Below are 288,358 nucleotides of genomic sequence, written 5' to 3'. Positions count from 1 at the left end.
CTTTACATGTGTTATTATCTCATTTAACCCATATAACAACTTCATGCTTTAGAAATGATCATCATCCCCAACTTAGAGATAAAGAAACAATGCTTAGAGCACTTAGGTAATTTCCCAAGGTCTTAAAGCTTAGTGGAGCTGGGATTTGAACCGTGCCATTAAGGTCCTACCAGTCCAGTGGAAAGTAAGCAAGAGCCCAAATGGCTATTATGGGGCCAGACAGGGTACTGGCAATAAGAAAAGTGCTTACTGAGTCCTGAAATGCAATGCTAACTGGGACAGTGGTGGTTAGAAGGAAGATGGGCAGGCGGAGGGAGCCGAGTTAGCAGGCGGAGATGACATCTGAAGGGTCTGATCCCCCAAAGCAGGGAGCAGGGCAGATGGGCAGTTGATCCCTGAGGACCACAAGGAATGAGGGGGAATGGCAGGTCGTGGCAGCAAGGACCAGGGAAACAGATGATCCTCGGCATCACAAAGAGCCGTGTCCTGTGCAGGGTCAGGTCACAAAGGCAACAGGTGAGCAAAACTCCTATTGTCAAGATTACCTCTGGAAAAAAAAATCCCTTTAAAAATGCCTGTGAGAGGCCAGCACACTGTAGGTTTTCTCATTAACTCCAACGCAGCGAGCTTTTGTTTTTCTAGCATGAGAACCAATGAAAACTAAAAATACATATCTTTAAATGCTAAAATCAAACTTGGCACAGAAAGACGCTCACACTATAAGAGGAGCTACGCAACAGACACCGGCATCCACCCAATTAATTCAGTAAGTCATTCATCAGACGTTTACCAAGCTCTGTAGTTGCAGCGATGACTAAGGCTCCCACCTCCCATTCACCTTCTTGTGGTTTATTGAATCACCAGGAAGACATGGTAAGTGGGATTCTCCAAACTATTTAAATTGTTCTCTTGGTCATTCCTCACTCTCTCTTTTTCCTCATTTTTTGCCAAACAAGTACAGGTGAATTCAGATAAATTAAATGTGTGACTTGTATACAAAGAGATCCAGGCAGTAGGCGACATCAAGAACAGGCCCAGTTTCCTGAGAGGCACCCTGAGGACCTAGCAGGGTACTAGACCCAGGGCAGGGTTCTGGGCAGGACTGGGCTGGGGGCAAGGGCAGTTACCTGAATGAGACGTTAAGGTCAAGATCAGATTTCAAGAAAGGAAATCTTGTTTGGGTTGGCCTCAAAGTGCAGAAATCCTCTTGCCTTAGAGCCGAGCCTGCAGCGAGTGGAATGTTAGGTGATGCAGTTTTCCCTATTGTGGGAAAAGAAAGCGGGCCATTCTGGGAGTCTTGTCAGGGCCTGATGTTGTTATAGGAGTCAGTCAGAGAAAAGCATATGCAAAGAGTTGTGGAGGCCAGATAAGACTTAGGGAATGACCATAAAAGGGATGTGGTTTGACAGACTGCTAGCAGGCGGTGTGGATGAAGGGAGCTATGATACTATGCACTGAACAGGAAGGAGACCAGTTCTGCTGGCTCATAGAGGACATAGATGGGCAAGAAATTAGGATGAATAGAAGGTCTGGAGAGTAGGGTAAGGAAGTTGTGAAAGGATTTTAAGCATAAAAGTGATAGCCTTAAGAGTTGGACTCCAGAGATCCCCCTCTGACAATTGGAGGAAGAATGGATAGCTGGAGGCCAGGAGATGAGTTGGGAAACCATTACTGAGGGCTGGACGATAAGCAGTGCAGAGGAGATGTGTTAAGTGGTTAGAGTCTGTGGAACTTGGGAGTTGACTTCACGTCAACAAGGAGGAAGGCTGGGTAAGAAGTATTCCAGACTTGCGAGTGCCTCCTCATTCACGACTCTGAATCCTTAGAGGGCAGAATCAACCTTCATGATCTCTGCATCTGTAGTGCATAGCCCGGGACTTGGCACACGGTGGGTTCAGTAAATGTTTGATGAACAACTGAGATAATCCATTGGAGACTTGTGGTGTCATCATTGGAAACCCAGTTACAAGGAAAAAGAGCTGGTTTGAGTAGAGAAGGTTCATGAGTTTGTAGTTGATTATCCTATACAATTAGAATCAAATAGGTGCTTGGAGTTCTCTTCATTCCTGCAAAGACAGGCCTGAGTCACTTATTGTCAGCAGTACTTCCTTGGAGAGTTGGTGGATGTCCCTAAGAGGCCCTGCAGCCTTTTGTCCCGCCCAGGGTTAGAACCCCTTCCACCAGGGTCACTGGCCCCCAGCTGTTTATAAAATGCTGTCATTCCTGGTACCTGGAATCTGTTCAGTAGCCTGTCTAGTATATACAACTATTATCTCCATTTTCAGGGGAGGAGACTGAGGTTCAGAGAGGACGTGGTTTACCCGAGCCAGTCTCTGCCATAAGCAGATTTGAATAGAAGTCTTCAGATTCCACTGGATCGTAACAAAGTCTGATGATTGAAAACAGTTGGCCCTAAGCCCTCTCTCCATTGACTTGGGCTGGAGTCACCACTTTTATATAGCTCAGAAAAGGCTACAGACAAAGTCTCCTTCTGGTTGTTTCTGTTGTTTTTGTCCTTAGGTGTTTGTGACTAAATTCACTAATTTTGCTGGCTGTCAAGGCTGTGTTAAGGAAAATGGGTTTGAACTGCTGTGGTTTTTGAGTACTGGACTGGATGTCAGAAACCTTTGCCATCACGGGAAATTCTGTCACTCTGGATTTACTATCTGCTCCCCACAGCTGAATTCCTCAGCAGTGTGATTTAGCACCCTGGCTCCCCATCAACCAGTTTTGGCATTTATTTGAATGCATTACCCCACTGGTTTCCATAAACTATTTTACAATTGTTTAAAATAAATGACTGTTTATTTCCACAAAAACCATCTGTATTTCTTTACAGAGTAGCAGATAACTGTACGTAAAATTTGGTAATGTCACAGTGACTCAAGTTAAGAGAAACAGATTAGATTGAAAAATTGGATGCTAAGGGACAGTGTTAAAGGTTTCCATCCTCTCTAACAAGTGATATCTGGATTTAAAGGAAGGGAAAAAATGTTTCTCTTTTAAAAGTAATATCAGGCCTCCTTTCTCCAAAGGGAAGTGCATTCATGCCAGCTGGATAGGAACAGGATAGGGACTGTGAGCATTCCTCTGCCCCTTCAGCACTCTCTTTGCCTGGGGTGGTGTGGAAGAGGCTCCTGTCCAGTGGCTTCCAGCCTTCTCCAAGTTTTGGCTTGTCCATGCCTTACCTCTTCTTGTTCTGACGTTGAGTGGATTCCCAGGCCTGTGTGTTGTAGTTCAGAGATCACTGGCAGGAAGCTCAGTGGGGCAGGTTGCTGTGGGGAGAGAAGAGAGGCCTGGCTGAGGGAACTGAGCTGATGGGGAGGCAGGATTGGCCCCTGACAGTGGTGGTCTTCCATTCTCCAGCCAGTGCCCAAAACAGCACCGATCTACACCAGCCCCGCCCATCCCCAGGAAACTCAACCAACCCCAACCCAGAGATGGAGCTGTCTTGTGATTATCGAAGCAGTGGGGACACATGGAGTCAGTTGGAGGTGGACCTCCCAGTCTGCTTTGGAGGAGGAGGTAGGTAGTCAAGGAGGTAGCCAAGCAAGCTGTGTTCCCACTTAGTCACCGAAATATACACTGAAATACACCTTTTGCTGTGACTGTCCCAGGAATGCAGAGATGCTGAAATGTGCACTCCAACCTCAGTTTGCATACAGTTAGCACAAGAGCCAGGTCCAGCCAGAGATCTGTTTAGCTGGGTCGCACAGAGCAGTCCAGAGGCAGTGGCACTTGGGCAGTTTGGACTTGTTGAGTAGGAGGGAGCGAGCACCAGAGACATGAAGAAACAGGAAGATGACTTCAGACAGAGGGACTATGATGAGCAGAGCACAGGGGCTTGAAACTGCATGGTTTGGGGGATATTTCTGGATTATTGTGTCATTAGGTGGGAGTTGAGAGGCGATCAGATCTGCCATCAGTGTGGCAGACCTTTAGAGGTTCCAGCCTCTGCTGAAGAATCATACCCCACTCCCCGCCCAGTGAAGTCTGGAAAGCAGAAGCAGAAACCCAGACTTGTGATCTATGGAGTCCTTGGAACAACTCTAAGCGGGAGATACTGTTATTATTCCTCTTTTACAGGTGGGAAAGCAAGGCATAGACAGTTTAAGTAACTTGCCCAGGGTCACATAGCTAGTAAGTGGTGGGACTGGGAATTCGAACCCAAGCAGTCTGGCTGATAAGGAGGTCAGCGGGCGCTGCAGGGCACTCCCTAGAACACACACACACTCAAACTACTGAGTATAGGGCAGGGATCAAATCCACACCTTCTTCCTGTCCTCCCGAGGTGCAGGGATAGACCCCTATCACACCGTCTCTTGTCTCAAAGCCTGAGTGGAGGCATCAGGACAATCCCAGAAGGAGGCTGAATAGGCCGGACGGAAACAGTAGGGAGTCGCCCGTTGCTTTCCACAGCCCATCTAGAATCCAGGAGGCAGACAGGGCAGGCATAGTTGTCTAGCCTGTGGTGATAAGAGAAGCACATGGGCAGTCTGACCCTTGGTCTGCAGTCATGGCCTCTCTTTGTGAACAGCCTGGCCTCAGGTATTCCAGTGATTTTCACCTTTCCTGCCCAGCTCCTTTGGGCAGCTCTAGATAGCTCTGTGGTCCCCCCTGTGGCCTGACTCTGGACCATGGGAACCCGTGAAAATGCTCTGTGCCATTTTAGTTCCTGGCCCCCCAGCTGCTTACATGTCTCTCCAGTAGCCCCTGAGCCCCCATGATCTGTGAGGAGCCAGAGATGATGAGAGGAGGCTCCAGAGGCCAGAGTCCATAGCGATCCTAGCTGGAATCACCTCTAAAATTATTTAACCTCATTTTTTTAATTGGATTTTTAATGACAGAAGTGATACCAATGCATGTCAAAAATCCAAACAAGATAGAAATCCATAAAGTAAAAAAGCAAAAGCCTTTGTCTTTGCTACCACCCCATCCTACACACAAAGGTGATTCTGGTTAACTGAGTAACTGTGAGAACAATCTGGCTGATATCTTTCCAGATTGTGTGTGGGTGTGTATTTTCAACAACAACGCTTCACACACACATATAAATGCACTTACATAATAGCTAGAGTTTTATTTTATTAATATGGTGCATACTCTGTACATTCTCTGTCTTTTTAAATTTAATAATGTATCATGGAAATCTTCCCGTGTCTTATTAACTTAGTTTATTTTTTTCCTCAGGTACATAACATCCCAGTGTACAGATATACTGTAATTTATTTAATCATTTCCTGCTGGAGAATATTTAGGCTGTGTGCAATTTTTGATTTTACAACAGTGCTGCAGTGAACATCTTTGAACATATATCATTGTGTACTTGGAGTAATGCTCCTCAGGATAGATTCCTTTGTTGGGTCAAGAGTCAAGGTTGTTCAATTTTAAACGCCACCTTGTTGAAGTCATTCTATTGAACAAAGATTATTGAGCACCACCAGAGAGCCTGTTGCTGTGCTGGAGCTCTTGGGAATAGAGTTGGTTTTATTAAAAAGCCCCTTCACCCTCATCTTCAAAGATTTGCAGGCGTGGGGGGGTAAACAATGACAAATAGGCAGAAATGCTTCTAATCCAGCATGCTCCATGCACCCGGAGAAGCAAGGCCCCAAGGAAGTTGCAATGAAAGAGCCCTCGATTCTGACAGGGATTCGGGCAGGGCTGCAGAGAGGAGGGGAGATGCCAAAAGGTGTGCCTCCCTACTCCTCCCGGGAGCCCATCTGTGAGGCTGGGTGTTCAAGAAGAAATTTGTTCTAAAGAATTATGATGCTCCTGCATTTTCTCCTACACAAAGAAGGAAATCTCAGCTGTACGCCCTTTCCTTTCCTCCTCTTGGCACTTTCTGATTGATGATTGGAAATGATGGCAATACATAAACTATTTTTCTTTTTATTTTATGACCTGGTAATAGCAGTAACATATTTCCAGTAAATGTTTTCTATCGCAATAAAAAAGTTGTAACAAGACTAGAAATGGGTATAGTTAAACCCTAAAGAAATCATACTTTCAGAACTGTGGATTGAGGCAGTAACTCTGTAAATCATTTAACTTAGAGAAAGGTCCCCTCCACCCCAAAAAACTCAGGGCAAGCAGCTGGTGTTCACTCTGAGTGCTCATTGGATAGATGCCTGTTATGCGGGCTGGGGAGCCTCCAGTTTTGACCCCCATAAGACCCAACTACTCTCTGTCTTCCCACCTAGTTTCCCACCCAACAGCTTTACTCCTTTCTGAACCAATAAATCATCTCAACCTTACAATTCTTTTTTTCAACCCCCAAATCAAGAAGATTCTAGTACGCTCTATCTGGAATACAGTGTGGTAGTGTGGTTAAGAGCACGGGCTCTGGAATCACACACCTGGATTCTTGTCCTGGACACGCTGTGGGCACATGACTTAACCGCTCCACGTTTTTTTTCTCCTCTGTAAAAGGAGGATGATAATGGGGCCTCCCTCATAGAGTTTTATGATTCAGAGTGCTAATGCATGTAAAGTGCTTTGTTAAGGGCCAGGAGTCCTCAGTGTCGCTTACTGTTGTATTTTAAAAAAAGGGTAAATTGATGATTTTATTAAATTTGCAAAGCAGTACAACCACCAACATTTATTGAGTGCTTGTTACGTCGTAGGCACTGTGTTACACAATCTTTGCAGTTACCCCACAAAGGTTTAGATCAGCTAATGTGCCCAGTGTCACATGGCTTGTAAAAAAGCCAATATTTTAATCAAGGTCTTTCTGACTCCAAAACCATTGTCTAACCGCCACATGTCCACCTGCTAGGATTAGATACTCAGCAGGAGCAGAGATGTTAAAACTGGTTAAAACTCCTCAAAAGTAGTTCTGTCTTACACAGTCATGGCCTCCTTTGGCTAACGAAGATTCTGGAGCAGATAGTGTTGAGAAACTATGCTCTAAGAACTCCACAGTCAGGCAGAAGAAAAAAAAAAGGCATTTCCTTTCCTAATTGCAGGCAGAGCAGCCTGCTTCTCAGCTGGTCCTTGTTTAGGGCCTGTGACTCTTCAGAGAATGAAGGTCTGCTTTTTTCTGGTTGTCCGGTGTCCTTAACATGCTCTAAAAATTAGGCCTTTCCAGCCTTTGTCTTTAATTTCTGATTCTAGCTGACACCTTCATTAATGGTCCAGTACAAGCTTTCTGTCAACTTGAAGACTACTGTGTAAAAGTGGTTTTGCTGTCCTATCAATAATGGTCATAATTTCCCCAATACTCTCATCAGCAGTGAATTGAGTCTTGCAGCAAAGAAATGGAAACCCCAGTGCAGTGGTTTTAAAGTGATTTGTCTTGTAGACGGCGTCTTATTTCAGTAAAATCAGGTCAGTGCGGCACTGCTGGGTCAGATGTAAGTCTGATACAAATTACTTGGAGGAAATTGATCATTTGAACGTTAGGTTATTTTTAACTACTGTAGCTTTTTAATATCTCTTTTTTTTCCTTTATTTACATCTGTTTTAATAAACTTTAACCATCATCATCAGGCATATTAAATGTCTTCTCAATTTCAGCCAAGCCTGTGAGGATAGGAAAGAGTACCCTCTACCCACCCCGCAGGAGTGACCTTCCCTGCAGAGTTTAGGGGTTTGCCACAGTTATGGCCTTGTTTAAACACTTAAGCCCACTCCTCCTCATCCGCCGGCTGGCCCCCTTACTGGGGTTTGTTTATTGCACAGACTGGCCCCTTGACCAGTCTGTTCTTCATTGCTATTGAAAGTTAATGGGGGCAAAATTGCATTCCCAAACATTTGAACCTGAAGTGGCCAGGGCCGAACTTAGTTGATCTCTGGTGATCGGTTCAATTTAGTTACGATTTTTTGCCATTAGGCTGGGGCTGAATGATGGTGATTTGGTTGAGGCCAAATGTCTGAAGAAAATTGGCTCTCTGATAAGAGTGCTGTTATCAGAGGGGGCTCCCTTCTCATTTACATTTAGATGAGTATTGATTATTTATTTACTCAGAGAAGTGAGATTCGTTTCCAATCTTATCTTTCTCGTCTCTGCTTGTCAGCAGAAAGAGAGATAGAGCTCCTGACATCAGGCCAAGATAACAGCACTTTGTAGTAAAGATAAAAGTTGGAATGGGCCTTTTTCTAGTCTTGACTGAAAGGATAAGTTTTAAAAATTAGAACTGATGGGTCATGCTTTCAAAACCTTTCCTGAAGGTTTTGCAGTTTAACTAGGCAGGAGAATTGGTTTATTGGAACAGCCTTGGTCTTTCTTCTTTTGTAATAGGAATTGTATTTAATTTGATTATATTCGGCTGTTTCACTGAGAGCAAATTGTGTATTGGCTCAGAAGAGGCTAAAGTGTGACCTTATTGTCATGTCAGCTTGTTCCTTTTTTATTATTTAAATTCCAAATTATCCAATCTGAGCCTCAGAGGGGGTATAAGCTACAGTGGCTATCACTTGAATATAATTCAGTGCTTACATTAAGATCAAGCAGAAAATGATTATAGTCTCCCCTAGAGGAAGAGTTGTAAGTGATGGCACTGACACTAAATGCAGATATTTTAGAATAGCTGATGTTGGGTCTGGGCTCTGATATTGACAGCGTCAGCTTGTCAGGGGTGGCTTTGGCTCAGTGAGGAACTCGGGATTCAGCCAGCCCCTGCCGTAGAGCAGGCAAGGCTTGGCACGGTTTGCCTCGAATGGACCTCCCTGCCACCAGTCTCCTCCAGCCCATTACCCACAGTGTCACCGGAAGAATCTTACCACAGTGTAAAGCTGATTATGTCACTTCCCCGCTCTGGTAGCATCTGTTGCTTATAACAGAGAATCCAAATCTTGACCGACAGTCTGGGCCAAGCCTGCCAACCCACTTCCCCTCGCACCCCAACACGAGCCTAGGCCTTGTCCACACTGAATTTCCCTCAGTCCGTGTGGGCTCTTCAGTCCCTCCTTGCTTTTGGACATGGTATTCCCTCTGTAGAAATGCGCTGTTTCCCCTGGGTCATCTGGCTCTGAGTCCTCCTTCAAGACTCTGCTCAGATGTTTCCGTCTTGGGGGAGTGGAAGTTCGGTGCTTCCCTCTTCTCTGTTTCCACAGCACCTTGCCGGTCCCTGCCTGAAGGGGAGCACTGATTGGGCTCTTTGGATAATAGCTGCTCCTGGGTCTTGCCACCTCCCCCAGCCTGCCTGAAGGCAGGAATCACTAATTATTCATGTCTGTGGCTGGGACATTGTGGATGCTTAGAAGATGTTTCTTCTATGGACATGCGGTTGGCATCGTAACTTCGCCTCTCCTTTCATACCTGTGCTGCCATGCTCAGCTCTGTGACCTTTACTCATCATTTTTAGACTGTTTTTGTAGAACCTAAGCCTAGGGAACCTTAGGAATCCTGGCTGCCAAACAAGTCTCTCATCTTGTAGCTTAAAAGCAAACCTGTTTAAACAGATACGTACCCTCTCCCACCCTACACCCCCGCCTGGGACACACATGAGAAAGGATATGACATCTGCTTTGACGCAGCATTCCCCGCCACCATGTATCGTCCCTTAATAGGGCTGTTAGCCTGTTGGGACTCTTGGCCTAGGGGGTATACTTGCACCTCCCACAGCCACCTCTGTTCCAGCCTGTGCTAGCAGGAACAGCCGCCAGCACTGAGCACTGTGCTAAGGAGTCAAGGATCGTCTCTTCTAATCCTCACAGCAGCCTTCCGAGGAAGTTCTGTTATCCTCATTTTACAGATGAGAAAGTACACAGAGATCAAGTAACTTCCCCAGAATGCATATCTGGTTGTGTTACTCCCTGAGAGGGTGCAAGCACCTGGAGTTTCCTGCTCAGAATCCAGCGTTTCCTCTTACTGGCTCATACTTCATCTTTTTCTGGCTACAAGAAGCTCTTTCAGATTAAAGCAGCTCTTGAAGCTGGTGAATGAAAAATAAGTGACATGAAGGCACATCCGCGGAAGTATTCCACCTTCGACTTCCTCGTTTTTCTCCAGACAGGTTTCTTCAGACCCTCAAACTTGTTCTGATGCTCAGCAATAATAACGATAGGTTCATTCATTTATTTATGACTTCAATCCAAAGAGCATTTGGAACATATACACCCTTACAATAGGATAAAGATACATGTATTGAACAACTACATGAAAGGAAAAGGAAAATAAAGATCCAGAGGGTTCATTGTCCTGGAAATGCGTGCCCAGTCAGCACAGTTGGGTCACATGTTTAATGCTGAGCTTCCTAACGGGCAAAGGAGAAAGGGACGCTATCAGTTAGTTACAGGATTTATGTTAAACTGTCTAAAGATACAAAAGAGCAAGCCAGTTGCCCCAAGAAAGTGCAGCTTTTACCGAGAGGTCTGAAGGAAGTTTCTCCCCTTATTTCTTTAGAAATAAGATGCAGAATGGTTGAGGCTATGGTCTCTCTCTTGGGGCTTCTACACTTGCCTCCCGTTGAATTTCAACTCTCAGCTGGCTCTCAGCTGTTGAGGAATTGTGTGCTAAAACCTTTTATGTTTCAGCCAAGGATTGAAGGGATAGAGGAAGCTGGACTGACCATGTATGTATCCACCGTCCAACAGATACTACAGATTTTCTTTGAAACTTATGTGCTGAGATGTTTGCCTCAGGTTTACAAAATCCCATAAAAATCCTGCCTGGGTATTATAACTTGGAACCCTCCCAAAGTGCCCAGAGCAGTATTTTGTTCCTAGACTGTCCAGTGACATGGTGTTACTGCAATAAATACATCATTGGAATGCCCAAGCAGGCTTCCTTGTCGCTGCATAGTAACTGCTTTGCGGAATCTTCCTTTTGTGTCCACATCGACTGTGAAGTAGAAGGCATGTGGCTTCATGCGCAGCTGTGACATTTTAAAGCCTCTTTCCAAAGGTGGATGTTGCCTTGAGAGCTATGTCCTGTACCTTGTGAAAGAGACTTTTATGTTTTATAAAATCATTTCCTTAGCAAAAATTTATTAATAGAAACTGACCTCACGGCTTGTCTTTTTTAAAATGGTTTTGGCTGCTGTTTTTTCTTTTCTCCCGTGTCAGCTGCCTAAAAATTAAGCATTTGATAGAAACTGTAAGTTGATAGATCTAGTAGGTCTGGGTTGTCATAATCTTGATTATCATTACCAGACTTTTATTAAAAACTCGTTATGAGGGAGGCGATGTGGTTCGTACATGTTGCAGAGTGCAGCCCTGGCTATGAATCCTAATCCCACCACTTCCTCTGGGACCTTGAGCCAGTTATTTAGCCTTTGCAAGCCCCAGTTTCTTCCCCTATAAAATGGAATTCATATTCTGTACATCCTAGGGTGACAAATCAGGCGATCTCTATAAAAGGTCTGGTAGAGTACCTGGCACATAGTAGGCCCTGTTAATGTTATGATCTCTTAGTTTTGTTACAGTCCTGTGATGAGGATGTGGATGACAATTGACACTAGGTAGCACTATTCACGTATCCAACACTGCTCTGCTTTACAACTATTAACTCATTAAATCCTCAGATAGGCCCATGAGGTATTATTATCTTCCCCGTCTTACAGATGAATAAACTGAGCGAGGTTGAATTGCCCCAGAGTCATACAGCTAAGCTGCTCAGCCAGGACTAGACCAAGGCAATCTGGCCCCAAGCCCACACCCGTAGCCACCGGCTTAAGTTGCTTCTCATACACACCCTGCCTCTCATTACACATACGGCTTGAAGTTATCAGTCTGGCCTTTTCAGGGGAAAGTGTATATGACAGGCTTTCCATGTGAGGGGTCTTCTCCACTGTTCAGGCAAGAATTAGGAGAGAAGTTGATATTTGTAAGAGGCAATTTTCCATTTGGGTTTTGATCTCAAGTCTCATCTAGAACTTAACCACCCTGCTTTCCCTAAAGTCAAGACCTATCAGTCTTTTGCTAAGTTCATAAATAGGTTTCCAAGTTGGTCTTTAGCTTTTATGGAAGAGTGGAGGGAGTACCCAGGGCGGAAGGTGACGCTCAGAATTTCAGTTACTGACAAAACTGGGCACACATAGGCATATTCGTAAGGAAAGATGGAAGGAGAGAGTCTTCCTGGATGGATGGAAAAATAAGGTGATCCTGTCTACATAAGGACCCAGGATACAGCCATTGGACAGGATATTTAGTATGTATGGATTTCATTAAAATAAATTATTTCAGATCATTTTCAGTTTGAATTTATAGAAAACCACAAGTTAAGTGATTCAGAACCCAAATGAAACAACAAATCTACAAAAATCTATAGTATGGTATAAACTATGGCCTCTTTATAATTGGCCAGTAATTTATAGTTCACTAGAGAAAGAAAGGTTCAAAACACACAGGCTTCAGAGCTTAAGACCCTTGGGTTTTATTTCCCCTGTCCTACTTCCTACCTTTGTGATCTTGGGCAAGTTACTTCACCCTGCCAACCTTCAGGGTCCCAGCCTTCAGGGTCCCAATCTGTCAAATGGGGATAATAGTATCTGCCTCTTAGAGTTGCTGTGAGCATACACTAAGGTAACATGTGGAGAGTGCTTGGCATATAATAGCCGTTCAGTAAGTGAGAGTCATCATCATATTAGGCTTCAGGGAGAAAGTCCTAAAGCTACTTTCACGAAAGAAACTGTTTTAATAGAAATATCTGCAAGACCTAAGAAACAAGAGAGTACATGTTGAATGATGGCAGTTATGACTTTGAGAGTGGTGCAGGGGCTCATGTTTGGGGACAAGGAACCTTTCCTAGTACCCCCTGCCCTCCCCTCCCCCCGCAATTTCCCTCATCATGTTTCCCAGACAGCTGCAGAGACTGGAAGGAAAAGAGTGCAAAGGAGACCAGCCTGAAATAACCCTGATGCACCCAGGCCTTGGCTCCCAGCGATCGGGAAAGGGGTGGCTCGTTTACGGTCCAGCTGTCAGGCACACAGCTCCAGAAGCCCAACCCCCTGTACCCTGGGCTCAGAGTCAGACTACGCAAGCCTAGGTTACAGGGTTACTTAAGATGAAAATAGCGAGCTACATAAACAGACGAATGTTTGGTTTTGATTAAATTATCGCATGTGAAAGGCCCATTAGAGATGCCACAACGTGTGGTGATTATGGTATCCTCAGAAAAATGGTGTAGTAAGAGATCAGAAGACTTATAAGTATATATGACATATTTTAAATGATAAAAGTCGCCTTTATTATAGGAAATGTAAAAAATACAGAAAAACACTAAGGAAAAATAAAAACACTCATTATCCCACTATCCAGTACAACCACTATTCACGTTTTTTAATGTTTATTTATTTTTGAGGGAGAGAGACAGAGACAGAGCATGAGCTGGGGGAGGGGCAGAGAGAGAGAGGGATACATCGAATCTGAAGTGGGCTCCAGGCATGAACCTTGAGATCGTGACCTGAGCCAAAGTCAGAAGCTTAACTGACTGAGCCACCCAGGCGCCCCAGCACTATTCACATTTTGGAAATAACTTTGCAGTCGTTTTTCCCCTCTGTGACTTTACATATATTTTTTCACAATTGCAATCATCCTGCATATATTGTGTTATAGTTTGCCATTTTCATAAAATAGCGTATTATAAACATGTTTTATAAAATTAAGTATTTTTGCAGCATCACTTTTAATATCTCTATGGCATTTCACAATATTTTGTTTAATCAGTCCCCTGTTGTTGTATCTAGAGTGTTCCCAAATTTCGGCTGTCATAAAAAAAAATGAATTATTATAGCTAAACTGTGTACCTGATTTCACTGTAAATCCATAGAGGTGGATGTCAGTGTCTTGCCCATTGTGTTGCTGGGAGGTACTGGGGGTGGGGCCGCCCAAGATTGTTTGACAGGCCAGCGTCTTAGAAAGTAGCTGTCTATGGGGCGCCTGGGTGGCGCAGTCGGTTAGGCGTCCGACTTCAGCCAGGTCACGATCTCGCGGTCCGTTCGAGCCCCGCGTCAGGCTCTGGGCTGATGGCTCAGAGCCTGGAGCCTGGTTCCGATTCTGTGTCTCCCTCTCTCTCTGCCCCTCCCCTGTTCATGCTCTGTCTCTCTCTGTCCCAAAAAATAAAAATAAAACGTTGAAAAAAAAAAAAAAAAAGAAAGTAGCTGTCTAGGTTCAGCAGTGACTCCCTTCCTAGTGGGCTGAAAGGCCCACAGCTATGAAAGGTAGGTGTTAGGGAGGGGAAAGGAGAGGGTGGATGGGAATCTTCTCACCAGCTAAGTTTTCTGAAAGTTCAGCTGGGCATGATTTTTCTGTGATTACTTCCACCAGTGACATCAGGAATCAACAGCAAACATGCCTGGTAATTGACAGATATCAGTGGCAAGTGACAGGTATTGAATACTAGGAATTACCTGTGTTTCCATACCTTTATTTGCTAAATCTTTTTGAAATGAAAATATAACTGGTGTATAATGTTGACCTGAATGTAGCATATTAGAGTTTATAGGAATCATGTAGGCTTCTGAGCATGTATTTGCATAAACAGTTGTATAAGTATTTTGAGCATTGTTTACTTAGTAAAAGTTTAAGAGCTATCTGTAGTGTAAAAAAGACTGAACGTGTGTAATAACTCTGAGAATTGCTGATGAAATACCAATTAGAGGAAAGAGGGACTGTCCCATGAAACTGCAGTGCTCTCAGTGAACATAGAACATAGGCGAGGAGAATGACACGGAGGAGGTGAGCGAAATGCCTTCGATTGCTGAGGGAGAAGTACTGGGTGTGAATAACAGCAAGCTGACAACAGCTGAAGAACATATCTAAAAATATGTGTTCTGCCCGGGAGCCCCGGAAGGCCTCTGATGCTTTCCTCAGATCTCTTACAGCCCTCCTCTGTCTGACCAAACATGCCTTTCAGAGTCAAAATAAGAAGACAGTTTCTTACACGTCTAATCTTTTCAATAACCATTAACAACAGGAGTAGTCTTTTGAATCTGATCATTGGACCCGTTAGGTGTTATCTGAGAAGAACAAGATTGTCATTTGGCTTGACAAAGAAATACATGAATAAATGTATAAAATGCCCAGTGTTTTATTAAGATCTGCCAGAACCCCCTGTGTGACACAGGATGGCTAGTATTCCTGGTTTTCAGTATTATTGAACCTGTGTCTTTGTGTTTTCATGAATGTTTCAACAAAAACATGAATCAGCAGCCACTGTCTATCACTGTAACCCTGAAAGCAGAGAATTGGTTTAACCTCACCTGCTTTTTAAAATTTTTTTGAATTTTGGGGCTGTCATCATATTAGAATTCTACACATACTTTATCCCTGCTTATAATTGATTATGCATTATTATATAGTGATTATTAATAAGTACTTCTGTAGGAGTGCTTCCTATGAGGCAGGTGCATTACTAAGTATTTTTCCTGAATCATCTGTAATCGTCACAGTAATCTTTAAGGTATAAGCATTTCCCCCATCACATATTCGGGAACAGAGGCTCCGAGAGGGTAGGTTACCTGCCTCCTACCTGAGAAACCAGGTAACCCTGTTGTGATTCCAGGTCAGTCTGACTCAAAAGCCATCTGCCTTTCTGGGGTTGCCGAGCAAAAACGGAGCTGATAATAGAACAAACAAGTGTGTGGAACCTTGTGGGGGGGGGGGGGGAAACAAAACCCAAACTCTTCCTTCTTGGATAGCTAGAGCCCTCAGACAGACCAGCATTTTCCTAATGCTTAAATCAGCTTTTTGCCAGTATTTGGATGTTTTGTTTTGTTTTTTTCAATATTAAATTCACTGTTTCAGACTTCCTCCCCTCCTCCTGCCCCTTTGATCTTCCAGGCCCTCAGTACCGCCTGGAGAAGCAGAGTGAGCCCAATGTCGCCGTGGACCTGGAAAGCACTTTGGAGAGCCAGAGCGCATGGGAGTTCTGCCTGGTCCGCGAGAACAGTACGTTGGCCTCCTCGCTCCATGCCCGCTTTGTCCGTTGCAAACATGCTTAGGAGTCCTGTGTTTGGGAACACTCAGTGGTCTGGCTTCCCTTGGCAGCTTTGAGATGACTTTTTTTCCCAAGGCAGAGCTCAGCCTCCGTGCCAAAAGTGTGTCCCAAAATGAAATGATTGATTTTATGCATTTTGGTAAAAAGTCTGCATCCTGTTTAGCCCTCTGTGATTAATATTTTTCTGTTGAACTGTATCTTCCTAAGTTAGGAGCAGCCCTGGAAGCAGCTTAGAAATAAATATGAGGCCTTTTCTGAGGAAAGACTATTTTGTACATAAAACAACTGGCCCCTGTCAGTATCACTGTTCAGAGTTCTAGTTTTAGAAAATTCTGTTTGCATATTTCTTAGTAGGAGGCAATGTAGTGTTTCCCAGAGCTATGCTGTAAACCCTTTTAAAACTTCGGTTAATTTCTTTCATTTTTTTCTTTAGTTTCCAAGTTGTGAATCTTTGCCATTCCCTCCTCTATACTCCCGCTGACTTACGGGGCAGGTGACATGAAAACTGAGATTACGGCAGCCAATTCTCTGCAGTTATTCCTGCTTTGGGGCATTTACAGAGGCTGTTTCTTCTGTGAGGAACACACTTTCCCCCACTCCAGTTAACTGTTTCTCACCCTTTGTCTCTGTTCAGATGTCACATCTTCAGAAAGGCCACCTGTGATCTCCCTGTCCCCTGTCACCTAAACCTAATCCGTTCCTCATTTGGGTGCCCTGTTAGGTTCTGTCTCAGAGCATACTACTTTTTCTTCATTATATATATATATATTTCTGTTTATAATTACATATTTTTCTCAATGATTGTTTATCTCCCCCACTAGATTGTCAAGTCTGTGAGCACATCTTTGGCTCATACCAGGTTGTCCCTCATTATTTCAGCAAATACTTGTTCATCATTCACTCTAGGCCGATACTGTGGAACTTAGTAAATAAAGAATGAATGAATCAATGAATGAATGAATGAATGTCAGTTTTTAGTCATGCCACTGGCCCTCTAAGCAAGACCAGCCTACTACTCATTGACCAGGGGCCCTGGCAGCCTCTGCTGGAGAGGCATGCACAAATTTCACCAGAATAGTGAAACACGATCTTGCCCTTAGCAACAAATTCTCAAAGGCAGAAGGTTGGTATCCCCACAGACTGCCGCCGGTTGTAAGTATCTTATATAAATATGCAAAGAAATAAAAATTAATTGGATTCCCAAATGCTCCAAAAATTCAAATAAGTAGTAAAAAAAAAAAAATGTTTATCCCTGTCAACAATCTAAGGTAGAAACATTTTAAAGCAACAATGTAACTCTTTTCACCAATTAAATAAGCTAGGTGTTTCCGAAAGAGTCCTTATTGCTAGGGAGAAATAGGCATATTCAAATACCTAAGTTAAGGTAAGTTAATGTAACTGAAAGTATCAAGAGACCTAAAGATGTTTTCCCCGGGGTGTCTTTTTTTTTTTTTCTCCTTTTTAATTTTTTTTTAACATTCATGTATTTTTGAGAGACAGGACACAAGCAGGGGAGGGGCAGAGAGAGAGGGAGACACAGAATCCAAAGCAGGCTCCAGGCTCTGAGCCGTCAGCACACAGAGCCTGACGCAGGGTCCGAACCCACAAACCATAAGATCATGACCTGAGCCAAAGTCGGATGCCCAACCAACTGAGCCACCCAGGTACCCCCTCCCTGGCATTTCTGCTTTTGGGAATCTATCTTAAGGAGAAAAAATCTAAAATGTAAAAAATATTTATGTGTATGATAGTTGTTAGATATTTATGATGTCTAACACTAGAAGAGTAGTCAAATAAGGTATATCTATATTGGAAAATTGTGCAGGCATCACCTTTTGGTAAAGGCAGACTAAGTAGCTTGGACAAATTCCCCCACTGAAGGTAACTTAAAAAGCTGATTTTTTTAGGGGCGCCTGGGTGGCGCAGTCGGTTAAGTGTCCGACTTCAGCCAGGTCACGATCTCGCGGTCCGTGAATTCGAGCCCCGCGTCGGGCTCTGGGCTGATGGCTCAGAGCCTGGAGCCTGTTTCCGATTCTGTGTCTCCCTCTCTCTCTGCCCCTCCCCCGTTCATGCTCTGTCTCTCTCTGTCCCAAAAATAAATAAACGTTGAAAAAAAAAAATTTTTTTTAAAACTGATTTTTTTAAAAAGCTGATTAAAATACATAAATCCTCACCCTAAAGTCATCAGAAAGCATGAGAAATAAAATAATTAATGGTCTATATCTGGAAGAAGATTGAACCAAAAGAAGGGAGATCAATACCTAGGAACAATTTTGTCCTGACATCATCTGAGTTTGAGGACTACAATATTTAAAGGAAATTTTACCACCTTCAAATTCATATATTACGAAAGAAGAAAGTCCAAGAAGTAATAAGCTAAGCATTCAGCTCAAGAAGTTAGAAAAGAAACCAAATAAAGAAACATAAAGAAAATAAAAAGAAAGAAGCAATAAAGAGCATAAATTAATGAAATAGAATATTTAGGGACATCAAAATCAAAGTTCTTAGAAAACACTAATAAATTACTAAACCTCTATAAAATGGATCAAACACAAGAAATAACAGAAACAAATAGTAATAAAAATGAAAAGGAGGTTTATTATCTGTTTAATAACTACAGATCCTGCAGTTATTAACAGATAATATGAAATTAGTTTGAAAACCTCCATACCAAAAATTGTGAAAATGTATATGAAATGACAAATCCCTAAAAAGAAAAAGGAAAAAAAAAAAAAAAAAGACAGCTTACCAACATTGACAGAAGAAGAAATAGAAAACTGGAATATTCCCATAACTATTTTGAAAATTGAGTTCACGATTAAAAATCTGTCCACAAAGAAGACTCACATCTGGGTGATTTTGCTAGCTAGTTCTGCCAGATACTTCAGGAAGAAATAACTCCCGTCTTACATCAACTATTCCAAAGAAAAGAAAAAGAAGTGACACTCTCTGATTCAGTTTAAGAAACTGTCTCAGTCTTGTTACCAAACCCTAATAAGACCATACAACACAGAAAATTTAAATAGATGCAAATATCCTAAACAATATTAAACTGAATTCAGTATTAAGGGGATAATATAGCATTCCCACATTGGGTTTATTCAAAGAATTCAAGGTTAGTTTAACATTAGAAAAACCCAGTCAGGATAATTTGCCACAATAGCAGATTAAAAGAACAATCATCGGGGCACCTGGGTGGTTCAGTTGGTTGAGCATCTGACTTTTTAGCTCAGGTCATGATCTCATGGTTCATGGGATTGAGCCCCACATCAGCCTCTGTGCTGACAGCTCAGAGCCTGGAGCCTGCTTCGGGTTCTGTGTCTCCTTTTTGCCCCTCCCCCACTCATGCTCTGTCTGTCTGTCTGTCTCTCTCTCTCTCTCTCTCTCAAAAATGAATAAACATTTAAAATTTTTTTTAAAAAAGGAACAGTCATTTCAGAATATGTGGAATATTCAACCATTGTAAGTTGTGTTTACCAAGAGTTTTCATAACAGGAGAAATAACTTTGATGTAATATTAAAGGAGGAAAAATGTCAAGGATACAAAACAAGCTATATGGACTAATATCAACTACGTTAAAAAGAATAGAAGGAAAGTGTCAAAATATTAATAGTGGTCTCTGGTTGGCAAGATTCTGTGTAATTCATTTTTGTTCCTCTTTATACTTATACTTTCTGGAGTTTCCATAATGAGCATCCATGACTTTCTAAGAAGAAAATACAAACAAACAATAAGGTCAAGTTGATATAGATAAAGATTATGTAATGAGAGTAGCTCTTAGTTTAATAGTCCTTGTGACATTTGAAATCTCAAACCATGTACAGTGCCACACCATGGCTCACCAAAGGGGGAATTAGAATAGCACACCCCTTTGTAACTTGTTTAACTAATTTTTTTTAACCTTATGTAAGTGGGTAATCCTTCCCCCCTGTCATTTTCTTTCATCTTTAAAGAATCTAGTCTAAAACAAACTGGGGAAACTGATTCACAGGAGTTCTGTAGTGGATTCTGTTTCAGAATATTGACTCCTTGTTAAATGATTAAGAGGAAATATCGTTTGTTAGCATCTTGGTAAATTTTTTGGATATGCAGTACTTACGTAAAAAAAAAATTCCTCAGGTAACAAAGTGTCTCTAGTGAAAACTTCGCCTCTCTTCTCTCCCCTAGTTCTCCTTCCAGAGACCATAGTCGTTTCCAGTTTCTTTGGTGTCTTTCCAGGCATTGTCTGTATATACGCAAGCATGTTCTGATTATAGATGTGACTGTACCCCCTACGTACATATATATGCTGACATGTATGCAATGTACACGTACATTTGTTCTTCCTCTTTTTAGAAACAAATGATAGCAAACTTACCATTAATGTTCTCATCTTTCTCTTTTCATTTTAACAATACATTGTAGAGCTTTTTCATGTTAATCCACGTGCTGTTCCACATACAAATTCACCTCTTTCTGTTTTTTCTCTTTTTTTAAAATCTTTTTTTCACCTCTTTTTTTTAACTGCGCCACAGTATTTCAAAGTGTACATAATTTCAAATCTGTTTTGTTTTGCTTTGCTTTGCTTTGCTTTGTTTTGAAGATGAGGCCTATTGCTCATCCTAGGAAAGAGACACTGAGGATTGTTAGATAAAGCTTTGAAATCTGGGCTCTTATTCTCACTCCACTTCTAAGCATGAGCACAGTCTTAAATAACTTGTGTGATATCTGTGAGCCTCAGCATCTTAAAGGATTTGCAAGAAATTCCAATTGTCTCGCTCTGAGTCAAAATCACTGTGTTCACAAAAGAAGCCCTCACCAGCATTTACAAAGGGCACAAGGCAGTCAGTGGTTTGAAAAAGTGGAATATTATAACTACTCTTCATAAAATGGAAGTAAATAAAAACAATTTACTCCTTTTCTAGAGAAGGGTTGTTTTGTTTTTTTTTTATCTTTTTTAATTTATTTAATTTATTGTTATTTTTTTTTTTTTAATTTTTTTTTTTCAACATTTATTTATTTTTGGGACAGAGAGAGACAGAGCATGAACGGGGGAGGGGCAGAGAGAGAGGGAGACACAGAATCGGAAACAGGCTCCAGGCTCTGAGCCATCAGCCCAGAGCCCGACGCGGGGCTCGAACCCACGGACCATGAGATCGTGACCTGGCTGAAGTCGGACGCTTAACCGACTGCGCCACCCAGGCGCCCCAATTTATTGTTATTTTAAGTAGCTCCAGTGTGGAGCCCAATGCAGAACTTGAACTCAAAACTCTGAGATCAAGACCTGAGATGAGATCAAGAGTCAGACACTCAACTGACTGAGCCACCCAAGTGCCCCAATCTTTGCTTTATTTTAAATAGAAATTCCAATGAGGAAAGACATGTTGTTCTTCCAGTATTAAGAATGGCTTAAAATAGCTGTGTATTAAAAATTTGGGTTGAGACGTAAATATTTCAAAAATGGATTTTTTGCTTCTGTTGGTATGTTTGATCAGGACAAGCTTGCTGTCCATAAAGCCATTTTTTTTTACACTTATTTGTTTATTTTGAGAGACCATGCGTGAGTGGGGGACAGGCAGAGAGAGGGGGAGAAAGAGAGTATCAAGCAGGCTCCACGTTGTCAGTGTTGAGCCCAATGCAGGGCTCAATCCCATAAACCATGAGCTCATGACCTGAGCCGAAATCAAGAATCAGATGCTTAACTGACTAAGCCACCCAGGCACCCCCATAAAGCCATTATAGAAGTGAGCTAAATTGTGAACATCTATTATGCATTGTTTAAGGGACTATGCTGTTGAGCCAGACTAAGTAAAGGCAGTTTACACTCTGGCCCTGCCACTTACTGGCTGTGTGACCTTGAACAATTTACCTAACCTTTATCGAGTAGTTTATCTGCCTTCATAAGGTTGATAGAATTCAGTGAGTTTCAATAATCATAAAGTTCTTAGAATGGTGCCTGGCACATAATAAATACTCAATAAATGTTAACTGTAATTAATAAATAATGAAAGCAGCATTCTGTGGCTGACAGAGCAGATGGGCCACAGATGTGGAGATCTGGAATCATAGACCTGTTGGGGCCCACAAGGAGGTGTGTGATGGGAGAAGGAAGTGATACAGAATGGAGTGAGGAAGGGGAGTGGAGGGCAGGCATGTCTGTAATCTGTGTCATAAGATGAGAGAACTTGGAAGCAGGGTACTTTCCAGCATATATGCTTTGGGGTTCCAGAAGAGATGCATACCTTATAAGTAAAGCACACGACCGTAAAGGTAGGTATAAGCCTTTCAGTTTTTCTTCCAAGTGGGATGGGCATACCTTTGTATCAACCCCATCAAAGGATGTTTTTTTAATGATTTATTTAGGCCTTATTGTAAGGCATTGTGATAGACATTTTGCAAATGCTCTCTTTTTCTCTCTCTTTTTAAAGTTTATTTATCTTCAGAGAGAAAAAGTGTGCAAGCATGCATGTGCAAGCGGGGAAGGACAGAATCCCAAACAGGCTCTGTGCAGTCAGCACGGAGCCCAGCTCAGGACTTGATCACACAAACCATGAGATGGTGACCTGAGCCGAAATCAAGAGTTGGATGTTTAACCAACTGAGCCATCCAGGTGCCCCTACAAATGCTCTTGTAGTTTTCATAACCACCCTATAAGATACTGTTCTAATTGTGGAGAGAAGTTGTGACTTACCCAAAGTTAGCTAGCCAACAAATGTCAGAACCAGAATCCTCGGTCAGCTGTCTGATTCCAAAGCCCACCCTGAGATTGTTGATAAAATAACCTAAATTTTCAATCCGAAGAATTGTGATGACCATTGTCTTACACACTCTGAGAGAGAAGCTTGCTAATGAAGCTAATATGACAAGAGTTTCTGCCTGGGGACTGAGAGCTAACATTTGTGCTTGGATCTTGGCTTAAATAAGAAAATGACAAGCCAGAGTCCTTGAGCTTTCCAGTTTGGATTCTTGTCTGATAATCTACTACATCCTTCAGCCAACTGTCTGCCAGAAGCTGGAATCAGACCAGAAGGAGACATGAGTACATTTTGGAGAGGATGTAACATTAGAAGACTCCCATTCTTGTCCAAGCATCTATATAAATCCTGGCACCAAACTGAGCCTCAATTTCCTTTTGTGCCACATGTTGCCGGTGACCTTTTCACTTACCCACTGATCTCACATAGCTAGCCCATCCAGGTCCTTAGAAGAAAGACACAGTGTGAACCAACTTATTCTTTGCACAACTTTTAAGAGAGAAACTTGGGAATTCTCCACCGCCAGAGCTAAAATAGGCTTGAAATTAAACTGGCTTAACAGGGTACCAACAAAACGTCAGACACTGTCTTTACTGTTTGATCACTCAGTAGTCTGTCCTAGTAGTTCAGCATAGTGCTTTGAAAGCACTATGCCTCTGCAGCCTCTGACATCAGACAAAGCATGTTCCCTCTCTGAGCCTCAGTTTCCTATATAAATGGAGGTCATTGAATCTGTTTTATAAGGGTTTTTTGAGGATTAAATGAGATACAAGTGCTGCCATAATAACGGCCTTTTAGGCCACTGTGCTCATCATCCTTAATTTATAGAAGAAACTGAGGCTTTACGGGATGATGTGCTCATGATCACATGAATAATGATGGGGGGTGGGGATGGGAGGCTGGAAAACTGTTTTCTGTCCAGTAAGTCTAGAACAACAGTTGAATCTGATTATTTTATTTCCTAAGTAGAAGTTGCCATCCAGAGGTTTCAGTTGTTCTCTAAATGCCAGCTCATCCTCCTTTGATCTTTAAAGGAGACCTTCTATTATTTCAATGCCTTACTGAAATCCTTAATTTCCTTAGGTTAAGGCTATACTGAGGAAGGCCTCAACTCAAGGTGGACAGTCACCTAGATAAGTGGACTGTGGCAGGACAGTGTCTCTGGGTCTTAGTCTGTGGGAAGCCTCTTTCAGCTTTGTTAGTTTGCCCTTGAAGACCGAAAGAGGAGGCAGCTCTGCCTAAAAAGCCTCCCAGACCACTCCCTGGACTCCGGAAGAGTCTCTCCCTACCCCAGTCTAATCACTGATTCCACTGGATGGATTACACTGGACTGTGACCACCACCACCCCTCGCCCAGGGCAGGGACCATCGGGTGCTGCGGCCAGGTATAGTTTATTCCCCTGGATGGAGTGAGCATCCTGAGTCCCTGGCATCACCAGGCCTCTCAGTAGGGCTCCAGGGGACAAGTACATGATAGCTTTTAAAGACCATTGGGGATTTAGGTAAGTATCTAAGCCTGTGTTTCTTCATGCTGGTACTTGGGCTGCCCCCGCCCCACTCCCTGCCGCTGCCCAATACTACTAAATAAGAAAGGAAGGCAGGAAGCAGCCATAGGCAGTGAATGTTTGTTAATCATGATGTGTTTCCAGCTCCTTTTCATGGTGCTTATTCATAGTGGGCTGATCCCTCCTCCTGTGTGTGCTCTGTGCCAGCCCTGGAGACTCCCCGGTGGTTCCATTTGGCTTCTGGAGGCTTTGCTTTCTTCAGCTACAAATTACTAATCTCTCCAATTTCTGTCATGTGACTTAAATACCAAGGCTTTAAGCCTCTTTTATTATACCACAACAGCAGTCTTTAAACGCAAAAGGAAATGTGATTGTGCAAATAAACTCTATTTACAAATAGAAATGACCTGTGGTGTTCATGGTACGGATTTTAGGTTCAGTTGCTGCTGAAAGCCAGTTATGTGTCTGGCTTTGGTTGGGGGAAAAGCATTCACCATAAGGAGTTTTTGTACGGGTGAAGGTTTTTACACGTATATATTGGATAATAACTCCCTGCTTGCTGCACGCTAACAGAATTTAAATGAAACAAAAACGTTATCCCCAGTGTAAGAATACCTGTGTGTCTGCACCTCTTGCTTTCTAGTTAATGTGGGCTGGTTGGTAATGTGTTGTAGTGGGAAACGCAAGATGTTTACAGGCACTGTGTGACCTTAGGCAAGTCCTTCTCTGCCAACTTCATTTTCCCATCTGTAAAATGTGATGGTGATCCCTATCCTTTGGCGATATTGGGAGGATTAAGCGAATTTGTGTGTACTAAAAGCACATAGTGATGTGTAATGCACGGGGCAAGTGTTGACCATTCCAGTGTTTGTCTGCTGTGTGCCTGAGACGTAGGGCGAGCACCTGTGCCCAGACACCACAGCTAGTCCATTGCTTGTGTGTGATGGCCTCTTCCTTCCCTGTTATTCCTGGTTTCCCACTAGCTCTTAGACTTCCCACAGGCCCTTTTGGCAATGGCCAGCACCAAGGGTAGATGGTACCTAGGGCAAAAGACAGTGCTAACCTATACTAGAAGCAGACTTGTGCCCTGTCCACACCTACTTCTTCAGTAATGAATGTCTGAATTGTACTATGTGAGCTGAGAAATTCCACATGAATTGCATTTTTTGCTCTCCCCCTTTCTTGAAAGTTCCCCCCTTTTCATTTTATCATTAGGTAGTAATTAGTATTCAAGGGAAATTGGTCTTAATATATTGAAATTGGTTAAGTGCATTTAGACCTGTACCACAGCCAATGTCTTATTGGAAAATGTAATTGGGGACTCTGTGTATGTAATTAATTGAATTACAATTAAGAACTTTCATTAAGCGATACACTGGTACATTAGAGCAGTAAGGAAACATGTTTGACGAGCCACAAACCCTGTATGGGCTCTAAGTGAGGGCACAGGGATTTGCATCCCTTTGGTAAGCTCCTGGCCCCAGAGACCACGCTGCAGCCCCTGACTAATGGTTTGGTAATGCATCAGGTGACATTTCTGTAGTGATTCCCAGATGGGAGGTGGGGTTCTTCCAGTATGTGTGACCTCAGTTTCTGACTCTGGAGTCAGAGAGAGAGAAATAGAGTGAGAGGGCCTCAGTGTTGATCAGATACTACAGTTGTTAGGTATTTGGTCATGTCAGTTGTCAAAAAATGCCCAGGCTTCTTTTCCTGTGTTTTCAACAGTAACAAAGACACATTGGAGGAAGAGGAAACGATAGGAATTCTGTCATCAACCTAACGTCCAAGCAAACCTGTAGTGAACCAACGGTCGGGACCCTTGGATAGTCATGCTTTAACCTCTAAAAGGTGGTTAGTTTCATTCTGAGCACACATTCTTTTATTCCTCCCCAGAACATTGATGGCATCCTCCTCCAGGCCAGGCACTATGCTGAGGCGGTGGAAAGGAGTTGCACAGCATGGAGCCCACAGTTGTGCTAGGTGCGACAAAAAGTATAAAAGAGTAGCTAGCAGGTGACTGGGGCCGTGAGAAAAGGAGAAAGCTTCCCTGTGGAAGAATAAAAGGAGTTAGTGAGTAAGGAATGTTTCAGTGCAAGGGACAGCTCATCTGAAGGCCTTGAGAAGGAGCTTGACCTGTTCGGGAATGAATGAATGGAGGGGGCAGGAAATGAGCAAGGGTGAGAGTGCTGGGAGTTAAGACAGAGGGCTGCGCAGGATCTAGAAAGCAGAGCCCAAAGGTCCTACTCTTTTTAGAAGTTCTGCAAACCGGAAACTGTTTCTTTCTGATCACCTCATAAAACAAGATTACCCTGATTTATTTGAAGGTCTGAAATCTCCCTGTGGAAAGGCTCTGACTCCAAGAGTTTAATCAATTAGGCCCTGACAGCAAGGATCCCTACCCTGATTGTTGCATGGAACATTCAGTGAAGGGCATATCCTACTATGTGATCCTGACGGCTTTGGAGAGATTACTACAGAGGGGCATGCCTGCACACATGTGTGTGTTATAGTATATCACCTATTGATTCTTTTTTAGAGACCAGCAAAAATGACTAGTAGCCAAAGGGAAGTGTTTAATAGAAGAGAAGTTTGGGGCTTATGAGGCTTTAGGGACTTAAGAGGCCTTTGGAAAAAAAAAAAAATGTGATGGATGTAGAAAGCAAGGGAGAGTTTTTCTCCTTGACTCACTTATGCAGCCAGCTTGGAGTCTTACAGAAAGAGTGAAGAGAATTAGGTTTTATCCCTGATTCTTTGTTCTGGCAAGGCCAGGCATAACTGTGTTCTCCTTAGATACTGTTATGGCCCAAGGATTTGTACATGCACAGCCCATCTAAGGAACATTTTTACCCAAAGGGTTATGTGGTGGCTAATGGCACATTTTTAGAACTAGACAGACGTGGGTTCGGTTCCTAGCTCCACCTTATACGAGTTGCATGGCTATACCGGCCGGATGACATTCTAAGCTTCATTTTTCTCACCTGTGAAAAGTGGATAATAAACTACAACTTTGGGGAAAATTAAATGAGGGTATTGGGAAAATTAAATGAGATAACGTATTTAAAGTGCTGAACATGTGGGGCACCTGGGTTGGGTGGCTCATTCGGTTAAGCTCCTGACTTTGGCTCAGGTCATGATTTCATGGTACGTGAGTTCAAGCCCCACGTTGGTCTCTGTGCTGACAGTGCAGAGCCTGCTTGGGATCCTCTCCTTCCTCTGCCCCTTCTCCCACATACTCTTTCTCTCTCACGAAATAAATTTCGCCTTTAAAAAAAATAAATTGCTGAGCATAATGTCTGGCATATAGTAAACACTCAGTAAATGTTAACCTCTGTTGTGGTTGTTGTTGAGACAGCATCCCAGTTTGGTGGGTTGCCTGAGTGGAAGACTAGGAATGGTGTGTTAGGTTCTATTAACTGAGATAAATATGGGGGGTGGTATACAAACTCAGGTATACTGTTACAGTTAACCTGTGGTTCAGCAAACTTCACTCCTGCCCCCAATGGCACTTATTGAACATCGACTTTGTGCTCTGTAGGATAGAATGTTCCTGCCCTCAGAGGAACTCATTGTGTAGAAGCAGAATACAGATGTTTATCACATAAGAGGTTTACAAGAGCTTTCAGAATGACAGGGTTCCGGGAGAGAGATCAGGAAAGATTCTAGACTAGACCTGGAAGTGTACATATTTTATTTTATTTTTTAGAGAGAGTGTGAGTGGGGGAGAGGGGAAGAGGGAGAGAGAGAGAGAGAGGGAGAGAGAGAGAGAGAGAGGGAGAGAGAGAGAGAGAGAGAGAGAGAGAGAGAGAGAGAGAGAACCCCAAGCAGGTTCCACGCTCAGTACAGGACCAACACAGGACTTGATCCCACAACCCTGGGACTATGACCTGAGCCAAAACCAAGAGTCGAATACTCAACTAAGCCACCCAGGCACACTGAAGTGTATACATTTTAAAGAGTGGGAAGGACATTCTGCCAAATGGTATAACCTGAGCAAAGTCCATTTTAGCCAAAGTGCAGCGATTGTTCTATGTGGGGAATAGCAATAAGGCATCAAGATAGAGTAGGGCAGGGGGGCGCCTGGGTGGCGCAGTCGGTTAAGCGTCCGACTTCAGCCAGGTCACGATCTCGCGGTCCGTGAGTTCGAGCCCCGCGTCAGGCTCTGGGCTGATGGCTCAGAGCCTGGAGCCTGTTTCTGATTCTGTGTCTCCCTCTCTCTCTGCCCCTCCCCCGTTCATGCTCTGTCTCTCTCTGTCCCAAAAATAAATAAACGTTGAAAAAAAAAATTTAAAAAAAAAAAAAAAAGATAGAGTAGGGCAGGGGTACCTGGATGGCTCAGTTGGTAGAGCGTGATCTCAGGGTCATGAGTTCAAGCCCTATGTTGGGGGAGGGAGGGAGGAGAGTAGGGCAGAAGATGGTTTATCTCCTCTTGATTTAGTCAGTTATTTGTACAGCAGTATTTTACTGTGTGCCAGGTCCTGCCATGGATACTGTCTCTGCCTTTGAAGAACTTATCCCCCTCCAACCCTGACTGTTTTATTTTCCACCACTCCCCTTCATACACTCTTTGCTCCAGCCAAATGCAAACATTTGCTGATCCCTATATAAGCGCTCACACTTGGTGGACTTCATGTTTTCCCCATACTATTCCCTCTGTGGACTGCCTGTCCCCTCCCATCGTCTGGGTCTCCTGCCATCCTCCTGTGTTCCTGAAGCACTAGCATAGTCCCACAGCTGTGGTTGGTGCTGGCCTATTTGTGAACTTGATACTATCAGTCAACCGCATCAACTTGCTACAGAGAGTTTAAAGGAGAGGATGTAACAAAGGCCATCATCGTCTTCTGGTTGAGTTCTAGAGTTCGCATTGATCTTTTTGGAGAAGAAAGATTGAAGTTGTTTTAACTCATAAACTGGATTCAAGCTTTTTGACTTGGCCTAAGACTCGTTGAACCATAAAATGAAGTGTAAACTCCTGTGTAGTTTGTATCTATAAACATAAGACATCTGCCAGTAGCATACAGTGAGTTCATCTGAGCTTTGATTTGTTGATTAGTGTCCATTTGTCAGAAAGGAAGTCCCGTATGTACCTCTAAGTTTCAGTGAAATCATGTGTATGAAAACATATTTTAAATGTAAAACAGCATTAGTTATAATTCACCTTGATCTGATCACCTGACAACAAGCCTGTTACTCTTGTAATGTGTGTCCACGCTTTCTATTTGTGTTTGTTGTCAGATATGTAACACATACACAGCTGTAATTGCACTTTCACATCTCATCATGATTGTCCAGAGGATATCCAGAGACACTGAAAACATGGCATAAGAACCAATAAAGGCAGTGGCATGGCTCTCAAGCTTCTTGGTCTTAGACCCCTTTACACTCTTAAAAATTATTGAGGAGGTTGGCTTGGTGGCTCAGTTGGTTAAGCGTCCTACTTTGGCTCAGGTCACGATCTCGCAGTCCGTGAGTTCAAGCCCATGTTGGGCTCTGTGCTGACAGTTCAGAGCCTGGAGCCTGCTTGGGGTTCTGTGTTTCCTGTCTCTCTCTGCCCCTCCCCACTCACATTGTGTCTCTCTCTCAAAAATAAACATTAAAAAAAAATTAAAAAAATTATTGAGAACCCCCAAAGAGCTTTTATTTATTGAGCTATATCTATTTATTAGGAATCAAAACTGAGAAATTTTTAAATATTTACAAATTTATTAAAAAGTAATAAATCCATTACATGTTAAGTTTTTATGAAAATAGCTATATTTTCTTTTGTTCTTTTTTATTTGTTTTGTTTTCCATTTTCTTTCTCTGAAGAGCATTTATTTTTGTTCCATCAGGAAGATAAATTGTTGGCTAATCACCTGAATACTATAGTGGGCACCATTTTATATTTTTGCAAATTTCTATAATGTCTGGCTTTAGAGAAAACATCTTGATCTCCATGTCTGTTGCATTCAGTCTGCTATAATATATTATTCCAGTTGTAGTAGGTGAAGAAAATTTGGCCTAACATAGATATGTGGTTGGAAAAGGGAGGAGTATTTCAGTAGCCTTTTCAGACAATAGTGGATATTAATTTTCATTAATATGCCACAACTCAAGTGATTGATTCTTAAAGGGTAGTCGCAATGTGGAATCAGAACCATATCTATAAACTTGTATACTTATTATTATTACTTTGTGCTCTTATAAGATAACAGGCATGAAAGGGGCAAATAATATCTTACTATTAATATTATGAAAATAGTATTGAGATTATGGACTGGTCCAGACGCCTGGACTGGTTCTTGGGGGTCACTCCCTCCAGTGGGTCCTGGACTCCTCTCCGAGAACCACTGGTTTGGAGTTTGCAGCTACCACCTACCCAGCGTCTCTGCTTGCTGCTGCTTGTAGGAATGCGGTGAGGTGGGAGGAGAAGGAGAAGCACAGCAGGAAGAACATGGACTCGGGTTTAATAGAGCCGTCCCAGCTCTGCCTCTTCCCAAAAATGGTGTCTCGGGCAAGGTTTTGACCCACTCTTGACCTTGGATGTCAGAGTTAGGATTTGAACCTACGTCTCTGAACTCTACGTTCTGGGTTCTTTCCAGTGTTTTTAAGCCTCAAGGCCACTTCCCAGCACTTGACTCTCTCAGCACCTTCTCTTTCTTTGCTGCAGGCCCTAGACTTTGCCTGCCTCCACCTTCCTCTCTTCTCTGCTTCCCTCTGACCCCTCTTGCCCTGGCCTGGTTTTGCCAGTAAGATAGATACCCATTCCTGTTTCCTCCTTCCTGATTCCTTCCCCCAAATAGCTAGGCTCCTTCCCCTTGTAGATTTTGCCCCTCAAACCTTTACCAATTGCAAATGGGCTCTCTGCCATTCTTCCAGACCCTGGTGTCAGTCCACCTGAGCTCTGGTGCTCAAGTCACTTTTAGGTCCCACCCCAAAATTTGATCTATCACAATACATCTTTGAGTTATTGCAGCTCGGGCATTTTGACACGATACATTATGGTAATCCATAGCACATAGAGACATTAACACTCCCGACTTTGACAAAATACATTGTGAAGTCTTTGAAGGCACCATTACAATTTATCTTGTCATTCAGGAGGAGACCCAGTTCAGCATTAATGTAGATGAACACAGTGTGGCTTTTGTTTCATTTAATTGCTTATGACCTTTTTAATTGCTAATTTAACAAAATACCAAAGGGTTATGTTTCAATTAAATTAACAGTTTGGGAGTGGTTTTTTTTTTAATATATGTTTATTTTTAAGACATTCTGGCTCTCTCTGCTTTTTACTTGGAGTAGATAAAAATGTCTTCTCTTGAACAGAAGTGGGTTTTTAAATGTGAAGTTGATATATAGTAATAATTCTAATATGCAAATGATACAGTGCCGGTGTATGGTTGGATTCACTCCTTTCTAGAAGGATACAAACAGTAAAGGTATACATACAAAGTCTTTGAACTTTTCTGGTCCCAAAACATGCTTTTGGTATAATGCTCTGCTTTGGATGTTTGTCTTTAGATGTAAAATGTCTCTCGTACGCACCATTTATCGGGTGCTTCTCTCTGCCTTGTAATACTTTCTTTGTGTTCTGTAGCAAGTTTGTAAGCTCCTGAAGATCAGGAACCCTGCCTTATCCTCACCAGTGTACCTCCATAGGCGAGCATACTGCTGGCATGGGGACAGTAGTTGCAGGTTATATGGCTGACTGATCCGTACACACAGACATGCCCCCTCCGAGCAGCGACACTCCTGAGCCTCTGTCAAAAAATGGCTCTATAACTCCGAAGACCGGAAGTTGTTCATGTTCGGCAGATGACCTGCTTGGGGGTGAGCAGCGTGTACTGGAGGCGAGTGCAGGGCTGTTGTCCTTTTCTACTCCCCCAGGTGCTGTTGCCCTTCTAATCATAAAAGCAAACACACCCCTTATCATCTGGGGCAAGGCTCAGAACCTACCCAAGTAACAGGAGGGCCTAAATCCTCAAATGGGATATGAATTTACACTGTTAGAGAGTAGAAGGTCAATGCAAGAAGCATTAGTGTGTTGAGCCAGCTCCAGCTATATAAGTCTTGAACAAAATTAATATAAGGAAATTGACAAGCCTTGCTGGTTATTCCATAGCTTTAAGACCTCTACTAAAATCCTATCATCTCATCTGCCCATTATTAACATTTCAGCAAAATATAAAGTTTTCATTAATCTCCCACAGCAAATTTAGGAGTGAAAACTGGCACTTGTTTGAGCTTTTAGGACTACATTAGCTGGTGTATTAAGCAAAATATGTCATTCTTCAGTAGCTTCTGTAAGAAGCTAAATCAATTTCCAGCCATATTTATGCACCACTTTATCTAAAAGCATCTGAATTATCATTTACAGCTAAGATGCTTTATTAGCAGCTGGCATTGAAATTGCTCAGTAAAAAATTATATGTCACGTTATAGTAATTTTTAAATTGGTTTTAATCCAACATCATAAAATGTAAAACTCTTAAGTGTGTTTTTTTTTTTTTTTAGTAATTGACATTTTAGCATAATGAGCTGTTACCTCTTTCCAAATCAAATACCTGCAATATTTAGAAAATACTAATTAGTAAAGAAAGCAGAAGTTCTTGAGCTAAGCTGTATCTAATAATGGCATTTTCTCAGATAAGATGACTTTAACTGGTTTTTAAAACATGAAAGGATTTTAACATCTCACCAAAAATTCTCCACAGCTCTCATATATAAAAGGTTCTAAAAATAGAAATAAACACATCTTCTCGGTTCTGTTTCAGGAAAGTGTATATTGGGGAAAGTGATTGATTATTTGAAACTCTATAAATTCTAGCCACTCTCTTGGTTTAAAATATGGACATTACCCAGAAGACAGTCATGCTCACAATGATGCCATTTCTGTCCAAAATTACACATGTCCTAAAGAAAGGTAGTGAACTTACCTAATGATCCTCATAGATGTTGAGTGCCACTCTTCTGGTCCTCGTGATGTGATGTTGGCTAAGTCGCTCAGTCCCTCTGATTCTCCTGTGGCCACGGCAGCTGGCATTCATCAGTACATTTTTATTGAGCACTTGCTTTATCCTGGGCATGGTAGCACTAGCAGGGTCTAGGCTATAATGGTGAGTAAAGCAGTCACTCTGCCTGCTCTATTAGGGTTTGCAGTCCAGCGGCAGAGACAGACAATGACTAGCTGTGACAGCATTCTGCAGAAAAATGCTGGGTGCAGTGGCAAAGGGAGCTGAGCTACACTTGGGGGCCGGGGGTCGGAAGTTTCCCTGGAATGTCACTTGAGCTAGGCTCTTCAGGAAAAATAGATAGGACACCTGGAGGAATAGGTCAGGAGAGAATGAAGTGGGGAGAAGGGTACCTGGGCAGAGAGGACAGTATAATATATGCAGATGCTCAAAGATGGGACTGTATCACAGGCATGCAGTGAATGGTCCATTAAGGGAGAGGCTGCATCCTCCCTGAGCAGGGAGCATTATTGTGGGTGCTAGAGTGGTCCAAACTGGGAAAGTGTTTGGAAATCAAATGCACCGTTCCTAATAAAGGAGTTCAATGTGAAGGCATCAGAAACCAACTTTGACTTAAAAGCTTACCCTGTAGGCAATAACTGTGGGAAGGAAAAGCATGTTAATTGTCAGGCTGCCAGTTATGTAACAGAATTTTCCCATTTGATACCCAAATCTAGAGTTTTCCATTCCTCCAACTCTGTCCCAAGGAGTTCTGTTTGGGTTTCCCTGTGAAGCCATCTCTGAGTATTCAACACAAGGCTTAGGGCACCCTGTTCTGGTTGGCCTCTGCCATACAGGTGCTTCCCTCCCACTGGTGAATGGTACCAGTAGCTGCACCTGCAGAAGACCACATTTTAAGCTGGGGAACGGGAAATAATTTAGCTTTGCTTAGTGTGGACTCAGGCACATGACTTTACCTCTCAAAGCCTCAGATTCCTCATCTGTATAATAGAGAAAGTGAGTACCCACCAGGTTGTCATGAGGCTTAAGTGCATGTGTAAAGAGCTTAGTGCCATGCCTGATGTCTAGTGAGCACTCAAACGCACTGGTTCTTTATGTATTTTTTATTTATTTACTTAGCACAATTTAGTGAGGGCATACCAGTTGCCTGCACTGCTTGTAAATGATACAGAGATGAATGAGAAGCTTTACCGACCATCAAAAAGCTTCCAAATTAGGCCAGAGTGACCAGTCAACAATTCTAGTGCAAGATTGAATATGGTCCTCTCTGACGGTAGAATAAAAACAATCATGACTGCTGTTTACTAAGTGTATTATGGTTAGATTCTTTAAATACATTTTGACATTCTGTGCATGGTAAAAACGGGCTCAGAGAGTTTAAAGTCACTTGACCTTAGATCATATAGCAAGTTAGAGGCATAGGAATTAAGCCCAGGGCTGTCTGGCCCCAGAGTCCAGTATAACCAAGATTCACAAATTCCAACTGCTGTGGAATTCAAGAGGAGATAGACTTTGAGCCGTCTTGAGTGGAGTTTTGACAAGTCCAGGGTAGGCTTGGAAGGCTACCACATGAACAAAGGGCCAGCAGTAGAAAAATCTAGACTTGTGTGCAGTCTGAGGAGTTTGGGAAGAGCTGAGAGAAGGTATGGCTGAGAAATAACAAGTAAAATTGAAAAATTACATTTTAGGCAGATTATGGACAGCCTTGATTGCTTGGCTGAAAACAGTGCCTCGTTCAGAAGGCCATGGGAAGCCAGGCAAGATTTTTGAGCACTGGCCTTCTTACTTGTCCCCAGTACACCTCTCAGGGTACTGGGCATGCACGAAGCTCTCACTAAACATTTGACGAGTGAATAAATGATCTAGGCTTTAGAAAGCTTTATGAATCAGACAGTCCTATGGTGGCTGGATTGCAGGGAGAGCTCGGTGGCTGGAAGGCCCATGAGGACACTGTTACACCCATCTGAGAGTGAGCAGGCTCGTGCCCACACCAGTGGAGACTGGGATGCAAGACGGGAAACTGATGAACACACAGTTTGAGAATCTTGGAAAGCACAAGATTTCTCCAAGAGCACGGATTACTTTTACGATCGGAAAAATTATTCAGAAAAGAAGCAAGAAGGATGACCACCCGTGCTTTTGTGGTTGTAACTTAACTCTCGTGGAGATGGAGAGCTTCTGGCGAGCAGCAGTTTTTCTATCCTTGTGACTCCCTGCTGCCCAGCCAAGGGCCTGCCATAGAATAGGCAGTGTTTGTGGTATTAATTGTTGAATGATGAATATGTTACCATTCTCTGTTTACTGGAATGGCATTATTGAGTCATCGCTCAGCCTTTTCTTCTCTAAATTAAATAGCCCATATTATTTTAATTTATCCCAGAGCATTTTAAGCAGACACCATTTTCCAAGCCTCATGTATCTTTATGTGTTAAACTGCTTTTTCTTCCCCAGGTTCAAGGGCAGACGGGGTTTTTGAGGAGGATTCACAAATTGACATAGCTACAGTACAGGATATGCTGAGCAGTCACCATTACAAGTCATTCAAAGTCAGCATGATCCACAGACTGCGATTCACAACCGATGTCCAGTTAGGTAAGTAAGTACATGAACCGATGATGGACTGAACCCTTCGTATCAGTGGTCAGTGTAGAAACAGGGAGAGAAACAACATCTGACTTTTATGTGACCTGAATGACTGACGGTAATTTGTTTTCAGAGAAAATGTTTAAACAGTGAAATATAAAGTACCTCCTTTTTCCCACCTGAGTGCTCTGTCTTGTCTTCTTTTTTTATGAAGCAGAAGATTAGAAATAGAACTAACCTGAGACTCTTTTCAAACTGATTGACTTCTGTGAAGTTCCATAAATCTTTTCATTCTGTAATTTTCTACACGCTATCCTTAGAACCGCTTTGTAGCGTTGCCACTTGCCTTTTTTAACTCAGGTGAATTCATTGCTTATTCATTCATGACTTTATTCAGGAAGCTTTTTAATGATCTCAGAAGTTATATTTGGATCCTCACCGAATAATCCAGAACTTTCAATTAATATTTGGGATTAATCTGTGCTCGCTTCGGCAGCACATATACTCAAATATTTGGGATTAATCTGTTCCAATTAAGGCTACATTTCTGTTTTGACTTACATGTAACAAGAGTAGAAGTCTCGTAGTAGTCAACATAATATCATCATCATCACGGCTGTCATTTATAGGTGTCTGCTGTGTGTTAAACACCGTGCTAAGTGCTTTACATACTCTGCAAAACTACCTAGACGGTGGGTATTTGTATCTTCCCCGTCTAACAAAGAAGGTAAATGAGGTGCAGAGAGGTGACGTCTGTGCCCAAGCTCACACAGCAGGTAGGTGGTAGTGTGAGGAGCAGAACCCTGGTTTGGCCAACTGAAGCGCACCTGCTCCCTCCGAAAGGACACTGGGGGGAGCAGGGAGCAGGTGTGGGTGCCAGGCTTCGTCAGGGAGCGGACCTGGCTCTGCCACCTGCCTCTGCCACGCCACCCCTTCCCGGAACTCGTTTGCTTGTGTGTGAAGGGAGGAGGTTTGCGCTCCAGCGTCGAGGCCCACCGATTCTGGGTTTCTCACAAATGCTCCGTATGTGTCTCATAGTAAAGTCTTTTGTAATGCTGGTGTTAGTCTGGCTAATTTGTAATAAGCCTCAAAAATCTCTTCAAATACTCCTTCCCAGCCTCACTGACTGGAGCTTGAAACACGCTGACAGCACAGCTTAGTAGGTAAGAGGGGACCCTCGGATGTACAAAGCTCTGAATCGTGGCTCTGTCGGTAACCAGCTGTGTCAGGCAAGTGCCTTCATCTTTCAGAGCCTCAATTCCATTCTAACTGGGAATATCAGTAGCACCAACTTCTTAGGATTGCCTTGGGGAGCAAGTTAGGCCATGTGAAGCACTTAGCACAGGGCCCGACGGGTGGTGGACCCCCTGTAAAGGAGAGCTCATGGTGGAGAGGCAGGGCTTCGGACAGACTCTGGAGCTAGAGGCCTGGGTTCAAACCCTGGCTCGTTCGTCCGCTGTATCACTACAGGCAAATGACTCAGAGCCTCTGTTTCCTCATTTGTAAAGTGAGGATAATAATCCCTGTCTCACAGATGTCCTTACAGGGATGAAATGACACCACACATGCACACTACTCAGAAAGGCACCTGGCACATAGCAAGTCCTCAGTAAACACCAGCTGCTAAGATGATGAGGATTCGAACAGACTAACTAGATGGATTGGCACCCAGTAACTTTGAACCAAAACACAGAACCCATCTTTTATTCCTCTTTCTGGATCTGTTTCTGCCTCCTTAAAAAAGAAGGAAGGAAGGGAGGGAGGGAGGGAGGAAAGGAAGGAAGGAAGGAAGGAAGGAAGGAAGGAAGGAAGGAAGGAAGGAGCTAAATATCTAAATTGTAAAAAAAGTTGCTTATTTAATGTCAATTCTTAAACATAAAATTCTTTGGTGTTTTTCTTCCTGGAGCTGCTTTTTCTGGTACTTATAGAAATAAAAATAATGAGGCTACTCAAAAACAAGCCAGATTCAAGAAAGGGGGCGGGGGGGGGAGTAGAAGTACATACTATATTATTCCACTACGTACCATTCAAAAATAGCGTTGGTGCTATAGTGGTGAGCATAGCTGCCTTCCAAAAATACAGTCATCTGCTGTGCAGGAGTAACGAAGGTGGTCATCCCGCTGGGAGAGGAAGCTGTAGTGACTGCAGGGGAGACTTGGGATGCTGGTAAGGTTCTGCTTCTTGATCTGGGTACCGATTACATGGGTATGTAGACTTTGTGAAAAAAATCAAGTTACACAGGGCTCCTGGGTGGCTCAGTCAGTTGAGCTTCCAACTTTGGCTCAGGTCATGATCTCGTGGTTCATGAGTTCGAGCCCCACTGCAGCTCGGAGCCTGGAGCCTGCTTTGGATTCTGTGTCTCCCTTTCTCTCTGCCCCTCCCTAGCTCGGCTCACTCTCTCGCTTGCTCTCTCTCTCTCTCTCTCTCTCATAAATAAAAACATCAAAAAATTTTTTTAAGAAAAAATCAAGTTATAGATACTCTTACAACTCATGCATTTTCTGTTGATATATTTTCAGTTAAAAGTTTACTAAAATAAGAATGCTACTCAGACATCTAGTTTGGGTTTGCGTACAGTACCTTCCCAGTAACAAAGGAGTGGGTCTGGTTTTAAGGAGCCCAGTAAGTAGCCGGATTGCAGCCAAGACAGAGGTCCAGGCTACAAGGCAGGGATTTTCCCAGGGAGCACAATCAGTAAATCCACCCATCCCCAAGGTGAAAAAGCAGTGCTTTGGAAAGATTACCAAGATTGTGAGCTTCTTTCCCTGTTTTTTTTTTTCCAAAGGCAAAAAAACCAAACTTTAATTCATTAGATTCTGACATGTATATTCATTTAAAGGAAGAAGTCCACAAAAGGATCTGTGGGAAGAGCCCAACTCTGTAGTCAGCATTGGGTTTAAATCCCAGCATTACCAGGGCGCCTGGGTGGCTCAGTCGGTTAAGCGGCCGACTTTGGCTCGGGTCATGATCTCGCGGTCCGTGAGTTCGAGCCCCGCGTCGGGCTCTGTGCTGACAGCTCAGAGCCTGGAGCCTGTTTCAGATTCTGTGTCTCCTTCTCTCTGACCCTCCCCCGTTCATGCTCTGTCTCTCTCTGTCTCAAAAATAAATAAACGTTAAAAAAAATTTTTTTTAATAAAAAATAAAAAAATCCCAGCATTACCACTTACCCCCAGTGTCTCCTTGGACAAGTAAGTCCCTTTTCAGGCTTAGTTTTTGTCATCTGTAAAATGGGAATTCTAATGTTTACCTTTCAAGGTAGAATAAAATAAAGTGTTTGGCCCAGAGAAGCTGTATTCTGAAAGGAGGCTCATCTTAGTTGTTGTTACTGTTGTCACTGTTACTTATTTTGCCCATTGCTTTCTGTCCAAGTCTACCATCTTGAAATTAGCCAGATCACTTAGATTAGGTAGTGGCTCTGTTGGCAGAGTTTCACTTGTAGCCACGGTGGAGGACCCTTGTCAGGTAGAAGTGGATGATGACAGTGGTGAGGATATCTCTCCCTGGAGCAGTGGTTCTCAGAAGTGTGACTAGAGGCCAGGTCCCAGTCACCTCTGGAAGATTCCAGTGGTACATATGGCACCCTCTGGTGGTGAGTCATGGCTCCAAGGAGCTTCTGAACAGTCAACTGTCAGAATATCTGTTTCAGTTATGAATCTACACTCAGTCTTACAAACAGAGCATTATGAACAGGAACTTCATATATTAGTCCTAAGGAATTTTGTGACAATTACATAAACTCTGCCTGTGAGTACTATACCATGTGATTAATAAATAAGCTCATTTCCTGTTGCCATGTAGATGAGTTCTGTAACTTCAGATCCCCTTTCCCTCGCGAAGCAGGTCACACCCTTTCATTTTAACAGTAACGACAACAAAAACCGGCAGAGTAATCCAGGAATTCCTTCTTTCCAAAACTGACTCTACTGTAAAGGACAGGGCAGCAAACAACGCACTTTTATGAGCATTTGAGTGAGCAGCTGGATTCTGAGATCAGTAAATAATTTATTTTATTTCAACTGACTAGCCAGGTGCTTCAGATCTTCCCTGACACTGATGGATGGTCTCCTCTGCTCATCCATCCTGTGTCAGTCAGAGCAGAGATTTCACTTGCCCCCCTGTGGCAAGTTCTTCTAAGTGGTAAGTGTCTGTGTGCGGCATTTCCCCAGTAGCCCTGCTGATTCCACAGAAAACTCCCCGTCCACTCTGAGTCAGTGGTACGCAGGAGCACGCAGCAGCGATCAGAATTCCCCAGCTCCGCGGCACCATCACAGCTGCTTGTCTCCCGATCGGGTAGTCGTGGCCCGTGCTCCCGTTTTCACCATCTGCCATCTGCTTCTGGGAAAGGCGAGGAGGGACGCAAATTTGGATCTGCAAGACCCTAACTTAAACTGATTTTCCACCAGACTTTTCTGTGATTGAAAAACTTTATTGGAGTCCCGTAGTGAAACCTGCGGCAAAGACCTGATCTTTGTAAATAATATTAAGAAGAATTACAATTTTCTTCAGTTTATTTATTTCTTTTGAGAAAAAAAGCACAAGTGGGGGAAGGGCAGAGAGAGAGAGAGAGAAAGAGAGAGAGAGAGAGAGAGGAGAAAGAATCCCAAGCAGGCTCTGCACTGTCAGCCCAGAGCCTGATGCGGGGCTCAAACCCACAAACCGTGAGATCGGGACCTGAGCTGAAGTCAGATGCTTAACGATTGAGCCACCCAGGTGCCCCAGAATTACAATTTTTAAAGGCAGTTATTTATCAAGTGCTTGCTATGTGCCAGGCACTTCGCTGATCACTCTTATATTCATTGTCTCCTATAATTATATCACTATTACTGGATAGTACTGATATTATCTCCATTTTTTATATCAGGAAACTAGGGTATAGGGAACAATTACTCATCAAGTAATGAAGCTGAGATCAGAATCCAGATTGTCTAAAGCTTCGTCCTGCACCCAACTACTATATTATGCCTTGAATGCAAATTGTCATCACACTAATACTCTTTAGCTCTAGGACAATTTTCAGTGTACTGTGAACTTACCCCCCATCACCTTATTTAATCCACACAGAACAGTGATGATGTTATTCCCATTTCATAACAAAAAACCAAGGCTTGGAGGAGTAAGTGAAGTAATGTGATGCATATAGAGAATTTAGTGTTTACTGGCACATAGCTATTACTTAATAAGCACCAACTTTCCTTCCCTCCACCCCACCGCCCCCCAGCCATCAGGATAGACAGTGGGATATCCAGTCCCAGTAACAGAACTGGGACTGAAGCCCAGTCCCATACAACGAACCCAATCCATCAAGCCATGGATGTCTCAAATAATCTCTCTGAAAGGTTTCATGGTTTCCTTCACGAAGGAAGTGATTACTTCTAGTTGGCCAGTTCCAGAGATTCTGCACATCCTCACTCTTCCCCCTGCCCTAGCATCTGGGGGTCAGGGTCAGCATAGCATGCACATCGCTGTTCCATCCTCTGTTCACATTGTCAGTCAGTCACTGCCCTTCTTCCCTCTGGGCCCAGATCTGACCTCAGAATCGTTTCTAACACAACCCTATAAGCGAGCCCTCGCAGTCAGTTCAAGTTCGTTCTTTTTTTGTTTTTTGTTTTAATGTTTATTTATTTATTTTGAGAGAGAGGGCAGGAGGGGGAGAGGGAGAGAATCCCAAGTAGGCTCTGCACTGTCAGTACAGAACCCGACAGGGGCTCAGGCCCACAAACCATGAGATCATGACCTGAGCTGAAACCAAGAGTCGGACGCTTAACTGACCAAGCCACCCAGGCGCCCCTGAAGTTGGTTCTTAAGTTGAAATCTATTCACCATCCCTGCCGTGCCAGCCTGGAAGGTTTACCACACAAAACCGTCCTGCCTAACCATTCGTGTATTCCTTGAAAACGTCCTTGGAATATTTCATTTTGTCTGCTTCCTCTCTGTGTTGGGCCTAAAAGTACAGATGCCCTTAAGTGTAGCCCTTGCTTGAGCTTATACCACGTTGAGGTCATTTCCATTAATGTGATCTACCCATATGTCTGATGCTGGGTGCCTGACCATAGGATCAGGCACTAGGACGTGTGCGGCCAAAAATGCCAAGGCTGAGAGCTTGAAATGGTTGAGGCTGAGGCTGAATCCTTGAAACTCAAAGGATCAAGTATGGATGCCAACCAGGATCTAGGACACCCATAGCGTTCTGTCAGTAAGTATTTGTTGGCTGCCTGGTAGAAGCCGGATTGTGATGCACTAGCCAAGAGGCTGCCAGAAATCCACGTAAGAAACGGAACAGAGAAGGCCAAGATAGCACCGTTGGGTACCTCTTACTTACGTAGTACCTCAGAGCAGCGATTGCGACCCTGACTGTATATCAGAGTCGCCGAGTCCCTGATCTCATCCCGGGCCTGCTAGTCAGAATCTCCCCGTAATTGTGGGGTTTGGGAAATGCGGCATCTTGGCATCCAGAGGACTTTCTTGCCCCTTATCTCTTGGTCCAAGGCTTGTTTTTACTGGGAAGGTTGGCTTGGAGTCCCTGTTCTAGGGTCTGAGGCTGAGAAGTGCCTTGACAGTTGTGCCACTGTGCTAACTTGATCCCTTCCCTTTATCATTTGTCAGTATAGACCTATCCCCATGGCACCAAAGGTATAGGTCACTGAATCTGTAATATACCATGAATTCCATCTGCGTCATAATTGCATATATAACCTAACATCATTCTGTGTAAGATGTACAGATTCTGTATAGGATTTACAGATAAAGACTGTTTCATAAAATCTCTCTGAAAGGTTTCGTGGTCGCCTCCACTATCTCTTCATAAAACAATCCATATGTATAATCGTAACACTTGTGATCATGGTAGTTATTTATCAAAAGTATCAAGTACAATAGCACATATCATAGAGAAGGCAGAGAGGTTTCATCTCATAAACTGACTCCAATCAAGTTTGTAATGGCTGCCCAGAGCATTATGCTGAGGCAGCATCTGGAGCTGCGTCTGAGGGCAACATAAAGAAACTCTGTGATTGATTAAAAATGCCTGCCCTGAGCCTGAGCATGATGAGAGGCAGCATATTTGCCATCTATTGTCTAACCTGGTTTATCTGTCCTGTTGCACTTACCATTTAACCCCCTGGTCAATACCTACAAGCCAGCACTCAAGGAGGACTTCATTACATTGCTATTTTTTAATATACAGCATGCAAACTTAAGAAGCACATTAATAACACAAGACTGAGTGAAAGCAAGCAGCTGTGGCCTGCACTTTTTTTTTTTTTTTTTTTTTTTTTACTCCTTGGGCTCACTCTGGTGCTGTGTGGCTCTATGAATAAAATATTTGCCCCTGTTATTTTCCACTTGGGGCACCTGCGGAGTATAGTTCGAGTAATTACATAATCTGGAAATGTAGGTTCTTAGCAAGTGAATTGATTTTTCCCTCCTATTTCTGTTTCATTTTCTTACTGAGTACTAAGGAGATCTCCTCCTCCATTCAGACACATGAAAATGATCATGAGAGACATTCATCACACTTAGCTCCAAAATCCCTGGGTCCATTGAGTAATTTGAGGATGGCAATTCTAGTATCATATGATTATTCTGTCCCTGTTGTGACAACATTTTCTGAACCAAAATTTGGAATAGAGTTTAACAAGTACTAATGAGCTTATGAAATAGCAGGACAAATACTATCAAGACTGCCTCCAGAAAAAAAAAAAAAATTTTACCACATTAGTGCTTACTGCAGTACTTGGGTTGAGGGAAGATCCCCTGATAGGAAATGTCAGAAGCTCTCGGGGTTTTTTCTCACTGTGTACCTTCCTCTAATTCCTTGCTCCCAGATCTGCCCTTTTGAGAATACCTGTTGAGTATTCCAGGGCTACTAATGACAGTGTATGAGGTTCCTCAGATGGTTGAGAAAGCCTTGAGAACTGGGAAAAGTGGAGAGCCATTGGCATAATGAAATTAATGGAAATAGGGTAATGGAGTGTCCATCCAGCTTCTGTATTCCTTTTACCCGGCCCTCAACCTCGGCACTTGAGCTCCAACATGATACCAGGGCCTGAACATGAGAAAGATCTGGTCTTTCCACCCTCTGTAGGTGATAATCACAAATGCTCTTAGGAAATGACATACTGCTTCCTAACTGACGCTGAAAGCTCACCTGAAGCATCTACTTGCCAGGAGAATGTTTAGTTTGGGAATCTAACTCCCTCAGTACAAAATCTTGCCTTCTTACAGAGAGAGCTTAGTCCTCATCCAGGGACAGGTGTTACTGGGTGGAACAGTCTCGGGTCTCATCCAGTCAGCTCCACCCTTGTGCCCATGCTGTGCTGTGTACAGCTGTGTATTCATGGACTCATTCCTGTTCAGGCCACTGCTTAATTTTCATTCCAAGGATAAAGGCCTAGTCAAGTATACTCACACTTGTCACCGAGTCCCTAACTGACCACACATTGGAATTGGTAGCTCTTAGCTATGGTTCCCAAAAGGTTTCAGATGATTAGCCCTTGAATGGAACCAGTGATTCTGGGGCCCAGTACCCCCACTTGATCTCAAGAATGTAAGGCTCCACTGGGTATCATTATAGTTGTGGCTAAAATATTGTATTGTTACCTATTTTGGGTCCCTTAGGGAGACAGTGCTTTTTATACTGTATTGCATTTGCTCATGATGTGAATATACCCACTATATAAACTTGATGCATTGAGACAGGAGAGGTGGTCTGTTTAAACCCTGGCCTGATAGTCTGGGGATGTGAATTACGGGTACAGCGCTGTCATTAATGGGTGACATCAGACAAGTCATATCCCCACCCTGAGCCTCAATTTCTTCATATGGAGAATGAAAGCCCCAGACTGGGTGATCTCTGAGGTCTCATTAAGCCCAAACAGCCTTTGTGTCTGATCCTGTGTGTAAATTCAGGCAAGTTTCAAAGACTTCCCTGAATGCTCTGTGGATGCTATCGATTGGCTGTGTGGATTCAGCACAATCCACTCCAGCAAAGAGTTGTTCAGTGGCACTCCCAGGGGCTTTTCCAGGCTTTCACAGGCTCTAGGTAACCCGAAGACAAGAGGATTGTAGAATTGTATAAAAAACTACTCCAGGATTTAACAACAGTGGAGCTTTTCTAGTCTTAGATTCAAAGTTGTAGGAAATTGATGAATGAACCACAGCTCGTGATGTCTGAACAAATAAATAACAACTGAGGAAATACACTGAGGCATGGAATATTAAATGCCCTAATTTTTGCCAAACTGGTGTTTTAGCTTCTTAGAAGGGCATTTTAAGCGTGCCTTAGGGGAGATTGTGCCTCCTGAGAGTCAAGCATGCGCCTCTGAGACAGTAGGAAGCGGCAAGCTGGTTGGGAAACAACCCAGAGTTGGTCAGATACACCTGGTTTTCAACCCAGCTTTGCCATTTACTGACTTGATACACCCTGCCTAAGTACATCATTTCACCTTTCTGCAGTTCATCTCAGTAATAATCTTACTTAAAACCTGAGCCCTTATTATTTTTTAAAAATTTGTTTTAATGTTTATTTACTTTTGAGACGGGGTGGGGGGGGGGGGACGGGGCGAGGGCGCAGAGAGAGAGAAGGAGACGCAGAATCTGAAGCAGGCTCCAGGCTCTGAGCTGTCAGCACAGAGCCCAACACAGGGCTCTAACTCATGGACCACGAGATCATGACCTAAGCCAAAGTCGGACACTTAACCGACTGAGCCACCCAGGCACCCCGAGCCCTTATGTGCCAGGCATTCTGCTGAGTGTTTTACATGCTTATGCCACCCCATCTTCATGGCATCCTGGGAGCTGGTACTGTTTGTTACCCCCTTTCACAGAGGAGGAAGCTCAGGCTTACCCAGGGAGAAGCACCTTAACCCAGGACAACAATGGGGATGTGCCGGGAAAATCAAGATCTAGAGACCTAGGAGGTGGCTGGGAGGTGCCGGGGGTTCCCCTAGCAAGAGTGGTCCCACTGCTCCAGCTGTGACAACGGTTTTCCTGGTGTCGAATATGGACTCTAGGTTGCGGAGAAGTATGGCCAATGACACTTGGTAATGGGAGGTTATTGCAAGGATGCGTGAGGGCGAGAATGTTGGTCTCCCCAGGCAGACAGTCATTCTGGATCCTGGTTCTTCCAAGGCTGTGATGTAGAGCAGGTCCCAGAGATAATGCCCCCAGACTAGGGCCAAGCAGATCCCTTGTTCACATCCCTCCCGGCTCTCCTTGTGCTCCCTGTCCAGACTTTCAGCACAGGGTCTGTGTCACATCCCTTAGCCCAGTGCCTAACTCCTGATAATGATAGTCATGAGAAATAGTGGTGTAGGTCACAGAGATATATGAAGCCCTATTTCCAAGCACTTTACAAGTCTTATTTAATCCTCACAAAAGCCCAGAAGGTAGATTCTGTTATCATCACCATTTTACAGCACCTTGCCCAAAGTCACATAGTTAGGAATTAAGGAAACTGATATTCAAACTCAGGACTCTCTGACTCTGAAGTCTCTATCCCTAATCTCTCTGCACTACTGCCTTTAAATATAAAATGGGCTCTACTGCCTTCCAGATAGAAGTGAGTAAGCTCTCAGTAAGTTGGTCAACACAAAAGGACCCAGCACAGAGCTGCCCAAAGTAGATATTCAGTCTGTTAGCAGAAGATGATATACATGCTAATTTCCTTTTATGGACATCTTTTGGGTAGTTAAAACAGACAAGGGTCTCCTTGTGATAACTCTAAAGCCTTGGACAAATAGTTTCCCCCAGAGAGTTGTATATACATTAGAGTTGCATTTTTGTTTATTTTGAGCTGTCTTGTTAGGGAAGGATTTATATGCTGGCATTGACTTAGGACAGCAATCAGGCATTGTTTTCCACCTTTGACAGTTGGCGTGATAGTTTGCTTCCAGTGAGGTTTGACTCACTATCTGGAAGCTGTCAGAAGTGGGAGCATGAAAAGGTCATGACGGATGGCTATGGATAAGTGGGTAGGGGGAGAGCTGGTTAAAGGAGACAGTTGGCCTCACTTATTTCTGAGGGAAGGGGCTGACCCTGTCCGCTTTGGGCCAGCCCTCATGCTCTCTTCCTCACCTACCACAGCTGGTCAGGTGAAGCCCTGCCAGGCAGCGTTTTGTGAGAGTGGCCCCAGGGTGGCCATAATGTAGCCACGGGAGCCCTTCCCAGCAGCCCAGCCACGTGGGTGCTTGAGAACTGCTAGATGGAAGTAGGTCTTTATGTAGGATTTGCCTTCATGACTATGTTACCGGATTCAGCATACTGCCTTCCCCACACCATGAAAGTTGGGAAAGGGTACTGAATTCCAAGTAGAAACCAAGAAAATGTCAGCTCCTAAAATGATGTTTGTTTTTATTTCGGGTGAATTTTTTGTTTTGTAAAAACACAGAAAAGGAAAGGACCTAATCCTACTAGCCAGAATTGACACTGTTCCCGTTGGGAACATATCCTTTTGATCTCTTTTCTATAAATATTTTTCCTGCTCTTTTCACTTAGCTTCAGAAGAATTTTTCCAAGTCCAAGCTTTTCTTATACAGAATTTTTCGTGGTTGTGTTGTAGTCCATCGTAGTTGGATTAACTGTTCCTTTGTTGGCCATTTAAGTTGGAGAAATGGAAACTTCACAAAAGCCAACTTCCCTTGTTTTCATAGACATGTGTTTATAATTTGAAATACTTACACATACTGTGTAAGTGACACTTTAAGGAATGCCTCAGCCTTTCCTTCAGTGACTTTACACAAAAACTTTAGCCAAGGAAATTAAAACCACGCTTATTGGTCGTAAAGAAGAATATTGCTAGGATTTCATGCTCCAGTTTGTCATGTCTGAACAAAAATAGGTGTGCATTTATTGGCACATTTGAATGTTTATTTTTTCCTTTGTAAAAATTTAAAAAGGACACTGGGGGAGCTCAGTCAGTTAAGAGTCCGACTCTTGATTTCAGCTCAGGTCATGATCTCATAGTTCATGGGTTCAAGCCCCACATTGGACCCTGTCCTGATGGCGTGGAGCCTGCTTGGGTTTCTCTCCCTCTCTCTCTCTCTCTCCTCTTCCTGTCCATCCCCACTTTAAAAAAAAAAACAAAAACAAAAACAAAAAAACATTGAAAGAGGATACTAAAGACTAGCTGAGCAGAATTTCTCATTACATCTGGAACTCAACTGAATGCGTCCATGCAGAGCAGTGAGAAGTGCCATACTTAGGAACAAGATCTCTCTGGGCATGAAATGGCTTTTCCACTTAAAAGCTTCCCAACCTTGGACACGTACCTTCACCTCTCCTAGTGCATGTTATAGAAAATACCAAGCATGGTTTTTTGCAGAATAGCATAGTGGCTGAGAGGGCAGATTTTGGGACCAAATTTTCTGACTTTCTCCAAATTCTAGCTTTGCCCCATTTTAGCTGTGTGATCTTGGGCAAGTTACTTAACCGCCCTGGGTTTCCATTTTCTCATCTATAAAATAGGGATAAATACAGTAACCAATTTGATCCAGGCGTTGTGAGATTTGAATTCGTGCACACAGGATTTTTAACCATGCTAACATATATTTGGTGCCAGGTAATGTTCACCCCTCTTTGCCCCTGGCGTGGACTGTGGTGCCAGCCTCCTAACTGGTCTCCTCTCCACCAGGCTGCCTCCTCCTTCCAGCCAAGAAGGAGACCTTGGACCCCCAAGGCAGGGACAGAAGAGGTCTGTGTTTGCTTCCAGGCTAGATTCTGCAGACTGTCCTCAGCAGTGGGTTCTGGGTCTGCCCAGGAGAATGGGCTCCAAGGCTAACCGCCCCAGGGCCTGCCAAACTAGAAGCAGAGGGTTGTCACTTGTCCAGCAAGCACAGATCAGCTCCTGTGGGCTGTGTGCCCTGTGTTAAGAAGCTGAGACTCACACACATCTCAAGTACAGTGAGATTATTTAATGTACAAAAGGATTTTTCCCATCAGGAAAGATCCCCCTACAGGTTCCTTTAAATAGTGACTCCTCCAGGCAGGCGAGTGTTTTACAGATCATTAACTACTTGACTGAAAGCCTGCAGGGCAGAGAAACTTCAGACTAAAGTGTTGGGAGCTCCTGCCAATTACAGATCAATCCAAAATGAATATAAAGTATCTCTGGAACTAGAAGTCAGTGGGAAAATGTGATTTGATTCGGAAAAAATCTGATTTACAGGCAACTTTTTTGGAACACACCAGTTGTTTAAATGGTGTTCCACCTGCCTGCCCATCTTGAACCTAATGCATTCAGTCTCCCACATCTTCATCCCCAAACGCCAGAATTGGGGTTCCCCTCTGCGAACAGTGACTGCACAATAACCCCCAGAAAGGGCGTCATTGGGAAAGTGTTTTTGTGGCCATGCAGAGAGTAGGCAATTGATGCAGAGATACAGCCCGAAATGGATGAACTATACAGTAACAATTTGCAGATAAAAATAATAGAAGTTAAAGTGTACTTTACATGATAAAAGAAAGATGAAAGAGGACGAGAGTCTGTTACATCTGAGATGGTTACAAAAGTCCTGCTTTGTGAAGTAGGCTCTGTTGAAAAGATTGATGCCATGGGGAGTGACCTTGGCTTGGAGCAGGAGCTGGTGATGTATGTATGAGCATCCCTCTGCTAAATGGACCCAGATTTGTAGCACTAATATACATGGGAGCCCAGAACCAAACTCAGTACGGCAATAAATCAACAGCCACTTTGGGTGTCATTTCTGGTTTATATTCCACTATTGTTCTATCACTTTAATTCATGTCACTATCATCTTTTCATCTGGAACAGTTTTATATAATTTTCCAGTGGAGTTACCTGACAAATCCTATCAAATTAACAAGGTACATTAACAATATTGACTGACTACGGCTTCAGGAGTCGCAGGGCCGTAGAACAAAATTTTAAAGCTGTGTCTCTCTGGTGATGATTCCCCCCCCTCTCTTTCTGGGAAAGGAATGTGGGGCAGGGTTTATTCCACATATGAGATATGCACATTTATTTTGCTCTGCTCAGTTTTGACTGTTATAAATGTCAAAATAAGAAGGAGGAGGAGGGACAAAAAACAAAACAAAAAAAAAAACAACGCACTTGCTACCAGCAGCCATGGCGTAAGTACTTTTCTTCTCTCAGGGAACTATAGAAATGTCCAGATCTTTAACAATTAATGGCCAAATTGGAGGGAAGAGTGTAACTGGGTAGTCGTAATCTATTTTAAGTGAAATGTAATGAAATTGGTCTCCTGATACATTCTCACCCTCCTGAAATCATCTAGACCTGAACGGCCGGAGTCCATTGGACTTATGACATTATGCCTGATTGAAATATGGTATTCCTGAAATATGTCTAATGACAAATTCCAGCGTTCAATTAATAAAAATATACTAGTTCATCTTTTCCAAAGACCACACAGTAATGACCAGGGTTAAGCAACTGTGCCGCATCGTCTCCTGTGAAGACCGCAGACGAGACCGGTGTTGTCTGTATGGTCTCCTGCCTTTGTCTGACCGCTCTTTGGGATTTCTTTAGTCAGAAAATAAAATAGAAATGGAGTGTGTGGCAGACCTCATCACTAGAATGGTTTTTTTAATATATATATATATATATATATATATATATATATATATATATATATATATATATATATATTTTGTTCGTTTGCTTAATTTTAAATTTGCTCACAGACTATGGTCGTTGTGTTTTGGGGGGTTTTTTGTTTGTTTGTTTTTTAATTGAGCTGTTTCTTTTATCTGCTTTTCCTTTTGGCCTACTAAGTTTTCTCAATGTCGTACTGAAAAATTTCTGAGGTGATCCATGGAACAAAATGTGTTAATTCTGATTGTCTTTTTTGTTACAGTATGTACATTTGATGGCTTTAATTATCTCTTATATCTTTGTTTGATTTTGCTTTTTTTCCACTTTGCCCCTGACCTTTAAACCATGGCCTGAAATATTAGTTACTTTCAAGATTCTATCTGGGGCCCACTCTGGAAGGCATATTGAAGGTTTTTGTCTCACTTCATGAACAGATTCCTCAATTTTCAGCAAAAGAGGAAAAAGAGAGCATCTAGTCTAGATCGTGTGTGTCGGGCCGAGCATACGCTGCTCAGTGACCCTGGGAGAGCGATTGCTGTGCGTCGCCACGGTTATCCCAGGACACCTTTCATCCCAGGCATCACCTTTGTTCTCCCAACACCTTTGCTCCCAGTGACTGTACAGTATGTTATGTCTTTCACAGCTCTGAAAATGAAGCCCACAGTGCCAGTATTTAACCTGCTGCATTCCTGTTATAAAGTCTTTGTTGCATAAATCTCACACCCAGTGCTGTTTCTCCCTACGCTGGAGAAGCAGTGACCTCCGCAGACTGAAGCAAAGCTCCAAGACTTGAACTTGGAAGGTTTTATCTAAAGGACCTTTGATCCTCCTGTGACTTCTCTCAATCAGTATAGCTTGGATAATTATTTAGTGTCAGAGAAGGGCAAAGATAGATTTTTCCTATTTTTAGTGTATTAAAAAAAAAAAGACCACTGATCAAAATGTTTTTCTTAACGAACTTTATGTCATGGTTTATTTCATTACCATACGGAGGTATAATGTAGGGTTAACTATGCAGGTGAACCCTGTGTTGTATCTGTGGTGCATCTAGGATGGCATGTTTTTTTAACCTTTCTATATGCTTCTTGGTGGTTTCTCCCCTCAGCTCACCCACGCAGGAAACCAGGCTGTGCATCTTCTGTATGCCCTTTGGCGTCTCCTTATGGCTGTCTTAAGCCAGTGGCATTCCCCAAAGCCCTAAGGAAGAGCTCTTGTTCATCTCATTTAAAATATACAAAACAGGTCAAATGATTACACTGAAATCACTTATACCTTCCACTTTTTGTGGCTTCTTTTTTGTCCTTCCCCCACCCTCCCCCCCCCCCACCCCCCACCCCCGGCCTTACAGGTATCTCTGGAGACAAAGTAGAGATAGACCCTGTTACGAATCAGAAAGCCAGCACTAAGTTTTGGATTAAGCAGAAACCCATCTCAATCGATTCTGACCTGCTCTGTGCCTGTGACCTTGCTGAAGAAAAAAGCCCCAGTGAGTAGTCCCTTTTATTTATGTCTCCTTTCTCTCTTCCCCCTCTTCCCCTCTGTGTGCTGGGTGCCGGGAGAATATATTGCCACCGTGTCCTTTTTTCCTTGGGTCTGTTTAATTCATTACCAGAAATTTCTTTTAATCAGACAGGATTGTATTATGGTGCCCAGAGCCTGACATGGGCCCCCATCCTGTTCCGTCTTGATGGCAGCAGAGAACCTCACAGCCCTGGCTCCTGACCTCCAGAGCCCCGCCCTGGGGACTAGGGGCCTGGGGGCAGGTTCCTGCTGAGAATTGGACTCCCCAGAGCCCTCATTTCACTTTGTGCTCCCTTCCTCTTCCCATTTGGGGGACTTGGGCAGTCGGACCTGGACCTGCCTTCCTTCCAGATCGAGGGAGGCTGGGAGATTTCCTGTGGCAGCCTAAGACTAGATTTAGATATCCATCAAGCCGGAAGTGTCAACAGCCTCCAGATTATTGGCAGCTGCATGACCTACCAGCTCGTAATTAAACTCCTGCCTGGTCCTGCAGAAGAGATCACTGCTGGGCTGGCACTCCTCTGCTTAAATTATCAAAGTAGATACAGTCTGGTTGTATATTTTGGCATATTATATTTTTGTAGTTAAGTAATTGAGTGTAGCATTTAGATTAATCATTTTTAAGACTTCAGTCCCATCGAGAGACAGAAAGGACACAGATCATGCTGAAATTCCTCCATGGAAGAAAAAAGTTTAAACTAGACAAGAATTTGTTAGCTGCCAGGGAAAGGCTACAAGACAGTTATTGTCAGAGCCTGGTACGTATCGGCATCGCCTGTAGAGCCTGTTTAAAATGCAGTTATCCAAGGGCCCATCCCCAGCGGGTTCTGATTCAGTAACTTTGGAGAATGACATGATTTTTGTTAATCCCTTTACTCCAGTGCCCGCTGAATTGGGGAACAAGTGTTATAAGGAATGACGTACTCAAAAGGAACAATAAGAAATGTAAAGGCCAGCAAGTGTTTATCATATGGTTCAAGTTTTTGAGATAATACTGACTAAACTGGGACCTAAAAAGCAAAAAAAAACCCCGAGGGAGGCGTACAGACAGGGCACCTGCCACACTGCCTGCTTTATGGGTGGGGGTTTTTTGGTCAGATCCAGCTATGCTGGGCTACGCAATCTCCTCCTTTCAACCTGTGAGGCTCCAGCTGGGCAAGAAGGGAGAACCTAGTGGTACCGAGGGAAAGGAGGCAGGCCGGGCCCACCCCCACCCCACCCCCCACCCCCCCCCACCCCTGCTTCCCCGCAGCGTCCTGCCATTCCTGTCATCCCAGTGAGGAGATCCTGCAAGATGGCTGCCAGAAGGGGCTGGTGAGAAAATTGCTTGCTGCTCTGGGGCCCTTGCCTCTGCCTTTAGATAAACATCTTCCTAATCCCTCTCACTGCAGCTTATCAGCCAATAAAGATGTCATTGTTCTAGCATCTTTCTTCCCAAGAACTCAGGATGCTTTGAAAAGTAACATTTTATAAATTCTCCGTGTCTCTGAGAAATGAAAGGCAATCACATGTTGCATAGAGGGATAAGCTGGAGTAGAAAGGTTAGGGAAAGAACTAGAAGCGGGATTCAGATTTCCCTTAACACTCATACCAAGACACTCACTTGCCAAGGAGTGTGCTTCAGGCACCGAAAGGTGAAGGGTGTAGCACAGCCAGTGTGAGAGGGAAGGAAGAAAGGATGCACAGACAGCACCTCCCGGTTGCCTCTGGCCATCAGTCAGTCAGGAAGTGATTAGCACACGTCTGTGACAGTGACCACAAGTTCCAGGCCTGGGGGATGCAGAGCAGACGTGGGGCCCACCTTTGCAATATTGACAATCCTGCAAGAGAGTCTTTTGTCATGTTTGCAGACCTACTGGATGGTTCTGTGTAAAAACCGCACATGTGGGTCGTAAAGAGGTTTCCTTCTCTCTCACTCTGGCTCCCGAGGTCTAAAAATTGTGACACTTGCCTGAACAAAGGAGCGCACTGGCCCAGTCAGACACTTCCTATGTCCCTGTGCCCTGTCAGTGCTTTCCAAACCATGTTCCTCAGAGGTCTGGGGATGGGGGAGGGGGCAGGTTTGGGCATAAGGACTCCCCTTCAACCAGTAGAGCTCTACTATTTTCTCTTTGGGGATTCTGCATTTAAAAAGTCTGTCGGGGGTGGCTCAGTCGGTTAAGCGTCTGACTCTTGATCTCAGCTCAGGTCTTGATCTCAGGGTTGTGAATTCAAGCTCCGTGTTGGGCTCTGCACTAGGTGTGAAGCCTACTTAAAAAAAAAAAAAAAAAGTCAACCGATAAAAAGGATTTTGCTACTTAAAAAAATTTTTTTGGAAAGTTACAGGCTCACCAAGTAAAATCCAGATTCCTCAGCATAGCCCTTAAAGACATTGACCACTTGAGGTTCATGGCCCATAATTTCCCATCCTGAACTTGAGCTGCAGTCAACCGTGAACTGCTCGCACACGAACACACCTCGAATTCTGTGCTTCTGCTGTTCCCATCACCTGGAATACGCCTCCACCCTGATTCTCCCACTAACTGACAGGCACCTCTGCTTCCTCAGGCCTGCCTCATTCATCTTTCTAGGGTCAGGCTCTCTCCACGACTTTGTCTCTAGGAGCTTGCACACGCCTGTGGTACAGTAGCTCTCACGCTGTGCCATATGTATCGACTTCAAGTCTGTCCCTCTCTCCCACCCCATCTCCTTGCTGAACTAATTGACCCAGGAACTGCTTTCTGTGTCCTCAGTCTGCAGCACAGTGCCCACAGAGTGGTCCTCAATGAATGTTTGCTATCTTCAAATTGAACTTAATGTGGCCAAAATTTAGAAACCAAAAGTTACTCAGCATAATTTATGTTGTAAAGTGCCCAAACAAAGGTGTATTAACTGAATCAGCTTGATGCTGTGTTATTTTTTTTTTTATGATTTCCAGTATCTTCATCAAATTAATTCAGTGACTTAATCTAAAAAGTTCATCTTCAAGACCATCATCAGACCACAGAATTAATCTATAGGGCTGTTTCTTCCTCTTCTTTTTTTAAAGGATTAATGGTAACCCTTTTTATCTTTTGTGTCTGTTGAACCTTAGAAAAAAGTTATTTTAACAGCACTCAAGAAATGAAAGTCACTATATTTCCCAAGTTTAGCCTGTGATTTTTATCAGCATAGTGATATATGTTTGTAGCTGAGTTTACATCAAAAATTATTCTGGGGGCCTTCTTGAATGAATTATGGCAAAGAGAGAGAGTCTAGAAGTAGATAAGGTTTTTGATTTCTGCAATATATTTCCTTTTTCATGTTTTTATCTCTCGTAACACAAGCGTCCTGCCGAAGACTGGAACGTGTGACCAACTGGAATAATGTAGTTGTGAAAACAGCAGACGTGTTATTAAACAGCCTTCTTTACAAAAAGGCAGTAAGTGTTGGAAGGATAATGAAGTTGTCCTGGTCTGTCTTGAGACATGTTTGTCAGAATTCTGAGCAGAAAAGAAATGGTTTTTAAAACCTTCGAATATGGCCAGTTTGCAGTGTTTATTGAGAAAGCCTCTGTCAAACCGTTAATTTGGTCGTCATAAGGAACGCAGCTCAAGTTTAACTGACACCATATCCAAAAAGTATGTGAATAGAGGACTTGGCAAAGGGACTGAGCAACGGAGCGCCTGCAGTGAGACCCGTAATTACACATACCGTGGGTCAGAAAGACCCGGACTCTGCAGCCGTGCTCCATAAATAGCAGTTCTGTGGCTCTCTTTCCTTCTCCTAACTTCTCTGTCTTTGGCTGTGTTCTCAGAGGGAAGATTTATTGCTCTGTCCCTGTGAGTGTTTAAGGATCTGGAACTTAATGACTAAATAGATACATGCCTTAGAAGAAATTTGTACGTATAAATATAGACTCTCACCAGTTAGTTGAGAAAATCTGTGTATCAAAAGCCCAGAGAAATTGAGAATAAATTCTGCCTTTCCAGGTTGGGAGGGGGGAAGAAAGGCTGCACGCTGTCATTATTATTGCAATCAGTGACTTCTTAGTCTGGTTTTGCCACTCCTTAGGATACCTTTCGCTGTTTTGAAGGATGTCACAAACCTCTAAAAGATGAATTAATTTTAATTCATCGTAAGTGAACAGATATGTATATGGCACATAGGAGGGGAGAATGCCTCCATATCAGAAACTACCATGGCTAAATTATCTCAGAGAAATAATTCTCCGTCCTTCTACAGGTCCAAACCTAGGCTTTAGATGCAGTGGGCTCTCTTTTTAAGTGTCAGCCTCAAACTCCAACGCTGAAACAAAAGCAAGGCACCTTTTTTTTTTAAACTAGCACCCTTCAGAGACTCTCAGGCTGGATTTAAATGAGGTACCAGCCTCCACCGTGCCAGGTCTGCGTTTATCATGAGAAGGTTGTGCAGGTTTCCAGGCTTCAAAGGAAGCAGCCTATCATTAAGAAATCAGATTTAAACCTTAATAAAGTAGCTGTCGTCTTTATAGCTGAAAAGAGCGCTGTATCTCAATTAAGTATAGATAATAGAAAATCTTAAGGAAGCAACATAATAGAGGTAACCTGATTATGTTCTCTTGCAATAGTATAATTTAAAGGAAATCTGATTCTGTTGATGCTGGTGGGGGATTGCTTGTTTGGCTTTTTTTCTTGCTGGTTTTTGTTTTTGTTTTGTTTTGTTTGTCCAAAACAGTGTGTGGATACAGGATAGGAACTCTTTGGAATCATGAGTTAACCACAACTGCGAGAGACTGTCAAGCCCTCGTGAATAGAACCTGCTGGATGTTTGAGATGAGACTCAGTTAAGGTTATGAGTTAAATTAGCTGGGCTTATTGGTGACCTCCCGCTTAAATGAATCTTTCTTTTCATAAGTACTTGACAAGATCTGTAAAGTAGTGTATTTAATTTACTAATTAAATTAAAGCTACTGAATAATGATTTGTCCACATTGATTTAGCTTAAATAGAAAAGATCAGCATTGTTGTGATCTTCAGCCACCTTAATGACCAGGCCAGTTAGACACAAAGGCCTCTCGTGTTTTATAGGTCCGAAGTACGTAGGTAAGCCCAGGCTGTAATTGAATTGCCTGCACCGCACCCTGCAGTTGCAGATTCCCTTTGCCTTCTCGTTCCATTGTTACACTGGGGCTTAAGAGAATGTTAACGCGGTAATAGGCACAGGGCCTTCCCCATTATACGTCTTGCTATCGAGCGGTTCTGCATGACTAGTTAAAGAAGATGGCAAGAAGATTAATGAAAGCAAGGCTAATACAGAAGGGGGTACTTTTGCAAGACTTCTACCGAGGAGATATTAGAGCTGAACCAGAGCTTGGCTTTTTTCTTTATCCTGTGACCTTTGAACCTGCCTTACTGTTGAGAGCTGCCAGGGAAGTCGACATTTTGATTGATGTTGGTACACGAGTCAGTCTTTCCCATTGAATTCCACATCTGCACGAAAATAGCTTTTCCAGCAGAATTCATACTGGCCAGAAGTGATAGCCAAATTGATGGCTGAAATGCTTTTATGTAGTTTTCATTTAAACCTAAAGGTATTTGATGGTTTAATTCAGTATCCAGTTTTCATAGATTATAAGCATTCGCTTATATGTCCTTAATGGGTTCATCAACTCATAGTGAAACACCAGTATTAAGACTGTTCAGAGGTTTGCAAACAGAGCTCCAAGCAGGCTTTATGGAGGAGTAAAAGCAGTCATCAAACAAACCTTCACCATCCTTAAAAAAGAAAAATCAGTCTGAGGGCCCAGGGTTTTGTACATAAAGTAAAGCATCTCACTGTTTCTGGAAAGCTACAGATGGGGAAGTCTGAAATCTCTTGGTACCCCACCTCAGCCCCAGCTCAGAGGCTCTCCTGATCCACCCAAAGGCTGAGTTCCTTGACCTTGCCCTTGGGACACTAGCATTCCTTCGGAAAGGGATTGTTCTGGTCTGCTTGTAAGACGGCCCCGCACAGATACAAACGTCTTCATGTGTCCCCACTAATTCTGTGACCTTGCTTGTGGAGCTGCAGGCCTTTAATGTGTGTGTGTGTGTGTGTGTGTGTGTGTGTGTGTGTGTGTGTATCTTTGAATGTGCTTGTGTGTGCATCCCCCACCCCCTGTCCCAACAAAGGAGAGAGAACAGGGAGAGTGACAGAAGGATTCGGGTTTTGTTACTAAAATCCACTTGGGTACACCCCAATCCATATGTTGAATCCTCTGATCCGCTGATTTCTTTTCTTCCTATTTGGCAGGGGTAGTCATGCTAGCAGAGAACAAGCATGCACATGCACACATGCACACATGCGTGCACACACGCACGCACACACTGATGTGACAGGCATTCCAGTTCCTATGGCAGGAGATACCCAAGGATTTTGTCATTCTTTAGTTGCTCATGAGAATGAAAGAGAAGTGAGGAGGACATTAGCCACCCCTGGATGAAAGAGCTGCAGCCCCTGGATGAGTGGGTGGATGGCCTTGACCGCACCGCGTGCTGTAGGCCCCAGTAAGTAAGGCACTGGCCTTTATACTCACACGGACCTGTAGCCCAGGAAGGCCACAGGCTGTCCTGAGGCTCTGTTGATTCCCAGGAGGCCCGGGCATTCCAGACATCAGGTGGATGGGCCATGTAGTGTTTTTACTCTCTGACGAGGGCTTATTTCATAAGTTCCAGATCAAATACGGTAAGTACTGCTAGATTACAGAACACAATGGACTCTAACATAGTAAATGCCCCAGTTATTGAATTGCCTTTTCATAAGAGTACTCTGGAGCACAATCAGGAACAGGCAGTGCCTCATCCTTTTAACAGATATGTTTCCTAGCCCTATTAAAAGGGGTCTTCATCTATCCTGTCAAAGGGAGTCTGCTGGGGTTTTTTAGTTTAATTACACTATCCAATTAAAACTCCTTGCTGCATTTGGATGCGCCTCTCCTTGGGCCTGAGTGGATATGACATTTACAAGGCTCGCCTTTCAAGCAGACAATAGTGTGATTGATGAGGTGCACGTTCAGTGGAGGAGGCGAGTGCCTGTGGAAGTGCTGCTTAGTGCATTTTGATTTATTTATCATCTCCTTCCAAAACAAGGAAGCTGCTGGGGAGATGGGTTTAGGCAACCAGGGGGACCACCTCCATTTTCCAAGTGTGTGGGAGGGAAGGACCCGAGGTGTGCCAGAGAATAAAGGTGGGGGAAAACTCTTAAGTGTGGGGCCAGCGTGCATCATCTACTGCCAGGCTGTATTCTTAGGTTCTCTGACCCAGTTTGGTTTCCAGTAACCTCAAGCTGTGATCTGCTTTTAAATAGGCCATCACTATACTTCAGGGAACGGTTCTCTGGGGCTGGATAACATTGGCCAGGCCCCTGAGAACTCAGCCAGTGGGAACCAACCCAGCGTGTGTGCCATTGACCTGGTCATTAACTGACACCTGATGTTTGCACTTAAGCGTGCCTGTGTATGCTCCCATCTGCATCCTTTAGAGATCCAGCAGCCGCTGTCCAGGGGCTAACGTCAGTGCTCAATGACTGTCTAACTCCGTCTGGCACCTTAAGCATTTAAAAGTTGCTTCTAGAATTTGGAATCAGCCAAGAGCAAGTGTGGCCATTCAACAAAGAGATATGGAAGCATAACGGAGAACTTCTCAAGGTTGTAGTGAAAAGGCAAACCCAACGTCTTGTTCTTAACCTACTATTGCAGTTTGCCCTCAGCATATGATAGATGGGACCAGTGTGCTTGTCTCTGTAGTTCCGGGAAAAGAGGTGCTTTGGTACAGTGTGTGGTCTCTGGAAGGTCAACGCTCTATGAATTTAGGAGGCAGGAGATTCTGCTCTGAGCCCCAGACAGGTGATAAGAACAACACATCTCCCATATTCATTATCGTGTACCACAGTTGCTCATAGGAGCTATTGGGGGCGTGTTTGCTAACTACATAATGTGTAAGATTGTGTTTCTGAGGAAAATTGGCTGGTGCTGAGATATCCAGTGGGTTTTCATTATCTTCTTTGTAAACTTACTTCGTTTTTTCCCTAGGACTTATTGATGAACAAAGAATATGTTTGTGTCAATTGGAATATTGATATTTGTTAGAGTAGAAAACAGTGTGGGGTATCAACTTTTTTCCCTCCCGGGAAAAGCCTTCCTTTTGCTATTAAGTTTTTGCTTAATTGTTGACTTGGGTGTTATGGACCCGTAAGAACAAAACAGGTATAATAGGAAATTTGCATACATTTACATATTCCACTTTCCTATATTTTGATTACCATTTCTTCAGATTTTTTCTTTCTTGATTTTTAACATCAGAAGAGTTCCTAATTGAGAAGAGGGTAAGGGTAGAGACTGTTCCCTACTGAAAAACTATGTGAAAGATTTCTCAGCTGGATAAATGATAGGAAAAATCTGTTTCCCTTGCCTCCTGCCAAGCTCCAAATTGTGTTTCATAATAAATAAATGGGGTGCTTAGATTTTAAGTTATTCTCATAGACATGGAAAAAGTAAGCCATTCTTTCATTAAAATCAAAGTATGTATGGCATACAAGATTCCCATAGGCAACTTCCAGGATAGGGTGACTGCTACCAGATTAGCCTTTCTATCATAAATGACTGGAAAACTGTACAAAATATAAGAAACTGTTTTCAGACACTGGAAAACAGGCAGTACAGGACTATGAGCCCTGGGAGAAGGGAAACAAATGAGGTGAGACTTACTATCACTTCAGCTTTCTTCAGGGTTTCCCAAGGAGAGTATAACAGGCTCACCACGCTTGGAGACAGAAATCAGAGTTGGAGGAGGCTGAAATTTACAATAAATTAAATGTGGAGAGGAGGAAGGTACATTGAGAAAAAGATCCAGAAAGACACCTTGGAATCTTTTGTTGTATACGAAGCTGTGCATGCCTGTGGTGGGACCTCACAAGCCTGGTGAAGCACGACCACTGGGCGTTATCATCTGGAGTTCTGACCAACGAGAGGGGAGCTTCCAGGACTTGTAGCTTACAGGACTTGTAGCAGTGACTCCAGAAAGACCATGGCTTAGGAGTAAGGCTAAACTACCCCTAGATTAAAGACTGCTCTAATCCTTGCCTAATAAAGCTTTTTTTTTTTTTTAGTTTTTATTTTAATTTTAGTAAGTTAACACAGTGTTATATTAGTTTCACGTGTACAATATTTAGTGATTGCCCAATAAAGCTTTAAAGGGAGTCCTAAAAGGATGAAAATGATCCACAAGTAAATTAACTAGCTGCTAGAATAAAATCCGGTATTCTCTAAAGGATGATGACAGAATGCAAAAAACCCACAATGTAATGTTTATAGTGTCCAGTATTCAATAAAAAATTACTAGATATGCAAAGAAGCAGGAAAATGTGTCCTGTAACCAGGAGAAAAGTCAATCAATAGAAACAGCAAGAAGTGGCAGGGATCACAGAACTAGCAAGTGAGCACTTTAAAATAGAGTACTTTAAAACAGCTATTAGAAATGTGTTTAAAGATTTAAAGAAAAACAAGAACTCAAAAAGAAATGTAAACTACTTAAAAAGAACCTAATGAAAATTCTAGAGCTGAGAAATACAATACCTGAATCAACACTGATGCAATTAGATTAGGAAATTTGCTTAAAAGGTCCGTGTGTTAGTTGTCTATTGCCGTATAACAAATTGCCCGAAAACTTGGTGGCTTAAAACAACAAGAACATGTGTTACCTCTCAGGGTTGTGGTCAGGAATCCGGCACAGCTTAGCTGAGTCCTATTGCTAAGAGTCTCTCACAAGGTTGTAGTCAAGGTGTCAACCAGGGCCACAATCCTCTTAAGATTCAGTTGGGGCAGGATCTGCATCCAAGCTCACCGAGTAGTTGCTGGCAGAGTTCATTTCTTTGTGAACACCTTCAGTTCCTTGCCACATGGTACTCTCCATAGAGGAGCTCACAAGATGGCAGCTGGCTTCATCAAAATAACTAAGAATACAAGAGTACTACTAGCAAGGAAGAAGTCACAATCATTTACAACCTAATCTTAGAAGTGGCTTAGCAATACACTTTTGCTTAAAAAAAAAAAAAAAAAAAAAAAAAAAAAAAAAAAAAAGGAAATACACTTCTGTTGTATCTTACTCATCAGAAGTAAGTCACACAGTCTAGCCCGCACACAAGACAAGGAGATGACCCGATATGAAATGCAGGAGACAGGATCATTGGCGGCCATTTCAGAATCTGCCTCCCACAATCAGTAAACTTTAAGACAGGACAATAAAACTATTCAGCCTAGAACGCGAAGACAAAAAATTGATGAGAAGAACAAACTATGGGATAATATCAAGTGTTCCAACATACAGGTAATTTAGGTCTCGGGAATGAAAGGCAAAACTATTCCAGATTTGATTTAAAATATCATCCACCAATCTTGGAAGACCAGTGAAGGCCACACAGGATAAATACAGAGAAAACCACATCAAGGCACATCATAATCCAATTGCTGAAAACCAGTGATAAAGAGAAAAATTCTAAGAGCAGCCAGAGAAACCAAGAATGATTGCTGACTTCTCATCAGAACTAATGCAATTCAGAAGACAATGGAGTGACATCTTTTAAAGTGCTAAAAGAAAACCTGTCAATCTAGAATTCCATCTATATTCAGTGAAAGGATCCTTCAGAAATAAAGGTGAAATAAAGACATTTTCAGACACTCGAAAGATGAAGGAATGTGTTGCTGTTAAGCCTTTCCTGCAAGAAAGGTTAAGGCTGGAGTGGGGGAAAATGCCAGATAAAAACTCAGATCTACACAAGTTGCCCTCAAAATGTCATTATTAGCAACTGCATGGAATGAGCCGAGAAAAAGGAAATAAACAAGAGAGACCTGTTTGAGCAGGGATTGGCAAACTATGGCCCAAAGGTAAATCCAGCCTACCACTTGTGAGCTAAGCATGGTTTTTACAGGTGAACATTTGCAATTGATTTGATAGGGAATACTGACTTTGAATTTCCATTTAAGGCAAGTTATTCACCACCCTCAAAAAGTTCTATCCTTCTCTTTGGTAGACTGTATTATACCCCCCCAAAATTTGATTTGATCATTATATTTGATCATTATATTTCACATTTTGACAATAAAAAATTTGGAAATTTTTTTCCTCATTAAGTATCTACAGAATATCCTTAATTTTGCCTCTTGGCCTGAAAAACCTAAAATATTTACTATTTCCTTTTCAGGTAAAGTTTGCTGGTCTTAGAGAATGGAAGTAAAAAAACAGAGGGAAACTACCGTGTAAAGGCAGTGTCCCCATGTACTTTATATGCACTATTTAATTTGTATAATAGCTCTATGAGGTTTTATATACATTTATTATATAATTTGAGCTGATTTTATCCTAGCATCAACACTGTGAAGCTGATATTATTCCCATTTTATAATACTGAGGAAACTGGGGCTCAGAGAATTTATTTAACTTCTCCAAAGTTATATACAGTTGATCCTTGAACAACATGGGGCACTAGGGGCACTGACCCCCATGTAGTCAAAAATCTATGTATAGCTTTTAACTCCCCCATAACTTAACTACTAATAGCTTACAGTTGACCAGAAGCGTTACCGATAACCTAAACAGTCCATCAACACATTTTGTATGTTGTATGTATTATATACTGTATTCTCGCAATAAAGTAAGCTAGAGAAAAGAAAATGTTAAGAAAATCACAAGGATTGCTTGTGAAAATAGCATTTATAATACCATACTGTATTTGTTGATACCATAAGTGTATAGATTCACTGAAAAAACTCTAGCCATAAGTGAACCTACACAGTTCAGACCCATGCTGTTGAGTGGTCAACTGTACAAATGGTAATAGAGGTTTATATTCTTCTCTCTGCCACTGACACAAAGCCAAGGCACCTAAACTTCTGGGCTGCTTTCGTGGAAGGGTATATCCGTAGCCCCAACTCAGACCCTATATAAAGTCTTATTTTTTAACACATTTCAACCATGCTTGATTTTTTGGGTTTTATTCCTAAAGAATATTAAATGCAGAAAATTGGAAGAGGAGGAGAAAGAATGACAACTTAATGAAGACCATAGGAAGTGAAAACTTACAAGAGTTGACCAAAAATGAAACAAAAGAAAAACTATTAAAAAGCAGTCCAAAAACTCAGTAAGCAGAGTAATATGGCAGCATGCTACTATTTTATGCCAGACTTAGAGCCTTTTGAATCCTGAAAAAATCATAATATTCCATACCTATAAAGATGAACATAACACAGGAATTTATTTTCCCTATACTCTAATACAGAAGGAAATTTTGTAATGTGGAATTTTAATGCTAAAAATTAGAAAAGGTTTTTTTTGCACAAAGGTCACCCTAGCTGTCTGCTCTAAGGATCCTGGATAGAAGGTATTTCATGTGTTTGTTATAATTTAGCTCCCAAGAGTACTTGGAAACTCAGACTTGTTGCAAACTGTGGAAGAAAGCCCAGATACAAAACTTGTTTCTTGCCTATCTACCTTTCTAAAAGCTAAAGGGTAAAACTCAGCCAGTACTTGATTACTGAAATGCCATATATTTTGTTAGAACAACTTGCACATGAAGAATCAAAAGACTCCATAAACCATTGTTGTGAATTCATTTCCTAACGTACACAAAGGCATTTCTGTTGCATGTGGGAGTAGAATACTTGTTTCAAGGAAAACATTCATACGGTTGTTTGAGTTGCAAGCTGAACTAGCCATTGATCTCACAGAACACCATCTTTACATGAAAGAAAGACTGACAAACCATGCTTATTCAAATTTGAGTATTTAGCAGACATTTTCCTGAAAATGAAGGAGAGAGGCCTTCACTTCAAAGAAAGTAAGTGATAATATTTTATTGCAATGATGAAATTCGAGATTTCAGGTGACAATTTCTGACAAAATTCAGAATTTTGGGAAACTTGTATCTGTCACTGGGCTTCGTTTCTCAGAGCTTAAAGACTTTTCTGATGGGATCAGTGGTGAATGTGAAAGACTGGAATTTTCTTGTGATACTTTTTGTATAATGAAACATGTCAACATTTGGACTACCTGCATAACTCCATGAACCAGTATTTTCCAGAAAGTGCCAGACCAAAAACCAAAGTGTCAGACCAGTGGATTTTAATGTAAGAGAATACAGGCTTATTAATGTGGTTTTAAATTCCACATTGCGGCCACTCTAAGAAACTACCATTTATCAAATTTGGTATAGTATCAAAGAAGAATATTTGCAAAGAAGAATATTAAAATATTGCAAAAAAGAATATTTTTATATTTTCCAAAAACATATCTGTGTGAGGCTGGCTTTTTTTCACATGCTTCAACCAAAACAGTATATCACAGCAGACAAAATGCAGGAGCAGATAGGATAATCCCACTGTTTGCTGTCAATATTAAAGAGACTTCAAAACTATAAACTAATGCCATTCATTAGAATTTTTTTGTTTGGGGAAACACCAGGGTTTTTGCATTTAAAAAAAATACATTGTTTATATTAACTTGTAATGGGTTTGTTATTTTTAATGAATTAAATATTTTTTAAATTTCTTGGTTTGAATTTCAAATGCAATAAATATCGATGTAATTCAGACAAACAAAGCTTTTTGGGTTCCTCGATAATGTTTATGACGTAAAGGGATTCTGAGACCAAAGTTCGAGAACTGCCGATCTAGGGTCTTGAAAATCATCTTAAGTTTGGACTTCACTGTAAGGACAACAGGAAATGGAGCTGCACAGTGTTTTAGGGCCGTTAATGTGTGTTACAAAAGGATGACTCCTGTGGCTGGGTGTTTGAATCTGAAGAAGACATGATCGAAAGTACAAAAACCAGAGGGGAGGCAACTGATGGTCAGGACCTGGGTGAACACTGATGACCACAGGATGGAAGGGGGTAGAAGGTGACTATGTGAGAGAGCTATTTAGGAGACCGGATGCCTGGAACAGTTTTTGGTTTAAAGGGAAATGTTGACATTGATTCAGGGCATGCTGCACTGTAGGCCATGGGAAGGTGACAGCTCTCCTCGCCAGCTGACTCTGAAACTCTGGAGAAAAGTCTAGGTCATATTTCTGCTTCAAGATCATCAATATGAATAGTAATTAAAACCTAAGGAGTAAACCTGGAAGAGGAGAAATGCAGAGTCAGAAGGAACGAGGGTCAAGCATAGGACTGGGAAGACTACCATTTAAAGGACAGATGAAGGACAAGATCACAAAATAAGAATGAAGAAGATTGGCTGGAGAAGGCTACTGAAGAATCTGCTGACCATGGTTCCACGGAAGCCCAGGGAAGAGAGGAGTTCAGGGAGAAGTATCAAATACAGCTGAGAAGCCAAGCAAGCTAAAAGCTGAGAAGTATCTACTGGACCTCTCAACATAAAGGTCACAGTGACCTTAGCAAGAGTGTTTTCAATAAATTAGAGGAAGGAGGGGAATCACATTGCCATGGGAGTTTTTATAATCAGAGAGCTTTAATTATGTTTATAGGAAGGAGCCAAAGAGAGAGAAGGTTTGAAAGATGCAGGCAGAAGTGTAAGTAGGTCAGACAAGGTCCCTGCTCTAGAGGTCAAAGAGGTCATTATAGTCTCTGGTCCTCTGCCACTGTAGGAGTGCTGGGGAAGAGGCACCAGCCTTTGCCAGTTGAATTACATTGACCTGAAGTTCCCACAAGCAGCTCAGAACTGCTGGCTTACAGTGGAGCCTGGATCCAGAGGGGGTTTGCACCCAGAAACCAAAGAATCCCAGCCCATCCTTTCCCCCAGGATCTATAGAAAGGTACAGCTTTACCTAAAAGAACGGTGTGTTCCCATTTGTTTCTCCCCAAGAAATCCAGTAAGAGCTTCCTACTTCCTTCCAGGCCAGATGAACCAGAAACGAGCAGACCCTGGAAACCCAGTTTTAAAAAGTATCCATGCTGCAGCAGCTGTTATAATTTATAAATGTTTGTCTTCCTTCTCTGGGTCCATAGGTGGGGAGAATAAATTTTGGCTAGGATGCACTGATTTGCAAGGAGGCCTTTTAGAATTATAAAGACAGCAAGGGGTTGGGACCCCACCCCGTAGATTTTTGAATGCTATTTCTGCCACTTACATATTGGATAATCTTGGGCAATACAAATTACAAATGCCTTAAAACTCAGTTTCCTCCAAAACAATCCAATTCAAAAGTGAGCTAAGGACTCGAATAGACATTTCTCCAAAGAAGGTATACAGATGGCCAATAAGCACATGAAAAGATGTTTAACATCATTAGTCACTACCCATTGGGTTGGCCGATATAAAGAAAAAAAGAAAAGAACAAATGTGAGGATGTGGAGAAATTAGAACCTTTGTGCAGTCCTGGGGGGAATGTAAAATGGTGCAGCACAAAACAGTTTGGCTCAGAAAGTTGAACACAGACTTACCATATGATCCACCAGTCCCACTGGGTCTGTGTATAGACCCAGAAGAATTGAAAGCAGAGGCTCAAATAGATACACATCAGTGTTCATCGCAGTACTATTCACAGTAGCTGAAGGGTAGAAACAATGCGAATGTCCCATCTCCAGGTAAATGGAGAAAAATGTGGTGTGTACATAAACTGGAATATTACTCAGCCTTGAAAAGAATGAAACTCTGATACATGGTACACAACATGGATGAACCTTGAAAACTGCTAAATAAGCCAAACCAAAAGGACAAATACTGTATGATTCCCCTGCTCTGTGTCACCTAGAATAAGCAATCTCTTAAGATGCGGAAAGTAGAATAGAGAATAGAGGTTACCAGGAGATGGTGAGAAGGGAGAAAGGATGTTACTATTTAGTAAGTACAGTGTATCTATTGGGGATGATGAAAAATTTCTGGAAATGGATAGTGGTGGTTGCAGAACGTTGTAAATGTACTTAATACAATTTAATTTTACACTTAAAAGTGGTTGAATGGTAAATTTTACCACAATTTAAAAAAGAAACTGTTTCCTTCTGAGTAAAATTAGAATTATCTATCCTCTTAAAAAAAAAAAATCCATGCCTGATGTAAAGGAATGGAGAAGGAATCCAAATCCTCAATGTTTTGTTTATAATACTGGCAATTTTGTAAGTATCTTAAATGCCCATGAGAGAGAGCAGGAACCCTGATACACATCTACCTGTGGCAATAAAATGCAGCTATTGAGAAACATAGTTGTAGAGACTATGTAGCAGCAGGGAAAGGGCTATGGTAAAATGTTAACTAAAAAATAAAAAAAAATTTTTAAAAAGGTCCCAAATTGTGGGATCCTGTCAGATTACAGCTATGTGAAAACAGACATGTGGGAATGATAAAAAAAAAAAAAAAAAAAAAAAAAGACCATAGAAATCACGCTGGGTGTTGGTATTAGTGGGGGACAGAGTGTGGAGGTTTTTCCTCTCTTCTAAATTTTTAGTAGTTTTTTTTATATGTAATTTATTGTCAAATTGGTTTCCATACAGCACCCAGTGCTCATCCCAACAGGTGCCCTCAATGCCAATCACCCTAAATTTTTAATAGTTTTAAAATACATTTTATATGTTTTTAATTGAAAAGGAGAAGAAGGAATGTTTGTTTTTGGTTTTCCTGACCATTGGTGACACCTCGGGTGTTTTACACAAAGGTGGACCGCAGGCTCGGATTGAAAAGGCAGCTCTGCCCAGTTATTGCCAACCACAGTCCATGCCAGCAGGTTATGTTAGAAGGGGGCTCCTTTCAAATAGTAATCTCCATCCCATTTGCAGAGGAAATCTGGGAGCGCTTCTAGCAAACTATAGAAGCTCCTGTCCCTCTGCCCTAACACCGACCTTCGTGTGACATCAGCTTTTTGGGATTGAGTTCTGGTCATTACCCTCTGAACGACCAGAGGAACCTGTTTTTCTGGCACCGCCTCTTGTTTAAGTTAAAATTCATAACACAGAAGGGAAATTAGAGCACGAAATCTCCAGCGTTTCCACTTCTGACATTTGTGCTGCTAATTAGTTTCTGTTTGGCGTTCCATTCCATCTTCTCTGTTTTACTTGGGAAAAAATGTATAATGTAAATACATTTTTACATATCCAGATTTCCCTTTCAGTGTTCAGAAGCATATGTATAGTTTCAGTGTCTGCCCTGAGCATGTGACCATAGCTTAGGTGCCCATTTTATGCCCCATTATATTTCATTTTCTTTCTACAACACTAAAAGCAAATCTCAGAGGCGGCCCAATTAAAAACACAGTCTTCAAAATAATGAGGATTTTCTCTTCAGATATCGGTTCCATCACATTTGTAAGAACAGTCGCCACCGCCCACGGAGCCCCACTGTATCCGGGCGCCACGTGAGATGCCTCGGGGCAGACCTGGGCACCTGGAGGGATGGTGCCTTACCCCGGTCCTGCCGCTGGAACTCCCTCGTCCGTCTGAATCCAGAGCTCACACTTTCCCCTCTGTGTCCCAGGCTTTTTGTCATGCCTTAGTTTCCAAACAGAATTTAGCAATCCAAGCAAAATAATTCAGACTGATTGAAGTATTAGATTTTGCATTTTCTTTTCAATCATGCTGATAGATAATTTTTTCTCAGCTGACATTTTTACAAAGACTGTTTGCCCCTCTGGCTTACCACCACCACCCCCCCCCCCCATGAAAGCGGATGCTCTTTGAGTTTTCAAGGATGTGGATGACCTACCCAGCTCAGATTCCCACCAACATCCCAGGACAGATGCCCCGGTAGGCTGCAGCTCAGGAGGTCATCCACCCCCTTCCTCCCTTACCTAAGGTGAGCCTGGAGGTGCCTGAGGCTGATAAAGATTTGATAACAGACTTTTCTTATTCTGTTTTTAATTGAACACCTGTTCAATTGGTATTGAAATGCCAGTGATTCCTTCTTCCCTTCTGCCTCTGGTGGAAATTTACCATGTAGTATGTATAACTCATGTCTATTGATGGATTTGTTTCCAGCAAGAGGTCAACGAACTTGTTATACCTTAATATATAGGTTTTGGACCCCATGAAATTACACAAGTGTGAATCCTGCTTATTAACTGTTACTCTGTCATAAAACAATCCCCAAATCCTGCCAGTGTTATCTTCTCTACAGTTCTCAAGTGAGTCCCTTTCTCGGCATCCTTTTTGCCCCCTGTGCAGCTCAAAACCGCATACACTCCTACCTGGGTGACTGGCTGCTGGTCTCCCTGCCTCCTGGCCCTGGGAGCCAGGGTGAACACCCAAAAGCACAGTTTGACCATTTACTTCACTGCCCAGCTTTGCAACCCACTAGGGGCTCCCTGAGCTGGCCAGTCCAGCATTTCCAGCACTTTGTGTCTGCCGTGTGTCATCTCTTGCCTGCCCCGCTGGCAAGCTTGCTCGGGTCTCCCGGAGGTATACTGCCTCTGGCCCCCGTACCTCTGTCCTGACCCTGGTGCTTCTTTCTCCACCCCTGCCTTTACCCAGCTGACTCCCCATCTTCCTTTAAGACTGCTCCAGTATCAGCTCCTCCAAGAAACTCTGATGACCCTTCCCTGCCTGGGCCACCCACCTCCATCTGGGGTCTCCACAGCAGCAACCTGCACTCAGCACCCTCTTGGCGCTCATTATTCTCGGTTCTCTGTTCATTCCTCTGGCTCTTGCACAAGTCTGTGCTGCTGGCAGGTCCTGAACTGAGTAAAACTGGCCACCAAACAAAACAGTCCTCACAGCAAAAACTCTCACTTGGATTGAGCTGACCCCATAGCCCATGGCTCCGGTATAAGTGAAACCATGGCTGCTGATTTTAACCTGAGCTTATACACTAGAGCTGTCCCTCAGGATTTCTCCCACAGAGTAAGAAGGGGCTGTGCTGTCACCGTCTCCCCACACCTCATCCCAGTTATTAACATCTGTGGCTCTGTAATCATAAAAGGGCTGATTCGTTGAAATTCAAATACAAGTACTCTAGATAACATTCTCAGTGTTCTCTTCTCTCTGTGATGTGAATGCTTTCCCTGGAAAGGACAAATAAATCAGAGGCTTCAGAGGCGGTGAGTGGCGGACTCTTCATCGTTCCTGTCGGCTTCACTTTTCCTTGGAGCTCTGGAATGAGCACCGGGAACAAGCAGGGAACACACGCAGCCCCCCAGTACAGCAAAATACAGATGTTAGTGTGCTTGTGTTCACCTGGCCCAAATACGCAGCCTTTCAGGAGACTTGGGATGTTTTCTTTTTGTTTTTCATGTGACCGTTGTACAGATGAGCTGCAGACCTCCCCTCTATCAGCCCGCAGTCGATACGCTCCACAGGCAGTGTGATCCCAAGAGGACAGTGTCCGGGTTTCTAGAGGCTCCCGCAGGCCGGTGCAGACTGCATATCACATATTGCCATGTATAGATTTGGCTCTCCCTAAACAGTGCAGAAAAGGTTTTTATAGCGTTTCAGTTTTGGGGCAAAACATGGTCTGGCATCTTGAGGTTTGGTTTTGTTTTGCCAGTGATGAGTGGGAGCAGGTGGTGTAGACCGTCCATGAGATCCCTTATCAAAGTGGTCAGTGAACCCTGAAGCTTCAGGTCTACAGGCCTCCCCAAGACCTTCTGGTCCTTTTTAGCCCCAGGCCCTGGTGTCTGTGTCTGTCATGGCCAGGTGTCAGCGGTAAGGCCTCCTGGAGGGCGTGTCTCTGTTTGTCCTTCACAGCCCTGTGACCTTCATGGATGTCCCTACTTGATCACAGCATGGCCAACGGTTAACTGCATTGTTCTTCCACACAGTGATATCACCATCAAGACTACTCTTCCAAAGCGGGTCCTGTGAAGATAAAGGAACGCACACCATACATACAGATACATCTTTTTATGTGAGATTCACTTTCTTATCAGAAACAAGTCATTTACATATTAACAGAATGATTAGCTTCTGGCTAGGAATTCTAACATTTTAGTACCATGATTTAGAATCAGGCTAAATTTGTCAAGTGACTGAAAGTGAGGTTTTTCAGAAATTATTAGCTAATTTTTTCAATATAGAATTTATAGTCACAATTAGTATATCATAATGATGTTTCCAGGATAAAATACCAGCAGCTCAACTTTCCTGGCCACAAATGTACAACATATATCAGTTTATTTTTGGAGATCTGAAGAATTAGCTACTGTAAATAAAGTCCCCAAGAAGATTTCTCCGGGAAAGAAGTGAACTTACAGTAATATGGGTGATATATTATTAATTAATAACTATGACCAGGGCTGTTTCAATTAAAAGCAAAACGGATGAGAAGGCCTATTAGAAAGGATATGTTTAATCTCACCAGCACTGAGGTCTACAGAGCAGACCAGGGAAGGTTGTTTCTGAGGCTGTCTGCAGGAGGAGGTCACCGGCCGCTCCTGAGTCTGGGAACTTTGCTGAGCACTGACTGCATGTCTCTCGGAAGCAATGCTCATTGGGTTGCCAGTAATGGAAACCGACTTCAAAATAGCTTAAGGAGCAAGAGGACTTTCTTAGAGTGCCACAGGGTCTCCCACAACTCAAGGACAGCACGTGCTGATGGGCCAGGGAGGGCTTCACTTGGGACTGAAACAGGCTGGCATCTCTGTTTAGAGGAGGGAATGTGGCACATCTGGCCCGAAGGACAGGCACATGACCCCTGTCTGCAGGTGTCATGGACAATATAGGCCGCATGTGTTATAGGAGGCCTGCATGAGAAGGGTATCTAGGAGTATAGCTAAGAAGACTCGCCCCAGGAGGGAGCAGCTGAGCCGTGTGACCCAGGGTCAGCAGGTCTTTTCCGGACTGGTCAGTGAGAGACGGTGCCCCAGGCCTCGGCTGGTGGGCGTGTGCAGTGCCACGGGGGCTGGCCTGTGCACAGGAGGGCAGCATGAGGGGAGGCTGGACAGGAAGCAGTCCCAGAAATGACAAGGTTATCCTGAAGGTGGTAGGAAAGGAGCGTGCAGGAACTTGATTTAGGGAAAGAGTTGTGTGTTCAGAGGGTCTGGCCCCCCAAGGTCGGACAGCTGGGTGAAGTGCCGTCCTTCTAGGATAGAAGTGACCAGAGGTCCAGGAGCAGCTTCCACTCAGGGTCACAAGACCAGGACTGCCCTTCCCTGCTGTAGCCAGAGCCACAGAAAAGCCTTGCGATGGCATTGCCGGCAGCCTCTGTCCTTCCTGTTGCTCGTTTGGCTTGAAGCACAGTTTTATTTTCACGGTAATCGTTTGGGGTTAACTGGTCGTCTACCTTAGAACTGCCACCTGTTCCATGTACTCACCGTATAGACGTAGTTCTGCACAGCCTTCCTAATGTGGCATGCCCTGAACACGCTCCAGAGTGGAAGGAGACCTAACTAGCCATTTGATTTTTTTTTTTTTTAACTGTCCATTTTCTCCCTGGCCCGTGATGAGAAAAATGAACTGCTCCTGGGAGCATTCGGCCTCACCGCCTTCACTTGCTCTTGCTTGAACTGGAATGACAGGGGAGAATATGTGAGGGCCTCCCCAAAGGGAAGTCGCCAGAACCCCCTCATTGCCTTTTCTCTCTCTCTCTCCAGGTCATGCAATATTTAAACTCACGTATCTAAGCAATCATGACTATAAACACCTCTACTTTGAATCTGACGCTGCTACCGTCAACGAAATCGTACTCAAGGTGAGTGTTCCTCCTCCGCCCGTGTGCGGGGTGGGCTTCTGCACGGCCGGTTCTCAGGCCAGCGGCAGCCCCCTCCTCCCCGCACTGGACAGGGCTCCACACCCACGTCAGCCAAAGCGGAGTCCCTGGGGCTTCCTCCTCCAGTAATCCTGCTTCTTCGTGTATTTATCCTTTTTATGCACCATTTTTCTCCTCCCATCCATTGTCAGGAGCTCCTTGAGGCTCCAGGAACGGGCTCCAAGGAGATTGTTGTTCTTGTGTGGAGACACTTAATGTATTCAAGGTAATTTTAGCAACCTGTCATAAACATGTTCAACTTGACGGTACGATCCTGTGTTACCGGACCTCAGCCGTGCCCACTGAGCACTTTCTGTGTGCCAGGCTAGCACTCAGGATGCTGCGGTGACGGACCCGGCCCTGCCCCCAGAAAGCCCTTCCTCTGTCAGAGCAGACACACGTTAAACATTAAATTACACAGATTGTTAAACAGTCACAAAGGTACCACGTGGATGTGGAAAAGGTAAACTGACGGGGGTAGAGGGGACGGGTGGAGAGCTGAACCCTGACGGCTAGATGAAAGGCACAGATTTTACCAGGTGGGGAGAGAGAAAACGCATCTCCTGGAGCAGACCGTGGAGGGCGGAGAAGCAGGGCAAGCGTGTGAGGCTGGGGGGTGGCACCCAGGCCCATATGGCTGGAGCAGAGCGGGGCAGAAAGGTCAGGTCACGCAGAACCTTGCAAAATGGAGACGGGCTGAGAAGAGCTCCCCTGGGGTCTTGGGAGGGCTGGGGTAGGGCCCGAGACAGTGCATCTCTAAGAGGTTCCCAGGTCCTGCCCAGGCTGTTGGTCTGTGCACCACACTCTGAGTCACCCTGGACTAGTGGTTTTCAGACTTCTCGAAACCAAAAGTGCTTTCTTCAAGCGGAATCTTCCACAGACGGAACAGATAGCAACAACAGAGCTGCTTAGTTGGGGTGGAGCAGGGCTTACAGCCAGAGGGTGACTCTGGTAACTCTGTGTGACTCTGGCTGGTCACATCACCTCTCAGGCCCTCAGTTTCTCTGCCTGTAAAATGGAGATAATGGTAGGTACCCTGCCCCACCGCAGCAAAGGGCTCCTGGAACAGGGGTCAAATGAGGTCGTGTAAACCTACCTAAGTTAGTGTTCATTCTCCTCTTGAGAGTGAAAGCCGTCGAGTAATAATAATAAAAGTAGCTAAGCTGTACTTGAGGGCTTGCAGAATACAGGACCTGAGCTAAGCACTATCTACCTTCTTTCACAGAATCTCCATGGTTCTGCAAGACGGTACTGTAAAAATCTTTCCCACTTCATCCCATTTCCTAGATGAAAACTGAGACTCAGAAACAGATCTTAGCCAGGACCATGAATGGCAGAACTGGACCTGACCGCAGGTTTGGCAGCTTCCAGAACTTGGGCTCCTGACCCCCCGGATGTGTGCACCCTTGAGGAGTTGAAAGAGAGGTTTCCATGAAATGGCATTGTTTTGCAGAGACATTTCGAGGCCACGTCCTCATGGCTGCCAAAGATTTCCAAAAGTAGTAGATGGACATGGAAGGATAAAGCTGGTGGGGGGGACAGTCGGGACCAGGGCCCACCTCGGACCAGGTGGTGGGGACACGGGGCGTGCTGCGGTGCCTGAAACCGGCAAGCTAATAGTTAACTTGCCAGATTGTCACCAGACAGCACAGGGAACTTGTGCAGTGTTCGGGGACCAGGTAAAGAAATATTCCATTACCCCATCAGGGGCTGGCCTTTTTTTATAGCCAGCATTAAAATATTCAAGACCTGAGAAGGATTCTAGTAAAATTATAATCCTGTGTTTGACATCAAAATAATTTTCACAACAGCAGATTGATGACAGAAACACGGGTTTATGACTTCAGTCCGAGGCTCTGCGAGAGCAAGTGCAGAGAAATCATTTTCCAGGACCAAATGCTCCCTCGAAGCAGATGCTTTTCTGCAAAATCCCTGAGGCCTGTCGCCTCTCCTGAAATGTCTGTTTTCATATGAAAATGTTTGCAGAAATATTGCATCACGCCCGAGACTCCAGGAGAGTCACAGCGAGCCCAGACCTGATTTACTTAGAGAGCTAATGGTCATGATCCTGATGGAAGATTAAATTTCATGTTTTCTGTCTCTGATTTTTATAGCAATTTAAATACTTAGCCTTCTCTGCCATCCCCACAGTGACTGCGGGCTTTGCACCGGCACCGAGTGGCTGAGGCCCCGGCCCCGCGTCCCAGAATTTGCCAGAAATGTTTCCATCGGAGGCTCTTCCAGGTGTCAGGCCTAGACTCAAGTACTGCACGTGGTGGTTCTAGAATTCAGAAGTTTTGCATAAAATGAGAGCTTTTGATGGAAACTGAAGGGAGGAGATAAGGGCCAGAGGCCACTGTGAAAGAAGATGTTACGAACAGGCAGTCTCCGTCCAGTGATTTTATCCCGTCATGTTCTTCTCTCGTGTGGAAACATTAATGTCTCTCATTTCTTGAACGCCAACGGCATACAAGACATTGTATGTAATTATTTAATCTTCACGACTGCCCTGCAGAGTGTAGACATTATCATCCCCATTTTGTAGATGAGGAAATAGAGGCCCAAAGCCAGAGAATGTGCTGAGGTTGGAGCCTCTGCTTGAACCCCAGCCCGAAGGAGTCCCAGGCCTGTCCCTTCAACCCCGAGCTGTAACTGAGCTAAGCCATGTGTGGTCCCTAATTCTGCAGGCTTCGAGATGAATCTCAGAGGAATCATTGGTCTCTTCAAATTGGGTTCTTCTCGTGATCGAGTGATGGAGGCTGTGGCTTTATTGACCATGAAAACTCCCTATATTTTTATGCCGTAAGCTGTAAAATGCATTGAAAGTGAAACACTCTATAGTGCATAAAATTGTGCCAGTTTTAAGCCACAGCATATTAACCAACTAATGGCAGACCAAAGGGCGTTTTTATCTTTTGATTATTACATTAATCTTCCATTAAAATTATCTATGTGATTATCACAAAGCACTGAAGATAATAAATTTAGGAGATAGTTGGCTAGTTAAGGATCATTTTTAAATGCTTTTGTCAAGTTATGTGTGCCAAAAATACACTGAAAACACTAGGTTGGCTGAGTGTGCAAACAGTATAATCCAAAGATTGCTCTTATTAAGAATGATAAAACCTCTTATTTCCATGCATTGTAGTGTCCCACATCGTCAGCCCGGCCCCGCGGTCCTCATGATTTATTGCTCTCAGCTGGTAGCTCAGCGAGGCAGTGGGCCAAGCATGTCAGGCCTTCTGTACTCACACACCAGTCCTTAACGCCTGCTGCTGCTGGCGACTGTCAGAGCAGGAAGTTTGGAGGGGGACACCGTGTCTGTGAGGCATCCATCCCGCACCGCTTCCCCACGACACCCCCGACTCCTTTCTCACAGTCAGCGCGGCCCTCGCCCGCTCAGGGTGTGGGACGCGGGGCCCTCAGAGGGGAATCAACCGAAGTGGTGGCTGGTCGATGGAGTCAAAATACTTGGGTTTCCTAGCATAACTTTTAGATACTTGAGAGTGAAGAGAAAGGTGTTTGTTCAAAAAAAAGCCCCAGCCAGAGGGCGGCAGGGGCAGTGGGAGGAATGGTATCTGGGCGGGGTGGGGGGGCACGCCTCTCTGGAGGCCAGGGGCCTGGGAGACTAGAAGCATGTTAATCAAGGGCAGTCCCGGCGCAGACACTTGCTGGCTTTGTGGCCTTGAGTAAACGCACCGCCATTCTGTGCCTTGATTTTCTCATCTGCACAAGGGGATGATGACGGCATCGATGTCGTGGGCTTTTGTGAAGGTTCCATGAGTTGGTCCTTGCAGAGCACCCCAGCAGCGCCACCACCACGCTGCCCAGCCTGGAGTTCACGGTCCACACTGTGGCACAGGCCTGATCCCGGCACCACTGCCCTCCCTGGCTCCTCCCGGCCCACCTGGACCGCCCACTAAGTTGTTCGGTTCCACAGATCCCTCGCTGTCTTCTGCTGCTGTGCTGGGACGTGTGCCGGTTCTCCCCTGCCCCTTGTACACCCCAGACCCCTATTTCTCTCTCAGAACCCAACTGGCTCATTCCCTCTGCAAGACGTCCCTGCCCCACGTCTCCCTGATCATTACCCCATTCTTTTGTGCTCCTTCTGTCTCGGGTGTCACGCTTGTCATGCTCTTGGGTACTCACCAGGCTGTGAGTGCCTCGGAGCAGGGACCATGTCTTACTTTTCCCCAGTCTCTTGAACCAAGCATGGGGCCAGGCTCAGACACGGAGGTGCTTGGGTGCCGGAGGTGCTGCGGACATTGACCGTGTGCAGCCGCCACCCGGGCGCGTCCCAGCTGTGTGCTCCCCACAGAGGACCCTCCCAGCTCTGACCCTTGCCTCTGGGTGATCCTGGTCAGCGAGGTGCCCTTCCCTGAGGCTCACTCCTTTTTATCAGATGAGTCCAGGTGGGCAGGGTGCTCGTGGGCAGTAGAGGAAATCCCGTAAGTAGAAGCTCTGTACCTTTGGGGGCGGGGAGGGGGAGGCTGCGTCCAGAACCTCGATTCAGTTGGTTTCTCATCCCTGCAATGTTCTCGTCTTCCAGACGAGGAAAGCAGGGCTCAAGGAAGTCCTGTGCAGGCCCAGGACTGCACAGCAGGCGAACAGAACCAGGAAGCCTGGCGCACGGCCTTCCGGAAGGCAGCATGTGCTGAGGAGGGAGCACAGGCTCTGCAATCAGAAAAGCTCCACCACTGGTGGCTGAAGGGCCCGCAGCAGCCACTTGTCCCCTCCAGGCCTCCATCTTCCGGCTTAAAGCGGGCTCCGTCCCAGCCTGCCAGGTTGCTGCGGTGACTCGGCTCCGGGCACAAGAGAGCACCTGGGCTCCCAGCCTGGGTCAGGGCCCTTCCCTTCTTCGCCCTGGGCAAACGGAGAGGCTGCCGAGTGACTGGACTATGTCCTCTTGCTTTCTAGGTGAACTACATCCTGGAATCACGAGCAAGCACTGCCCGGGCTGACTATTTTGCTCAAAAACAAAGAAAACTGAACAGACGTACAAGCTTCAGCTTCCAGAAGGAGAAGAAATCAGGGCAGCAATGACACCGGCCTCCAACCCCAATCTGTCGCCGTAGCTCAGAGCCTGCCTGCCGGGGCCAGGTGGCCCCAGAGCCCACCCCGTGTCCCGCAGTCCTCAGCGGCAGGCCAGCCCCTGGCTCACGGCCACAAGGCTGGGGGGCTCTTGGGGAACGGAGCCGGGGACATCTCCACGGGACCGAAGCCTGAGTGGCAGTGGCTTTGATGAGCAGTGCCAGGGGCCAGAACACAGGCACCCCGCCCAGCCGTCTTCACTGCCCGACGGCCCTGCTGAGGATGTACATAGCCATGCCCAGACATTTCCTTGCAACTTGATCAAATTTCTTAAAACAAACGAAGAACAAAAATGTACATTTCTTTTTTTTTTTTTTTCCTTTTAATAAACAGGTGTACTCTTTACCACGGTTGGTATGACGGGCCATTCTTTGGGGCAGAGGATTGATCATGTCATTCTCTTTAAAATCTGTTCCCATATTGAACAAGCAGATTGGAAAAGCTATGGCTCGATTTCTCAGAAGAAATGTTTAGGGCTTAGTCAATAGTTTTAACTATGCCATTCGTTTAAATGAGTGCATTGCTTTGAGGATAGTATCTTACTAAAGTTAGGAAGGGGAGCCGGCGATGTGTGTCCCAGGCTGTGCCCCTTCAGGAGTCACCTCTCGTCCGCTCATCCCCGAACCTCTTGGTTTTGGAGACGCGGGACTGCGTGCAGTTTATGCCCGGGGCGCCGGGAGAATGGGGTGACGGCTGGTCTTCGGGTCACGCTGAGCTCCCGGCACAAGCGGGCTTTTCCATTTCTTAAATAGCAAGTGTCCGTTTCAGCTAGCAATTAGACCTGCATGTGGACTTCTCCTGGAACTGGGAGAGTCTCTGCTCTACTGACTCAGAAGGGCCCCCGCTCCCCTTCCTCCTGTCCACACAGTGCCTGCCTCCTTGTCTGAGCAGGCGGGACGCTGCTTTGTCTCACTCTGTCAGGGCGCGGTGAGCAGAGATGGCAGGGCAGAGGGACGCCTGCTCCCCCGGGTCCGACTGCGCGGGTGGGGGGCGGGCAAGGATCGAGCATCGCTGACACCACACCTCTGGCCACACCAGATGCCTCTGCGGTCCTCACCAGCCACTCCAGGGTCCCTCCCAGGGTGACGTCCTTTCGCACGGTCCCCGGCCAGGGTCGAGGACCGGATGTTTCACTGAGGACCCGCGTTTCAAACAGTTTTTTAAATTGTTGTACAGGAAGAGATGTGACGAAAACAGCATCTCGAAGTCGAGTGTGTTTCTTTGCACTGGGGGCATTTTAATGAATTCCTCTTTCATTCTGATCTTTGTTCAGCCAACAGAAGCATCCTTTTCTAACGTCTTCCATTCCTACCCACCCCAGAAACAAAAGAAATATTATTTGTAGCTTGCTATCTGTATTTGGATTTTTAGCAATTTTATATTTAGATACCTTTGAAAAATGTAAATGACTAATTTGGTCATTAAATCTTGTGACATATTCAATATTAAAACGATATTAAAATAAAAGTCATATAAATACCATCTTTTGCGTATTGCTTTGAATTCTCGAAGTCTCGAGCACATCATCCTGACTTGCGCGTCACTCTGGGGAGGGGCATTCGCGGCAGCTGATGTGCCCAAGGTCTCTGAAATGCACCGTGGGCTTCCTCACATACTGAGCAAGACAGGATGACCCTCTTCACTCGGGGGCGACATCGAGATCTTGACCTCCCTCCAGTACGGAGACCCACCCCGTTCTCGTATCGGGAAGTATGGCACGTGCGCAGTTTACGTAAAGCTCATCCGTCCAGCTGACGCAAGAATTGAAGGGGGAACACCGTAAAACCACCCAGGCCGACCAGATATCAGGACCGTTTAAATTCAGTTTTTCCTCGGCCCCTCTCTCACACCCCACACCTGGATTTTAAGAGAGGACCAGGAGCTCCTCGGGGATACACCTGACAAAGCAGGAGCTCGGCAGAGCCGAGGTAAGGTCCCCCCGGGCCCCACTTGCTCTCCCAGCAGCACCCTGACCTGGCTCTGGGGCGGCCCCGCCCCCACCCCACATGACAGTGCCGGCAGCCCCGCTCCCTGGAGCCCTGGCCTCAGCTGGCCGCTGGGAACCGCACCCCCCCGCCCCCCACCCCGGCCTGTTGGCCTACAGCACACCAGGCGGGCTGTGTGCTGGGCCCCGACCCATATGCCTGGGCCCCTGTAACTCCCACAGCCGACCTGTGGCAGGTCCTGGCATTACCTCTGTTCCAGAGGTGAGGACTTGGGGCGTGGAAGGGTCTCACCTCTCATTGGGACACACCACGACCGACACCCGCAGCCACAGCTGGTGGCTTTGCGGCCTTGAGGTGGGCACTGCCTCCGCGGGGCCTCGGTTTCCTCATCCGTAAATAGAGATGCTGGAGTAGGTGACCTCTGCGGAGCTTTCTAGAGAGTGTCTTACATGTCTCGGAATCAGTGAGCCCAGCCTTCTTTCCGGCGGCTTCTGTTTGCCAAAACTTGCAGGAGACTTTCTGCTTCTGAACAAGAATTCCGAGAAAGACTCGCGGCCGTTTAGTCCATCCTCCTCTCTTGGGGCGGCAAGTGCGTGTGCCCTCCCAGTCTTTGAGCCCCTGCTTGCACACCTCCGCCAGTGGAGCACGCGCCCCCGTGCGGCTCCGTGCTTTTCCTTGTTGGCCCATTTGGTCACCCTAGGCTGACCTTCCCTAGTGGCCTGCCAGAACCACCCAGCGCGCCTCAGCCTCTGCACGTCAGATCCCTTTTCCACCCTGAGCGGCAGCTGCCTCCCAGCACCCCCTACCGCGGCCCCAGGACCGGTGTCCACACTGACCCCCACCCTGAGTCTTCTCTTCATGGTGAAGAAGCTTACCCCCACCCCTGTTGTGCCCCTGAAAACCCGCCAGCTGCTTCCGTTCCCCGGGTCGGGTTGCCAAACATCAGCGGTGGGAGGGGAGCGAGGTTCTGACGTAGCCGTCAAGGCGCTCACGGTCTGGTGAGGCCAGGAGATGGACAAGTGATCCCCAGGCTACCCCGGAGTGGCTGCCATGGAAACTCTGGGGGGACCAGCGGGGGCCTGGAGGCCTGAGGTATGTGGTGCGGCGGCCAGCTCCCGGTGTCACGGGTGTCCTGGGGCTCCCTGAGGGGTAGGTTACACAGCGTGCAGGAGTGTGTCAGGAAGCTGGAACCGTTCCGCACCAACCGGGCTGGGAAGGGCCCGGCGTGATGGCCCCCGGCCCCCTAATCCTCCTTCTGCAGATGCGGTAGCAGGCAGAGTAGCAGAGTCCCTCCCCTGGGAAGTGGCCTCCAGCCTCCCGACCGGCCTCCGTCTTGGCCCCCGATGGCCGATGAGGCCTAAACGCCCCACATCCTGCAGGCACCACCAAGGCCCCAACGGGGAGGGCCCTGCTGTTCACAGAGCAGCCCAGGAGGGGGAAAGAGTTAAGCCTGTCATGTTCTGTTCCCACCAAACACCTCTGCTTAAATGCAAAGTCCCAACAGGGTGGTGTTTGCTATAAAAGCCCTAAGAGTGATTTGTGAAGTCTCGAAGCCCTGTAATCTCGTCAGCGTAATGGGATTATATTTCAAATCACCACAGCCTGTTCATTACCCATTTAAACTCCTCTGACAGAGGAAAACTTACATGAAACGTGCACGGCAGCCCTTGCCGACTTCCCCACTCTCCTTCCTGATTAGACAAACAGATGCTGAGGTCTGGAATGAAAAAATAATGTGCCCATTTATTCATTTTTCTGACAAGTCACAATAGATTTTTAACTGCCAATGAGTGACCTCCCGGAGGTGCGGCGGCTGGGGAGGCGCCCGCCAGGCAGCGAGTGGTCATTTCTGCCCGTGCCGGCCCCTGTCCTGGCCGGGATTCCTCCTGGGACCAGAGCTGGCTGCCAGTCTGAGCCGCTCTCCCCGCCCCGTCCTGGCCGACTGCAGGTGCCCTCAGCCAGGGTGGGGAGGGCTGTCTGCTGGGCCTTCCCGCTGTCACCAACCCCAGGGGTTCAGGGGCCTCCTCCAGGACACGGCCGTGGCCTAAAGTCAAAGCCCCAGGTAGGAAGCCCCGGCCTGCCCTTGTCCAGCCAGGTGATTGAGGAGCCTCAGTTTCCCCATCTGTAAAATGGAGAAAGTAGAACTCCTCTCAGGGGTGCCTGGGTGGCTCGGTCAGATAAGTGTCTGACTCTGGATTTTGGCTCAGGTCGTGACCTCACGGTTCGTGAGATCGAGCCCCGAGTCGGGGTCTGTGCTGACAGTGCAGAGCCTGCTTGAGATTCTCTCCCTCTCTCTCTCTGCCCCTCACCCACACACATGCGTGCTCTCTTTCTCTCTCTCTCAAAATAAATAAACTTAAAAAAAAAAATTTTTTTTAAATAAACTGCTTAGAGAGAGCTCATCTCAGTGATAAGGGGTCAGTGACCCAGCCTGGGCTGGTATGCACTCAGCTCCCACTCTGGGCTGCCTAGGACAACCGTCCCCAGTCAGCGCCCCCCAGGCTGTGACAAGGACTGAATGGGCCACCAAGTGCGGGGCCTTCCCTTGACCATGACCTCTAGTGTAATAGGCCTTTGGGGACCCTTGCTGGGTCACAGGGTCCCAGAGCAGGTGGGCAGAGGAGCCCCTCTGGCTCTCTGCCCTGTGACGATACCTGGAGCAGGGGTGGGCTGGGGAGAGGCAGCTGTGTCAGGGACCCAGCTCTGCCCGTCCCTGGGGCTCCCCCCTCCTAATTCAGAAGCAGGACACTGCTCCTGAGCTGTGCCACCGGCTGGAGGGAGCCCTATGGCAGTTGCATGAGGCATAAATAAGATAATGTCGCAGGCCTGGTGCACAGTGGGGGATGGGCAGCCATGAGACAAGGGTGCCCAGGTCACATACTCACTGGGAACACCCTGGCCAAGGTCTTCCCGGCCAGCAGGACTTCAGGCCTCAGGGCGTGAACCCAGGCCCCTAGGGAAGGTCTCTGGGCCCCCCCTCCCCGCCCCCCTCTCAGTGCCCACCCGCCCCCTTCCACCCCACGCCCACCCCCCCTGCCTGCCTCTGCCGAGAAACTCCAGACAGAGCTCCCATCTGTATGCATTCCCTCCATGAATACGTAAGAAATACTGTGAGGCTAATTCTTTTTAAAATGATAAAATTCGTCTGTGTTATAGCATTCCAGCCCCCAGCTTCCTGAAAGCTAAAAATATTTTAATGTCATATTCCCATGTAAATTTTAGTTTAGAATTTAATACCCTTTTAACATACATTAAATTTTTAGCATTCTTCAAGCCCTTGACTCTTTTAAGGGTTTAGCTGATGTACACTGGAGAAAAAGGATGGTGGAGGCTGTAAATTAGGAGAGAAGGAAAGTTCTAGATCAAGGTGGCCCCCAAACCTCTGCACCCACCTCATCTTGGGGGTTACTCCTCTGGACTGGGGAGCATCTGAGCCAAACCCTGGGATCCTGGGGAGGTGTCAGAAGTCTCGTTTCCTTACTGGAAAGTCACAGCTGCTTTGTGGCTATGGGGAGAATTCACTAGAGCAGCCCCGGTCTGGGGAGCCAGGATGGCCCGGGGCCAAGGGCATGGGCGCTGCGGTCAGGATGGGGTCAAGCGCTAGTTCTGCCACTTGCCAACAGGTGACTTTGGTGTGTTTCTGTGCCTGTTTTCCTGGCCCCCAAACAGGGCCAAGGTCAGCTTGTGCACAGGTGATGTTTGAGAGAATACACATGAAAGGGGGCTGTCATCGGCTCCACAGAGTAGGTGACCTCCAGGGTGAACTGGCTGGCCTTGCTGAGGGGTCCACGATGATGACACGTGTGCAAACTCGAGTAGATCATTTTGGTTGATCTGTACCTGGCTCCAGCCCCTAGAGTGAGTCCTCAATCACCCCACAATGCAGGGCCCCCCAAAGCTGTCTTTGCGAAGCCTCATGATTGGCCCACGGGCTGCGGCCTCCTAGGACTCCCCCTCCTGGGGTAGGCCTTGAAGAGCCAGGGGAAGGCTCTGATAATGGCGGGGAGGGGGGGTCCACAGTTGCCTTTAGGGACAAATAGGGTGGGGGCTTCATGTCCCCCGGGGCATCCAAGGTCAGGGCCTGGGGCCTGCATGAGCACTCTCCCCACAGCTGGCACTCTGGGGTCGGGGGCTGCACTGACCGGGGCCCACACCCTCCTGCCGGAGTCACCGTGCCAGGGTCTTGGAGTGAATCCTTCCATCTGCCTGACGGCCCATCTGTGAGAAGCAGGCAGAAATAATAAGACGTCCCTCATGGGCTGCTGAGGTGAGGTCACGCCCAGGGAGGCCCCGGGGCCATAGGAGCCGCCATGATCGAGGCAATGTGGAGGAAAGGCCTCTGTCCAAGCAATCGTTAACCAGAATTACAAATTTAGCGCGGAGGCCTGAAATCCGGTGAGAGGGCAGCTCTGCTTTCTAATGGCTTTCCGGGGAAGATAGAATGCCTTGACTGACAGAGACAAGCCACAGTTTAGACTCCAACCAGGGTCTGCGACTAAAGCAGCCGCCGTGTTAACTTAGATTTACGAAGAGTGTCTCCATCCTGGCAAGAGGAAGGCATGGGGAGAGGGAGCTGCTGCCATTGTGGGAGGCTGGGGGACCCGGGAGCCAGGTAGGGATCCCCGTCTAACCCACCCCAGAAGACGCCCAAGGAATCCTTCCAAGGCAGCTACTATAAGGTGAGAGCAGTTTCCTGATGAGGAGTGAGTTCCTCAACTCTGGAAGAATGTAAGCATTCAGCATTCATTCAACAAGCATCCACCAGTGCCTACCTTGGAGTCTGCCCAAACAGGCCCTGAATGTGTGGAAATGATCTGATGTAGAGCCTGTCCTTGGGAACTCCTGGTCGATGAGGCCATGACCCTGTCTCTAAGTGCTCAGGTGGCCAGATGTCTGTAACAGAAGCTGCTGGGCCTGGGGAGTAGAAGCAGACACAGCCCTCTTCTGTTCGCGGCCAGGGGCTCCTGGTAAAGGCGACGGGTGGCTCAGAATGATCTAATTGGAGGACAAGTGGTGAATGCCGGGGGAGGACAGATCCCAAGGCAGAGAACTGCAAGAGGAACTCTCCAAGGAGGAGAAAAGCCAGTGCCTTTCAAGTCCAGCCCGTCCGTGGGGAGAGCTGTTAGCAAGAGGTGACTCCTCGGTCTCCCTCTGAGCTCAGGCAGCCTTGCTGTGGGACCCACGGCCGCGGTGCCACAGGGGCCTAGAGCTCACAGATGGTTGTCTTCATGCTTAGCCAAGAAATCCTCCACGTCTATGGAGAGCGGGCCTCCCGGCGGCTACTCCCGGATGGGGTTTCTCCCATGCCGGAAAAGGAAACCTTTGGGTTCAGGGGAGGGACTTATCTCCCTGGGGAGCAGGGACCAGACGTCCTTCCTAGGCTGCCACAGAGCCCCTCCCAGCTGACACTCGCACCTCCCAACGCGGGAGACCAGCCTTTGGTCAACGTAAGTGTCACCGGTGCCCTGTGTCACCTTGATGCCCCTCAGCTCTACTGTCCCGTTTCTGGGCCTCATTTTCTCTTCCTGAGAAGGGCATCCTTGGGGCACCCGGCTGGCTCAGTTGGTAGAGCATGCAACCCTTGATCTCAGGGTTATGAGTTCAAGCCCCACCCTGGGTGTAGACATTACTTAAATAAATGAATAAATAAACTTAAGAAGAAGAAGAAGAAGAAGAAGAAGGAGAAGAAAGAAGAAAGAAGTCATCCTCCACATGGCAAGAATGACCTAGACAAGATTTCCAAGCCTCAGAAGGATCTCTCTCCCAAATACCATATACACATCCCAGGCCAGGTCTCTGATTGGTCCCACAGGGATCACATGTCCATCCCTGGGCCAATCCCTGGGGCTAGGGGCTGAGCTACCATGATGGGCAGCAGGTCCATGACTTTGGGGCTCGGGGGAAGGGGCCCCATTTACCAGAGCAGGGGAGGGGGCAGGTAAAATCTGGGCACCTCTTTAGCAGTTATTATGTGCCAACCACTCTGCTAAATACCTTTTTTTTTAATTTTCTCAAACTCAGCGAGAAGTGGGGGTCCACAGCATCCTTCCGCAATAACAAGGCCTAAAGGGTGAAGGAGTTTGCCCAGCAAGGAAAGGGGTGTTCGTGGGACCTGGACCTGCCTCTGACTCCAGTCCCGAATGTCCCCACCTGTAGGGCTCCCTCCTCCATACGGGCACAGTGGAGGTGGAATCCTCGCTTCGACCACAGCGCCCCCGGGGAATAGTGTGTGTGTGTGTGTGTGTGTGTGTGTGTGTGAGCTTCATCCACCAGCAGCCGGCTAACCCTCCCTCCCCTCCCAGGCAGGGGCGCCCACCCTCACACACCTGTGCCCCGGGCACAGCCGAAGCTGACGGCCGTCTGCTCTCCGAGGAGGCCGAACACGTCTCCAAGCAGCCCCTTCCCCACAGCCGAACAGCTGGCCACCATCTTGGCACACATTTCCCTGTCACGTCTGATTTGCAAAGTCATGTCTGGAACAGACCCACAGGAGCGTCCAGTTGGGGGCTTTTTCAGGTCAAGGAGTACTTTCCAGAGAGTCTCTGGTTCTTCGGAGGAGAAAAAGAATGTGAAGACAAGGAAAAGAACCCTGTCTCTGTTGCGGGGCCAACACTCCCACCAGTGGAATCTTCCTCTGGGCCACTCTGGGCTACGGCCTTAAAGATCACCTTGAGGCTCTGTCATTATCCCATTTGACAGATGAGGAAGTCGAGGCTCACAGGAGTCCTGTCGCTTTCCCAAGGTCACATGGCTGCTGAGGGCGGAACTGGGATTTGAACAGGGCCGTTCCAGCTGCCCAAGCCCCTGCTCCTCACCATCATATCGACAGCCTTCCAGCAGATGCCTGAACTGGGCTGTCCGGCTGGCCTGACTCCAACACCTCCTCCTCCTCTAGGAAGCCTGCCTGAGCCGGCAAGGCCCACCTCTGCTGCTCTGCTCCTTCCGCTGCTGACTGGGGTTTCTGGTTTCCAGGGCATCCAGGGAGGGCCCCGCCAGAGCTGGGTGGCTTTGACCCTTCGAAGGCATCCTCTTAGCCAAGGCATTTTGACTGCAAGGAACAGAAGCCCACGAGAACGCAGGCAACGGGAGCCCCATAAAAACCCACAGGCCTCAGCACAGCCAGGCACTGTGGGAACCAAGCGGGGCCCTCGAGGACCGGGCCACACTCCCCTTCTCAGAGGCCTGGGCTGTGGGTCACCTCTCCCTCTCTCTGGCTCCTTTTGGGCATCCTGGTGGTGAAGATACCCATAAGCACCAGCCCCCAAGACCGCATGCTCCCCATCTGCACGGCCACCACCCTGTCACTCCTTCACCTCTGAGCACCAACTCCCAGGGGGAGACTGTGGGGGCGTCCGAGGGCCCCGGTGGGACCAGCAATGCTGGCCCTGACTGGGCCAAGGAGGGGGTCGTGCAGGCAGGTGTCTGTCCACAGGAGCTCAGGAATGTGCAGGTGGGTGACAATCTTCTACACCCTCCTCCTGCCCAGGTACACTGTCTTAGGGTGAAGCCCCGGGGAAGTGACTTACACTAACTGTCTGCAACCTGGGGGCGGGGACTACAGGGGTCAGTGCCTGGCATGTAGTATGTGCCCAACAAAGGTTTGTGAATGAATGGAACGAAGCCAGAAGGCGTCCCGGCCCCAGAAAGGGTTCCATGGACATAGATGGGAAATGCTGTGTTGTACCTGCTCAGCAGGCTCTTCTCCTGCAGGACTTCTCAGAGCCTTTAACTAACCACCGTTTACTGTGCCCTGGGAAGGGGCTGACGTAGGCAGCATTTCCCAAGCACCCTTTTGCCAAAGCATGTGTACATGTTTCTAGAAGTGGGGTAAGTCAGAACTCAGGCTGGTAATGCTCTTTCAGGCAATCCAAGGGAAACCGTGTCAGGGACCAGCTGAGAGCGTGGCCTCCAGAGTCAGGCAAACCAGCTGTGTCGCCTACTAACTGTGTGACCTCGGGCAAATCACTTTGCCTCTCTGAGCCTCAGTTATCCCATAGGCTTCCATGGGATCATCACTCCATCTTTGTCCAGACTCCCATCTTCACCATTCTGTACCACACAGCAGTGGCCTCCTCCCTGGCTTCTTTGGCTCCCATCTGCCTCTCAGCCTTCGATATGATTTCTGAGCCCGGGGGACTCAAGTCCTCTTGGTCCCCATTCACTGTATTCCCAGCACCTAGCAGAGCAGGCCCTCCACACAATAACATTTGTGGAATGAATGAATCAACGAATGAATCAATGAATCAACGAACGATATTCCTATGTGAACACTCTGGGTTTAGTTTGGGGCGGGCATGGCCACCCCCCTCTCTGATCCTCCTCCTACCCTTCTTTTGCACCTCGGTCTGGCTTGAACCTAAAGGAAGTCTATGGCCCACTCAGCAAACATTTATTCAATTGGAATAATTATACCCTTTCGGGAGCTGGTTGACCAGAAAGATGACTGGGAGAAATCCCATACACAGATATTCACGAATAAACCACGGCCTCCACCTCTAGAGGGCAGTAGAGGCTCCAGGCCTGGGCTCCACTCTCTGGGCGCATAAGCCTCTCGACTCCACAGCACACACAGCAGGGGGAGGGGCGTGGGGCAGAACTATAGCACTGTGCCCATTAGACAGATGAAGAGAGTGAGGTTCAGAGTGCTCAGTGACTCGCCCAAGATCAATCACACAGCTAGGAGGAAGCAGGGCAGCAATTTCGACCCAGGTTTCATCTGACTCCAGACCCAGCAGTCTTAACCCTCCATTGTTCTTGACCGAAAGGCATGGACACAAGGAAGAACACAGTTCTGGAATCTGGATTGAAATCCTACCTCTGCTTTATCCCCTATTTGTGTGGCACTAAGCCAATCATTTCACTTCTCGGGGCCTCAGTTTCCTTATCTGTAACATAGGGCTAATAATCCCCCTTCTTACAGGGTCGTGAGGATTAAACGAGCTAGTAGATGGGAGAGAGATTTCTGAGGTAGCACCAATTTTGTGGCCAGAGGACAGGGAAACCTAGGAAATGCCTGCCTCCCAAAGGAAGCCCTCAGCTGAGCCTGAGGCAGCAGGGCCCACAGGGTGGCTGGCATATAACAGCTCTCCATAAACTGATGCAGAATGAATTATCATCTTCTGCTGGTGCTGCAGATTGTCCCAGAACACAGAGACACAGAGGCACAGAGTTTGAACCGGGGTTCCCCTTGGACAGACAATGGGAAAACAGGGGATACCGCAGAGCAGTGAGTTTGAGGCCAGGCACAGCCTAGACCCACACTGCAGCCTCAGGACCCTGAATGTGGTGCGCATGAGCCAAGAGGACCGCCACATAGGCCAAGGCGCCGCCTCTTCAGTCAGAATGGCCACCACGTTTGTCAAGATGGCCGCCACACGGCTGCCACATCTGCCCCCCCAAAAGCTGAGCCCCGCTGAGACTGGACTTGAAACGGAACACATTAATTGTTAAACTGTGACCAGACTCCAAATGGAGTGAGTCAAAACCCAGGGCAGCCTACACACTCCAAGGAATAAGAAGAAACCCGTTAGCCCTTCCCTATGCCCCTGAGAATGCTGGGTAATTACTTTTTCCCCTTTGTCTTTTTGTTTTCTTTTAGCAGAACCACCAGGAAGCGGCCGCAAAAATCAGTTAAAGCTTCCAAAGTGCTTCTTCCCCCAGAAATCTTTTATAAAAGGTGAAAGATTTACAAGACCCGAAGAGCAAACCAAGCAGGATAATTGTTTTTGGAATGACCCCAATATTTTCACCCCGGCGACCCCGGCTGGGCATCTTGCCCCATATTTATGATTCCTGGTCCTCTGCACGCCGCCAGGCGACCTTTCTGAGCCCCCTCTGTGAGCCCCCAGTCCCTTATCGGGCCTGTAACTCACCCTGACGTTATCTCTCGGGAGGGTTTTATGCACTTTAATTTAACTCCCCCCATCATTATTTCCCGGACTTCAAGGTTTTCTCTTTCGAGCTGCCCTTCCCGGGACAAGCATAATCTGTTTGCCATCAAGCCCAATAAATATGTTTGTGCGGGAGACGGAACCATTTGGGGAGGGTGGCCCAGGCCTGGGAAGCAGCCTCCGGCTCTCACCGGGGTCTGGGCAGCAGGACTGGCCCGTGTGTCCTTGAGCCGCTGTCCTGCTGGGAGCCTCTCTGCCTCAGGTCTCAGGCCGGTGGCCAGATCCAGATCGAGCAAACGAAAATGCAGGCCAGCCGGTTACATTTGAATTTCAGGTGAACGATGACTTTTTTTTACTTTTAGTGTAAGTGTATCCCACTCAATTCATGCTAAAAAAAAAAAAAAAAGTGTTTGTTGTTTATCTGTGATTCTAATTGGACTGAGTATCTTATGTTTCATCTGATCTCGGCTCCTGGGGGCCACCCTGCTCCCTCCCCTGAGTGTAGGTTAATACACTGGAGAGTGGATTCCTTGATGAGGGCTCCCATAACACTGTACCACAGGCTTAAACAAAAGAAATTTACTTTCTTACAGTACTTTTTTTTTTTATATATATCTTTAATTTTGAGAGACAGAGCACGACCGGGGAACGGACAGAGAGAGGGAGACACAGAATCTGAAGCAGGCTCCAGGCACTGAGCTGTCAGCACAGAGCCTGACGTGAGGCTTGAACTCACAAACTGTGAGATCGTGACCTGAGCCGAACGAAGCAGGCTCCAGGCTCCAAGCTGTCAGCACAGAGCCTGACACGGGGCTCAAATTCACAAACCATGAGATCGTGACCTCAGCCAAAGTCAGATGCTTAACCGACTGAGCCCCCCAGGCACCCAGCTTTCTTGCAGTTCTGAAAGCCGGAAGTGTAAGATCGGCAGGGTTGGTTTCTCCCGAAGTCTCTCTCCTTGGCTTGCAGATGGCTGACTTCTCCCTGGGTCCCTCTGTGTCCTAATTTCCTCTTTTCATAAGGACACCAGTCATACTGGATCAGAACTCACTCTCATGACTTCATTTCAACCTCATTAATTCCCCGAAGACCCTATCTCCAAATACTGTCTCTTTCTGAGGTACAGGGGTTAGGACTTCAACATACGAATGTGGGAGGGGACACGTTGAAGCTCCCAACAAGAGGTCCCAGAGAGTGAAGGGGGCAGGGCAGTTCTGTGCTGAATAAACAGTCCTGCCTGGAGCACAGCTGTTTACTCCTGACCCACCCAGCCCCCCACTCTCAAAGTCTGGGAATACCATGGTGAGAAACTTCTGTCCTCGTGGCCTGACGCGGGCCTCACCCTGCTGGCGTGGGGTGGGGGGAATGGTCCTCCCCTGGCGCCTGGCTATCCCCACGAGCCCCGAGGTGCACGGAGCTGATCCCCGTGGAGCCGGTCCTTTAGGGCAGCACCTTGACGGCCCGGCCTTGGAAGACACTCTCGTCCAGCTCCACGGCGGCCTAGGCTGAGCTCTCGGAGGCAAACTCCATGTAGGCACAGCCCTCGGGGTGTCCGGGGAACTTGTCACACAGCCTGGTGACCCAGTGGGCGTCCCCACAGGAAATGAAGTAGGCCTCCAGCTCCTGGGCCCTGCCCCCTTGTCCACATTGTCCACGTAGACTGGTCTTCGGCCCTACTCCACCTTCTCCGTGGGGGTCCCAGGGCTCATCCCTGGCCCTCGAGGTCCCTGTGCCCTCCTCCTCCCAGGCCTGGCCCTGCGCCCTGGGCTGCTTCAGCCCCTGGGCCCGCTCCATGGCCCACAGCTTCAGTTCGATGGCCTCCAGCTCCCGATGGCCTCCCAGCTCCAGCTCCGGTACCCGGCCAGGCCCTCCCCTTGCAAGATATGGATTAACCACCTCCCGCAGCAAGTCAGAGTCAAAGGCGTACTGACCAGCCACCCCGTGAAGACAAGAACCCTGCGCGTCTGGCCACCGCTGGCTCCCCAGCACCCGCACCTGGCTGAGAGCAGGGCCGCAGGGAATGTGATCGGGGCCCTGTCAGATGTCCTCCACGCTGTCACCTGACCTCGCCATTGTGCGTGGAGATGCTGAGCGGTCCCCGAGGGCCCCGCGGGGCAGGTATGACTGGTCAAGGAGTGCAGGAGTTCCTGGGCAGCTTTAGATCAATAACGATCTCACCTTTTGCGGGTTTGAGGCCTGCGTCAGGCTCTGGGCTGACAGCTCAGAGCCTGGAGCCTGTTTCCGATTCTGTGTCTCCCTCTCTCTCTGACCCTCCCCCGTTCATGCTCTGTCTCTCTCTGTCTCAAAAATAAACGTTAAAAAAAAATTTTAATGTTAGGGGAAATAAACATAATGTTAAATGCATCTGAGTCATACAAACTGCATGGAAACACAGAAATGAAATCATGTAAAATCTGGAGAAATTTGTATTAGGCTGTGTTTCTTTTTTTTTTCTTTAATAACCTTTTTTAATGTTTATTTTTGAGAGAGTGCAAGTGGAGGAGGGGCCGAGAGAGAGGGAGACACTGAACCCAAAGTGGGTTCTGCGCTGAAAGCAGCGAGCCCGATGCGGGGCTCGAACCCACGAACCGTGAGATCATGACCTGAGCCGAAGTCAGACAACCAACTGAGCCACTCAGGCGGTGCCCCTGATTTTCCTGGTTTTGGTAACGTCTCACAGCTCTGCAAGATACTACCTTTGTGGGAAGCTGGGGGAAGGGTATCCTGGACTCTTCATGACTATTTTTGCAACTTTTGTTAAGTCTACATAATTAACGATAAAATAAAAAGTTAAAAAAAATTTAATGTTTATTTTTGAGAGAGAGAGACAGAGTTATGAGCAGGGGAGGGGCAGAGAGGGAGACACACAATCTAAAGCAGACTCCAGGCTCTGAAGTGTCAGCACAGAGCCCAACACAGGACTTGGACCCACGAACTGTGAGATCATGACCTGAGCCAAAGTTGGGCACTTAACCGAGCCACCCAGGTGTCCCTAGAAAGTATTTTAGAAAATTTAAAAACATGAGCGCTTGAGTGGCTCAGTCGTTAAGCATCTGCTTCTGTTCAGGTCATGCTTTCCCAGTTCATGAGTTCAAGTCCCACATCGGGTGAGCTCGAGCCCTGCTTTCGTGTAAGCCCCGCTTCTCTCTCTCCCTCAATCTCTCTCTCTCTCTCTGTCCCTCACTCGTGCCCTCTCTCTCAAAAAAAAAAAAAAAAAAAATGGAAAATTTAAAAATGAGAAATGTATTGAAATCAGAACCAAAATTTTATTTACATAACATTTATGAAGCCCTAGGGAGAATTAAAAACAGTCTAGTGAGCCCGGGTTGAGCTATGAAAGATATGATAGATATGACTTATAAGCACAAAGAATTTTGTGTGGGAAAGTTTATTAATACATAACAAAGCTTGGCTGATACTAGCATAAAGAGGCACACTAAAAAGAATGATAGTAAAAACTTCATAAACATTGGATGAAGTAGAACTCTAGTATCTTAGTGCTGTCTGATTTTCTCTCCTGACCCCAAGGTTATCGGATTTTTTGTGATCATTATCCAATCATGTGCCCCTTTGATGTGAAGATTTGCTTTTACTCATCTTTGGAAGACTCTATCAACTCCTAATACTTCTAAATATTATTAATATCTTGGCTTCTGTCCTTAATAGCCCATATGAAATAAAAAAAAACAAACAGAGAAAAAGAATACGCCTGAGTCAGAGAAAATGGCACACGAGGAGGAAAGTGTAATCAGATAATACAGTAAAACAAAGGCTTTACTCCAGGAAAGGCCATAACTACAGACGGCAGGAACCTGTCTGTCTCGTCACTTCTTATTCCCGGAGTCTGGCACAGAGAAGGCCCACGATAAATATTTGCTGAGTGAGTGAGTGAGTGATGCCTCAGTTGGACCTTGCCCCCAGCCTCACTGGCGGATGAGCCTCCTTGGGTTGGTACCCAGAACACAAAATGCTGCCATTGGAGGCCCAGAGGTCCATAGAGGCCTGGGTCTGTGCACTGGAGCCGGAGGCGGCCACTGCCCGTCCCTTCCCTGGTGCCCTGGGACCCGAGAATCCACCCTCCGGGGTCCTTGGCACTGTGGCGTGCAGAAAGGGGAAGACACTCGGGAGATGGGGGGGAGCATGTGCTCCACTCAGGAGGCCTGGCCCAGCGGTCTGGGGAGGCCTCGGATCTGTAGAGACATGGTGCTTCTGGGAGGGTCTCCTGATACAATAAAAGATTATCAGCTAAATAAAACAAGAAGTGACTGGGGCCACTATGCCCTGTTGGATTGAAATCGTGTGAGCAAAGTGGTTTTCTCTGAGAGATTTATTTCCTGTGCTGGCTTCAGGCAGCCAGCCCAGCCGGAAAGAACGGGGCTGGTCTCCCTCCATGTGGGGGGCGGGGGTGGGGGGAGGGCGGCGCGGGTTTTTATTTAATCTTCCAATGAGCTGGAACAGTGAAGATGGCGTGAATGGACATTAATTCTGAAACAAATTATTAAAGCGCAATCTGGGATTCCGGGAAAGCCATCTACCCCCTGCCTTTCTGCCACTTCCCCTCACCAAGGCCATAAAATCCCTCCTCTCCACTCAAAACCCAACATCAAGCCAACTGGGTCTCCCGTTCAGGCTGAGGAGAGAGGCCTGGAATTGACCTCAGCCCAGGGCCAATGGAGCAGCAGGACTGTCCATGCCTCCAGACCTAGGCCACCTGCCTGCCTGGGCCTTGGCCCCTGACAAAGATCTCCACATTTCTTGCTCCCTCGTACCTGTATTTGCGTTCAAGGGGGCCACAAGCAAGATGGCCACCACCTCTCTCGCTCATGTGGGCTCAACCTCCGTCTCCTCCATCATAGGTACGTCAGCTCTTCTTGGGCCTTCCGGCCCCCTTCCTCACACCTAGCCCAGCCCAGGCCAGTGTAGATCCTGGATCCTGCCCTCTTCAGCTGACATCCCACACCTCACTGCCGGGCCCTGCCCAGGCCTCCCAGTGCTGAGCCCAGAGGGTTCAGCATCTGAGGGTAGAGAGAGCCAGAGTTCAAGTAAGGAGCCAGAAAGCATGGTATGGGAGTTTCTGGGGCCCCTGGCTGGGCCCTGGAGACACAGAGAAAAGTCAGACCCAGCACCCCTGGTGGCCAGTCTAGGAGAGGAGAGACAGCCATTGGTGAGCCAGTGCCGTGAAGAGGGTACACCAGGCATAGGGCGGTACACAGACCGATGAATCAAGACGGCTGGGTGCCGGGGTGAGCCTGGAGGGGCTTCCAAGATAAGATCCCTGACGTGGACACTGAGTAAACCAACGGGACCAGGACATTCTGAGGGGGGAAAACAGCATTTGCAAAGGTCTGGAAGTAGAATACTTACCGTTGTGTGCAAGATCTATAATAATAGTAATAATAATAATACCAACAACAACACTTAAAATTTATTGAGAATTTGCTATGTGCTGAGCTATTTCATGCATGTTCCCTAATTTTAGCCTTTCCAACAAGCCTATAAGGAGGTAGGAATTATCATTATTTCCATTCACAGATGGGGAGACTGAGGCTCAGAGAGGCCCCGTTGCCCAACATCAAGCCAGTATGTGGGAGAGCCAGAATTTGAACCCAGGTCTGCCTGACTCCAGAGACAGTGCTCGCTGCCCCCACCATTCACTACCCCACCCCACCCCCCAACGAGATCCAGGCTTCTCCTGCTGGCCCAGCTGTGGAGGACCAGCAGGCTTTGCATCCAGTTCCATTCCCCTGAGTAAGACACCAGGGAGCCCAGGGCCCCTTCTGGTGGAGCCGAGCAGCTCCCCATGCCCATGGCCATGGGCCCACTTGCCCAGGACTCACATTCTTCAATGATCAGGAAACATCTGGAGGCCCTATGGCTTGACATCCAATGTAGACAGGCCACTCAGGGCTCCTGAGTCCCAGAGCCTGGCACGGATCAGAGCCAAAGGCTCGCCAGGGCTCCCATCAGGCCTGGCTGGGAGTCCCTGACCTGCTCCTTCTCCTGGCCATGGCACCTCTATCCACTAGGCTGCACGAGCCAGAAACCTGGGAGGGCCCTCCTGTCTCCTGCCTATCACTCCCCACCCCATCCCTCAGCAAGTGCCGATACCCCCATCACAAAGCACATCCCCAAACCAACCACTCCTTCCTGCCCACCTCGCCCCCTCCCTTGGCCCAGCACCCCCATCCCTCCCCCTCCACGACTCCCACCCATCCTCCCCTCCACAGACTAAGGAAGATCCTTTAGAAACCCAGATCCAGTCGGGCCCCTCCACCTTCCCACCTCATGTTGTTTTAAAACGCCTCAACGGGCGTCAGTTAGGCACCCAACTTCAGCTCAGGTCACGATCTCGCTGTTCATGGGCTCCAGCCCTGCGTGGGGCTCTGTGCTGACAGCTCAGAGCCTGGAGCCTGCTTCGGATTCTGCGTCTCCCTCTCTCTCTGCCTTTCCTCTACTTGCTCTCTCTCTCTCTCTCTCTCTCAAAAATAAATATTAAAAAAAATAAAATAAGAAAATAAAACCCTCCAGTGGCTGCTCCCCACAGGCTTTGGACCGTGCCCAGGGTCTTTGCCACGTCTGGGTTCCGACGTGCTTGTCTTCCACAGGCCTCACCTACCTCAGCCCTCACTACTCACCCCCTCTCAGAGCCCTGGCTCCATGGCTTGCCTTCCTGTCCTCAAAAAATGCCGTCCCTCCTGCTTCAGGACCTGCACCTGGCTGGCTGGCCCCTCCTTCCAAACTTGCCCTTTGGGCCCCTCATTCTGTCACCTTTGAGGTCCCAGCTCCCGCCACCCCCAGGGGAGACCAAGCCCTGCTATGAGTTCGTGTCCTCCTTGAAATCAAATAATGTATAATTAGTGTCCAGCCCTTGATAGACCTGGAACCCAGGGAGGCAGGGCTCTCGATGCTCAGCATGGACTCTGGCAAACAGTAGGTGCTCAATAAATGAGTACTGTTTCGTAAAGAAAAGCACCAACCCCCAGCCCTTCAGCATCCCTCAAACCCTCCCCAGTGCCCAGCCCTGCTGGGGGAGGAGGGCTGGGGGAAAAGCCAGATGGACCTGCCCCTAAGGAGTCCAGATCTCATGGAGGGTGGGGTGAAGCAGGCGGGAAAGAGGGGAAGGCTCGGGAAGGGGGCGGGGCTCATGCCCTTCCCTCCACGTGCCTCCGTAACTTCCCAGAAGCAGGAACACCTGACAGTTGTCCGTGTCGGGATCACAGACAGGGGGACGCAAAACCAGTGCGTGGTAAAAAGAAGTCGTCATCCTCTGAGTTCTCTGATGGCGGGGAAAGAGTACATTTTTCATCAGCCTAGACAACAAAAAGCAAAACCAAGCATTTGGAAAGAACTTAGTTGGCCATGGCCCTTGAAGTGTGTCACCTTTCCAGCTAGTGATGCGCTCAGCACCCTGCCCGAGCCAGTGTGCTCAGCTCAAGTTTTGCCTCGCTCAGGACACAACGTGGAGTCTTTCTAGTTTGTCAGAATGATTTGCCGTGTCTCTTTATTCTCCAGGTCCCTCTGGGGGCTCTCCACTGGCCATAGGGCCAGGTGTCCCCCCGTCCCTGGATTTGGGTCTGAGTTCCTGGGAAGGGTAGCTGGGGACACAAGCAGAGGGTGACAATGGCCCCACCCCAAAGACTCATCCTGCCACTCTGGTGGGAACAAAGCCTTGAGGAAGGAGAGAAAGGGGCGAGGGTCTGGGTGGGTAGCCAGCAAGAGCTCTTAGGGGGCTGGGCTGAGCCTGGATGGGGCTTCCTCAGACCAGCATTGACGATGACGACGAATCACAGGTCCCCGGGGCCTGGCCCCGGGTGGAACACTGGCTGCCCTAGAGGCCTAGTGCAGCCTGCGCTCACGCAATCACCTATAGGTTCAGGACCTTAGCGCACAGATGGTGGGGTTCGCCGGTGTCACGCAGATAGGACAGAGGACAGGCCCACGTGCAGGGTCGGGAGGCCCTCGGGAACACAGTTCACCCAGCACATGCGGACGCGGTACAGCAAGATGGAGGCGGAAGGCCCGGCAGGGCCCCGAGGGTGGTTCGGGGATTCACGATGTGGTCCAGCGCGGCTCATAGTTGCATTTGGATTTGAGGCCACCGGGCTGTCCTGTGGCGAGTAGGTGAGAGAGAGACTGGAGGGCAAGAAGGGGCCGCGGTGGCTAGAGAGAGAGAAGGGGCGAGGAGGGACAGTGGGCCAGAGACCTCAGGGATAGGAGCACCATTGTCGCAGACATCTCTGCTTGGTGAGCAGAGCTGGTGGGGCTCCAGGTGTCCGGGCTCAGAGGCTCGTGCACCTGTCAGAGCATCTCTACCACCTGTCACAGCGTCTCCACCCTCTGGCTCTAGCCAGCAGTCTGCCTCCTCTCTCTCTCCTGCTGCCTCTTCCTGGTTCCTTGTCCCCAGCTGGAGGAAGGGGTTCTGAGCCCACCAGCAAAACTGCAGCCTCCTACCTTTGATCTGGGCAAGGCAAGAATGGGGGTCCCCCGGCCCCCGCCACTGCACTCCCTCACTCCTGCAGTCCCCACTGTGGCCACACAGCCCCAGCCCTCTTCAGTCAGGGAGCCTTCGCCCCCTGGCCGCCCCTCTTCTGAACCCTCTCACTCAGGAAGCCCAGGACAGCCATTCCTGCCCCCTCCAGCAGGCCCACCACTGCCATGACCGAGCCCTGGCAACTGCCCTGAGAGAGGAACTGTGTGTCTATTTTACACACAAGGAAACTAAGGCTCGGGAAGGGGCAGTGACCTGTCCAGGGTCACTCAGGGAGAAACTGCAGAGATGGGGTCCCTGAGATCTGTCTCCCAATCTCAGCTCTTTCCCCCTACCCAAAGCAGCTCCCATAAAGAAGGGCACGCCACACACAGCGTCAATGAACCTGCCGCACAGGAAGTACTTTATTATTTCTGATCTGCTCAGGGCTCTCCCAATCGCAGCACAGTGAAAATGCAAACCAGCTAAGGTCGATAAGGGATTTATGGCTCAAAAGCCAAAGAAAGAACGTGGTAGTGAAGGTTCCAAAGCCGTTCCAGCAGAAAAGCTTCTGGCCAAGGGGGTCACATGCCCATCTCTGAACCAACCACAGCGCCAGGATGGGGCACTCTGGCCAGGCCTAGGATCATGCCTCCTTTGCTGTCCTCAGTAGTGGGCACAGGGCTTGCTACCAAGAGGGAAGGGAAGAAAATACAGCTCAGAGAGATTAAGCAACTCTCCCAGATCACACAGCCTGCCCTGAATCCGTGTGTGTGTGTGTGTGTGTGTGTGTCTATGTCTAGGTGGGGTGAGGGTGGTGACACAGTAGTTTAGGAGAGAGATTCTCCCGGCTTCTATGGGAGAAAGTTCAAATTTCCTTTTTTCTGGCACTGAGGTCCTCCAACCTCTGGCTCCTGCCCCCCAACACGTGCAGCCCCCAAAGATGTGTCCTACCTGCTCTGCTGGACTAGGCATGTCTGACAGGGGTGGGGCCTTACTCCTCTCTAAACCCCCTCTCCCAACCCTACTTCCCCGACTCCAGGCTCGGAGCTCAGGGCAGCTACTTATGAAATGTGTGGATTCTGGAATGAGCTGGAAAGGATACAACGGTCCTCAGGTCAAAAACCTCCACACAGCTCACCACCTCCAAGGCCATACCTATCTGCTGCTGCTGCTGCTGCTGCTGATTTGGGGCAAGTCAGTCCCACCCCCACCCCTCAAGCTGGCCCCCCCGAGCTCACCTGCCTTCGGGGCTTCGCCTCCAGGCCTTCTCTGGGAGATCAAAAGTTTTCTTTGGGCCCAGCGTACACTCAAGAGGATGCCCTACAAAGACACACACTTAGATGCATGCACACACACACACACACACACCACAGCACCCCAGCTGTTTCCTTCAAAAAGGGATGGTGACCATCTCCCACTCATGTCTTCCCTTGGGGGAAGCAGCCCAGGAACCCGGAGATGGGGATTTAAGGGGGAGGAAGAGACACCCCATCTCTCTGCCCCTGCGGGGACCTCCGCTAAGAACAAAGAAAGAATTCCCCGGGCTGGACGCACGTGCCCAGCACCCACCCCAGGCACCCAAACCCGTGCACAGCACACGCAGGCCTCCCCATGGACTCTCAAGGCCGGAACACGTCCCTGTTCCCACTCATGACTACCCTCACCACACGGGTGGACTCCACTCGCTGTCGCACAGCCACCAGGACCCTCCCCACGCCCCCCCCCCCCCCACCAGAGCACAGCCGCTGCAGCGAGCCGGTCCATCCACCCCGCAGGCCCAGGAAAGCCCGAGGGTGTAGGGCCCGCGTCTCCGGAGCCTCGGTCGCCCAGGCCTGGGTGGCAGCTGCGGGGACAGTGTATGAGGTGGGGGATCCGGCCGCTCGAAGGTCCGCCTGTCCCCTGCCTGCGCGTCCGTCTGGGCCTTGGCGTTGGCCTCCGCCGGCGGGGGTGCGACCCCTAGCGCCCCAAACACATACGGGGGTCTCCGCGGACCGACGGGCCGATGGCGGCGGGGACGGCCACGCGGGACCGAGAACGGCCGAGACGCGCGGCCGCGGGAGCCGCCGGGGAGGCCCAACTGCAGCCTCGTGGCGCCACCTATGGTCCGCACTGCGGCGGCTCCCGGCCCCCGGCGCCCGCGGCTCGGTCCTACACCCCGTCTCCGAGTCTCAGGGTGGCCCCGCCGCCCCTCCCGGATTCAGCCCCGGGGTTGGGGGTGGCGCGGGCGCTGCCACCGCGTCACGTGCAGAGAGGCCCCGGAGCCCGCAGCTGCGACCTCACCTGCCCCTCTGCCTTGCTGCCCACCCCCCCCCCCCCCCCCCCCGCTTCCCGGTTACAGAAGGGGACACGGAGGCTCGGCCACAACCCGGAAGTGGAGAGACCAGGCCGGGACCCTGACTCTGGGGCTTGTGGAATCCGGGCAGCTGAAGCTGGCCTGCCACCCGCCCTGACCACTGACCATGCTCACCTGTACCCACCGGCCTCATCCGAGAAGATCCATCTGCCTCCAGTCCTCCTCTGAGCCCCCAGCCTCCCCCTGAGCCCCCCACCCACAGCCTGCCCCTCGGTCCTCGGGAACTGCTCCCACCTAACACTGTCCTGGAGTCTTAGAAAAGTCACAGCAGGAAAACAAGAAGCTTGGAAACCCAGCCTCACTACTCACCTTGGGCCCAGAAAACCAAGACCTGTGCACGCTCCTTTGCCCTGGCCTGGCCTCTGTGAGTCAGATTGTCTGTCTAGACCGAGATCCTCAGGCCCCTCTGTCTGCCACCACCTACTGTGGCCTGCAGGGACAGGGTGATGACAGTGGTGAGAACCTTTGGAGCATATGCTCTGGGCCAGGCCCTGAAATCCTCACTCCGAATCAACCCGTGGGGGAGTATTATTACTATTCTGTACTAAACTGAGAATCAGGAGGCTCGCCGGAGCTCACATGTAGCAGGTGAGGGGCAGAGTTGAGATTGGCCTGGCGACGTGACCCACCCTGGCACGACCCGCTCACTCATATATACACCACAAGAGTCACAATAATACTGGTCACGTGTGTGAGATTCCAGCCCAAGCCTGGCCCTCAATGTCCCCAGCATGGCAGATGCCTCCAGGCTGACCCTCCAGCTTTACATACGGGCAGAATGAGTCCACAGAGATCCGGGGCCTGGCTCAGGTTCACACAGAGCTGCTGTGGCCTAGGCTGCTCAAAACCCAGGCAAGACAAGAGTCTAGGGCCCAGCTGGGCCTCCAGGGTCACAACCCCCACTGTGTAGGGTCAACAGCTCAGCTGCAGCTCTTTGTCTGGGAAGGGAGGGGACAGACATTGACACAAGCAATAACAAACTCAGAGGTCAGAGCTGACGTGAAGTCTTGGCTGGGGCTTGGAGAAGCCCAGGGAAGAAAGAGACTAGATGCGGGAGGGGCCCATCAGGGAAGGAGTCCCAAGCAAGTGACATCCAGTGGGTTTTAAAGGATGAGTAGGAGTTTGCCAGTGGAAAAAATGCAGGCAGGGATATTTCCGGGGACCCGGGGATTTCAAGGCCTGAGGGAGCATGGCCAGTTCCATCTATACCTTGGTAGTTAAGAGTATGGACTAGATAGGCCTGGATTGGGGTCCCGGTCCTGCTGTGTGACCTGTGGCAGGCGACTTAACCTTTGGAGTTTGCATTTCCTCATCTGTAAAATGAAAGCCATGATGATCTCTTCAGTCACGGGGCAATTGCAGAGTTAGCACAGGGTGGCACGCACAGAGGGGAACACACAGGTACCCAGTAGAAAAGGCTAGAGGCTATTGGTGGGGACCAGATAGGAGCAATGAATGATGTGGCTGAGGAGGTCATCAGAGATCAGATAGCGAGGGACCTTGAAAGTCAAGCTAAGGAATTTGGCTTCCTGCTGAAGGCAGTGGGAGGGCGTGGAAGGGCTTTGAGTCAAGGAGGTACAAATGGGATTTATGTTTTAGAGGGTGCCCAAGGAGCAAAGGCGAGGGTGTCCCCGAAGAAGGATGGAGAAAAGGGCCCTGAGCTCTAACCCCAGCCGTGTCCTTGCCCCTCTGCCCCCTCGGCCCCGAAGCTTCTCATCCTCAGCTCTGTGAGGTAGAGACACCGCCCTACCCGATTCTGAGGCTGAGCGGGGCTGGGGCGGGGCCAGCCTGCAGCTATGGCCCCAGACACCTCAGGCCCAAGCACCTGCACCCCAGAGAAACACCCGGGGTTCCTGGTGACCAGGCCTCTGCCTTCCTCAGAGCTGCCCTGCCCCCCACCACACAGAGACACTCCGAAGTCCCCATTACAGAGAAAGGACAGGCGGTGCCGCCATAATTTCTATTTCCTTCTAAATAGATGCTCCCAGACCTGCTCCCACAAAACCAATTAAAGCACCTGCCTGGGATGGGGCTTTGTCAGCAAATTATTTCCAGGCTCTGAGGCCCAGGAATAAATCTCGGAAGGAAGAAGTGGATCAGACGAGGAGGGGAGCTGGAGATGGGGGGCTGGAGCAGCCAGGCAGGACAGAGGGTCACTCTGCGTCCAGGAGGCTGCAGACGAGGTCTTTGCGCAGCCCTCAGACCCCGAGCCCAGACCTCTACAGCTGTGCCAGAGAACCGGTCACCAAGGCGTCCAGACATTCTGGCTTCGTGTCGAGAACTCTCCCTGGGAAGCTGCTTGGAAATGACTTCCGGGGCGGTGGTTGGGAGTGGTGGCCTGAATATCTGCACGTTATCCTCAACACCACCCATCCCGCACCCCTGGGGGGCTTCTCCACCATGTAGCGGGAAGCAGATGCAGACAGCCTCAGTGGGAGTCAAGAGGCTTTGGCTCCCAACTCACCGTTGGGACCTTGTCCAAGTACGTCCCTGCTTTGGGCCTCAGTGTTTTTATCTGTAAAATGGAGTGGATGGGAGTTTGGCCAGCCCTCCCAGCTCCAACATTACTGGCACCTGTGAAACTCCATCAGCCTTCCAGTTCAGGCCCAGGCTGGCCTTCTAGAATGCCATGGACTCTCTCCTTGGGCAGGCAAAGGCCAGAGGGTGGGTGGGGTCCCATCCAGTGCAACCATTATTGCACCCAGGAGCTCAGAGCCTGGCAGAGGGAAGGAAGGAGCTGAGGGAGCCCTGGATGGGGAAATGGGCAGTGATTCCTACATAGAGAGCAGAGGCTTTCCGGGGAGGAATCATTGGAACTATGCTTTGAAAGTCAAATGGAGTTCACTGGGTCGAGATGTCATTCTCCCAAAATAGAAATGGTTCCGGTTCACATTGGCATCTCTGTGAGAATTCGTAAAAGACACCCTTTCTACCTCTTTACTCCCATCTTTCAGGAAATTGTCCTAACTTTAGAAAATCTGCCATGTCTTCGACATGAACAGTGAATGCCCCTGGGATTGTGCAGTGTACAACTTCCACAACTGCACTGTAGCTCTAGGAGAATCAAGCCAGAAGGGGCAAGGAGCTGCCCATCCCAGCAACCTTGAGAGGAACAGAGGGAGGAGCAAGAGTCCTCCTGCCAACAGAGGAGTGCAAGGGGACGGTCCTCAGGGGTGACGTGGATGGACATGCTCCATCCCCCAAAACACTATAGACTCAGAAGAATCTATCTGTGGATACAGAAGAATCCGTAGAGTGACCGACACCACCATGAATCCTCACTGAACCCCGCAGCAGGACACAGTGGAAGAAACTGAGGCAGCTGGAGACCACGTCACAGAAGGACGCCACATCCATGCTTGGAGAGGCAGATACCACTTCCTCCCTCTCCATTTGCACACAGGCGACTGCGGCCCCCTGGTGAAGGGACAGGAGCGGAAAACCTGAGCAGGCTATTGGGTGTGAGTCCATGCCAGGCTGCGTGTGGGCACTCTGGCCAGTGTGCAGTCACTAAGCATCAATGACTTCCCACGGCCCCTTCGTGCCAAGTCTGTGGGGAGCCAGGGACACGGAGGAGTTCACCTTCTAGACACGACTTCTGTCGTGACAGGGGCGAGAACGAGGCTCAGAGGTTAAGTGCACTTGCCCGAGGGTTCTTGGCTGGCACGCTGAACGGGGGGCTTCCAGAATCAGCTCCCACACTGTTTGGGGGCAGAGAGAAGCTAGGCTTGCCTGAGGAAGTTTCCCGGGCCTGCAGGATCTCCGCAGAGCCTTGCTCTTGCACAGCTGGGCAGGGCTGGAAGGGCCTGGAAGTCAGGATCTGTTTTGGTTTTAGTTTTTAATAAAGGTGATTCTAAAAAGCAGCCTAGTACATACAGTGATACAAGCTCACACAGCTTGTGACAAGCTGTGTGGCTTTGGGGCACATTACTCAGCTTCTCTGAGCATGAGCTTCCTCATCTGCAAAGTAGGAATCCTAATACCTCCCGCAGAGGGGCATTTTGAGGACAAAATGAGATAACGTATGCGTATCAGTTAATGTCCAGCCAGGAACACGGTATTTAAACAGGGAATGTGATCCAAGGAATTAACCACACAGGAGACAGAAGAGCTGAGAAGCCAAATTGGATAGGGCAGTGACCCAGAGACGACTGTAGCGGGAAGCCACTTTCCCTCTGGGCACAAAGGGAGGACATGGGGTTTCCAGGGGCCACCTGGTGGAAGCTGGAACCAGGGAGGGCTCATCCAGGCGACAGGCGGCACAGCGCAAAGTACCCAGCACAGTCAGTGAATGGCTGTAATTCCTATTATTTTCCTTTCTACTATTAAAATAATGCAGGCTCAATATATTAAAACTGCTTTGGTTGTAGCAGAAACCCACCCAAGCCAGGTTAAACATGAAAAAAAGCGAATTTAATAAAATGCTGCAGGGGAGTCTCTGAAACCAAAGGCAGGACCGTGGCCTTGACCCAGGACCAGGAAAGGTCTGGTCTCCCCAGCGCTCTCCCGCTGCTTCTCTCCTTGTGTCTGCTTCATGCTTGTGGTGGCACTCAAGGCCCTCAGCCCCCATGGCAGCAGGATGGCCCCTGATAGCTCCCAGATTTCCCGCGGAGTCTGGGATTCCTTGGTCACCTTTCCAAATTCCTGGAGAAGGCATTCTGATTGGCCTGGCTTGGGCACCAGTGCCCATCCTCGTCCAATCAGCTATAGCCAAGGGGGTGGAGTCACAGGCTGCCAGTCACTTTGCCCACCGTAGGTGGGGAGTATGGCCCACGGATTTGTGAGCCCGCACTGCAAAATCTGTTGAGACAAACAGAAAGTGTTAAAATGCACCTTATTGTTGGAATTATAAAGAAATTTTTGACGTTTCTTTTCAGATTTTTCTATTTTGGTTGGTCCTACCGTTATTTTTAACATAAATGATCTTACAGCCAACAGCCTTCCCCCCCACCATGTCCCCCGGGGATGAATTCCCAGAAGTGACACCACCTACACAGCACCAGCCCACCAGTTGGCTGAAAGGGTCCCTTTACTGCCCCTCCCCGCCCCCCCTCCCCCCCGCCAGCCATCAGTGGGTAATAGCTGCTGGTATTTTCTCACGAATGGTTTTTCCTTGCAAGGGGAGCCCGAATTGAGGGTTTCAGAAGCAAAAAAGGCAAGTTAGGTATGACGGCTCACTACCCTCCCTGTGGCTTTCTTTTGTTTTTTTGGTTTGTACATATTTATTTGATTAATTATTATTTGATTATCTGATTAGTTATTATTCCAGACCTCAGTAATCCATTAATCAAAATTATACAGACAAAGTCTGGGCTTAATTAAATGGAACTTTGACCTCTGTTGGGGGGAAAAGGAGTTTACTTAACAAGAAAAGAAGGCAAAATAATTTGTGGAAGCCAGAGGGATGATGGTTTTTTCCCCCAATTTTTATTACAATTATTATAACTTATATATTTATAATATAATATAATTATTCTATTATAAAAATTTCAAAACACAGGAAAGTTGAAAGAATTGGACAATGAACACTTGTATACCCTCTATCTGGATTCAACAATGATTCATACTTTGTCCAGTTATCACTCTCTCTATAGATACATATTTTTCTTTCCTGAGCCATTTAGAAGAAAGTGGCAGACATCATGACCCTTCATCCCCAAACTTCTTTTCCTCTACTAAGATAAAAACATTCTTCTCTATAACAACAATGCCATTATTATGCCCACGAAAATTAAAAAGTATTCCATCATTCCGTTAAGCATTTCAGAGGGATCAGTTCAAAATTCAGGGAGACTAATTGCCTTTGATAAGCAGGGTTTTTTTTTTTTTTTTCAGTAGTCTCCACGCCCAGAATAGAGCCCAATGCAGGACTTGAACTAATGACTCAGATCAAGACCTGAGCTGAGATCAAGATTCGATGCTTAACCGACTGAACCACCCCAGCGCCCCAATAACAATTTCAAGGAATAAATAATACGTGTAAAAGCACCCAGCCTAGTGTCTAAATACGATAGGAACTTAGTAAACTTAATAGACGAACTTCCATCACCACCACCTTTGAAACCACGGTAATTCTGACCAGCTTGCCTCTCAATGTGAGGCCACGTCAGAGCAGCGTGCACAGGCCTCCAGTGCTCCTGATGGGGCTCCCCCAACTCTCCCCAGCAGCCACAAGGGCAGACACTGAAGGCAAGAGGAAAATTGCTGGAAACAAAAGACAAGAGTCACAGGGCGCTGAACTTGGCCTCAGCAGCCTCCCAGTAATGGCACCAGAGAGGGGATCCGTGCCAGCCAATGCTGGATGTGGCAGCCAGAGCCGGGCTCCTGGCCGGGGTCCCTCCACTTACCAGGGCAAGAGCGGGTTTTTTTTTTAATTGTTTTCAAAACAGATTTCATGTGGTCCCAAAATGAGACCATGATTGTAAATTAAAGTGTAATTAGCCTTTACGCTTTTATATTCATTAACTCTTCTCTGTTAATGATGCTAGGCTAGAGCAGAAACCCTGCATTATGAAACCACATCCAGGAAATAAAATAGTGATTTAGATAATGGCCACAATGTATTGCTACTTACACATAATTAAACAAATGCTCCATTTAAACTTGGAAACATGACTGAATGTTGATTAACCCTCGCCCGGCGATTCTGTTCGGAACTGGGGAAGGAGAGGCGCCGTGAGCTGGTCCGGAACAAAGTGTCTGGGCCAGCCACGTCTGCCTGCCGCATCCGCCAGCCTCGTCCACCAGCCGCACCTGCGCAGGGAGGGTGCAGGTCTCATGCCAGGAAGCATGGCCACCAGTGGCCGTGACCATGAGAGTGATCCTGGGACCTCTTCAGAAACCATCACCCTATGTGAAATAAGCCAGATGCAAAAGGGCAGATAGTGTGTGATTCCTCTTAGATGAAGTCCCCAGAGCAGTCAAGTTCGTAGCGACGGAAAGTAGACGGGCGGCTGCCAGGGGCTGGGGGAGGAGGGAATGGGGAGTTCGTGTTTAAGGGGTACAGAACCTCAGCTTGGGGAGATGAAGAAGTTCTGTGGATGGATGATGGTGAGGGTTGTACAACAGTGTGAATGTGCTTCATGCCATTATGTTATGTGTATGAAGCTCAACTTTCTTAGTTTATGTAAAGCTTAAAAAAGGGGAGCCTGGGTGGCTAAGTCAGTTGAATGACCGACTCTCAATTTCAGCTCAGGTCATGATACCAGGGTCATGGGATCGAGCCCCATATCGGGCTCCACGCTAAGCGTGGAACCTGCTCAGGATTCTCCCTTTCCCTCTGCCCCTCTCCCCAACTTGTGCTCTCTTTCTCTAAAATAATAAATAAATAATAAATAATAAATAAAATATTTTTAAAAATGATAAAGTGTAAAGAAGAAGGGGGAGGGGGAAGGATTCATCCCATCCCGCTTAGCTGCTGGATGGGGGCTGACGACAGAAGCTGTCCTCCTCAAGTCAACCCATTCTATCCATTGTGTCTTATGAGAACTGCCTCTGGTTTTATGGACAGTTTTTGTATTTTTAAAAAATATTTTTTAATGTTTATTTATTTTTGAGAGAGAGACAGAGCACAAGTAGGGGAGGGGCAGAGAGAGAGGGAGACAGAATCTGAAGCAGGCTCTAGGCTCTGAGCTGTCACAGGCTCAAACTCACAATTTTTGTATTTTTAAAAATTATAATGAAGAATTGTTTAAAGTGTAAATTATTTAAAATTAAAATAATAAGGGGCGCCTGGGTGGCTTGGTCGGTTAATCGTCTGACTTCGGCTCAGGTCATGATCTCACGGTCCGTGAGTTCAAGCCCCGCATCAGGCTCTGTGCTGACAGCTCGGAACCTGGAGCCTGTTTCGGATTCTGTGTCCCCCTCTCTCTGCCCCTCCCCCACTCATGCTCTGTCTCTCTCTGTCTCTCAAAAATAAATAAATGTAAAAAAATTAAAAAAAAAATAAAATAAAATAAAATTAAATTAAAATAATAAAACAAAAAAAGTCACTTATTCAGATACATTGACTAAAACGTAAAGTTTCTGGTTCTCAAACCCACCTAGAGAAAGTACTCAATAATTTTCCATTTGCCACTTTCCTGCGTGTATCTTTTCCAGATAATGTGTGCCTTTGCTGGTTCCCCCAGAACAGACCCTGAGACGAGAACCAGAAGGCAGGTGGATGGTCTAGGAGGTGACCCAGGAAAAGCGAGAAGAGGCAAGTGGGGAAATCAGGTGAGGAAAGGGAAGGGACTGTCCTGGTCACTTATTGCTATGCAACAAACAGCTCCAAAAGCTAGTAGCTTAAAACAGCAACGATGATTTGCTACTTCTCAAGATTTCTGTGGGTCAGGAAAGCAGACTGCAGGGATGAATTCTCTCTCCTCCATAGCCTCCGCTGGAAAACTCAAAGGCTGGGGCTGGAATCCTCGGAAGGTCTCTCGCTTACACGTGGGGTAGCTGATGCTGGCTGCCCACTGGGGGGCCTAGCTGAGGCTGTCACCTGAGACCCCCACAGCTACCCTCTCCAGGTGGCCTGGGTTCCTGAAACATGTGGCCAGGTTCCAAGAGCAATCCCCCCCCCCACCCCCCAACACACACACAGAAAACGTCAGGTGGAAACCATGGGTCCTGTCACCACCGGCCTCAGACGCCATGCAGCATCACTTCTGCCACCAGTCAGGAAGTTTCTGCCCGGGTTCAGATTGGGTGGAATGTCAATAACCCATTGTATGTGGGGAGATACAATTAGCCACAGTTACCAGGCAAGTTACCCTAGTGCGTGCTTGGAACTCAATTCCACTGGGAGCCTCTGGGAGGTAGCTGCCACACTAAAATTTATTGAGCATTCACAATAGGCCAGGGCTGTGATAAGGACACAGACCTTATGCCATTTCCTGTGCAGTGGCTACTGTTATTGCCCCCATTCTGAAGGCTTAGAACGTACTGGGGCAGAGACATCCCATCCATCCACCAAAACCCATCTTTTCCTCTTCCCAGACTCACGGCTAGACATTTTCCAGCCTCCTTGCAGCTCCGTTTGACACATGACTGAGTTCTCTGGCAGCCGAATGTGAGCCCAAGTCAGAGGTGCCCCTTCTAGGCCTGGGTCACGTGCTCCTCTATGCTCCTTCCCTTCAGGCCAGCAAGGAAACACAACACAACACACCCACTGAAGATGTCAGACTCTTCCTTCAGCCCGGGTCCCAGAAGCACCTAAGGGAAGAGAGCCCCCTCTCCTTCACTGATCACGCCTCTGTAGCGGGGGTCTGTTACTGTAGCAACAAACATGTTGGGTTTGTTTGTTGCCGCAGCTCAGTCTGCGCTAACACAAGTGCGCCATATTGGATTACATCATCTGCAATTGCCACGTTACCACTTTGTAAATCAAAAATGGTCAAATGTTAGCAAGTTCAGATGACTCAACCCAATACACGAAACTTATTCTTTTCCCCTGTGGGTAGTCCCCCACTTGCTGAAGTACCTTACTTTATTTAACCGGGACTCCCCTTTTGCTTAAACATCTGTATCGTTTCCATTTTTTTGACCTCACAAATAACACTGCAGTAGACATTCTTCGCTATTTATCATGACGAATTTGTATGGATGTGTCTACCAGACAGAGTCCACACAGTGGCACTGCTGAATTGGCGCTGCTCATTTAAAACTTTGATAGGTAGGGGCGCCTGGGTGGCTCAGTCGCTCAGGCATCTGACCCTTGATCTCAGTTCAGGTCTTGATCTCAGGGTGGTAAGTTCAAGCCCTGTGTTGGGCTCCACGCTGGATGTGGAGCCTGCTTTTTAAAAAATGTGATACGTTGGGGCGCCTGGGTGGCGCAGTCGGTTAAGCGTCCGACTTCAGCCAGGTCACGATCTCGCGGTCCGTGAGTTCGAGCCCCGCGTCGGGCTCTGGGCTGATGGCTCGGAGCCTGGAGCCTGTTTCCGATTCTGTGTCTCCCTCTCTCTCTGCCCCTCCCCCGTTCATGCTCTGTCTCTCTCTGTCCCAAAAATAAATAAACGTTGAAAAAAAAAATTAAAAAAAAAAATGTGATACGTACTGCTCGGATCACTCTCAAACGTTTTCTAGCAATTATGTGTGCATGTGTATTTGTGCGTGTGTGTTTAAGCAAGTGCTGTTACAGGACTTAACTATGTGCCAGTCACTGTTGTATGTTCTTTGCAAATATTAATTTGCTTGATCTTCAAACAACCCTGTGAGGTAGGTTCTATTATTATCCCCATTTTACAGATGGGATGACTGAGGCCAAGAGAGGAAACCTGCCCAAAATCATGCCACTAATACGTGGTGAAGGTGGAGTTGGGATTTGAGCCCGGGCACGCTGTTCCAGAAGCATCTTTATGACCACTGTGAGGGTGAGGCTTGCCCTGACAGGCCCCCTCGACTCCAATGTGGCCTCTGGGTTGGGTCCTGGGAGGCTTGCTCTGTCCCCCTTTCAGGAAAATTAAACAAATAATGATAACAGCAGGGTCACTGCCATTGTGAGCACTGGGCAGTAAGGGCTGCACGTGCTCAGTAAAAAACAATTTAAAAATGAGTAACTCACAGGAATCTTCCCCTGACTTCCTTTCTTCTTACCCAGGTGCATGGCTTCATGTGTTTATTGGTCCCTGGAATCAGACCAAGCTGAGCATGCCATCTGGCCCAGAGGCAGTCATGTGCCCTTCTCTGAGCCTTTGTTCTTTTGTCGGAAAAGTGGGGATAATGACTGGACTTAGCTCAGAGTTTGCGAGGACGACACGAGAGCGAAATAAGTAAAAGCAGCACAATTTCCATCATTTACTTAAGAGCCCCTCGCTTAAACATGAGCAACAGTAGCACCAGGCCGAGAACCCACAGGGGTGGCAGCTTCCAGCGGCCGCAGACATCCCTGGCTTCTCAGGCTGCCCTGGGGGAGAATCTTTCTCTGACCCCAAGTCCCCCTTCGCATCCCCAGCCCCTCCCACAATCACGTCAGGCCGAATATAGTATACACATGAGGGGCGCCTGGGTGGCTCAGTCAGTTAAGCGTCTGACTTCGGCTCAGGTCACGATCTCACAGCCTGTGAGTTCGAGCCCCACGTCGGGCTCTGGGCTGACAGCTCGGAGCCTGGCACCTGCTTCAGATTCTGTGTCTCCCTCTCTCTCTCTCTGTCCCTCCCCCAGTCACGCTCTGTCTCTCTCACTCTCTCAAGAATAAATCAACATTGGGGCGCCTGGGTGGCGCAGTCGGTTAAGCGTCCGACTTCAGCCAGGTCACGATCTCGCGGTCCGTGAGTTCGAGCCCCGCGTCGGGCTCTGGGCTGATGGCTCAGAGCCTGGAGCCTGCTTCCGATTCTGTGTCTCCCTCTCTCTCTGCCCCTCCCCCGTTCATGCTCTGTCTCTCTCTGTCCCAAAAATAAATAAACGTTAAAAAAAAAATTAAAAAAAAAAAGAATAAATCAACATTAAAAATTTTTCTAAAAATAATATACACATGATGAGTCCCTGACCTGTAACATTCACAGTGGCTCTGCTTCCCGACCACCACCTTGCCGGATAGCTCTTGGCATGGGCAATGCTTCCGGAACAGAGAACCTTCAGGATGGGAATCTGGCATTGGTTCTCTGTTCTGGGTAGATCTGGAGGTGTTAAATGCCTGCTATTGGGGTGCCTGGGGGTGCCGGGGACACTGCTGGTCCATGGCATGCAACAGTGAAGTAGTCACTTAAATTATCACCTTTAGACCCCTGCAGTCAAGGCTGCTGGCAGGCTCTGGGTGACCAAGCAGCAGCTGGCATAGCATGAGTCAGTGGAAATAAATAGGGGCTGTGGGCTGCTTGGTTGCTTCTAAGTGCACTGGAAAACTTTGGAAAACAAAGATGAGCTCAGGGCTTTCCAGATCAAAGTCTGACTGAAGAGCCAGAGGTCCTCCCTATACCTCGAGAATCTCTGGTGGCCTGTCCTGAGGTGGTGTCCTTGCAGGGGAAAAGTGATCTTCCTCAAGACCACGTCCCCCCGCCCCCACCCCACTTCTCGCTGCTTCTAGATTTATAACCAGACTCGAGGCCTGGAAGTTTCAGGTCAGGTATAAGGTGTGACCCATGAGGAGGCGTGGGACACACCAAAGCATTACAAGATGTTGCCAGCTCATATCAACAGAGAAACGTGTATGGCAATGGACTCCAAGTGTGGCACATCCTAACAGAAGGAATATAATGTTGCATCTGGGCAAATTTATTGACGTGGGTGGGTGCGCTAAGCACCCAATCCAATCCTGGATTCCTTGTGTTAGCTCAAGCAACTAGAAGGTTTGCTCAGTTGGTTCTTGAAACCTGGACCCCAAGTGTAGCCTACCCTGACTGTAGCTGAGATTCTAGAATTTCTTTAGTGTAGAAGAAAGTATTCAATAATTCAAGAGTGCCCAAATGCAGAAGTGGGCTTATTATTTAATACCTGTTCAACCATCCCCTAAGTTTGGGGGGTGGGCAGGGGAATGGGATTAATTAATTGATCAATCAATCAATCACAGTGCTCCCAAGACTGAAATAAGTGGGCAGCCTAATAAAATCTTGATTTGTATAAGCAGAAAACTGCAGGTCTGGTAAATAGAAATCTAACTGAAGCAACAAAGTAGAAAATGGCGGCCCCTCCAGACTGGGCCGTTCATGGACGCAGAGCCCCTTGAGTGAAAGAGGAGTCCGGATCCGCTTGAGGAAGGACCCTGCCACACAGCCACGTTGTATGCTGTAAAATTTCCTCCTGATCTTCCTCCAAAGGGCCCTGAGGCCACTTACCACAGTGTGCATTGGAGAGAAGGAACTACAAGATATTTTAGGGATTATTGGAGGCTGGTTCGGAGCCAACATTAGTTCCAGAAGACCCAAAATGCCGCCACGGTCCATTCAGAGTCAGGGCTTCTGGAGGTATTCTGGCTATCTACTGCTGTGTAACAAACCACAACCATCTTCTTATCTTGCAAACCAGGAGTGCGGATGGGGCTCAGTGGGATTCTCTCATTCCTTGTGTGGTCAACTGAGATCACTGGCAAGGGGCTGCTCTGGGGGGTCCGAGACCCTTTCGCTCACGTATCTGGTTCCCTGGCAAGGTTGGCTGGCAGGCAGGCCTCAGCTGAGACCGGTGACGGTCTGGGAGGGGTCTGATTTCCCTGAGCAAGTGTGCCAAAAAACAAGGTAGAAAGTGCCTCACCTTGTGTGACCTGGCCTCAGATGTCACACAGCGTCACTTCCTTTACAGTCTATTGCTTGAAGCAGCCACAAGCCCACCCGCATTCAAGGGAAGAGGACATAGACCCCACCTCTTGATGGGGGAAACGTCAAAGCATGCATGGCCATGTGTTAAGAATACTGCAGGAAATCTGGGGCGCCTGGGTGGCGCAGTCGGTTAAGCGTCCGACTTCAGCCAGGTCACGATCTCGCGGTCCGTGAGTTCGAGCCCCGCGTCAGGCTCTGGGCTGATGGCTCAGAGCCTGGAGCCTGTTTCCGATTCTGTGTCTCCCTCTCTCTCTGCCCCTCCCCCGTTCATGCTCTGTCTCTCTCTGTCCCCAAAATAAATAAACGTTGAAAAAAAAAATTAAAAAAAAAAAGAATACTGCAGGAAATCACCTCAGGTAATTAGGATAAGCTGGCTGAGCGCCAGGTCACGTGGACGCAGTAGGTCCCCGAACACAGCTCAGGGTTGTTTCCCCAGTTTTGGAAAGCACAGTTGGAATTGACATCTTGAGCAACCGGTGGTTCCCCTACCTGTGCGGTGAGGGCTCTCACGGGAGGCAAGGCCAAAAGAAAGCCCCCCACCAAAAGGGTAAGCCAGAAGCAAACCGCATTCCCAGAGGGATTGCAGGGAGAGTGTGCACCCCCCCAAGGACATGCAGGATGTGGGGGTGGTGATTCCCATGACGTCCCCATTCAACTCACCGAGATCGAGTCTGTACAGAAGACTGATGGAGCTTGCAGAAAGGCAGGAGACATCGTAAACTCATTCAGGTGGGGATCCCAATTGCAGCTGCTGTTCCAGATGTGGTTTCTTTGGCTGGAGCTGACCAGTGCATCTGGTACCCCTTCCCTGATCAAAGCAGTTAACTTTCAGTTGGTAGCGTGGGCAATAGACCCTCCCCATCCTACTTCAGGGCTGTGTCAACTATCCAGCCGTCTCTCACAGGCTAGACCACGGGGGCCTTGAGACCCCTCCTCTTCCACAGGCCATCACACTAGCGTCCTGAGCCCCCAGATGACCACTCCCCAGGGACATCAGACAGCTACCTGGCAGCAGGTGGATTACAGTGAGCCACGCCCATCATAGAAGGAGCAGTACTCTGTCCTCCTTGGTATAGACGCTTATCCCGAGCGTGCATTTCCCTGCCAAAACCCCTACACCTACAGAATGCCTCAGCCACCATTGTGGTGTACCGACAAGCTTGGCTTCTGACCAAGGAACTCGTTTTGCACCAAAGTAAAGGGCCTGTGGAATCCCTATCGTGCTAAAGCAGGTGGCTTTATGGAATGGTGGAACGGCCTTTTGAAGATACACTGCAGGGCTGGGGCAGTGTCCCCCAGGATGGGCACGTGATCTGAATGAGTAGGCAACATGGGTTGCTATTGCGTCCACGGCCAGAATGCATGGGTCCGGGGGTCGAAGGATAGAAAAGGCCTAGCCCGTCTCCTTATCATCCCTAGTGACCCACTAGCAAAATTTTGTTTCCCATTCTGCAATTCTGAGTTCCCAAGGGAGGAAAATTCCTACCAGGGACACAACAATAGTTCCACTAAAGCTGGAAGCTGAGCCTACCATCTGGCCACACTGGGTTCTTTATACAGTGAAATAGGGTTGCTAAATATACAGTGGGGGTTTGGACAGGTATGGTTGGAATGGAAAACGGGCAGGAGCATTAGTGACATAGACCCTTCAGGAATGAAGGTCTGGGTCACCCCAGCAGGCAAGGAACCACACCAGCTGCTGCTTGACGTGGACAAAGAGCATGTGAAATGGTAGCAGAAGAGGAATTCATTCCAGCTCCTGCCATGTGGCCTGTTGTAGAAGCAAGGACTGTAGTCACTTGTATTTTTTTTTTAATTTTTTGATGTTTATTTATTTTTGAGAGAGACAGAGACAGAGACAGAGCACGAGTGGAGGAGGGACAGAGAGACAGAGGGAGACACAGAATCCGAAGCAGGCTCCAGGCTCTGAGCTGTCAGTGCAGAGCCTGGCACGGGTCTCGAACTCACGAGCAGTGAGATCATGCCCTGAGCCGAAGTCAGATGTCTGACTGAGCCACACAGGTGCTCCTGTAGTCACTTGTATTTCTTCCTTGTCTCCATAGAGATGTATTTATATAGAATCAATTCTTTTTCTTTCTCTCCCTCTCCCGTCACCTCATTAGAGAATGTGAAGTGCATTGAGGCAGGTATCGTGCTCCAGTCTAGGATATCGGAAGGCGAGTGTGACACAGTTGGAAGGGAGATAACCATCACCCTGACATCAAGGGGACTGTGTGTGCCTTGTGTAACCCACAGCTGCAGACCCCCCTAGGGGAGCCCCACATCAGCAACAGCCCCGCATAGACTTCTCCCTGAGCACCCCCTTTACGGCCAACAGCTGGGTGGCTGGGCAGGCTTCGGACTGGCCAGCCGGTAAGACTTCCCCAGGTCCCCCAATTTCTCCCTCAGGGGCATCACTTTCCCAAGCCCTTCCACACCATGTCAGACCTAACTATATATAGACCGTTATCCCATAACACTCTCGGTGGCCCAGGAGGGACCCTGCTGGGCACCAGAAACACCTGTGTCAGGGCTGGGAGGTGAGAGAGCATGGAGACAAATTCTGTCCGGTCCTCGAGTGGAGAAGGACAGTAGGAAGCAGCTCTGGGGGAGGGGGTGGAGAGGAGGGCCTTGGTCCCTCTGCCAGATAGAGTTTTCTGCTCAAGGAAGCTTGTGGGACATGGCCCCACACCACCAAAGTCCCCTCCCTGCCCTTCTGCGGGGCCTTGGGCCAGGCCCTGCCTTTCCTGTGTCTGTTTCCCCACCTGTACGCAAAGGGAAAGAGTCATCCATGAAAGCATTTCCAGCTTCCAAACTTGCTGAGTCTCCTCTGGGAAGTATCTGGTTTGGGAGAACAGAGTACCCCTGCCCCACTAGACCTGACTCACATCTTGGAGAGCATAGCCCAGACGCTGGGCCATGTCTGAGGTCTACAAGGGGCAGAAAGCGGAGTCTGGTGACCCACATCATCTCTGCTTGATGGATGTTCTCTAGCTGGAGGGCAGCAGGGTCCAGGCTACGCAGAAAGGGGACACTTCCCCTCCAAAACCGAGAGCACGTGGCCCAGTGATACTGGAAATAGCTCTGGTGGGGTGGCTTGGCAGGGACGCTCGCCCCCCAGCACGGATGAGGAAAGCCAGGTTCAGGGAGGGAAGTAACTCCAAGGCACCACAGGAAGTGAAGGGTGAAGGAGCCGGCCGGAGTCAACCTGGCCCCCAAGCCCTGTCCAGTGAAGACAGTGTGGTTTAGTGGCTGTAGAAGTGTCCTAGGGCCACCGCAACAAAATCCCATAGCCTGGGTGGAGGAATGGCTGACACTTACTGTCCCATAGTCGTGGAGGCCAGAAGACTGAAATCTAGGTGTGAGCCAGGTTGATTCCTTCTGGGGGAGGACCTTTTCCCAGTTTCTGGTGGTCGTAATTTTTGTGTTCCTTGGCTGTCCCTTCTGTGCTGTAACTTCACATGGCGCTCTCCCTGTGTGCTCTCTGTGCCCACATTCCCCCTTTATCGGAGGACACTAGTCTCCACCAGTCATACTGGATTAGGGCCCAATGACGAATGACTTCCTTACTTGAAGACAGGGTCTTTACAGAGGTAATCAAGTGTTGTAACCATTGCACTGACTCTGGGGGAGGGCGGTGAGGCGTGCTGAGAACTGGGGTTTGTGTGATAGATGGTGTGAGCCACACCCCTCCATGGATGAGCCTGGGTCAGGGGGCCTTGTGTTTCCATCCAGAGCACCCAAGTGTTTCTCATCCCAGGACTCTCCTGTCAACCCGTAGATCATCCAAGATTCTGCACATCAGGCTTCCTCTGGGAAGAGTAGTCAGGGCTGCAAGGCCTCCAACCGGAGTCCCCATTCTCTAAGCCGCCCCCGACGCTCAGTCCATCCCAGCCCCACCTCCTCCAGCCTCTCCATCAAAACCTGCACTTCCTCCTACAACATAAAAGTAAAGATCTTAAGGGGTGCCTGGTGGCTCGGTCGGTTAGGCGTCTGACTCTCGGTTTTGGCTCAGGTCATGATCTCACAGTTCATGGGATCGAGTCCCACGTTGGGCTCTGTGCTGACAGCCTGGGACCTGCTCAGGATTCTCTCTCTCTCTCTCTCTCTCTCTCTGCCCCTCCCCCGTTTGCACTCGTGCGTGATCTCTCTCTCAAAATAAATAAAACTTTAAAAAAAGATTTTAACTTGATTACCACGGTAAAGACCCTGTCTCCAAATCAGGTCACGTTCTGAGGTACTGGGGGTCAGGATTTCAACATAGGAATGGGGAGGGGGATATCAGAGATAAATTCAACTCCTAACAGTGGCCGAAAGCCCAGATTTGCTACCTGGGTCCTGGGCTGCCCTAAATCTTCCCTGGATGGCTTCATTGTTAAATTCACAACAGGCTGGTCTGAGTTCATTCAGAAGGCAGACTGGCAGGCTGCCCCTTTGGAGCATGTCTGGGTAGAGCATGGTGGCCGACAGCAGATGCCATCCTGGACGGTCTGATAAACCAGTTCAGCAGCTTCTGGGCAGAGCCGCCTCCTCCCCACCCAGCTCTGTCCTTGCCAGGGGCCTGGTACGGTGGGCACCTCACATATTCTTTCATGTGGGCCTCACAACCACCTGCAAGGTAGGGATACACTACTCCCATTTTATAGAGGAGGAAACTGGGGCTCAGAGGAGAGAATTCACCTGCCCGGTGTCACAGCTGATGAGTGACAGAGCCAGATTCAAAGCCTGGCGATCCACCTCCTGAGCCTGGCCTCCCACCCCTCACGCTCAGCCTCAGAAATGGATACAGGGCCCAGTCTACCTCCTGTGGGGCTGAAGGCATGGACTGGTGAGCAAGGGGGAAGGGAAGAGGAGACCCAGGTCCAGTGACCAAAGCCCTGGACACCAGCCCCAGGCAGGACTCAGCTGCCACCTGGACCTGGGGAGGAGTTAGACCAGGACCAGAACTGCTTCCCCAGCTTTGGTGGGCTGGCTTCCCCGCCAGAGCTCAGCTCTGCCATTGTACAGTAGAGATAGTAATTCCCAATGATTCAGGACGCTGCAGGGCTCCAACAAGATCCACTAGGACAGCTATGTGTCCATCAGGGCGGGGCCGGCACCTGTGTTATCCCCTTTTGGGCCCAGCCTGGCACTTAGTACAAGCACAACAGTAGACTTGCAGCTTCTATAAAGGTGGATAATTAACAAAATCACAGCTTTTCTAAGCTAAGGTTATAGGACCACTAACTAAACTCCAAGGAGAGACAGGACCCATGGTACAGACTTCAGACGCCATGCAAGCTGTTAAGAATTCAGGTAAAATGTGGGTAACTTGCTAAAGGTGTAGTGTGAGATAGTGTGAGGTACAGAATCCTGGGAGATGCAGACACAGGGGAGTTCCTACCCACTCACAAGCTCGCCTCCAAGTACCTCACCCGGTGCTCGTAAGAAAGATTGAGGGCAGGGCAAGAGGCCTCCTAGATCACTGATCACTGTGGGAAAGGTATGAAGCCTTTTCCACCCTCTCCACTATGGAACAAGAGCCTCAAGTAGCCGAGAGCCGGTCAGAGAAAGCCCTCAGACCCATTGCAGTTATGGGAATCAAACAGAAACACCCTCCTACTCTGGGGGAGGAAAAGAAATACATCCTGGGAGTCCAGGTCATGAGTTCCAGCCCCACGATGGGTGTAGAGTTTACTTAAAATAATTAATAAATAAATAAATAAATAAATAAATAAATAAATAAATAAAATAAATCTTGGGCTCTGGGCATTAGAAAGTGAAATGGCAACCTGGAGAAGATATACATCTGATAAGGGATTAATATCAAGAATGTGTGTGTGTATATATATATATATATATATATATCAACTCAATAACAGAAAACCAAACACCCGAGTCAAAAATGGGCAAAAGACTTGAATAGACAATTCTCCCAAGAAGATATACACATGACCGATAAGCACGTGAAAAGATGTTCAATATCATTAATCATTAGGGAAATACAAATCAAAATTACTATGAGATACCACCTCACACGCATTAGAACAGCTATTATCTAAAATAAACAAATGAACAATCAAAACAGAAAAAAACAAGCGTTGTTCAAGGAAGTGTTCAAGAAATCAGAACACTTGTGCCTCCCTGGTGAAAATGGAAAATGGTGCAGCCACTCTGGAGATGGTATGGTGGTTCCTCAAAAAATTAAACATGGAATTACCATAGGATCCAACAACTCCACTTTGCGGTATACTCAAAAGAACTTAAAGTAGGGACTTGAAGAGATATTTGCTCACCCATACTCATAGCAGCATTATTCACAGCAGCTAAAATGTGGAAACAAGCTAAGTGTCCACTGATGGATGAATAGGTAAGCAAGGTGGGGTGTATACATACAAGGAGGTAGGGATGGGTCAAGGGCCAGCAGGCTTTCACTAGGAGCTTTTGGTACCATCTGGATTTTTTAAACTTTGTATTTGTTTGCTTTTAGGGGAAAAACTGCTTTTAGGGGAAAAATGTGTTTGCTTTTAGAGTAATTAAGATACAAATAAAGGAGTGCCTGGGTGGCTCAGTTGGTTAAGTGTCCAACTCTTGATCTAGGCTCAGGTCATGATCTCACAGATCATAAGAGACCCCCACATTGGGCTGTGTGCTGACAGCGCATAGCCTGCTTGGGATTTTCTCTCTCCTTCCCTCTCTCTGCCCCTCCCTTCTCGCTCTCTCTCAAAAATAACTAAATGTTAAAAAATGTTTTAAAAATTAAAAAAAAAATACAAATAAAGAAGATGATGGGGTCGAACTGGTCTCAGGAAGTGTTCCCAGTTCTGCCAATGTGTGGTTCTACAACTGCCTTGGAAACTGGGACCTCAAGGACCGTCTATAATAGAGTCCAGCCTTGGACACATCATTACAGTGAGGCCCGAACTTCAACATCTGAAAACCCATTCACAAATCCTGCCAATTGTACTGGTATTTGCCTAATGATATTGCTAATATTAATATTTCAGAAGGTGTTATGGTTTGAATTGTGTCCCCCCCAAAAGATACGTTAAAGTCCCAACCCCCAATACCTGAGGATGTGGCCTCATTTCGGGAGAGTCCTTGCAGATGCAACTGAGTTAATGTGAGGTCATTAGCGTGGGTCCTAATTCAACAGGACTGGTATCCTCATCAGAAAAGGAGGGAGATGCATGGCCAGAAGACGGCCGTGTGACGACAGAGGCAGGGACTGGAGGGGTGCGGCCACAAGCCAAGGACCCCAAGGGCTGCCACTGCCGCCAGAGGCTAGGAGGCAGGAAGGGTTCTACCCAGAGTCTCAGAGGGAGCACGGCCCTGCTGACACCCTGATCTCAGACCTTGGCCTCCAGAAACGTGGGAACATTAGTTTCTTTTGTTTTAAGCCCCCCAGTTTGTGGTGTTTTCTTACGGGAACCCTAGGAAACACAGAAGGCAACGGGAAAATCAGCACTAGTCTGCCATTAAATCTAAGACATCTACAATGTCTGGGCCCCACCAGCCCTGGCAGCTACACTGCCCATCCCGTCTGTGGAAGCAGGTCTGCCGCCTGGGCCAGGCCTCGGGATGCCTGAAGAACTGGGCCCACTGACGCACCGTTTCTCCAGCCACACACCCGCTGCCACTGGTGGCCACCGTCCTGCTGGCCGCTTCCAAATCCCTGCAGAATCTTTGGAAATGCTCTTTCTGCCACAAGGGAGGGCTCCTGCCCAGGTTAGGGGTCTCAGGGGAGATTCCTGGTGATGTACAGCTGGGGCGGGGGGGTGGGGGGGCGGTGTTACCAGGACGGTCGCAGGGGACTTCCCTCCCCAGCAGATGGAGGGAGCTGACCTGGCACAGATGAGCACACTCAGGGGGGCCGGACATGCCCTGGTGGGAGCAGTCCTCACAGACAGTCCTGCGCAGGCTCTGCCCTGAAGAGGCCTCTTCTCCCGCTGTCTCTATCCCTCCCTTCCCTGCCCCACAACGTCTTCTGGCTCGGTGCCTCTGACTCTTTGTCAAATGAGTTCATCAATCTGGAACGTAAGTTCATGGAGAGTTCCAGAGATAGGAAGAGAGTCCAAGCCAGTGGGAAAACAGCATGAGGTCAAGAGGCTAGGCTCTCTTGAACTTGGAGTTCAGACATGTGCCTCATGGTCACATGTGTGAATGCTGCGAGGATATGTGCCCGTGCATTGATATACATGCCTGTGTGTGCACATAGACACATGTGCACGTGTGTGTGTGTGTGTGTGTGTGTGTGTGTGTGGTTCAGACAGGAGCAGGGGAGCTCCATAAGCCAACTAGGCCCACTTAAGATGGCTTTCCATCCCCAAACTTTTTGCCCAGGAAATGTAATTAATTTAAACACTATTCCACCTCCTTTCCCCCCACCCCCAACCCATCACTATTGATCACAACAACCCCAGTCTCGGGTCCTCTGTTTGGAAAGTCTTTTTCAGCCTGGTGCTCACCAGCTCGTGACCAACTTCCAGGTAGAGTAAAGGATTAAATGGAAGGCACAATAAGAAGTGAAACAATTAGAATTTCTGCCTCATTATCATGGTAATCTTATCAGTCGGATAATGAGGTATTAATGGAGATTTAATGTGCATCTCATAACAGAATCCCTTGGAGAAAACACACAGGGAAATTGCTGTAAATCCACTTAATGATGGAGAAGTCCCAAAACACCATATTCCAAAGGATGAAAAATGCAGGATGCAAATGAGAAAGAATCAAGGTCAATAACACCACGGGGACGGGCCTAATGGCAGATTTGGAGATATATGTAATAAAAATTGCATGTTGCTTTTAAACCTCACCCTCTGTTGTTTTCAAATGTGCATTCCTAGTAATGAAACACAGAAGTGCAGCCAGAATGATTTGTATGTTTTAGAAACCATAGGGGGGATGGAAACATGTCTCACAACCCATCAGGCCCCCTGAGGGGAGCCATGGGAAATGGGGTGTTTTACCGAGAGGTCTCCAAGTGAAGGGGGGCAGAGGGAGAGCCCTTTGGTTGGCAGAGGGGGAAGCAGCCTATCTGAGTTCAAGGTCATTTGGGAAACAAGCATGCATTTACTTCCGCTCCTTCATTCAACCCTGTCAGTTGCCTGCCGCGTGGCTGACCACAGACAACTCAGAAAGATGAAGGACGCACACAGATACAAGCCAAACATAAGAGCTCTAATTCATAGAGCACCTACTATGTGCCACGTATGGCATCACTGAAATGCCATACATGGATGATCTCATTTAATTCCAACAGCAACACTGGGACAGAGAAACTATTAATATCCCCATTTCTCAGATGAGAAACTGAGGCTCAGAGAAATTAACAGTCTCAGGTTGCATCGTGGCCTGAACTTCACCACTACTGTATTAGGTTGAACCATATGAAGCTGCCCATATTTGACCGGGACCCACAAAAAGAGTAATTTCAGATGGATCGGGCTAGTATTTTACTTTGTGGCTAGGGTCCCTTTCTAAGATGTGGAAGCCTCTGAAAAAGGCAGAGAGAGGGACAGAAACCGTGCAGCTGAGTCTGCTCCAAGGGGCTGCCAGCTCTGAGGCCTCACAGGGGACCAGGGACAAGAACCCAGTGCTTCTGCTACAGCCCCTGGATTCCTATTTCCCACATCAGCTCTGGGGGCTCAGCCAGTGGGTGCTGAGTAAATGGAAAGGAAGCCCCAAAACACCCATCCGGTAAATTAAAAGCACTTTGTGAATCGGAAAATGCTAAGCAAATGTTGGCTGTTCAGTTCTTATAATTTATTGATGATAATGAACAACCCGTGGGCCTCCCAGACATTTGCAAGGACTGAAGATCAAGTTAGCTCTATTTTCCACTTTAATTTTAGGACACATAGATAAGGAGGGGTTTGGGGGACTCTGAGCACAGGGTGACTAACTGTCCGGGTTTGCCTGGAACTGTCTAGGTTTTAGTCCCGAAAATCCCACACCCCAGGAAACACCTCAGCCCTGGGTAAATTGAGACAGCTGGTCACCCCGCCCCTGGACTCCCAGGGTCATGGGTGGGAGACATCAGGCCGGTTCCATCCGGCACTGGGCAGGCAGCCCACTGTACAGAGGTGGAATGGGAAGGCAGACAAGGAATCTTCACACGCAGCCACTGTCTGAGTTCTGGAACGGCCACTGAACATCCATCACCTCCTTATTCCTTGGGAATCCAGAGAGCCAGAGGATCGGGGACCCACTCTACAGATGAGGAAACTGAGACGTGGGCTGGTGAAGGGACCTGCCCAAAGTCACAAGTAGCCGGCGAGTGTCTGAAGGGCTGAAGAAGGGTGACAAGACCCTGCTTGAGGGTAGAAATGGCCCCCAGAGAAGAGGTCAGTCTCAAGCAGGGAAAAGGCGGGGATCAGGCGGCATTTCTGGAGTCTTGCAGCTGTGTTCCGTTTAATCACAGACTGCAAATTGAATGAAGTTAAGACAGTGTTGCCTCTTTGAATTTCCCCCAGGCCCTTTTTAATGAATAAATAGGCATGATTTGTAATTAGCTTATCCATTGTGCGAATCTTCTAGAGCACCTGAAGTGAGTTAAACATGCCCCCTGCAATCTCGTCAATATTAATTCGCTCAGCAAACCTTTCTTCCTGATCCACTGTGCATGCGACCGAATGATCACATATTGCTCTGCAGTGGACATATTGAGAAAAATTGGGATTTTTCGGCCTGGAAAGATGAAGACACAGTGTCCTCATCAGTTCTGCCTCCCAGTGTGGGATTTGGAAGCGACAAGTTGGGTGTGTTTTCATCAGCAAACGCTAGATAACCCGCAAAACAATCTCCCACCTCCCCCCTCACCCAGCCTTTAAAATCCCCACAGCCACCGGCTCCAGAGGCTTCTGGTCATTAAGGCCACCTCACAGAGGGGCCCGAGGCGGGGGCCAGCGGTCCTCACCAATCTGGGCTGCCTTTCTTTTGTGCGAGCTGTCATCCGCCCCGGACCCGCCCGCAGCCGCCGTTTGAGTCCGCTGACTCCTGCCAAGCTAACGGGCGTCCTGTATCATTTATCCTGTAATTGGGGCCGCTTGTCACGAGTTTTGCCTGGTTTCTGTGCTAACCACGTGGCCGCGGCTGAAATTCCGAATCCTAACATTTCCCTGCTCAGAGCTGGTGGGAGGGCCCCTCGGCACAGGTAGCCGTCTTGATTGCCTCCACATTTTCCAGCAAAGGGGTTTCCATTCATCTTCATCATGGGCTCAATCTGTGCGCAGAGAGGAGGCGCTGCCCTGGTGGGTCCTCTCCACCCAGTCACCTGGAGGCTCTCTCTCATCTGTTCCTCTGCGTTCACAGCCGCATTTATATTCCGCCTGCCCTGCTGTTTCCTCAGGGGTCTGCGAGGGGTCCCCAGCAACCAGGCCCCCTCCCCCCACCGGTCCCTGCGCGGGAGTCCAGGTGCCAGCCTGTCACAACAAAGGCGAAGGTCACCCCTTCTTCTGAACAAGGCGAATCAGGAGGTGGAGACGCTCCGTCTGTCCTTGGCGTGGCCTTGACACTGGCAAAGTGGACCTGGTTGTGTGTGGGGAAGGGGGAAGTAGGCTGTCCCTGCTCCAAAGAATCCTATTCAGCCTGATCTGCTGGTGCCCGCTGGGTGGCAGGCTTCATGTTGGGCACCGGGGAGGCGACCAGCGTCTAGCCCTGCCCTCAAAAGGATCGTCTGCGCAGGAGTGCACCCAGGATCAGGATAATGACCCATCATGGGTACCATCCTCTACGGTTTGCGAAGCTCCTTCTCCCGCCTCATGGGAGCTGCCCCCGACCCCATCCTGTCGGGCTGATATTTTGCAGAGGGCCAGACACGACCCCCAAGTAGCTAAAAAAACAAGGACTTGGAAATCCTCTCGACCTGGCTCAGATCCGAGCCTTGCCATTTATTTTCTACGTGGCTTTGGATAAACCACCTCACCTCTCTGAGCCTCAGCTTCCTCATCTGTAAAATGGGGCTCATAATACCACCCAGTTCACAGGTGAGGGCTCTGTGACGTATCGTGTATAAAGCACTCAACGCTGTGCCAGGCACATGAAGATGGTCCCAGAACCCGAGGCATTATTGTGACTAACAATATGTGCACCCTCGGTAGCACCTCCCTGAAGGACAGGGTGCGAGGGTCCTCGCAGTTTGAGAACTGGACTGTGTCCAGCAAGATCATCTCGCTTTGGAACCTGTCAGAGCTGGCCTCAAGTCCTGACTGGGTTACTCATTGGCTATGTGACTGAGGGCTGCTGCCTCATCTGTGAAATGGGAATAATAACCTTGCTATAGAAATACTTTCTAGATCGGGTATAATGGTTATTGTTTGCTAGAACATAGGGCGGGCAAGGAGGACTGTGGTGTGCCTAGTGGGGGGGCGGGGCATGAAGGAGTCCCGGGGTCCATCTAGAGCTGGCCAAATAGTTTGGTGAAAGACCCGATGAAGGGGGTTGGTACTGTCTTGTCCAGGAGCCTCTCGCTCTCCTGGGCACACTGACCCCTCCTCCAAAGGGGCCTGGTGGGGTGGGGTGGGAGGGGGTGGCGGGGAACCTTCACCAGGAAGCCCTTTCAGCCAATTGTCTGTACCTGTCCTTGGCCACAAGATGTCACCCAAGGAACAGCAAAGCAGGGACCTGGGAGGAAACCGGCTAGCCCAAAGCCAGCCCAGGAAATGACAAATCCCAGCCCTTCTCACAGGACCCCCACCCCTGGGAAGCCTCAGGGGTAGAGCCCGCGAATTGGACGTGCTGGTCCAGGTCCCAGACTTCCAGCAGGATGTGACCCTGTTGCCCCAGTGAACACTAGTTTGTATAGACCCCCCCCTCGAATTAACAAGTAGATATGATAATTCCCACCGCACAGAGCAGGAGTAAATAGTGCCCAGGGAACAAGGGTGGGGAGGAAGGCGGCAACGACACCCACGCTTTGGTGTGACTGGGCTACATTTGGGGCAGGCGCTCAGCAGGGTACCTGACAGCGTCCATCCCTGCCCCGTGCTTGCTAAGGTGTGGGGAGCACACACTGAGAGCACATCCTCTGCCCCCCCAGGCTCCCTCTTCTGATGACTCCACCTTCCCAGTTGTTCAGCTCCACGTGGCCCAGCAGGACCCGTACCAATTCTTTGTGTGGCCACCACCTGGTGCCTGGATCTAGAACGGGGACGATGGGGAGCAAGGAGCAAGGGTATGACTCCGGCCCTGGAGTCCCCAGGGCAGCCCCAAGTGAACCACCCCAATGGTGGGCAGCCCACAGTCTGGAGTCCGGGGACCCCCTGCCCAGCCAGGGCACGCAGCAGGAGTTGTCGAGGCCCAGCCAGTGCCCTGGTGTCTCCAGACCCGAGGACCAGCTGCAGGTGAAGAACCCAGGTGTTCTGGGCCCCCATCCTGACCCACAGGGCCCACAGACCTTGACCCTGGCCCAGGGGCCCAGTGTGCAGCCTAAGTTCTTCACAGACTTGTCACAGACTTGGCACAGCTGTGCTGGCACTTTGGTGGGTGCAAGGCTCCTCATCACTTCCTCCACTAGATGGGGCTGCAGAGGAGTGTCCCCCCACCTACGCGCCTACCAGGTGGAGGGACACTTGGGGCAGGTTGCCTTCCCAGAGGATGTGAAGGTGGGGAAAGAAGGAGGAACCCCCTTTGCTGAGGAGCTACTGTCTGTCCTCTCCTCCATCCCCATCTGCAGACATTTGGGGACACCTGCAATTTGGGATGGGACAGTCCCCCAGGAGAGCACAGACTCCGGGGAGATCATTGCTTTGTAGAGAAGTGTACAGGGGATGTGGCCTCACTGCGGATGGAGGGAAGGATGGGGGCGTCTGGGGAGACTTCCTCTGGAAGGGACATTTGAAGTTGGAGGAGTGTTTAGGGAGAGGTATTGAAGCCAGAAGGACCCAGCAAAGGCAAAGGCTTATAGGCAGGCAAAGCATGACCCTCTGGGTAGAGGTGAGAGCGTTGAGACCCCAGGTGGAGCTGGAGAAGGAGAAGGGACAGGGAGAGGCATATAGCTGAAAAGTAGGTTGGAACCAAAATAGAAGAGAGAATTTTAGGCAGAAGGGGAATCTGATTAGACCTAATTGTAAGAGCACCTAGGAGAAAGGGCCTGGAGGGAGTCGAAAGGTGGTTGCGGGAACGGAGGTGGGGGAAAACGGCTGTGGTAGTGGACGTACATTCAGGAGAAGTTGCTCGGGAGACATCAGGAGGTTTGGGTGACCCAGAGATGGGGGCAGTGAAGCAAAGCGCCAGAGGCAGGATGGGGCAGGATGCTTACGGACTGAAGTATCCAAACCCAGAAGGGTAAAAAGGAAAGCTTCAGAAATTGTTCCACTCTAGTTAGTATTCATGACCACAGCACAAAAGACATAGGTTCACTACAGAGCCTTTCAGTTAAAAATGGGTTCCTTTCGAGTGGTTTCTGTGCTCACGGGTTGTTCATGTGTGCCTGGAATGTCTAGGGGCATAGCCACTGCTGCCCGTCTAGGGTGACCTCCACGGTGTCAGTGCGCTTTAGCTACATCCCTCAAACGATAGGGCAGGAGAAATATTTCAAGATGATATATATAATCCTAATATACAATAAAAAAATCAGATACTGGAAGGGTCATTGAGATAATAGAGCCCAACCAGGAACAGCCCTTCGAAGTTGTCACTTGCCTTAGGTCTGGTTCGTGGCGAAGCTGAGATTAGAACCGTCTTCGGGTGCTACAGCCACACACAACTCAAAACCATGGCTTTTCAGGTGGCTGGAACCTTCCAGGGAGGGAAGACACTTCAGGCTGGTGGGTGTGGTCCAGTTTTGCAGTGGAGGAAGTGCTGGGGGAGGCCCTTACCACCTTCCCTTTCTGTCATCTGTCATTTTTTTATGCCCTTCCCTCCTTCCCCTTCCTCTCCTGGAGCGGCTCACTCCCCACTCGGCCCCAGGGCCTCATTAGTCATTAGCAACAGCCACAAGAGAAGGGACACAGGGTTGTTGGTGATCAAGAAATGAGTGGGCAGGAAGGAGGTCAATAAATCCAGGAGTTGGATTCCATGGATTGAGGGGCTTGGAAAGAGAGGAAAGTCAAGTCAGAAGCCAGGGGCTGCGAGAACTAATGGGACGCCAATTGTAAGCGGAAACAAAACACAACAGAAATCAGACATTTTGAAAGCGAAATAGTGAGGATTATGAGGAAGAAGATTAGACACTTTTTCATATAGAAATTTGAACACTGCGATCCTCTGGAGATGTTCAGGCATTTGAGATTTGGGAAAAAGATAGTTTTTACATAACCACCCTGGTTATGAGTAAAGAAAACACTTGTATTTAAGCAAATAAAAAGAGCTATCCTTACAGGATAAACTGGACTGGCCATCTGGTGAAAGTTGTTTGTTTGTTTTTTAATATTTATTTGTTTTTGAGAGAGCACAAGCAGGGGAGGTGCAGAGGGAGAAGGGGACAGAAGATCAAGCCCTCTGTGGGGCTTGAACCCACAAACCATGAGATCATGACCCGAGCTGAAGTCAGACACTCAACCGACTGAGCCACCCAGGCACCCCCGTGTAAGGGTCTGCCTTCCTCACACCTGTCATCCTTATAAGATGTGGGGCCAAGCCTTTAAAAATTGAACTTCTGCAGTGGATCCTGAATTTTAACAAGCATCAGAGTCAGATGGGGAGCTTGCTAGGAATGTAGATTCCTGGACTTTCCCCCAGAAATCTGATTCAATGGTTGCGGGGTGAGATCACAAGTTTATGGATGTCACCAGTTAGGCAGTGCACGTGGTCCACTGGTTCATACTTGGTGAAAGGCTGGCTGTCATGGCACTTCTCAAACTTCCCTGAGGATGTCACCTGGAGGACTTACTTTTGTTTTTATATAGAAGAAAACTTTTAATGCTTGCCCTTAAAAATTATAAAGACTAGGGGCACCGGGGTGACTCAGTTGGGTGTCTGACTTTGGCTCAGGTCATGATCTCACGGTTTGTGAGTTTGAGCCTCATCTCAGGTTCTGTGCTGATGGCTCGGAGCCTGGAGCCTGCTTCGGATTCTGTGTGTGTGTCTCTCTCTGCCTCTCCCCCAGTCACGCTCTGTCTCTGTGTCAAAAATAAATATTAAAAGGGGCGCCTGGGTGGCGCAGTCGGTTAAGCGCCCGACTTCAGCCAGGTCACGATCTTGCGGTCCGTGAGTTCGAGCCCCGCGTCGGGCTCTGGGCTGATGGCTCAGAGCCTGGAGCCTGTTTCCGATTCTGTGTCTCCCTCTCTCTCTGCCCCTCGCCCGTTCATGCTCTGTCTCTCTCTGTCCCAAAAATAAATAAACGTTGAAAAAAAAAATTTAAAAAAAAAAAAAAAAAATAAATAAATATTTTAAAAAAATTGTCTTAATTATAAGGACTATACATGATTTGGAAATAAGACTACCAAACAATGGCCAAATAAGAACTGTCCATTCCATGCCTTCATTTGGTCACTTGGTCACTCAGAAATAAAATGTTATCAGCTGCTGCTGTTGTTCCTTGTCACCTTCCATTATTTTTGTCCGTGAATTCACCATAGTCTATTTCCCTTTCCACATAAATTCGAGACCCTTCTTCGTATACCAATAGGCCACATCTCTGAAACGTGCCTGGAATGATGACATACTGTGCCACGTTGTCATTTGACTGACATCACCCACTTGGTATGCTTCACTTTTCTCTCATCGCCACATCTCATTTGCTGCTGGAGAAAATACTGTGACTGGGTGTTTTTCTTCCACCTGTGTCATGACAGGGTCCTGACCCACTTGCCCTAGTAAATGCACACGATTCAGAGATCTTTCAAGAACGAAACTGCTTGCTATTTCAGACTCTGCTCTTAAAAACTGATCAAGTACCTGTAATACAGTTCTTTGAAATATGGCTTCTATTTTCTTTTTTCTACAATTTAATCGTTAGCCTTTTCCTGACTCTCTAGGACCACTTAAGCATGTAAAGATTCCTGGTTCCATCCTCAATAAATTCAGATTTACAAACAAGAGTACCAGGTGATTCTCAACAGGGAAGTTTAGAAAAGCATGGTTTACAGAACTCCCTGGGGCACAATTTTAGGTCCCAACCCCAGAGATTATAATTCCTTTGATCAGAGTGAGTCGGAACAGAGCCCTTGACTGAATTCATCAGGAATGATTAAGAAACATCAGCAGCTATGTATATTAATCAACAGCCCTGGTTAAAAAACGTTTGTCAAGCCTACAAATTAAGAGCAGTAAGGAAAGCTGAAGTGAAAATGTCCTATATTTTTAAAAATCACACTAAAAGGGGGCATCTGGCTGGTTCAGTCAGTGGAGCGGGCTAATCCTGATCTCGAGGTCGTGAGTTCAGGCCCCACGTTAGGCAGAGCTTACTTTAAAAAATCACATCAGATACTCTTTTCACAGGTACATAAAATTTAATGGTTTTGGCCAGCAACATGCTGAATTCCTAGTTAACAGAATTAGGTCTACTGTGGTTTTCATGTTCAGCATCCACAACAGGTTCAATGACTTGGAACTGAGCACTATTCCCAAATGTGGAAGATGTTTTCAGGATTCTCGCAACCAGAGATTTTCCAGCCTCTTTGGTCAATTTTCTAAAAAGTCTATGTACTGCATTTTGGTACCACCAAGAAGATGGAAAAGGATTCTCCTGGAATGAAATGACCGAAGCAAAAGCTCTCCGATGAAAACTGAAATCTCTAGGCGGAGGACACATTTACAGCCAAGAGGAGCTTCTGAGAAAGGATTTCCCTTTTCAGGATCATGACACGTTTTACAGGCAGTGCTGCATGGAGGCCTAGCTGAACAGTGCCACTGGCTCAGCCTCCTTTGGGAAAAGCTACAGAGCCACTTCTTTGGAGAGAAGGGTTGAGTGGGTACAAATATAACAGGAGTCCAAGCACACAGGTAATGCCAAGTTGGCAAGTAGAGTCGAATTCTATGTCCAGTTTTAGGCCAGTGATAGCATTAACTTTAATACTGAACAGACTGAGTGAACACTGAGCCCTAATCAAAAATTTTAATGTTTCCTTCTAAATAAGGAGCAATCAATACAGGGAAAGCACCTTTCCACCAGCAAGGGAAGCCTGCAGAGTGAGCTTGTGACAAGGGCTCCTTGTCTAATAGCACCTCCCCTGGGCCGAAAAGGTTAATAAAGGCTTCAGGGAATACTGTGATTAGGACTTTTGCTCTCAGAACTAAGGCTGATGAATCGCTACCAAATACAAGGGCCAGATACAAACTGTGTTAAAACAGTAAACGTTCACAATCTCATTAGTAACCGCTAGCTCATTCTAATTCCTTCCTGGACCACACTTAACAAATGTCCTTAGATGTTCAGATGAAAAAAAGGCAAGTGTGAATTCTTGGAGAACATTAGTAATATTTGGAGTCAAAGAAACTTTCAGAAATGCTTCTGCGTACAAAATAGATGATGGAAACATAAAACGCAGTGAATTCAACTGCTCTCCCTTTTTAATCAGTTTTACAGAATGAGACTGTACATTAGTGATCACATTAGAAGACAGGATGAGTCTCCTGTACATATACAAGATTGTGCAAGCTCATTAACTGAGGCTTAGGTAAGGTTTTATCAGTTCGAGAGGAGAGGCAGTACAAAGCTTTTTAGTACAGGAGAAGCACAAGAATACGGTAAACAAGACAGAATATCAACTCAGCAGGGGTGAATTTTTAAGGCGTGTGGCCCCTGCCCGCACTGTCTGCCATTAACCAAGTGGAGAGGACTTCCCCACTCTCGAACTTAACCATTGCTGAGCGCAGGCCTGTGGGACACGAGCTCCACCGTGACTCCATAGCTCAACCACACCAACCGTGACAATGCGCAAACTATGTTTCCCTTTCTCTAAGTGTTCTCCAGGGTAATAAAGCCGTTCCTGGTCATCTTACTTCTTGGGTAACCTACATTCTAAGGTATATTAAGTATTAACCTGGCAAATTCTCAAGCATTTTGGCATTCAAAATATCTAAAATACCTCATCACTGTTAATCTACTTACTAAAAATTCTTTGAGCTTCAAGATGGTTTCTGATTTCCCCCCACCCCCCGAATTATGGCAATCAAATACAGAATAAATTCACTAGATTTAAAAGAACTAGAAAGAGGGCAAATATAGACTTTTCCTTAAAGAAATAAAGCAGGAACGGAGAAGCAGGAGGAAAACGTTGAAGAAGCTAACCCCGCTACATTTCTATCACTCCCATGCAACCCACTAATAATTTTGAGCAAGTGTGGTCCTCTTTTTCCCTTTCCACATCCAATCACATCAGAGAACGGGGTCTTTAAAGCCTCACCCACTTAAAACACGAAGTTGACCTTTACTTGGCTCAAACCGGAATCCGCATGGCAGGTTACGCAAAGACGGTGCTGGATGGGCACTCGCGCTCAGCTGCTGGGTCTGACGAGAGCGCGGTCTCACTACCATTTGGGCCAGGTTCCTGTTCTCTGGCTTAGCACCTCAGCAACGTGTATATTGAAAGTCTGGATTAAACAAAGCCTTCCAGGACACAACAGGAAAAGGGAAAACCATGCATCACATCTATTTTCAATCCTTCACGAAGCCTAATTCTCTTACTACAGCAATTTAATATCTGTATAAAAAAAGGCTTTCATAAGCAGGTTTTAAAAAGAAAAAGCAGAAGCCAGCAATTCCTGGGGCTGAGACGTAAACTAAAGCAGAGAAAGAAAACAAAAACGTTTACCAGGTTTAAAAAAAATAGTAATTTTATGAAGACCATCCTCAGTCTGTGTTTCTACTGCTTAACTTTCAGGAAGCAGAATATTAACACAAAATATAAACTGATTTTTCACTAGAGAAGTTAACTGTAGAATATTTCAGTGAACTGAGCCACTCTCTCTCCATTTAACAACATCATTGCAAATTCCACATAATACTCAGCGGCTACTGTTTCCTATGGGTGATTTTATACTTTTGCACTAATCCCTCAGTGCTGGGAGGAAATGTAATAAGAACCAAAGAACAACTATCCCTCCTTCCCAAAGGAGCAAAGTCAAATTACTCCCTGTCTCCCACCTTACCGCTGCCACGCAGATAGTCACCAACTCCTAAATTCAGAAATCAACACTGTAAGAAAATCATGCCATGAAATCAAGCCAGCAAAATGGCTGATGCTGATTGGTTCTTGCTCCTAAAAGGGTTTGCAGAGGGAGATGTAGCTACTCCTTAAAGAGCCAGGCTGTGCTTCTCCGCCAGCTCCCGAGTTAAGACCCAGGCCCGGGCCTCTGTCTCAGAGGTGTAATCGGATGCCAGATCCCTGGGGTTCCACCCTCACCCCTGGCCCCAGCACTGCATGGCTCTCACCTCCTGCCTCCAGCACAGCCCTACACCCACAACTCACCACCTTCTCCTCTACAGAAAAGAGCCCTGTGCAATGTCCACAGCTTCGTATTTATTTCTATAGTGATAACACAGAATGGATTTAGCAACCATTTGGAGAGGAAAAAAAATCTGTTAAAGCCCATAAAAATGAATTTCAACTATTCCAAGTCTTCTATTGACTTAACATTTATTGAATCAAATACTGAAATAAATGGACTCGTCCTAGGTCTTAGAAATCGTGTCAGACTGTTTGTCTTGTAAAGTATTTAATGACAGGATCTGACTTCTAATACGTAGGCAGGTTTGACAGTCACAGCCCATGAAGAACAGGACTCTACACAGATTTCTTGACCTAACATTCAAAAGGACATTTTGTAGTACTAGTTTAATTTTGATCTCTCCCTAAAAGGCAGAAACCACATCCCACACTCCTATGTAACTTATCTCGGTATTCTAAAATAAATGAATGAGAAGAGATGGGAGCATAAAGAAAATCCAGCTTCTTTAGGCACAATTAAACACAGAGGTCTCGGAGAGAAGATGGCCTCCAGGTTCATCTGCTCACCGCTGTTTGTCACAGTTCCCTTAAAAATGCCTAGAAATGCTGCTAGCAACAAGGGACTCAAAGTATGGGACTGAGTTTGTTATAAAAGAAGCTAACCAAGTTTAGGAAACATACAGAGTGAGAGCAGTCGGGGATGACTTACGCCCCAGACTTGTGCTTGAAGCTCTGGTGTGCCTCCCTAGCCAATTTCTCACACACCAACACCCATTCCTGATTAATTATCAATATACAATCAAACCAAAATACTGAAACCCAGACTTTTGTTCAGAAGAGGGAAATAAAGGCACAGAAACCTGCCAAAATAGATTTTTTTCCATAAGAATAATATGGTTGATTAAAATAGTTTATCACTAGTAAAACTTGTATCACTAGAGCAGACAATACAAATTAGTTTTTAAAAAAATGACATTCACTGAATTCCTGGTCTGTCATTCAATGTGAATAATCATCAAAAATATATTACAATGAAAGGTTTAAAAGGAGTTCTGTTTGGGGTTTCTACACTGTATTTAGTATGTACCACAGTAACATGTTAGGTATCTACTGTTCCTCTGTATGTAACGCATGGCGATTAAACAGTCTACCTCGCTCCTCCTGCAGGCTCAAAGACGTCTGTGGTGAGGAATGTCTAAGTGATTGTTATACCCCTCATCAAAGGCAGCCTTGTGCATCAAACTCCACACCTAGGAAGTTCAAGAAACTGTTTTACACTTTAATAAATATTTCTGTGTATTTGTTTGTTGCTTTTAAGCTCAGCTTAAACTTTGTCAAGGAAACCATTTCACAAGAGGGTACGTCACAACCTACTATCAGCAATATTCCTTGTTTATTAGAATCTGAAGATGTCCATATTACATCAAATATAAATATATATTATATTTACATTTCCTTCTTAGCTTTTCGATCTAGGTGAGTGTATTTATATAATGCCACTAATGTCACCACTATTATAATCCTCAGTGCAACTGCTATTTTCCTTCCATTAGATGCATAGAAGATTACGCAGCATCTAAAAAGAGGTGTACTGTTCTTTTCTTTTTCTTTTTTGTTTTTTTAAATAAAAGGAAAGAATGGGTATTCGTGAATGGAGATCTAGGAATTTTCTAGATTTTGTTCTGTTTTTTAGTATTTCAAAATACCTGAAAAATGTGGTCCCTTTTTGCAGTACTAGTCTCTACTTGGGACAAGAAAATAACCAAATATGCAACAGAAAAGAAAAGAGCCCAAAGAAAAGAGAACCTGCTTGTTAGCTCATTAATCTGTTTAGTAAAGATCTGTTTTAAAATGTCTGGACGCTGTACAATATTATACAAAAACAATCTTCAGCCTTCAAAGCAGCTGGTACATTTTCTAAGAGAGCTGTTTGCCCGCCTAACAGTCTGCTGCCTCGGTGGGCCTTGGTCTTGGTCACTTCCGGTCATCAATCGTTTTAATGAATTCCACCGCTGCCGTGAACTGCATCCACCAGTAGGACTCCTCTCCAGACAGACAGCTGGCATAAAAGCTACTGATATACTGGACGGTAGACAGCAAACAGGGTGGATTTGCCTAGAGAAGTGAAAACGAAGAGAGTCAATTACTCAGATGTACAACTCCGCAAAAACCATCTAAGCTAACATCTTCCAATGTCTTCCTATGAAAGAGACACCAGTCCTTTTGAAAATAATCCCCAAAGTCTTCTTCAGGAGCAATTTATAAACCTTAGCCACTATGAGTAACAACGGTATACTGGAAAGGCAACTCAGGTTCTAATGCCAGCTTTCTATCCTTGTAAGTCAATGAAGCTTGCTGGTCCTTATGGAGGCTGAACTAATCCTAGTGGACTTGACTCAACACATCCCAGGATTCCAGAATGTTAGATAAGGAAATAAAGGCTGTACACCAATTGAGAAAGAAAAAAAACTAAAAAGATAATATGGTGAGTTGCCAGAGGTAACACAGAACATCTCCTGCTTTTTCACTTTTTTCACATAGACAGAAAGGACACAGGCGTTGTAAGTGGTTGGGAGGACACACTAAGGCCTGTGCCCCAGAACAAGCTCGCACTGGCTCTGCAAAGAACGAGACACATCACACCTGGAAGATACAAGGACAACGGCCGACAGCAGGAGTCGGGAAGGCTGACCGCACACTGATCCTATAGGCTGCCGACTGAGCTAAGAATTCAGATTGCAGAAATACCGCAATATCAAGAATTAGTAAAACATATGTCAGATACTTTAGACGTCAACAGGTGGTCTGAGCTAACTGGAACACACAAGTGACACAGTCACTTGGCGGCTGTGTGCACCCAAACTGCATGGTTCCCCTGAAAATGCTCACAATAAACCGTTTAAACGATGACATTTCAATTTTAAAGTAAAAAAAAAAAAAAAACAAAACACACACACAAGAGACACCAGTACATTTTAAGATCATATGGCACAGGGGCGCCTGGGTGGCCCAGTAGGTTAAGCATCTGACTCCTGATTTCGGCTCAGGTCATGATCTCACAGTTCATGGGATCAAGCCCCACGTCAGGCTCTGTGCTGACAGCCCAGAACCTGCTGGGGATTCTCTCTCTCCCTCCATCCCTTCCCTGCTTGCTCTCTCTCCCTCTCTCAAAATAAATAAACGTTTAAAAAGATAACATGGCACAATTACAAAATAAGAGGCCAAAAGGAGACAGGTGTTTGGTAGATTTGACGGTTCAGGTGACAAGGACTATGAGGAATTCAGTGTGGAAGAAGATGGTAAGAGCACAATAAAAAGAATTTTCCCTCATTCACTCACTCAATAATTACATATCGAGCCCCAACCAAGAACCTCAGGCATGTAAAAGTTGAAAATGTTCATCTAGGAATCCGGTCCTCCTATCCTTTCTTTCGAAAATCTTAACTTTTGGACAGAACAAGACTTCACATTAGACTCTTTCTGGGTAACACAGAGCTTGAGACTGGGAAGAGCACGTGAAGCCCCGCACCAACCTGCTTGGAACCGCCAAATAAACTCTCTTCATTAATAGTAGTGAGGGGCCCACCTTTATCAACACAAATACCAAAACAGGGACAAAGTCATCTGCTCCGGGGACGGAGTCCTCATTGGCCAGACTCAGGAGGTTCATGATCGTGGAGCACATTCTCAGGATGCACTGCACTTTGTCCCGGGGCGTCTTGTAAGCACTTATTGTCCTGATTTCTGACTGTGCGGATGGCCATGGTGCCTCCCGAAGATAAACCTAAGCGAGATCACAAACAGACCCGAATCTTGAATTCAACAGCAACTACAGGAAGCGACCAGGACAACCTCCATGTCAGGAAGCAGAAGGGTAAGCTTGGTGCCTTTTCCTTTCTTCAGTAAAACCAGATTGTGGTTCCCTCCCTTCCACTAAGACTGAAGCTTAGTAAATTTTTAAATAATTTGCTTTGCATTTTCAAATGAATCAATCCTCCATTAATGGAGGAAAGGATATATGATAACACCAACCTAGACCTCATAAAATGCCAAACAATTATCTTTCTTAAATAGCTAGAATGGAACTTATCTACAAGGAGCAGCTGATTCTAAAAGTACAAACAAGCTACTTCTGAAGGAAAATATCGTAAAAATATGTTACCTTTGTTGCAGTAGTTCTAGAAAGAACAGATTAAAAAAAACCAAGGTAATTTATAAACTTATACTGACATTTCATTAGTGGGGACACTAATAAAACAACCAGAAAAGTCAAATACCTGAACTTTTCCATTATTTTGTAGACGTTGTATGACACTAACAGGTAACTTTGATGTCACATTCAGATTCAATTTGTTCCCCTGGAATAGCTGTCACATTCTGTGGAGTGCCACCAGATCCCTTACTCGAATGGGACATTTCTGCAGAAACCTGGCTATAAAAACATCCCTGGAGAGCAAGGCTGCTGCAGGCGGAGCAGGTGTAGGCAGAAGCCCCGCCCGCACGCTGAGTGGCATCTGGGCAGGGGCCCCTCAGTGCAGCCCTCCTCCTCCTCTCCCCAAGGCCCCTTCCATGCCAGGATATGTTAATCCTAGGACCTTTGAGAACTTTAAAGTTAGAAATACCTCGAATGCAAATTGTTCTGAACATGCATACGGCGTTATCAAGCAACTACTAATACTACATAAAACTGTATTACCTCTGGTATCTGCAGAGCTCTGTGATTTGCAGTCACTACTTTAGACAATCTCTGAATATGTTCATGAAGGACTCTGAAAACCCCAAAAACACATATGTAAATACATATTTCAGAAAAAAAGGCACATAAAAAATGTTTTTTTTTTCCAAAACATTTAAAACGTTAAGACTTCTTTCGAGATACAGATTACAATTACTGTTGAGACGCTTAGCTGTTAAGTATTCCCTCTTGTCAAAAATGTCTCACACTTAGGATCTCCTTAGAAATGCTGAGTGGGCTGAGGGGAGGCAAGGAGAGCAGGGAAGTCCTTCCTTCCCAGCCCAGTTCAGCATTCCAAAGGAGAAAGGGGAGGAGCCCTAGCCCAGAAGCCACCCGGACACACTAATTAGTAAAAAGCACAGAGGAAGTAGAGGGATTAAAAGCCAGAAACCAAAGACCACAGAAGCTCAGACAGAGAAGGGACTCTGAAAACACTCAACCTCTCTCCTATTTCATAGATGAAAATAATCAGGCTTAGACAGGTGAAAGGCTTGCCTGAGGTCACACAAGGGTTAGCAGCAGGCGCTAAACCCAGCCTTCCTGGCTTCTACTGTTTTTTCCGGAGCACTGGTTAACTGTGCACTCTATAAAACCTGAAGACATGCCACGGAGGAGAGGGTACCCAATACTGCTCTTTGCAGGAAATACAGTTTGAATGCCCCTACTCCCATTTATCCCATTCTGGAAGCTAAAAACTGGTCTCCGGAAAGAAAATATGTCCTATTTGGTGAATGAGGCACAGAAGCCGGGGTGTGCCTCTTAACGTTTATTTATTTTTGAGAGAGAGAGACACAGAGCGTGAGCGGGGGAGGGGCAGAGAGAGGGAGACACAGAATCCAAAGCAGGCTCCAGGCTCCAAGCTGTCAGAACAGAGCCCGACGTGGGGCTCGAACCCACGAACCGTGAGATGACCCGAGCCGAAGTCGGATGCTCAACTGACTGAGCCCCCCAGGCGCCCCATGGGGTGTGCCTCTTAGACTATGAAGAGCGGGAGAGGCAGGCTAGAACAACCCTAACCCATTCACAGAAGAGTGAGTGCTCTCAAACATACATGTAAGACCTTAGCATTTCTGTGAAAGAAAGCTTCTATTAACCATTCATGACTCATCCTGAGGTCCTATCACATGGACCCCTTGAGAGTCACTGGCACAGTAAGCCGGTATTACTGCTGGGGACAGAGTAGCCACCTCAACATGGCAGAAACAGGGCTGTGAAGCAGTGTTCAAGAAAGTGCAAGAGAGGGAAAATGAAAATGAGAAATCACCCATAGTCTTATTACCCCAAATATAACCACGGTTACCACTCCAGGTTTCTTTTTTTTTTTTTTTTTTTTTTTTTTTCAGGATAAATTTTTTTTAGGATTACTTTTTAAAACCAGCTTTGGGGCGCCTGGGTGGCGCAGTCGGTTAAGCGTCCGACTTCAGCCAGGTCACGATCTCGCGGTCCGTGAGTTCGAGCCCTGCGTCGGGCTCTGGGCTGATGGCTCAGAGCCTGGAGCCTGTTTCCAATTCTGTGTCTCCCTCTCTCTCTGCCCCTCCCCCGTTCATGCTTTGTCTCTCTGTGTCCCAAAAATAAATAAAAATGTTGAAAAAAAAATTAAAAAAAAAAAAAAAAAAACCAGCTTTATCGAGACATGACTCATACATCATAGATTTCCAGATATTTTTTGATATTCAAACATACAGCTTTTCATTCTTAATAAATAAATAATGAGCATACAGAAGTCAAGCCCTGTGCCTGATGCTGGGACAGAGTGGTAACTAACAGCATTATGTTCCTGCTCTCTCCAGTGGAGGAGAGAAGCGTTCACCAGATGACCACACACAGCAGGGATCACTAAGGGGGTGATTCTGCCCCTCCCCTCCTCCCGAGGGACATCTGGCAATGTCTGGAGACATTCTGGTTCTTACAACTGGTGGGGAACTACCAGCATCTCCTGTGTACAGACCAGAGATGCTGCCAAACATCCTGCAAGGCACACAGCAGCCTCCCACACCAAGGAGTTACCTGGCCCCACGTGCCAGTAGTGCCAGGCCGAGGAACTGTGACTCTACCAGATGTGAAACCCCAACAGTGGCAAGTGCTAAAGAAAGGTACGCAGGTCCGAGAGAGCCCTGCCAGGGACTGACCCTGGTCAGAAAGGTCAGAAGAGTGGTGCTGCAGTCAAGACGTGAAGGATAAGGAAGAGCAGGAAGAGGAAAGAAGGGGAGAACAGCGAAGACAGAATAGCAGCAGGGCCTTCCAGGAAGGCCATACCGATTGATATGCCCTCCGGCCCAATTCCCCACTCCCTGAAAACAGAGTGCTATCCTTCTTTCTCCCTTGTCACTCAGATGGGGGAAAATGATAGCATGCACTGCCTTTACTGGCATCGCTAAGTCTCATGCACAGCTTGTGTAAAACACGGGACTGGCTGATGTACCCCCACGTGGTCAACACAGGTGCGGTAAACATGGGAGTGCTCACTGGTCACGAAGTATGTCCCCATCCTGGTTAGGGTAGAAAGCAAGCTTGAAAATCCGATTCATCACACTTCGTTCAATGGCCAGCTGAGCATCCTGAAGCTGCTCCTCACTCGCGTTCTGCCATATGACGTCCTGGGCCATTGCACCATAAAGGAACTGCAGAAAATCCTCTACCTGAGCAGTTTTATCATCAGCTGCTGTGAGTTTCTGAAAGTCTCCAATGCAAAATAATGATTTTTTATAATATACTATCTGAATAATCTTAAAAAGGAAATTACAGAAATCATTTTAATCACTAGCTCTGCATGTATTATGTTCTTAAAGCCAAAAGTGTATATGGATATGGCTTATTTTAGGAGAATGTGGTCAGATCATTAAAATCAGAAGATACGTAAGAAATATGCAAAAGTTTAAAAGCAAGGGGTTTGTCATAAAAATGACATACTTTGAAAAAAAAAAGGTTTTTTTGACTTTAAGAAAAAAAATAAAAATTTAAAAACGATATAAAAATGACATACTTTCACTAATGTATAGACTTACTGAATCTCTACACTGTACACCTAAAACTAATATAACACCATATATATATTAATTATAGTGTAATTTAAAAAATTAAAAAGTTAAAAGCTTTTTAAAAATGATATGCTTTATTTTTAAATGTGAGAAAAACATACACAGGATCCAAAACTCTAACCAATTTTCCCAATTTTGTATAAACTACAGATATTCGATCCAGGATAAAAATGGAATGTATTGGTTGGACGTTAAGGTTTAATTAAGAATCCATAAAACACGTGGGAGTTTAAGGGACTACTTGTAGACATGCAGATACTCAAATTAGCAAAACAAAAATTTCCAAATCTCCCCGCGAATCCATGGCTGAAGAGATGCTTCAACTAAAGGTCTTTAGTTACCTTGAATGAATTCCCTGATCTTCTTTTCTTTGCTCTCAAGCAGCAACCTTACACAGACGGTGGTAAAGTATCGATTGGCCACCTCTTTGTCCCGCAAGACCCTTTGCAGTAGCCTTTCCAGGTGAGCCTGCGTGGTCTGCAGTCCTTGCCGACAGCGAGTGAGATAAGCAATATAGGGGGCCCTTTTCCTAAAAGGAAATATGCTTTGCAGGACATCACATACGTACAGTGCACACTTTTTTGGAGACTAAGAGTCTTAATTTTTTCTCTCATAGACTTTGGTTTTACCAATTAGCCATGTCAGGCTGCAGACAACTGTCTTGAGGACTAATAATGCTGCCTGCTTAAGAAACAGAACCATTGTGCGTATTTGTGAAGAATAACGTCTACTCGGCTGAACACTTAGCTACCCAACTCACTAAATGTTAAGTCCCTTGGCATCGTTGGTCTATTTTATATTGGCCCACAGTCTCCATGTTGGTAGGATAGGACCTCATACTTCACAGGAAATTGATAGCTATAGAAGACTAAAATAATTACAAAATATAGGTTAATACACCACTAGACCATTAAACATATCATCAATTATTTACTTATAGTCTAATTGTAACAATCATTAAAGTGCCCATTCCCTAAGCCCAGGGGCCTCTTCATTTCCCAAGGATCTCTATTACATTCTTCTCCTGAACTGTTAGCAAAGGGCTAGCAGCAGACAGAGGGCAGCAATTTTTAGGCCTACTCCTTCCCTACTCCAGGAAATAGTTTTTCCTATCACCCCGAAAAAAAGGAGAAGGATATCCTAGCTATTCTGGCCTCACCTCTGCTAGCACGGCTTCTGTGCAAAGCTGAAGGAAACTGAATTTCTCTGTTAGTCAGAACTGCTCATTTACAACTACACTTCCAGATAAATATCCAAATGTGTTCGTCATCCAGGTAAACACAGCCAAGCACATTGCAGTAAGCCCAGATTCACTTGTGAAATAAAAAAAGACACTTGGAGCTGAAAATAGGCTGACAAGTGAAGCAAGCTGGGTATTTACCTATAGTCCTCGGCAATAGAGGCCAGCAGTTTCCTACAAGTTCTGTTATCAAAGCGGCACACACAGCGCATAGTTTCTTGAAGTTGAGCCATTAAGTTCTTATCTTGTAGGTTAATTGCTTCAGCTATTTGAACTTTTAAGAAGCATACAATTTCATTGTCTAAACAAACAAACAACAGAATTCTGTTATTGTTGAGAATTTCCATTGTATACCATCCCTCAGCCTTTGGGATATCCCATTCTGCTCTACCATGGATCAGCAGAACTAAACCATATGGAATTGTTACACAGCTTAAATACAGTGGAATACAGGCGGTTTCATATGATCCAACCTATAAATACAGGAAAAACTTACCTTCTGGGTCTGTGTGGTCTGGTAGACCATTCCTTGTTGAATGGGTTAGCACTGGGAAAGCAACGGAATCCGCAGAGCAAAGAGCAAGTCTCAGTTTCTTTTTTGCATCTCTGAAGAATGAACCAAAAGTACATTAATTTCTTTATCCAGAGATGGTCATATTTTATGAACACTCACTATACAAACTAATATGCTACCTCAGGACTCAGATGTTTCGAGCAGAAATAAATAAAAAATTAATTTTTAATTTACTGACAGCTCACTTAAAGGAACAGGCTTTACCTGTTACCCGAGGAGCAAGGCTATATAAAAATGCTCTGAGCAAGGACTATTCTGTAAAGTCACCAGAATCAAACAAATCCTTTTGGACCCTGTAACATAAACCAAATCCCACAACGGCCACTGGGAGGAGAATGAGAAAGCGCCATGATGCCAGGGTCAGGAGGGACCACAGAAGTCACCAGAACCATCTCACCATCCAAACTAAGAACACTGTCCACCAGGTCTCCTGAGAAAGGTTGATCTTGACACAAGACAAGCTGACCACTCGACAAGAAGCCCTTTCTATCACTCTACTGCTTGAAACTGCGGCTGACCCTACCACCCACTTGGTCTCCCCCAGCATTTCCCATGTGGGCAGGGAGCTTGGGGTCTGCAAAGGCACTGCCACTTGTTTCATTTAAAGGACGTATGTGGTCCCTGTGAGCACACGAGGTGGATGTTTTCTCACTCCTGAATTAAAGTGTTTGATGTATGGAATCCAAAGTGAAGCAAGGTTTTCTCAGGAAACTGCATTTCATTCATTCTCTCTGCTTTATACTTTTTTTTTTTTTTTTGGTTTGGTTTTTTTCTTTTAAGAGAGAGAGCACAAACGAGGGAGAAGGCCAGAGGGATAATCTTGAGCAGGCTCCACACTCAGCACAGAGCCTGATGTGGGGTTCGATCCCACAACCATGGGATCAGGACCTGCGCCGAAATCAAGATTCAGATGCTCAACTGAACGAGCCACCCAGACGACTCCCCTGCTTTATACATTTACTAGATGGCTCAATGAATCCTGACTTGCAGTGACAACAGTGCTGATGCAAAGTCCAAACCCACAAATTCGCAATCCTCTCAAAGAAATACCTGTACGAAAAAGCGGAGTCCTGAGGGTGGGCCGCTTGGCTCGCGGAGTCCGGGAGATCATCAGCCGACATGTTCTGCAGCGTTTCCTCACGAGGAGAGTCCTGTGCACTCTCACCATCACCCATGACCTCTACACAAACCCACCCCCAGAGAGGATAAGCAGGTTAACCTGGGGGCCTAGCACTAGTACGTGTTCAGAGCAACTCAACAATAAATTTGCACTGTGCTTTTCAGCCGGAGTGCTTTGAGAAAGAAGGAAAAGCACTTCATTTAAACAAGCTGATAGCAATGACAATAAATCAAGGGAGCAGTTGTTGAGAAGTGAATGATTTTTACTTCCTGTACCAATCTTAACTCAAAACAACAAACGTCTGTGACTAAACAGATAATGCTCTAATCAGATTCACTGAACCACAGAACCAAGAGGAGCCTCAAAAATCACTCTACATAAAACCCTCTTTTATAGACATGGGGTCTTGCCCAATCAGAAAGTGGCTTGCTGTAAAAGCCCTGGGCTAGCTGGCTGCTGAGGTGAACCACGCACCCTAGTAAGGAGGCTGGGAGACCTGAGCACCCTTCCCACTGCCCAAGAATGAGCTGGGACGAACTCACAAATGCAGCCAGGACAGATCTGTGGTTCCCACAGCGGTTTTTATGTTTCTAATTAACCAATTTAGAGAATATGTTCATGTACAAAATCAAAAGGGATAAAAATTCATTAATATAATAAAGATCCTGTCCTTACATGGGCAAATATGTTTATTAGGAGATAATTTAAAATGCTTCAGGAAAAAATACATGGAGAGAAGGTGGCAAAATGTTAACACCTGATAAAGGTAGAGGGAATATGGACCTCCACTGTACTATTCTTTCAAATCTTTTGTTATTTATTTTTTCAAAATAATAAGTATGGGAAGTTCTCCTCTACTCCGGCTTCCCATTGTGCTCCCTATGAATTTCCCTTGAGCCAGCTCACATTACAGGTTTGTCAGATTCTTCCAGAGACACTGTGCACATACAAGCATAAACACATGTGCATACAATTTATGCTTTTATATACTTTTCCTCTCCTCTTCATCATGGGGATTATACCATATTTTTCTGAACACTATTCAAAGTAGCTATTAAAAAGCTACTTTTTATTCAGATCACTTTTTTCACTGTGATACTAAAGTTAGTACAGTTGACCCTTGAACAACACAGGTTTGAAACGCATGGGTGCACATATACATGGATTTGCTTTCCTTATTTTTTTTTTTAATTTTATTTTTAAGCAATGTCTACACCCAAAGTGGGGGCTCAAACTCACAACCCCAAGATCAAGAGTCATAGGCTCTTCCGACTGAGCCAGTCAGGCACCCCTACATGGATTTTTTTCAATAAATACATACGGTACTGTGACTGTATTTCCTTAACAATGATTTCCTTAACAACACCGTCTTTCCTCTAGCTTACTTTACCGTAAGAATACAGTGTATTAAATGTGTAACATGCAGATATGTGTTAACTATTTGTTACCGTTAAGGTTTCCAGTCAACAGCAGGCTATTAGCAGTTAAGTTTTGGGGGAGTCAAAAGTCACATATAAGTTTTTAACTATGCAGGAGGTTGGTGCCCCTACCCCCTTTCCCACCCCCACCCCCACACTGTTTAGGGTTAACTATATTCAAATCTTTATCATGATTATCACCTGTACTTTCATAGTTTGCCATTGCTCCTTCACTGGGGCTGGTTCGTTTAATGGCATTCCTGTATTTGTCCAGAATATCCTCAGCGACCTGAGCTTGTGCACTGAGTCTAGGGCTGGGATCATCTGCAGGGGAAAGGAGAGTGAGAGAATTAGCTTCCCTTGGTTTGCACCAACTCTGATGTTAGTATGATACCAGTAGCATAATCCCAAAGACGGATTAGGAGGTGAGACTTAAAAAGAGCACATATCTCAATGTTAAGAGGCACCATGCAGCTGCCTGCTCGTCCCATTTCTAGGTCTGAGAGCCTTGCCAAAGCACGCAATTGGGAGGATTAGCTCCACTTTCTCATCATCGCCAAAATTCTGCATGATGGTGTTAAGAAATTCAGTGCAGACTAAATGGATGATGGGTTTCTAAAGTGCTTATAACTCAAGTCACTGTTATTAGCAATGCACGCTAACAGAACTTCCAACAATGCATTGTTATAGGCAGATTCATTTATTCAGACATCTCCATGCTGAAGGGTAAAAAAAAGTATCAAATTTAGAATTAATCCCTTTTAAGTAATAAAAAAAAATGCCTTCTTCCATTCTTGCTGTATGACTTTCTCTCTCTACACATTTCAAACCTTTAGATATTAATATTCTGTCTCACTAAATCTGACCACGACAGTGAAGCTGCTGGAAGAGAGCACTTTTGTGAATCTAGCCACTGCTGGAGAGTGCTGGAAATGTACCCGGGGTACAGGGAGAAAAAACTTATCACAATCACAGATGTAGCACTGTTTACTTTCAGGACCATTATCCTGTCAGCAAAATCAGCACACTGAAATGTGTTCCTGGAGCCTAAGATGGCAGAATCATTAATTAACAGTCATCAAAGCAAAGAGCTGCTACAGATCCATGGGACAAAATAAAGTTCTATAGTGAAATGCAAACTCCTGACATAGATCCAGACCAAGCAGGTAACCACAAATGTCCGTATTCTGGTAGAATCCCATTTTTCAAGAAGTCTAACAACACATAAAAAATCACTAGATTATATATGTGTGTGCGTAATAGCAGCTAATAATAATAGCAGCTAACATTTCTTGAGCACTTACCACATGCCAGAAACTGTGCTAAGCACCTTTTACGAACAATCTCAATCATCACAACAACCCTACAGGGAGGTACTTTTATCACCTTCACTCTCTAGAGGAGGAAATCAGGTATAGAAAGGTTAAGCAGTATATGCTCATGGGCTCTTCCGTTTCCATGGAAAATAAAATTTAGTATCCATGTCTCTGTACAATTGCAGTAAATTACAGAAAAAGAGGATTTCCAAAGTAATTGAATCTTTCTGCTGTAATGGTATTTGAATTCATGAGAAAAGAGTTCTAATAAAATCTGATCTTCAAAATGTAAACTGATAAAACATCTATCATTACAAAATCTTTCTTTGGAAGGGGAGTACCTTTTTGCTATTGGTTTTGAGTGCTGTTGAGGGCTCTGAAAAAGGGAATAAAATTTGGCTAATCGTAAAGCCATAATGTCACTTATAACCTCTAATTCTATGCCGTTCTTAAGAATTTTTTCCAGGAAGGGGTACCTGGGTGGCTCAGTAGGTTAAGCATCTGACTTGACCTCAGCTCAGGTCATCATCTCACAGTTGGTGGGATCGAGCCCCACATTGGGCTTGGTGCAGACAGTACAGAGCCTGCTTGGGATTCTCTCTCTTCCTCTCTCTCTCAAACATTAACAATTAAAAAAAAAAAGAATTTTATCCCAGGAAAATAATGGAAATAAACAAAAAATGCTGTATATACGAAGCTGTGAGCATTATTTTCACAGTAAAAAACTGGATACCATTTAAGTATCCAAAAGTAAGAGAACATTCAGGAGGCCATAAAATGATATGACAGATTATCTGTGAGTCACTACAAATTATTAAAAACCAACCATGTCTAGCAGAAACTGGAGAGGGTTTATGAAATCACATTTGGTGAAAGAAGGATGCAAAGTTACACACATAATCTGATTCAGTCATGAAAAAGCCACATACAAATATGGAAAGACTGGGAAAGAACATGGAAAAAAAAAAAAAAAGAACAGTTAGGGTGACTGGATTATGGACAGACTGTTAAGAAATATCCTTTCATAACATTTAAAAATTGTTTTAACGATAATTTTCAACAGGTAACTAATTAGAACTGGGTAGAAATATTTCTACATTAGTAGGGAATCTAAGTTGCTTGAATCAAATACAAAGAAAATGAAGTATCTTATGGAAAAAAACTTACCCTACTTAGCTTCTAGATTAGGCACCAAGAACCAAGAAATATGTTTGCCCAAAGACACAAGTAAAAAATAACTTATAACTTCTCCAATGACTGATTCGACATTTTAAAAACAGATTTCATTATAAGAATTTCCCTCCATAAATGCTAGTGGTGTTCTAATACTAGGAACACGGACAGGAAACAAATGTTTCCAATTCTTCTCAATCAGACTGTAATTCCTGAAGAAGACGGGACATGTGATTTGACTTAATAACTACAACACTTAGCACAGTGCCTGGCACGAGTCAGATGTTCAGAAAGTATCTGCTGATTGAATAAGAGAGGCCTGCTGGCTCTCGCACAGAACCATGGCCTGGAAGCCCAGCTCCTGCTCTCCAAAGCCCTTCATTCCCACAAAGTCACCTCACCAGACGGTATGCTAGACCATGGAAATACATCCAATTAGAAGGAGCCAGATATTAGAATAACATGCATTAAAATGGGATTCTACCTGTACTATACTGAGCTCTCTGAGGAGGATGTTCTTTGGAAACCTATGCCATTTTTTAATAAAAATCTTCATTTTAACTAAGTGGGATAACATAATTGAAAAATCAAGGTAAGAAAAAAAGGAGGTGAGAAATTAATTTCCCTCTAGATGCTCTACAGTCCTCGGAAACAGTACAAAGCTATCAGACTCAAGGTTGGGTCATTAACACTACTCCTCAAACTCATTCCTTTTAGGGTGCTCATTCATAATATGCCAAACAGAAAGCTGCAAAAATACAAATGCTGAATAAAGTAAAACCCAACCCCTAGGTGTCTTTTCCTTGGGCCAGACAGCAATGTTAAAAGGATTCAAGCTGTAAAAAACTGGCAAAGTTCATAAATTTATGATACTGTTTGAACATTTTATCACACAAAAAGGAAACGATTAGGTCAAGCAGAATTTCCCTATGATCCCGAATAATCAAGAACTATAGATGGAAATAAATTTAGAATTCTCTGATCAACATTAGCAAAACTATACAATCAACGTTCCAAAGATGTGGCATGCATCGCACTAGAACCATCACCACACTTTCCTAAAAGGCACTGCGTGTCATCATCCCACTGACATGTCGAGTTGTAGGGAATGCCTAGAGGCCCAGGATCGGGAGCCTCCTCATAAACAGAAGTTATGATAATGAGGATGATGATGGTGGTGGCGGTCTGCAGGAAGAGCACACTGAGATTCACTGTGGCCACCAACTGGATACCACAGAGCTATGAAGAACATACTCCCCACTGTACACACACAAACACATTCTTCTAGAAAGGCAACGCTTATGGCACCCAAGAAAAAGTGTTATGAAATATGTGCTCTGGGAATGAAGGAGCCAGGAAGTCCATGGTCTACAAACCTGTGAGTGTTGAGAATCTGTCAGGCCCCAGATCATCTTTGTCTTTTTCTTGTTTTTCTTTCTTTCTAAATGGTATAGGAGCTGGAAATTAAATAAAGTCAGTAGTGTGACATATAACATACTGCACTACTCGGAAGACAGCAGTCATTTTGGAGTATTAACTGGTGTGCCAACATTTCTAAGTGAAAGGAAGGTGAAAAGTTTAAAAGCTAAGAAATCCCGAGTGTCAACTGATAATCGTTCTTAAGATAGCATTGAAGGTTCTTACAGAAGCTCGCAGAATCTGCTTTGGGGTCATCTGCCACAGGAAGAATGATTTAATTCGAATCTATTGGGACTAAATCAAAACCACTGCCTCTTAACCTCTGCTCAAAAACAACACACTCAAAGCTCTCAGTCTCATTCTCTCCTCATCAAGTGGGCTTGAGTGCGGCGTGAAAGCAGTGTTCCTCAGCTCCTGAGTGCCACAGTGCCGAGAAGAGGCCTTCAGAAGAAGTCCCTAGCTTTAATCCTGGACGATCTCTCCTTGCAGGAAGAGACGCTTTTGTCAACTCAATTCTCAATATCTACTGGTACAATGCCAGGCTATTCACAAGGAAAAAAAAAAAAAAGAGAAAGCAAATAAAACGATTTTATACAACTGCCTTCCAAAATACTCACTAATATTCAGGATATAAACATTCTCAACGAACATAACCATAAAAAGCTTAAGTTATTCCAGGAATGTAAAGGATAAATTTTCAATGTTTAATTACCAATAGCATCCCTTTTTCCTGCAATAATTATTAGCAATACATATGTCAAAAGTCCTATCTTTAACTTCAACAATATATGATATTTAAACAGCCGTCACCTGCCTGACTTCCACGTATGAAACCACTACCACTTCATGCAATGAACAAGAACTATCATTTCTAAAGGTCTGTCTTAGCATTCACCTGAGTGAAACCATTTTCTATACCCTCAAAACAGCTAGAAACTTAGGTCCAGCAAGCCTCACAGAGAAGTTGACATATTGGCTCTCTGGAAGAGATTTGGGGGCTTTGCTTCTTGTTGCTAATATAATTCTAATATTTTATAAAATTACCTTTAGGCATGGCAGAAACAAAACGTTTTCTCCACCAAGGTCTGTTCCTGTCTGATTTCTCATCATCGCTATCTTTGCGTTCTTCAGTCTGTAGAAAAAGTTTGATGCTTTATTTGGAGTTGGACAGCAGGATAAATTACTATGAAAAGGATTTCAGTTTGTCTGTGAAATACAAAAACCACTCGTGTTTGTCTTAAAAGCAAACTGTTCTTATTGCTTCTGAAATATGGAAGTACACCTTTTAAGCACCAGACTATGATCTGCTTGAGGGCAGGCACTATCTCATTACTGTTAATAAACTGAAACCTTAATACAGAGCCTAGCATACAGCAGGCACTCAATAAATACTTAGGGAAGGTGCAAGCGTAATGCAAATAAAGTCTAGAGGGGTAGCAGAGACGACAGCAGTAGTAGCACCAATAAAACTGAGTATGCACTGCGTGACAAATATTGAGTGTAAGGATATATATAGTCCCATTTAAACCTCACAGTCACCTTAGGAGATAAATACTACTATTAAACTTTTTATAGATGAGAAATAAGGGGCTAAAAAAGGTTATCTCCCCATCTTCCCCAAAGTTACATAGTCTGCCTGTGGCATAGCTGGGACTCAAACCCAGATCCAACCAACTTCAGAGTTCTTGTTTTGATCACCAATTATAATGAGTTATTAAGATCACATGTCAAAGAGCAGAAACTGTTATTCCTTACTGGCCTATCATGTGGCCTCAGACAAATCATTCACTTTCTCAACTCAGAAGGAAACTGTAAGGTTTAAATGAAATTAAATAAAAAATTGCTTGCAGAAAAGTTAAAAGTGTCACAAAAATGCATAATATATTACTACAAAAGCAAAACAGTACAGGTTTCCCATGGACCACAGTTGTGGACAAACTAGATGGAGAGATCACCCTTAATCATGACTACTGTCTGTCCTTCCTCTTAGATTTATATATGCCATGTTAATTTCAGATAACCAGACAGCCAGGTAGATAGAACACTAAAGCTGACCACAATCAGCACAATTCTTCGATATGGCCTGTGTCCCATACCTCTCCTCTTGAGGAGTCCTTACTCGGGGATGAAGATGATGAATGAGGTGCAGCCACCAAAGAAGTAGCACCAATGGCTGCAGCTGGAGGGAGTTCTCGTTCTTCGTTCCCTGGACGTCGGTTCCAGCTGGGATCGCTCATAGGTCGCCGGGCAGATGAGACTATATCAGAGCTCCTGCTGCGAACTAATCTTTCAGGGTATGAATGCCTTTGCTTGAATGCTTCCATCTCAGCTGGAGTTAAAACATGGGAACCAAAATTTGGCAACCTGGCCTCATTTCCTCCCACAGCTCCTTCCAGGATTGGGGGATCTGGTGGTGGATGCGATGGCCTGGCATAGTGAACCTTTGGCCTTACCACAGCAGAAGCCCCTGGAACAAGAGGAAAAAAAGTTTGCAACTGAGACAGAACTAGGCATTTTAATGCCAAAAAAGGCATTAACAAAGGATTTTGGCTCTGTTCTCCTGCCCAGGGTAAGAGTCAAAAAGCTCATTTGACTAGTTTACCTTCATGTGAAGACAGTGGATCAAACATGGCAAGTAGAGACTCGGACTGAGAAGGAGGAGAGGTCAGCTGGTGGGCACCTAAAACAAACAGGCAAACTGTAAGAAATCAGAACTCATCACTCAGTAAGAGTTCCTACACAGTGAAAAAGGTTCTAGCATTCTTCCAAGGTTTTCCTTTTCTGATCAATAAAACCTGAGGGGCATATCAGGGAAAAAAAAACAAAAAGAATGTGGGGTACCTGGGTGGCTTGGTCAGTTAAGCATCCAACTCTGGATTTCAGATCGTCATGATCTCATGGTTCGTGAGTTCGAGCCCACTTCGGGCTCTGCCCTGACAGGGAGGAGCCTGCTTGGGATTCTCTCTCTGCCCCTCCCTTGCTTGCTTGGTCCTCTTTACTCTCTCTCAAAATAAATAAATAAACAAACATGAAAGAAAGAAAGAAAGAAAGAAAGAAAGAAAGAAAGAAAGAAAGAAAGAAAGAAAGAAAGAAAGAAAGAAAGAAAGAAAGAGGGAGGGAAAGAAAGAAGGAAAGAAAGAAAGAAAGAAAGAGAGAGAGAGAGAGGGAGGGAGGGAGGGAGGGAGAAAACAAGGCACCTGGGTGGCTCAGTTGGTTAAGTATCTGGCTTTTGATTTCAGCTCAGGGCATGGACTTGCAGTTTGTGAGATCGAGCCTCACGTTGGGCTCTAAGCTGATAGTGCGGAGCCTGCTTGCGATTCTCTCTCTCCCTCTCTCTCTGTGACTCTTCCCTGCTCGTGCACACTTTCAAATGGAACAAACAAACATTTAGGGGGCACCTGGGTGGCTCAGTTGGTTAAGCATCCAACTTCAGCTCAGGTCATGATCTCACAGTTCGTGAGTTCAGGCCCCGAATCGGGCTTTGTGCTGACGGCTCAGAGCCTGGAGCCTGCTTCGGACTCTGTGTCTCCTTCTCTCTCTGCCCCTCCCCCGCTTGTGCTCTGTCTCTGTCTCTCAAAAATAAATAAACGTTAAAAAAATTTTTTTTAAGTAATAATAAAAAAAAAAAGAACCTAATATATTCTGATTACTTCAAATTCATGGTATGTTTTTATCTACCTACATGGATTTTAATGACATTTAAGTGGTCTAGCATCCACATGTTGATTACTTTTAATGGCCAAACTGTATTATATTTAATGTAAAGAGTAGAGCCAAAAAATGTAAATCACATCAAAATCTTCAGAATGTCACAACTTCCCTGAGTCTCGTCTTCCTTCTACCTATAAAAATAAGGGGAATATTACCTAGAAGAAGTATAAATAGAAAGTTGTAAAATTTGAAATTCTGATATTGCTCTCAGCAAATGACTATAAAAGAACTCATAACAAAAATGAATAATACTACATTACACCACAAAACAAACTCGAAGTATTTTCAGCTACAGAGTAAAAATGACTCCTCTAAGCATATGTCTACACAGCCAAAATCAGAAATATTGAAACAGCTAATTAAATATGCAGAGGCTAAAATTTTTAAATATATAAAAGAAACTATTACTCTAAACTTTTTGAGTCTGAGCTCTTTCATGATAATGAATGCTAGTACTTGGATTTTAAGCCTTTTGATTCTTCTTTTGTTCTAGGTCTTATATTCACCTTCCTTTATTAAAATTATAAAAATAGTGTATTGTTATGAAAGGCAGCTTAGAATATCAGTTCTAACATTTTGGTCTTAGGACTCTCTCACATTCTTTTGTTGTTGTTGTTAGGACACTTTGACATTCTTAAAAACTATTGCCCCTCAGAGCCTATTTATGTTGGTTGTGCCTATTGATAGTTACCATATCATAAATTACAACTGAAAACAAACATAAATATTTATATATTAATTCATTTAAACATATCCATTAAATGGTAACACAAATAACTCTTTTTTAATGAAAAAGTATTTCCCAAAGTAAAAAACAAGTAGAGTGACACTTTTACATTTTTACGAATTCCTTTAACATGTGGCTTAACAGAACACCTCTGGATTCTCATATGCTTCTACTTTCAATCTGTTGCGGTATGTATTCTGGTTGAAGTATATAAAGCTGGCCTCACGCAGACATGTAGTTGGAAATGGGAAGATATTTTAATATAACAGCCTTTTCAGATAACTGTGGACATTCTTCTGTGCTACCACACCAAATCTTGACAAGGAATATTTTAAAGGTAAGCTACAATTTGGAATGTGACACCAAATCAATGAACTTTTTGTACTCTGTTACATTAAAATTAGTTGGTCTGTGTTTCTTGCACTTTAAATGATTTTTGTAACATCATGTATTGATCACCTGGAAAATATTGGTTTAATTAGATATACAGATCTTCCACAGGTTGACACATTTCAATACATAATATTAAAAAACCACAATCTTAATAATACCTCCAATCTCCCCAGAAAAGTCTTTACGTATCAGAAAGCTGTCAAGGTCATGGAGGTGGATACAAGTTTTCCGAAATTCTGATTTTTATATGAAAGCGTGAATTTTATCATTGGCAATAAAGTCAGTTGTTTTCCTTGAAGTGATAGGCTCACTCTGTTAATTTTTAAGAAATGCCTGCCAAACACCCAAATCTGAATAACTACAGTTTTTGTCAGTCATTCTTTCAAGTAAAAATGGTGTTTTGTGAAGAACAAACAAGAAAAGAAACAGCTAGTTAAGCTCACAGCTCCAATAACCATACAAGTGCTTTTCCTTGAGACACTTCACCACATTTCAGAATGTAGGAGAAATGCGTTAGGGGTATTTCATATTTCCTCAGAATTTTAGACAGATGTGTACTCAGGGTTGAGATGTAATTAAATAATTTTTACTGCTTCATGAAAGACACTCTAAGTAAAGCTTTCTAACTAACAGAGTATACAGTGACCACTAACACTTTGCTATCACTGCTCTGCTTCATGCTAAGGCTCCAGCAAATTTACCCACCTTGGCCTGTGCACCATCAGTGTCAATGTCGACACAGAGAAAAGACAACAATCTTTTACTATTATGAAAACAGTTCTGACATCATACCCTGCAGCCCCCAAAAGGGCCTTAAGGGCCCTTAGTGGTCCAGAAGACTATACTCTGAAAATTGCTCATTTACAACAGTAGTTCTCAAATCAGGCTACTTTGTGCCCCAAGGGATCATTTGGCACTATCTGGAGACATTTTTGGTTGTCACAACCAGAGCGGAAGAAGAGGGGTGCTGTGCTCCTGGTAGAGGCCAGAGATGCCACTAAACATCCTATAATGCACAGAACGGGTTTGCATAACAAAAGAGTTACCTGGCCCCAAATGCCAATAGTGTGGAGGATCAGAAACCTTGGTTCAGAAAAAACAAAGAATTTTTTTATAAAAAAGAAAAAGAATCTAAAAACCCAGTACTCAGAACAAAAAAACTACTGCTAGCATTTTGGTAGTTCTTTCCTGAACTTTCTCTATGATCGGTTTTGTAATGTTTCGTTATCTTATATGTGGAAGTTCTTTAGGATAAATTTTCCAAAATTTTCCATGTGATTTCACATGCTTTAGAGGATTTAAAATCCAGTTGCATAAATTCTGAGTGGCTGCATCAAAACGCATGTAGGAATTCTAGTTTCCAATTCTCAGGTTGTTTCCTGTTTTCTGCCGAATCAATGTTATGGAGAACACCTGTATAAATGTTATGGACAACACCAGTATAAATGCTATTAGAAGCACAAGACTTTCTGCATACATGGAACTGTTTCCTTACAATTCATTCCTAAAGTGGACTAACTGAACCACATTTAGTTTTGAATTTTCAAGGCCTTCTATCCTGCTGCCAAATCATGCCCCAAAGTGCTAGAACAACTGGTACTATCACCAACAGACACGGAAGACTGCCAATGTCACCCATGAATGGGATCATTTTTAGGTCACTCTCATTTCTACTTCTTACCATGAGTTACTTCATCCATGTCTGGACTAGTGACAGAATCTTTACCCCCAAAATCAGAGCTGCACTCAGATCTCAGGTCTTCAATCTTATTGGGAATATCCTCGGAGGTTGCACTTATGCCTTTAAAATAAATAAATAAAGTAAAAAATAAATAGCAAGAAGAACAAAATAACCACACAAAAAGTATATGAAGTTTGGAGAAATGTAAATATTCTCAAATTTTTTGTGTCCCAGGTTTATACATGTGAGACATTGGGTATCATATCCTTTTTATTGTACTACTGCCTAAATATGTTTACCTTGATTTGTACAACATAATCACAAGTATCATGTGGTATCTAAATACAGTAGCAGAGGCCACCAAGAACAGATAGAATTAGAGAGAGAACACGCACAGACCGTTTGCCAATTACTTCAACAGACTCCATAGAGCCACGTATTAAGTTCTCAGAGATTTAAGGTCCCTCAGAAACAATTCTGTTTCCAGAAAATTCCTCAACTCATAAATAAAACACCTTTCTCTGTTAGCAATTTTATAAATGGGGAGGTGGGAACACACCTTGCAATCCTTATTCCTTAAAACAAGACAGACATACCCGACACAACACTGAGGCCTGGTGTGCTGGGGCGGGAACTGACCTCCCTGACATCCGTATCATCAGATGTGCTGCCCAGTCCAGAACAGCTCTCCAGTTCTTGTAGACGTTCCTCCTGCTTTAGATCCGGGGCCTCTAAATAGAAGACATGAGGTGCCACATTAGTGATTCTGTTAGTATGCCACAGTTTCAGCTTGTGACCCAGATGAGGAAAACTACCAGAGCATGAATGAAATCATTGTAAACAGATTTCTAAGTCTGGGCCAGTTAGCACAGCTGATCAGATCGAGTGTTAAAGAAGTTGAGGTTGTGATTTTCATCCCAATATGAGCCAGTCTATCGTGCAAAAGTGAAAACTCTGCCTGCAGATCACTAATCTCATAAAGTATGCTGTTGGTTAACAAGTAAACTCAACAAGAAAATACAGAATAGCTTAGCATTAAACCAACTATTTTCTAAAAAATAACTCCTATGGATGCTCAATAGATGGTAAGCTAATCCTACTGTCTCCTTATCTAAAGGTTAGCATGTCTGAATGCATTAATATTATAAAACACATATCAGAATCACTTAACTATTCTTGAGCCAAGCAGATAACAAAGAATGTAATTCAGACATACAGTTACTTAAATCTGCATTTTGGTAGTTGACATTTCATTGAAAACAAAGATTTATCTTCATAATCAGCAAAGCAGAAATGCAATACGTAAGAAAAGAGAAAGTACAAAACACTTTATATGCATTTATGATAATCCTGCACAAAATAATTCTCAGGACTCCAGAGTCTCAATTTCAGTACATTTCAAAAATATACTAGATACCTTTTAAAGAGTCAAGTTCTCCCCAGGATAAATCTAGGCATGCTTACCAGACACCCAACCGCTCAGGGTCCAAGTTGTACTGCTATTCCTATTTCGTGACGAGTTAGTGGGAGATACCAAACTCAATGTCCCACACAGAACTCCGGTGAGTTGCTAACAAATGCTTACAAGTAACTACACACAGAGTCAAAAAGCACCTGCCATCTTTGCCTATGTCCTGCAACACTGCATTTTTTCTTGATGGACAGAAAATGCCTTAACCTAACTGTCCATTTGAAATTCTTAGCAATGTGATTGCCTCACACTTAACAAAATGTACATGATACAGAAATTAAGATACCTTACATTTAAAACTTCTGTGCAAATCAGAAAGCAAACAATGACGGCATACTAACCTGAGTCACTTGGCAATACCTCTACACTCCAAGCTTCGCTTGTTGTCTCTGATATGGTAGAACCAGTGCAGGGGTCAAGAAGCACTGACCCTGAACCTGGCAGGCACAGTAAACTGCCTAACATGTTCTCTGCTGCTGCACCTGTATAACCAGTGGGGAGCAAAGGATTAACGAAGATCCTGATGGAAAGAGCAGTGATCATGGAGAAGGACCAAACGCTAAACCAACACATAATCTCTACTCTACCCACAAGAAGGAAGCCAAGGTAAGTGTGATTTCAATCAATAACACCACTAAAATCACAAATTTCCCACTTTGGTCACAAAGGCACATGCTCCTTTTCCTCAGTTTCCTCCTGTTCACCTTGGACTCTTCATAGAGAAAACACACATTAGATCATTTCAGCTAGCTTTCATCTTGGTTTTTTAGCAAATTTTTACATGTGTCCCTAAATATGTAAAATGTACAGTCCTAACAGGGATTAAAACCTCTCAAACAGAGACACTTAACCACAGAAAGGTATACTGGCCAGATACGTTTTCTTCTGGCACATTAGCCACATATTCAGAGCAATAAAATATATTTGCAGGAAAATACACATCTTCTGGAACGCTCACTCCACTGCAAATATAGCTCATTGCTCAAAGAGAGCTTATTGCCAGGAAAAATACTACTCTGGCACCAGAAGCAAAGTAATGCAGAACCAATTAACAAGTCTATTTACACCACTGAAAAATACCAATAGAAAGGACTGAACATTATAATACACCTGTGTTAAAAATACTCAAGTTCAGAATGCTCCACTACTTCTGATTACGCCTAATAAAAGAACAATGCTACTTCAGTGCCTGAAAAAACTTTTGGCAAACGGTTACTGGTAAAAGTTACATTTTTAAAGATACATCGTGAAATAATTACAAATAAAATAATGTCTGGAACTTGCCTAAACAGAACTGGGTTGGGTTGGGGAGAGGATAAAAGGGTAGGGAGTGAGAGAAGAGATGAAACAAAACCAGCCACCTGTGTCTGTGTAATAGTTGAAAACGAGTGATGTGCACAGAGTTCGTGATTCTCTCTTGTATCTGCCTGAAAGGTTCCATGATTTAAAGAGAAAACGAAGATGGTGCTTATGAGACTGTATGAAACCTTTCAGAGCTCACAAAATGGTATCCTAAAAAGGGTGAATTTTAAAGTATGGACGTTGTACCTCAATAAACTTGGTACTAAAAAAAAGAAAAAAGTAGTTACTCTTTGGAACCGAATTAATCCTTCCGGGAATTTTTTTTTTTTTTTTTTTTTTTAAGTAAGCTCTGACTTGAACTCATGACCTTGATATCACGAGTCACATGTTTTACTGAATGAGCCAGTCAGGTGCCACATTAAATTCAATTTTTGGAGAATCTCAATATTATATTATTCTGAAAGTTTTGGGGCTATAATCTGTTAAGAATTTCCATCTTCACGTAATGTGCTTAGTCTCAAAAGAATATCCTAAGAATATGTACTATGTCCTGAAAACAAGAAGCTAATTCAGAAGATTAGTTTCTTTTTTGGTGGGGGAGGGAGTTAAGTGCAGGTAGGGAAAACACTACCTACATTTAGGCAAAGAAAAAAAATACACAAGTGCCTGGTTACATACACTTTTCTCAGTTCCCCAGTTAGTGCGAACACACACACCATGTCTGTCAGAGGCTGAAGTTCCCACCCATGAAGGGCAGGTGGATATGAATAACTAAATACCAATCTTCCAGAGAAATTTAACAGCAGTTACCTGCAATTTCTTGTAAGCGATCTTCATCAATGTTAGGGTCGAAATCACTTCCTAAGACATCTGTACTCCACGTCTCACTCACTGTTTCTGATATATCTCTATCATCTGTCAGTCCCATCATGTCACGTATTTCAAACTTTCTTAGCTTATCATCAAGATTATCTTGTGTTGTAGCTATCAAAAACAAAATTAAGCACTTTAAAAATGGTAGCACAGCTATAATTTTTTAAATCAACTTTAAAGATACATATTTTATCATTAACACGGAGCATGCAGTACCAAAACACTGAATCAATGCCCTACAAATGTACTCTTTCACCTTCTGAACTTTCAGCAATATGTACTCCCACTGCTGGTAGATTAACTGGGGTGATTTCTGCAGTGTGACTTTGATTAAAAAAAAAAAAAAAATGGGAAACATTCCCCTCTTTGTCTTTGCAAAGGCCTTGTTACTTGCTTTGGCCAAAAGAGTAAGGAGGAAGTGTGCCAGTTTCAAGGCTAGGCCTTAAAAGTCCTTATAAACTTCTGCTCTCTTTTCACCCTTGCTTCTCCCATGAGAATAAGCTTAAGTTAATCTGCTGGAGGATGAGGGACCACACAAAACACAGTAAAGGTCATCCTAGAGCAGCTCCTCACGGGCCAACTGTCCCCCAACTAAGATTAGCAGAGCTCCCTACTGGTGACTATAGATACATGAGTTTGCCCAGTCCAAACCAGAACCTCCCAGCTGACCCACAGACCTGAGAGCACAAATAAATGTTTATTGTTGTAAAGTCACTAAGTTTTGAGGTGGTTTGGTATGCAGCATTACTCTGGCAATAATCAACTGATAAACCAATACTAAAAAAAAAAAACTTTCGTTTGACTTGAATACATCCACCTGATACTAGTTTTCTCTCTTCCCTTGACTAATGACAAGCAGTCTATAATTTGCCTCAATTTACTTCTTAACTTAGTGTTCACAAAATGTAGACTACCAACCACTTACAAGATCAATCACCTAGAGGGCTTGTTAAAAAAGTGATATTCTTGGGGGCGCCTGGGGCTCAGTCGATTAAGCGTCGACTCTTGCTTTCGGCTCAGGTCATGATCTCCTAGTTTGTGGGTTTGAGCCCCACATTGGGTTCTACGCTGGCAGTGCGAAGCCTGCTTGGGATTCTCTCTCTCTCTCTCTCTCTCTCTCTCTCTCTCTCTCTCTCTCTCTGCCCCTCTCCTGTTCATGCTCTCTCTCAAAATACATAAACTAAAAAAAAAAAAAAAAAGGTGATATTCTTTCAACTTCTGTCTTAAGCTACTATTTTAGGTTTCTCTCTTATTTGCAGAAAATTTAAACCTAATTGATACAAGGACAAACTAATTCAGTAAAATTTAACATTACATTTATTCAAGCCACACATATCCCAACTAGCAATGCTCTTTTCCTTTCTAAAAATGGACTGCACCAGGATTTCTGGAAATGAGATATGGGAAATGGCCTTTTTTATTTTTTTTATTTCCCAGGTAATTTTTATGCTCACTCAGATCTCAGAATCATTGCCTCAGACCCAGTTGATCTGCATCTGCCCTCAACACTCCTTTGAAGGCCATCAGTGATCTTTTTTTTAAGTTTATTTATTTCTTATTAGAGAGAGAGAGAGAGAAAGAGAGAATGAACAGGGCAGGGACAGAGACAAAGGGGGAGAGAGAGAATCCCAAACAGGCTCCACAATGCCAGTGCAGAGCCCCAGGTGGGGCTCGATCCCACGAACTGTGAGATCATGACCTGAGCCTAAATCAAGAATCAGATGCATGGGGCGCCTGGGTGGCTCAGTCGGTTAAGTGTCCGACTTTCAGCTCAGGTCACGATCTCGCGGTCTGTGAGTTCGAGCCCCGTGTCCGGCTCTGGGCTGATGGCTCAGAGCCTGGAGCCTGCTTCCGATTCTGTGTCTCCCTCTCTCTCTGCCCCTCCCCCGTCCATGCTCTGTCTCTCTGTCTCAAAAATAAATAAACGTTAAAAAAAGAATCGGATGCTTAACTGACTGAGCCACCCAGGCTCCCCATGATCTTTAAATGGACAAATCCAAACAACTTTTTCAAACTAATCTTCCTAGAGCACAAAAGGGATCCATCTACTTCTCAGTCCTTACCCCGCCTTATTCCCCTACTTGCTAGTTCCTGAGTAAGTACTATGGTTTCCCACCTCTATGACTTGCTTATACTACTCTATTCCTTCACCTAGAATGCCCTGTCTTTAGTTTCTGCCAACACAATGCCAGCCAGACTTTAAGGCTAGCATTTTTTCCCCACTAAGCTTTTCCCTACACTTTAAGCCACATGTATCTCTAACTCAGAACTGCTAAAGCACTTTCATGATACTGTTAATTATTTGTGTACCATCCTCTCCCTATCGTAAGTTCCTTAAGCCCTAAGTATTTATCTTCGTATCCTTTAAAATGTCAGTACTACAGAACTAAAATGCCAAATATTATAGAATTCAAGCAATTCATTTTAATTATTCTATGTAATTTAAGCCTAAAAAATTCACTTACCAACCAAATATTTTTAGGAACTCAAAGAACCATGTATAAATGCAGGTTTAACGGTCATTATATAATCAGCTTAAATTTATTCTTTTACTGAACACAGCTAGCCTACATGGAAACACAGTTTATCTCGCAACCAGGTAAATTCTCTGCTACTTGAGCAACTGTGTTCAACTTAACTTTACCTTGCTCATGCTCCAATAGCTGTAGAGCTTCGACTCCATTGCTCCCAGAAGGTCCTGCTCCAAGTTCTGATACAGACTCTCCTTCCAGGTCTAGAGAAGATACCGAATTGGAGCGATTTGAAGGACCTAGAGAAATGTTTCAACTGTGAGTGAGCTTTTTAATACTCGTGAGCCACCATGCAACTTTTCATGCCTTGATAACAGACAACAGATTAAGATGCTTTCATTTGTTTGTTTTGATTAAGGTGTTTTTTTTTTTTAATTTTTTTTTTTTTCAACGTTTATTTATTTTTGGGACAGAGAGAGACAGAGCATGAACGGGGGAGGGGCAGAGAGAGAGGGAGACACAGAATCGGAAACAGGCTCCAGGCTCTGAGCCATCAGCCCAGAGCCTGACGCGGGGCTCGAACTCCCGGACCGCGAGATCGTGACCTGGCTGAAGTCGGACGCTCAACCGACTGCGCCACCCAGGCGCCCCTAAGGTGTTTTTAATACTGCATTTGTACCTTAAAAATATAAATGCCCTTTAAGCCAGCAATTGTGCTTCTAAGAATTTATCCTAAGAAAGCAATTCAAAAATTCATGTAAGGTTGCTTGTTGAAGGGCTTCTTATAATTCTTGAAAAGTGGAAGCAACCTATATGTTTAACCACAGAAGAATGTTTAAGTAAATTATGCCAATTTGAAGTTAAAGAAAAAAAAATTAAAAACCTAGGCTATTTAAGAATGTTAAATTACAAAGAGAAATATCACTGCTATACTGTTAGACAAAAAATGGTTACAAAAAAACATAAACCTAATTTGGCTATAAATAAACCAAAATGCTGTTACTAACAGAATGCTAAAATTACAGATGATTCCATTTATGTTCTGCATTTTCTAGAATGACTATATACTACCTATTCTGAAAAGTTAGAGAAAAAGAAGTTATTATTTTATGTTTGAAATGATAGTAAACTTGGGCTTTTTTCATTAAAAAAGTTTGTCCTTGTCCATGAAATGATGAATTCTCAATCTTAGCTTTCAACTTTCTATTTTATTCCTACTTCCATTCTATCTTCCTGCTTTATCAAGGTATGAGTGTGTGAATAAAGAAATACAGAACATTAAAAGTATACACGACATCCTGAAATACTAGTGAGTCCATTTATTTCCCACTTAGACATGCATTATCCTCTAAAGGAGCTCTATAAGCATTGGTATATATCAATACTACAGAAACTTGGTATTATTCAAGCCTCAATAAAGACATATCTTCTCCATTGTATACGATCAAAGGTCTCTTGCAATCTTTTTCTTTTTTAAATTATTTTCTTAAAATCTTAATTTATTCTAGAAACAATCTTTATAGCCAACTGTTCAAGATCATTAGAGGAAAACTTCATTACTCTCCCCAGGGAGAGGAACAGATGGTATAATTATAATTTATAAGGCTCCTTTAAAGATCGCAAAAAAGTATTACTTGAATCACACAACTCTTTGAATGAAGTAACCCTTCACCTTCAGATATTCCTTCCAGATTATCACTGCAGAGGGAAAAGCGCAAGGTTTTATCAGGTTTACCGTGGAGTTTGTTTTCATCGACAGGGACATCTCCTTGTCCTCCATCCGAAAGTTGCATGTTTAGGACCTGAAAAATAAAATGCCTTTGGTTTATCACAACTGAAAGACAGATTACTGATATGAAAACAGACTGCAACAAATGCATATTACGAGATTCTGATCAAGCTTTTAAGTACCCCTAGAATAAAAGTGTATCAGTTAAAAAAAAACCTGAACCTATGCCTTTCCATCACCCAGTGTCAGAGATTGAACAATCAGGTATCAGTGACTGGTGGGTAGCATCATAAAAATCAAAAGGCTTCGGAATCAGCAGTGGGGTCTGTCTGGTTCTGCCATATACCAACTATGTAATCTTGGGTAAATTTATTTACCCTAAACCTCAGTTTCTTGATTTCTAAAACAACAATAGTAACTGTATGCATGCCATGGAGTTGTTGGGGGTTAAATAAAAAAATGCACAGAAATCATTTTGCACGGTAAAATGACATTAAATTTGCAGTACATTTTTTCAAAAGTTAATAAACTAATTCAACAGAAAGAAAACAAAGGAACAGACTATCCTGTAGGCATCAGAATTCAATCAGTCTAGTTTGAACCTTGCCTTGATCACCATATACACAGCCACAAAAGTCCATACCAGAAGCTACAGTGTTTTCAGAGCCATCTCTAGCTTAGAGCTGATGGCCTTTTAAAAATGTTTTCTATTTGTTAGATGACTCCCAAATAACATAATTACTTTTCAATCCCCACAAGCCTCGTAACTCAGCTTTATATGTGTATCTTCAACTGAATGAAGAATTGAGGGCTTTGCTGGAAGTCAGCATGTTTTAAGCACACCCGGAACTCAAAATCACAGCCACCGTGCTCCTAGGCTACTGGTAAAACATGAAGGAAGAATGGTATCCTCCCTTGAAAAGGAAAAACAAACAACCGCTCTAGGTGCTTTTGGCCCTGCATTTAAATGAGTAAATTAAAGGGTTTTTAACGACTCTATACATTTACTCAGGTGATGCTTTCAAAGTCATTTAAAAATGGAATTTTTTTCCTACTTGCTGGAAATTAAACGTGGACATAAAACTTTTACATTTTGTATTTTTAAGATAACTTGGATCTTTAAACTCCTAGTGAGCAATGTGTAAAGAATCTTCAGGAAAAATCTATCCAAAGGTCTAGAGAGCGATTTGATTAACGGCAAACAAAAGGCTCCTCCTACCACAGTGCAGAGACTGCCCTGCAAGGGGATACAGGCTGCTGTCCGCGAGGCTGCCAGAACTGTGAGCTGGGGGAAGGCTAACGGGGAGGCAGAGTGCCACAGAGTTCCCTGGCTGAAATTCAGTGGTTGTTTTTCCTCATTCAGCATTCCCCTGGTTCTGGTAAGGCTTTTATTACATTCTGGAGTTCCTAAAAAGTTGATTCTGACAGTTTTTGCCAGCTCATTTGTGTGTGTGTGTGTGTGTGTGTGTGTGTGTGTGTGTGTGGACAGAGTTCTGGAGTTTGACAGAATTCTTTCGTATGGGTCATGCCACAGTTCCAAACACCGCCTTACCAACCACCATCATCACTTCATCAACCACTATAACTAGTCCCTTTGTCCCAGGCCAGGAATTTTTCTTGACTAATAAGCAGTCACTGTTGAATATAAAATGATGCTTCTTTTATATTTCTTCTTTCCTTTTGCCTCTGTCCCAAGCTCTTCTGTTTACAAATATCTTAAAAGTGATGCCCACACCCCAACTCCATTTCTTCAAAATATTTTACTTTCTTAGTTTTCTTTTCGGTTATCTCTTCCATTTCTTCCTAACCAACCAAAGAACAGAAAATATTTCTAAAGAATGTCCAGCTCTTTAAAGCAGCAATACCACTAGTTTATCATTAAAAAGAAAAGAAAAAAAATTTCCTACAGGTCAATGTCCATACCACAATTTCCCAGCTTCCTATCTCTTCTATACTATTAGGAAAATTCCTCCTGGTGTGGACCTAATCACCAATGACAGTGCTATTGATATGTTAATGTGAAAGGCCCCTGAACCGTTCATAGGGAATTTGGCATTTAATGCATTCATTAAACACATACTGACTTATACAAGAGACCATTAATTAGAAAAAAGAAGTAAGTTTCTTAACACTGATGGCTATAAGTTAAATGTAACAATACGTTCATACCTCATTTTCCGACATCATCCCTGGAGTGAGCTGGGGACCTGTCCCTAAGGAAATGACCAACACCTCTTCAGGCTGCACTTCCTGGATGGTTTCTTGAGATGACCCTTCATGGTCCATATGTAAGTCCATTAGCACATTGGTGCGGCTTCTACTCCGAGTTGCTAATAAAAAGATTTTCAAATACAATAATTTAGAGAACAAGACAAAACAAAGAAAATGGTACACTAAACACAAAAATATATTTTCTATTAATGTAGGACATTTGCATATGCACAAAAAAAGGGCGGTGAGAATATGAATTAAAACAAAACCCTCCACCTTCCCAGTTCTCTGCTGATAACTAACACAGATCCTCCTTCAAAACTGATACAAACAGGGGCGCCTGGGTGGCTCAGTCGGTTAAGTGCCCGACTTCAGCTCAGGTCATGATCTCACCGTCTGTGAGTTCGAGCCCCGCGTCAGGCTCTGTGCTGACAGTTCAGAGCCTGGAGCCTGCTTTGGATTCTGTGTCTCCCTCTCTCTCTGACCCTCCCCTGTTCATGCTCTGTCTCTCTCTGTCTCAAAAAATAAATAAACATTAAAAAAAATTTTTAAAAAAAGATTAGTTTTTTAATTTTTTTTTTTTTTCAACGTTTATTTATTTTTGGGACAGAGAGAGACAGAGCATGAACGGGGGAGGGGCAGAGAGAGAGGGAGACACAGAATCGGAAACAGGCTCCAGGCTCTGAGCCATCAGCCCAGAGCCTGACGCGGGGCTCAAACTCACGGACTGCAAGATCGTGACCTGGCTGAAGTCGGACGCTTACCCGACTGCGCCACCCAGGTGCCCCTAAAAAAAAAAGATTTAAAACAAAACTGATAGAAACATTGATCTGTGTGCACCTGCCAGGAAGTGACACACAGATGAGTGCAACAACAAACACATCTCTCAACTGAAGACTCGGGGTGACAAAAAAAGCATTACCTTATTTCTTATCAGTGTACCTTCAACTCTTTCTCCTGGAAAATGACTGAACTGCCACAGGTCTCCCATACTAATAACTGAACTTACAATCATTTGAAAATTTCATATAGAGGGGCGCCTGAGTGGCTCAGTCGGTTAAGCGTCTGACTCCGGCTCAGGTCATGATCTCATGGTTCGTGAGTTCTAGGCCCACACTGGGCTCTATGCTGACAGCTGGGAGCCTGGAGCCTGGTTCAGATTCTGTGTGTGTGTCTCTCTCTCTGCCCCTCCCCCATGCTCACTCTCACTCTCGCTCTCTTTCGCTCTCTCAAAACTGAATAAACATCAAAAAGAAAATTTCATATAGAAATCTGCTAGCCATATAACGTATACTAATTAGACAATCGTTGACAAAATCAGAATCAGTTTTTGAAAACACATTGATTTTCCTGAAAAGTATTAACTTCTTTTCAAAGATGCAGAAAAAAAGATTTCCCTATGTTTGAATAGAAGTTTCTCCTCTGCTTTATGGAAACATTCTAAATTAGTAAAAAATCCAATTATTTTGGGATTTTTCTTCCTCCTACCTATAAGTACACAAGTAATACTTTTTTCTAAAATAATCTGTCAGGGCGCCTGGGTGGCTGAGTTGGTTGGGCATCTGACTCATTTTTGGCTCAGGTGATGATGTCTCAGGTTCGTGGGTTCAAGCCGTAGGTAGGGTTCTGCACTGGCAGAGCAGAGCCTGCTTGGGATTGGATTCTCTGTCTGTCTGTCTGTCTGTCTCTCTCTCTCTCTCTCTGCCCCTCCTCTGCTTGCACACACACTCTCTCTCTCTCTCTCAAAATAAATAAACTTAAAAAAAAAATACAACAAATAATCCACCCCACACATCTTACAATAACTTTTAGACACTGAAAGACTTAGTTTGACAATTTCTCTACAAGTTTAAGTCTCCTATGATAAATTCAATTTTCTTTCAGAGGGCAATAAAATTTGGTACAACTAGAATACTAAACAGAAATTCTATTTCAGTGCAAAATAATCAAAAGTACAGACATAAAGCAAAAATGCTCTGTAGCAACAAGTCTTTCAACCTCATTTTGAATGAAAGTTGACCTACTTGAAGACAGAATTATAAAGAATCCTCTCTACACAATGCTGTAGATGTGTTCATTCATCACTCTTACTTTCAAAATTCAGAGCACACATCAGTTTCCCAAAGTGTAACCCAGGTTCACTCCACCTTTATTTGCTGACCCTCACTCACTGTTTTCTAACGAACTGTGAAATTAAATTCAACTTCATGAACAACTTATGAATCTTAAGCAACAAACTTTATAATTTATAAAAATGCAAGTAATAAAAATCCATATAGCAATTTACATAAAGCAAAAGCAACATGCACACAGAGCACAGTTTCATAAACTATTTCTTAAATGAAAGTTATATAAGAAGAGGAAGAACAGCCTATTACACACAAAATGGGGTTACTAGAGTAATATGAGCAGTTAGATTAGTGGCTGAGGAATCCCAGACAGTGATGGCTGCTAACTGTTGTCCTGGGTTGCAAAAGCATTAAACAGAAAGAAAATCAACCCTCTGAATAATGGGCACATTTTTTAGAAATATGAAATAAATTCAGTGACCAGGTCATACGACTATACAAAGTATATGGGGCAAACATCTGAATATTTACTTTCCGTTATACCCATATTTAATGACACTTCTAGATGACAAGAAATGAAAGAACTCATGTGCAGGAGTGAACAATGGAGGAAAAAAATCTCTGATTTACCAAAAATCATTCATTTCTTGTTTAAAAAGTGCAAATAGGCTATATTAAAAATCCCCAAGTGTCAAAAAAAAAAAAAAAATCACCCAGTGTCAAAATTCATTTTTTTCTATTTTTAATTCTGAAAACTGACATTTCAGGATGATGAAAGCCAAAGACTTGAAGAATATGATATCATATTCTTGTTGATATTATTCTATTAAATGTAAGATGGATTAATTTTAAGAAACTAACAATTCTTGGGGCGCCTGGGTGGCTCAGTCGGTTAAGCGTCCAACTTCAGCTCAGGTAGTGATCATAGTTCATGAGTTCAAGTCCCACACTGAGCTCTGTGCTGACAGCTCAGAGCCTGGAGCCTGCCTCAGATTCTGTGTCTCCCTCTCTCTGCCCCTACCCTGCTTGCAATCTGTCTCTCTCTCTCAAAAATAAACATTTAAAAAAATTAAAAAGAAATCAACAGTTCGTAACAAATCAGCTCATGGAAGTTTAAAAATGAAATCCGGAGCGCCTGGGTGGCGCAGTCAGTTGAGCGTCCGACTTCAGCCAGGTCACGATCTCGCGGTCCGTGAGTTCGAGCCCCGCGTCGGGCTCTGGGCTGATGGCTCAGAGCCTGGAGCCTGTTTCCAATTCTGTGTCTCCCTCTCTCTCTGCCCCTCCCCCGTTCATGCTCTGTCTCTCTCTGTCCCAAAAATAAATAAACGTTGAAAAAAAAAAAAATTAAAAATGAAATCCCATTCTGTAAAATGTGTAAAATAAAGTACCTATTCATGTTCACTAACTTGCTGAGCTCCTCCTCATTTTCATTAAAAAAATGGCACTAAAATACTGCTCTCTTGGCCTAAACACTCTTTCCCTCCCTGTCTTGGCTATTTTGTCTCACTCCCATTCAACCTTCAAGAGAAAGTATTAGCTTCACCTGTTCTAGCATCATCTCCTGACATTATCACCACTTGGACAACATGGGTGCCCCATAAACCTCCATGCATGCTTATCTCCATCAGACACTTAGCATAATGAAGGGAAATGGTCTCCTCTTATTCTCCCCAACAGACTATCAGCAACTAGAGAGTAGCAGCCTATCCTAATGCTCTCTGCATTCCCAGTGTCCAACACAGTGCCCCCACCCCTACCCCACAGGATAGTGATTATACCTACTCTTTTTGTGGGGACTTTTTGCATGATTAAATGAAACTACATCTATAAAGTGCTCATCCAGAGTCTGGTACATGGTAATGCTGAATCAATTTGTGTGAGTGTGTGTACAGATAGATAATAGAAGTTTACTAGGTGAATAGAACTTAATTAAACCCAATTGTTTTAAATAAGCTTGACTAAATAAAAAGAAACTTTATTTTATAAAATAAAGGTATCTTAGCTCACTTGATAAAACATTATTAACAATATTGGGGGGGGGGCGCCTGGGTGGCTCAGTTGGTTAAACGTCCGACTTCAGCTCAGGTCATGATCTCGCAGTCTGTGAGTTCGAGCCCCGCATTGGGCTCTGTGCTGACAGCTCAGAGCCTGGAGCCTATTTCGGATTCTGTGTCTCCCTCTCTCTCTGACCCTCCCCCATTCATGCTCTCTCTCTGTCTCAAAAATAAATAAATGTTAAAAAAAAAAAAAAAACCCAAAAAAAAACAATATTGGGGAAATAGTAACTGTGTATTTCCCACTTTACTGACAGAAACTACTAAGTTATTATTTTATTATTTAGAACTTTGAACAAAGGACAGAGCTACATAATCCAAATACTGACTACTTATAACAAATGGCACACCCAGATTCCCAAGAAAAGTTACTAAAATATAATCAAAGTATACTGTTGGTGGCATGATCTCAATTAATTATGAAAAGTAGGTCTAGATAAAGCTAGAACTTACTCATAAACCATAACTAATTGGTGCAATTTTTAAAAATTGCATTAGTATCAGTAAACATAAAGAGAAAGGCTTTCCCAAATTATTCAAAACCATATTGCAAAACACTGAACAGAAACAAAAGCCAAAAAAAAAAAAAAAAAAAAAAAAAATATATATATATATATATATATATATATATATATATATATACTAAATTTAAGGAGAGCCTGAATATGAGAAATTCTCTTTACCTATAGGCAATCGATTCTTCTTATTTGCTGGAGTGGTTGCTGGAGACAGCTGAGGAGTATTATAGGGAGTCATTTCTAAACTGCTACTTTTTCCTGGCTTTGCCTGGGGCAGGTTTGCCAATAAATTGTCAAGAGCCATCCTATCTTCTCTTAGTTGATCTCCAGACATTACACTCTTCATAAAATTCACCTGGCAAAAGTAAAAGGACATTAGCTAGTGAGATCAATTTTTCAAATACAATATATATTTCTCACACAATGTACTCATTTATGACTCTGCCCATGCTTAGATAAATGACTTTTGAGAAAATCCTATTAAAGAATAAAGCCATTACCAGAGTAATAAGCTGACTGTAGGTTATATAAACCACAGTTCTGCTCAATCCTTCCAGAAGATTAACGGAGGACATTGGAGGGGTCTCCACTGCGCGGCCCCCAATCACAACATCAAGGAAAGCAGCAACACAGCTCTGTTAAACAGGGAAAAATCAAAGTGAAATATTTCCCCTTTAAAATAAGGGAACAAAATGTCTAATCAAGGGGGACAAGCATGCAAAAAGTTATTCTTGAAAATTATATTAAACCCAACATTGAAACAAATTAAACTCTTCATGAATTAATACAGAATTGTCTACACAAAATTCTGGTAAGTGAAACAAACATGACACAGAACAGTGCACACTACACCACTTGTGAAAAGGGAGGGATGGGGTGACTAGGAAAATATATGTAAGAGTTTGCTTGTTTACATATAGACCTCTTGAAGAAAACATAAAAGACTGAGAACATCAAGAACCTTTTGGGGAGGAAGGGTGCCTGGGTGGCTCGGCTCAGTTGGTTAGGCATCCGAGTCTTGATTCTGGCTCAGGTCATGATCTCACAAGTTCATGAGACTGAGCCCCGCATCCAGCTCTGCACTGGCAGCATGGAGCCTGCTTGGGATCCTCTCTCTCCTCTCCCTCTGCCCCTACTGCACACATGCACGTGCTTTCTCCTTCTCTCTCAAAATAAATAAATAAACATTAAAAAATAAAAAAAGAAGAATCTTTTGGGGAGGAAATAAAGGCTAGAAATCAGAGGTGGAAGGAGAATTTGACTATATAACCTCTGAATTTTAAACAAAGTAGAATGTATAGCCTACTTGACTATGATTAATTAAAATCTAATTTAATTAAAGTGAACAATGCCATAAAACATACTTATGAAATACACTTAAAACTATACAATTATCTCTTGTTTGCTTTAGTAACTTATTAAAAAAACATTTTAGTTTTTATTTTTGAGAGAGAACGTGAGCAGAGGAAGGGCAGAGAGAGAAAGGGACAGAGGATCCAAAGTGGGCCCTCCACTGATAGCAGAGAATCCAACATGGGGCTCTAACTCATGAACTGTGAGATTATGACCTGAGTCAAAGTCAGATGCTTAACCAATTGAGCCACCCAGGCACCCAACTTTAGTGACTTTTTAAAAAATTAAACTATTTATTTACTTAAACATTTTCAATTTTTTTAAAGTAATCTCTACACCCAACATGGGGCTTGAACTCACAACCCTGAGATTGAGTTACATGCTCTACCCACTAAGCCAGCCAGATGCCTTAAATTAAACTTTTTAAAATAATAGCTCTTTGGCTCTCTTATGGCATCTCCTCAACACTTCATTAATTGAGAATAAGTAATCTCTAGTGACATCATCATTTTTAAACTTTTTGTATTTTAGACAGAGAAAGAGAGAGTGTGTGTGCACATACACAAGAGCAGGAGAGAGGGGCAGAGGGAGAGAAGGAGAGAATCTCAAGCAGGCTCCACGCTCAGCATGAGCTACCCAGGTGCCCTGTGACATCTTCCTTTAAATATTGCTCATCCAGGGTGCCTGGGTGGCTCAGTCAGTCGAGTGTCCAACTCTTGATTTCAGCTCAGGTCATGATCCCAGGGTCATGGAATTGAGCCCTGCATCAGGCTCCTCCCTGAGCGTGGAGCCTGCTTGAGATTGCATTCCCTCCCTTCCCCACCCTCCTTCCCACCTCTCTCTCCCACTCACACGTGCGCATGCTCTCTCTTTCTAAAATGAAAAAAATGAATGCTGCCGATCCAATATTGTATCCTTCTATGGCTATACCAAGGGTAACTGAAATGAATATTTAATTTATACACCACCGAAAGACAATAAAGACAGTAGTTAAGTTCACTAATACTCTGGCAAAATTGTCTATAAATAGTATTTCACACGAGACAGTATTCATTCTTACTTTGTCAAATTTTCCAAGGCTGCTCTTTGTCCGGGGGTCTCCCTCTTCAGAGCCAGTCATTGCCAATTGCTGCAAAAGGCGGCCAACCTGCAACCCAAAGCAGTGGCAGGGAGACACAGGCTATAGATACTTACAGATTCTTCTCTATGAAAGCACTTCCATTCTAGTCTAAACATCTGTTTCATAGTAATATTCACACAATCTGACCAAGCATGCAAAAGAGGGTCCCAAATAAAACCTGTATCTTCTCTACATCAGCTTTTACTATATTTAGATTAAGAGTTATAGACAATAAACAGAAAATTTTGCTTTATACATTATACTGACAATATGAAATAAAAATGCAACACCTTTGTTTCTGATATTATACTTTTCATACATTTAGAAATCTTAAAATTCATTTGCAAAAATTCAAACTACTTCAAGTTAATATGAAGTACTTTTCCCTTATATAGTTCATAAAATACTCAAGGTAGAATTTTTTTTTCTAGATTTAAAAATCCTACACAACATAGCTGCTTGGAAGGTAAATATTAATTCACAGAGCAAGTTTCTTACTGGTAAGAGAGAACTGTTAATCTACTCTCTTTAAAGACACTTTGGAGAAAACTAATATCATATAGCATTATCTTAATATCTGGGACAATTCCCCTTTTTGCTCATTTTGAAAATAAGTGACTCAATCTTTATTGGAACGACAAAAATAAAAACTACAACTACACTATCTTAGAATAAATTTAGTGTTTCACAGATAATAAAAATTTTTTAATTTTATTTTGGGGATTCTTTATAGTTAATTGCTAAACATACCAATATAATAGAACTAACCATGAAAAAAAAGCTTATCATTTAAAAATAAAATCATCCAAAGATATAATCTATTCCAAATAAACTCAGTCTCTTCTTCACAGTATTTCTGTGGGATAGGATATGATTAAAAGATTCTCTTAAGAAATAACATGATTTCAGGGGCGCCTGAGTGGCTCAGTCGGTTAAGCGTCTGACTTCAGCTCAGGTCACGATCTCGCGGTCTGTGAGTTCGAGCCCCGTGTCAGGCTCTGGGCTGATGGCTCAGAGCCTGGAGCCTGTTTCCGATTCTGTGTCTCCCTCTCTCTCTGCCCCTGCCCCGTTCATGCTCTGTCTCTCTCTGTCTCAAAAATAAACGTTAAAAAAAAAATTTAAAAAAAAAAGAAGTAACATGATTTCAGTAGTTCAGATGATTGGCGGGGGGGGGGGGGGGTAAGGAACGCTAATACACACACAGAACTCCTCTTTCTAAAACTCTTAGGTCCTGAAGAGTTTCAGATTTCAAAATTTGTAATTTTTGAAAGGCTGATCAGTGCATAGATGTAACACAGCCAGTATTAAGGGTGGCATTCTGTAATCAAATGTATTAATATTTCTGCAGCAAAACAGGAATATTCATTAGCAGCAAATGGAATAACGATGATAAACAGCCTCATGTGAGTTCAAGTTAAGTTCTGCTACTAAACAATGTATAGAAAATGATGTATAGGGGCGCCTGGGTGGTTCAGTCGGTTAAGCGTCCGACTTCGGCTCAGGTCACGATCTCGCGGTCTGTGAGTTCAAGCCCCACGTCGGGCTCTGACTGCTCAGAGCCTGGAGCCTGTTTCAGATTCTGTCTCCCTCTCTCTCTCTGACCCTCCCCCGTTCATGCTCTGTCTCTCTCTGTCTCAAAAATAAATAAACATTAAAAAAAAAAAAAGAAAATGATATATAAAGATTTTCAATCATGCTAGGTTTTGAAATCATGGGAAAGGGACGGTGGCCCTGTTCTAGACAATCTAACCAACTATACGTTCAAATCTGAGGACTCTATTTAAAAACTAACACAAAATATTTTATGACTAAAATATTTGACAATATTTTTAAATCCCAATATAATAACTGCTTCCATGTCTTAAGAAGAAAACATTTAAGGCAGTTTGAGGCAAAGGAATGGTAAAAATATATAAATATTATCATCGTATTTTCTATTCCCATCTACCTAATGAAATGATTTTCAACTGAATGCCACACTAATAATAATAGCAAAAGCATACCTGCATCAGATTAAATCTTGCCACCTCATTAATAGGAGCATCAGAAATTATTCCATACTGTTCTGGATTGACAACTGCAGGACAGATGAAGCAGGCCAAAAGGAGATCAGTACACATTGCCCTGACTTCCCCGACTTCCAGTCTATCTACACAGGAGAGGGTTTTGTACATCTGTGACACAATCCACCTCAAACTATGTGGAAAGCAGTATGTGTTCTGTTTGAGATAACCAATGAATTTGTTCACCAAAGCCACCAGTTTGGCTTCATTGGAATCCACCATCTCTTGAACCTTTTGCCTGAATCTATCTGAGCCTTTCTCTCCAAAGAGTTTTTCCTGTTGAGATGGGGAGAACCTCTCGATTAGCTTGTTTGGATCTGTTTCCAGGTGATCTTCATCTTCAACAAGTAGTTGCATGATTGGCTCATGTAAAGTAGCTGTGAGAAAAAGTTTGGCAGAAAACAGTCCTTCAGAAAAAAGTTTAAATAAGATGCTGAAGGCACAAGTTCCTCTCCTCAAAAGTCGCCTGGGGTTGTCACTTTCTTTAAGTTCAAATTCAATCAAGTATCTCAAAACCTGAAGGAGGTAGCTTTCATCTTCTTGCATAATGCAGTTGCCATAGAGGGAGGTAAAAACTGTGTAAATAACACTTTGTGTGTTCTCCTGATTAAGTTTCTCCCCAGCAACCAAAGAGGAGGCAATAAGACGAGGATTTTCCCTTAACCGACTCAAGAATTCTCCATAAGCAGTCTCCTGAAATCCTAATTGCTTATATCCATCAACAAACTGTGTATCTTCCAAAATCTTGGCATGCTGGCAACATTCAGCAGGGGAAGCTTCAGCACTAAAAAATGAGCAGACAAGCAAAACAACAAAATCAACAACAATAATATAACACATATACTCCATTGAAACTCCACTGAAACTCCACTACAACTCCACTGAAACGTAGACTGATTATAGTCCCAGCAATGAGATCACTCCAAAGTGCTCAAATCTTTCAGCCCACCAGCATCTCAATGTGTAAAGAAAGGCAAAACCAAAAGTACCAAGGGCGACAAATTCCTCATATTAAATCAGGTCCAATGAAAAGTATCAAAAAAATAACCATTATTCTGATTTCTTTTTTTAATTATATTTCTATTTTTTACATTTATTTATTTTTGAGAGACAGAGTGAAACAGCGCAAGCAGGGGAGGGGCAGAGAGAGAAGGAGACACAGAATCCGAAGTAGGCTGCAGGCTCTGAGCTGTCAGCACAGAGCCCAACGCGGGGCTCGAACCCACAAACCGTGAGATCAACACATGAGCCAAAGTCAGATGCTCAAACAACTGAGCCACCCAGGCGCCCCACCATTATTCTGATTTCTACCATCAAAGATTGGTCCTATTTTTTTTCAATGTCACATAAATGGAATCATACAGTATGTACTTTTCTGTGTCTCACTTTTCTCAACGTTATACCTCAGCACCACTCTTCTTACAGTTAAAAACTGCTTCTTAAAACAATAGAACAATAAGGTATTAACACAGTGAAAAACATTTCTAAACGAAGAAGTAGACAAATAGTATCAAAACATGGAAATGTATACAGTTGGCCCTTGAACAATGCGGGCATCAGGGGCACTGACCCCAGGTGCAATGGAAAATCCACATAAAACTTCTGACTCCTCAAACACTTAACTACTAATAGCCTACTGTTGACCAGAAGAAAGCCTTACAGATAACATAAAGTCGATTAACACATATTTTGTATGTTATATGTATTATATACTGTATTCTTACAATAAAGTAAGCTAGAGAAAAGAAAATGTCATAAGAAAATCATAAGGAAGAGAAAAATACATTTATAGTACTTTACTCTAAAAAATCCACATATAAGTGGACCCGCCCAGGTCAAACCTATTTGTTGTTCAAGAGCCAACTATATGTTAAATAATATTAGGAAAAAAGGGCGTGTCTGGCTAGCTCAGTCAGTGGAACACGCAACTCTTCATCTCAGGGTTATGAGTTCAAGCCCCACGTTGGGTGTAGAGATTACTTAAAAACTGGGTCACTCGCCTGGATGGCTCAGTCGGTTAAGTGTCCCTTGATTTCAGCTCAGGTCATAATTTCACAGGTTCTGGAGATCAAGCCCCTTGGGCTCTGAGCTCCTTGGGATTCTCTCTCTCTCCCTCTTTGCCTCTCCCCTGCCTGCACGCACAAGCACGCACGCTCTCTCTCTCTCTCTCTCAAAATAAATAAATTTACAAAAAAATTTTTTTCATCTCTAAAATAACAACAGTAATATTAGGAAAGCAGAGAGGTGCCTAGCTTCCTCACTTGGTAGAGCATGAAACTCTTGATCTCAGGTCATGAGTTCAAGCCCCATGATGGGTATGGAGCCTACTTAAAAAAATGAAAAAAAGTAGAACATAAGATAATTTACTCTCAGCAACAATAAAATGTTACATATATAAAGAGACAAAATTAATTGATGTGGTATAAAATATTAACACTAAAGGTGTAATTCTCTGTAACAGTGCTTAATTAATAGACAAAAACTCACCTTAATGTTGATCCAAACTGTCTGAAACCATGCACTTTGTAGGAGATAGATTATTTACAGTTACCAGTGAGCACAGAACTACAGTGGTTCATAAAACTTTTTCTTTACCTGGTTATGATAAGCCGGTCCAAATTAATTCTCTGTTGCTTAGCAATCCATGCTGTCCGATACAACTTTTCAGCCGTCTTAAGTACATCTGCATTTAGCCTCTGAATGAGCTGTTTCTCAGAGTTTACATATAAGCGTTCCTGCTTGAGGTGATGGGCCAGAGTATGAATATCCAGCTTCACCATCTTCAAATGCAGGGCAGGTACAAAGGCTAATCACTAAGAGGAAAAAGACAAATTTAAAAATTTGATGTCACTTAAATTGTTTTCCAAAATCAAAAGGGGTAGGAGAATACATTAAGAATTAGGCTACATTTAGGGGTGCCTGGATGGCTCAGTCAGTTAAGTGTCTGACTTCGGCTCAGGTCATGATCTCACAATTTATGAGTTCAAGCCCCGCATCAGGCTCTCTGCTGTCAGCACGGAGCCTGCCTTCGATCCTCTGTCTCCCTCTCTGTCTGCCCCCTCCTCCACTTGCACTCTCTCTCTCACGCACTCAAAAATAAAATTAACAAAAAACAAAAGAACGAGGCTACATTTAGTACTATGATTAACTCTGATTTTAAAATAATCTATAGGGGCGCCTGGGTGGCGCAGTCGGTTAAGCGTCTGACTTCAGCCAGGTCACGATCTCGCGCTCCGTGAGTTCGAGCCCCGCGTCAGGCTCTGGGCTGATGGCCCAGAGCCTGGAGCCTGTTCCCGATTCTGTGTCTCCCTCTCTCTCTGCCCCTCCCCCGTTCATGCTCTGTCTCTCTCTGTCCCAAAAATAAATAAACGTTGAAAAAAAAATTAAAAAAAAAATAATAATAATCTATATATTTATTGCAGAAGCATTACAGGTTCAGTAGAGAAACACTGATGGGGCGCCTGGGTGGCTCGGTCGGTCAAGCATCCGACTTCAGCTCAGGTCATGATCTCACGGTCTGTGAGTTCGAGCCTCGCGTCAGGCTCTGTGCTGACAGCTCAGAGCCTGGAGCCTGTTTCAGATTCTGTGTCTCCCTCTCTTTCTGCCCCTCCCCTGTTCATGCTCTTGTCTCTCTCTGTCTCAAAAATAAATAAACGTTAAAAAAAATTAAAAAAAAAAAAAAAGAAACACTGGTAAATACAGATAAGCAAAAAGGAAAGTTCCTAATAAGGCCACTGCTCAGAGACATCCTCAGTAAAAACCTTGTGTATTTCCTTCAAATCTAGTGTCTATTTATTAGCACTAGAATTTCCTTGACTGCTCCTTTTTACATTGCAATCAACCTAACCTGTTGACTTTTTTTATTATTATTTTTTGACTCTATCTTTAAAATTTTTTTTTTTTCAACGCTTTTTATTTATTTTTGGGACAGAGAGAGACAGAGCATGAACGGGGGAGGGGCAGAGAGAGAGGGAGACACAGAATCGGAAACAGGCTCCAGGCTCTGAGTCATCAGCCCAGAGCCTGACGCGGGGCTCGAACTCACGGACCGCGAGATCGTGACCTGGCTGAAGTCGGACGCTTAACTGACTGCGCCACCCAGGCGCCCCTGACTCTATCTTTAAAATACATCTCCAATCTGACTACTTCTCACCACCTCCTCCACCATCATCTCTCACCCAAAGGTCTATAACCACCACTTCCTGATTTCCCTGCTTCCTTTCTTGTACTACTAGAGTCCATTCTCTACCCAGCACAGAGCATCCTTTAAAAGTCAGTCAGATCACCTTATTCCCTTACTAGAAACCATCCAAAGCCTTATTTTACATTTAGAATGAAATCTGAAGGTCTACCCCCTGGCTACTTCTCCAACCTCATCTCCTACCATTCTACCCTTGCTCACACAGCTCCAGACACACTGGCTTCCTTGCTTGAACAGGCCAAGCATGCCCCTTCTTCAAAGCCCCTGCATTTGATGATCCCTCTGTCTGGAACGCTATTCCTTTAGGTATCTTTGCAAGGCTAGTACTTTCATTTAGGTCTCTCTGCTCAAATTTCTATTTAGAAAGGCCTTCTCAGATAACTCCTAAAATAGAAACCATCCCTTCCTATTCCCTTTTCCAGTCTTTTTAAAAAGTACTTGCCTCTGTCTAGCATTAAATTACAGACAGCTACTAGCATGTTCATTATGCTTAGAGTATGTATGGTTCCCCACTTAAAGGTAAGAGCCACCAGGGCCAAGGCTTGTCTGTTTTATTCACTCACAGCTGTAACTTCAGGGCTGAGGAGAGGGCCTGGTTCATAGCAAGGATTGAACAAATATTTGGAGCACCTGGATGGCTCATTCGGTTGAGCGTCCAACTCCTTTTTTTTTTTTTTTTTTAGCATCCAACTCTTTATTTTGGCTCAGATCATTATTCCAGGGTCCTGGGATCAAGCACCGCATCAGGCTCAGCACTGAGCACAGAGCCTGCTTGAGATTCTCTCTCTCTCCGTCTCCCTTCTCCCTACTCCCACTCTCACTCTAGAATTAAAAAAAAAATTTTAAAGAATTGAACAAATATTTGCCAAAGGAATAAACTCACACAATTCTTGTTTATCTAGTAGCTAAACAAATAGAAATAGCACACATATTTTAAAGCATTATTATTTAAGTTATGCATGCCCTTGAACCTAGGCCTGCCAGACCACATCTTTTTTTTAAACAGGGGAGAGTAGTGTGAATTGGGTTATGAGGTCCCTGGGCAGGGTACCTCAGCTCAGCCACTAAACTCACTCACTGGCCGCAAATCTGTCCCAACCTCCAGCTAAGGAGGCATCTGCCTCCTCCCCAAGGGTGGGGTCCAGAGCATCTCCTGCCCAGTCTGACCTCAAGCAAAGACCCAATCTCTGGGAACTCACCTCCCTGAAACTCAGGGAGGACCCTGTTGGGAACACTTTTGGCCCTAGTCTCAGACCTTCCCAGGGGACACGGGGTAGAGTGACACAAAGCACTCAGCTCATAGCCCCTCTGTGATGATGTTTTATATCAACAACAGTAATCAGTGTAGCCCCAAACCACAAATGATTTATATCAACGACACAAGTGCCTGTGGCCCATATAACACAATACAACATCGTATGTCCAGGTAGCACACTGTCAATAAGTCAGAAAAATAATTCTATTAAGAACTAGCATTATGGGGGCGCCTGGGTGGCTCAGTCAGTTGAGTGTCCGACTCTTGATTCCAGCTCCGGTCATGATCTCACAGTTCATGAGACTGAGGCCCAAGTAGGGCTCAGCACTGATAGCACAGAGCCTGCTTGGGGCTCTCTCTCTCTCCCTCTCTCTCTGCCCTCCCCCTGCTCATGCTCTCTCTCACTCTCTCTCTCGAATAATAAGTAAACTTAAAAAAAAAAGAATTAACATTACGATTGTACACTTGAAAATTACTATGACAGTATAGCTTCAATGTCCTTACCATAACTACAACAACAAAACGGTAATTATATGAGGTAAAGGAGGTGTTAATTAACCTTATTAACCTTTGCAATACGTTTGTGTATCAAATCATCACATTATGTACTTTAAACTTACACAATGTTATATGTCAATTATATCTCAATAAAGCTAGGAAAAAAATGTCCCAGCCAATCAGATTCATGAGTGACCTTAACGGATTTGGAATTGATAAAACAATACATTTGTAGTGAATTCACATTTTAACGGAGATGACAACCCAGACCTCAAAGCTCTCAATATGTTTACAGATCCAATAAAAACTGTTCACATATGGGGCGCCCGGGTGGCTCAGTCGGTTGAGCAACTGACTTCGGCTCATGTCATGATCTCGCAGTCTGGGAGTTCAGGCCCTGCATCAGGCTCTGTGCTGACAGCTCAGGGCCTGGAGCCTGCTTCGGATTCTGTGTCTCCCTCTCTCTCTGCCCCTCCCCCGCTCATGCTTGCTCGCTCGCTCTCTCTCTCTCTCTCTGTCAAAAATAAACAAACATTAAAAAAATTAAAAAAAAAACTGTTCATATATTGAAATTTTTTTTGGTGCTAAGACCAAAAAAACAGAATTAAACATTATGGTAAGCGCTAGAAATGTTTTTTAAAGCTGCCTGACAGGGGCGCCTGGGTGGCTCAGTCGGTTAGACGGCCGACTTCAGCTCAGGTCACGATCTCGCCGTCCGTGAGTTCGAGCCCCGCGTCGGGCTCTGGGCTGATGGCTCAGAGCCTGGAGCCTGCTTCCGATTCTGTGTCACCCTCTCTCTCTGACCCTCCCCCCGTTCATGCTCTGTCTCTGTCTCAAAAATAAATAAACGTTAAAAAAAAAAAAATTTAAAGCTGCCTGACATAAACAGGTTTAGCAATTAATAATTTTCATTTCAGGAATTTTTTTTAACTTTCTTATTTTAATGAACTACTGAAAACTAGGAAAATTTCAGATATTACCATCTAACCTGAATCTTATTGCTTCCAAAGACCACTCTCTTATACTTTATCAATTCCCACACGAAGCTGTTATACTAAACACACGAAGCAAACCACACGAAGCTGTTATTCTAAATCTCCTGTATCATGAAGGCCCTCATATTGCTCTCTTCTCAAAAGATGTAAGTATGTCCACTAAGATGATTCATTGTTAATAACAAAAGTATCTGGGTACATTCAAAAAATAACTGGTGACATACAGACATATACCTATAAAATCATATTAACTCAGTTTACAGACAATTAATATATATAACGTCGTAGACTTCCATGTGGGAACTCTAACATCCTCTAGGGGGCTCTAGGTCCATAGACTAAGAACAGAATCACTGAATAAATGATCGCAATGGTAAGAAGTATTACAGTTAATGAAAACAGTACTGAAATGGGCTCTTAAAGACCTGAATACTTCATTAATTAGTGCTATTACTTGGGCACATAAAGCATATTCTCTGAACCTCAGATTTTTTTCACCCATAAAAAGTGGACACGATATCTACATTTATCATCCTGGTACAAGCAACATATTAGGTACCAGAAATACAAAAGGAATAAAATCTAATGTGTACCCTCAAGAACTTCCTAACCTAGCAGAATGAAGCAGACGTGCAAGCAAATGGCTGTCCAAAAATGTAATGGGTGTTATGCTAGAAGACTATACAATGTGGAGGGGGGGACAAAAAAAGAAGAAACGATTGAGGAGTTAGATACCTGCACCTAGTCTGAAAGGCAAGTTGAGGGGCTGGGGAGGGGAGAGACGAGTATTTGCCAGACATAAAGAGGATGGTGGGTGGGGTGGAGTTCCAGATAGAAGGTGCCAACCAAGCAAAGGCACAGAGGTGTATAACGAAGAGTACATTTAGAGAGTTACTCATGGCTTCCTACAGTCTGGGGGACTGTGTCTGTGTGTTCAGTGAGGTGGGGAGAGGTGGAGAATGGGTAAAATGAGAGATAAGGCTGCAGAGACAAAAGGTACACAAAAGCCAGAGTCAAGAAACTTAGACTTTGCACTGTAGGTGTTGGGAAAAGTTTTAAATAGGAGTTTAAGCTCCTATTATGATAATATTTATATTTGAGAACATAAACTCCAGCAGTAAGGAAAAAAATGAGGACACGGGGATAGGACTAGATGAAGAGAGACAATGAAGTTGTTGGTAGGCAGGAAATGTAGTAGCAATAGAAAGAACAGGACAAGTTTGGGACATGTTATGAGGCAGAAACACAAGATTTGTTCATCACAATTGGGGAAAATAAGGTAAAAGTTTCCAACTCTAGGAACAAGAGTAGGTATGGTATTATTCACCACAGTTGAGTATCATATGGAGAAACAGGTTATAAACTGAAAATGGTGCCTGGTGTGCTTCTAGGAACTTTAAACATTCCCTCTTCAGAATATCCCTCTGAAACAAGTGCTCTGCAGCCCAGGAAACTGAGGCTCGGGATGCTGAGTAATTTGCTCAGGGCCACACAAGTGGTAGACAGATGATAGAGCCAGTATGCCATTATTATTACCCTGATCCCTACAAGAATGATGCAAAAATCCTGTGGTTACTCAGGAGAATATCTTATTTTCAAGAGATGCATGCTCAAGTATATAAAAGTATAGTGTTAAGGATGTCTGCAACTTCCTTGTATATGGTTCAGCAAAAAAATAAGATTAAAAACAATTTTTTCTTTATTTTTGACAGAGAGAGAGCGAGCTAGAGCACGAGTAGGGGAGGCTCAGAGAGAGAGGGAGACAACAGAATCTGAAACAGGCTCCAGGTTCCAAGCTGTTAGCACAGAGCCCGACATGGGGCTCAAACCCACAGACTACAAGACCATGACCTGAGCTAAAGTCAGACGCTTAACCAACAGAGCTACCCAGGTGCCCCAGGAGATTTTTTAAATGCAGCAAAATGTAAACAATTGTTGAATCTAGGTGAAGGGTAGTTGATGATCACTATACTATCCTTCAACAATTTCAGTTATGTTAGAAATTTTTCATAATAAAAAATAGGAAAAAATATTTCAGAAATTCTCAAACTGTGCCCTTCTTGCTGCTTTAATACAATTTAATTCAACAAATATATTACTGAGCTTTTCTGGAGCTTAGCCAGGTCCCCTAATCTCAAGGAGCTCACAGTCTAATTATAACCGAAATACTGTTCAAGATAGAGAGGACACATAAAATGTTTCCAGTGACATAGCAAAATATGAACCAATTTATGCAATTTAGAAATTAAAACCTTCAAATATAGCTTCACTTAAAAAAAATTTAACACATGCAAGTAATGCTCCACTTAATCTAAACAAGAATTCACCTTCTAAATCCCTCAACAGCTCCAAATCAAAGATATTTTAGGTTAAGTCTAGACAAACTTGCTAAGCATTTTTTTTCCTTTCATCAAGTTCAAGAATTGTATGTTTCAGTACTTTTTTTTTTTTTAATTTTTTTTTTTCAACGTTTATTTATTTTTGGGACAGAGAGAGACAGAGCATGAACGGGGGAGGGGCAGAGAGAGAGGGAGACACAGAATCGGAAACAGGCTCCAGGCTCTGAGCCGTCAGCACAGAGCCCGACGCGGGGCTCGAACTCACGGACCGCGAGATCGTGACCTGGCTGAAGTCGGACGCTTAACTGACTGCGCCACCCAGGCGCCCCAGTTTCAGTACTTTTTCTTTCTATAATTAGCTGGTCTGAATGATGGCAAAAAAGCAGGTTAATAGGTTACCATACAAAATGATACTTTTTAAAACATTATTATATAAAAAAATAAAAATTATAAATAAAATAAAATATTATTGTATAAATCCATAATCTTCTCATTACCATATAAACATAAGAAAATGTCAGTAAATGGCAATCAAACCAATGAAATCTTGCCATTTGCAACTACACTGATGGAACTAGAGGGTATTACGCTAAGCGAAATTAGAGAAAGACAAATATCATAGGACTTCACTCATATGAGGACTTTAAGACATAGAACAGATAAACACAAGGGAAGCAAAAATAATATAAAAACAGGGAGGGGGACAAAACATAAGAGAGTCTTAAATATGGAGAACAGAGGGTTACTGGAGGGGTTGTGGGAGGGGGGATGGGCTACATGGGTAAGGGGCATTAAGGAATCTACCCCTAAAATCATTGTTGCACTATAAGCTAACTAACTTGGATGTAAATTTTAAAAATTGAATTAAATTAAAAAAAAAAAAAGAAAATGTCAGTAAACCACTGGGTAAAATGTTAAGCGGTTAAAAATATTAACTCTGACCTATATTTATGTCCAGTTTACCTAAATTAAATTCATATGCTGAATACTATCTTATACAACATGTACCACACACTGGAGTATAATGATATTACATCTCTATCTCTCCTCTTAGACTGTGAACACTGAGGGAGAGAATTCAACTTTGTGTCCTAACATACCTCATGGCAGGTAGGAGGAGCTCAATCATGTTAAGTGAACTCAAATCAGGTACAGCACCAAGATTATTATTAGCTCACACATTCTGAAAAAAAAATACTCCCCCCCCACACACAAATAATAATACCTAACAGGTCACTGCTTAAAAACAATAGTTGCCGGGGTGCGTGGGTGGCTCAGTCGGTTAAGCATCCGACTTCATCTCAGGTCATGATCTCACAGTTCATGGGTTCGAGCCCTGAATCGGGCTCTGTGCTGACAGCTCGGAGCCTGGAGCCTGCTTCGGATTGTGTCCCCTTTCTCTCTCTCTCTCTCTCTGCCCCTCCCCTGTTGCGCTGTCTCTCTCTCTCAAAAGTAAATAAACATTAAAAAAAGCAAAAAAAACCCCACAGTTGCCAAAAGAGGGTTGGAGAATGTAAAAAGTAAAGTCTATAAAGTTGTTCTGCTCTTCTAAGGCACCCTAAAACACAAGAGGAGTTAACTGCTACCGGGAAATAGCTTAAATAAAATATAGGCAGAAACAACTAAAAGTGGGAAATTTTACCATACTGAAGACAACAGGAAAGTACAAACATCTGCAAATAAGTTAGTATCCTGAAAAGTAACAACATTGTCAATATCAAACAAACAATAACAATACTCTATCAAGCTAACATTTATTCAGAACTTTATTATTCCAGGCACTGCTATTTTTTCCTCATTGAATCCTTAAAACCCTATGATGACTGTGCTCTCATTAACTTCATTTAACAGTTGAGAGAAGTGTTGATGTATCTAGCAAGTAGCTACATCAAAATTCACACTGACTCAGTTCTGATTCAAAAACAGCCCTTGCTCTCAACAGACTAACCTAAACATTTTGTCACTCACATCTACCTTAATTTTCAGTTCTGTTAATAATTGACTCCTCAAAGTTCCTTTTATCTATTGGTTTTTACTTCAACTGGCTTCTAGTGATATCTACTTCATCTGAGTTTACACTCATTTAAAATACAGGTGGATAATGGCCCAAAAACAGACACTTAAATCAACAGAACAGAACAGAGAACCCAGAAATGGACCCACAAACTTATGGCCAATTAATCTTTGACAAAGCAGGAAAGAATATCCAATGGAATAAAGACAGTCTCTTCAGCAAGTGGTGCTGGGAAAACTGGACAGCAACATGCAAAAAAATGAACCTGGACCACTTTCTTACACCATACACAAAAATAAACTCAAAGTGGATGAAAGACCTAAATGTAAGACAGGAAGCCATCAAAATCCTCTAGGAGAAAGCAGGCAAAAACCTCGTTGACCTTGGCCACAGCAACTTCTTACTCAACATGCCTCCACAGGCAAGGGAAACAAAAGCAAAAATGACCTATCAGGAACTCATCAAAATAAAAAGCTTCTGCACAGCAAAAGAAACAATCAGCACAACTAAAAGGCAACCGACAGAATGGGAGAAGATATTTGCAATCGACACATCAGATAAAGGGTTAGTATCCAAAATCTATAAAGAACTTATCAAACTCAACACCCCAAAAGCAAATAATCCAGTAAAGAAATGGGCAAAAGACATGAATAGACACTTCTCCAAAGAAGACATCCAGACGGCCAACCGACACATGAAAAAATGCTCAATTATCACTCATTATCGTGCTCTCATCTACACGTGCTCTCTCTTTAAAAAAAAAAAAAAGTGAGGGTGCCTGGGAGGCTCAGTTGGTTAAGCGTCTGACTTCGGCTCAAGTCATGACCTCACGGTTCATGGGTTTGAGCCCTGCATCGGGCTCTGTGTTGACAGCTGAGAGCCTGGAGCCTGCTTCAGGTTCTTTGTGTCTCCCTCTCTCTCTTTCTGCCCTTCCCCTGCTCGTGCTCTGTGTCTCTCTCTCTGTCTCTCAAAAATAAACATTAACAGGGGTGCCTGGGTGGCTCAGTCAGTTAGGCATCCGGCTTCGGCTCAGGTCATGATCTTGCAGTTTGTGAGTTCGGGCCCCGCGTCGGGCTCTGTGCTGACAGCTCAGAGCCTGGAGCCTGCTTCCAATTCTGTGTCTCCCTCTCTCTTTGTCCCTCCCCTGCTCAAGCTCTGTCTCTGTCTCTCAATAATAAATAAACATTAAAAAAATTTAAAAAAATTTTTAAATAAACATTAACAAAAAAATTAAAGGGCGGGCACCTGGGTGGCTCAGTCGGTAAAGCGTCCGGCTTACGCTCAAGTCATGATCTCATGGTTCAGGAGTTTGAGCCCTGCTTCAGGCTCTGTGCCAATAGCTCAGAGCCCAGAGCCTGCTTCAGATTCTATGTCTCTCTCTCTCTCTGCCCCTCCCCCACTCACGCACTGTCTCTCTCTCAAAAATAAAAAGCATTAAAGAAAAATAAAAAAAAAGAATCTTAGAATTGGTAAGGCTGTTAAAAGCGATCTTCTCCAACTTAATTCAATTCAACAAATATTTTCTGAATGTCTTCATTGTACCAGGCACTAATAGTACAAGACAGAACACACACAGCCTCCGTCCTCATAAAGTTTAGTCAACTTGGACGCCAGGAACAACTAAACTACAAGTAACTACAAGTATATATATATGTGTACACACACACACACACACATGCTCTACCTTTTATTTTGAATGGACTGTCTTTCTCATGATCAAAGCCAACCCTCACTTTTATGCTAATTTCCTCCCTTCACATCTATCTACTCAAGAATATTACTGCAATAATCCCAACTACCCCATCCCCCATCCATATTTCCCTCTCTACTGGATATTCTCACCAATATATAAACATGCTATTATTTTTCATCTTTTTTTTAATATGAAATTTATTGTCAAATTGGTTTCCATACAACACCCATTGCTCATCGCAACAGGTGCCCTCCTCAATGCCCATCCCCCACTTTCCCCTCCCTTCCACCCCCCATCAACTCTCAGGGTATTCTCAGTTTTTAGGAGTCTCTTATGGTTTGGCTTCCGCCCTCCCTAACCTTTTTTTTTTTCTTTCCCTCCCCCATGGTCTTCTGTTAAGTTTCTCAGGATCCACATAAGAGTGAAAACATATGGTACCTGTCTTTCTCTGTATGACTTATTTCACTTAGCATAACACTCTCCAGTTCCATCCACGTTGCTACAAAAGGCCATATTTCATTCTTTCTCATTGCCACGTAGTATTCCATTATGTATATAAACCACAATTTCTTTATCCATTCATCAGTTGATGGACATTTAGGCTCTTTCCATAATTTGGCTATTGTTGAAAGTGCTGCTATAAACATTGGGGTACAAGTGCCCCTATGCATCAGCACTCCTGTATCCCTTGGGTAAATTCGTAGCAGTGCTATTGCCGGGTCATAGGGTAGATCTATTTTTAATTTTTTGAGGAACCTCCACACTGTTTTCTCGAGAGGCTGCACCCGTTTGCATTCCCACCAACAGTGCAAGAGAGTTCCCATTTCTCCACATCCTCCCCAGCACCTACAGTCTCCTGATTTGTTCATTTTAGCCACTCTGACTGGCGTGAGGTGGTATCTCAGTGTGGTTTTGATTTGTATTTCCCTGATGAGGAGTGACATCGAGCATCCTTTCATGTGCCTGTTGGCCATCTGGATGTCTTCTTTAGAGAAGCATCTATTCATGTTTTCTGCCCATTTCTTCACTGGATTATTTGTTTCTCGGGTGTGGAGTTTGGTGAGTTCTTTATAGAGTTTGGATACTAGCCGTTTGTTATGTCGTTTGCAAATATCTTTTCCCATTCCATCGGTTGCCTTTAGTTTTGTTGATTGTTTCCTTTGCAGTGCAAAGGAAGCTTTTTATCTTCATGAGGTCCCAATAGTTCATTTTTGCTTTTAATTCCCTTGCCTTTGGAGATGTGTCAAGTAAGAAATTGCTGCGGCTGAGGTCACAGAGGTTTTTTCCTGCTTTCTCCTCTAGGGTTTTGATGGATTCCTGTCTCACATTCAGGTCCTTTATCAATTTTGAGTTTATTTTTGTGAATGGTGTAAGAAAGTGGTCTAGTTTCATTCTTCTGCATGTTGCTGTCCAGTTCTCCCAGCACCATTTGTTAAAGAGACTGTCTTTTTTCCATTGGATATTCTTTCCTGCTTTGTCAAAGATTAGTTGGCCATACTCTTGTGGGTCTAATTCTGGAGTCTCTATTCTATTCCACTGGTCTATGTGTCTGTTTTTGGGCCAATACCATGCTGTCTTGATGATTACAGCTTTGTAGTAGAGGCTAAAGTCTGGGATTGTGATGCCTCCCGCTTTGGTCTTCTTCTTCAATATTACTTTGACTATTCAGGGGTCTTTTGTGGTTCCATACAAGTTTTAGGACTGCTTGTTCTAGCTCCGAGAAGAATGCTGGTGCAATTTTGATTAGGATTGCATTGAATGTGTAGATTGCTTTGGGTAGTATTGACATTTTAACAATATTTATTCTTCCAATCCATGAGCATGGAATGTTTTTCCATTTCTTTGTATCTTCTTCAATTTCCTTCATAATCTTTTCTATAGTTTTCAGCATACAGATCTTTTACATCGTTGGTTAGGTTTATTCCTAGGTATTTTATGATTCTTGGTGCAACTGTGAATGGGATCAGTTTCTTTGTCTTTCTGTTGCTTCATTATTAGTGTATAAGAACGCAACTGATTTCTGTACATTAATTTTGTATCCTGTGGCTTTGTTGAAATTCATGTATCAGTTCTAGCAGACTTTTGGTGGAGTCTATAGGGTTTTCCATGTTTTGCAGTATCATGTCACCTGCAAAAAGTAAAAGCTTGGCTTCATCTTTGCCAATTTTGATGCCTTTGATTTCCTTTTGTTGTCTGATTGCTGATGCTAGAACATCCAACACTATGTTAAAGAACCTCTCAGGACACCTGGGTGGTTCAGTTGGTTAAGTGTCTGACTCTTGATCTTGGTTCTGGTCATGATCTCACGGTTTGTGAGTTCGAGCCCCAGGTCGGGCTCTGTGCTGACAATGCTGAGCCTGCTTGGGATTGTCTCCCTCTCTCTCTCTAAAAGTAAATAAATAGGGGCGCCTGAGTGGCTCAGTTGGTTAAGCATCTGACTTCAGCTCAGATCATGATCTCGTGGTTCATGAGTCTCAGCCCCACGTCAGGCTCTGTGCTGACAGACTGGAGCCTGGAGCTTGCTTCAGATTCTGTGTCTCCCTCATTCCCTGCCCCTCCTCCACTTGTGCTCTGTCTCTCTCTCAAAAATAAAATAAACATTAAAAATAAAAATACTTCAAAAATATTACAGAGATAATGACAACTACATATAAAGTGGGATCCTAGAACAGGAAAAGGACATCAGGTGAAAACTAAGGAAATCTAAATAACATATGAACTTTAATAATAATGTGTCAATATATTGGTTCAGTGGGGCCCCTGGTTGGCTCAGTTGGTTAAGCATCCAACTTCAGCTCAGGTCACGATCTCATGGTTCAGTTTGTGAATTCGAGTCCCGCATCAAGCTTTCTGCTGTCAGTGTGGAGCCTGCTTCAGATCCTCTGTCCTCCTCGCTCTCTGCCCCTCCCCCACTTGCTCTCAGAAATAAAAACGTTTAAAAAAAAAAAATATATATATATATATATATTCACTAAGTGTAACAAATATACCATGCTAAGGGTAAGATGTAAATGATAGGGGCAACTTGGTGCTAGGTACATGGGAACTCCTTATACTATTCTCTCAATTTTTCCGTAAAACTTAAACTGTTCTAAAAATATATAAATGTTTAAAGTTTTTAAAAGTTCATTTATTTATTTTTGAGAGAAAGAGAGAGCATACACAGGAGGGGCAGAGAGAATCCCAAGCAGGCTCCACGCTGTCAGCAGAGCATGATGCAGGGCTTGAACTCACAGACCATGAATGAGATCATGACCTGAGCCAAAACAAGAGTCAGATGCTCAACTGACTGAGCCACCCAGGTGCCCCTATTAATTTCCATATAACAGCAAACTTTTTAAAACTACATTATAAACAGTAATGGTTGAGAGGCACCTGGGTAGCTTAGTTGGTTAAGCATTCGACTCCGGCTTAGGTCACAATCTCGCAGTTCATGAGTTAAAGCCCTGCACCAGGCTCTGTGCTAACAGCTCAGAGCCTGAAACGTGCTTCGGAATTCTGTGTCTCCCTCTCTCTCTGCCGCCCCCAACACTTGCACTCGTGCTCTCTCTCAAAAATAAACATTAAAAAATTTTATATAAATAATAATGGTTGAGCTTGAAAAGAATTTTAATTAACTGGTCATAGTAAAATATATCAGTGTTCAGTAAATACAAATAATAACTACCATATATTTCAGGCTTGTCATGTACTAGGCACCAACCAGATGTTTTAAATGAATATTCTCATTTAATCTGTATAACATCCCTGAAAGGCAGGTATTCTTATCCATGTTTTACAGGTGAGGAAACTGAGGAAATTAATTTGCCCAAGGTCAAATTAGTAACTGGCAAAGATGAAACTAGAATCCAAGTACATGTGATTCACTGAGCTCTTACCACTACACCATCTGTGAGTGCTGTAATTCATAAGTCAAGGCCACTTCTAATCGCCCCAGTCTTTCAACAACTATTCATTGGTGAGTCAGTATCTGGACAAGTCCCTTTTTCTTTGAAAGTTTCAAACTGTCAGGGTGTCTGGGTGGCTCAGTCAGTTAAGCGTCTGACTTTGGCTAAAGTCATAATCTTGCAGTTCGTGGGTTCGAGCCCCTCGTCAGGCTCTCTGCCGTCAGCAGTTCGGATCCTATGACTTCCTCTCTCTCTCTGCCCTTTCCCTTTCATGCTCTCTCTCTTTCTCAAAAATAAGTAAACATTAAAAAATGTGCGTGTGTGTTTATTATTAAAATAATAAACATTATTTTTTTTAATTGGGGTGCTTGGGTGGCTCAGTCGGTTAAGCGTCCAACTTTTGATTTCAGCCAGGTCATGATCTCATGGTTCATGGGATCGGGCTCCACGTCAGGGTGTGGTGTGTGCTGACAGTGCACAGCCTGCTGGGGATTCTCTCTCTCCCTCTTTCTGCCCCTCCCAGCTGACACACACCCTCTCAAAACAATAAATAAATAAACATTAAAAAAAAAAAAAAAGATTCACTCTCACTGATACCGTATTATCCCGATACAGCAAAAAGGACATGACTGCCAATTTTTAATGACCTACCACAATGTTAGCTTCCAATGTTTATCAATCAAATAATTTAAATTTGAGGATTTGTTAAAAAATTTTTTTTAATGTTTATTCTTTATTTTTGAGAGAGAGTGAGCGGGGTAGGAGCAAAGAGAGGGAGACAGAGAGTCCAAAGCAGACTGCACTGTCAGCACAAAGCTCAACATGGGGCCCAAACCCACAAACCACAAGACTATGACCCCAGCAGAAGTCAGAAGCTCAACTGACTGAGCCACCCGGGCACCCCTTGAGGATTTATTTTAATTACCCACCACTTTTCAGGGATCTAACCAATCCATACAAGAGATGAACATCTTTTGCAAATATTTTTCATAAATAACCATTTTGAATTACAAGGATTTGTCTACATGTGTTTCCTTTTATAAAACTTAACCTCCTTCAGTGTGGAGCAGTTTATTACTCATTTTATGTTTTGTTAAATTACATGATCTAAAAATCGTCAGGTATTAAAAATAATGAGTTCATCTCTTTCTAAAAAATGGACAAGCACAGTAAACTTTAACACACTTCCTTCACTCACTCATTCAACAAATGTTTGTTAAAGATCTACAATGTACTAGGCACTAATGAACAAGACAGGCAAAGTCTGCTCTTGAGGGGCCCTCATTCTCACAGGGATATGTGATCATAACAAATCTGAATAGATTCCACAGACCAGATTTCTACATACCCTCTGGAATTCTTGACCCACTCTTGTCACTGGCCAGTTAAATCTCACTTAAGCATCAGAGCCCAGCTCAAACCAAGGAGTCTTTCCTGGCCATTCTCATACTTTCTCCTTTGGGCTCATCTCTATCATAGCTTTTCATATTTTATACTGTTTGCAACAAAGTGTTGTTTTCTCAACAAACCTCCAAGTTACCTGAAGGAGTGACATAGTCATCTTGGTATCCCCATTTTCTCAGCAGACAGGCTGGCATTTAGCAGGTACTCGTTTAACATCTGAATTTATAAAAAATTATTACACAAATGACTGAATGATGTACTTCTTCACAACTAAAAAATAGCTATTGGGGTGCTTGGGTGCCTCAATTGGTTAAGTGTCCGAAATTGGCTCAGGTCATGACTGCACATTTCGTGAGTTCGAGCCCTACACCGGGCTCCACGCTGGCAGTGCAAAGCCTGCTTGGGATTCTTGCTCTCTCTTCTCTCTCTGCCCCTCACCTGCTCGTACTTTCGCTCTCAAAATTAATAAATAAACTTTCAAAGAAATAAAAATAAAAAATAACCGTCAATGAGGAAAAAAAATGGAAGCAAATCATACTTTAATTATCTTTAGTTGGTATATTTGAAAAAACAGTGAAACACTGTAGGGGAAAAAAACGGACTTAGTACCAACTATTCCTGGCACAAGGTACAAGGAACTGAAAGGCACACTACTTTAAAGATGCAAGTCATATAAAGCCAGACAGTATTCACATCTCAAATTAACACCACACCAGACATCTTGCTATGACACCAAAATTCTACAGCCTGCCAAAAATAAATAAAATCCAAACAGATGTCGATTTTTTTTTTGCCCCCAATACACTACTAATTTTCGAGAATTAAAGAAGACAGACTAACCACAAAAATAATGAAATTCATGCATACCAAATGGCTCGTGGGTTAAGCTCAGATTTTATTACACAACCCAACTGAGAGAATATCAAAATCCCTGCTAAATATGCATTACTTAGTAAATACTAATGTATCCTCACTTATTCCAGTTCAAAAACCTTGACTTTTTATTTATTTAATGTATTTACTTATTTTGAGAGAGCAAGTGCGCACACGTGCACACAGTGGGGGAGGGGCAGGGAGCTAGAGAGTCCCAAGCAGGTGCTTGGGGTGCCTGGGTGGCTCAGTCCATTAAGTGTCTGACTCTTGATTTCAGCTCAGCTCATGAACTCACAGTTTGTGGGATCGAGCCCTGAGTCTGGCTCCAGGCTGACAGTGCAGAGCCTGCTTGGGAATCTCTCCCTCTCTCTCTGCCCCTCCCCCACTCACATTTGTACGTGTGCTCTCTCTGTCAAAATAAATAAATAAACATTAAAAAAAAAAAAAAGAGTTGGGGGCACCTGGGTGGCTCACTCAGTTAAGCATCAGACTTCAGCTCAGGTCATAATCTCAAGGCTTATGACTTTGGGCCCCTCATCCGGCTCTGTGCTGACAGCTCACAGCCTAGAGCCTACTTCGGATTCTGTGTCTCCCTCTCACTCTGCCACTCCCCCGATGACGCTCTGTCTCTCTCTCGCAAAAATAAACATGAAAATAAATTAAAAAAAAAAAAGAGTTGGACATTTAACCAACTGAGCTACCCAGGCACCCCTAAAAAAGTATTACCTGAAATCATTACTAATGTAACTGACAATATTAAACAAGATTAATTTTGAAAAACATTGTTATGGTACATCTCTGTCACTGAGTACTACATAATTATTGAGAAGCAATACATAATTATTGAAAGAGGTACACAGAAAGTTGTCCATGGTGTACCATTACATGAAAAAAGCACACTGAAGAATGATACCCAAGGTAAGACCCAAGAGGCAGCTAAACCACAAACCCTTGAGCAAGACTCCCTGTGCTCCAATATCAGCTTTGCCACTCACTAGTTGTGCAACCTTTGATAATTCTACTTGCCTTGCTTTCTTCATCTGCAAAAGGATATAAAATAGAATCTACTTCATAAGGTATGTTCATGGGCTGTAAAAGTTTAACAAGTTAACATATGTAAAGCACTACAAGTATTGACAATAATTTCTGGGGGAAAAAAAGAAAAAACTGAAAACATATAGCATGTACATATATATGTGGGGAAGAAAAGCTTTCTTTTTTTGTATTTTTAGGTTTTTTTTAAACAAAGAACATTACTTTCGTAATTAAAAAAAAAGAAAACATAATAAAAACTTGGGACGTGGGGCGCCTGGGTGGCTCAGTCAGTTGAAATTCCAACTTCGGCTCAGGTCATGATCTCATGGTCTGTGAGTTTGAGCCCCACGTTGAGCTCTGTGCTGACAGCTCAGAGCCTGGAGCCTGCTTCAGATTCTGTGTCTCCCTCTGTCTCTGACCCTCCCCCGTTCATGCTCTGTCTCTCTCTGTCTCAAAAATAAATAAACAACTAAAAAAAAAAATTTTTTTTTAAATAAAAACTTGGGACTAAGATTCCTCCGCTAAACGATCTGTTAGTGCAATTACTTAAACACTCAGGACCAGACAAATTCTGTGAATGATAATATATTACACATGGGAAATTTTTATTTATTTTTTTTAACATTTATTATTTTTGAGAGGGAGAGAGAGAGAGACAAAGCATGAGTGGGGAAGGGGCAGAGAGAGAGGAAGACACAGAATTCGAAGCAGGGTCCAGGCTCTGAGCTGTCAGCATACAGACTGACACAGGGGTCGAACCCACAAACCATGGGATCATGACCTGGGCTGAAATCAGATGCTTTTTTTTTTTTCTTAATGTTTTATTTATTTTTGAGAGAGAGTGTGTGTGTGTGAGCAGGGGAGGGGCAGAGAGAGACAGACAGACAGACAGACAGACAGACAGACACAGAATCAGAAGCAGGCTCCAGGCTCCAGGCTCCGAGCTGTCAGCACAGAGCCCAAAGTGGGGCTCAAACCCATAAGCTGTAAGATCATGACCTGAGTCAAAGTCGGACGTCTCAACCGACTGAGCCACCCAGGCGCCCCATAAGTGTGAAAAATTTCAAGTGCAACAAAAAGGATAGTACTTATGGACACAGTTCAACAATAACAAGCTATACACTAATAAGCAGAACTGCAATGGCACCAATCTAGAAATGGGTATCAGGAACTTTCACAGTTAGATAAATCTCCATTAATTTTATTAGTCTGAAATTAAATACCACCAAATCTAATTTCTTCCAATTCAACAATCTCTAATGACAACTCACTAGACATTCATAAAGCTGGAGCTCAAGATAAACTACATAATTTAAATTAAAAAAAAACCTAAAGTCCTTAAGAGCCCTTTGAGAATTTCAGAGAGAATGATTTCACCACCTCACATGCTTTGAGGAAGCTTTGGTCCCTGCATAAACTTAGCTTCCTCCATAAGTACAGTGGGTGTACAAAACAACCAAACAGAAAGAGAACTGTGAGCTTCAGCTGCATTTTTTGCTGAGCTGTAATACTGGTAAAGCCTGTTTCAAGATCCAAGAGTCCACCCTCAAAATTAGGGAAGGTATAATAAACAGCAGGCTGTCAGTCCATTTCATCAGATTTACCAGAATGGTATCTCATAAAATTATGAATATTTTTTAAAGTTTATTTTTAGGGGCACCCGGGTGGCGCAGTCGGTTAAGCGTCCGACTTCAGCCAGGTCACGATCTCGCGGTCCGTGAGTTCGAGCCCCACGTCAGGCTCTGGGCTGATGGCTCAGAGCCTGGAGCCTGTTTCCGATTCTGTGTCTCCCTCTCTCTCTGCCCCTCCCCCGTTCATGCTCTGTCTCTCTCTGTCCCAAAAATAAATAAACGTTGGAAAAAAAAAAAAATTTAAAGTTTATTTTTATTTTGAGAGGTGGAGAGCAAGCAGGGGAGGGGCAGAGAGAGAGGGAGACAGATACAATCTCAAGCAGGCTCTGCACCGTCAGCATGGAGCCCTATGCAGGGCTCGAACCCACAAACTGATATCATGACCTGAGCCGAGATCAAGAGTTGGTCGGACACTTAACCAACTGAGCCACCCAGGCACCCCATAAATTTATAAATATTATCAAACTTCAAGCAGCATTATTTATTACCATTGACTATGTTTTACCTAAAAGGAACCTCCTGGACCACAAAAAATAAATAAATAAAAATAAATAATAAATAAATCTAGTTGCCTAAAATAGCTTTTCAAAAAGAAATCAATCATTAAGATCCCTCCACAGAATTATGGAATTCATAATTTTAACTAGTTTACCTAATGTCTACAAAGAGAGAAAGAACTCAATAAATGCCAATTACTATTATCATTAATGGTGGAACAGAAATTTACTCATAAGGACACTTAATAGGTCACTTTCTCAGAATCCAAGCTGGCCCATCACAACCTTGAATAGTTATTTATCAAAAAACACTTGGTTTTAGAGGACTCAAAAATTCCTTGGGTTCTAAAGGAGGTAATAAAGATGAAACAAATTCTGCAAAAATAATTCACCTATGCTTTCTTAAGCTCTTCTATTACAAAAATCTGTATTTGTAAACATTTTGCAATTCTGCCTTACAATTTTTAGACCAAATGTATTTTTTATCAGCTAGTCATGATTTATAAGTAATGAAAGTAAAATCAAGAGATGGGTCAGTTTTGCATTAGAAAGTGAAAGGAGACAGTTCAGAGTGGGTTAAAAATAGGTGAGTTTAGCCTAAGTCCTTAAAACTTTAAAAATGAATGTATTTGGGTAAAATTCAGATTGCTTGGGAAGATAATTTGACTCTGATCCTATAAAAAGAGAAACAGGCTAATATCCCTTGACTAATATTTTTTTTCCTTAAAATTTTCCAATTTTAATCAAAGATTCACAGACAATAAACTGAAAACATAAATTAGTAAGTAAAAAAAAGGAAGAAGAGCTGAACATGTTTGATGACATGCTTCCCACTAATCTTTAGGGTGGGTGTACCAGCATTACATGGGAGCAAGACCAAGCAAGCATCTTTTCAGACACACAGACTAATGAGCAGATATCTCGCTGCTTTTACAGTTACATTATACTTAAAGCCTTATATATATATTTTTTCAACGTTTATTTATTTTTGGGACAGAGAGAGACAGAGGATGAACGGGGGAGGGGCAGAGAGAGAGGGAGACACAGAATCGGAAACAGGCTCCAGGCTCTGAGCCATCAGCCCAGAGCCTGACGCGGGGCTCGAACTCACGGACCGCGAGATCGTGACCTGGCTGAAGTCGGACGCTTAACCGACTGCGCCACCCAGGCGCCCCAAAGCCTTATATTTTAAAAAAGGCATATGAAAAGGTGTATACAAAGATAATTTTGGCTTGATTTATATCTATGTCTATATACACATACACACATGCACACATATATACACATATATAAAATTACACTGTTAGCATTTGCTTAAACATTTGTTTAACCTTTTATTTATATATAGTGAATATGAGAACTTGTAGTATCAACAGATATTCACCACTTCTGACTATTACATGCAGAGTTCAAAACTGGATTTCAGGGGCACCTGGCTGACTCAGGTGGAAGAGCATGCAACTCTTAATCTCTTGGTCCAGTTCGAGCCCCAGGTTGGGTGTAGAGATTGAACAAAAAAACTTAAAAAACAAAACAAGAGGTGCCTGGGTGGCTTAGTCGGTTAAGTGTCCAGCTCTTGATTTTGACTCAGGTCATGATCTTACAGTTGGTTTGTAGGTTCAAGCCCCGAGTTTGGCTCAGTGCTGACAGTGCAGAGTCTGCTTGGGATTCTCTCTCTCTCCTCCTCTCTCTCTGGTCTTCCCCAACCTGTGTGTGCTCACAGTCTCTCTCTCAAATAAATAAACTTTGAATAAATAAATAAACAAACAAACAAATAAAGCTTTAAAACAAAACAAAACTGGGTTTCAGCTTAGGAGCAGTGAAAAACTGCCCTACTGGAAATGCTTTTAAAACTAAAAAAAAACGGGGGGGAGCATCCTGACTTCGACTCAGGTCAGGATCTCACAGTTCATGAGTTCAAACCCTGCATCGCTGCTGTCAGCTTGGAGCTCACTTTGCATCCTTTCTCCCCCATCTCTCTGTCCTTCCCCACTGGCACTCTCTCTCAAACATTTAAAAAAAAGAAAACTTTTTAAAAAATCATAATACATATTGAAACATACTCCCCCAAATTGGAAAATATAGGTTAAGTATAAAGAAATTTTAACGAACTATAATTTAAAAACAAGAAATCAAACAGCTCAGTCCCTAAAGCCTCTTCTAAAATGTATAATTATTATATATTATATTATAATGTATAATAATTATTGGGCTTAGTTCCTTTAAAAATGAAAATACAAAAAAAAAAAAAGAAAGAAAGAAAATACCTTGATTAGGATTACTTACAGAGTTAAATCCACAAATAATTTTTTTTTTTTTTTTTTTTTTTTTTTAGAGAAAGGAAAAGAGCACAAGCATGGGAGAGGGGCAGATAGAGAAAGAGAGAATCTCAAGTAGGCTCCATGCTGAGCATGGAGCCCAACTCGGGGCCTGATCCAACCATCCTGGGATCATGACCTAAGATGAAATCAAGAGCCAGACGCTCAACCAACTGAGCCACCCAGGTGCCCCAAAGTCACAATAATTCTATGAAAATAAAAGTTTAAGCAGTTCAAATGTAAAAAGTACATAACTAAAATCCTTCATGCCTATGAAAAAATTAATTCCAGAGAAGGAATTACATGTGGTGAAAAAACAGAAAACTGCAAGGGAAAAAAAATTAATTAACCATTTGAGAAATTCTTTTTCAAGTACTGGTCTTTCCATAGCAAATAAAAGGGATTCCATGTATATAAGACTTTTATCAAAACAAACAAACAAAAAAATTACATTTTACTTTACAGAATCCTAGAGTAACAAGTAACCAACTTTGCCTAATACAACCCTAAAAAAAAAAATGTTTATTTATTAATTTTGAGAGAGATTGAGTGTATGCATGGGGGAGGGGCTCAATCTCACAACCATGAGACCACAACCTGAGCTGAAATCAAGAATTGGATGCTTAAATGATTGGGCCATCCAGGCGCCCACATATTTTTTTTAAATAATGTGAAATGTCTTAGTATTGGGAATATAACCACTTTCCTTCTTCAATTTTCTATAAAAATTAGGGGTAATTTTTCCAAATAAATTAACTTGCTGCAATTTTCAGAATCCCATTATCAGGCATCACCTCTAAGGTGGGAAGTGCTCTGTGCCATCACTGGAAAGCAGCTCACAAACTCACAGTGGAGCCAACTGAGTCAACTGAGAAGTGACAGCAATGTGACAGTGTCCAAGAATGCACGAGAAGAGTAAGGCTTGTTTTAAAGTCAGGAATATGGTGCCAAAGAGGGAAAGTGAAAGGTTGAGAGCTGAAGCATCAAAAGATTAACTAGCAACTACTGAATGAAAGCCACGTTCCTGATGCTTTTCATATGGCATTGTTATTAGTCAATCCTATCACCTCCACTTTACAGATGAGGAATCAGGTTTAGAAAAGTCAAATAACTTACTGACAAATCATTCAGCTATTATGCAGCAGAGAATTCAAAACTAGATTTGTTTGATTTCACAGCCCACACTCTTTTCACTTCCCTGTGCTGCCTCTCTGGCTCTTTGTTGACTTCAGGCTCCCAGTGAGCAGTTTCACCACAGTGAGCACTAGGAAGGAAGTGATATACCTGTGGGCAAATGATCACACACTATCATCTGGGTAGCCCCATTTTCCAGTATTTCTTCATCCCATGCTATCTTTACAATCTTTCCTCCCATTTTTCCATTTCACAGACCTAACACACTAGCCAGAAAAAAAGAAAAAAAGGGGGGGGGGAGGAGACTTGGATATTCTAATTTACAAATTCCTCTTCTTTGTTCAAGTTGTTCCCTACACCTCAGGCCTTTCTCCGATAGCCCTAGTGCCAATTACATCTATGATAGTTGGTCCAGTTCAAATGTCATGTCTTTCAAACAGCATTCCCTAATCTTCCACTCTCCCATTCAGTAGTGTCTCCAGTCTAAATCTTCTTCACTCTTTGTACTGGAACCTGTATTAACAACTCATGAGTTTGAGAAAGTTTTAAAATAATCACCCCACTGATTACTTATTAATTACAAAGGAAAAGAGTGTCTTTACAATATAAGTCTATTAGATATTACTTTATTCAAATGATCAAATTTACATCAATAATGAAATATTGAAATATTTACATCACCTCTGATGTGATACACTGAGACATAAAATCAACTACACAGCGTTCCAACCAAAAATGTTTAACATAATGTGATCATAAAGAAATATTCTGACAAATCCAAATTGAGGGACGTCCTACAATACAACTGGTCTAGATACTTACTGTTCTGAAAGACCCCTCCCCTCCCCCACCAAAAAAAAAAAAAAAAAAAAAGGCTAGAAAACCAGTCCAGATTCAAGCAGGCAACTAAATGCAATGTAAGCTCCTTAAACGAATCTTGAGGCAAACACAAAATCAAACATCTAAGGACAGTATTGGGACAACTGGGGAATTTTGAATATGTACTATACATTAAAAAATAATATCCACGTTAAATTTCTTGAGGGCGACTACTAATTGCAGATATGTAGAAGAAAGTGTCTGTTCTAGGGAAATACATGCTAAAAGTATTTAGGGGTAAACTGTTGTGAAAGTAACTCACAAATACTTCAGCAAAAAATTGTGTCTACTAGTGCATAAAGCAAGCAGAGCAAAACATTAACAACTATCGAATCTAGGTAAGGAGAACAAAGGTGTTGTTATGACATACTGTTGCAACCCTTCTGTAGGCTTAGGATTTTTCAGAGTTGGAAAACAATATTTAAAAGTTATGGATTTAGGGGCACTTGGAAGGCTCAATGAGAACATGCAACTCCTGATCTCAGGGTCATGAGTTCAAGCCCCACAGTGGGTGTAGAGATTACTTAAAAAAAAAAAAATTACGGATTCAAAACAACAAAATCAACAGAAAATAGGGAAAGGTGCAAAGATGATTTAGTACTTGTATTCTGCCTCCCAGAATTAACTGTTAACATCGCCTTAGTTGCTTTCAGTCTTTCAAAAAAAATTACAGGATCATCCCCTTTGCCCCACCCATTCTTATTGCCTGCCAGAAGCTGGGAAATTATAGGTAGGGTATGCCCATTTTCAATTTTACTAAATACCACAAACACTGTCTCTCAAGGCAGCTGTACCAATTTAAACTCCACCAGCAGTTTCTAAATTACCATGTTCAGTGACCTCTTCACTAATATTTGATACTGTCAGACATTAAAAATTTTTATCAGTTTGATATGAACAATTCGGTGTCATTTATAACAATCTAGGATCGCAAAGTAAAAGAGCGTTAGCAAAATAAGAACTTCATCAACAGGGGTGTCTGGGTGGCTCAGTCAATTAAGCATCCCAGTCTTGATTTTGGCTTAGGTCATCTCATGGTTTGTGAGATCGAGCCCCATGTTGGGCTCTTCACTGACAGCACAAAGCCTGCTTGAAATTCTCTCTCTGCCCCTCTCCTGCTCGTGCTCTCCCTCTCAAAATAAATAAACTTAAAAAAAAAAAAAAAGACCTTCACCCACAGACCCTTCCTTTCATCACATCACTGCAGAAAGTTAAAAATAATCAAACATGGCAACATGTATTACGAACGATTAGTCCCCACATGAACCAAATGCCCACAAAAACTCCCACATAATGTTTGGGAAATAATCTGTCTTTTAAAAAATGTAAGAAGTGGGGTGCCTGGGTGACTCAGGCAGTTAAGCATCTGACTTCGGCCCAGGTCACGATCTCACAGTCTGTGAGTTCGAGCCCAGCATCGGACTCTGTGCTGTCAGCTTGGAGCCTGGAGCCTGCTTCAGATTCTGTGTCTCTCTCTCTGCCCCTTCCTTGCTCATTATCTGTCTCTCTCTCTCTCTGTCAAAAATAAATAAACTTAAAAAAATTGTTTTTTTTTAAATGTAAGAAGAAAAGGTTCAAATTCAACCAACCCAGCATACATAATACTCCTTGGAAGATTTAAAAAATAAATAGGTTTTATTCCCAGAAATAACCTAGCTATTATAAATTAACTGATTTATTAACTTATTCAGCAACTATTTACTGAATACCTGTTACGGGCCAGCCACCATTCCAGCACCATGGCGAAGACAAAGTCCCTATTCTCACAGAGCTAACATTCTAATGGGGAAACAAAAATACCTACAAATAACATAAGATCAGATAAATACATTCTATAAAAAAATGAAGGGAGAGGGGCGAAGAATGACAAAGGAGGCAGCCTAAGGACACAAAAAAGCACCAGGCAAGACCCCTGCAAGACAAGATCCCTCCAAGGCAGTGATTTTGTAATATGGTGTGTTTAATTCAACATGAAGTATTTCAGCACCAACATCGTTTCATAAAATACTCTCCTTTACTCCCCTTTATTTTTTCCAAAAAAAACCCAAAACAGTTTGCTGCACTGGCTTTTCCATTATTGCTATTATCTTAGAGGGAAAAAAAAATTCACACAAGATATTGACAGGTGCGTCACAAACAGGTTCAAGTTTCAAGTCACACATATTCTAGAAGAAACTTTTTTTTTTAAGTTTATTTATTTATTTTGAGAGAGACAGAGAGACAGTGCAGGCGGGGAGGGGCAGAGACAGAGGGACAAAGAATCTCAAGCGGACTCCCCACTGACAGCACAGAGCCCCATGTGGGGCTCGAATCCACCAACCATGAGATCATGACCTGAGCTGAAGTCAGACTCTTAAACAACTGAGCCACCCAGGCGCCCCTCAAGTCACACATATTCTAAAGAAATGTTACACAGGGTGCCTGGGTGGCTCAGTCGGTTAAGCATCCGACTTCGGCTCAGATCATGATCTCGCAGTTCGTAAGTTTGAGCCCCGCTTTGGACTCTGTGCTGACAGCTCAAAGCCTGGAGCTTGCTTCAAATTCTGTCTCTGTCTCACTGCCCCTCCCCCACCCCTCTCTCTCAAAAATAAATAAATGTTAAAAAAAATTTTTTTTAGAAATGTTACAACTGATTTGTCAGTAAGGAGTTTGATGCCAAAATGGAGCTGAACTGCAGAATTTAAAATAGAATTTCAAGGGGCACCTGGGTGGCTCAGTGGGTTGGGTGTCTGACTTCGGCTGCGGTCATGATCCCACACTTTGTGAGTTCAACCCCGAGTCGGGGTCTGTGCTGACAGCTCAGAGGCTGGAACCTGCTTTGGATTCTGTTTCTCTCTCTCTGCCCCTCCCCCATTTGCACTCTGTCTCTCTCCCTCTCTCAAAAATAAACATTAAAAATTTTCAAAAAAAAAAACTGTTTTAAATAAATAAAATAGAATTTCAAGAAAATGACTTACCAATTCTCCAACTCTATCACCTGCACATTTACTTCCTATCATATATGAAAAGAATAATAGCAATAGGAAAATGTATTGGAAGACAGATCTTGTAGTTTTTACTTAAGGATAAAAGATTTGGAATATACCCCTCTTTCAAAAGCCACACTACCTACCTACACGATTTAAAGAAAACCAGCACGCATTAAAATTTCCTTTCACGGGCTTACACAAGAGATTAGAAGCCTTCAACCACTTAGAACTAGGAGGTGCCTTACTAGAAAAAAATCGAAGGGCCAAAGTGTTCACTTCCCTTTTTTCCTAAGTTTATTTTGCTGATTCCCCAGTACCCTGAATGAAATATCTGCAGTCTATTTTTCAAAATTATACCCTGACCCAGTCAAATCTTTTCTTTTACTTCCCTATTTACAAAATTCCCTCTTTCATCTAAACTATAATACTATCTGCCTTGTCTTTTTTTTTTTTCAAAGCATTTTTTTTAATGCTTATTTATTTTTGAGAGAGAGAGAGAGAGAGAGAGTGTGTGTGTGTGTGTGAGCAGGGGTGGGGCAGAGAGAGAGGGAGACACAGAATCTGAAGCAGGCTCCAGGCTCTGAGCTGTCAGCACAGGGCCCGACACGGGGCTAAAATCCACGAGATCAAGACCGGAGCCAAAGTTGGTCACTTAACTGACTGAGCCACCCTGGCATCCCTGCCTTGTCTTCTATCTTAGAAAAAAAAAAAGGGGTGGGGTGGGTGCCTGGGTAGCTCAGTTAAGCGTCCGGCTTCGGCTCAGGTCATGATCTCATGGTTCATGGGTTTGAGCCCCACGTCGGACTCTGTGCTGACAGCTCAGAGCCTGGACCCTGCTTCGGATTCTGGGTCTTCCTCTCTCTCTGCCCCTCCCCTGCTCATACTCTGTTTGTCTCTCAAAAATAAATAAATGTAAAAAAGAAAAAAATGTTTAAAAAAATAAAAGTAAAAAAATAATAATTCAAATATCCTTCCAGGCAGACTTATAGATCCCCAAACACTTATTTCTACTTCAGGAATTATTAGTCTTTATGTACCATGTATCTCTTTGTCTGCTGAAGGCTATGGACTCTCTCTCAGATTGCTTTTATTTTTATTTTATTTTAGTTAATTTATTTTTAAGGAATCTCTAGACCCAACATGGGGTTTGAACTCATGACTCCAAGATCAAGAGTCGCATGCTCTACTGACTGAGCCAGCCAGGTGGCCCTCAGATTGCTTTTAAATGCATAATTAAATATTCAAAATTACAAAAGAAACCAATTATACTGAACTATTAGCAAACCAATTTAAAAATCGTAATTCGGTAATGTATGTGCAGCTTTAACATCACATTAAATAACAAGATCTAACAGTGTGTCTAATAATGCCATAAATTCGAAGAAATAAGCATAAATGATATTTTAAGATATCTGCAAAAACTGCAAACATGATACAAAAATAGTGGTAATTTTTATTGGTGACAAAGTCACAGGCACTGCTAGTTCTACTATGGTTTAATGCCTACATTTATAATTGAAAGAACTAATAAATTCGTTATCAGATAATAACAATAGATGTGATTTTATCCCCATTCTACTTCAAAGATCCCCTATACTCTACCCACCAAATGGTGAAATCCCAGGTTAGAAATCCTTTCTAGTGCAAAGCGTGCGCAAACTGACTTCTGTCACAAATTTTAATATAAAAATAATGATTCTTCCTTTGACCTCTCATCTGAACGTTATCACCATGCCTGTTTTTCCGCAGACTTATACACAGAATCCAATTTCTATGGTTTGCCTAGCCAGCACTCATTTACATTTTGACAGTCAATAAAAGGTGAAGTTAAAGGAAAGGAGATGGAGGCAACCAACAGTCCCTCACTTCCAAGACATCCAACAGCAAGTGAAAAGATGCCGAGAGAGAGAGAAAGAGAGAGAAAGAGAGAGAAAGAGAGAGAAAGAGAAAGAGAGAGAGAGAGAGAGAGAGAGAGTGTGTGTGTGTGTGTGTGTGTGTGTGTGTGTGTGTTTCAGAGGTGGGCTACCCCCAGATCCGTGAGTCCAGCTTGTCAAGAGTCCCGGAAGCATGACATCTTCACCAGCGGCACCCAGAAGACATTCCACCTCTTTCTCGCCCCCTATACTCAGTTCTCTACCTTCCAGGTCGCTCGCCTGTGGCTCCCACCCGAAGCCGCCCCGCGGTTCTCCGGTCCCTTCCCATCCCATCCCCCACGCGTCCCTCCCTCCCATCTGCCCCAGGGCGCCCTGGCCCCTGCGCGCCGCCGAATCTCTCCCCTGGGCCTAACCGTGTGTCTCCCGACCCCCACGTCTCCCGACGCGGGAGGGAAAGGCCCGGGGCCTAGGGGTCAGCTGAACTGGGCGGTCCGGCCATTAGGCGCAGGCTGAGGCCCTAGGCCAGAGCAGCCCGGCCGCCAGGCAGCGAGCCGCGCACTCCGCGATGGTTAACCGGCGACGCGCACTCACCAAGAGGATCACACGGAGGAGGGCACCCAGGCCTCCGCCGAACCGCCACTCGGTCTCGGAACCGTGGCCCTCGCCGCGAACTGCCACCGCCGCTGCCGCTGCCGCCGCCTCCGCCGCCACTACTCGCTAGTTGGCTTCCCTGCGTCCTGCGGCGGCGCTGCCGCCACGCCATCGCGCGTGCGCGGCGCCGCGGGGGCCCCTGGGACTGGTGGTTCGTGCGCACGACCCGCCGAGCCCTTCCGCTTTAGCCAGCCCGGTCCGCCCCTGGCTTGAGTGGTCGTGGGCACCTGCGGTACCGAGAAGTGCCTTCCCGAAAGTCCGTTCCTCAGGAGACGCGGGCACTTGCTGGCGCATACGGTGCTGCTAGATGTGAAAAACCCTCAGGAAGAGACACGTGTAAAGTAAGACAATTTAGAGCATTTACATTTTCGTTAACAAGTGTCACTTGCCCAGGACACAGACACACACACACCACCTCTCCCTTTCTGTTAAAAGTGTCGCAAATTGCCTTCAGTGGTATCTGGATTTCCGGTTTTAAACCTGATTTCCCAGTCCTCATTGTATCGTTTTAGTTTGTAAATTTGACCATGCAGTTTGAGTTGACTGATTTATCATTTTACAAAAACAATTCAGATACATTCAAATGTGAAGTTAACCTAGCCGCAGTCATAGAAACTTTAGAATCGGAAGACACCCTAAAGGTCATTCCAACTCCCGCCCAGGCAGGAATTCGCTCTTGTACATGCCAGCCAGATGGTCTTCCAACTTCTATTTCAACAATTCGAATTTCAGGGACCTCAAAATCTTAGGACAGCCTGCTCCATTGTTGGACAGCTCTAAAAGTTAGAAAGTTCTGCCTTGTGTGAACTGAAACCGGCTTCCCTTTTACTTCCTTCCGCTTCTAGTGGTTATGATGCCTGGAACAATTTAGAATGTTTTCCACTTGACAGCCTTTCAAAAAATTGAAAACGATGATTATATCCTCCAACACTGAGAGTCTCCAGTCAAAAAAAAAAGTAATAATAGTTTTCCAACCATTTCAAATATGAATCAGCTCTGAGACTGCTTTCCACTTAGTCATTCTCTTTGATGTATTACCCTTAAAAATTGTCAAAATTTGCTTTGTATTTATTGCCTCATCTTATTACCACGATGGCATTCTATAGTTAGCTACTCAGCTATTATCACTGTCATATTGCCATTCAACTGATTCAAGAGTTCAGTTCAACCAAAGACGATATATCAACTTTGTTTTAAAGCATTGCCCAAAGCCTCAGGGGAATGAGAAAAAAAAAAAAAAGCCACTAGATACAGTTTACAATCTAGGGTAGTTCTATGAGAATCCCTGAGAAAAGCTTCATCAAGTTGAGGGGCCATGACTGTAAGAAGAAGATGACACTGGGGAGTTACTGGATGGCTGGATTTCAAGAAGGGAGATGGCATGTGAGGATTGCTAAGGAAGAACCCATCCTGAGCAAAATGAATGTGTAAATGAACACATTCACTGTTTGCTTTCACTTAACACTGAGTACTCTAGATGGGCTGGAGCACACACACCCACGCCATGGAGGAGAGGAAGAAAAGGACCCCAAAAGTTGCAAAAAGTTCTTGAGGGTCGTGAAAAGAGCACTGGGATTGTCAATTGCTTTGAGCCCTACTCTGTCATCTCTAAATGAATAACTTGAATAGGTGTGGTTTTCAACTTTTTTCCCACCTAGCACACTCAAGGAACACAACCCCCACATTAGAACAATGGATCACTACAACAGTAATTCTGGTGGAATATGTAGAAGGTAGTGTTCTTAACACCTTTTACACATGGAGAAGTGAACTCAAGAGGTGAAAAGATGCTCTGGGTGCCTGAGTGGCTTAGTCAGTTAAGCATCAGACTTTGGCTCAGGTCATGATCTCACGAACCGTGAGATTCATGGAGCCCTGCATTGGGCTCTGCACTGACAGTGACAGCCTGCTTGGGATTCTGTCTCTCCTGCTCTTTGCCCCTCCTCCATCTCTGCCCCTCCCCTGCTCTCTCTCTGTCTCTCTGTCTCTCTCTCAATAAATTAAAAAAAAAATTTTTTTTTTTTAAAAAGAGGTGCAAAGATGCTCAAAATCAATACATAGTACTCCCTGAGGGCAGAGAACCCGTTTGTTCCCCACTGTCCCTCTGGAACCTGGCATACTGCCTAGGATGTAATACATATTTGTTCTGTTTCTGTTTTCTTTTCAATGAATGGGATGAATAAACAGTGAGCCCTGGCTAAAGCTCATTGTTTTCCACTACACCATTCAGCCTTCCCTGATAGGATTATGTTCTACATACAGTTCTGTGCTCTGTAATTTGTTCTTTTCATTTAAAAATAAATCCTGAGGGGCGCCTGGGTGACTCAGTCAGCTGAGCACATGACTTCCACTCAGGTCATAATCTTGCGGTTCATGGGTTCAAGCCCTGTGGAGGGTTCTGTACTCACAGCTCAAAGCCTGGAGCCTACTTCAGATTCTGTGTCTCTCTCTTCGCCTCTCCCCTGCTCATGTTCTCTCTCTCTCTCAAAAATAAACATAAATACATACAAACATACATACATACATACAATAAAAGTAAATCCTGGTATGCCTGGGTGGCGCAGTCAATTGAATGTTGACTCTTGATTTCAGCTCAGGTCATGATCCCAGGGTCCTGGGATCGAGCCCTGGTTGGGCTCTGCGCTAAGCGTGGAGCCTGCCTAATATATTCTCTCCCACCCCCCTCTCTTCTTCTCCCCCCACTGTCCCTCTCCCCTGCTCTCTAATTAAAATTTAAAAAATTTAAAAAAATAAATCCCAAGCTTTATTCCATATCAATACATAAAAAGCCACCTCATTGTTTTGAACCTTTGCACAATATTTCCATAGAATCACTTACCATAGCTGATTAGCATCCCCTATTGATGGACATTTAGATTGACTGTATATTCTGAATAACGAAAAATTCACATGAATTAACTACATATTTTTTAACATAGTTAAAAAAAATTTTAAGGGAAAAAATTTCTAAAGCTCTGGAAATCTGTAAACAAACAAAAATCCAGAAAGACATGCATGGAAGCTGTTCTATACACAGGTGGCAGAAAGTATTCCTTTATAAAATGCTTTTTGCTCTTTGGAACATCCCAGTTGAAAGTAAAGGACAAGACTTGAGTCACGGTCTTACTTCGTGTTTTGGGCCCTTGATTGTCCTACAGTGGCCCCCACTGGCAGGCTCAGAAATAGTAGCAGTACTCAGAGGTGGATTTGCTATGAAGCATGATTTAGGGCCACTCACTTGCCTGGGGATCCTTCTAAGGCCCAAGCAAGTCACAGTCAATATGGTTTTGTGACATCTGCCAAAGAAATTTTAATTATTGGCTAAATTGAGGACAACAGATAAAAGCCTAGAACTTAATAAGGAGGAAAATGACTCCTATTGAACCATCATAAATCATGTAACTCACACTTCAGCAAAGTGAAATTAGTATCAGGATGTCCACACTGATGGGAGCCATCATGTTAATGCAACATAAAATTTGGTGTGTCATCTGTATTTGATTTAACCTATGACTAATTATAATGTATGAAATATCTTTAACATAATTATATCTTACACATCTTTTACTGACAACCTTTTTGTTCTCTTAAATTACTTTTATTTATTTACATTTTAAGGTTTTGGGGGGATTTATTGATGTTTTTAAAAGAAACCGTTGACAAAGATTCACCAGAAATAATGTGAACAAGAAGGAAAATACAGTTAATACTACTGAAACAGTAAAATAATTCAAGCCTACACGGTTTGTCTGACAAAACAGTACTTCTTAAATCCTGTCATTGAAACAAAAATGGACTGCTTTTCTAAACAAACAGTGGTATAATTAACAATATTCAATACTATTTTTTCCTGAATATATAAAAATTAGAATACCAATTAAAAACGAATATATCTCCTCTTTAAATATTTCCTACAGATACAATTTCAATATTTTCATTCAACAGTGGTGTGGTTTAAGAGATTTTTCATTCACAAGTCAAATAACAATGCACCCAAAGGGAATCAATAATCTATATAGACTCCCAGTGCGAATAAAGACTTTAGGAAACAGCAAATGATATTTCTAACAAAAATACCAAACAGATAAAATTCTTAGAAGATATATGCAATAAGGTCTACTAAGCAGCTGGCCACAGATGTAGAACATTTGATCATTTTACTAGTGATTTCGAGGGGACTCTAGATGTCTCCAAACTCAACGGGAACACTCATCTTAGGCTTTGTATTTTGCTTTTCCAGTTTCACTAATGACACAAACATGATTCAAATCCCTGAAATATTCATTATAGTCAAGGGCATAACCTACAACAAACTTGTCTGGAATTTCAAATCCAACAAAGTCTGGTCTGTATCCAACACTTCGAGGAGTCCTTTTCACCAGCAAGCTTGCAACCCTGACCATCTTTGGATTATACTGCTTGACCAAGGAAAGCAAGGTTTGCATTGTTTTGCCAGTGTCAATTATATCTTCAACAATCAAGACATTCTTTCCAGTTAAAGTTGAGAGATCATCTCCACCAATTACTTTTATATCCCCTGTTGACTGGTCATTACAGTAGCTTTTCAATCTAATGAAATCTACAGTCATAGGAATGGATCTGTCACTATTTCTGTTCAGTGCTTTAATGTAATCCAGCAGGTCAGCAAAGAATTTATAGCCCCCCTTAAGCACACAGAGGGCTACGATGTGATGGTTTCCCATCTCCTTCATCACATCTCGTGCAAGCCGTTCCGTCCTGTCCATAATTAATCCATGAGGAATAAACACCTTTTCCAAATCCTGAGCATAATGATTAGGTATACAAAATAAATCTAGGTCATAACCTGATTCATCATCACTAATCACAATGCTGGGGCTCCGCGTTGCCATAATGGAGCTGGCTGGTTCGTGGACTGAGGGCAGTTCTCTTCTGTATTACTTTTAGTTTTTAAGTTCTTAAAGTTTTTCAAGCTTGGTAAGTTCCTGATAGATAAACAGGGATTTTTTTTAATAACAAGAAAATGTAGATTAAAAAAGTAACATACTTATGATTTACTCTTTGAAAAACATAGATATCAACAATTTTAATTTTTCTAATGTTTATTTATTTTTGAGAGAGAGAGAGAGAGAAAGAGCATTAGCAGGGGAAGGGCAGAGAGAGAGGGAGACACAGAATCTGAAGCAGGCTCCAGGCTCTGAGCTGTCAACACAGAGCCCGTTGCAGGGCTCGAACTCACAAACCAGGAGATCATGACTTGAGCCAAAATCAGATTGGATTTGGCCACCCAGGCGCCCCAACAATTTTAATAGCTACATAATATTTCATCATACTGAAGTATCAACCTATGATTTTGAAATAAAAATTGTTTATTCCTGATAAATTTTAAATGCTAAACTCACAATTTTTTAAAAAATTCTAGAATACAGAAATTGAGATGTAAGACTTTGTAAAGCTTATTTAAAAATAATGGTATAGTAGGGGTGCCTAGGTGGCTCAGTCGGTTAAGCATCCAACTCTGGATTTCAGCTCAAGTCATGATCTCAGGGTTTGTGCGATCAAGCCCCAAGTTGGGCTCCACAATGACAGCTGAGCCTACTTGGGATTCTCCCTCTCACTCACTCCCTGCCCCTCCCCTGCTTGCATGTATGCTCTCTCTAAATAAATAAACTTAAAAAAATAAAGATATAGTATTATCATATTGTTGAATAACCTACTTTTCTTACTTAATATATAATAGGTTTGTTATGCCGACTTGACAAGCAAATTCTAAAATTTTTATGGAAATACAAGTGCCAAGAATAGCAAAAAACACTCCTGAAGAAGAACAATGTGGAAGGACCTGTTCTACTGGATATCAAACTATAGTAATTAAGACAGAAGCTAATATGATAAATGGTAAAATTCTAAAGACTATAACAATAAAGAAAAGTTAACTTTTTTATGGAAGAGGGAATTAGGATCAGCTGAGGTGAAAAAGTGAGGACTTCCGGGTGCTGACAACATTCTTTTTCTTGACTTGAATACCTAGGGATTCACTTTATGATTATTCATTAAACTGTACAATTGCATTTATGAACTTTTCTGCATTCACATAGTAATTTATTTAAAAAAAGGTTTAAAATATGTAAAACATCCAGCACATAGTAGATACTCAATTAAAGGTAGCTACTACTGACATTTAAAAAAAGAGAGAGGCAGTGGATTTGTGACAATCTCCAAGAAATACAGCTAACTGCATGGAAGCAGAACCACATGTGGAGCATGCTCCATCACTAGTTTTAAAACAGGGATATACATCCTGTATATGAATATGAATAAAACCGCACTAGAAGACTACACAAGAAAGTGGTGACAGTGGTTACCTTTACCAGTGTAGAGGGACAAGGCTGGGGATGGGGTGGTAGGCAGACTTATTTTCATTGTATATTACATGTTGTACCCTTCTAATTTTATACTATGTACTTACATTTCTGATTTTATTTTTATTTAAGTATTTATTTAAGTACTCTCTATACCCGACGTGGGGCTTGAACTCACAAGCGCGAGATCGAGAGTCTCATGTTCCTCTGATGGAGCCAGCCAGGTACCCCTATATTTCCTAATTTTTAAATGTAGAAATTTAGAATATATATCGAATATTACCACTCAGATTCTACAGAGGTAGCTCTTTATGCTTAATAGCTTATTTTACTTCGAAAGACAATTTAAAACAGAAGAATTAAAGCATTTTCTGTATAAAACCAAAAGGCTTTACAAGTAATCAAATGCCTTTATCGTAACAACAGCCTTGTTGTTGAGGCAAAGTTATATACATTTTACAGATTAGTACATTTTACAGATTAGTAAACAGAGCCTCAGAGAGATTAAATGACTTGCCCTAAATCATAGCTAGTTAAGTGTCAGAACTGGAACTCTAGTTTTTATGCTTTCAAACTCCATGGGCTTTTCTATCATACTATCTGACACTGCATGCCCTCCTAAATGCCTTCCACTAAAACAAACAAACAAAAAAGTGAAGAGTAGAAGATGCACTGCTTGTAACTTTTCATTTTGTGTGGGGAAGGTTCCCTATTAATTATAAAATTCTTTAAAAAAAAAGTCAATACAAAGAAGGAGACTTAATTGCATAGCACACTGCACTTTCAAAAGCACAAAAAAATGCTACATGATTTATACCTAGTATTGTTCCTGGCTCAGGTGTTAGGGAGATACTTTTGTTTTACTCCTGAGTTGTTTAATGAAGGTTGAGAAATTATTCCCACTCCCTTTATAAAAAAGGCATCTGGGTGGCCAATGTAAGAAAGTAATTAGATATAGCACTTTTAAAAGCATTTCCAAAAATCTGTCAAATTCAACATAAACCACCAAACATTATTTCCCATTGAAAGAAACCTTGAAAATTGACACTCAGGAGGTGGTTTTCTTGAAGGGCTTCTAAAATTTCTTCTCACAGGGGTACCTGGCTGGCTCAGTCAGAAGAGCATGTGACTCTTGATCTCAGAGTCATGAGTTCAGGCCCCACATTGGTGAAGACTACTTAAATAAATAAGCTTAAAAAATATTTTTAAAAAAACATAAACCCATCTTCTCATAGTATATTCATATGATTAATAGCCTCCCTATTATTCTACAACTTTCCAAACACTTTCACATACAGTATCTCATCTAATCCTAACAAGCCAATAAGACAGGACAGAAATCCCTGACATTCAATAGATGAAGAAACTGAGACTCTGGTAGGTTAGTTTTTTCCAAGGTTAAGTGCTTTAACTCTTAGCTGAATATTCTCACCAAAAACGGATGTGGAAAATTCTCAATTACCAGGGTCTAAACATTCAATTTGTCAGTTATATAAGCCTTTTCCTCTTCCTTCCTTTCTGTGCCTTTAATTCCCTTTCAGATAGGAACATTTAGGAACTAAATAACAATGACATCCATTCCTAATCAATCCTAGCTCTGCTTAGATTTCTGAGATCAGATGGGAAATAGAAATCTATTTTCTTATCCATAGGAGCACAAGTGAAGCGAGCTGGTTTAAACTACTGGATAAAAACCTACATTTGTCTATCACTCATTACCAAAATATTTGCAAACTATGTAACTCCCCTATATCCTAAGCAAGATACAAATCTTGGGGTGCCTGGGTGGCTCGGTCAGTTAAGCACCCAACTCTTGATTTCAGCCCAGGTCATGATCTCACAGTTTGTAGGATCGAGCCCCAAGTGGGGCTCTGTGCTGACAGCATGGAGCCTGTTTGGGATTCTCTCTCTGCCTCTCTGTCCTGCCCCTGCTCATGCACACATTCACTCTCTCTCTCTCTCTCTCAAAATAAATAAACCAACAGTATGAAAAAGATACAAATCTTATAAACCCAAAGCTCAGGATGACAATCTAGACTACAGAAATTAAAAATCAAATTGCCAAAGCTCAAATCCCGGATCCCTATCTTCTCAGCTGTGTGAACTCCTGGGCAAGTTTCTTTACCTCTTGGGTCTTCAGATTCCTTAGCTCTAAAATAAGGATAAAAAAAAAAAATGCTTTCGTAAAAAGTAAAAGAGATAATGCACATAAAGTGTTTAACACAGTGTTTGGTACTTAAATATATATAATTTGGCACTGATACTATTATTGGCATTAACATTCAGGAAACTAGATTTACCTATGTGCTTTTCTATTCAATCCATAAATGATCAGTTTGGATATACTACACTACAACCACCAATATACTCGTTCCCTTTGGAAGTTAGTTAGCTATCACTTCTCTAAATCTTAGAAAAGACAGAGTTGCAGAAGATTACTCCATCAATCAAGGACAAGGCTGAAATTAGGAGCTTTGTTTTAAATGGATGTTATACATACAAAGTTTGCTTGAAATGGTATGAAGCTGTAATGTGGCTGAATAGTGACTTCTATCCTGATAATGAACTGATGCAACCTACAGAGGGTCAGTGTCACAGCAGTATTACAAGCCCTGTTGTAAGATGGGTGATGCAATTTCTATAGTCAATTCTGAGTCACCAGCATAACCTTTCAGAAGCACTGAAGGAGAAAGGAAAATTCTTGAGTACTGACTCCTAGGCATCTTAGGAAACTGTATGTTAAGAGGTCTCAATGCTATGTGAACATGGTATTGTGCATACCCATGAATCTCAAAAATACATCTAGTGGGAAAAATACTGGAGCCATCAGTTCCTGACTGTGACAATCTCCCATGCATTTTCTGTAAGCACCTCAAAATATCTTGTATCAGGCCTTTGGGTCTGTCGATAGCAGGTCCTCCAAAAAGATTTGTTGAATGAATTAAGTACTTAAAAAAATTGTTAGGAGCATTGGCTACAGCGCCAAGCTGACTTGGATATCAATTCTAACTCCATCACTCACCAGCTATACAACTTTAAGCTAATAATTTAATATTTCAGTCTCAATTTTCTCATTTGGAAGATGGGAAATGCCAAGTATTAAACTGAAAGACACAGGAAACAGAACAATGCTTGGCACATAGTGAGCCTAAAGTAAACAGTAGCCTCTATTATATTTTGCTGCAGGATGGCTATACAAGAGTAAAGCAATATCAAGACATCTCTATCAGATGGATTTAAGCACAATCTGACCTCCTCTAGGAAGAGTGAAGTTAGAAAGGCATCAAGAATAAAGGCTCAGGAAGGCCTTGCAAACGATAACCCAAGCCACAAAGGAAAAAGATGGGCAGAGGAGGGGAAAGCAAGGGGTGCCAAGCTAGAAAAATGATACATCGCAGGGTGTGAGCGATGGCATTAGTAAGCTCTTCAGGACAGGGTTGCCACACTGGGGTGGGGACTCAGGACGAGGAGGCAGTTACTTTGGCCAGGCCTGTGACTTACCGTGGGGCAGGGCAATGTGGAGAAAACCTGGTATAGACAAAACTAGCTGGCTAGGGAGAGCAGGGCCGACAGAACTGGCTAAGAGCCACGATCCGCAGCTGGGCGGTGCTCCGGCCAGGCCTCCGCTCGAGGGCTGCGGGCCGGAGAGCAACAAAAGGCCCTGAGGCTCGGACACTCCAGAACCGTAGTAGCTATAAAGGACAGAAAAGTTTTTTTCTGAGGTAATCACAGCATCTACGCTGAGACCTGCCTGCCTGGGACGGGATGGAGGCTGGAAGAAGGAACAGACGCTTCCCGCTTCGAAATGAGGGACGAAGGATGGACAAGAGGGCAGCGGAAAAGGAGAAGCAAGGACTCAAATCCCACCGCCTCGGGGGAATCACGCACTCCAGACTGGACAGGCCCCCGGGGCCCAGCCTGAAGGCGGGACTTCTGCAATTACCGGCGGAAACGGCCTCCGGGTGAGAGGTCGCATGAGGGACAGGCAGCTGCTGAACCAATGGGGCCTATGCTTGGGGAGGATGTTGCCTTCCGTTGGTGACTGTTGGGCGCGACCAGCAGCCAATGAGCCAGCCGGGGGGGCGTAGCGGTGACGTTAGCTGCGGAGGAGGCCGCTTCGAATCGGCTGCGGCCAGCTTGGTGGCCTGGACCAATCAGCGGCCTCCAACGAGCAGGGCCTTCGCCAATCGGTGGCCTCCACGACGGGGCTGGGGGGAGGGTATATAAGCGGCGTCGGCGACGGCGCGGTCGACGCTGGCCGAGACATCACAGATTCAACGGCTTGGGAGGTTTCGTGAATCTGAGAGGTAAGCGCCGCGGCCTGCCTTTCCGGACCTGGCCTTCGCGTTTCCAGCTGCCCCTGCTCACCCCGGGCCCTGTACCCTCAGATCAGTAACCTCGGTGCGCCCCCGTGCAGCGGCCTGTCGTTGGATTGCCTCTGAGGTCCTGCCTGCCTGCTGACCGACTGACTGGCCTACGGCGCCGGCAAGATGAAGCTGTCCCTGGTGGCTGCGGTGCTGCTGTTGCTCGGCGCGGCGCGGGCCGAGGAGGAGGACAAGAAGGAAGACGTGGGCACGGTGGTCGGCATCGACCTGGGGACCACCTACTCCTGGTAAGTGGGGTTTGTGGAAAGGGGGGAATGGGGCGTGGTCTCCTGGGCTGCTGTGAGGATCGCAGTGCTGATTATTTCCGTTCTTGGTGATTTTTCCGCCAGCGTCGGGGTGTTCAAGAACGGCCGCGTGGAGATCATCGCCAACGATCAGGGCAATCGCATCACGCCGTCTTATGTGGCCTTCACTCCTGAAGGGGAGCGTCTGATCGGTGATGCAGCCAAGAACCAGCTCACCTCCAACCCTGAGAACACGGTCTTCGACGCCAAGAGGCTCATCGGCCGCACATGGAACGACCCATCTGTGCAGCAGGACATCAAGTTCTTGCCTTTCAAGGTCCGACGGGGTTTTTGTCACCCGGATAGAAAGTGGGTGGTGGTGGGAGTATTTAGGATTAATAAGCTACTGAAAAATTGTTGAGATAACAAAAAGGATGCGAACATAGTGTATGTGTAATAATTTTTATTGAGTAATCTTAGTATGTTACAAAATTTGGTAAAGTAAGCTTGGCGTACGAAGGAATGTCACACGTAACTATTTGTCTACATCATTTAGTATTGGTAGCCTGATTGAAACTGAATATGCTTGCCTTTGTAAGGCACTCCTCATGCTCCTTAAGTGTTGCTGGTCACTATTTAGCTCCAAGCAACCAAAGTAAACCAAATAATGGGGGAGGAAGTGGGCCTCAGACCATCCTCTTTATTAAGAGTTTTGAATGTTCTTCTGTCTGAAAATAATAATTCATTCTTTAAAATAGGTGGTTGAAAAGAAAACTAAACCATATATTCAAGTTGATATTGGAGGTGGGCAGACAAAGACATTTGCTCCTGAAGAAATTTCTGCCATGGTTCTCACTAAAATGAAGGAAACTGCTGAGGCTTATTTGGGAAAGAAGGTAAATATTTCTAGAACAGTGTTAAATAATTTTGTTTTTACTATTGATTGTGTTGCGTAGATGCCTTCATTGGTTTAATAATTAGAATCTGAATGATATCTGTGTATTTCAGTTTTAGTTGTTTGTATGTCTTACTGTAGGCCAAACAAAATACTAGGCACTTTTCACATGTTATCACTTAATGCTTGCAAATCCGTGGTATGAGATGATGTATGTTGTATCTAACAAACTGTGTTAGAAACTAAAGCGAAGGTTTGAGTGCAACTTATAGGAGTTAAACAATGTGATAAAATACACTTATCTTTTGTTATTCTCTTAGGTTACCCATGCAGTTGTTACTGTACCAGCCTATTTCAATGATGCCCAACGCCAGGCAACCAAAGATGCTGGAACTATTGCTGGATTGAATGTTATGAGAATCATCAATGAGCCGTAAGTGTTAAACTCAGAAGTATGGTGTATTTGCCAAATAGGGATAATGTAAACTTAACTAAACTTTTTTTTTTCTTCTTTTTCATTCTCTTAATAGTACAGCAGCTGCTATTGCTTATGGCTTGGATAAAAGGGAAGGGGAAAAGAACATCCTGGTGTTTGACCTCGGTGGTGGAACTTTTGATGTGTCGCTCCTCACCATTGATAATGGTGTCTTCGAAGTTGTGGCTACTAATGGAGATACTCATCTGGGTGGAGAAGACTTTGACCAACGTGTCATGGAACACTTCATCAAGCTCTACAAAAAGAAGACAGGCAAAGATGTCAGGAAAGACAACAGAGCTGTGCAGAAACTCCGACGTGAGGTAGAAAAGGCCAAACGGGCCCTGTCTTCTCAACATCAAGCAAGAATTGAAATTGAGTCTTTCTATGAAGGAGAAGACTTCTCTGAGACTCTGACCCGGGCCAAATTTGAAGAGCTAAACATGGTATGTTCCTTGTTTTTTGCTTTGCTAACGAGATTTAGTTAGACTCTGTTGGGGACACTGTATTTAGCTATTTAGACAGTATCTAGGTATAATAGGCATCATCACAGTAATTGTTTCCTATTCTAGGATCTGTTCCGTTCTACCATGAAGCCTGTCCAGAAGGTGCTGGAGGATTCTGACTTAAAGAAGTCTGATATTGATGAAATTGTTCTTGTTGGTGGCTCTACTCGAATCCCGAAGATTCAACAACTGGTTAAAGAATTTTTCAATGGCAAGGAGCCATCCCGTGGCATAAACCCAGATGAGGCCGTAGCATATGGTGCTGCTGTCCAGGCTGGGGTGCTCTCTGGTGATCAAGATACAGGTAAGTCAGTGTCACAGCATCTTCCACAGTATTTCAATAGCTTGATAGAAAGAGTATAATTAGCTATTGCTTTAGAAAACAAGAGAGTATGTATAACAAGGTCATACAGCTGGTAAAGGGTAAAGTGAGGACAAGACCTGGCTCAGTTTCAAGATCCTTAGCAATTACATTTAATTTACTGCTTCCGAAATGATTTTGCATACAACCTCTCATTAAATGACAAGATGGAGAAGATAAAGTTACATAGTTCATGGGGAGACTGCTTGGTAGTGCTCCTGTGACTCAAATTAGAACTTAACCTTGGTTAATTTACCTTTGCAGGTGATCTGGTACTGCTTGATGTATGTCCCCTCACACTTGGTATTGAAACTGTGGGAGGTGTCATGACCAAACTGATTCCAAGGAACACCGTGGTGCCCACCAAGAAGTCTCAGATCTTTTCTACGGCTTCCGATAATCAACCCACTGTTACAATCAAGGTCTATGAAGGTAATGCTCTATCTTTGTTAATGACATGGTATGTTTGTGGAAAGTGACCTCTTAATATATTGTATTGAAAACAGAAGGGAAAGAAAGAATCTGCTGGTTTCAGACAGGGGTCCCTAATTTAACTGGTGCTGAGTTTGGTAGAGTCAGTCCTAAAATAATAGTTATCATCTAGCTATCTATCATTCTTTGCCATTAGAAGTAACTTCTGAGCTGGCTCCTCGAATACCATAAGAATAGAGTTCATAATGCTGTAGATGAAATTCAATTAAAAGTTAGTAGTAATGTAACAGTTGGGCCCACTTGAAATTCCTTGTAGAGCAATACTGACTGACCCCCTTCTAGCTTGATAAACACGCCCTTGCCACCGTAGGCTCTAACAGTGTAAGGATCCAGGTAAGACTAATGTTGTTAGTTGTTCCTAACAACTTTTTTGTGTGTGTGTATACCTTCTAGGTGAACGACCCCTGACCAAAGACAATCACCTTCTGGGAACTTTTGATCTGACTGGAATTCCTCCTGCTCCCCGTGGGGTCCCACAGATTGAAGTCACCTTTGAAATCGATGTGAATGGCATTCTTAGAGTGACAGCTGAAGACAAAGGTACAGGCAACAAAAATAAGATCACAATTACCAATGACCAAAATCGCCTGACACCTGAAGAAATTGAAAGGATGGTTAATGATGCTGAGAAGTTTGCCGAGGAAGACAAAAAGCTCAAGGAGCGCATTGATACTAGAAATGAATTGGAAAGCTATGCCTACTCTTTAAAGAATCAAATTGGAGATAAAGAAAAGCTGGGAGGTAAACTCTCCTCTGAAGACAAGGAAACCATGGAAAAAGCCGTAGAGGAAAAGATTGAATGGCTAGAAAGTCACCAAGACGCTGACATTGAAGATTTCAAAGCTAAAAAGAAGGAACTAGAAGAAATTGTTCAGCCAATTATCAGCAAACTCTATGGAAGTGCAGGCCCTCCCCCAACTGGTGATGAGGAACCAGCAGATAAAGATGAGTTGTAGACATTGCTCTGCTAGTGCTGTAATATTGTAAATACTGGACTCAGGAACTTTCGTTAGGAGAAAATTGAGAGAACTTAAGTCTCGAATGTAATTGGAATCTTCACCTTGGAGTGGAGTTGAAAATGCTATAGCCCAAGTGGCTGTTTACTGCTTTTCATTAGCAGTTGCTCACATGTCTTGGGGGTGGGGGGGAAGGAAGAATTGGCTATCTTAAAAAGTGGGTAAAAAAGCTGAGTTAGGGCGTGTGTTCATCTTGGAAATGTTCTATTTAACAATTGGGTCATGCGCATCTGGTGTAGGAACTTTTTCTACCATAAGTGACACCAATAAATGTTTGTTATTTACACTGGTCTAATTTTTGTGATAAGCTTCTAATTAAGTCAGTTGCTTCAAGGTTACATTCTTACTTGGTGGGGTTTTGAGGTAAAGAAACCTTTTTATTTAGTTGTTTCAGGGATCTTGCCCTAACGTTAATTTAAGAAAGGGGCGGGAAAGGTAAGAAACATTCTTACCTAGGCAAGAGTCATTTCACATGCCCAAGAGCAGAATTTACTTGAACATAGTCGAAATTTCCAATTTCCCCTTACCTTTAAAACTTTCTGGGGGCTTTTTATTACTAATAATGCTTTGTAGCTGCTAGAATTCGTTGAGACTTGCTATGAGTGATGGATCACTGATGTTAACTTTATACACTGAGATTCAGTTCATAATTTTAGGATATAAAGTATTTTATTATTTTTTATAAAAGTATATTTTAAACTCCCACTATGTCAGAATCTTCATCTCTGAAATTTCTTACTAGTTGTCTGGAGTTGGGGTCTAGGATGGTGAGAAATTACTTTAAGCCCTATTACAACTGTGGATCAAAGGTAGTCATTTGTATCAAGGGAGGTTCAAGATTACTTGGATTGGCTTCCTGAGGGAAAAGGATGATCTAGATAAATGATTTTACATGATCGAAAAGGGCAGGCTCTCTGGTGCTGATATGAAACTCAATACTGCCCAAGGATAGATATTTTATGGGGTGGGCAATGGGCTAAAAGGTTAATTTTCTAACGTGTCAGAACTGGAACTTGATGGCATGACTGTTTTTAGTCGGAGGCCCACACTTCTGCAGTGCCCCAGAAGCATTTGGACAAGCATGGAATATAATACCAAGGGTGTTCAGGCCAAGTTCAATACAACGGTTAAAAGTGACCTGCAGTGCTGTATGTTGTGGGGTTAGCAGGTGGATAGGAAAGACAAGGGCCAGTCTTCATCCCTGTCCCCAGTGGCTCTCACATGCCAACAGGCTGCACCTCTTTCTGGAGAGCAGCTACTAGGTGAATACTAGAAAGATAGGCTTCAACCTGTAAATGTCCACACTATGGTTTCTACAGCTTAATTCTCCAACATTTTTGTGATCAGTATCTTGACGAATCACACTTACCACCTAGGTTGTATTGCTGGTAAAACCCTTTATATAATAGAGGTTTTTGCACTGGGCTATCCATTTCTTCGCCTCCCAAATTAGGTAAGAGAGGGATATATAGTGCAGAAAATATTTTGGAGGTATAAAATAGCTAAGGTTTCATTTAACTTCCCTGAAAAGTTGTCATTTAATAAAAATGTGGGATTAGTCAACTACAGTCACAATACAGTCACTATAGATTTCCCCTTCTGTGTTCATCCCGCCGAACACAAAACAAAGCAGTGTGTCAGTCTGACTTTCCTCGTGTGAGTCACCACCTTGGGTCACTCCTTTGCTGGCGGAATCCCCTTTCTCAGCATCACAGTTCAGAGTGAGAGAATTGGAATCTTCTTCCTCAGAAGTACACATCACTGGCCATGGAATGACACACATGGAATGATCCAATCGTCCAGGGGGGAGAGAAGTATCAAATTTAAGCAAGGTCCAATGCTGCTTTTCTGTGTTAGAAAAAACAATATACACAAAGGCTCTGCGTCAAAAAATTTCCAGAAATGCTCAGTGATTTGCTGTTATCACTAAGTACTAGCAGAAATAAGAAATAAAAGTAAAAAAAAAAATCTATTGGCAGTGTTACTGCTTTCATGATGTCATTCCCTATAAGTTTGGTTTTCATTCCTTTGGGTTATTATTTTTGACAGAGCGGGGGAGAGTGTGTGCATGTGTGCAGGGGAGGGGCAGAGGGAGAGGGAGAATTATTTTTAAGTTTTGGGTTTTTTTTTTTTTTAATTGATTTACTTTGAGAGAGACTGCAAGCAGGGGAAGGGCAGAAGGAGAGAGGAAGAATCTCAAGCAGGCTCTGTGCTGTCTGTGCAGAGCCTGACACGGGGCTCAAACTCGTGAAACTTTGAGATCATGACCAGAGCCAAATGAAGAGTCAGACACTTAACCCACTGAGCCACCCAGGCACCCCTGATTCCTTTAGATTTAGATGCGGAGGGACCAAAAGGAAAAACTAAAGCGTTGTGATACTTTTCAAAGAATGGTCACATTAAAGATCCACAGTGAACACCTGCTCACCTATGTGATACCGATGCATTGTGTCCAGTGCTCCTGTGGGAGTCATCCCTCCAAAGATGTACAGGTGTTTCCCCACAGCCACAGCTGAGTGGGCAGCACAGGCTGCGGGAGATGCCCCCGTGGGACTTAGCTGCTGCCATTTCATCTCATCTGCCAAGAGAAAGAAAGTGGGTATAACACGGCCTAGAATATGGATTCAACCTTACTTGTCAGACTTGTGTAGTTTGCAAACCAATCACTGAAGCTCATTCACCAAGCGCTCTAAGTATTACAAGGTTTATTACTTGGGGGAGCTTGAGATTCTGTTTGGGTGGTCCGGGGAGGGAGGAGAGGCTCCGGAATCTGTAGTTTTAACAAGCACCTCAGGTAATTCTGAGGTAAGTGGTCTTTGGAGCCCACTGAGTGATACTGTCTTTGGTGACTCACCATTTACTATTTTGGAGCCCACAGGAGGGGAGTTCCATGTCTGCATGTGTGCATTTTAAATGTTAGCAGTTCCTTAGCAACTCTGTGAGTGCTGGCTAGACACTAAATATTTTGCTCGCTTAATTCTCCTAACAGCCCCAAGAAACTGCTATTACTTCTGTCTACCCTCGTTCTTACATTTGAGGAAGTGGAATTAAAGAGGGCGAGGCTTGTCCGAGGTCCCACAGCTAGCAAGAAGCACAGCTATGATACTCAGGTCTGACTCTAGAACCTGTGTTCTCTCCACCGTAATGTGCTGCCTCCAACACCTACTCCCAACCTATTTGTGCAAGGATATTTGCGTCTTTTCAAACAAGCACTGAAATGAGGCAAGATATTATTGGATTTTAGGTTTAGAGAATTACTAGAGTAGGAAAGGAAGAGAAATAACCAGGAAGTAGCTCCTCAGCACAAGGAAATAGGACTTTTTTTTTTTTTTTAAGTTTATTTTGGAAAAGAGAGCACAGGGGTGCACGAGTGCATGTGAGTAGGGGAGGTGCAGAGACAGAGAGAAATAGAGAAACCCAAGCAAGCATAGTGATTTGCTGTCCGCTGCGGGTTCAATCCCACGGGTTCAATTCCACGATCAGTGAGATCAAGACTTGAAATCCAGAGTTGGACCGCTTAACTGACAGAGCCACCCAGACACCCCAGGACTTTCTTTTTTCTAAATAAGCATTACAACCCCAGCTGACCGCTGCAGGGAACACTTCCGTGAAGATGTTTTACATTTGTCACTTCAAGGCAGGGGCCCAGCATCTCAGGGTTGGAAGGGAGAATCACTCAGCCGAGCCAAAACTCTAGCCAACGTAAGAATCCCAGCCAGTGTCACTTGGCCTCAGATGTCACCAAGCCAGAGAACTCATTGTTGGGCAAGGCAGCCCAATACACTGAGCAGCAGTTCTCATGCCTTCTGCCCACAGCTCCAATTCTTATAGTCTAGGGCAATGCAGAACATGTTCATTTGCTTGTCTGTCCACCCAAGATACATACTCATCACCTGCAATCTGCCAGATACTGTGTTAAGTGCTGGAAACATACCGGGGAAACAGAAAAAGCCTCTGCCCTAAGGGAGCTCATCATCTAAACGAATAACCCAGAATGAGTCCAGGATCTCTAAGACATGTCAGCCCTTCAGACACTGAAAGACGATTCTCACATTCTCCCCAGCTTTCCTCTTCCAGGGGTTTTTAACCATTTAGCATGGCAATTCTGGTCCCCAACGCCCAGACATACTCCGAGGACACACATATCCCTCACGGGCATAGGGTTAATGGCTAATGGCAGTCAGGGAATCCAGCCAGGGAACCCAAAGCATAATGAGTTTTAATGAAAGAGCAGGGTTGTTGGAAACATAAGAGATAACTAATGGCTGGTACGTAGCAAGTACTCAGAAAATTATTGCTTTCATTGGTATTATTATTTATTATTATTTAGGCCACATTTGCCAGAAATCTAGCCAAGATTCCACTGGCTGGCCAAATTACCCACACTTAAGAGCAAAGCTATATTCTATCAAAGTATATTTTATTTCATTTTAAGCAGATAACTGCCCATGCCCTCTACCCTACTTACTTATATCAATGCAGTGGAGATCATCGTAGAATTTGTCCCCTGCCAAGCCTCCATGGATGAAGAGCTTTGTCTCTGCTGCCACCATCACATGACCATGCCGGGGGGATGGAGGTTTTCCAAGGGTCTCTGGCTGTGACCAGGTCAGAGTGTCTAGAAAAGTAGTCATTGGCATCAGATGAAAAAGCTATGAAGCCAGAATATGAGAAATACACCCAAGCTTCACTCCCCAGCAAGCAGAGACAGTGAAAGCAAAAAGTGACCTGGGGACATTCACTCCAACTTGCCAACTCAATCCAGACCTCCTTCCTTCTACGACCTGTAGAGCCTCTGCTTGGACACTTTCAGGGCTGGAGAATTCACTACCTACCACGCCTGCCCACTCTACTGGGCTTTAGGAAACCATTCCTCGCTTTGAATTTAAAAAGACCTCCTTTAAGCTTCAACCTGGAACGGCAGCAAAATTAAAAAGAATAGTCTGCTTCTTCTGTGACAGGCCTCAGAGTCTTTTTTTTTTTTTTTCCAAGACAATACCCTTAATTGACTTGCTGGAAGCATGGGAAAATAAGGTTACTTTTGAAGTTAGCAGGGCCTGCTGGAGCAGCAGTATAGGATAACAGACCAGGGAAGTTGGAGTGAAAACTGGGTCATTTCACTGAATAACTTCGTGGCCTTGCACCAGTTAATTCTCTAAGCTCTAGCCTCTACAGTTGTAAAATGGGGATCGAGATAATACCTCCTTCTCAGGGTTGAAGTATGCATCAAGTGAGATAAGCACAGAGAAAGTATTCAATACATGAGAGTTTGTGTGAGAATTACTGTTTGTGGTATGCCTGAAGGTTGTGCACGGAGCCCCACCGTTCAAAGGGATACAATCTGAAATAATGTGAAAAAGGTTTACGCATAAACACGTTCATCACGGCATTGTTTGTAATAAAGAATGGAAAATAGCTTAAGTGCACAGACAAGTGAATAGTTGTTATTGCTACAGTCATGATAGAATACTGTGCATTTATTTAAAATGTTGAAGAGTGGAGGGGTCCCTGGGTGGCTCAGCCGGTTGAGCTTCTGGCTCTTGATTTCCTCTCAGGTCATGTTCTCACAGGTTTGCGAGTTTGAGCCCCATGTCAGGCTCTGTGCTGGTAGTGCAGAGCCTGCTTGGGATTCTCTCTCTCTCCCCTCCCCCACTCACCATCTTTCTCCCTCTATCTCTCTCTCAAATAAATAAATAAACTTAAAAAAAAAAAAGCAAAAAAAAAAAATGTCGAAGATTGGGGCGCCTGGCTGGCTCCGTTGGTAGAGCATGTGACTCTTAATCTCAGGGTCATGAGTTCAAGCCCCACGTTGGGTGTGGAGCCTACTTAAAATAAACAAACAAATAAATAAATAAATAAAATTGTTGAAGACTTCATGATCACAGGAGAACTGTGCTTAAGTGAAAAATACAAGACACAAATATTACATATGAAATTATTTCTGCTTTTTTTTAATTTTTTTTAATTTTTTTTATGTTTATTTATTTTTGAGAGAGAGAGCATGAACGGGGGAGGGTGAGAGAGAGAGGGAGACACAGAATCTGAAACAGGCTCCAGGCTCTGAGCTGTCAGCACAGAGCCCGATGCAGGGCTCAAACTCACGGACTGCGAGATAATGACCTGAGCTGAAGTCGGTCGCCCAACCGACTGAGCCACCCAGGCGCCCCTATTTCTGCTTTTTTTTAATTTTTATTTTTAAAAATATTTGTTAATGTTTACTTATTTTTGAGAGAGAGACAGACAGAGCACGAGCAGGGGAGAGGCAGAGAGGGAGCCCCCAGAATCTGAAGCAGGCTCCAGGCTCCGAGCTGTCAGCACAGAGCCCCATGCGGGGCTCAAACCCACAAACTGTGAGATCATGACCCAAACCAAAGTCGGGCTCTCAACCGACTGAACCACCCAGGCGCCCCTATTTCTGCTATTTTTTAAAAAATTTTTAAGGGGCGCCTGGGTGGCACAGTCGGTTAAGCGTCCGACTTCAGCCAGGTCACGATCTCGCGGTCCGTGAGTTCGAGCCCCGCGTCAGGCTCTGGGCTGATGGCTCAGAGCCTGGAGCCTGTTTCCGATTCTGTGTCTCCCTCTCTCTCTGCCCCTCCCCCGTTCATGCTCTGTCTCTCTCTGTCCCAAAAATAAATAAAAAACGTTGAAAAAAAAATTTTTAATTAAATAAGCTCTGCCCCCAATGTGAGGCTTGAACTCATGATCCTGAGATTAAGAGTCACTATGTTCTCACGGTTTGTGAGTTTAAGCCCCACATAAGGCTCTGTACTCACAAGTGTGGAACCTGCTTGAGATTCTCTCTCTCCCTCCCTTTTTGCCCCCGCCCTACTCTTGCTCTCTCAAAATAAATAAACTTACGAAACTTTTTTTGAAATAAAAAGTGCTTTAAAAGAATTGCAAACACCATTCTTTCTGGAAAGAGAAAAGTCATACTATACTCTGTCTCCAGTCTTCCAATTTCACTTTATAAGTTTGAAATTTTGCTTACTGCATCTTCTCAACAAAAGGCTACATCTCTCTTAAAAAACACACACGAAAACTACTTTTGTCACATGTTATTTATAAATCGCTATTCATAAATGCCTACTAGTAAGCCGAAGAAATGCAAATAAATGTTCCTTATACAAAAATTTGACCAGAGGGCTCAAAATTCTAAATGTTTATATCATTTCACCCAGTAATTCCACTTCTCAGCATCTATTCCACATAAATGTTTGTAACACATACAAAAATTAATTTATGTTCACTGTGGCGCTGTCAGCAAAAAGTCAATCAGTCAGCCGTAGCAATCTCTTACTCGACACATCCCCAAAGGCAAGGGAATTAAAAGCAAAAGTGAATTACTGGGACCTTATGAAGATAAAAAGCTTCTGCACAGCAAAGGAAACAACCAACAAAACTAAAAGGAAACCAACGGAATGGGAAAAGATATTTGCAAATGACATATCGGACAAAGGGCTAGTATCTAAAATCTATAAAGAGCTCACCAAACTCCACACCCGAAAAACAAATAACCCAGTGAAGAAATGGGCAGAAAACATGAATAGACACTTCTCTAAAGAAGACATCCAGATGGCCAACAGGCACATGAAAAGATGTTCAGCGTCGCTCCTTATCAGGGAAATACAAATCAAAACCACACTCAGGTATCACCTCACGCCAGTCAGAGTGGCCAAAATGAACAAATCAGGAGACTACAGATGCTGGAGAGGATGTGGAGAAACGGGAACCCTCTTGCACTGTTGGTGGGAATGCAAATTGGTGCAGCCGCTCTGGAAAGCAGTGTGGAGGTTCCTCAGAAAATTAAAAATAGACCTACCCTATGACCCAGCAATAGCACTGCTAGGAATCTACCCAAGGGATACAGGAGTACTGATGCATAGGGGCACTTGTACTCCAATGTTCATAGCAGCACTCTCAACAATAGCCAAATTATGGAAAGAGCCTAAATGTCCATCAACTGATGAATGGATAAAGAAATTGTGGTTTATATACACAATGGAATACTACGTGGCAATGAGAAAAAATGAAATATGGCCTTTTGTAGCAACGTGGATGGAACTGGAGAGTGTGATGCTAAGTGAAATAAGCCATACAGAGAAAGACAGATACCATATGGTTTCACTCTTATGTGGATCCTGAGAAACTTAACAGGAACCCATGGGGGAGGGGAAGGTAAAAAAAAAAAAAAAGGACGTTAGAGTGGGAGAGAGCCAAAGCATAAGAGACTGTTAAAAACTGAGAACAAACTGAGGGTTGATGGGGGGTGGGAGGGAGGGGCGGGTGGGTGATGGGTATTGAGGAGGGCACCTTTTGGGATGAGCACTGGGTGTTGTATGGAAACCAATTTGTCAATAAACTTCATATTAAAAAAAAAAAAAAGGCAATTTAAAAAAAAAAAAAAGTCAATCAGTAAGAAAATGACTGAATAAATAAGGAATACCCACAGGATATGCTCTGCAAGGAAATCGGTCGTGACTTAGAAGACATCCATGACGTATGATTAAATGAAGGGATGATAACACAGTTCATGTCCCTTAGGTGCCCCCGATATGCCAGGCACTGTGCTATGCACTGTATGACATTATCTTATTTAATCTTCCCAGTTCTTTTTAGTAGGGGCACTATTACCATTTCAATTTTACAGATCAACAAACCAAGACCTAGAAAGATTAACTAGTCACAAGTAATACAGGAGTGCCTGGGTGGCTCAGTCGATTAAACATCCGGCTCTTGATCTCAGCCCAGGTCTTGATCTCAGGGTTGTGAGTTCAAGTCCCGTGTTGGGCCCCATGTCGGGCTCAGCACTGGGCGTGAAGCCTACTTAAAACAAAAAAAGCAATACAGAAAGTATGTGTCAGATCTGGTCCTGAGTCCAGGTTATGTGGCTACAAAGGGCATGTTTTCAACTACTAAGATTTAGCCTCACCCCTGCAAAAGTAAGCTATAGAACTGTATTTATTATCTGATTCCATGTATGTGTTTTAAAGTTTTTATGTAACTTCAAAATTCATAGAAATTTCATAAACGCGTAAGAATGTCCGGAAGGAGACATTAGGAACTGCTAACAATGTTTACCTCTGTTTATGTAGGGGGAAGGAAAAGCTAAAGGGGAAACTCATACTATTTTCTTTATAAATGACACTTTATGTTAAAGTGATCATTTATACATTTTCAAATGCAAATTTTGCTGTGGGAAGAAGATATTAGCTAAGGGATACACCGAAGACATCTAGAAGAGAGACACTCAGACAAAGTGTCATTTTCTAACCTCTTCTTCCTACACCAGGTAAGCTGTAGGCCACGGTGGCTCTGACCTGGTAAGTGGCAACCCTGGGGTGCCCTCCAGTCCATACTTGCGTCAAACACATGCAGCTTCACATCCTGCACAGGCTGGGCACCTCTCTCTCCGCCCCCAAAGACATACAGCTGGTTTCCAATGGCTGCAGACGATGTGTGGAATGTTCTTGGGCATGGCGGGGGGCTGGTCACCTCCGGCATGGTCCAAGTCCTGGTTTCTGGTTTAGAGAGAGAAGGCAGTCACCTAAAATATCCAGGCTGATGGGCCTCTCATCTTGACTCTGAGGCCAGGCAGGGTTACCTTTCATACCCCTATCCCCAAGGGGGACAGCAAAGGCCTAGGCAGGGTTCTTGTGCCACCAAAGTCAAGGAGGGGTAGCGGGTGATACTTAGAATTTTCCCAGATAGAGGCAAATCCCCAAGATTGAAAAAGTCACACATGCAATTAAGAATGAGGTCGATTTGATTTTGGAGGCCTTCCTTCAAACGTCCTCTCTGAACACTCTTCTGCTTTGCTGACTACCCTGCCCTGTGCCCATTCAGAGGAGACCAACATCTGCTAAAATGCATACCCACTAGAGGTGAGAACTAAATGTGCCAAATTACCCCAGACTATGTGGCATTAAAAGAAAGTAGACAAAGTTATCACAGTTTCAGTAGTAATAATAATAGTTCCTTATAAATAGTAAGTGCTAAGTAAATATTAGTTCTCCATTTTACAGATAAGAGAATTGAAGCAGAGACAGATGAAGTCATTTGTTTAAAATGACATGGCTAGGGGCACCTGGCTGGCTCAGTCAGTGGAGCGTGTGACTTTTGATTTTGTGAGTTTGAGCCCAATGTTGGGTGTAGAGATTTACTTAAAAAATAAAACCTTGGGGCGCCTGGGTGTCTCAGTTGGTTAAGGGTCCGACTTTGGCTCAGGTAGTGATCTCACAGTTCGTGGGTTTGAGCCCCGCGTCGGGCTCTGTGCTGACAGCTCGGAGCCTGCTTCAGATTCTGTGTCCCACTCTCTCTCTGCCCCTCCCTTGCTCATGCTCTGTCTCTCTCTCTCAAAAATAAAATAAACAAGGGGGACAAAACAGAAGAGACTCATAAACATGGAGAACAAACTGAGGGTTGCTGGAGGGGCTGTGGGAGGGGGGATGGGCTAAATGGGTAAGGGGCATTAAGGAATCTACTCCTGAAATCATTGTTTCACTATATGCTAACTAATTTGGATGTAAGTTTAAAAAAATAAAAAATTAAATTTAAAAAAATGATAAAATAAAATAAACATTGAAAAAATTTTTTAAAAAAGAAATAAAAAATAAAATCTTAAAAAAAAAATACAGGGACATAGCTAATAAATGGCTGACTTGGGATTCAAATTCCACCTTGATTAACACCAAGATCTAGGTGTTTTCCACTCATCTGACTTGAGAATAAAATTTCACTACCTTGGGAGGTGCAAAGAAGCTTATTTCTTTTTAGAGTGAAGCATGAGTTTTATAGAAACAGACGCATTACATTGAGTATCTTCCTTGTGCAGAATCATTGCCCTTAACCTTCTGTCTTGTCATTATCCACTCAACTCTAGCAGGTGGCTGGAAAGTATCCTCATTTTGCAGATGAGGGAACTGAAGCTCGGAACGTGCAAGTTCTTTCCCCCAGGTCAGAGTGCTTGTGAGTAGCAGAGCAGAGGTTTGAACTCAGTTCTGTCAAGACTCCCACACTCGTGCACTGCAACACACCAGGGATTATTTCTCGTCTAGGAAATTCTGTGCCTTTTGTAAAGGTCTTCATTCAGTACACAGAGTACCACAGGAAGCATCTGGAATATGTATTGGACTCAAACATGAACCTTGAGATGAAACAAGTCTCAGCCTATATCTAAAGCAAAATGTCATTATCTCTATAGCTACAGACCTTGGAGAGCTTTTGGATCTTGGGGGTGGGGGGTTAGTCGATGCTCAACCTCCAGGACCAGAAGGTCCTGGGACTGTGTTGCTGCCAAGTCAAACGCTGGCACAAATAATCACAAAGGACTCCTAAGCCATTTGGCGGACCAGCCTTAGTAACAAAACAGCTAATGATTCACTCACATTTTTCCTATATCTTGGGCATGGTGTCAAATTATACTATCTAGGAGAGAAAATGGATCTGGTAGAAAATCAATTCCTCTGACAGACGGTTTCCAAATTCTCTGTATTTTATTCAAATGGATGCCATCGTTGAAAGTCAGAAGCCCAGGGATCCAGAACTGATTTCCATCTGCCAAGCCACAGTTACGTCAACCACCACCACCACAATTATTGAGCATTAACTATGTGCCAGATACTGAGTTTATTTGAATCCTTGCCAAACTTAACCAGGTAGAAACTATTACTATCCCCAAATGACAGAAGACCAACTGTCTGCAAACAAGCATCTTAGTGATAGAGCACTGGGCAAGAGTTGACTGGCATATGAAAAATGTCCAGGTTGCTAATCATTAACAAAATGCATAGTTAAAGAATTAGATACAAGCTTTTTGGGCTATCCAATTAGCAGTGTTTAAAAATGATAAATTCAGGGGCGTCTGGGTGGCTCAGTCAGTTAATCATCTGACTCTTGGTTTCAGCTCAGGTCATGATCTGATGGTTGTGAGATAGAGCCCCACGTCAGGCCCCATGCTGGATATGGAGCCTGCTTGGGATTCTCTCTCCTCCCTCCCCTTCCTCTCCCCTGTTCACTGTCTCTCTCTCTCTCTCAAAAAAAAAAAAATAAATAAATAAATAAATTCAAGGGTGGCTGGCTGGCTCAGTCAGTGGGGCATGCAACTCTTGATCTCGGGGTTGTGAGTTCAAGCCCCACCTTGGGCATAGAGATTACTTAAAAATAAAAAAAAATTTTTTTTAATTTTTTTTTAACCTTTATTTATTTTTGAGACAGAGAGAGACAGAGCATGAACGGGGGAGGGGCAGAGAGAGAGGGAGACACAGAATCAGAAACAGGCTCCAGGCTCCGAGCCATCAGCCCAGAGCCCGACGCGGGGCTCGAACCCATGGACCGCGAGATCGTGACCTGAGCTGAAGTCGGACGCTTAACCGACTGAGCCACCCAGGCGCCCCTAAAATATTTTTTTAAAAAAGGTAAATTCAAAGTCAGCCAGGAGTGAAAATGCACTATTAAACACAGCTGGAGAGAGAAGCAGTTGGAAAATTCTGGAGAGCAATTGGGTAGCATGTATCAAAAGTCTTAAAGTTCACAGTGTTTTGTTTTGTTTTGTTTTAGCACAACAAAGGAGATAGAAGTTTACTGAATATACCACAATGGAATGGCAGGCAGAACAGCAGAGGAAAGGCTGTCAGGCTCAATGTTTTATATAGTCTTTTTATTCCTAGGCATGAATTCTAAGCAAATAATTGTCAATGACTTCTGAGCAAAGATGTTCACTGCTTTGTTATTTATAATGGTGTAAATCTGACAACCAAATGATGGTATTGTCACAAAATGGAGTATCATGCCGCCATTAAAGGTGATGTTACAGCAATGTCAGCAGGAAATAATTTCTGCAGTAATTATGAATTTTAAAAGGAAAAAGGTACAACAGTGTGCTGGTGAAACAGTATGAACTCAGGCTTACAAAAATGCAGAGAAATAAAAGAAAGGAAGTACTGAGATGTTCTCAGTAGCCTTAATGTCATAGGATTGTGGATGCCTTTTGTCCACTTATTTACACTTTCCAAAAATTTGTTTAATTTGTTTTCAATGTTTATTTTTAAATTTTTTTTAATGTTTATTTATTTTTGACAGAGAGAGAGAGAGAGATGGAGCGTGAGCGGGGGAGGGGCAGAGAGAGAGGGAGACACAGAGTCCGAAACAGGCTCCAGGCTCTGAGCTGTCAGCACAGAGCCCGACGCGGGGCTCGAATTCATGGACCGCGAGATCACGACCTGAGCTGAAGTCAGACACTCAACTGACTGAGCCACCCAGCTGCCCCCAGTTTTCAAATATTTTAAAATGAATTTTATTTATTTATTTACTTACTTACTTATATTTATTTATGTATGTATTTATTTTTTGAGAGAGAGAGAGCCTGTGCTAGAGAGGGAGAGGGGTAGAGGGGGGGAAAGAGAGAAAATCTTAAGCAGGCTCCACACTCAGCACAGAACCTGATGTGCAGGGTCAATCCCACGACCGTGAGATCATGACCTGAGCCAAAATCAAGAGTCGGATACTCGACCGACTAAGCCACCCAGGCGCCCCTTATTATATTTATAAAGAGAAAACAACAACAACAAAATTTTAATTATAATTTGTAACAAAAGACAAGTCCACCTCCCATGGGTGGTTCAGCGACAATCTCTTAGAAGAGATGTTCCCAAACTGCTTTGTCAGCGAGAAAACTGCCAGTGAGACTGGGTAGGAACTTTGCACTGTTTGGCTAAAAGAAACATAATAGGAGGATCTAGGTCAGGGTTTCTTAACTTTGGCACTATTGGCATTTGAGACTAGATAATTCGCTATTCTGGGGGGCTGTCCTGGGCATTACAGGGGGGACAGCAGCATCTCTGGCCTCTGCCCACTAGATGCGAGTAGCAACTGCCCATGCTCCATGTTTGATCACCAAAAAATGTGTCCAGACATGGCCAAATGTCCCCTGAGGGACACAATCGCCCCCAGTTAAGACCCCCTGATCTAGCTGACAGGTTCTAGGCTAGCTTAGTCACTGACTCTCTTAGGACTTTAGGAAAGTCACTTCCCCTGGACCTGGGTCGCCCACTTGGCATAACTGTTCTCTGAAGTTTCTTCCAGTTTCGGCTTTTAACAAATTGATAATTGCTCAAGTGTTACGAGATGAGGGGGTGGGGGAAACGCAATTCTGTTATTTTCAGATTTTGCCAGAAGTTAAAATTCCTGTTTTCTATGAGGCCAGCAAGTTAAACAGATTATTCAGTACAATCGAAATGAGTTTTGCTATAGGAATTGGAATTGGATTTCTTTCTTTAGGTAAATAAAAGAACCTTTGGCTACTTACCAGGATTTAGAACTTGTAGGCAATTTCGATTTCCTGACTGGTCAGCACCTCCAAACACCCAGATGGTATGAGGAGCACAAGAGGGAACAAAGCTGGCATGCTCGTACCGGGGCAAGAGGCCCTCCGAGGTGGCTAAATCCCACCGGTGTGTTCCTAGAAAACATTTCACTCAGTTCCTGCACTGGAACTGCCACTGTAGTTTATGCCAGTTGACAAACTTGGGGGAGAGTAGTGAGGAGAAAAAGTCGAAAGCATAACCACCACAACCATCAGATCACTGGCAGGGAATATGGTCAAATTCCAAAAAGTTCTATAATAGAATTTCGGGGGCTGTCTGCCTAGTCTATAAACCCTCCTCTATGGAAACTGTCCCCATTCTCCCAACCAGAGGGGTAGAGATCCCAGAAGATCTGTTTGTACTACACCTTGACTTTCTAGCTTCAGCTCATTGGGTCAAAGGTAGTTACTTGACCCCAAATGGGTCAATCAGATCTTCCCTTCAGAGAATCTGGAATTCGAACAGATTTCTGGATTTCTTCTTGCATGTATGGAGAAGCAGCTAAAGCCAAAGTATGGAGAAGAGAAAGAAAGAAACATCTACATAAAGAAGACCTTGGGGTTGTGGGAGGGGGGATGGGCGAAATGGGTAAGGGGCACTAAGGAATCTACTCCTGAAATCATTGTTGCACTATATGCTAACTAATTTGGATGTAAATTTAAAAAAATAAAAAATAAAATAAGTTAAAATTTAAAAAAAAGAAAAGAAATACCAAATAACTACAAAAAAAAAAAAAAAAGATCTCCTCAGAGATGAGGGAGGAGGTAGATGATCTCTGACAGTTTTCCAATTCCTGCTTCTACTCTGTCCTGAGTCTAGGCTTTATCTCCTATGTTTAGATTCTTCCCTTTTTTTGCTGGTTTAAGAGAGTTTCTGTTACCTGCAGCTAAATGATTTCTGGCTAAAACAAGCTCACAACTGCTCAGGGAAGTAAGACAGTAGCCCCATTTTATAGGACACTGAAGCCCAAATGGTTTACACAGGTTAACCAGAGTCACAAAGCTAGTAATAATAGGTCACACCAAAAATATAAGTGGACTACGCAGCGAGTTTCTTGAGGGCTGGAAGAAATTTTAATTGCCTTTGAATTCCTAGTGCAGGGTGTAGAAATTCAAGTGCCTACATAGGAGGGAACGTGGCAAGTTGGGGGATGAGAACCCCATTTGATAGGCGGGGCAGCTCAGTGCCAAAAATCTGTTGCCATGTAGACATACAGGCCTACTGATGTCAGATCTTCCAAAATCATCAAGAGAAGCCAAACCATCTCAATTCTTATATGTAGACCCTTGTACATTTGGTTGGTAAACAACTTAGATTAAATCAATAATAGCGACTTTGCATGGGCCTAACAAAACACGTATGGGGGTCTGCCATCGTGTAGAGCACATGGTGGTCACCATCCGTTCATTTTCCATTCATCATCCATCTATCCAAATACTTAGAAAGCACCTACTCTGTGCCAGGTGCTATGGTAGTGGCTGGGGGTACAGTGATGAGTAATATAACTATGTTCCTTGTTTCCAAAGAGCTTATACTCCTGTGGGGAAGACAGATAAGAAATAATCACACGTGGCAAGAGCTGTGAAGTGGAATAAGGATGGGGAAGTACAGGATACTATGGAAATATAGAGGGTGGTTGTGACATTGTGATTTATATTAAGAAATATATATGTGATCTTGGGGCACCTGGGTAGCTCAGTCGGTTAAACATCTGACTCTTGATTCCGGCTCAGGTCATGATCTCACGGTTCATGAGATCGAGCCCTGCATCTGTTGTCAGCACGGAGCCTGCTTGGGATTCTCCCTCTCCCCGTCTCTCTCTCAAAATAAATAAAAAATATAAAAAAGAAAGAAAGGAAGAAAAGAAAGAAAGAAAGAAAGAAAGAAAGAAAGAAAGAAAGAAAGAAAGGGAGGAAGGAAGAAATATATATGTGATCTCTGTCAGTTCCAGGCACAGAGCTCTTAAAACCCTTGGAATTTCCCAAGTGATAAGATTGAAAAGGATGTCTTTTATAAAAAGCCCCTGTCAACCACACCTGGATTTATGTTTATGAGGTGACTTCTGGAAAGCTCTAAGGATGGGGGCTGGTTGCCAGGGGAACCAACCATATGATTAGAGGGTTGGAACTTTCACCTAGCCTCCCACATCCACTGCTGAGAAAGGCTGAATCAATCACCAATGGCCAGTAATTTAATCAATCATGCCTGCATAAAGAAGCCTCCAGAAAAAACCAGGTATTTGGTGAGCGTCCAGGTCGGTAACCACGAGGAGGTACTGGGAGGATTGTGCGCCCTCAGAGTAAGGATGCTCTGTGCCCTTCTCCCCATACCTTGCCCTATGCATCTCTTCTATCTGGCTGTTCCTGAATTATATCCTTTTATAATAAAGCAGTAATCTAATATGTAAGCTATTTTCCTAAGTTCTCTAAGCCACTCTAGCAAACTAATGGAACCGTAGGGATCATGGGACTCTCCAATTTATAGCTGGTAGGTCAGAAGCATAGGCAACAGCCTGGACTTGGGGTTAGCGTCTGCAGTGGGACAGGGGCAGGACAGTTCTATGGGACCGAGCCCTTAACCTGTGAGAATGTGATGCTAAGTCCAACTGGATCTTGTCAGAACTGAATCGAGTTGTAGGACACCCAGTGGGTGTTGCAGAATTGTTTGGTATGGGGAAAGACTCCCAGACGTTTGGTGGCCAGAAATAAAGTATTGAGACTAGTGCTGGGAGGAGAGACAGGAGTAGAGAAGGAAAACAGGATTTCTCCTTTCCAGTGGTACTGCCTAAACTAGCCCAGAAGTATCAGGGAAAGCTTTCTGATGGAAGTGGCAGTTAATGTGGGATCTGAAAGAGGAATAGTAGCCAGGTGATAAGGAAAGGGAAGAGCCTTCCAAGCAGAGGGAACTATAGGTGCAAAGGCTTGGAGGCCAGAACTTAAGACATGTTCAAGGAACTGAAAGATACTCAGGGTAGCAAATATGGGTTTGGGAGAGCCAAGAAAGGAGCTGGGAAAGGCTTGAAATGTAGGAACGACATGGTCAGATTTGTATTTTAGACAATACTGTCTAGGTATGGAAAATGCACGTGCGGTGCATTTACGGGGTAAACTTGGAAGCAGGGAGACCAGAAAAGAGGCTGTTGTTATGTCCAGTTGAAGAGTAATAATGTTTAGGGGTACCTGGGTGGCTCAGCCGGTTATGTGTCTAACTCTTGATTTTGGCTCAGGTCATGATCTCACTGTTCGTGGGTTCAAGCCCCTCACTGGGCTCTGTGCTGACAGTGCAGAGTCTGCTTGGGATTTTCTCCCTCTCTCCCTCTCTCTCTGTCCCCGCCCCCCCTCAAAACAAACAAACAAACAAACAAACAAACAAACAAACTTTAGGGGCTCCTGGGTAGCTCAGTCGGTTAAGCATCCGACTTCGGCTTAGGTCATGATCTTGCGGTTTGTGAGTTCGAGCCCTGCGTCGGGCTGGGTGCTGACAGCTCAGAGCCCGGAGCCTGCTTCAGATTCTGTGTCTCCTCCTTTCTCTGCCCCTCCCATGCTCATGCTCTGTCTCTCTCTGTCTCTTAATAATAAATAAAAGTTAAAAAAAAATAAACAAACAACTTCAGGGACACCTGGGTGGCTCAGTTGATTAAGTGTCTGACTCTTGGTTTCAGTTCAAGTCATGGTCTCATGGTCCTTGAGATTGAGCCCCGCAAAGGGCTCTGCACTGTCAATGTGGAGCTTGCCTGGGATTTTCTCTCCTCTCTCTCTGGGCCCTTCTCCCTGGCTTGCTCGCTCTCTTTCAAAATAAATAAATCAACATTAAAAAAACTCTTTAAAAAAATAGACAGGCTTTAAAACAAAAAGAGAGAGAAGTAAAAATGCTTGGACTGCAGTAGTAGTAGTGGAAATGGACAGATGTGGGTGAAGATAGAGATGTTTAGGGCTTGGTGATTAATGAATTATGTGGATGGAAGAGGAGGTGGAGCCATCAATATCTCCCAGAAAAATATCTGATGATGCAATGGTTGGATGTCCAGGGCTCTATAGAGACTCTTTCACCCCCCAAAATGAGGTATTGGTTGGTGGACGTCTGCTGAGACGTTAGGGGCCTCTCAGTGACGTTCATTTTCTTAGAGGAAAACCCTGCTCTCTGGTCTCAACCAGTGTTCTTACGAATGGTCTGGTCATGGCCGGTAGCACAAGCCCTGCTCTCTGGCCACAGGGCATGGGCTCCGCAGCTGCTGGTCTTACCCAGATCCATGGTGTGCACATCTGAGAAGCTCCTGCTTGGATCTGCTCCCCCAACAATGAAGACCTTCCCTCTCTTGGCATCACCAACTGGGGGTAAATATGAACAGCTGTGGCCAACCCGAGCACAGGGGCTGTCTCCAGGGGGGGTCAAGGTGTACCTGCCAAAGGAAGGATGTATTCAGGAGACCTGAGCGGAGAATAAACGAGGCCGTGTGTTCTTTCTACTCCTCATGAAATACTCACCAGAATGCAGAGTCTTATACATACACCCACCTTAAGTTGTATCCACCAAAGCAGTATTTCCCTCATTGATAATTGTCCCTACATTTGCACATAACCTTTGACTTTTCAATTTTGTCACCACTTGTAGCTCACATTAACCTAATGGGGTTGCACTGGACTAGTAATTGTCCCCATTTGGCAGACAGGGAAACTGACACCCAGAAAAGTTCAGTGGTGTGTCCCAGCACGAAATGGTACCTGTGAGCATGGTTTGTGAATTCCCAGCTCAGGTGCTTTTGAGATGTGTGACCTTTTAGAAGTCATTTAACCTTTCTGAACCTTAGTTTCCTCATTTGGACAGTGAGGTTGGCAATAGTTCTTTGCTGTGAAGGTAAGATGAAGTCTTGTAACAGTGCAGGGAAGGACTCAGTAAATGGTGGCTGGAGCTTTATGGCCACTCACGTAGGAACCTACAGCCCCAACGATCCTGCCGCTAACCCATGATGCTCTGTCAAGGAATATTCTCCAAAATGTATAGATTTTAAGAGCTTTTCCAGATTACTCAGAAAGCTTGACTCAGAAGCCAGAGCTAGGACTCTGAAAAAATCAAATACAGGATCCATTCATCCCATTCTCTAAAGTCCCTCTGAATGCCAACCAAAAAACATAATTCAAATTTCCCGGTTGGAAAAGAAGATTCGGTAGCTATTTTTCAGGCCCTGGCTCATTAGACCTCTCAGGCGTCTGGTACTCCTGACTCTTTCCTCGTTCTTGTACCTTTCTCCTCACCTGGCTTCCCCACATCCCTTCCTTTTGGTTCTCTACCCATTGTTCTGGCTGCTCTTTTCTGTTTTCTTGCTCGGACTCCTTTCCTACCAGCTTTCTCCTAACCCTTAATACCCTTGGATTCTCTTCTCAGTCTGTGTTCAGTTATCCTGTCAAGTTCATCTGCACTGATGGTCTCAATTTACCACCCATCTACATACTCATCAGCGATTTCCAGTCTCAATTTCTTTTCCAGATCCCTCTTCTGATAACCAGATTCACATACCCTATGATCACCTGATGATTACTAACAATGTACCGTGTAGGCTGTGAACTTCGTTACAATCCTGGTTTCCCTTAATCTGTACAAAACCCCTTTGAGGACGGTACTATTATCACCATCTGATTTTTACAACTGAGAACCCGAGACTCAGAAAGGTTAAATAACTTACCCAAGAGCACACAGCCACCCAGATACGTGGTGAATACGACAAAAAGTCCCTGCCTTCAGAGCCCTCACAGACTAGTTGGGAAGAGAAACATTAAACAGGTAATTTCACAAATACCCATTTTATTTTAATTGTGCTATAAAGGAGTACAGGATATAGATAGGGGTATATACTATGAGAACATATCCTAAGGGGACCTCAGCCTGTAAGGAGAGGTGTGAGAGGGAGGGGGTCAGAGAAGGCTTCCTGAAGAAGCACCATTTGAACTGAGCTCTGAAGTATGAGAAGTTAGGTGGACAAAGAGAGGAATGAAAAGATGGAGGGAAAGAGTGACCCAGGTAGAGATCAGCACATACAGTACCTGAGTGGGCAGTGCAAGGCATGTTAAGGAAGAGAAAGAGAACAAAGGATGAGTAAGGGTACCTGAGGTTGGAAAAGACAGGCAGGGACAGGTGGGCCATTTTAAGGACTCTGGTTTTTATCTTAAGATCAAAGAGGCACAAAAGGGTTTTAAACCAGGGAATGCCAGGAGCAGATTTACGTTGGCTAGAGAGCAGGAGGGGACATGGGGAAGCCAAAGGAGACCCTCCTCTCCAAGGTCCTGCAGAAGCATTGTCTCCTCTCTACAGCCTTCTGTGAGCCCTCCTTCAGTACTGATCACACTCACCGCCATCACCTGCTTAGTCCGTAACCCCCACTACTAGGAGACTATTCACCTTTGTACTCTCAGCACCTACACAGCAGCTGCCCGTCAGGCCATTGTTAGTTGAATAAAGCGTTGGTTGAGCAAGCAACCAAGAAGCAGTAAGGCCAGTTTAATCCAAATCCAATTCCCTGAGAATCTTAAAAATGAGTCACAGCTTGAGGGAAGACACAGTGTTGGAGCTGTGGATGCCAGATGGTCAGTGCCTTATTCTTCCTAGTAAATGGATTTTAATAAAATCAACATCTGCTCTGTGATAATTATTGCCCCACTATCTTTCCTCTGAAGACCTTTTCAGACAGTTTGAGTCTAATTACCAGCAACTACAGACAGCTTCGTCTCTACCCTTTCACAGAGATGATCAAATATGTTAGTAAACTACTTATAAATGAAACAAAAACTCTTGTTTTTCTCTGTCTGAATCCTTCCTTACAGACCATGTTGCTTTCCTGGGCTTGTCTCCAGGCCCCAAGACTGGCAGCAGCTTCATGGTGTCCTATGCATAAGAAAGAAAGGCACTTTTTAGACACACAGGACAAATCAGGTCACTTCCTTCTTTAAAACCTTTCCTTTTGATGTGCCGATTTCTAGGGCTTGGTTCATCTGAATAAGCATTACCAACCTTTTGATATAAACTTAAATTTGGGAGGCAAATATAACACAATTTTATTGACACAATTACAGGGTTTTTCTTTATTATGTTTTATTTTTGAGAAAGAGAGACAGAGGGTGAACAGGGGAGGGGCAGAGAGAGAGGGAGACACAGAATCCAAAACAGGCTCCAGGCTCTGAGCTATCAGCAAAGAGCACGACGTGGGACTCCAACTCACAAACTGTGAGATTATGACCTGAGCCAAAGTCAGATGCCTAACTGACTAAGCTACCCAGGGGCCCCCAATTACAGAGGTTTTTTTGGCTAAAGTTTTCTGTCTGTCTGTGATTTTCATGGAGAAGGGACATATGTCAAAATATTTTCAGGGGTGGGGCGCCTGGGTGGCTCAGTGAGTTAAGCGCCTGACTCTTGATTTTGGCTGGGGTCATGATCTCACAGTTGGGGGGGATCAAGCCCCATGTCAGGCTTTGCACTGACAGCACAGAGCCTGCTTGGGATTCTCTCTCTCCCTATATCTCTGTCCCTCCCCGTCCCCCATGCTCTAGCACTCTCTCTCAAAATAAATGAACATTAAAAAAATATTTGCAAGGGTCATAAGATGTTTATACTCATCAAAAGATAAAATATTTTATATTTTATTTTTTTTAAGCTTTATTAATTTATTTTAGAGGTGCCTGGGTGGCTCAGTCAGTTGAGTGTCTGACTTAGGCTCAGGTCCTGATCTCACAGTTTGTGGGTTCGAAACTCAGATCATCAGGCTCTGTGCTGACAGCTCGGAGCCTGGAGCCTGCTTCACATTCTGTGTCTCTCTGCTCCCCCACTCACGCTCCGTCTCTCTCTCTCTCTCTCGCTCTCAAAAATAAAATAAAAACATTAAAAAAATTTTCTTTTAGTCATGTCTGCACCCAACACGGGGCTCGAACTCACAACCCTAAGATCAAGACTCACATGTTCTCCTGACTGAGCCAGCCAGGCACCCCAAAAGATAAAATACCTTAAAAGGTTGGGAAATACTGATCTCTGGGATAAATCCATACCTCAGCATGGCATTCAAAGCCTTCTGGACTCAACCTTTTCCCCAGGGACTCACCTCCACTGCTATAGTGAGCTACTGTTGCTATATTTGTTGTTTCTAACATGTCAGGCCCTTTCGTATCTCGCATCTGCGTGTTACTTCTGGTACCTGAAATGTCCCTTCCCTTCTGGTCAACTAGGAAACTCCCAACCTCCAAAGCCCAGTTCAAAAGTCCCTCCCTCAGTATAACCTTCCCTGATTTGTTGTTTTCCATTTACATCCTCAAGTTACTTCCTTCTCCCTCTGAAGGTTATCAATGAAGTCACCATCATTGCAGGGATCACTCTGAATGTGATTATCCATTTAAAAGATTCTAGAGTAAATTCCAACAGAGCTGGGCCTCTCAGATTCATTCAAAGAACCTACCAATGGGCCCCGGCTTAGAGTAGAATTGAGGGATGAGTGAATGAAGAAAGAACATAGATGAGATTTCTGGGAGATGAACGAATAAATCCAACTTTTGGCCTAAGCCACTGACCGCGGTCCCCAAAGCCCAGTGGGTAAACTTCGTATGAGCGGAGACTTCATTGCAGCTACCTCTGCCAGTCCCATCCCCCAGTTCCATCCCCGCGTGGCAGCGACAGAGGACACAGTGTCGGGAGAGAACAGGCTGGTTTCTTTCCGTCAATGAGGCCGGGCCGGAACCCGAGCACGCCCTCCCCAGGGCTCTTCACCCGGCCCGGGCCCACTCCCCTAAAGGATGCGGCGGCTCCCGCCCAGGATCGCGTCAAACCCACGGCCCGGACACCCCCAGACCCGAACCGCATTACCTGCGGCAGCTTAGGAAGGTCCCGGACTGTGGCTCCGCCCCTAACATGGGCGGGGGTTGTGCCTTCGCCCCTCCCCCAGGCCCGGAAGAGCGGGACTGCCAACCGCTCGCCGTCTCCCCGCGTCATTGGCCCGGTCCCCAGGGCGCGCCCTTTGGAAGGGGACCGGGAGGGCTCCTACCCGCCAGGAATGTCGGTCTGGCTGTGCGTGTCTCGGGAGCCAAACTGGCCGGCCGTCCCTGGGGCCTTTCCTCCCCGGCGGAGTAAATAAGCCAGGGCTCCTTGGAAACGACTTAACAAGCGAAGTGCAGGGGGTTGGGCATCGGCTTAGAGGACCCAAATTCCTTCGGCAGCTGGGCTCCCCTGAAGGAGCTACGGTGTTTTCAGTTCCAGCGGATGTTATAAATGGTTTTTGAAATGGTTTCAAAGACCCTTTCCTAGGTGTGAAATGTCCCTGCTTGGTCTTAGGTCAGTTCAAGCTTTGGTGTCTTAAGCAGCTGACTCATTCCATAATTAGCGTTTGTAACTATGGCAGGCACTATGTTGAACCAAACGTAGCCCCTGGCCTCCTGGAGTTTACAGTCTAACTAGAGAGCGAGATTAAACAGAAAAATAATTAGGTACATTTGCAAAAAGTGCAAGGAATAAAATGTTCATCGACGAGAGCATTTGGGGGGAAGTTACTTTTCTCTGGGCCTCAGTGTCACCCATCTGTAAAATAGAGCTGGTAAGATTTCTGTCACAAGGTTATGGCGGGGACTAAATGAGCTAATGAATATAAAACGATCAGTTCACAGCGGCTGGCATAGAGCTGGTCCTCTGCAAAGTATGCTATTCCTATAAATAAACTCTAGACACTAGTCCTGAGCTAGACTGCTCATCTGCATTACCTCTGATCTCCATGAGCATAGGTTCTCTGCAGCTTTCCTGAAAATGCAGAGCTGACTCACCTATGTATATGTTCCAGAGAATCCCACAATCACTTAGGAGAGCTGAGGCCAGTTGTTGTGTCATAGGAAACAGGAAAAAGCTAAGGAAGGAGATCTCAGGAGCTCCTGAAGTATAGTGCCTAGTGGGAACCAGACAGCCATGCTTGGGTTCAAATCCAGGCTCCAGCACTAACCATCTAACCCTGACATTTACCAAGTTCATGCTTCTTCCTGAGCCCTACTTTCCTCATCTCTTGGATAGGATCATAATACCTTGAATACCAATTCTAACAGGAATTTATTAACATTAAAAATTTTTTTAATGTTTATTTTCTTTTTTTTTTTTTTAATTTTTTTTTCAACGTTTATTTATTTTTGGGACAGAGAGAGACAGAGCATGAACAGGGGAGGGGCAGAGAGAGAGGGAGACACAGAATCGGAAACAGGCTCCAGGCTCTGAGCCGTCAGCACAGAGCCCGATGCGGGGCTCGAACTCACGGACCGCAAGATCGTGACCTGGCTGAAGTCGAACGCTTAACCGACTGCGCCACCCAGGCGCCCCTTAATGTTTATTTTCAAGAGAGAGGGAGGTAGAGCATAGCAGGGAGGTACAGAGAGAGGAGGACAGAGGATCTGAGGTGGGCTCTGGGCTGACAGCAGAGAGCCGGATGCAGGGCTTGAACTCATGAATCATGAGATCATGACCTGAACCAAAGTCTACCACTTAACCGACTGAACCACTCAGGCTACCCTATAACGGGAATTTATTGACAAAATGGAATTCGAGGTCTGCAGCTCTCCTCACTACTCAAATATCTTATTTCAAACACGTGGAGTCTTTATGAGTTCCCATTATTAATGGAAAAATCTCCACTGCTGTCTGCCACATTCAGTCATTCTGCTCTCCTTCAGGAAAGAAAACCAAGGCTAAGTTGGCTCTGCCATATGTCCATGTGCATCTTGATGGAGATTTCTGTTCAGAGCTGTGGAATGCTCTGATGGGCCCTGTGTCTTTTGGCTAGCTCCATTTCAAGATTCCAAACTGGAGTTGCACATAAATAAGAAAAATTGGAAGAGGTCTGTGGGCAAAACGGCAACCAACTTTCATTGTGAGACCTAGGCTTTACACTAGAAGTCACATTTCAGAAATTGCTGGAAGGAAATTTTGAGATCTATTTTTAAAATGGAAATTGAGGGGCACCTGGGTGGCTTAGTCAGTTAAGTGACCAACTTTGGCTCAGGTTCGAGTCCTGTGTCAGGCTCTGTGCTGACAGCTCAGAGCCTAAAGCCTGCTTCGGATTCTGTGTCTCCCTCTCTCTCTGCCCCTTCCCCACTCGCACTCTGTCTCTGTCTCTGTCTCTCTCTCTGCATCAAAATTAAGTAAACATTAAACAAAACTTTAAAAAATGGAAATTGAGGCCCAGAGAACTTACAAAGAACTAGCCTACATAAATGGCAGAAACAGGAGCCTGGATTTACTGCTTTGCCAAGGAACACTAAGAACACATTCCAGGGGGCGCCTGGCTGGCTCAGTCAGTAGAGTATGCGACTCTTGACCTCAGGGTCCTGAGTTTGAACCACACATTGGGGGAGGAGTCTACTTTAAAAAAAAAGAAAAAAAGAACACATGGCAGTCAGCATGTTCTGTACAGTTTTCAAAGTAAATGACCGATGTGTCTATTACCTCTTCTAAGAGCTCACCAAACGCTCTGAAGAATGCTTCCCTCATCTCTCTCTGCTGTGGATGTCAAGAGTGAGGTTCACTGAATGAGGTGGGGCTGCAGGAGGGAGTTTGCCAGATGGTTTGGTAATGTGGGAACTGCCACCTGCTTTCGCTGCAAGGGGATACCATCTGCTTTCATTACCTACCTGTTCACTGACGTATCGGAGAGGGAAACAATGATGCTGATGACACCTTCCTTTCAAGCACATTATAGTTTGTAAAGAACAGTCATGTCCATCCCCCTACTTGCCTTCCTTCCCAGTTCTGAGAAAGTATCTTGAGTAGGATTAATTCCCAGTTACTGAGGTTCAGAGCCAAAAAAGTGAATTGCCATCTTTTTAAAGAGGACTGTAATCATAATTTTAAAACCTCAAAAATAATAGCATCTTTTCCTCATTTGGAATTTTTTCTCCAAGAAATTCTGAGCATGCCATCCTTATGTTGTTTTTTTTTTTTTTCCTAAAATCTCAAATGTTACCTCTTCAGAAAGGCCTTTCCTGCTCACCTAATACTAAGAGCTAACACATTGCACTCACTCTGTACATGTTATCATTTTAAGCCCTTTCTATATATTAACTCTGTTAATCCTCAGTACAAGTCTATACAGTAAGTATTATGCTTATCATCTCCATACGATATGATGGCAGTTATTATCTCCATAGAGAAGCCAAGAAAACTGAGGCACCAAAAGGATAAATAACCTTGCCAAAATCATGGTACGAGTAATAGAGCCTAGACTTGAACTCGACCATCTGGTGCTGGAGTCTGCACACTTTACCTCTACTATATTGCCAACCTAGGGTGCCTGGGTGGATCAGCCGGTTAAGCATCTGACTTGATTTGGGCTCAGGTCATGATCTCACGGTTTGTGAGTTCAAGCCCTGCCGTCCCCTCCCCGCCTCATCCATCCCCCTGTCGGCCCTACACTGACAGTGCAGAGACTGCCTGGGGTTCTCTCTCTCCCCTTCTCTCTCTGCGCCTCCCCAAGTTTAAGTAAGTAAACTTAAAAGAAAAATATACCGCCAACCTAAAGTAGGCTTCTTCCACTCCATTTTTCTTACTTACAGTACCCCTCCTTTCCCTTTTTAGCACTAATCACACACTGCAATTAGGTATTTGCTTGTTTATATGTATATCATTTGTCTCCTCTGTCTCCATGAGGGGAAGGATCATATCTGTCTCATTCACATTATAAGTGCTATATAACTATTTAGTGAATAAATGAAGAAATGTATGCTTGTGGGCATCATTCATTCTGTAACACACTTAAAAATTTTTTTAAGGAGGGGCAGAGAAAGAGAGGAAGAAAGAAAGAATCCCAAGCAGACTCTGCATTGTCAGCGCAGAGCCAGATGCAGAGCTCAAACTCAAGAACTGTGAGGTCATGACCCAGCCGAAACCAAGAGTCAGATGCTTAACCAAATGAGCCACCCGGGCACTCTGCAACAAACTAAAAATTAATTTTAGGGGTGCCCAGGTGGCTCAGTCACTACTGAGCTGTCACTACAGCATGTGCCTCTTGATCTCGGAGTTGTGGGTGTGAGTCCCACATGGGGTGTAGAGATTACATAAAAAGAAAATCTTAAAAAAAAATAATTTTACTTTGAAACAATTTCACAATTACAGAATAGTTGGAAAGAACTTCACTCGGAGATCTCATTAAAGTTTAGTCAAATGTCCCCCAAATACACTTTAGCGCAAGAAGATCCAGTCCTGGGTCACTCGCACAACAAATATGGAGCACCTGCTAGTTTTGGATTTTATAAGTCTCCTAAGTGGTCTCTCAACTGCAACAACTACCTACTACAATCTCATACAGCAACCAGAGTGATACTTTTATTTTTTGTTAAAAAAAATTTTTTTAACGTTTATTTATTATTGAGAGACAGAGACAGAGCATGAGCATGGAAGGGGCAGAGACAGGAGACACAGAATCTGAAGGAGGCTCCAGGCTCTGAGCTGTTAGCACAGAGCCTGACGCGGGGCTGGAACTCACAAACCCAGCAAGATTATTATCTGAGCTGAAGTCAGACGCTCAACCAACTGAGCCACCCAGGCACCCCAGAGAGTGATCCTTTTAAAATGAGTTATACATGTTACTCCTCTGCTCGAAACCCTTCAGTAACTCCCTATTAGATTAAAAGTAAAACCGTTCTTTTCTCTCATCTCCTCTCCTCTTGCTCCAACCACACTAATCTTCCCATTTCCAAAATTCCATCTAGATATGCTTCCACCTTAAGTTCTCTGTGCCAACCTCTTCCCTATAATTGCCCTCAAGTGTCTGACTGGCTAACTCCCCTACCTCTGGTGGTTCTTAGAAATACATCACCCCATCTCCCTATACTGCTCCCCCACCCCGGCACTTATCACTTTCTAAAATGCTGTAGTTATTTATTATGTTGTTTATGTTCTGTCTCCTCTTCTAGAATGTACTTACAGACAGAGGATAGAGATCTTTGTCTATTTTGCTTGCTCAATATCCTAAATGGCTACAACAGTACCTGGCATACAGTTGGTGTTCAACAAATAGCTGTTAAATGAACAATTGTTGGTTATACTAAGTGCCAGGTTCTGTTTTTTTGCACTGGGAGTAGAACAGAAGACTCCCTGCCATCATCAGACTCACACTGAAGCATACTTAAACCAGTTAGACCTATGTTCCAACCTCGGCTCCTATGCCTAGTTCCTGTGTGTTTGGGGGCAAGTTACTTAACCTCTCTGAACCTTGGTTTCCTATCAACTGTTATGAGAATTAAACGGAAAAACAGCATTTATATATCATTTAGCATCAGAAACGCTTAATCACTGTTTCCTTTTCTCCAAGGCTGCAAGATTGGTAGCCTGATATCCCTGACAGGCTTAGACGAGGTTTTCACGAGGACTTGGATAAGTACAAACAGGTTATTATGGCGAGGCTTACCCAATTTTTAAGATGTTTTGGTGACAGAATGCTTAAAAGGGTCGAACCGAGAAACCAAGGAATGGCTAGAGTCACCTACTTTGTCTTTTTGCATCGGAAAAGCCTCTCTGGGCCGATAGAAGTGAAAGTCTAAAGGAAGGGAAGGGGAGTAAAAGTGAAGTAGCGGGCCACTACTAAAAACTACAAATCCCAGAACCCCAGGCTGCAGACAACTACGGGTCCCAGTAGGTTTCACGGGCTGAACTGGGGTTCGCCTCTAGGAACCTGCAGCCTGGGTTCAGCTGAAGAGAGCGTATGCCGTGCGGAGGTAGCGGGGAGAATCGGGTCAAGCTTTACGCCGCTGCGCAGACGCCTCACACGGGCCGGACGTGACGTAGGAACAGTTCCGGCTTCGGCCTCCGCCGCTGCCGCCGCCGCCGCTATTACTGCCGCCGCCGCTGCCGCCGTCGCCGTCGGGGCTTGTTATTTCTAAAATGGCGCCCCTAGACTTGGACAAGTATGTGGAGATAGCGCGGCTGTGCAAGTACCTCCCGGAGAACGACCTGAAGGTGAGTCCAGCCGGGGCGGGAGCGCTGCTTGCGGGCTCGCCCCTTCCGGCAGTGGGGCTCCCGCCGGCCCGCCCTTCCTCTCTCCGCGGGACCCCCGCCGGCATCCCGTCCGGTCCCGTTCCGGTGGAGGGCCTGTTGCGGGGCGAAGCGACCGGGTCAGATTAGGCGTCACGCGGAGAGCGGGAGGGAGCCCAAGTCCCCCAAATGCTGTCCTAGTTTCCTTGGAGGGGATCCCGAGGGATGTCGCGGCCTCTGCCCCAGGGTTGCCCCTCTTGGCCTTCGGACTACCCCAGGGCTCGGAGCCCTGACAGCTTTGCTTGGAGGACTCCTCTCCTCTCTCCCCGACTCCGGTCTCCCGGAGGCCGACCGAGTCCCAGCGGACAGTGCCCTCGGGATGGGGTCATCCCTCAGAAGTGGTGACAGGAGCGTGGGGTGGCCGGCGTCTGACAGGAGATGCCACCGGCTCCCGGAACGCGACCCCAGTGTGTTCAGGTCTCGGCGGAATGAGAAGACGGTGGGCCAGGGCGGTCGGATAGCGATGTCAGAGAACGCCAGGTCTTCCCTCTTGCCATACCCCGCGTCCCAATTGCTTGGTAGGAGCGTTGCTTTCCTTCTACTAATTCAGATATGAACCCGTTTTCCAGTAGGTTGTTGAGCTGATTTCAGTGTGTAAAGTAGTAGGCCTTCCATGCAAATACTTTTCTGTTCCTTAAGTTGTTTCCTCATAATCCCTTCTTAACTCAAGATTTCATTTTCTTGGTTTCCAAAAGGAGACGAGTCGTTCCTTGCTACTGCTTAGTCCGAGTAACAACAATGCATGTATGTGTGGGTAAAGAATGGATGTAAGAGAAGAGGAATTCAGTTTGGGGTATACTGCTTTTCTGACAAGTGTTCCCATGCGCTTGTTAAAACCGGTGCTTAGATGTCTGACAGTGTTTAGCGGTGAGTCCTAGTCCCCGTTTTACGTGTTCAGTTAACTTTGATTTGCTGTGTAGTAAGTGGGTAAACTGTTGATGGTTTTGAGTCCTTTTTTTTTTTTTCTTTCATCTGTGGATTTAAAGCAATTTATCTTTGTAAATTCTTTCTCTTAAGGAAGATATTACTGGTTTTTTTTTTCTTTTGCTCTGTTGATACAGGAAGTTGATATTTAACATCAGTCAACAAGTATGCAAAATGTTTAAGGTCACATCAGCTCTGGTGGATGTAAGTTAAGTGTACCTGTTGATTATATGTGCTGTATGATGGGGGAGCCATTCGTGTGCATTTTCCCCTTTTTAATAGGATAATTTGATTAAAACGAGGACAAAGCCGGTACTAGAAATGTAGCTTTTATTTATGTTCATCTGAGTCTTTCAGACATGAGTTTTGTAGCTTCCTTCTGTTATATGCTTTTTTAAAGAAGTGAGGATACAACCAACATTGGGACCTAATTAGTGGAAAACTAACCACATGTCTTGTGGTAGCGTTGTTAATTCCATAGACGAAGTTGATTTTTTCATACCAGTGATTTGATGTGGACTTTTTTGTTCTTTAGCGTATATAAAGCTGTTTTAAGCTTTGTGTTTATAATTAATAAAACGTTGCTTATTACAATATGTCTTGATATTAATTTGAGATTGGCTGTTGAAATTATTTGAAAGATGATCAGTTGGATTTTCTTTAGGTAAACTTTTAGTTTGTTAAACATTGGATTTCCTTCCCATCTTAAGGAAATATAGATATCAAACCATTTCATTTCTCTTTGCAACACTATTGGACTGTGCTTAGTATGTATCTGTTTCTTAATAAACAATTTTTTTTTTTAAACCTTCTGGGCAACTACTGGGAAGAGAGAATTCTGAATTTTTCTCTGTAAGTGGAGGCTTTTCTTCTTTGTCTTGGAAATGGTTTGATCAGATTAATGTACTTGTGCTGTTCCTGTCTGGAGTATTTTTAAAGAAATTTAATTTTGTTTCTATTTCTTGGCATGAATTAGAAACTAAAATTAGACAAGCCAAGAAAGTATTTCAGGAGTACCTTTTCTGAGGCTTTAGAGCCAAAATAAAAGATTGTGTCAGAGGAAAAAAACAAACCATTGGGGCTACTTAATGGTTTGTTCTGGTAGAAAAGACAGCAGTTCACCTGTATTTTCAAATTGATTAGAAGTTGGAAGCACTAAATAAAATAATAAATGCATAGGATGTTTTAGATCTAATCACGATTTCTGTATATCTGAATTGGAAGTGGTCAGATCACTAATACTGGATTGAATGTACAAAGTTGTTTTGTAAGAATAAAGATGAAATATATGAAAGTGAGTGGGCCAAAACATAACCTTTCTTTAAAAAGAGCTCATGTGGTTCTCATCTACAATAAAGATTTCAGAGAGGATCATAGGAGATACAGATTCCATATCTGGCCAAGTGGAAGAACGAATGATAAAGGCAGGTTTACTGAATACTGAAGAATTTTGGGGAGTAGGGATTCTATAGTTTGTAGATTGATCTTTTGAACGGTTCTTAAAGATGACATGCAAGTAAAGAAATTGCACAAGGAACTGTGCAATTCCATAATAACCACTTTTGTGAATTAATAGTTAATGTAATCTTTTTGGAACTCATTTTTGTGTTTAGTTTGAGCCATCTCTGAGTTTTTCATATAAGGCTCCTGGGTCTGCAAAGTTGTATCTTTATTTGAAATGCTTCCATAAAGCTTCAAAAAATTCTGCCTGGATTTTTTGAGATTTTGCACCTCCTCATTTCAAACTCTGATTTTATAGATTCTCATCATAAACAGTATGCAACCCATTAGTTTAGTCACTCACCTTAGTGCTTGTGTTATTGATCATTCTGTTTACCTGAGTGGTTTTTCATTGTTTTTTTTTCAAGTAAGGAAAATCAAACCCAATGCGGCAGATAGGAATATATTATGGCTTTGTGTAGGGCTAGAAGAGTGTCTTCAAGACCCTCTCTGATAATATCTGCCATTTTGTTTATCTTTTTTGGCCACAGAATCAGTCTTCTATGGCTTATGAAAATAGTCTACAACAGTGCTGTCTGGTAGAAATAAAATGGTCAGAAACATGAGCCTCAAAAGGTCAAATTTTTTTTATATATATATATGAAATTTATTGACAAATTGGTTTCCATACAACACCCAGTGCTCATCCCAAAAGGTGCCCTCCTCAATACCCATCACCCACCCTTCCCTCCCTCCCACCCCCCATCAACCCTCAGTTTGTTCTCAGTTTTTAACAGTCTCTTATGCTTTGGCTCTCTCCCACTCTAACCTCTTTTTTTTTTTTTTTTCCTTCCCCTCCCCCATGGGTTCCTGTTAAGTTTCTCAGGATCCACATAAGAGTGAAACCATATGGTATCTGTCTTTCTCTGTATGGCTTATTTCACTTAGCATCACACTCTCCAGTTCCATCCACGTTGCTACAAAAGGCCATATTTCATTTTTTCTCATTGCCACGTAGTATTCCATTGTGTATATAAACCACAATTTCTTTATCCATTCATCTGTTGATGGACATTTAGGCTCTTTCCATAATTTGGCTATTGTTGAGAGTGCTGCTATGAACATTGGGGTGCAAGTGCCCCTATGCATCAGTACTCCTGTATCCCTTGGATAAATTCCTAGCAGTGCTATTGCTGGGTCATAGGGTAGGTCTATTTTTAATTTTCTGAGGAACCTCCACACTGCTTTCCAGAGCGGCTGCACCAATTTGCATTCCCACCAACAGTGCAAGAGGGTTCCCGTTTCTCCACATCCTCTCCAGCATCTATAGTCTCCTGATTTGTTCATTTTGGCCACTCTGACTGGCGTGAGGTGATACCTGAGTGTGGTTTTGATTTGTATTTCCCTGATAAGGAGCGACGCTGAACATCTTTTCATGTGCCTGTTGGCCATCTGGATGTCTTCTTTAGAGAAGTGTCTATTCATGTTTTCTGCCCATTTCTTCACTGGGTTATTTGTTTTTCGGGTGTGGAGTTTGGTGAGCTCTTTATAGATTTTAGATACTAGCCCTTTGTCCGATATGTCATTTGCAAATATCTTTTCCCATTCCGTTGGTTGCCTTTTAGTTTTGTTGGTTGTTTCCTTTGCTGTGCAGAAGCTTTTTATCTTCATAAGGTCCCAGTAATTCACTTTTGCTTTTAATTCCCTTGCCTTTGGGAATGTGTCGAGTAAGAGATTGCTACGGCTGAGGTCAGAGAGGTCTTTTCCTGCTTTCTCCTCTAAGGTTTTGATGGTTTCCTGTCTCACATTCAGGTCCTTTATCCATTTTGAGTTTATTTTTGTAAATGGTGTGAGAAAGTGGTCTAGTTTCAACCTTCTGCATGTTGCTGTCCAGTTTTCCCAGCACCATTTGTTAAAGAGGCTGTCTTTTTTCCATTGGATGTTCTTTCCTGCTTTGTCAAAGATGAGTTGGCCATACGTTTGTGGGTCTAGTTCTGGGGTTTCTATTCTATTCCATTGGTCTGTGTGTCTGTTTTTGTGCCATCAAAAGGTCAAATTTAAAAAAAATAGAAGGGAATAGTTGAAATTAGTCTTTTTTTTTTAAGTTTATTTATTTTGAGAGAGTGAGCAGGGGAGGGGCAGAGAGGGAGACAAAGAATCCCAAGCAGGCTCTGCACTGCCAGTGCAGAGCCCATCCCAGGGCTCGATTGACAAACTGTAAGATCATGACCTGAGCCAAAATCAAGAGTTGGATGCTCAACTGACTCCCCAGGTACCCCCCTTTTTTTTATCTTAGTAATATTTTATTTACTAGCCACCCAGGTACCCCCCTTTTTTTAACCTTAGTAATATTTTATTTAACCCAATTTCAACATGTAATCAGTATAGAATTATTAATTTAATATTTTATCCTTTTTGGGGTACTGTCTATGAAATACGTATATTTTACATTTATGACACATCGACATTTGGACTAATGGCATGTAGCTGTAGATGTCCTATGGAACAGTGCATGTCTGTAATGACTCCCTAGTCCCTTTTCTAGAATTTCAGAGCTAAGAGTAAATCAGAGTTCTTCTAGTTCTGTACCCTTCTTACTTTACTGAGGGGTACTGAGCTCCACAGAGTTTATGATCTGCCTAAGGATGTACACCTAATCAACGAACTAGGTTGGAAAGCCTCCCTATTCAGAGCTCTTTCTGATGCAGTTAATAGCTTTTTTAGGATGACAAATAGTATGCTTTTCTAGGTACATCTTGCACTTTACTTTCCTTTTTACTTCCCATTCTAAGCACATTGGACTGTTCTCTTCTGACAACATGCTCTGTACTTTCCTCCTCCTTTGCTTCTGCTCGGTCTGTTTCTATCACCTACTTTTTAAATACTTATATAACACAAATATTAAATCATTTAATACTCTATGAGTTATGTATAATATTTGCTCCATTTTGTAGACAGGTAATTGAAGCACAGACAGGTTAAGTAACTTTCCAAAGTTACAAAGCTGGGAAGTAGGTGGAGGAGCTAGGATTCAAACCTAGGCAGTCTGGGTCCAGGGTTCACATCTATAACTATCACTTATATTTCCTCTGTGCAGTACCCCCCTTGCCCCTTTTGGGCTCTAGCTCAGATGCCACTTTCTCTATGCAGAGCTCCTGGATTCTACAGTCAGAATTATTAGCAATGATTAGAATGTACATCGCTGCTTACAGTTTTCAGGGTACCTTCATGTTTATTCTATCATTTACACAGTTGTGTAAGGCACAACAAATATCAGAGCCAAGACTTGATGAGGTTTAAGTGGGTTTTGCTATAGTGACTCAGCGGAGTATATACCTGAATTTATTTGCTCTTAAAAATTCCCGTTTTGGGGGGCGCCTGGGTGGCTTAGTCGGTTAAACATCTGACTTCAGCTCAGGTCATGATCTCGCAGTTCGTGGGTTCAAGCCCTGTTTTGGTCTCTGTGCCTAGAGCCTGCTTCGGATTCTGTCTCCTTCTCTCTGTCTTCCCCTCCCCCACTTGCACGCTGTATATGTGTCTCTCTCAAGAATAAATTACCATAAAAATTTTTTTAGAAATCCCGTTTGTTTGTTTTTTCCTGCACTGACCTTTGCCACATAGCACCTTATTGTTCCACTTACCACTCTGTCTTCTGTGGTAGCAGATATGTCAGTCTCTACTAGACTGCAAAGCTTCTATTTTTTCTTCTTCTTCTTCTTTTTTTTTTTTTAAATTAGAGAAAGCGCAAGCAGGGGAGAGGGGCAGAGGGAGAGAGAATCTTAAGCAGACTCCACACTCAGCGTGGGGCCTGATGTGGATCTTGATCCCATGACCCTGGGATCGTGACCTGAGCCGAAATCAAGAGTTGAACACTCAACTGACTGAGCCATCCAGGTACCCCTAGACTACAAGTTTCTTGAGGACCAGGATCACGTATGTTTATTTTTGTATTCTCCATAGTCTTAGAGAACACTGCATTGTATGTGATAGACAGGTAGTTAAGGTTCGTTGAATTTAGTTGTATTCTGGTTTTTGGGGGCGCCTGGGTGGCTCAGTTGGTTAAGCATACAGCTCTTGATTTCGGCTCAGGTCATGATCTCGTAGTTTGTGAGTTCAAGCCCCACATCAGGCTCTGTGCTGAGAGCACGGAGCCTGCTTAGGATTCTCTCTCTCCTTCTCTCTCTGCCCTTCCCCTGCTTGTGCGCGTGTTCTTTCTTTCAAAATAAATAGACTTAAAAATAAAGTATAGGGGCACCTGGGTGGCTCAGTCGGTTAAGCGTCTGACTTCAGCTCAGGTCATGATCTCGTGTTCGTGAGTTCAAGCCACGCATTGGGCTCTGTGCTGACAGCTCAGAGCCTGGAGCCTACTTCAGATTCTGTCTCCATCTCTCCCTCTGCCTGCCCACCCATCACGTTCTCTCTCTCTCTCTCTCTCTCTCTCTCTCAAAAATAAACATTAAAAAAAATTTTTTAATGTAATTTTATACCGTTTTACAAACACACATTTCTTCAGATGTCTCCTTTTGTCAAGTACTGTTCCCTATGGGTGCTAGAGATAGAATCTGATACTTCTCTCTACCTTTGAGGGGCTCTCAATATAGTAAAAGAAATAGATAAACAAATGATTATTGCATGGTGTGTTAGGTGATATAATAGAGGGCTGTTCAGGATATTGAGGAACATATTAAAAGCAGCATCTAACTGGAGCCAGAGATGATTTCACACAGAAGGAACAATAAGAGGATGAGCAGAGTTTGTTCAGGTAGACAAAACAGGAAGGAAAGAATGTTCAAGCAGAATAAATACCATATGCAGTGGTATAGCTTAATCTGAAAGAACATGACCAGTTCAGGGAACTTCTAGTGGTTTGGTTGGCTGGAGATGGTGCTTGGAAGGCAGGCAGAGGCCAAATCATGGAAGATTAGGCTGATAAACTTGGATTTTTATCTTTTAGGTGGTATATGTATAAACACTTTGAAATGCTTTTATATTTTAGGGGAAAACAAATCATACTGTGACTTTGGGATGTTGTTTAAAATATAGCTAACTAAAAAGAAAAGTAGATTCAAAGAAAACTGTTACAGGAATACACTGTATTATAGTATATACAACATACACTGTTGTATGTGGTGGGAATATGACAAAAATCATGAAGATGTTACCTGAATAGAGTTTTGGAAACACTGCCATAGACAGAGGAGTACCTTTGAGAGATTTTTAAGGAGGACTGTGACAATAGGTTTTAGAAATTGGAGCGCCTGGGTGGCTCAGTCGGTTAAGCGTCTGACTTCAGCTCAGGTCACGATCTCGTGGTCCATGAGTTCAAGCCCTGCGTCGGGCTCTGGGCTGATGGTTCAGAGCCTGGAGCCTGCTTCCGATTCTGTGTCTCCCTCTCTCTCTGCCCCTCCCCTGTTCATGCTCTGTCTCTCTCTGTCTCAAAAATAAATAAAAACAGTAAAAAAAAAAAAAAAAAAAAAAAGAAAAGAAATAGTCTGGCAGCATTTGTAGACCATGGTTTGGAATGGGACAAAAATGTCACAGAAGCAGTAGGCCGAATGACAGGAGATTTTGACGTAAGACAGTGACAAGTGATTGTGGTGTTTAAAAGGAGATGGGAGCGTCTGGTTGTCTCAGTCAGAAGAGCATGCGACTCTGACCTGTGGGTAGTAAATTCAAGCCCATGTTGGGTTTAGAGATTACTAAAACAAAATAAACTTAAAAAAAAAACAACTAAATAAAAGGAGATGAAGAAGGTATAGTAGGACCTGTTGACAGGTTAGGTCTAGGTTACGAGAAAGAGAGGAGTTCAACGTAACCTCAGTTTCTGGCATAGATTACTTAGTAAATACTGAAACTAGATTAAGGAATGTGAGGGAGTTTGGTTTGGGCCATACTGAGTTTGAGATGCTGCCAAGTCAAGACATCAAGGTAGAGATGGCCAGAAGACTGTTAGATACACAGGCTGGTTAGGTAACATATTTATTGATTGTCAAATGTGTTTTCAGACACTAATAGTTCTAATAGTTTTAACTCAAGAGAAAAGTCTAAACCAGTGGTTCTGAACTGGGGGTGATTTTGCCCTGAGAAGATATGTGGCAGTGTCTGGAGACGTTTTTGATAGTCACAGCTAGGGAGTTACTGTGGGTATCTAGGGGGTATAGAGGCTAGAGATGGTGCTAAATATCTTATAATGCACAGGACAGCAGCCCCTCACAACAAAGAATTATCCATAGTGCCATGGCTAAGAAACTTTGGTTTAGGTTGAAGATACAGATACTCCCTTCTGAATTGTAAAGGTGTGAATGTTCTTGTCATTTTGGATTCCAGCTCCTCATTCCCAGTGGTTTGTAGAAGTTCTATACAAAGGCTATATAAAAAATAATTTTAGATAGATTTTTGTTTCTTAAGCCAAGAGATTTTATAAATACCAGTATGTTAAAGGAAATAGTATGCTTTAGCTAACAAGAGCAGCTAAACATAGAATTATAAAATTTAAAGCCCAGTGTTTTAAATTTGAGGGGCAAGAGGGAACAGGAAGATAGGAGCAGAGAACAGAATGGAACCTGGACTATCTTGAGGGAAAGGTAGAGAAGGGAAATAGGTTCATCTAAGAAGGGGGCTATGAGCCCCTACTTGTCCAAGGATTGGGAATTCATTGGGCACTGTGGGGAGAGATGGGTGTAGTTTGCCATAAGATTGGGGAAGATTGAGAATCCTGCCTCAGTGACTGTTTTGGAGCAATAAGAGAAACCACACTGCATACAAACTGAGCAGTAGAACAAAGCTGTAAAGGGCTTTGGAAGAAAGGGTCGTGTGTCTTCCCCATGGCAAGGGTACACTCCTTGAGGCCACTGTGTGTGTAGTTGGCTGACTCACGTAGAGTTTGTACTGAGATTTCATAGACTTCTTACTTTGTATGTGTTTGGTTTGAACTTGTAAGCTACTGCTGAACTGGAGAGATGAGAGGAAATAGCTTTGGCTTAGAGATTCAGCTCTTTAAGTCCTCATTTGGAACCACAGAAGTGTCAGTGACAAGAGGCAGCTGTTATTTTACTCCAGGTAGTGTGCCTGGCCTTGGGTTGAAGATGCTGCCTAAGTAGTTTACGTGTGTTCCCTAGACACTCACCAGCTTTTAAGATTGGCAAGGTTTCACAGTAATGTTCTTGAGTTTATGGTCTACTGTCACTTTCAGATGAGCCCTGAGGGGTATGGGCTGGTCACTACGGGTGGCTTGCAGTTAAGGGGGCATTATGGGTTAAGAGAGCCAGACATATGTGGGTGCAAATTCTGGCACATTCAACATGGGAATCATGGAGTCCCTCAGGAATCTGTGCTGTCATTAGTTTCAAAATGTTAATGATATCTTACCTTGTTCCCAAAAGGATATAGAATGGCTTATGAAGGTACATTCAATATAGCAAGGTAAATTACATGTAGAATAAGTAAGAAAAATGAGACAAAGAATGTAAAGATAGGAAACCAAGATGGAGCCAGTGGTAAAAGTAAGAATTGTATACAAAATAAAAGCTGTGATGACTAGATTACTTCTTTGAGATGAAGTCCTAAGTTTTCTAGGAGTCTACTGAAAGATAGAAACTGATCAGTTAAAAAATTCACCAAAGATTTGTCTTTGTCTCAAAGGTGACAAACACAATCTTCTCAGGGAAATCACACCTATCCCTGATAGAGGGAGCAAAGAGACATTCCTCCATTGGGTTCTCCTTGAAGGTAACTGTTTAATAATAGCATCCTATGCACCTTGTTTATAGTCTACACAGTGACCAGCTCTGTTTCCTAGAATGTCCCTTACCACAGCTGTATGGCATGATGTTAGAGTATAAATTTGGGAGGTACGCCTGGGTGGCTCAGTTGGTTAAGCATCCGACTCTTGATCTCAGCTCATGTCTCCATCTCAGGGTCATGAGTTCAGGCCCTGCATTTTGGGATCCACATCAGGTGTGGAGCCTACTAAAAAAATAATAAATAAATAAAATATATATGTATATCTATATCTATCTATATATAGAGAGTGTTGTAATTTGGGAAAAAGCAATTGGGAAAGGAGGGTAGTATAATGCAGGGTGAGGACAGGCCTCCCTGAAGGACAGATTGGCTTAATTCAGGATGGAGTTTGTAGTAGGTTTGTAGGTTTGTTTGGGTAACATTTTAGTAACTGATCTTCAAAGGGATGTACACAGTGGAGCCTCCAAATTTACAAGTAACTAACAGTTTCGTGAGAGTGGGCAAGTAGCCTGATCAACATGGTAGGAAATAGAGAACTTTTCCAGAGATGCATTATGGAGAGAAGAATGGGAGGTAGCTTCTTTGGCAGCTTGTGTCAGAGGATGTATTGGGGGAAACATTGAAACTCCTGGTATGGATTCCGACCTTCACAGATGGAAGTTTGACCTTTTCTTAAAAGGTGTAAAATCCAGAAGGGAGTGTGAATGAGGCAAATGCCTGAAAAGATGCAGGCCTCATGGGCAACAGACAGAAAACTCTGCCCAGTCTTATACAGATCAGCAAAGTACTTCTATAAATACATTGGTGAAATTCTCTTTGAGAAGGTTTGGTGAGTGTACCTGAAAAAATAGTACAAATATTAATTAGACAAGGCATTGTATCTAAATAAGGTGGGTAAGGTCCCAAGATAGGTACTTTACGCCCCCCCCCCCCCCCCAAGATAGGTACTTTAAAACATCACTGTAGGGGTGCCTGGTGGCTCAGTCAGTTAAGTGTCTGACTTCAGCTCAGGTCATGATCTCACAGTTTATGAGTTCTAGCCCCATACTGGACTCTGTGCAGAGCCTGGAGCTTGCTTTGGATTCTGTCTGCCTCTCTTTCTGCCCCTCCCCTGCTCACGCTCTGTCTGTCTGTCTGTCTGTCTCTCTCAAAAATAAACATTAAAAAAAATTAAAAATCATTATATTCTCTTATTTAAAAAAATTGTATAATATCAGAAAAAACATTTCAGAAATGTTTGAAATTGGAAGAGCAGCCATCTCTATAAGGAGTGATTTTAAGTGGTTTTCATCAAGATGGTTATTATTATTATTATTATTATTATTGTTTACTTTTGAGAGAGAGAGGGTGCATGCATACACATTGGGAAGGGGCACAGAAAGAGGGAGAGGGAGAATCCCAAGCACGCTCCACATTGTCAGCACGGAGCCTGACGCGGGCTTGATCTCACAAACTGTGAGATCATGACCTGGGCCAAAATCAAGAGTCAGATGCTCACGTGACTGAGCCATTCAGGTACCCCTAATTATTATTATTATTTTTTTACAGTAACAGGTTATGTATATACATACAGACGTATATATATATAAATAATAGACATTGAGGAGTAATTTATATCATAAAATTAAATTTAATTTATTTGTAAAAGTTTTTTAATTTTTTAAATATTTTATTTTTAAGATTATTTCTTTATAAAGATGTTATTAAAATTTTTTTTAATGTTTATTTATTTTAGAAGGAGAGACAGAGTGAGTGGGGGAGGGGCAGACAGAGCCGGAGGGGCAGACAGAGCCAGAGGCACAGAATCTGAAGCAGGCTCCAGGCTCCAAGCTGTCAGCACAAAGCCTGCTCAGAGCCCGACATGGGGCTCGAACTCGTGAGCCGTGAGATCATGACCTGAGCTGAAGTAGGATGATTAACTGACTGAGCCACCTAGGTGTCCCTATAAAGGTATTTTTATGTAATATCTACATCCATCATGGGGTTTGAACCCACAACCCTGAGTCGCATGTTCTTGCTGACTGAGCTAGCAAGGTGCCGTTGTTTATTTATTTTTAAAATTTTAATTTTAAAAATCTTTTAAAAATATATATTATTAATTTTTTATGTTTATTTATTTATTTTCAGAGGGGTGGGGAGGGGCAGAGAGAGAGGGAGAGAGAATCCCAAGCAGGGTCCATGCTGTCAGTGCAGAGCTTGATGTGGGACTTGATCTCATGAACTGTGAGATCATGACCTGAGCTGACACCAAGAGTTAGGTGCTTAACCGACTGAACCACCCAGGCACCCCTCCTTCTGGGTCATGTGTTATATAATTCATTGTACACTTATTATGTAGTAGATCGAGGATATAACTGTGTATGTATGTGTATAAAACTCTGCAGAGCACTTTGCATGCACTGTCTCATTTAATACTTAGAATATCCCCAGGTAGGTGTCTCTGTTTTGTGGATGAAGAAACTGAGACACAGAAATCAAGTAACTTGCTCAGGGATACACAGCTAAGTAATGGACAGTAAGCTAAGTAATCTGTAAGAGATAGAGCTGATTGTTTGGCCTCTGGTCTTTTTTTATTTCAAAGGCTATGCTCAACCTCTGAACTATGCCATGGCATTAATTGGTGTGCCCCTTTTCTGTCTTAGAGGATAACATAATCTGGGATTAGTACTTGTTGATTAGAAATAAAGGAGTATTGCCTCTCAGCCCTACGCTGTTTCTCCAAAATTTGACCTTGCAGCGGCATTGAACATAGTTGATCACTCACTCCTCTTTTTCTTTCTTCTTCTTCTTTTTTTTTTGTCCCCGCCCTTTGATCACTCCTCTTTGAGTCCATTTGTTTACTGGACTTCCAGGATACCACATTGTCATGGTTGCCTTTCTGTCTCACCAAGCTCTTTTGCTTGTTCCTTCTTTTTTGCCTAAGTTTTAAATATTGGTATATCTGAAGGATCATTTATTGATCTTATCCTTTTCTCTGCTTGTAGCTACCACTTTAGTTATATCTTCTAGTCTCATGTATGTATGTATGTATGTATGTACGTACGTACGTACGTACGTATATCCTGACAATCTCTAAATTGGTCTCTCTGACCCATAGCCTTTTCCTTTAACCCAAAACTCATTTGATCACTTGTTTACAGCACATCTGAGGCACTTGGAAATCTGATAGGCACCTCAGACTTAATATGTCAAAATCAGATTCTTCTAGCCAAATAGTGGAAACAACCCAAATGTCTAGTGACTGGTGAATGGATAAGCAAAATGTGGTAAATACATACAATGGAATATTATTTATTTATAAAAAAGAACAAAATAATAACAAAGGTTACAATATGGATGGACCCGAAAAGCATTATATTAAGCGTAAGAAGCCAAAAGGCCACAAAAGGCACAAAAGACCACATGGACAGGAGCACCTGGGTGGCTCAGTTGGTTGAGTGTCCAACTTCTGCTCAGGTCATGATCTCATGGTTTGTGAGTTTGAGCCCCTCATCAGGCTGTCTGCTGTCAGTGCAGAGCCCACTTCAGATCCTCTGTCCCTCTCTGCCCTCCCCAGCTTGTGCTCTTGCACTCTCTCTCAGAAATAAATAAACATTAAAAAAAAAAAAAAAAAAAAGGCCAGATGTCCAGAATGGACAAATCCATGGAAACAGAAAGTAGATTGATTAGTAATTGCCTAGTGCGGTGGTGTGGAGTTGTGGGGAGTGACTACCAATGGGTACATAGTTTTTTAGGGGTGATGAACATTTTTTTTTTTTAGTTTGTAGCTTGAGGCATTTTATTCTAAAAAGCTGGCACTTGTATACATAAACTATCAAAAACTTAAAATTCATCACGTTTACTTCATTTTTTAGCTCGACCTTCTAGTAAATCTTTAGCTTCATTGATTTTGGCTGCTATATAAGGAGATCCTTCCTTGTCTGGGTGATTTAAAAGCATGATTTGTTGACGAGCATCTCTTATTTTTCCTTTATTGGCAGTAGGGCTTACGCCTAGTATTAATGCTGCTGCTTGTTTTGTTATTTTGGATTCAAACCCACCTCTGTAATAGCCATCACCGAAGGCAGAATTTGGTAGACTTTGAAAAACTTGTTTTACTTGAGGTTCCATATTGTGTTTCATGGCCTCCAAAACATAACGGCCTGCAAATCCTGCAGCAGCAACAGTCAGTCCGACTGCTGCCGCTGCACTGGCCATGGCTTTGGCTTGGTTCCCCCACCTCCACCGAGAGCGTGGTCCTTCCCAGCCCAGAGTTTGCAACCAACCAGTTCCCACACAGTGATGAGGCCACCACCAGCAGGCACCAAAAATGTTCTAAAATTAATTACAATGATGGTTTCCCAACACTGAGTATACTAAAAAACAACTGAATTTTGGAGGTATTTTTTGGTATGTGAATTACATCTCAATGAAGTTGTTGAAAATCGAATTCTTCATTCCCCGTCCCTCAAACTAAACTCAAATCAAAACAGTCTGCTCATGAAAGAAATCATTGATAAATTAGACTTCATTAAAATTAAAAACTTTTACTTTGTAAAAGACATTGTCAACAGAATGGGAAGATAAGCCACAGACTGGGAGAAAAATATTTGCAAAACACTCATCTGATACCAGACTTTCATCCAAAATATGCAAATCAGGGGTGCCTGGGTGGCTCAGTCAGTTGAGCGTCCGACTTAGGTGCAGGCCATGATCTCACAGTTTGTGGGTTTGAGCCCCATGTCGGGCTTTGTGCTGACAGTTTGGAACCTGGAACCTGCTTCAGATTTTGTGTCTCCCTCTCTCTCTGCCCCTCCCCTGCTCACTCTGTCTCTCAAAAATGAATAAATTTTAAAAAAAGTTTTTTAAAAAATATGCAAATCAAAGAACTCTTAAAATTCAATAATAAGAAAACTGCTCCATTAAAAAATGGGCCAAAGACAGGAGCAGACACCTCACCAAAGAAGATATACAAATGACACATAAGCATATGAAAAGGTGCTCCTCATCATGCATCATTAGGGAAATACAAATTGAAACAACAGTGGAATACCACCACAAGACTATTAGAATGACCAGAATCCAGAACATTGACAACACCAAATGTTAGCAGAGTTGTGGAGCAGCAGGAACTCTCATTCATGCTTAATGGGAATGCAAAATAGTATAGCCACTTTGGAAGATTGTTTGGCAGTTTCTTACCAAACTCTTACCATATGATCTAGCAGTCATGTTCCTTGCTATTTGCCCAAATTAATTGAAAACTTATGTTCACCCAAAAACCTATATATGGATGTTTATGGAAGTGTTATTTATAACTGCTAAAATTTGGAAGCAACCAACATGTCTTTATTAGGTGAATGGATAAATAAGTAGGTACACCAAGATAATGGAATATCATTATTATTTTTAAAATTATTTTTAATTTGATTTATTTATTTTGAGAGAGATTGAGAGAGAAAGCAGAGGGGCAGAGAGATAGGGTGAGAGAGAATCGCAAGCAGGCTCCACACTGTCAGCACATAGCCCAATGCAGGGCTCAAACTCAAGAACTGTGAGATCATGACCTGAGCTTAAGTCAGGAGTCAGTTGCTTAACCTCATGAGCCACCCAGGTGCCCCAACAATGGAATATTATTTAGCACTAAAAAGAAATGAGCTATCAGGCCATTAAAAAACATGAAGGAAGGGTGCCTGGATGGTTCAGTTAGGCATCCGACTTTGGCTCAGGTCATGATCTCAGGTTTCATAAGTTTGAGCCCCTCATCAGGCTCTCTGCTGTGAGCACAGAGCCCGCTTCGGATGCTCTGTCTCCCCCTCTCTCTACCCGTCCTCCGTGCGTGCATGCTCTCTCTCTTTCTCAAAAATAAATAAGCATTAAAAAAAATGAAGGAATCTTAAATGCATATCATTAAATGAAATAAGCAAATCTGAAGACTAAGGTATGATTCAAGCTGTATGACATTGTGGAAAAGGCAAAACTGGTGACAGTAAAAAAGATCAGTGGTTTCCAGGGTTTGGGGGAAGGGAAAGAGGAATTGATGAAGCACAGAGGATTTTTAGGGCAGTGAAACTATTCTGTATGATATTGCTATTCTGTATATATGTCATTATACATTTGTCAAAACCCATAGAATGTATAACAACAAGAGTGAACCCTAGTGTAAACTGTGGACTCTGTATAATAATGATGTATCAATGTAGGTTCATTAGTAACACGCACCACTCTGATATGGGATGTTGGTAGTGGAAGAAACTGTATGTGTTTGTGAGCAGAAGATATATGGGAATTCTCTATATCTTCTGTTCAATTTTACTATGAACCTAAAATTGCTCTAAAAATTAAATCTATTTAAAAGAAAAAAAGGGGGGCACCTCAGTGGCCCAGTTACTTAAGAGTGTGACTCTGGATTTCAGCTCAGGTCATGATCTCAGGGTTTGTGAGATCGAACCCCTAATTGGACTGCATCCTGACAGCGTGGAGCCTGATTGGGATTCTCTCTCTCCCAAAGAATCTACAATAAGAAAATCTTTACTTGGAGTCTTAACCATCTTGATAAGACTATTAACATCCTTGTAGTTACTTAAGCCAAAAACATTGAGTCATGCTTGATTCCTTTCTTTTTTTTTTTTTTTAATTTTTTTTTCAACATTTTTATTTATTTTTGGGACACAGAGAGACAAAGCATGAACAGGGGAGGGGCAGAGAGAGAGGGAGACACAGAATTGGAAACAGGCTCCAGGCTCTGAGCCATCAGCCCAGAGCCCGACGCGGGGCTCGAACTCACGGACCGCGAGATCGTGACCTGGCTGAAGTCGGACGCTTAACCGACTGCGCCACCCAGGCGCCCCTTGATTCCTTTCTTTCAACACTCTCTATCTAGTTGTTCTCAAACCTAGTGGATACTACATTCAGAAAACATCTGGAATCCATTCACTTGTGATCATTTCCTATTTTCATGATGTTAGTCCAAGCCAGTATTAACTTTTACCTAGATTATTGTAGAAGCATCCTAACTGGTGTGCCTGTTTCTGCCTTTGCCTCTTCCCTACTCCCATGTTCCTCATAGACCATTTTTAACATAGCAGACATAAGATCATATCACTCTTCTGCTTAGGACCTCCTAGTGGCTTCCTATTAAAAGCCCAGGTCCTTACATTCACCCCAAAGGACCTAAAAGTGTTCTGTGGTGCACTTCTGTTTTTCTCCTCATTCAGTCCACTAACTACACCAGCCTTGATGTTTTCTAAAACACCGAGCATGCTTTTGCCTCTGAGCATTTTTTACTTACTGTTCTCTCTGGCTTCAGTGCTGTTTCACCCATAAACTTACCTTTCTTAGATTTTTGCTCAGAAGTTGCTTATCAGTAAGGCTTCTGTGCTCACCCCATTTAAAATATCAGTACCTGCTACCCACCTCTGCCATTTTTATCCCTATTACAGGGCTTCATTTTTTTCCTTCCCTCTTATTAGTATCTGAAAAAGTAATATGTATATATTTTTTACTTGTTTATTTTCTATACCTCTCCTCATTAGAGTATAAGCCCCTGAGATCAGGGCTTTTATTCTGTTTGGTCATTACTATTTATTTACTTTGTTTCTAGAATAATAACTGGTAATCATATTAGACTCTCAGTAAATATTTGTTATGTTGAACAGCTGAATATTCAAGATAGTACAGTGAAAAGAGGTAGGTAACCAGGATCCCAGATCTGTTGGAAAAATTAAGTAACTTTGTGACCTGAATGCTTGTGGGTCTCAGTCTTATCATCTGGGTCCAGTGAGAGATTTGACATAGGAGGGTTTTTTTTTTTTAAATGTTTATGTATTTTTGAGGGGGGGTGTGTGTGAAGGTGCACATGCAAGTGGGGGATGGGCAGAAAATGCAAAGCTCAGAGCCCAACCTGGGGCTTGAACTTAAAAACCATGACATTATGACCTGAATGGAAGTCGGCCACTTAACCTGCTAAACCACCCAGGCGCCCCTAATGTTTATTTATTTTTAAGAGAGAGAGAGACAAAGAGCATGCGAGTGGGAGAGAGGGCCACAGAGTATTTGAAACAGGCTCTGAGTTGAGAGCAGAGAGCCTGGTGCCAGGTCGAACTCACAAATAGTGATATCACGACCTGAGCCACCCAGGCCCCCCAGACATAGGTGGTCTTTGGTGCTGTGATATAATAGAAAATGTATATTGGTCTCTGCCCCCAGTTCCTATCACAGAAACCCTTATAATGTCTTGGGTGATAGCAATGTCTTGTTCTAATGAGGTAACCCTGGGTGGGCTTCTACATGGCTCCTGGATATAGGCTGGTCACCGGGAAGGCCAAACCGTGATTAGAAGTTTAGCATTTTCGGGGCGCCTGGGTGGCGTAGTCGGTTAAGCGTCTGACTTCAGCCAGGTCAGGATCTCGCGGTCCGTGAGCTCGAGCCCCGCGTCGGGCTCTGGGCTGATGGCTCAGAGCCTGGAGCCTGTTTCCGATTCTGTGTCTCCCTCTCTCTCTGCCCCTCCCCCGTTCATGCTCTGTCTCTCTCTGTCCCAAAAATAAACGTTGAAAAAAAAAATTAAAAAAAAAAAAAAAGTTTAGCATTTTCAGTCCTGCCCCCCATTCTTTTCAGAGAGAGAAGGGCTGAAAATGGAGTTAATAATGGATCATGTCTACATGATGAAGTCTCCATAAAATCCCCGAAGTATGGGGGAACATTCCATCTGATGTTCATTCATTCTCTTTGTCATATTCTTTAATAAACTGATAAATGTAAGTAAATGTTTTCCTGAGTCTGTGAGCTGCTCTAGCAAATTAATTAAACCCAAGGAGGAGATCTTTGTAACCTCCATAACCTTTGATCTGCAGCCAGTTGGTCAGAAACATAGGTGATAACCTGAACTTGTGATTGATGTCTGTAGTATGTGTCTGTGGTGGGGAAGAGGTGGCACAGTCTTGTGGGACTGAGCCCTTGTGGGATCTGGATGGGTAGTGGCAGAATTGAGTTAAATTGTAGGACAACCAGCTGGTGTCACAGAGAATTTCTTGTTGTGGGGGGAAAAAACCTCTGCACATTTGGTGACCAGAGTGTGAATGTTCTGTGTGACTAGTAAAGGAAACACACAGGAAAGAAGCACACACTAGGGAAGACTGAGTTTTTCCCTACATAGGAAAGAAAAAGCTGGATTTTTTTTCCTTTACAAATGTAAGCCAGAATTGTGTAACTGAAAGAACCTTGAGAGACCATCTTTTATTGTAAAGGTAAGGCTCTGAGTTCAGAAACATTGTTTTACTCACTGGTGTCTATTCCTGTTATGAATAGTGGATGGATTATTGGCAGGAGTAAAGATCGGTGAAGCATCTGAAGATTGTGGGAAATTCAACCCAAGAGGGAGCTAGCTACGCAGACACCCAAGGCCAGAAGGACTCTAGGCCAGACGAAAGATCTTGCCTTTGAGGTGGTATTTGAAGATCATGAATTTACCCTAGGAATAATAACAAGCCATTTTATTTTGAAATTTTCTGAGCAGCTATATTTCCCCTCATTTTCTTTCAAGGGGCCTCCCCTGCCCTCTCATTGTGAGTTCTTTCCTATGCTTGGCTCTGTATACAGTAGCTATAGCTGTTAAAGTGTGTCTCTCATATGTTTAAGTAAGTTGTTGCGTTTAGATTTTTTAATGTTTAAAATAATTTCATTATGTCTGCATAGTTGTTTTTTTTTTTTTTTTTCTTTTAAGAATAAGCTGTACACCCAACCTGGGGCTTGAACTCATGACCCTGAGATCAAGGGTCTCATGCTCTACTGACTGAGCCAGTGAGGTGCCTCCCCTTTTAATTAATTAATTAAGTAAGTAAGTAAAATTTTTAAAATACTTTTTTAGGGGCACCTGGGTGACTCAGTCGTTAAGTGGCCGACTTCGGCTCAGGTCATGATCTCGCGGTCCGTGAGTTCAAGCCCCACGTCGGACTCTGTGCTGACAGCTCAGAGCTTGGAGCCTGCTTCAGATTCTGTGTCTCCCTTTCTCTGACCCTCCCCTGTTCATGCTCTGTCTCTCCCTGTCTCAAAAATAAAACATTAAAAAAAATAATAAAATACCTTTTTAATGCTTGTGTAGTTTAATTTCTCCTTTCTTGGCAGACCTATCATAAAACCCAGTAGGGCCTCTGACTAGTATAAACTGGTCTTGGAAGGTAGGTTCTCTTCCAGTTCTCCATGGAGAGCAAGATGATACACTTCCTTCTCCATAGCACTGTTGGGAGAATCATTTTCCTTCTACAAAATCTTTTGATATGTTTTCAGAGGACAAATGGTTTTTCATTAAGTTTTTTTTTTTTTTGTGTGTGTGTTTATTTTGAGAGAGAGAGAGCAAGTGGGGAGAGGGGCAGGAGAGAGAGAATCCCAAGCAGACTCTGTGCTGCCAGCACACAGCCTGATGCAGGGCTGGAACTCATGAAGCCTTAGATCATGACCTGAGCCGAAATCAAGAGTTGGGCCCTCACCCAACTGAGCCATCCAAGTGCCCCTACAGTTCTTTTTAAAAAGTAGGGTGACTCCTCAATTTTAGGTTTACATTTTGTAATTAATTAAATTTTAATTTTTATTTCGAAATAACTGGATTTATTTGTAGTTGAAAGAAATAATACTGAGAGATCCTATGTACCCTTTACTCAGTTTTCCCTAGGAGTAAGGTCTTGTAGAACTGTGGTAGCAGTACCACAACCAGGATATTGACATTGACACAACCCATGATCTTGTTCAGATTTCACCAGTTTTTATTGTACTCATTTGTGTTGTGTGTGTGTGTGTGTGTGTGTGTATTCAGTTCTATGCAATCTTAATACATCTGTAGTTTTATGTATCCAACCCCATATTCAAGACACAGACATTTCCATTACCAAAAGGATTCCTCATTTTGTCTTTTTGTAATCATACCCACTCCCCTCCTGTTCCTCCTAACTTCTGGACCCCTGGCAATCACTAAGCTGGTCTCCATTTGTATAAATTTGTTACTTCAAGAGTGTTATATAAATGGAATCATACCTTATGTAACCTTTTGGGATAGGGTTTTTTTTTTTTTTCCTCACTCAACATAAATCTCTTGAGATTCATCCAGGTTGTTATGTGTCAGTGGTTTCTTTTATTATTGAATAGTATTCCATGGAATGAATAAACAGTTAATTCAGTTATTCACTTGTTGAAGGACATTGATTTGTTTCCAATTTTTGGCTGTTATGAATTAAGCTTCTGTGGACACTTGTGCACAGATTTTTATGTGGACATAAATTTTCATTGCTGAGTGCAGTTGCTAGGTCATATGGTAAGTGCATGGTTTGCAATTTACTTTAAAAATTAGTAGATAGAAATTAGTAGATAAAAAACTTTTCATGTTAAAATTATTTACTCTTACATTTATTTGTTTGGTGAAAAACATCATTTTACAGTTTCTTTAAAGATGTTTTCTTAAACCTATTGTCTGTGTAGCCAGGGAGTTTGTATTTTGGAATAGCCATTGTATTGTTCGCAGGCATTATGAGATGAAGGCAAAAAACAGACAGAAATCATATCATAGAATCATTAAAGGGTAGTTTCCTTTCCTATGAAACAATATACATATTCTTTTTTGCATTTGATCTTTAGTTTTAATATTGTAGTGAAAGGTTGCATTCTATTTTCTCTTTCTACAGCGGCTATGTGACTATGTTTGTGACCTCCTCTTAGAAGAGTCAAATGTCCAGCCAGTATCAACACCAGTAACAGTGTGTGGAGACATACACGGACAGGTAAAATTTCATGAGCAGATTTTTAGCTTTTGTACTGTCCATAGTCCATGTGTGTTTCCATTTGTGCTGTGAAAAAGCCACCAGAAAAACAACAAAAACAGCTGGTCATTTGGTAGATTGCCTCAGTCTGTGTGACACTAATGATTCCTGGTTACTAATACAGTGAGTAAAAGCAGTGATCAAATTATTCATGGAATTTGTTGAAATTATACTTGCAAAGTGGATAGAATGCAGCATTATTGCTCTGTGGAATGGGGAAGAGAGAAAATAAATGTGGACAGTTCACAGTGATTGTGATTAACAGGAGGTGCTTTGGTTTTAGGCACTAATTTTCTATTCTATTCATTTCTATTTATTCACTTTACTCATTCATGTCATATTTTAATGTATCATTTCCTTAGTGGGAATGAGATAGCAAAGGTTCAGAAAGATAAAATTGTTGGTGCGTGATTTCACAGCAAGTCACTGCTAGAATAGGAGGAGGAGGATTTGTCTCCTTTTCTCACCTGCTAGGTTTTTGTTTGTTTTTTAAGAGTTTCAAAGCAGTGGCAGGAGGAGTACACCTCATCTTTAGACTCTTACTGTCACCATATAGCCTAGCTGGAAACCCTCTGTGTTTTGTAGAGGTATTTGTATTTGTTTTTCTTTTTTTTTTTTTTTTTTTGGTTTGGTTTTTGGTTTTTGGTTTTAAACTGGGAGTGAAAGCTGAACAGAACACTCAACTCAGTCTGCTGTATGCATACAATGGAATTGTGGCTGTAAGACATATGATACAGTGACAGTTCTGTGGACTCAAATTTTCAATCCTATTTTTTTCATTTGAAAACTCAAATTTTGTCATTGGCAATAAATACTGTCAATTGTTTCCTTGAAGTGACTGGCTCACTTCCTTCACTGTTGCAAAGATGTTTGCCAAATACCCATCGTATATCTTTCATTATCTCAAGTAAAAATAGTGTTCCATAAAAAAAGAGGCTACTTTAGCTTGTGACAGGCCTATGCTGTCACTTTTTTTTTTTTTTTTTTGAGAGGGGCCAGGGAGAGAGAGAGAGAGAACAAGAGCGCGAGTGAGCAAGTAGGGGAGGGGCAGAGAGAGGGAGAGAGAGAGAATTCCAAGCAAGCTCTGACAGCGCAGAGCCCAATGCAGGGCTTGAACCCACAAATTGTGAGATCATAACCTGAGATGAAATCAAGAGTTGGAAGTGACTGACTGGGTGCCCTGAGGCTATCAGCTTCTGATACTTAAAGACTTTTCTGGAAAATCATACATACATACATACATACATATATACATATATACTTACTTTCTTACTTTTCTGTTAGTGTGATATTAACAAATATGATTTTTGGTGATGTATAATGAAATATCATTTCTGTTTTCCAAATGACCAGTGTGTTAGCTACTGAGAGTGTTAGACCAGTCTGTCTTTGTTACTAACAGAGTAGGAAAAGACCACTTGTCAAGTTTTGATGTATTAAAGGAATATGTACCGTTATTTCTTAATGTTCTTAAAATGCTCTTTTGTAAAATAAAAATATCCCAACAGGTTGAATACAGAGTCAGGTTATGAAAATCTATTTAGCCAGACATTAAATTTGTTTTGTTTTTGAAAACATTGTTTATTTTTCATTAGAAATCTGTGTTACTATTTAATGAGTTGTTACTGATTTAAAAAATTAAATATTAAAAAGTGATTAGTTTTCTAATATGGTTAATAGCAGTTGATATAAGCAAAAAACTTTTTGGGGACCTCTGATTTTTAAGAATATGAATTATGAATGTTCCTGAAGCTAAGAAGTTTAAAAACTACTGAGCTAGCCAGCTGTTTCCTTGCCTCAAACAATGGAATAAAATCCACTTCAGGATTGCTTGTGTTTTAAAATGAGAACATTTATAGAGTTTCTGTGATGTGGAAAACATAATACACGTTAGAGATTATTTGTGAAATGATGAGGTGAGCTTCCAGTAATGTAGGACAAGCTTAGTTGTCTTCACATGTTCTCAGTAAATGTTTATTATGTTCGTTAATTCTGGCAAAACTTCCATTCTGGGGCAGGAACTGTTGGGTCCCTAAAGCAGAATATTTGATCATCTTTTAAATGTATATAGGGTAAATGGGAACTTAAAAAGTTTTTATTTAAGAACATATAGCTATAAGAACTATAAGAACTATAAACATGAATAGGAGTTAAAGGACACTTCTACCATACCTTTACAAAAGCAACTGTTTTATAAAACTTTTAAATGTTCCCTTTCTGACTCTCTGTGTGTACATACTCAATTTTTACATAACAAAATTGTGTAGTTTATTATAGGTAAACTTTTGTGTTACATTCTTTTCCCTAATTGTTTTTTTATTTTGGTACATAGTTTCCATCATAACCATTAGTATTTAAAAGAAAAAAATTTTAACATTTATTTTTAAAAGAGATTGAGTTGAGGGGCAGAGAGAGAGAGGAAGACAGAAAATCTGAAGCAGGCTCCATGCTGTCAGTGCAAAGCCTCACATGGGGCTTGAACTCATGAACCATGAGAGCCGAAGTTGGATGTTCAACTGACAAGCCACCCAGGCATTATAATCATTATTCACGATTGGTCCAGGCCTTTGAGTTGGTAGATCATACTTTGTTAAAATAGTGTCTTATGTTAGTCGTGAAGGTTGTTTCTTTTGTTATAAATGATGTTGTAACACATTTTCTATATTTTCACACAGCATTTATTTCCTTCCGTCCTTCCTTCCTTCCTTCCTTCCTTCCTTCCTTCCTTCCTTCCTTCTTTTTGCCCTTAGGATATAGTCAAAGAAGTGGAAATATTAGGCCAGAGTAACACGTGTGTGCACACGCACACACACACGCTCATATTATGTGTGTGTGTATATACTATGTAAATGATATGTATATATCATATATACATCTGTGGGTTGGGAATTGAGAAGTATACTTTCAAAGGGAAGGTCTTTACATAGTAGAAATGGACAGCAAATACTTTGGACAAAAGTTTACCACTTGACTGAGTTGAACATTTGTTTCATTTATTTGCTTGCTAATTTTAAGAAGATAGGAAAATTTTATTGTAAACTTGTTAAAGTTTTTCTTAACTCTAAGCAAGTAACAACGCTTCAGATTTATGAAACATTATAAAGAGTAGTGCTTTATTTCTTTTAGTAGTTAACATTTAAATTTCAGTTTTGTTCACTGTGACTAAGATTACTGTTTTAAGTGTTAGAAATTTAAGTAATAATTTTTTAGTTTCAAGTGTAGAAGATTAACTGTATAGGAAATAATTAGTTGTAGTTGGTATAATATATTACAGTCAATTCCTTTAATTCAAAATCCTTTCTTAGACAAACTGTGAAGTTTTCTTTAGAAATTAGGATTAAGATAATCTAGTTGACTGAAGTTACCAAATGGACAATTTATGAGTTTCCAATTTTCAGTCAAATAGAATATGATGAAATAAACAGTTCTGTTTTACTAATTATTGAGAAGACACTCCATAGCTGTAGAGCCTGAGGGTACACACATCTCCAAAGTAGAGTGTAGGAAGGTAGGTTGATTTGCTCTTCAAGATACTATGAAGTATCATGTAAATTTATTCTTTGAAAGAAATTCTTATCCACTTGTTTTCTTATCTTTTGTCTCATTAAAATAGTTACTGAGTATGTGGTGGGGTGGTTAGGTTAGCTTATTGACAAGTTAGATAAATGATCAGTTATTTCAAATACTCAAGTGATGGAATGCCTGGCTGTCTCAGTCTGTAGAGCATGCAAGTCTTAATCTCAGAGTCATGAGTTCAGGTCCCATGCTGTGCATAGAAATTACTTAAAAAAAATTCTCAAGTGATAGATGGGGAGATAAATGACAGAAATTTGAGGGGGAAGGCCTGTAATATTAATGATCTAGGAATGACTTTAATGGTAATTGTGAGATTTATTTTAGTGCTTTTTTTTAAGCTTGAGAGCTGTGTGCTTGGCAGTTTTGCTCACACTTAATTTCTTTTTGTAAGTGTAAATATTTGAGGTCTTCTTAATTAAATGCTTCTTTACATATTTCGCTCTCAGTTTTATTATTTTACTCCTTCACAGGACTTTGTAATCAGCATATATTGCCTTTCTTTTATAGTTTTATGACCTTTGTGAGCTATTCAGAACTGGAGGTCAGGTTCCTGACACAAACTACATATTTATGGTACGTAAACCCCAATGATACCAAATATTTATTAAAATGGAAAAGATCTGACTTGCTACATGTAAATTATGTAATAATTTCATTGCCATGTGACATTCACTATTTAAATACATGAAAAGGTGATTCTGTATTTTTTTACATTTTGCCATGTCATCTAGTTGAAAATAATTGCTTTAGTAAATTGCTGTGTGCATAGGACTGGGTTGTAGCCCTAAGTAGTGACTGGCAGAAATATAGCCCAGAACCATAGATTTAAGACACAAATCTTAATTTCAACGTTTATTTATTTTTGGGACAGAGAGAGACAGAGCATGAACGGGGGAGGAGCAGAGAGAGAGGGAGACACAGAATCGGAAACAGGCTCCAGGCTCTGAGCCATCAGCCCAGAGCCTGACGCGGGGCTCGAACTCCCGGACCGCGAGATCGTGGCCTGGCTGAAGTCGGACGCTTAACCGACTGCGCCACCCAGGCGCCCCAGACACAAATCTTAATTTTACTGTTGTTTTATCACACGTTTTGAGCAATTTCATCGTTTATTAATCTGTGGATTGATGAATATAGGCATATACACATTTGGTATTAAGGTGGATATTTGCTTAGTTTCCTTTTGGAATGTAATGTTACTGTTGAATTTTGTCTGAATCCTGTCATTTTCCTCCCTTCTAAAGGTTTGTGGGTCACTTTCCTATTCTTTTAGGTGTCTTCCTATTGTTCTAATATTGTCCCAAGTAAGACATTAATGAGAAGTGTAATTAGTATGGCTTTACATGCAGTTGTTAAATACAAAGCTGAACCCAGAACAGTAGTATAATTTTGGTATCTGCTTTTACAAAAATACTATTTCTTCAATTTGGTAGCTTTTCTGATGCAGTTAAAGTGATTTTTGAAATTCATCTAAAGTTTTTTGATTCACACATGACCTTTTAGAAATATCTGCTAGTGTAGGCGATAGAGAATTGGAAAAATGGTGATTTTCCAGGGAAGATCCTTGAGAGAATTGCACAGCAGGTTCCTGCACTGCTCTTGAATCCTAAGACTAGCACAGACATTTAGTAGAAATAGTTATTTACTTCAATTTGAATTTTTTGTTAAAATCCAATATTCAAATAATTCAATGTTTGATTCTTCATTTTTGTTATTTTTGACTGGGTCTCTGAGTTTGTACACTTTGGTATAATTAAAAAAATATTGTTGCTATTGTTTCTAACTGTAAACTTTTATTTTACAGGGTGATTTTGTAGACAGAGGCTACTATAGTTTGGAGACCTTCACTTACCTTCTTGCACTAAAGGCTAAATGGCCTGATCGTATTACACTTTTGCGAGGAAATCATGAGAGTAGACAGATAACACAGGTGTATGGATTTTATGGTAAGACTTTCTATTCTCTGATTCTTTTTTTTTTTTGAGAGTAAGAGAGGCAGAGGGAGAGAGAAACGGAATCCTAAGCAGACTCCATATTCAGTGTGGAGCCTGATGTGGGGCTCGATCCCACAACCTTGGCATCATGACTTTGGCTCAACTGACTGAGCCACGTAGGCACCCCTACTTTCTCAACCTTTAAATCCTCCTCTTTCCCCAATCAAGAACCTTACCATGGAGAGAGAACTATTCTTTTTTTTTTTTTTTTTTAAATGCTTATTTGTTTATTTTGAGAGAGTGAAAGAGCATGAGCATGCATGAGAGTGGGGTAGGGGTAGAGAGAGAGGGAGAGACAGAATCCCAAGCAGACTCTGCACTGTCAGCACAGAGCCCATTATGGGGCTCAGTCTCATAAACTGCGAGATCATGACCTGAGCCAAAATCAAGAGTTGGACACTCAACCAACCAGGTGCCCCTGGTGAGAGAGCTATTCTTAAATTTTTGGTGTACATCTTTCTAGATGTGTGCCTCAAAGTGTAGTCCTCAGTTTACCTTATTGGAATCATCTGGGGTGCTTGTTAAAAATGTGCATTGTTGGACCCCACTGAAAACCTTTTGGAGTGGGAATCCTAGAATCTACTAAAGGTGAATGTTCTGCTCTTGAAAGTTTGAGAACCGGGGCGCCTGGGTGGCTCAGTTGGTTAAGCGTCCGACTTCAATTCAGGTCACGATCTCGCGGTCCGTGAGTTCGAGCCCCGCGTCGGGCTCTGGGCTGATGGCTCAGAGCCTGGAGCCTGCTTCAGATTCTGTGTCTCCCTCTCTCTCTGCCCCTCCCCCGTTCATGCTCTGTCTCTCTCTGTCCCAAAAATAAATAAACGTTAAAAAAAAAGTTAAAAAAAAAAAAGAAAGTTTGAGAACCTATTCTATGTATATGTGTGTATGTGTGTGTTTGTAAACATATTTTTGTGTGTGTACATACCTGCTTTTTTCACTTAATGCTGTGACCAGCCTTTTTTCACTTCATTGACATTATTTTTATAGTTGTATCATATTACACTATATGGATGTACTATAATTGATTAAACTAATACCTTTAACATTGAACCTTGGAGTTGTTTTTAAATTGCTGTTATACACATAGCTGAAAGAATATCCTTTTACATATATAAAATTATGTATGTATGTATGTATCCATTTGTCTGCCCGTGTGCTTGCTCCAGAGAATGCCAGGACCTCAGGGATCAGAAACAGAACTTAGCCATTAAAATCAAAATATCTGCTTCTATAAAACTTTTATATGGTTGAAAGTTTTAAAAAATGAGGTTAGAGAGAGACTGGCTGGCTCAGTTGGTAAAGCAGTAACTCTTGATTATTGGGTTGTGAGTTCGAGCCCTACGTTGAATATAGAGATTACTTTAAAGTAAAACCTGTAAGGGGCGCCATGAATCAATTAATCTTTCAGGGGGTGCTGACGCTGTTAGCATGAAGCCTGCTTGAGATTCTCTCTCTCCCTGTCTCTCTGTCCCCAACCCTCGTCTTGTGCATGTGCACACAAGCTCTTTCAAACTTAAATAAAATCTTTAAAAAAAAAATGAGGTTAGGAAGCTCTTTGAAGAAGATAGCAGAGCTATTGAGATTATTAACATGAAATTTCCTTAAGCACAGTTAAGGTGGATATTGAGAAATTTGAAAATATTTATCTCATGACCCTTTAGTTTTGGATTTTATATTTTGGATTCTTTTTTGTCATTATAAAGGTAAGCTAAAAAATAAAGATAAGTAAACTCTTAACTCTTTGATTTGTAAGCCATTGTGAATTATTAAATTGAGAAATTTTGATAATTTATTGTTTATATAACTTTGTTATTAGTAATTGAAAAGTTAGATGGCTGTTACTTGTTTTTACAAGTTACTTCTGGTTTTCATTCATAAAATACCAAGTACCATTTGAATTAAAATTTTTTGATTCTTATGCAAGACAGTTAATAGTTTGGATAGTACATACTGTGGTGTTAGTAAAAGCCAACTGGCTCTAAGCTTGTTATTATACATATTACTACACCCCCAAATTTGACCAACTTTTTTTTTATAAGTTTAAATTTTTTTTTAGTGTTTATTTTTGAAAGAGAGAAAGAGGCAAAGCGTGAGCAGGGGAGGGGCAGAGAGAGGGAGACACAGAATCCAATGCAGTCTCCAGGCTCTGAGCTGTCAGCACAGAGCCTGATGCGGGGCTTGAACCTGCCAGCTTTGAGATCATGATCTGAGCCCGTTGGACGCTTAACCAACTAAGCTACTTAGGCGCCCCAATCAACATCTTTTTTTAAATTTTATTTTTTATTTTTTAAAATTTACATCCAAATTAGTTAGCATATAGTGAAACAATGATTTCAGGAGTAGATTCTTTAATGCCCCTTACGCGTTTAGCCCATCCCCCCTCCCACAACCCCTCCAGCCACCCTCAGTTTGTTCTCCATATTTATGAGTCTCTTCTGTTTTGTCGCCCTCCCTGTTTTTATATTACTTTTGTTTCCCTTCCCTTATGTTCATCTGTTTTGTCTTTTAAAGTCCTCATATGAGTGAAGTCATATGATTTTTGTCTTTCTCTGACTAATTTCACTTTGCATAATACCCTTCAGTTCCATCCACGTAGTTGGAAATGGCAAGATTTCATTCTTTTTGATTGCCGAGTAAATACTCCATTGTATATATGTACCACATCTTCTTTATCCATTCATCCATCGATGGACATATGGGCTCTTTCCATACTTTGGCTATTGTGAATAGTGCTGCTATAAACATGGGGGTGCATGTGTCCCTTAGAAACAGCACACCTGTATCCCATGGATAAATGCCTAGTAGTGCAATTGCTGGGTCATAGGGTAGTTCTATTTTTAGTTTTTTTGAGGAACCTCCATACTGTTTTCCAGAGTGGCTGCACCAGCTTGCATTCCCACCAACAATGCAAAAGAGATCCTCTTTCTCCACATCCTTGCCAACATCTGTTGTTGCCTGAGTTGTTAATGTTAGCCATTCTGACAGGTGTAAGGTGGTGTCTCATTGTGGTTTTGATTTGTATTTCCCCGATGATGCATGATGTTGAGCATTTTTTCATGTGTCGGTTGGCTATCTGGATGTCTTCCTTGGAGAAGTGTCTATTCATCTCTTTCGCCCATTTCTTCACTGGATTATTTGCTTTTTGGGTGTGGAGTTTAATAAGTTCTTTATAGATTTTGGATACTAACCCTTTATCTGATATGCCATTTGCAAATATCTTCTCCCATTCTGCCGGTTGCCTTTTAGTTTTGCTGATTGTTTCCTTCTCTGTGCAGAAGCTTTTTATTTTGATGAAGTCCCAGTAGTTCATTTTTGCTCAACGTCTATTTTTTTAATGTTTGTTTATTTTTGAGAGAGAGAGAGAGAGCGAGCGAGCATGTGCGCATGCACTGGCATGCTCATGAGTAGGGGAGGGGCAGAGATGGGGAACAAAGAATCCCGATGTGGGGCTTGAGCTCACGAACCTACAGCTCATGACTTGAGCTGAAGTGGGACACTAAACTCACTGAGCCATCCAGGTGCCCCTGACCAACATTTATCAATGAAAGGCAAAAAAGGAGGAAGAGAAGGAAGACTTTTTTTTTTAAAGACAACATTTTAATCAAGATGCCTTTACCGAAGAAAATGACAACAGCATAACATCTAGTATTGAATTCTCTTGTTCCCAAGCTGTGCCTATCTATGGTTTTAATGACAGGAAGCCCACGAGCTCCTCAGGTGGGAGATAATTTTAGTCAACATGGAACTTAACATTGATTTTGAAGTAGTAAAAATGTCCATATATAGCTATTAATTATATTGGGCCTTCAGTTCACACTGATAAATGTATACTGAGCAGTTATTGTGAACCAAATGCTTTGTGTATGTATGAAGATGAAAAAGACAAGATTCCTGTCTGCAAGCTCAGCTCAGTGTTAGCGCTCTCATGGTGAGTTTCTTTTTTCTTTTTTTTTCTTTCTTTTTTTTTTTTTTAAATATATGAAATTTATTGTCAAATTGGTTTCCATACAACACCCAGTGCTCATCCCAAAAGATGCCCTCTTCAATACTGATCACCCACCCCCCGTCAGCCCTCAGTTTGTTCTCAGTTTTTACGAGTCTCTTATGCTTTGGCTCTCTCTCTCATGGTGAGTTTACATAAGGATCCTGCTTCACACAGACATGTAATTTAGAGAATCATGAGGATGGACCATACCCTGTAGTCTTCTATATCATTGTAATAACGATATGTTACTTTTTTTTTTCAAAATTAAGGAAGAAGTCAAAGAACAGAACTTCCATGGTATTAATTGAAAGAAGAGATGAATATCCTATTAACTGTTGTAGACAGCATAGAAAGTGTTCAGCTAGGAATATGTAAGGACCTGATTGGCAGTCTGTCTCCCAGTGATGACTGCAGGTGTACTTACTGAAGCTCAAGTATTTCATTGCATGATTTGCAGAAATCTCAGAGGAGACAATCTAGGCCTGAGAAATGTTGAGATAGGAATTACCCATGCTCCTGTAATTAAGGGTCCTCTAATTAGTTTACCCTAGTAGAATAAGGTGGTCACATTAAAGAAATTACTCAGCTTGATAGAATTGTCCAGTGTGAATAACATACTAGATAAAAGCATTTGTTTTGGGTTATGTGAATTTAATATTTAGCTCTCCCTGATTATAGCATGTTGATGTCAGCTGCTTTGTAGGGCTGCTTCTGGAATGAAAAGCAGGACCACATTCTTAGACTAGTTAAACACTCGTCTCCTTCATGGCTCTACATGGAAGACCTACCAGGGCTCAATAAGTGTCATAATTTGCCATCCTAGTTTAAGCTAAACTTCTTTATTATTGGAAGTATTCTTTATTTTTATCAGCAGATTCAGAACTTCATTAGTGAGAACTCTTCTGTTTCTTTGATAGATGAGTGCCAAACCAAATATGGAAATGCTAATGCCTGGAGATATTGTACCAAAGTTTTCGACATGCTCACAGTAGCAGCTGTAAGTTTATGGAAATCTTTGTAAAAGCTTAAGTATTTTCCTGCCAGTAACACTTTGCATACTTTCATCCAATTGCCATCTCAATTATATTGTTATCATTAGCATTCATTGATGAATTTAGATATGACTGGGTTTATTATTACACTTTCAACTCTGTTATCCTTTTTGCTAGTTAATAGATGAGCAGATTTTGTGTGTTCATGGTGGTTTATCTCCTGATATCAAAACACTGGATCAAATTCGAACCATTGAACGGAATCAGGAAATTCCTCATAAAGGAGCATTTTGTGATCTGGTTTGGTCAGATCCTGAAGATGTGGATACTTGGGCAATCAGTCCCCGAGGAGCAGGTTGGCTTTTTGGCGCAAAGGTCACAAATGAGGTAAAGCCAGTTTTTTTGAGAAAATGGTTTGTTGGTTGCTAGTAGACTACATAAAGAACTATGTGGCTGTAGATAACAACCGTCTGTTTCTCATCTAGCTTATCATGTATGTCTTCCTCAGTATCCACTTGGTAATATGTATAAAATAAATGTTTCTTTTCTTTCAAATATTGCAATTAAATATTAATATAGCAAGGGCAAGATAGACACACACACAGGTAAACAATTTTTACTATATTTTTAATTGAGATGTAATTGACGTGTAACGTTGTATTAGTTTTAGATGTACATCATGATGATTTGATATGTGTTTTTATAGTGAAAAGCCAACTTTTGAGGTTAGGCTGTTTTCAGTTAAATACACACACATTACATACACATGTAGGGATGAGCTTATATAAGGAAGTAATCCAACATAATGGAATGAAAGAGCTGGGTTCAGCATAATTTAAGTAAGTTATTTATGTTCTCTGAGCTTCTGTTAAGTTACAAAAGAAGGACGATAAATCTCAGAATTCTTTTAAGGATCATACTAAACCCTCAGTATGATAGATATTAATAGCAATATACTTATTATTACACCATAAAAACTTTTTTCATATCTGCTAGTACTTATAGAATGCTTTTTTGTCCAGAAACTTTTAAATAATTACGTGACTGGATGATTTCCATAACTTAGGTCAAAGCAGCTGTATTTGTGTGTAACTTACTGGAATTTTTGGGGATAACTAGTAGAATGGGTTTTGTAATCATGAGAACTCTAGTAGTAACAGGATTTATACTTCATTAGATATTATTCTTTTATTGATGTAGCATGATTTTTTTTTTTAATGTGCTGGTTACTTAACAAAACCTTTCTAAATTACAGTTTGTCCATATCAACAACTTAAAACTCATCTGCAGAGCACACCAACTAGTGCACGAAGGCTATAAATTTATGTTTGATGAGAAGCTGGTAACAGTATGGTCAGCTCCTAATTACTGCTATCGTTGTGGAAACATTGCTTCGATCATGGTCTTCAAAGATGTAAATACAAGAGAACCAAAGTTATTCCGGGCAGTTCCAGATTCAGAACGTGTTATTCCTCCCAGAACGACGACGCCGTATTTCCTTTGAGGCCTTCGCCCATCCTGCTGACCCATTTTTCTGCCCTCTTCTTACCCCAACTCTCGTGTATTACCCTCTTCAATATACTTTTTATCGAGCACTTTGCTGCTGAAATGCTGCCTCTTGCCTTTTTTTTTTAATTTTAAATTATCTAAATTTATTGTTTGTTACGGTGTCTATAGCAATGTTTTTCTATCAATTTTCTCCCCCATCCCATCCCCACCTTGGACTCATTTGAAAAGACTTGAGAAATGTCTTAATACTCACACTGCTGCATGTAGCTCTTGCTTATTTACTGGTCTGGGGGAAACAGGATGTGTTTCCTCTTTTTAAAAAGCCAATTGACAGAACAGACTACACCGAAATGCTCCTCCTTTTGTATCATTCAGCCTTTTGTTTTAGTTTGGTAAGTTTTAAGAAATTTCAGCAGCAAAGTTGTTATTCAGTGGGCACGATGGACTGCAGATGCCTCGAGTTATGTATACCTGTCCCAGATGTAAACGTCATTGTCCTTTGTTGGATGATATTTTAAGTGGATATAAAATAAATTGGTCTAAAGGGCTGCCCTCCTTGTTGTGTTTTTAAATTTTAGTTAAAACTGCTACAGCATATGACTTTGTACAGTAAGATAATTGTATTGATCTTTTTTCAGATTCCTTGTATTTTTTAATAAAGTACTCTTAAATAAAACCCAGATAGGTTAAAGTGTTAGAAATTTTAAACAGCTTACATTGTTAGTTTAAAGTTATTCTTTTTCCCCCCCTCCTAATCAGAGTTCTTGACCCTTTGGTTATTGAGTTTAAAACTTCAACCGAAATTCAATACTATTTATTTAAAAAAAAAAAAAAATCACTAAACTGTGCCTAAAGAACATAACTGCCATATTAATGTTTTGGTTTATATTCTCTAGAGTAATAGAAAAACATTTAATACTTGTAATGCTGATGTGTTCATTTGATACCAGTTGAGTAGAATGTGATCGATCCAGTTTACAATCTATCATGAGTATCATTAAGTAAAATCTGTGTACTTTTCGATGGGAATCATTCTTCTCTTGTTGTAACACTTGACCTTAACTTTTAGAAAGTGTTCATTTTTTAACTGCAACTGGAAAGGTTGAAAAGTCAGGACTCTTGTATTTGTGAACTGTAATTGGAAGCAAAATTTAAAAAAGTGTAGGAAGAAACAAATTGTCCTTTTTTTTGTAAAGGTCTGTGATACCATGTTTCGGCTTTGTGTAAGTAATTTGAATATCCAAAGGGTGTGATGATCGGTTCTTTATATGCAACTGTCCACTTAATAAGGACAAGTGTTCCAGTGTCTCTTATGACTCTGGTCATAAGTGATGTGGGAATTTACTATTTTGTGAAATAGTTGGTATCCCTTTACTACTATAATTAATTTTTGTCATTCCAGGAAATCTTTGTGAAGCCAGCCAGTTAATAAAGCACTTTAGTATCTGTTCAGGTAGTTTTGAAAACCAACTTTTCCCCTTCAGGATAAGAACTTCCAGGTTACCTAAAAATGCAATAAAAAATCTTTATAGTCTAAGCTTCTTGGCACATAATTTTTCATCAGGGTTTTTTTTTTTTTTTTTTTTTATTAAATGAGCACAATAATGTTTTGTTTTTTGTTTTTTTTTCCACAACCACCTAGCTCCTTGTTTAGTTTCTAATTGTATAGCTATATGAAAGAAGTGGCTAAGACATTTGCTGCACACACTTGAACTGTTGGGTCAGTAGCTTTGTGTTACTGCCCTGACCCCAGTGTAATTCAGGGGGA

General features: G+C 43.6%; 7 protein-coding genes, 1 non-coding gene and 1 pseudogene across 21 annotated transcripts in view; 3 read left to right on the top strand and 6 right to left on the bottom strand.

Annotated features, from left to right (window-relative positions):
* MAPKAP1 (MAPK associated protein 1) overlaps positions 1-79,915 on the top strand; it is a 244,506-nt gene extending 164,591 nt beyond the window's left edge. For 3 of the 6 annotated variants that reach the window (XM_047069551.1, XM_047069542.1, XM_047069575.1), the window contains 5 exons: positions 15,724-15,831; positions 35,523-35,663; positions 51,575-51,712; positions 73,188-73,285; positions 78,260-79,915. In XM_047069551.1, coding sequence (XP_046925507.1) covers positions 15,724-15,831; positions 35,523-35,663; positions 51,575-51,712; positions 73,188-73,285; positions 78,260-78,385 — 611 coding nt within the window. In that variant the 3' untranslated portion in view covers positions 78,386-79,915. Of the gene's footprint in view, positions 1-3,366; positions 3,526-15,723; positions 15,832-35,522; positions 35,664-51,574; positions 51,713-73,187; positions 73,286-78,259 lie in introns of all 6 variants that reach the window. The other 3 variants (XM_047069582.1, XM_047069560.1, XM_047069567.1) reach the window with 3 other exon arrangements.
* A 10,065-nt stretch (positions 79,916-89,980) lies between these two features.
* Positions 89,981-90,093, bottom strand: LOC124505481 (U5 spliceosomal RNA). The gene has a single exon (XR_006960664.1). It is a non-coding gene; the product is annotated as a U5 spliceosomal RNA (small nuclear RNA).
* A 40,563-nt stretch (positions 90,094-130,656) lies between these two features.
* On the bottom strand, positions 130,657-133,726 carry LOC124524724 (single-stranded DNA-binding protein, mitochondrial-like; annotated as a pseudogene).
* On the bottom strand, positions 131,680-208,632 carry GAPVD1 (GTPase activating protein and VPS9 domains 1). 6 transcript variants are annotated; one of them, XM_047069497.1, is made up of 26 exons: positions 208,506-208,623; positions 179,014-179,231; positions 176,359-177,202; positions 174,296-174,382; positions 172,383-172,517; positions 172,048-172,237; positions 167,200-167,360; positions 164,974-165,103; positions 163,475-163,600; positions 160,768-160,941; positions 158,997-159,137; positions 157,781-157,915; positions 157,185-157,304; positions 153,275-153,352; positions 152,769-153,139; positions 151,717-151,804; positions 150,630-150,710; positions 146,966-147,088; positions 145,277-145,406; positions 144,149-144,258; positions 143,794-143,953; positions 142,754-142,941; positions 141,841-142,054; positions 139,336-139,408; positions 138,226-138,423; positions 131,680-136,754 (listed from the first exon to the last, which is right to left on the bottom strand). In XM_047069497.1, exons 2-26 carry the CDS (start codon positions 179,196-179,198, stop codon positions 136,614-136,616), a joined length of 4,383 nt encoding a protein of 1,460 aa, XP_046925453.1. In that variant the 5' UTR covers positions 179,199-179,231; positions 208,506-208,623; the 3' UTR covers positions 131,680-136,613. The 6 variants fall into 6 exon arrangements, with proteins under 6 accessions (XP_046925453.1, XP_046925460.1, XP_046925467.1 ...); XM_047069504.1 differs by having other exon boundaries at positions 165,037-165,103; positions 208,506-208,622; XM_047069511.1 differs by lacking the exon at positions 150,630-150,710 and having other exon boundaries at positions 208,506-208,622.
* Positions 208,633-212,128: 3,496 nt separating this feature from the next.
* Positions 212,129-218,813, bottom strand: LOC124504136 (hypoxanthine-guanine phosphoribosyltransferase-like). 2 transcript variants are annotated; one of them, XM_047069484.1, is made up of 3 exons: positions 218,408-218,813; positions 217,032-217,057; positions 212,129-213,529 (listed from the first exon to the last, which is right to left on the bottom strand). In XM_047069484.1, the coding sequence occupies exon 3, from the start codon at positions 213,434-213,436 to the stop codon at positions 212,780-212,782; it is 657 nt and encodes a 218-aa protein (XP_046925440.1). In that variant the 5' UTR covers positions 213,437-213,529; positions 217,032-217,057; positions 218,408-218,813; the 3' UTR covers positions 212,129-212,779. The 2 variants fall into 2 exon arrangements, with proteins under 2 accessions (XP_046925440.1, XP_046925447.1); XM_047069491.1 differs by lacking the exon at positions 217,032-217,057.
* Positions 218,814-219,142: 329 nt separating this feature from the next.
* HSPA5 (heat shock protein family A (Hsp70) member 5) lies at positions 219,143-223,544 on the top strand. Of its 2 annotated transcripts, none has more exons than XM_047069452.1 (9): positions 219,143-219,213; positions 219,324-219,518; positions 219,621-219,852; positions 220,274-220,411; positions 220,731-220,843; positions 220,941-221,331; positions 221,458-221,695; positions 222,017-222,184; positions 222,638-223,544. In XM_047069452.1, the coding sequence occupies exons 2-9, from the start codon at positions 219,397-219,399 to the stop codon at positions 223,198-223,200; spliced, it is 1,965 nt and encodes a 654-aa protein (XP_046925408.1). In that variant the 5' UTR covers positions 219,143-219,213; positions 219,324-219,396; the 3' UTR covers positions 223,201-223,544. The 2 variants fall into 2 exon arrangements, with proteins under 2 accessions (XP_046925408.1, XP_046925399.1); XM_047069443.1 differs by having other exon boundaries at positions 219,295-219,518.
* Positions 223,545-223,932: 388 nt separating this feature from the next.
* RABEPK (Rab9 effector protein with kelch motifs) lies at positions 223,933-246,481 on the bottom strand. Of its 2 annotated transcripts, XM_047069467.1 has the most exons (8): positions 246,459-246,481; positions 244,438-244,496; positions 241,862-242,019; positions 237,563-237,715; positions 232,617-232,778; positions 227,729-227,878; positions 225,689-225,838; positions 223,933-225,108 (listed from the first exon to the last, which is right to left on the bottom strand). In XM_047069467.1, the coding sequence occupies exons 2-8, from the start codon at positions 244,488-244,490 to the stop codon at positions 224,816-224,818; spliced, it is 1,119 nt and encodes a 372-aa protein (XP_046925423.1). In that variant the 5' UTR covers positions 244,491-244,496; positions 246,459-246,481; the 3' UTR covers positions 223,933-224,815. The 2 variants fall into 2 exon arrangements, with proteins under 2 accessions (XP_046925423.1, XP_046925429.1); XM_047069473.1 differs by lacking the exon at positions 237,563-237,715.
* A 5,954-nt stretch (positions 246,482-252,435) lies between these two features.
* On the top strand, positions 252,436-287,138 carry PPP6C (protein phosphatase 6 catalytic subunit). The gene is made up of 7 exons (XM_047069419.1): positions 252,436-252,575; positions 274,406-274,501; positions 278,624-278,689; positions 279,918-280,059; positions 285,007-285,086; positions 285,259-285,468; positions 286,337-287,138. The coding sequence occupies exons 1-7, from the start codon at positions 252,501-252,503 to the stop codon at positions 286,583-286,585; spliced, it is 918 nt and encodes a 305-aa protein (XP_046925375.1). The 5' UTR covers positions 252,436-252,500; the 3' UTR covers positions 286,586-287,138.
* On the bottom strand, positions 266,601-266,954 carry LOC124504107 (mitochondrial import inner membrane translocase subunit TIM14-like). Its single transcript, XM_047069431.1, has one exon. It carries the CDS (start codon positions 266,952-266,954, stop codon positions 266,601-266,603), a length of 354 nt encoding a protein of 117 aa, XP_046925387.1.
* Positions 287,139-288,358: the final 1,220 nt, after the last annotated feature.

This window comes from Lynx rufus, unplaced genomic scaffold (assembly GCF_022079265.1).
Source record: "Lynx rufus isolate CCGP_SWC_20201006 ecotype Redwood Valley unplaced genomic scaffold, mLynRuf1.p SCAF_10, whole genome shotgun sequence".
In the NCBI taxonomy this organism is placed as follows: Eukaryota; Metazoa; Chordata; class Mammalia; order Carnivora; family Felidae; genus Lynx; species Lynx rufus.
The sequence above is the reverse complement of the archived record's forward strand: the minus strand, read 5'-3'. Positions and strand labels throughout refer to the sequence as shown.

Excerpts from the sequence above, each read along its gene's own strand:
- GAPVD1 (XM_047069497.1), bottom strand. The coding sequence starts at position 179,198 with ATGGTGAAGCTGGATATTCATACTCTGGCCCATCACCTCAAGCAGGAA. Across the intron at positions 157,305-157,780 it reads AGGCCTCAGTGTTGTGTCGG|GCATAAGTGCAACCTCCGAG; the intron begins GTATGTCTGTCT and ends TTTATTTTAAAG. Across the intron at positions 139,409-141,840 it reads GGGGACATACTTCGTGACCA|AGTCCTTCATGAACATATTC; the intron begins GTGAGCACTCCC and ends TGGGGTTTTCAG.
- LOC124504136 (XM_047069484.1), bottom strand. The coding sequence starts at position 213,436 with ATGGCAACGCGGAGCCCCAGCATTGTGATTAGTGATGATGAATCAGGT.
- HSPA5 (XM_047069452.1), top strand. The coding sequence starts at position 219,397 with ATGAAGCTGTCCCTGGTGGCTGCGGTGCTGCTGTTGCTCGGCGCGGCG. Across the intron at positions 220,844-220,940 it reads ATGAGAATCATCAATGAGCC|TACAGCAGCTGCTATTGCTT; the intron begins GTAAGTGTTAAA and ends TTCTCTTAATAG. Across the intron at positions 221,696-222,016 it reads CTCTGGTGATCAAGATACAG|GTGATCTGGTACTGCTTGAT; the intron begins GTAAGTCAGTGT and ends TTACCTTTGCAG.
- RABEPK (XM_047069467.1), bottom strand. The coding sequence starts at position 244,490 with ATGAAGCTGCTGCCAGTCTTGGGGCCTGGAGACAAGCCCAGGAAAGCA. Across the intron at positions 225,839-227,728 it reads TCTCCACTGCATTGATATAA|ATGAGATGAAATGGCAGCAG; the intron begins GTAAGTAGGGTA and ends TTCTCTTGGCAG. Across the intron at positions 225,109-225,688 it reads AATGCATCGGTATCACATAG|AAAAGCAGCATTGGACCTTG; the intron begins GTGAGCAGGTGT and ends TTTCTAACACAG.
- PPP6C (XM_047069419.1), top strand. The coding sequence starts at position 252,501 with ATGGCGCCCCTAGACTTGGACAAGTATGTGGAGATAGCGCGGCTGTGC. Across the intron at positions 280,060-285,006 it reads ACAGGTGTATGGATTTTATG|ATGAGTGCCAAACCAAATAT; the intron begins GTAAGACTTTCT and ends TTTCTTTGATAG. Across the intron at positions 285,087-285,258 it reads ACATGCTCACAGTAGCAGCT|TTAATAGATGAGCAGATTTT; the intron begins GTAAGTTTATGG and ends CCTTTTTGCTAG.
- LOC124504107 (XM_047069431.1), bottom strand. The coding sequence starts at position 266,954 with ATGGCCAGTGCAGCGGCAGCAGTCGGACTGACTGTTGCTGCTGCAGGA.